This window comes from Lytechinus variegatus, chromosome 1, assembly GCF_018143015.1.
Source record: "Lytechinus variegatus isolate NC3 chromosome 1, Lvar_3.0, whole genome shotgun sequence".
Taxonomy (NCBI): Eukaryota; Metazoa; Echinodermata; class Echinoidea; order Temnopleuroida; family Toxopneustidae; genus Lytechinus; species Lytechinus variegatus.
The window spans coordinates 95,469,529-95,757,886 of NC_054740.1; the positions used below are offsets into that span (position 1 = coordinate 95,469,529).

General features: G+C 36.0%; 7 protein-coding genes and 2 long non-coding RNA genes across 19 annotated transcripts; 4 read left to right on the top strand and 5 right to left on the bottom strand.

Moving 5' to 3' along the window:
• The first annotated feature begins 253 nt into the window (after nucleotides 1-253).
• LOC121429427 lies at nucleotides 254-76,107 on the top strand. Of its 6 annotated transcripts, XM_041626434.1 has the most exons (9): nucleotides 254-301; nucleotides 23,706-23,896; nucleotides 34,080-34,256; nucleotides 58,240-58,345; nucleotides 61,321-61,524; nucleotides 65,007-65,119; nucleotides 68,832-69,440; nucleotides 69,724-71,589; nucleotides 73,210-76,107. In XM_041626434.1, exons 6-9 carry the CDS (start codon nucleotides 65,057-65,059, stop codon nucleotides 74,491-74,493), a joined length of 3,822 nt encoding a protein of 1,273 aa, XP_041482368.1. In that variant the 5' UTR covers nucleotides 254-301; nucleotides 23,706-23,896; nucleotides 34,080-34,256; nucleotides 58,240-58,345; nucleotides 61,321-61,524; nucleotides 65,007-65,056; the 3' UTR covers nucleotides 74,494-76,107. The 6 variants fall into 6 exon arrangements, with proteins under 6 accessions (XP_041482368.1, XP_041482350.1, XP_041482359.1 ...); XM_041626416.1 differs by lacking the exon at nucleotides 254-301 and having other exon boundaries at nucleotides 23,580-23,896; XM_041626425.1 differs by lacking the exon at nucleotides 254-301 and having other exon boundaries at nucleotides 23,580-23,896; nucleotides 61,321-61,441.
• On the bottom strand, nucleotides 10,697-13,761 carry LOC121405698. Its single transcript, XM_041596621.1, has 4 exons — nucleotides 13,755-13,761; nucleotides 12,145-12,647; nucleotides 11,984-12,103; nucleotides 10,697-11,763 (listed from the first exon to the last, which is right to left on the bottom strand). Exons 1-4 carry the CDS (start codon nucleotides 13,759-13,761, stop codon nucleotides 11,443-11,445), a joined length of 951 nt encoding a protein of 316 aa, XP_041452555.1. The 3' UTR covers nucleotides 10,697-11,442.
• Nucleotides 76,108-91,998: 15,891 nt separating the features above from the next.
• On the bottom strand, nucleotides 91,999-101,076 carry LOC121429454 (probable G-protein coupled receptor No18). The gene is made up of 4 exons (XM_041626473.1): nucleotides 100,842-101,076; nucleotides 95,862-96,075; nucleotides 94,230-94,896; nucleotides 91,999-93,851 (listed from the first exon to the last, which is right to left on the bottom strand). Exons 1-4 carry the CDS (start codon nucleotides 100,892-100,894, stop codon nucleotides 93,583-93,585), a joined length of 1,203 nt encoding a protein of 400 aa, XP_041482407.1. The 5' UTR covers nucleotides 100,895-101,076; the 3' UTR covers nucleotides 91,999-93,582.
• A 12,709-nt stretch (nucleotides 101,077-113,785) lies between these two features.
• LOC121405706 (olfactory receptor 11L1-like) lies at nucleotides 113,786-131,573 on the top strand. The gene is made up of 5 exons (XM_041596632.1): nucleotides 113,786-113,956; nucleotides 115,459-115,672; nucleotides 117,860-118,760; nucleotides 119,227-119,350; nucleotides 131,516-131,573. The coding sequence occupies exons 1-5, from the start codon at nucleotides 113,850-113,852 to the stop codon at nucleotides 131,571-131,573; spliced, it is 1,404 nt and encodes a 467-aa protein (XP_041452566.1). The 5' UTR covers nucleotides 113,786-113,849.
• A 105-nt stretch (nucleotides 131,574-131,678) lies between these two features.
• LOC121429463 (pleckstrin homology domain-containing family A member 8-like) lies at nucleotides 131,679-145,180 on the top strand. Its single transcript, XM_041626484.1, has 9 exons — nucleotides 131,679-131,840; nucleotides 135,934-136,107; nucleotides 137,835-138,143; nucleotides 138,692-138,777; nucleotides 140,566-140,624; nucleotides 141,219-141,367; nucleotides 142,071-142,138; nucleotides 142,689-142,750; nucleotides 144,626-145,180. The coding sequence occupies exons 1-9, from the start codon at nucleotides 131,770-131,772 to the stop codon at nucleotides 144,809-144,811; spliced, it is 1,164 nt and encodes a 387-aa protein (XP_041482418.1). The 5' UTR covers nucleotides 131,679-131,769; the 3' UTR covers nucleotides 144,812-145,180.
• Nucleotides 145,181-147,756: 2,576 nt separating this feature from the next.
• Nucleotides 147,757-216,687, bottom strand: LOC121429472 (disco-interacting protein 2 homolog C-like). 5 transcript variants are annotated; one of them, XM_041626533.1, is made up of 38 exons: nucleotides 216,456-216,687; nucleotides 199,809-199,910; nucleotides 198,432-198,548; nucleotides 197,085-197,294; nucleotides 195,104-195,199; nucleotides 174,941-175,057; nucleotides 174,689-174,765; nucleotides 174,033-174,156; nucleotides 172,809-172,897; nucleotides 170,157-170,267; nucleotides 169,555-169,678; nucleotides 169,057-169,160; nucleotides 168,496-168,663; nucleotides 166,637-166,730; nucleotides 165,933-166,052; nucleotides 165,395-165,509; nucleotides 164,750-164,761; nucleotides 163,219-163,358; nucleotides 162,564-162,700; nucleotides 162,197-162,277; nucleotides 161,682-161,809; nucleotides 161,177-161,261; nucleotides 160,637-160,735; nucleotides 160,109-160,200; nucleotides 159,399-159,552; nucleotides 158,858-158,938; nucleotides 158,313-158,478; nucleotides 157,778-157,917; nucleotides 157,075-157,236; nucleotides 155,749-155,879; nucleotides 155,219-155,310; nucleotides 154,986-155,062; nucleotides 154,317-154,487; nucleotides 153,876-153,995; nucleotides 153,213-153,287; nucleotides 152,383-152,557; nucleotides 151,650-151,773; nucleotides 147,757-150,860 (listed from the first exon to the last, which is right to left on the bottom strand). In XM_041626533.1, the coding sequence occupies exons 3-38, from the start codon at nucleotides 198,493-198,495 to the stop codon at nucleotides 150,608-150,610; spliced, it is 4,308 nt and encodes a 1,435-aa protein (XP_041482467.1). In that variant the 5' UTR covers nucleotides 198,496-198,548; nucleotides 199,809-199,910; nucleotides 216,456-216,687; the 3' UTR covers nucleotides 147,757-150,607. The 5 variants fall into 5 exon arrangements, with proteins under 5 accessions (XP_041482467.1, XP_041482429.1, XP_041482457.1 ...); XM_041626495.1 differs by lacking the exon at nucleotides 216,456-216,687 and adding an exon at nucleotides 213,953-214,190; XM_041626523.1 differs by lacking the exon at nucleotides 216,456-216,687 and adding an exon at nucleotides 211,466-211,592.
• LOC121429495 lies at nucleotides 179,075-181,580 on the top strand. The gene is made up of 2 exons (XR_005971941.1): nucleotides 179,075-180,595; nucleotides 181,208-181,580. It is a non-coding gene; the product is annotated as an uncharacterized LOC121429495 (long non-coding RNA).
• On the bottom strand, nucleotides 179,501-193,331 carry LOC121429500. Its single transcript, XR_005971943.1, has 2 exons — nucleotides 192,499-193,331; nucleotides 179,501-181,391 (listed from the first exon to the last, which is right to left on the bottom strand). It is a non-coding gene; the product is annotated as an uncharacterized LOC121429500 (long non-coding RNA).
• A 57,172-nt stretch (nucleotides 216,688-273,859) lies between the features above and the next one.
• Nucleotides 273,860-284,620, bottom strand: LOC121429503 (syntaxin-17-like). Of its 2 annotated transcripts, none has more exons than XM_041626561.1 (7): nucleotides 284,441-284,620; nucleotides 282,453-282,632; nucleotides 281,627-281,692; nucleotides 281,223-281,475; nucleotides 280,079-280,296; nucleotides 279,555-279,641; nucleotides 273,860-277,833 (listed from the first exon to the last, which is right to left on the bottom strand). In XM_041626561.1, exons 2-7 carry the CDS (start codon nucleotides 282,612-282,614, stop codon nucleotides 277,585-277,587), a joined length of 1,035 nt encoding a protein of 344 aa, XP_041482495.1. In that variant the 5' UTR covers nucleotides 282,615-282,632; nucleotides 284,441-284,620; the 3' UTR covers nucleotides 273,860-277,584. The 2 variants fall into 2 exon arrangements, with proteins under 2 accessions (XP_041482495.1, XP_041482504.1); XM_041626570.1 differs by having other exon boundaries at nucleotides 284,551-284,586.
• Nucleotides 284,621-288,358: the final 3,738 nt, after the last annotated feature.

Here is a 288,358-nt window from a genome sequence, read left to right on the forward strand (position 1 = left end):
GATATTTTCATAAAGTTTTCTGGAATGAAAGCTATTGGGGCTGTTTATCTCATTTTGTGTGAAATCTGCAATATAAGTGCTGTTTTGAAAAATTGCTTGAGGCATGTTTACTATGTGAAATTGATTTATGCTTAGTAACTTTCAGCTAGGGATTGTACATTAGATTGCAAATCTTTTGTTTGTCTGAACAACATTTTCAATTCTCTTTCAATACAGGGACATAGCTAGGGAGCCGGTTTTCAAACATTTCAACTGACAAGAATAATACAGCTTTGTATTTTGCTTCATCGTTTGACACAAGGTAAAAATTCTACATTCTATTTCATCTCCCTTCCTTTATGGGCTAAATTATTATCCTGGACATAATTAGATGTTTATCTGTTTAATAAATGATTTACTACTGTTTGAATATTCAAGGCAATTACATGTAAGTTTGGTCTGCTTGTGAAATTAACCCCGAAACTAGTGGATTTTTCAATAGTAAAATTTTGTGATTTGAATGAAGTTTCAGCAGAAATGATATTTCTCCTTAATAATAATAATACCGTAAGTAACGGTGTATTAACCGCACCCCCAACTTTGGACTAAAAAAAAAAAAAAAATCTTACATTTACATGCATATTTGAGGTAAGAAGAAACAAAATCTAAGTTTTTAAGATTTCAAAGTATCCAATTCCAAAGAGATTACCGGTATGCGGAAATTTGCTGTTCTTGATCAATTCATCTACAAAATAGAAGGAAAGAACGGTCCCGACAATATTGGCCACTTACACACTCACCTCACAGTCACAGTGTACACGCGCACACACACAGCACTGCCATTACATTGCAAACTACGATACAGTACCAGTCATGCCAGTACATAAAATTATGATCTGTGTCTTTCCCACCGTAGGAGGAAGAAACATTCACATTTCTTGCATCACAACCTCACAATCACTTTCAGAAATTTGATGTCTTAGCATGAATTTTGGATACGGGATTACAGGAAGGTTCAAGAAACAAAGAAATTGACATTTTTTCCAGTTGTTTTTTACGGCTTCGTGCCGTCTCTCTCGTGCGTGGTTTAAATGGTATCTTATGAAAAGCAAACAGGAAGGAAAAAAAAGCTGGCGCGAAACGGGACTTTGAATAGCGCCAGCTAGCTTAAGTCGCACTATAACCACATTACAACGCAATCTCTAAGCTCACTCAACTCTCGCTCATCGGTGACAAAATATTACCGAGTATGCTTGGCATCTCTTAAATTAGCCAGGGAACTTCACTACTTTGAAAAGAGAATAAAGTAAAAATTAGTGTCATGAAGGTGGGTGCGTTTGTTATGGACAACATTTAATTAAGATCGTAGTAATCGCTTCCCATTACCCGCGGCTCATACCCCTCTAAACGACATTGCCTGGGCGGCTACGCCCGGCCACTCGATGTGCTGTGAATTGGCAGACATCGTATATGTAAGGGAGGGGTTACGGCGGGCTGGCTCAGACCCGTCACCGTGTATAAACCGCACCCCCGACTTTTGCTTCTATCCCGCCGAGAAAAAGGTGCGGTTAATACACCGTTACTTACGGTAGACAGTTCTTGTATAGCGTATATCACAATTATGAATAATGTCTATGTGCTTCCAAAGGTCTTGAATATTATTACCCCTGCTGTAGCTTGGCAGCTGTAATTTTATAAAGTTTACAGCGAACACGCATTTCAAGGAATTAATTCCTGCCAGGTACCCATTCACCTCACCTGGGTTGAGTGCAGCACAATGTGGATAAATTTCATGCCTAAGGAAATTACGCCATGGCTGGGATTCGAACCCACAACCTTCTGTTTCACAGTCCATAGACTAATCCACTGGGCCACAATGCTCCTTGATGCTATTACAGATTTTTGTCTCCCCTGCATAGCAGATTGAGACTGCCTGCACCGCTTTTCCGACAGCGGCGGCGTCAACATCAAATCTTAACCAAAGGTTAAGTATTTAAAATGACAGCATAACTTAGAAAGTATATGGACCTAGTTCATGAAACTTGGATGTAAGGTTAATCAAGTATTACTAAACATTCTGCCCGAGTTTCAGGTCACATGACCAAAGTCAAAGGTTATTTAGGGTCAATAAACTTAGACCATGTGGGGGAATCAACATCAAAATCTTAACTTAAGGTTAAGTTTTTGAAATGCCATCATAACTTCGAAAGTATATTGACCTAGTTCATGAAACTTGGACAGAAGTGTAATCAAGTATTACCGAACATCCTGCCTGAGTTTTGAGTCACATGACCGAGGTCACAGGTCATTTGGGGTCAATGAACTTTATCCAATTTGGAGGTATTTACTCGATTTGGTGTGTTATGAAGTCATGGGGGGGAGTGATATCAATGTATTAATGTTCAAAATGTCTATCCAGAGTAGAGGGAAGAAACCACTATAGATGGTTTCAGACCGCCTCGATGTTCGTCAGTTCCAGATATTTTGGTAATGTGAAATCAAACTACGTGTAATTTCCCCGAAAGAAAATACCCGCCAAATAGTAGGTACAGTACTTGGCAAAACTACGAGAACTTTCCAGGGGATTTTTCCAAGGTCGTGGGTATTTTGGCAATCTGAAAGCAAAGTACGAGAGCTTGTATCCCATAGATCACCGCGCTAAGTGAATTTCCGGTGCATAGCGTGCGCTGTTCGATATATATGCATATATATGCATGGATATGCGAGGTGGGCCAGCATGGCCGGCCAGCCAGCCCCAGTGCATGCAGGGATAAACATACATACACTTTTCATGCGACGTGACTCGGGGTTTGGCTCGGCAGTTGATTCTTCTTGAAAAAAAACTAGTTTTACGAATAAAGGGTGGTATTTACCGGTATTCTACATTTTCATACCAATGATTTTGAATGAAACCTTTTCAATTCAATTCAGATGACATCGCACTGGAGTGAGTAGGCCACCAAGGACTTAATTACAATGTGGAGAGAAATCTAGTGCAATTGCAGATGATCAAGGGAACAAATGATTTGCGCATACGATCAAGTATTGTTAGTACGTGCTAGAGCTAGGCCGGCCGCAGGCGGATCTCCCGCCCCGGCTGACCCACAATCGCGATACGTACCACTGTTGAAAAGCATGCGCTTCTTTGTCTGCTACCAGACAGTACTGCGCATGCTCATAACTTTGCGAAATTTCCCAGAAGAGTGTATTTCGGGGCGGTCTGAATGGGGAACAATTTTCTGGTATTTTTGAGCATGAAAAAGTACTCATAATTTAATGGGATTCTTGTGATCAAGGCGGTTTGAAACCACCTATTGTGTCTTATTGGGTATGGTGTTAGAAATGAATATCTCACCATACAGAGTATGTGTCCATGGCAAGTTGTGGTTTATGGAAATTTGTTCAGATTCAAAATCCCACAAAATATTCAAGGAGAAGAAAACACATCCCACCAGCATTCATTGCCTGGTCTTATAATAGAGTTGTGGCTTTAAGAAATCTAGGTTTAGTCAAAACAGGGATTACTCTTAATGTCCTGAACTTTAGAGGTACATGTATTATATATGCTGACTTGTAAATGAGAAAAAAAATAATCATTTAACTTTATTTATTTTGGCGTCCCATAATTGGAATAGTCAAGTACATGTAGTTCATGATCTGAATTTACCTTACACCTGTATTATCTGGATATTTCATTTTATTTTTATTTTTTCTTTTGTTTTTATTTTCATTTATTCATTTCTTTTTTATTTATTGATTTATTTATTCATTCATTTATGTATTCATTCATTCATTCATTTGATTGTTTGTTTATTCATATCTATTTTGGGGGAGGAGAAGGGGTTAGTGATTAACTATGTTTTTTTGTGCGTGTGTTGAAACTGTGTAATAATGTTTATTGCGTGCATGTACATGCATTTCAGTATTTTTTTGAGCAACGATACATGTACATGTAGGCATTAATATCACAATCAAGTTTGAATACTGCTGAAGCAATTATCAAATGATGCATTTGTATATAGATTGAATAATGACAAAGTTCATTCGGCAATCCAATTAAGAAGAGTGTTTTCTAACAACACGTGAAGTGATGGGTATCCATACTATAGCATGATAGATGGGATGGGTGATGATCAAATTTGGTCACTTTCATAATTTACAATTCAAATGAGTACACCAGAGATGCAGCCGTTCTCTTGGGTGTAACCATTCTACATTTCTTGTTCAATGCCGTAGTAAAATAAAGGGCAGGGATGAGACTCTTTAATTTTTTTGGGTGTGTGTTTTTATGGGTGAATATACGAGGATGCAAAAGCTGAACAACAGAGGTAAAAGTGCATTAAGCATTGTCTTCTACAAATATACAAGATTACAAGGCCGCAATTATTATGCCTCGGCCCAACTGTCCCCGAGATAGGTAGTTGCTGGAGGCATTTAGTTTTCGGTCTGTCCATTTAGTAAAATGAGAAAATTGGTTTATCTGAAAGAGCAGTTCTTCTACATACTTCTACCATCTTGGCTGTAATTCTACATACACGTACATGTAGTTTTTTTCCAAATTGAGACAGTGAGCAAAAAAACATGTTGCCTTGTGTGATTACCAGCAATTCTGAATTTTATATACAATAAGGTGCATTCAAACCAATTTGATTGGTGCATTCAAGGTGCATTCAAGGTGCATTCAAACCAATTTGATCGCTAAAATACCTCTAAATCTAGAAAATGTACATGTACGTTATCTTTAAAATATAAAAAAATGAATGGGTGATGATCAAATTTGGTCACTTTCATAATTTACAATTCAAATATGTACACCAGAGATACAGCCGTTCTAGGTGTAACTGTTATTCATTTCTTCTTGTTCATTGCCATATTAAAGATAAATTCCAGTTTTGGTAAAGATCTCAAAATGACTTTTGACAGAATCTGATATAATGACCACCCAAGTGTCTGTTTGTATGAATAAAAAATATGTGCCAAAGGATTCTGGAAGAAATTGTGTAATTGCTGAGAAATAAGCAAAATAAGCGAGGATTCGGTCACTTCTGTCGGGTCTTTATTCCAGCAATATTAATACACTGTCCCACGTGTGTCTATCTGTGTTGGTGATCTTTAGTGTGAACATGTTTTCAACAAAATTTCAAGATTTCACAAAGTTCAGCTTATGTAACTACCATATCTAGATCCTCGATAATATTCTGACAATTAAGCCTGATTTTGCAGACTTTCTCATGAAATCAGTGTTTACTGCAACTACTGGCATTTCTCTTTAAACGCAAGGGCAAGGATGAAACTCTTAATTTTTTTGTGTGTATTTATTGGTAAATATATGAGGATATGAAAGCTAAACGATAGAGGTAAAAATGCATTAAGCGTCGTCTGCTATAAATATACAAGGCCGCAATTATGCCTCAGCCCAACTAGGTAGTTGCTGGAGGCATTAAGTTTTTGGTAGTCCATTTTTTAGAGTAAAGAGAATATTAGTTTATCTGAAAGAGCACACTGTCTACATACTGTCAAATTTGTTATTGTAAATTTGAATAAAAGACAAAATACAATAGTATTTGACATATTTGCTGAATATGATGGAAAAATCTGTCACATAATTTCATTTCAATAGGTCAAATTTTTTTGGGCTCACTCGCTGGCTACTTTTTACAAATTTTCCCACATTGCTCTGTTGTGGCCCCTCAAAATGTTTGGTTCATTATGCAACTGCGTTGAATAAATGTTGTGTAAAGCTATATACTCTATATACCTGCAACTTGATTAAAAAATAGTGGCAATCCGTAAGGTTTAAAATGGATTTGATATCAAAGAGGTCTCCGCCCCGAACCAATCCCGCATAGCACTGGCGTACAGTTTGAATGGTTGGGCCATGGCCCCCAAAAGTTCTACAACCAAGAACAAAAAAGAACAAAAAGTAGAGTTTAAGACATAATGTTGTCAAGAAAAGTGTTAAGAAATATCATGAAAAGGTGATTTTTTTTCTTGCTCGCTCGGGAGATATGTTGAGCAGGTTTTTTGGCACATGTTCCATACTGTGCTCCTCTCTTTTGCACACAATCCTGTTCACAGTGGCTTACAGACCCCCCAAAAAAGAAAGGAAAGAGAGAAGGGTGAAATATATTATTTTTTTAATATTATGTCAAAATCTATCACAAAATTGGACTTTTGTAATAATATTGTCAAAATTTTTGCTCACTCGCAACTTTTTTGTAAAATATAAAATCCGTCTGATGTGCCATACATGTATGTGGCCCCCTTAAAAATTTTGACACATACCATGACATGAACAGGAAATTTTTGCTCTTTTTTTGTCAGTCTGAATGCACCTCACATGATAAAAAAACAAAATTTGCATCAGAGAAAAATAGCTTTTAGATAATCATAGTACACAAGGGCAGTATCCAGGTATATGATGTATAATAATTAGCTCATCGGCAATCAACTTCAATATTACAGAAGATGCGTACTACTCTTTTTTTCCTGGATGATTGGGTTGCATTATGGTAATTTTGATAATGGAATTGGGAATTTGTTGGAAAATGATAGAGAATATTGTATGGTAGCATTAAGGTTGTGTGCACAGTTCATTGCATGGTTTGTGAAATTCCTTTTTCATGCTATACTGGAAATAACATGCCAATTATTAGTAAGAGGAAATGACTTGGTTTTACTTTGTGAGGTACCCCTTTTCTATTGTAATTTTATCCTATATATCATTAGGTCCATCTCCTTCAAACATATTTTTTAAATTACCCCGCTATTTCTCTTGTAAAACATCTTAATCAGAAAAATCTCCAGCATTATTTGTGATGAAATGCATGTTTTGAAAATTCTTAAATTTTATGTTATAAAAGTGAACATTTCTTTTTTTCTTAATCATATATTTATACAGAGTATGAACTAAAGTAATACAGAACTTGTTTTCATTAACATCAGATTTTTCTCTATTTTGTATTCATATCAACTGTTGTTAGGGTGGACTTATAATGTTAATGCAAGTTACTGTTTTTACTAGGTCTTATTTTCATGCGTGCTTCCATGACTTTGTACAAACAATTGACAGATCACTTGTGTGGAATGAATAGCAGAGAAAGGAAGGTTGGTTTGGTAATAAAATGATGATTATAAATATTAAAGGGATACTCCAGGCTGAAGATATTCATATTCCATGAATAGATAGATTAAAATTCAAAGAGCAAAGTGCTGAAAATTTAATCAAAATTGGATAACAAATAACAAAGTTATTGAATTTTACAGATTTGTATTATTCCAGTGAAACAGTTCCAAGGCATGTCTTCATGAATATTCATTAGGTGGGCTGATCATGTCATATCCTCACTTGTTCTTTTGTGTTTTATCATATGAAACAAAGTTAAGTCAAAAATTTTCTACCAAGAACTAAAAAAAATGGATTGACAACTGAAAATGCATTAGTTATTTGAATGAGTCTAGGATCAGAATTAGATTTTGAAATCGAAGACGATAAAGAAGATGAAGAGGAAGGAATTCTAAGCTCAATTGCTAGTAGCAGCGAAACATGACGGTGAATTGGGAGAGTACAATTCCGAACCCCCATGACTAGCTCAGCAGCAAACTTTTTTCTGATACGCACTGTATAAAACTCATAACTTAGTCAACCACTCAGGAATTCCCCAAATCTTCAATCAATCAAATCAATAAATCTAACAAACAAATCAATCAAACAAACATTCAAACTATCAATCAATCTATCTTGACAATTACCTCCAAGAAACATAAGAATACTGCAGACGCTGTTATTTTCTGCGGGATTAATTTTTTTTACGCTTGGTGGCTTCAAAACATAATCGCATGTTCTTGAATTTGCGCTGCACACTCCATAATCGCAAAGTCACTTCCTTCTTCCCAATCTCTGAATGGTTTTTATTGACATTTTAGCAACAAAATTGTATTTTCTGATCATAATTCTAGCTCTAAATCGGCGTAATTCAGCATTGTTTTGATCCAATCATAAACTTTTGTGACATTTAGCGCAACTTTTCTTTGAGGGGCGGACAACGGGGAAGGCAAAATGGAAAATGAGTTACCGGAGATTGTGCAGACCATGCTACATGAATAACAGTTCTCGCTACATGTTCTCAGTATGCTGTTGCATTTTCCTTTGCATCATGGCCATTTTCTTTGAGTGAGAGCTTCATGGATGTAGCGTTGGTGTGATGAGGGTAACTAGACAGGAAATAAATGATTAATTATAATTATAAAGTATAGTTGTTTTTTTTTAATCTGAGATTAACCTACAAGCAGTCTGAATGAAGTCTTATAAATGATATTCCACTCGGAGGTGGTTAATGATGTGTATGATCCTTGAGACAACATGAAAACATACAATTTGAAAAATATCTTGATGAGATATTTAAAGCTGTTTTTGTTATGTACTGTACATGTAGGCTTGAATCCATCATACAGGGACACCAGGGGCCCGTTGCATAAAACTTTTTACCTGAGAAAACTCTTTTTACCGGGAGTTTTTGCCCTGTGTTAAAGTCAATGGCAGAAATCAGACTAACCTTAGTTTTCAGTTTTTACCAGAGTTTTCTCAGGTAAAAAGTTTTATGCAACGGGCCCCAGAAAATGACCTATTCAATCAGATTCCATGGATGTTTCATCTTATTAGGACTTCCGGTGTTCGATAAATTAAGCAGTAAGCAGAACAATTTGTATTTTAACTTTCTCACAGTACAAAGATTGAATTATTGAAATTGAGAATTTTATATAGATTCTTCATTTTTATGTCCAAATTCAATGTTTATATGTAGGGCCGATATCATTTCCTGTTTTGAAAAGTGAGTTAAAGAGAAATTCCAGTAGTTGCAGTAAACACTGATTTCATGAGAAAGTCTGTAAAACAAGGCTTAATTGTCAGTATATCATCGAGGATCTAGATCTGGTACAGTTTTACATTAACTGAACTTTGTGAATCTTGAAATCTACACTGAAAAATGTTCACACTGAAGATCCCCTACACAGATAAGCGCACGTGGGACAATGTATAATTATTGCTTCTACCCGAATCCTGTGCTTATTTGCTGATTTCTCAGCAATTACATGATTTCTTCCAGAATCCTTTGGCACATACGTTTTATTTATCAAACAGACACTTAAGTGGACTTTTCATTGGATTCTGTACGAACTCATTTTGATATCGTTACCAAAACTAGCATTTACCTTATGTGTGTTTTGCTGTAGAAGGAGTGAATGCAATCAATCTTAGTTCTGTCTCTTTACCAGGCATGGCCTCTTTGGCGACAAGCATGGATGATATGACATCCTATAATTTTGTATCATAGACTACATTGAATTTTTGAGCCCCAAAATGAAGAAATACATATATAAATGACATTTATCTTATTTTCATTTTTGTCTCGCGTGCATAGCAAAGCGAGACTATAGGCGCCGCTTTTCCAACGGCAACATTGGCATTGTCAACATAACCAAGACTAAGTTTTTGAAATGTCATAACTTAGAAAGTATATGGACCTAGTTTATGAACATGGACATATGGGTAATGAAGTAATACTGAACATTCTGCCTGAGTTTCAGGTCACATGACCAAGGTCAAAGGTCATTTAGGGTCAATGAACTTCGGTCATGTTGGGGGAATCAATATCGAAGTCTTAACCAAGGTTAAGTTTTTGAAATGTTGTCATGTGTATGGAGTCTGGACCTAGTTCGTAAAACTAGACATAAGGGTAATAGTGTATCACTGAATATCCTGCCCAAGTTTCATGTCACATGATTAAGGTCAAAGGTCACTTAGGGTCACCAAACTTTGGCCATGTTTGGGGTAAATTGAGGAATTGTCATAACTTTTATAAGTTTATGGATCTAGTTCATGAAACTTGGACATAAGAGCAACCATGTATTCCTGAATTATCATGCACAAGTTTCAGGTCAAATGACCAAGGTCAAAGGTCACTTAGGGTCAATGAACTTTGGCCAAATTGGGGGTATTTGAGGAAATGTCATCATATCTTTGAAATTTTATAGATCTTGTTCATGAAACTTGGACATCAGAGCAATTGAGTATCCTTGAACATCTTGTGCTAGATATTCAGGTTTAAGGTCATTTAGGGTCAGCAAACTTTAGTAATGTTGGGGTATTTGTGGAATTGTCATAATTTTAAAAGACTATGGATTTACATGTAGTTCATAAAACTTTGACATAAAAGCAGCAGTGTATCCCTGAATACCCTGTGTGTGTTTCAGGAACATGGCCAAGATCAAAGGTCAATGAACTCTGGCCGTGTTGGGAGTATGTTGTATTGGCATTATTACTGAGGACGTTTATGGTACTTATGAAACATCGACACAAGCGTAATCAAGTATGAGTGATTGTTTTGCACATGTCTTAGGTCACATGATCATGGTCAAAGGTCATTTTGGGTCAATGGACATAATTTTGTGAAAGGTCACTGAAAAAAATTCTGTGTTTTAAAAGGAAAAATTCCATTGTTTCACTAAATATGATCTTCGTGCTGAGCTTGAGTGGTTGATGTGACGGTAAATTGCCATTTCGTCTACTGCCAACTCGTCCACTCACCACATGGTCCATTTTCATTCAGTCTAATGCCAATCCATCCAACATTTGGTCTAACAACCATTTGGTCTAACAACCATTTGGTCAATTAACTTTTTAATCCAATTATCACTTTGTCTAATCACCATTTCGTTTATGACCATTTCGTCTCTTAACCAGTTGGTCTATTAAAAATAGATCCACTTTATTTTATTTTTCACTCATTTTGCACAATGAACACTCAGTCCAATTAGACCAAGTGGTATATGGACTAAATGGCTATTGGACCAAGTGGTTATTAGATGATATGGTGAGTGGATGAATCGGTAATTAGACCATGTGGATAGTAGACGAACTGATGGTAGACGAAATGAATGTGACGATTTGGCAATTGTACGGATTGGCATTAGACGAATCAGAAATAGACCGATATGACGTCACTCACATGCACATCGACTACGATTTAGGAGAATGGCAGAATGAAGGTGGCAAGGTTCTCAATTCTGATATTCAGCAAGGGTGAGGACATGGTGCATGCGAAAGCCTTTGAATGATGTAATCTCGTACCTGCTGGTGAGATTCTAAAACTACCTATTATTGTGATTTTACAGAAACTGGCTGTTCAATTCTGACATTTTCAATGCACATATTTTAAGGAATAGGGATTTAACACCTTTTGTCTTATAATAATGCTATGTCCTAGAGTGACCATAGTGTGCAATGTGTGTATTGTTTTGTGTGACTGCTCCTAAGAGTGACCTGAGTATAGTGTGCCCATGTTACTGTGTATTGTTTGGTATGACTGCTTCTAAGAGTGACCTGAGTATAGTGTGCCCATGTTACTGTGTACTGTTTGGTGTGACTGCTCCTAAGAGTGACCTGAGTATAATGTGCCCATGTTACTGTGTATTGTTTGGTGTGACTGCTTCTAAGAGTGACCTAAGTATTGTATTGTTTGGTGTGATGCTCCTAAGAGTGACCTGAGTATAATGTGCCCATGTTACTGTGTATTGTTTGGTGTGACTGCTTCTAAGAGTGACCTGAGTATAGTGTGCCCATGTTACTGTGTATTGTTTGGTGTGACTGCTTCTAAGAGTGACCTGAGTATAATGTGCCCATGTTACTGTGTATTGTTTGGTGTGACTGCTCCTAAGAGTGACCTGAGTATAGTGTGCCCATGTTACTGTGTATTGTTTGGTGTGACTGCTTCTAAGAGTGACCTAAGTATTGTATTGTTTGGTGTGATGCTCCTAAGAGTGACCTGAGTATAATGTGCCCATGTTACTGTGTATTGTTTGGTGTGACTGCTTCTAAGAGTGACCTGAGTATAGTGTGCCCATGTTACTGTGTATTGTTTGGTGTGATGCTCCTAAGAGTGACCTGAGTATAATGTGCCCATGTTACTGTGTATTGTTTGGTGTGACTGCTTCTAAGAGTGACCTGAGTATAGTGTGCCCATGTTACTGTGTATTGTTTGGTGTGACTGCTCCTAAGAGTGACCTGAGTATAGTGTGCCCATGTTACTGTGTATTGTTTGGTGTGACTGCTTCTAAGAGTGACCTAAGTATTGTATTGTTTGGTGTGATGCTCCTAAGAGTGACCTGAGTATAATGTGCCCATGTTACTGTGTATTGTTTGGTGTGACTGCTCCTAAGAGTGACCCGAGTATAATGTGCCCATGTTACTGTGTATTGTTTGGTGTGACTGCTCCTATGAGTGACCTGAGTATAGTGTGCCCATGTTACTGTGTATTGTTTGGTGTGACTGCTCCTAAGAGTGACCCGAGTATAATGTGCCCATGTTACTGTGTATTGTTTGGTGTGACTGCTCCTAAGAGTGACCTGAGTATAGTGTGCCCATGTTACTGTGTATTGTTTGGTGTGACTGCTCCTAAGAGTGACCCGAGTATAATGTGCCCATGTTACTGTGTATTGTTTGGTGTGACTGCTCCTAAGAGTGACCTGAGTATAGTGTGCCCATGTTACTGTGTACTGTTTGGTGTGACTGCTCCTAAGAGTGACCCGAGTATAGTGTGCCCATGTTACTGTGTACTGTTTGGTGTGACTGCTCCTAAGAGTGACCCGAGTATAATGTGCCCATGTTACTGTGTATTATTTGGTGTGACTGCTCCTAAGAGTGACCTGAGTATAGTGTGCCCATGTTACTGTGTACTGTTTGGTGTGACTGCTCCTAAGAGTGACTGGTGTATAATGTGCCCATGTTACTGTGTATTGTTTGGTGTGACTGCTCCTAAGAGTGACCTGAGTATAGTGTGCCCATGTTACTGTGTATTGTTTGGTGTGACTGCTCCTAAGAGTGACCTGAGTATAGTGTGCCCATGTTACTGTGTATTGTTTGGTGTGACTGCTCCTAAGAGTGACCTGAGTATAGTGTGCCCATGTTACTGTGTATTGTTTGGTGTGACTGCTCCTAAGAGTGACCTGAGTATAGTGTGCCCATGTTACTGTGTACTGTTTGGTGTGACTGCTCCTAAGAGTGACCTGAGTATAGTGTGCCCATGTTACTGTGTATTGTTTGGTGTGACTGCTCCTAAGAGTGACCTGAGTATAGTGTGCCCATGTTACTGTGTATTGTTTGGTGTGACTGCTCCTAAGAGTGACCTGAGTATAGTGTGCCCATGTTACTGTGTATTGTTTGGTGTGACTGCTCCTAAGAGTGACCTGAGTATAGTGTGCCCATGTTACTGTGTATTGTTTGGTGTGACTGCTCCTATGAGTGACCTGAGTACAGTGTGCCCATGTTACTGTGTATTGTTTGGTGTGACTGCTCCTAAGAGTGACCTGTGTATAATGTGCCCATGTTACTGTGTATTGTTTGGTGTGACTGCTCCTAAGAGTGACCTGAGTATAGTGTGCCCATGTTACTAGGTGGTTTCAGACCGCCTCGAAGTTCGCCAGTTCCAGGTATTCTCTGATCGGGAAATTTACCCCGATCAGAAAATACCAGGTATTTTGGTAATGTGAAAGCAAACTACGCGTAATATCCCGAAAGAAAATACCCGCTAAATAGCAGGTACTTGGCGAAATTACGAGAACTTTCGTGGGGATTTTTCCAAGGTCGCAGGTATTTTGGCGATGTGAAAGCAAATTACGGGAACTTTTATCCCAGCGTGTCGTTGGGCGCGGCGGCGTGGGTGGCTGCTGGGCTAGTGATTTTGAATCTCGCGCCTTGTCTGCTTATCTGACCATACTGCCCATGCTCGTAACTTCGGGAACTTATCCCGAAGGATGTGTTTCGGGGCGGTATGAATGCAGGAATAATTAACGGGTATTTTTTAGCCTTAAAAAGTTCTCGTAATTTAATGGGGATTCTTGTGATCGAGGCGGTTTGAAACCGCCTACTGTGTACTGTTTGGTGTGACTGCTTCTAAGAGTGACCTGAGTATTGTATTGTTTGGTGTGACTGCTTCTAAGAGTGACCTAAGTATTGTATAGTTTGGTGTGACGCTTCTAATACCCCTTTCATAAACCCCATTAAAATGAATTAGGCAGCTAATAGCAGCATAATTTGGTCGTAAAATTGGAGGAGGACAAGAGTTATCCGCATTACTCTGATGCTGCTATTATCCGCATAATAGCAGCATCGGGACAAGATTTTGAGTTTATGAACGCATTTCCAAATAATGCGGATAATTGCCATGGTGCGGTCACAAGGTCACCCTTTTCCAACCAACCGCATCGGAGGGGGCGTGTCCAGTTGTCATGGCGATTATCCGCCTTTTTCAGGACGGGCGCTCGTAAAAATAATGCAGCTTATTTTCGGAGTTTATGAACGCAATTTTTATTGAATTATCCGCATTACTCTTAGGCAGCTAATTGGAGGATAGGTTTATGAAAAGGGTATAAGAGTAACCTGAGTTTAATGAGCCCATGTTACTGTGTATTGTTTGGTGTGACTGCTTCTAAGAGTGACCTAAGTATTGTATTGTTTGGTGTGATGCTCCTAAGAGTGACCTGAGTATAGTGTGCCCATGTTACTGTGTATTGTTTGGTGTGACTGCTTCTAAGAGTGACCTGAGTATAGTGTGCCCATGTTACTGTGTATTGTTTGGTGTGACTGCTCCTAAGAGTGACCTGAGTATAGTGTGCCCATGTTACTGTGTATTGTTTGGTGTGACTGCTCCTAAGAGTGACCTGAGTATAGTGTGCCCATGTTACTGTGTACTGTTTGGTGTGACTGCTTCTAAGAGTGACCTGAGTATAATGTGCCCATGTTACTGTGTATTGTTTGGTGTGACTGCTTCTAAGAGTGACCTAAGTATTGTATTGTTTGGTGTGATGCTCCTAAGAGTGACCTGAGTATAGTGTGCCCATGTTACTGTGTATTGTTTGGTGTGACTGCTTCTAAGAGTGACCTGAGTATAGTGTGCCCATGTTACTGTGTATTGTTTGGTGTGACTGCTTCTAAGAGTGACCCGAGTATAGTGTCCCCATGTTACTGTGTACTGTTTGGTGTGACTGCTAGACTGGAAGTAAGCAGCATGCTTCCTCCTATAAACCAAGGCTATGATTCTGCTTTATTGATTTAGTATTAAGTACGTAAGTCCCTTCTTTTGTTTTCTGATAGACATGTTCAGTCAGTTTAAATTGAGAAAAACAGTGCCTCATCATTATTACTTGATAACTAGCATAGAAGAATGAGGGGGGAGGGCATTTAATTCGCAATTGTTGGATAGTCGAAAGAAGGAACACAAACCGTCACATCCGCCGTTCCGATATATAACATCGTTAAACGTATATTTTATTCAATCTGTTTTAACAAAATATATAAAACAATAATGCAGAGCTGCCAAGTTGTACTGATTTTCAGTATTAAGTACTGAAAAATGAGAAGAATACTGCTGGTTTCATGCTAAATACTGATTTCTAAGTTTCAGTTTTATGTGTTGTCCTATGGTATTTCTTTGAAAATACTGATTTTCTCTCAAAAATACTGATTTTCAGCTTTAAAAATACTGAAATGTTCTTGTTCAGGTTGGCAGCTCTGATAATAAGTCTTTGTTTACATAACTGATGTTCAGTTAATAGTATATTAATAAATGAAATTGTTTTATCACACTGCATCTTGTTTCACGTGTAATTATTTCATTATTATCATACACGAACACTCATTGTTTATTGTCCTTTAAAACAGTATAATCATGATTATCAAACCGAATTGTTATCAAAATTATTATAATTTACTGTCTGTTTGATCAATCATGTCAAATGAACAGAAGCAATATCTGTAAAATTCTTGTAGCTTTGAATAATCACAACTTTCTTTAACTTTGTCAATATTCTTTCAGCTATGCACACGTTGATTTAAATTAACTTTGCTTATCTTGCATATACTAGTACATAATTCAACTTAAATCATAACTAGTCAAGGCTTATATGCATTTGTTTCTAATTCTTTTCACAAACAGTAACAAGTGGCTACTACATTAAATAATTCCTTTGCCAGCAATTAAAATATGACACGTACTTGTAGATTAATAGCCAAATACTTTCTTATTATACATCAATGAAGTTAAACATTCACTTGATTCTGAAATGCAAAACTTGTTTTGATTTAGTGTCCATTATGTTTATCTGTTTATGTGAATAATATTCTGCTCTGTTATCAAAATCATATCATAATTTTCTGTTTCATTAATTTCGCAAATAAGTTCTTAATACAAACATACAATTTTCACTTTCATGGATCATCTCTTTCAATTAGCATAATTTGTAATGAATCTAGACAAAAACTCAAAACCGGAAATTCGAAACCGGGAACCGGGCCGAAAACCGGGTCAAAAACCTACACGCCCTGCTCTCATTCCTAAACCGGGCAAATCGAGACACTATAAATTGACTTTATTTAATTTGTCTGACATATATGGAAAACATAAAGGATCTAATGAATTAAAAAAATACTCTTTTCTGGCAGGACATAAAACCATGTTTAAATCACATTAAACAACAGAAAGTTTCCCCCAAACTGCGGAGGCCGATACTGGCGTCTGACTCCTGAACCTTTCAAAAATGGAGTGACACGTCAACGTACCTATGCACCGAACTCTACTCAGTGGACTTAATTTGCATAACAAAAAATATTGTATGCCATTCTATACGGTGTCCTCAATAAATGAAGGGAAGTAAATTCAAATAATCAAACGCTTTCAATATTGATATTATATAAATTCAAACAATCTTTTCGCTGGCGAAACAATTGTAACATTTACCTTCAGTACTATTAGAATGACCTCATAAGATAAAGCTTGGCCTGAAAGAAAAAAAATGTGCAGACTGCATACTGCCATCTTGTGGTCACATGTTGTATAATGCCATGTCACAATTGTCAGAGAACCATCCAGTATCCTAGAGGCAGCCAACAAAGAGGAAAAGATTCAATTTGCCTGTGTTTTTGTGTCGGGGGGGGGGGGGGGTTGGGGGCTGGTTCTAAATACCTTTTACTAAGTCTGAAAAATCGTTTAAATGCTCATCTTGACTGTTTATGAAAAAAAATGAAGTGATTATGACTTTGGGTTTTTTGTTTATTTAGCTCTTTAATGGATATTTAGGATAAAACAGGGAAATGTTTAATTAAACAAATGACGACAAGCCATAGATGTGCCACATTGCCAAAATTTATTATTATATTCCTTGTAGGTCAAAAACATGGGTGAAAATGTTTTAAAAAGAAGGAAATAATAAACTGATCGCTGATCTCAAGCCATGGGAGGCAACTTCCATGGGGTTTTGAAAAGCACCCTAAACAAGTATTTTCCATATTCTGAAAATGCACCCCTTAACAAGTATCAGCATATGAAACCCTACCCTTGACAAGTATTAGAAACAAAACGTTACCCTTAACAAGTATTCCCTGTATTGACCCCCTAAACAAGTACAGCGATATTTAAGTCACGGTCATCAGCTTTACCTTTACTTACATTTGGTTTAGTACTGCCCCACCTCCCACACCTCTCTTAAATTGGATTCTAATGTGTTGGGGTAAAAATTAGCCTACATGTACATCCTTTATAAAGCATTTCAGTCTCTTTTACACACGTAAATCTGACCGTAAACGTGTAGCTTTCCTGGCGAAATATATACTCTTTTTTTCTCAGTATTTTAGTATTTTTGACACTCTTATTACGTTATGTACGTAACATGCCCTATCTTGAAAAGGAGATCCTTTCTATGCGTTTCGTTGGTCGCGCTGGTTGCGCCTGGTATCCACTCATCAATGGAAGTGCCGACACCACCCCTCCCCCCCCACCCCCCCCCCCCCCCCCCCCGGTCTCAAACGCAGTGAAGAATAAGGATGGACTTTTGAGATCCCAAGAAAACAAGTGTTTAACCATGGTTTAATTGAGGTTTGCAATCACTTCAAAAGAGAAACAAGAGTATATAGAGTATACTGTCATTGACCTATCTCTTTTGTGTAATGATAAAGGGAAAAGACTTTCATTCAAGAATTGTGAAATATGTGGATAGGAGATTTACATTCTAATTACTGCCATTGTAAAGATCCTATCAGAGCTAAAACTGGAGTAGATTTTATATGCGCTATTATGTTGTCTATCAGACTCAGACAATTGCTTTCTCAACAGTGTAAAAGACAATCTTTGAAAATCTAAGGTTGTTGACCAAAAACACTTGACCTTTATTATTGATGATGGAAATGTTATGTTTGCTTGACCTTTTGCTCTGTTTTAGACTAGTAGGTCTTATGTAATAATATATTTTTGTCTCACTCCCTAGAGGTGAAGGGGAGACTAATAGACTGTGGGATGGACAAGGAAAATGTCTCTAGTTTTTCATTTCCGTGGGGCGGCAAATACAACCACGGTTCTTGGACATGATAATATGTAAAATATTATGAATGAATACATGCACAATGTTGCCATCGGTAAATTCTGCTCCTGACCTCAAAATTAAAATAATAATATGCAAAATCGTACCATTGACTCGACTGGAAATTCCGCCATTCACCCCGTGTGTTAAGGACTTCCGTGAACGCGCGCAAGCGTGCACAATGCATGTAACCTCGTTCGCGTTTTATTTTTTTTATTCGCTGTACATGATATACGTTATATACAGAATATACGATGGCGGATAAGATATCGTCGTGTTCGTCGTGTTTTGACAGCGAAAATGACGATTTATCACTAGCAAGTATATGCTACATGCACGTCTTACCCAAGGAAAGAGGGCCAGTAAATTCCTTTCAAGTAAAGAGCTAGAACAAATTTAAGCCTTTGCTGCATTCGTTGATGTAGACTACCTGGGACTTCAGAATAAAAATAGCTATTCGTGCAGCAGAGAAGTTTGCGATTGACTTGCATGCAACCCGGCCCATCCCAGGGAGCAGTGGCTTAATCAGTGCAGGGGGGGGCAAGCTATCCCCCCTGGCGGAGTTCACCGGGAACTTAAAGGGGAAAAAAGAAAAGGGGGAGAATGAAAGGGGAAAAAAGAAAAGGGGAGAATGAAAGGGAAAGGGGAAAAAGAGGAACTGGAAAAGGAAAGAAAGAAGAACAGATAGATTGTCATGAAAAGGTGATTTTATTTTTTTTAAATAAGCATGCAAAATCATAAACAAAATCTTGTTTACCGTGGCGTACAGACCAAGAAAAAAAAAGGAAAAGGAAAGAGAGAAGGGTGAAAAATATGTTATCTTCTTTAACATTATGTCAAAATCTGAATTGGATTTTTGTAATAAAAATGTATAATTTTTTGCTCACTCGCATTGTTTTTGTACCCGATACACCATATCGCCCCTCAAAATGTTGCCTCATGACGCCATTGCCTGGCCCCCCCCCCCTTTTGAGAAGCAAAATACTAAAATTTGTAATGTAAATATGCCAAAACAAAGGTGTGCCCCCCTCTTTTGAAATTGAAGACCCTTTTTTTCGTGTACGAAATATACTTCATTTGTGGGTGAAAACCTTTATTTTTATTTTTTTTTGCTTGTCAATTGGTTGAAAAACTTTTTTTTTTGGGGGGGGGGCTGGTCGAAACTTTCCTCTGAAATATTAGCCCCCTTTTGGAAAATCATGGATCTGCCCCTGATAAGACCGGAGATTTTTTTGCTCTTGCCCCTCCTGCATGGCCACCGACCCGTTACGCTCCTGCCCAGCCCGACCAGCATTGCAGCAAGATCCGAATGGATCAAACTAACGTTATAGATGTAACGGGTTACATCTTGCTCAGAGCCAGGTCAAACATCGTTCGTATCACCAGCATTCCAGCAATCAAGGTGAAAAAGATACAGAGGATGATTTTGAGATGGTGATCCTTGTTATAGCGATCTTTGTCCATGCCAAAATTGTTTCACTTTGTGCTTTTGCATTTCATTCTCTGCAAAAGTGAAGCAGTACAAGCTTGGATGATTTTTGTATAGGTCTAGATTTCTTAATTGAATCGATACATAATGTGACTCATGTCATGACTTACTTAACCGCCACATTTACAAGCCTATGAATAGAAGACGAAGTAAGTCATGAGTCACATTATTTCACATTATTCATCGACTCAATTAAGAAATCTAGATGTAGACCTATACAAAAATCATCAAAGTTTGCACCGCTTCACTTTTGAGCTCTTTTGCAGAGAGTGAAATGCAAGAGCACAAAGTGAAAACAAATTACCTTCGATCGCTTGATTGCTCAATGCTGGTGATATACGAACGATGTTTGACCTGGCTGCATGCAAGTCAATCGCAAACTTCTCTGCTGCACGAATAGCTATTTTTATTCTGAAGTCCCAGGTAGTCTACATCAACGAATGCAGCAAAGGCTTAAATTTGTTCTAGCTCTTTACTTGAAGGGAATTTACTGGCCCTCTTTCCTTGGGTAAGACGTGCATGTAGCATATATTTGCTAGTGATAAATCGTCATTTTCGCTGTCAAAACATGACGAAGACGACGACATCTTATCCGCCATCGTATCCGCCATCGTACATTCTGTATTATAACGTATATCATGTACAGCGAATAAAAAAAAATAAAACGCGAACGAGGTTACATGCATTGTGCACGCTTGCGCGCGTTCACGGAAGTCCTTAACACACGGGGTGAATGGCGGAATTTCCAGTCGAATCAATGGTACGATTTTGCATATTATTTTAATTTTGAGGTCAGGAGCAAAATTTACCGATGGCAACATTGTGCATGTATTCACTCATAATATTTTACATATTATCATGTCCAAGAACCGTGGTTGTATTTGCCGCCCCACGGAAAGTCACAATTTTAGCGACCATCCCACAGTCTATAAGGGATTCAAATGTCGTTCGTTGTCTGTCTGTCACAAACATGAATATAACTCTGCAACCATAAGTTACTTTTCAATCAGACTTGATTTGAAGATGTATTTAGGGGACCTGCATGTTATGGTGCAGTCAGAGGTCATATGGTAAGGTCAGAGGTCATTGTGAGGTCAATGATCAAGTTTAGGTGAAAGACTAGAGACCTTTCGTTTTTTGCGACGAGCCATGTTGACGTACAAGATCATGGAATATGGGAGCTCTGTGCATGCGCGAAGTATTTGGTAACGAGCCTTCTCGTTCACTGCCTAAATCTGTGACTTGTATTTGAGGGTTTTGATGTTCGGTGTCATAGTGCTCAAACAAGTGCTAGTTCAAACATGATGATGTCATCCAAAATTTCAGTGATTCAGCAGGGCTGGTAAATGGCAAGTTACTGCCTGTTACCAGCTTTTCCATTACATTTATATTTTCCATTACATGTGCCACGTTTTCAGCTACTACATATCTGGTAGGTGATTGTGTTCTTTTTTCGCCACGTTTGTACACACAGCTTCCAGAGTTCAGCTTGAGTCAGCTCTCAGTGGGCATGGCAGCCTGACCCTACCAGGGTTGCGGCGATTAATTTGTGAGTTCCGCCATTCATGCACCTCTCCTCAAAATACATAATTTTTAGTGAATTTTCATGAAACTGTTGAAGTTGAACGATCCATTCTCTTGATATTACTTTAAATTGGTGTCTACTCTGTGGGATTCATATTGGTATGTTCTCACATACGTAAAAACGTTTTTAAGCCTTCGAAGAGCAAGAGTGCAAATGCTGCACCCTCAAGTCGCCCTGCCAGTTCGTGGCATGGTGCTACATGTACGCCTGATCCTTCGGCCGAGCATTGGCTCACGGCCCGCTGGCTATCATGTTGCTCTATACTGTGGCATGGTTCGTCGACTGAAATCGAAACTGTTTTCATCTATGTACGAACGTAATACTGAACGAGTGGAATCACTACTTCCGGTCAACTAGTGTTACGTTGCAGTCGCAGAGAATCGAAAGCTCGAACTCTCTTATGACACATACATGTAACACTGCGACCCTGTCTAACTTTTCAACCAAACTTCAAGAACTCTGTTCTGTTTTTCTATAGATAATAAGCTCATTATGACACAACATCTTTTACTATACCCACAAACAAATTTTAATAATCATCACGCATGAAATATGATTGCAATAATGTAATTCATATCAAAGTGGAGGAGGTATACAGGGAGGACAAAAGGGAGTAGCATTTCATGAAAGAGCCCTTCTTGAATTTTACTTTCTATTCTAAAAAGTGCTTTGACCACTCTACAGAGTGGATTCGATGCGATATAAGTCTAATTATTATTATTATTACATTCTATTCCACATATTTCATTATAAGGTTTCGATACAATTCTGTTGCGGGACAAAGGAGATTGCAATATTTCTTATTTTCACAAGTGAGCGAGACACATTATTGCTAATACCTTGTAAGTGTCGTTTTTATTTCCTTCAAGATGATGATGATCCACAGCAGTTGTATGGCATCACCTATATCAAAAAAATGAATGCAGATATTAAAAAAATGCCTTAAATGGGGTATTTAAAACTTTAAAAAATAATATTTCTGATTCATGCAGGTAATATATAAAATTTGGATGAAATTACTTGGATTAATTCCAATAAATGAACAATATGATTATGAGGAGTTATTCAACCTTTGTACAGATTAAAGCCAGCTCACTTTTAATCACTTCACGTCTGTTTGGTTTATAGTAAGGAATGGGAGTGAATCATCCAGGTTCACTCATTCATTAAGTCAGCCCCCAATATTTGCCTTTCAATTTCTGAGAACACATGTCTACATACATGTTTGTTCGAGGAGTTGGCATCGGTGAAAAGGAATGCAGAAGCAAATGCATGCCTTTGAATGAGTAAGGATTCTTCCTTGGACTAATCTATGATCATTTTTATCATGTCAAATGTGTTGAGAATTTCACAAGCGAAAGCAAACTTTCAAAATTTCATACTACATTTAATTTAAAAAATACAAAGAACACACGCTCAAGCACGGTACCTTTATATATGTATATCAATATTGTAAATCATGGATTAAAATGATGGTCAGGCCTTCACTTCGAGATTAAATAAATGGTACTCCTTTTTTGTTAAGAAGCTCGATTGAGCTCCGTCAGGCATGATATTCTCCCGACTAACATCGCAATTCCGATTTTTTTAATATTTTTTTTTTCTAATTTTATTTTTTTTTACATGAAATCCTTTGCCCAAGAAAATTCCCATGCTGGTTTTTACTGCTTCTTTAAGTCAACTGATGAAAGTTACCATAACAACTCGCCTTGAAAAATCACTTTCAATTTCTTTACTATACAAGAGCTTGTAACCCAACCAGGGCATCTTGGACCTCAGCGGGGACTTAGCCACCCTTGGCTGCTTTTCAGATTTTTTTTTTCAGAGGGAAATATCATGCCTGTTAAAAAAAATCAATTTTTTGTGCTATTTGATGAGCTCAATTTATTATAAGGTGCTAAAATGTAAATTTTCCATGAAATTATACAGCAGTACTGCACCTTTGATTATTTATGCAAAACATATGTATGTGACCAACATTTACAATAATGTTTTCAACCTTGTATTTGAGTATTTGTCTTCATCTTCTTGGTCAAATGTAATAACTTTGAATTTTCTCAAAAGATAATTCATAGTAAATACTTTTTTGCAGAAAAACCTACAGGTTTTTATTATAACCACCTTTTCAAATTCTTTTTTTAATTTGCTTCCCCCCCCCCCATCGAAACAAATTTTTACAGTTTTAGTTACCATTGACTAATTTCCAATATTTGTGTGTGATTTGTGATTTTCTTGATCATTTAGGTTGAAAAATAATTTTTCATGCAAAATTGTTCACTCCGGCTCTGAGTTTGATGAGGGAAGCTGGTGAAGCATGAGCAGCGATGCGCAATTTGGAACCAAACGATCGTCTCTAGCCTGTCAAGCTGGCAAGCCCGGTCACCAGCCATGCGCAATTGTGCTAACTGAAAATGCGGCAGGGTCCTTGATGCTTTGTGAGTACCTATCAACTTTTAAAAACTTTTTTCCCTCCCTTCTGAATTTTTCTGGTGAAATATGGGAAAATTTTATAAAATATCTTTAAACTCTTGCTTGACTCTAATCTTTACTTTTTTTGTGTGGAAACAACAAGGAGTTTTTTCCTTACACACATGTAGTGTTCCTGACTATGGCTTGAGGATTGCGGTAGGAGTGCATATGTAATCGTGTTTCTCAAAAATTAAGTCCTGGACAGGACATTTAAATGATTGAAATGTACTCGTTTATTGAATTTTTGTAAGGATCATACTTTCGTTTGATCAAATCTGGTACCCAAGTTATGAGATGGTCACAGTGCTAAATTTGAGAATCTGTTTGATCTAGCACAAGCCATTCATGAGCATTTATAACTTCTATTGCAATTAACAAAAAAGTTAATGTATTTGAAACTGGCACTTGGCCCTGAAAATCTCTGCATGGAACTTCAAAGTCAATGGGAATGTTTGAATATACCACTTATTAGCTTTAGAACCCATCGTGTTTTTTACAGAAATTAAAGAGTAATGGCTCCTTCCTACATGTAACAATCCCCTGGTATATGATGGTGATCTATAAATGCATCTATACAATCTTGGCTTCAATCGTGAACGCCTTGTAGTTGAAGTGTCGTGGTTTAGTAGTTCTGACTCTCATCTCGTAATCAGAGGATCGTGTGTTCAATTTCCACCATGGCATAATGTTCTTTGACAAGGCGTTAATCCACACATTGCCACTCTCCACCCAGGTGTTGAATGGGTACTGGTAGATGTAGTGTGCCTATAGCAATTGAGTCTCGAACTCTTGTTGGAATGCTTCTCAGGGAGTGTAGACAGTGTGTTGGCATGCCAGGATCAGATGACCGTGGTGAGAATATATCTGTAAAGCAATTATAGATGTCGTTCTGATGTATTAAAGTGCAATATAAAAGTGGATTTGTTTTGTTATTAATTTCCTTTCAACACTTTCATTGAATGTCATGGGCCATCACGTATTAGAAATACCAGGAAACACTTCTTTTGAAAAAATATTCAACTTTTTTCTGCCACTCATAGGCCTATTTATCAACTGCACGATAACAAGAATCCCATTCCTGGCTCCAATGCTCATCCCACAGTGATACATACATGCACATATTATTTGTCTTCCATCTCTACTGTCCACTGTCTGGCCTGATATCATTTTCTCTTTGCCTTCATTGTCCTCTCCCCGAATCATCCTCTGTCATACAGACTATACGTACAAAGAAAAGATTTTCAAGGCTGGCAAAATGTCAGAGTGTGGAAGAATGTCTGAGAAATGTAAAACCCTGTCCTGCCCAGTGAGATCTTCTATGATGATTGCCTTGTAGACAGTTTTTATCTAATGTATATTGTCAGTGATTTAAGCCATGAATTGCATTAATTTTTTACTTCATCTCTTGTGTGTGAACATTAACACTATACACATATGAGATCAGCATTAGTGACAAATTTGTGTCGTGGAAAATGAATTTATTCTCTTTTGTCTTATGATGTTTCAACCATTACATCTTGATTTACTTGACTCCCTTTCCACTGATAGTCTGTTAAACCAGTCCCTAGTGTAATGCTGTCAATCAAATGAATGGTTGTAGTGATATGTTTGTTGATGAGCCATGTCAAGCCAAGTGATATTAACAGAGTTGGATTTATCCTGCAAGTGGCTGGTTAAGCAAGACTAGTCGATTGACGTCACTAACATTATACATTCTGTGACGTAAATGTGAGCAATTAGGAGTGGAGAATTTCCCCTGGTGTCGTGCTCTTGTATCCGAGTTTGCTGCCAAATACTGAAGGATATCCAACCTTAAAGCTATAAATCAAGCAATTCTGAGTTATTCTTTCTGATTAAAGAAATACCCAAGATCTTGAGAAGAGGATAAGACATTTTTGTGTGTCATTGCACAGCTCTATTCTGAGAAAGGCTGTGTAGCAAGTCTTACCACAAAAACACAATAGGTGTGCAGTAGGATGCTTTCTTACTATTTGTTTGTCAGAAGTGCTTTTCAGACTTGCTTCTTTTGTCATTGCTTCCCTATTCATGAATAGTCTTGAAGTCCTATACATGTACATGTACAATGCAGTCTTTGTACAAGTATCTTTAGCTCTCACTTCAGTTTCATTTTTTTCTCCCCCCCCCCCCCCCCCCTCTCTGCCTCTATCCCCTCCCGCATTTCCTTATACCCTCACTTGAGTTAATGCTGTTCATATTTGTCTTTTAGTGAGATGTCTATGCAGATCATTATGGATTCCTTTAACAATTCCAAAACACAGTACTTAATGATTACAAAATCTAAGCAAAGCTTGTATATTTTTTTTCATTTCTTCTATATATGCATACATGAAAGGTTTGAATATGGTGTCTATCACTGGCCTGTTGAATAGTGTGTAGGCCCTAACCGACTTGAGTCTCTTCAGATGAAGGAATCAGCTCTGTCTCTTTTAGACTAGCAATATTATTTGGGAATGTTAACTTCATTTTTTTTCCACTTTCCACTGCTGGTCTCTGTGATTGTTCCATCATTCACAGAGATGGACACTCTCCGAACTAGCTCAAGATTTGACTGGCCAGAAGAGCGTTTTGGCACTCCAATATCTACCAATGCTAGTCTTTCACATGATCAAGATCTAAAGATTTGTTAATGTCTAAATTATTTGGGCTAGCCAAAGTTTTATACTCTTTCCTATCAGAGTTCAATGCTTTCACATCCAATTTTTGGTTGGCCAAAAGGCTATTACTATACACTGTAGAAGGGATCAAATACATGTAGGTGTACAAGTTTGCAATTCTTTTCACAGAAATGTTTTGAGATATTGCCACAAACTACTGAAAACTTTGGAGATTTCTTGGAGACATTACCACAAGTGAAACCACTTAAAGAGAGTGGCAACTTTAGATTGAATTGTTTGTCACTTTACTTTGAAATCTTATGGAAAGGTTTGTTGGATTAGGGAGAACACCAGTGATTTTTTGTTTTACGATTTGATTCGCAGTGACTGATAATCCAGCAATGCAACTTATCTACTATAAGGATTGCTCCTTTAGTTGGTAGACTATAGGGAGACTTGGAAAAATCAACAGATTGTAATGAAGGCATGCCCTGCACACAAATAACACAGACAACTGAAATTTATTTTTAATGTAGACCTACACCCTGAGGCTGAAAAAGGTGTTTATGATCATCATGACTCTTTCCAATTTATCATAGGTACCAGATGGCAAAACAATTATTTACTGCGTTTTAAACATATGGCCGTATTGTTTTGATTAGTTTATGTGCATATTTCACATGGAATCAGTTGTACATGTTCAATTCAAATATATGAATATAAATGTTTACAGTAATGTAATTAAAGCATGGAAAATGAAACATTGAAATGAGTTTGCTTGGATTCATATTAGCATTTGCATTGCAGTTACCCCAGATTACGTAAAAAAAAAACATATGGCCATTGTTATATGGGGGGGGGAGCTTAAAGATAAATTCCAGTTTTGGTAACGATCTCAAAATGACTTTTTACAGAATCTAATATAATGACCACCCAAGTGTCTGTTTGTATGAATAAAAAATATGTGCCAAAGGATTCTGGGAGAAATTGTGTAATTGCTGAGAAATAAGCGCGGATTCGGTCACTTCCGTCGGGTCTTTATTCCAGCAATAATTATACACTGTCTCACGTGTGCCTATCTGTGTTGGTGATCTTCAGTGTGAACGTTTTTCAGCGTAGATTTCAAGAATTCACAAAGTTCTGTTTATGTAACTGTACCAGATCTAGATCCTCCATGATATTCTGACAATTAAGCCTGGTTTTACAGACTTTCTCATGAAATCAGTGTTTACTGCAACTACTGGCATTTCTCTTTAAGAAAATGCCCTCCCTGATATAACTATATCACGATTTACCCCAACAATATAAAAGAGAACAAAGAAATCGAGACAATAAATCATAATATTATCTTGGATCTCCTTTTATTATGCAAATCGTCCTCGCGCTAACAAAACTGCACATGTACATGACACCATGCATTATGAACTTGCCCCATTTTGTTACCTCGCCTAAATCTAATAGCACAACTTTCGGTATACAAATGGTCATAACTCAAAAATGTTTACTCTATCCATATATTGATACAGAAATACTTGTATACTTTCACTGAAAGGAAATCTAAAGATCACAAACAATGGCTTTAACAAATGGGGTAGGGTAAACTGCTTGATTCTTACAACTGAATATATTTGAATTTCGAGGACCCCCATTATATATTTTTTTTAAAATCCATTTTTTTCTGTATTCCTGTACCATAATTTTACTATCATATTTCTATTGCTTGTGAAATTCCCAATATCCCAAAGGGATTTAATAATTTCATTAAGGGCATTTTGATGAGAAATTTGTTTAAATTTTAGACATGAAATTCTGATAATTTCATCTCATTTTGTTTTAAGTTTGCATCAAATCATTATTAATTAATGAATTTATGATGTGTAAAGTGAACATCACATATTATAAATACTGCTTCCCCAAATTACACCCGGCTTTTTTTCTAGCCACATATCAAAAGTAAGACATACATTTGGGTGCTTCTTTGCCGTACAGGAGGCAGGGGGTCATCAGCATTGGTAACTTAACAAAGGCTTAGTTTTTGAAATGGCATTATCATTTTGAAAGTATATGGATCGATTTTATGAAACTTTGGTAATCAAATATCACTGATCATGTATGTTTTCAGTCACATGATCAAGGTCAATGGTTATCAAGGGCCAAGGTATTAAAGCACTTAGCAGTCCAAATTGTTATAGTAAACATTATTTCATGTAGTAAAATACAAAAGAACAAGTGGATATATGACATCAATTTCCTAATTGAATATTAGAACTGTTTCATTGAAATATTGAAAACCTTTAAAATTGACACCAATTTCCTCATTGAATATCAATTTTAAAAAAGTGCAGAGAAGTAACCGTTTCATCAAAATAATGCAAATCTTTAAAATGACATAACTTTGTTATTCCTTGTCCGATTTTGATCATCTAATTGTCAGCGTTTTGTTTGTCTATTTTTTCTTTATCTGTTCATGTCATATATACGTTTCAGCCTGGAGTATTCATTTAAAGGTGTTTCCTTGAATTGCTTTAATATGGTAGTTCTTTAAACTTTAGTGATTAATTTCACCAGAAGCTTCAGAGCCTTGGAGAAATTTTGTTGGTAAATAAATAATGTTGATCAATCTAAGAACACATGCATTCCCCTAACTTGACAGATCGGGGGCTGTTGGAAGAGAGTTGCAATCATACATGAGCGGCACTGCATGAAATAAGAAATGAAACATGGAAATACAGTCTACATGAAAGCTAGTTCTTTTCTTCCCCAGGTCGTATTCATGATCGCACAGATTCAGTGGTTATTGTATACCTGACCTGATAAAAGGGTGCAAGGCTCAAAGAAAGAAGTCATAACTAGAGAGGTTTAAGCAAAATGGAATACTGTTAACAATAGATAGTATTTGGGTCATTATAGAGATCACAAATGTCTTCATCCATTAATTGACACAAATGCTAAGTTATGAGCGCTGCCTTGCATGTATACCAGGTCAATATCGTATCAGTTCTGAGCTTCATGTAGATAAAGAAGAGAGTTTTATAACTTTTTCCTTTAGTCACTTCTTTGAAATCGATAGATAACAGCTTTATATCTAGCGTGTGACGCAAGTACTCTCCGCCACAGAGGTAACAAGAGGAGGATGTTTATCCTCACATTTTTTTTCCTTCCACTTTGCATTGTTTGAAGGTGGATGCGTATCACAGCTATATCGGACCTCCGAGTCTAATTTATGCACTGGCAGGTACAATGTCTGTATTGGTTGCTAGGAGACCATTTCCTCTCCAACTGGAAAACTTTTCCTGGTTGGAAAGTTTTTCTTTTTATTGATGTACTTGTGAATTCAGTTTGAAATGGGTCATTAGATTGCTGGGGTCATTAAAGCGACATGTCCTACCTGTTCTTGGTTGCTTGTGTATGGATAAATGGTTTGATTTTTAATAAGAAGCTTGTTTAACCCATAGGACCTTGGCCATCCTGTGTTCATTCAGGTTATTGTCAGTAGTAAGAGAGTTGGTGCCTTGTACATATATGCTGTGTCAGCTAGAATAAACATGGCAGGACCTATACAAGGATTTTACAGTCTTTGATGACATTAATTCAAGCACATTTCATATAAAAAAGTAGGATTGAATTAAAGTACCGGTACCGGTAAAACATACTTTGACACCACCAAGTGATTTCCACCCTGGGGGGGGGGGGGGCACTTACATTGATGAGTGGATACCATGCGCGACCAAAAAAACATGTAAAAAGGATGTCTTTTTCACAATAGGGCATGTTATGTACGTAACGTAATAAGGGTGTCAAAAACACAAAAATAATGAAAAAAGGGTATCTATTTCGCTAGGAAAATTACGTGTTTAGGGTCGAATTTGCTGGGATGATAAAACAAAATTAAAATGTTTTATGTAGGATGTCCTTTTTGCCCCAACACTTTGTGTTTAGAGTCCGATTTGTGCGAGGTGTAGAAGGTGGGGTCGTACTAAACCAAATAAGGTAAAGCCGACGACCGAAGGACCTGTAACAATAAAACATTCCTGTACTTGTTTAGGGGTTCATTTCAGGGAATATTTGCCAAGAGTATCGTTTTGTTTCCAATACTTGTTAAGGGTAGGGTTTCACTCGCCAATACTGGTTGAGGGGTGCAATTTCAGAATATGTAAATTATGTGTTTAGGGTGCTTTTTGAGACCTTATGGTCGCGCATGGTATCCACTCGTGAATTGAAGTGCCCCCCCCCCCCCCCCCCGGGATTTCCAGTCTGTCCAACTTTGCCTTATGATATCTTACAGCTTGGTTCCCTTGAGATATTTTCCATTTTATTATTCTATAAATCTTTACAATGCCGTTAGAATTATATTTGTTGGACAAAACTTTTCGTTCACATTTAAGCTTTAAATAACATACTTAAGACCACAAGCCAATGGCATAATCTGTCACGATACTGGCTGGGCATGTATACAGTTGCATGTGGCTTAGCCTGACTTGTGCGTGTGCTGCACCATTGAGCTTGGCACGCGCAAGGGGTCCCAACAGCGTAAAAAGGACTTGATATGTTTTACTTCAATAATATTTTTTGTCTTTTTGTTTTGTTTGTTGTTTTCTTCTGCTTTTTCTTCTCCTTTGGGTCTACTGCCCAATACCTCACAGTTGGAGCCCGGAGAGAGAAGATGCTTTTTAGGCTTTACTTTGCTTGTGTAGATTTGAAGTATGTTTTGCTTGACGGTTTCTGTGTTCTTGATTTCAATGGTTAGGGATGTGAGGGAGTTCCAGTCTGGGATGGTTCTTGGGATGAACTAATACTTGTCCAGTTTTTGTTGGTGGAGATGGGAATGAAGCTTATGGAAGATTTCTGAAAGGGCATATGGACCGGGCTCAGGACTTTTCGTACTGGAATGGCTAGGCGACCGCAAGTGCCTCGCGCAAGGTTGTCACATGACTAACTTTCCGGCGCAGGTGCAGCGGTTCTCAGTTAAGCCTCTGTTTCATGGCCAAGACACTGTTATAGCAAGAATAATCTGCAGTTACAAATCGACCTGCTCCGTTTGTATACTTTCAATTTAATTTAATGGTGATTGCGTATGTTGCAAAAGAATTGCAGAAAATGATATTTAAATTTTTCCCTGGTGTCATCTTTCACCATAGCATTGACTCATGCATTTGACGTCAAGTTTGTGGTTCTTATCACCAATCAATAAAAGGGTTGTAGGTTCAATTCCCAAACATGACTTTAATTTTCTCCAACAAGGACCATGGAGCTATTAAACCAAGCTCCTTGATTAAACACACATAGCTCCATATCCACACTGTGCTACACTCAACCCAGGTTTGGTAAAGGGGTACTTGTAGGATTGGTCTTGGAAATGCCTCTATGCTGTAATGGAATATGGTGCTTAATGTGGGGTGATGATATCCAAGGCCTTTGGGGAAAAAGGCATAAATAAATAATGGTAATACTTTATTCATAATAGTTACACATGCTTATTACTTTAATAATTAGATTATCTACTATTTATGATAGTTCATTCATTAACTATGCTGATAATAATCAAATATATATGATAATATTCACAAACACTTTATGCACAACACTCACATGTCCCACAATTCCTCTTTATTATTCAAGTTGTCCAATACCAGATATATGTATTTCTGAAAATGGCTAAATTACACTCCCCAAAATTGCATCTAAATCTTGCATTTTAATTGAACTCTGATTTCCCTTTCTATTGTAGGTGTGCAGGGTTCAGATGTGAGGTTGTTGTATTTTTCCAGTTCATGACATGTAAAGCAATTTTAGATGCCTTTTCTGTTTTGTTTTGTATTTTTTGCTAATTTCGTAGCAAGGTTGTGGGTTGTTTAGTTTTATACTGTGAATACAAGTGTAAACCCTACAGAATCTTCCCCAAGACTTACCTAGGAGATTGAGACCTCACCAAGATTAGGGGAAAGGTATTCTATACAGTGGTAAATATTCTCCATAAATATAAATACAGATTTTCTATGTATTTGGCCCTTTTGAAATAAAAATCACACCTATTCTCATTGTTTGACAACCTTAATGCATCGCATGTCTCACTCTCAACCAAGAATAAATAATGAAACTTGTATTTTGATGTTGTATGAAACCCATGTGTGACAGCACAGTTCATGCCACTATAAGTTTTTACCAGTATTATCATGATATTAGGGCTATTTCCGTGTTATTAAATGTATTGTGTCTTTATTGCATATACGACATATTATGCCCTTGTAGAGCTGGGTTTATTTGATCCTGGTTTCATATTGTCTTTCTCAGAAAATTGATTTTCAGGAATCCCATTGTTAGTAAGGGGATATCAAATTTACAAAAAAGGTCACTTTGTTTTAGCAGTTGATGTGAAAATTGATGTAGTTATAATTCTTTGCAGATACTAACAAAATATTGAACAGGCTCAGATTCTGTACCTCTAGCAGATAAAAACAAACAAATGGAAGTTCTATTAAAGAAAACATCTGTAAAGAGACTAACCCGAGTTGAGAGAGCAGGAAGTCACCAAACACATGCCACCCACATATCACAAACAGCTGCATGGGAAAGAAATAAAAAGACAGAGAGCTTGAACAAGCAAAGAAACTGAGACCTTGCCTTGCCATACGGTATTTATGATATCCACTTTTGAACCCAAACTTGTATATGAATTCTACACCCCCCCCCCCCCTCCCAACAAAAAGTCAGAATTATAGTAAGGGTCATCTAAGGTCACAAACATGGAGCACACACTGAGACACACACACACTCATGGTGTGCAGTTCAGTCTGAGCACAAACAATAGTCGTGTTTGCGATGTTTGACACGTTCCCATATATCATACACAACCTGAGGTCCCTATTGCTTGGAAAAACATGGTTCTCTCTTTCTGGCTGAGTCTCCTAGTTTCGTTGGAAGTGACCTCGGGACGTATTGATCCGTTTCACAGGAAGCCAATCCGCCATTTGTCTGAATAACACAAATGTTGGGATGGCACTGCTGGAATTTCCCTTGTGGTACTCACAAAGATATCTGATCTAAGAATAGTATGGACAGTAATGTGATTATGATGAACCCTAATTCTAGATTTGATATTGCAATATTTACAAATTATAATTTATAGATGAACAAACTGTAATAAGTTGTAGAGGTGTGTGGAAGTGTATCATGGAAGAATTATCTCTTTGAAAAAAAAACCCTGTGACTTGAGATGAGCTTGTTTGCTTCACTTGAAGTGTACCAAGGACTTCTTTTTATCACTCAGAGCAAACCAAACTTTGATCCTTTGTTGGCACCCCACCCCCCCCCCCCCCCCCCCTCTGAATTTCTCATTCTTTCGCAAGCTTTGAGCCCTCCCCCACTCTCTTTTATACACACTAGAAACACAAGCTGACACACCGGACAAAGAGTATTGATTTGTGTGTGTAAAAATACACATATACATCATCACGCATGGAAAAGCGGTGAACTGAATTAGGCATACACAGTCTGATCTCCGTATCTTTCTCTTTCGCTCTCTCTCCCACTCCAGCACGTTTTACAGAGGAACTAGACTACCAGGAACTCTACACAAATGCAAAGCATGCCTTGACTGCCTCGCTCTCGCTTCATTTCCAGGAAAACTACTCAACAGTCAGAGTCTAGAGGCAGACTTCACTGTTGACTCTCGCCTGAATACTGGGAAATTCTCCAGCACAGCTGCTGTCCTGTGAGTTTAAACTGATAAATACTTTACTTTCAGACACTCTGTTAATGATTTATAGTGATGATTTGATATGGGAAAAGGATTGATGTGATATTTAGAACTTTTAGAAAGAGCTTGTTTTCTTTTATTTCTTTGCAGCGCAGTGTGTGTGCATGTTTTGTGTGAAGAGTTTTGGCCCTAATCTGTCTTTTGACTGTGTGTATAAAGTGGGCCGGTGTACTGGCTGTTTCATGGACGGGGGTTTAATGGGGAGTTAGTCATACTAAAGTATTCATAAAGCAGTAGTTGAAAAGAGTTGTACTTCCTAGAATGACGGAACTCATGGGGAAGATAAAGAGTCTGTTAATCTTGTTCATTTCCCTATCGATTAATGATTGGAAATCTTGTATAATATGGTGGCATTTCTAATGTTCTGAAGTATGTGTGCTAATTTAAAAGGGACTATTAAATAGGATTATACGTATGCAACTTGCAAACATGAGAGACAGGTAAGTTATATACTTTTATTTGATATACTATCTTGGCTTGATATATGATTGCTAAATAGTTTGTTTTCAAAGAAAAGAAAGTCACATTAATAATGTTTCATTTGTACATTTATCAAATTTTTGATTTTCCAAATTAACAGTGGAGAAAGAATACTCCTGGCAGAAATGAGCTACAGTCTTTAATACCATGGAAGTTATAAACCAGAACCCTTATCAAGAATGATAAAGTTGCTTAAATTCCAGACAAGACTTTTTTTAATCAAGTAGACCTATGAAGTAGTTTTTCACTGTCGGGATAATTCAGAAAATTTGGTTATTAAAATAGATAATTAATGGAAGGGGATGGGGAGCAGATATACATGTAGGCAAAAAAGTTGGAGGAATATGCTATTTAAGTTCAAACAGTCAAAATATGGCAAAACTACTGTAGTAAATCTGCTCTCAGTGAGATTTTGCTATTTACATGTAAAGTATGCACTATGAACATTTTTTTTGTATACTTCAATCATAACTGTTTTTTACATATTTTAGTTGGATGTATACTTTTCACACTAGCGTCTTTAATAACCTGTTGGCCTATATTGTGATTGGGGGGGGGGTAAGGGTAACTGAAATATTGCATGATCATTTCTTAGTCTTTCATTTTCACAATCCTAATTAAAACCAACTTACATAATTTTCAGGATGGTATTCCCCATAAACAGAGGTTGTGTCCGTGAATGGAAAGAAAACAAACGGTTAACGGGAGAGAGAGAGAGAGAGAGACAGAGACACCCTTGTATCAAGAATTGCTTTCACTTTCTAACCCACATGATGATCATTTACTAAGAACCTATGTCTTGTCATTGTGAGAACCTCAATTCTAAGAACAATTATACTCGCTAACCACATGATAGTGATTTATAAGACATGGAAAGTAAAAGTCATATCGAATTGCAGTAAATTTGTGAGTGTGATATTGCATTTGAAGAAAGCATCTGTCTCAGACATTCTTCCTAACCATACTTTTGATATTATTGCTTATAATTAATCAAATATGACCTTCTATTTTACTAGTATAGATATGAGTTAACCCTGTTACTGAAAATCTATGGGCTGGAAATAAAGTAGAGCTTCAGTCTACAGGGGGGGGGGGCTGGCAAAAACACCAAATGTTATTCTAGGGATGATAATGACTATTGTATTTATTAGTGCTGTTGTCGATAGGCCTCATATCGACATTGATGTCGACATACAAAGGATTTTCAATGTTTCCGACATGTCGACATGCACGCACCCACATCGACATGCAAACATAAAATAAAAAGGGGTCTAGCCTAAAGTCACGAGTATAAAGCTTAGCTGAAAAGTTGGAAGCTTTTATCCACAGTAAGTGGCGCGATTAAAAGGTTTATTCAGCTATAAAGCGGCACATTAAATGAAAAAAGAATACCTGCGAGCTGCGCGGCAGCAGAAATACGTCAGTGCCTGAGTCGAGTGTGGGCCGGCCTGCCCGATCGAGCTGCCGCGCCCCTCGACGATCGCGAGCGTAGCGTAGCCGTAGTAGCATTCACCGTACCCATCCATATGTACCCATCGCTATTCACCGTGCTTGATAATACGTTGCTCCTCAATGCATTACTTTTCACATAAACGTTTTTGTCAAAGTTGTGACCGCCGCAATTGAGCGCTTAATTCAAATCACGAAGTCACAGAAAACTTCCCTTCCTTCGTTTGGAGATCGTTGCACGGATCGCCGCGGAAGTGATACTGAAATTATCGGTCGATTTTCATTATTTTTTACTGTCAATTTGAGGAGCTTGCGTTTGCAGCACATGTGTACCAGCGTATAATACGCAATGATCACTATTGTAATTGGTGATTCTCAAATTGGCTCCGAGTGTTATTGCGCAATGCTTTCGAGACCGGATCGTGGTACAAAACTTGATTCTCCAGAAAAAGATGTGGATTAAATCGGTGATTTTGAAAGTGAATTCACTCTAGCTTAGTGAAAATATGTTTTCCCGAACTGAACCTGTATTATCTAGATCTAGTGTGGGGATATTTTTCGTGTCAAGGTGAATACGTTTGATTGAGAGTGTTATGTTCCACGATCGAATTATTTTTTTTGTTAGGGAGCCTAGGCTAAATTACGGTCCCTTTTTCATGTCGACATTGTCGATGTCGGGATTAATTTTTAAGCGACATGTCGACATGGATTTTTGTTCCGACAACAGCACTAGTATTTATGATATTTTCTTTTAATTCTACATTACGATATTGCGCTTGGTACTGATTATTATATTTGTTACCCAAGAACTATTGATCTATTGTCATCTGGTATTGAAGTGTGGGAAAAGGCTAATTACCAAGATATTTAGAATTTATTTTGATGAATGTGTGAAATTGCAACTTTTGCATAGAAATACAGTTGAATGCTAAATGATACAAGAATGAGCCACCCCCCCCAAAAAAAAATTTGCTTACAAGTATCTTCTAACTATAGATAACCTTGACACCTTTTTAATTTTAATCAAATTTCATTTTTGATCAATCCAAATTGATATTAAAGATTTTAATAGATAAATGAATGATAAAAATGCAAATGAAAAAAATAATCTGTCGAACAAGGTTTTAGTAGAAATATCAATTTTGATAGCAAGTAATGATTTTGCTCCAAGATTAGTTGATGTTAATAATCTTGCTTTGTACAGAAATGCAACCATCGTAATATTCAGTTGCAAAATAAGAAAGTAAGAAATGACTGGTTTATGACTTCAGTGAATTTTGAAGCAATATATGTAGTCATGGCAGATGCCATGAAAGAAACTGACATTCTTGACATTTTGACCCAAGAAAATTAAAATTCAAGACAGCAAGACGTAGTTGGAATAGGCTAAAGATGTAGAAGGAATTAATATAGGTAAAGCAACATAATGCATAAGAATTTAAACATTTTCAGTTTGCAAGGGTTGCAATTTAACCAACATCACTTAAATGTTACTGGAATAGAAATATTGCCTCCATTTTTTAATGTAATGAATAAGCACGCATCATTTACAAATGTCAAGGCCGTTGGTTGTCTTTCCTGATAGAACAAAAATGTACATACAGATAAATTATACATATTGTACCCACCCCCAACCGCTTTCTTTCCAGATGAATCGGATGAAATGAATTATAAAAAAATTTCTTCTAAGTGAGAAGATTGGGACTGTGTGGAGAGTGGATAGGACCGCCCTCTGCAGAATAGTGGCATCTCTTTTTATTCACGGACAGGTTTCATGTGCGTCATGTGAATTTACATAATTCATTGTCTACGTGAATACTGTCTTGCTCCAGTGAGTGGCTGGGGGACCACGAGCAAATGGCATGCTCTGTTTCTCATTAAACAGCAGAGCAAATTCTCATTATTGAGGAAAACTAAATATATACATGTATCTGCTATCTCTACCCCTACCCTCTCCTCATTTTACTTTTTTCATGACAATATGATTTTATATGCTAGAAAAGTCCTCTTCAGTATAAATGCTTGTTTCTTAACCATCCTTAAATGGGAGATAGAGAAAAAAAAACAAATGGGAAAGTTATGATACAAACATGAAGAGAAAGAGAGAGAGAGGGGAGAAGGATTCAACATGGAGCTGGGATGAAAGAGAGAGGGAGAGAGGAAGAGACTGAAGAGGAGACGAGGGAGAGAGATTGACGTCAGACTCTCTGAAGTCAAATCTTTTGTGGATGTGTGAGGAAAATATTAAAAGCACATGCATGTCGAGCATCTAGACTTGTGCTTCTTTCTCTGATGACTGTACCAGCTGTATTATTATTATTCAGAGCATGTATGAATAATGTGTATGGTACATGTACATATGAAATGAAATTTATACTTTGTTAGCTCTGGGTACAGCCAGGCAGGTAAACAGTTTTATTCTGTGTCATCTTAACCATTGTTACGACGATGAATCTCAACATTACGCTTATGCATTGCTTATATATCGATAATTAGTTCTGAATTGTGTACGATACAAGGGCATACACAACAAGCGAGGATGTTAATTTGCTCTTCCTATGCATGCGGTGGATGCCATGTAAGTCCCATTTTGTCTCATGGGGGAATATCATAATTGAGCTGTGTTTATTCATGTATTCCTTTCAAAATGGAGACAGAGGTTGACATTAACGCGGATAGATCAGTCTGAGCTAAACACGACGCAGAAAAATTGTTTTCCAGGAAAAAGAAGCCGCTTGCCATTCCCAATGACGACAATGGTGGCATTTGCGTCTTTGTTGCGCCGTGCCTAAGAGACGGTGCGGGATATGAATCAGAGGCATCTGATTAGCGCTGAATATCAGTTTACCTCCTATTCTAGCTACTGATCAAAGGAATACTCAAAATATGTTCTTCATTTTTAGAGGCATACCAGCAGTCATTGAACAGGGTATACTTTCCTTCCCACTATTTTTAACCACCCCTCCCGCTCTTATTTGTCCAACCCTAAATTTGTAACAAGACCTTTTTCTGGATGCTAGGTTTCCAGTTTTTGTTTAGGGGATGTACTCTTGTTTCATCTTTTTACCCTTCTCTATACCCCCATTCAGGATAACCCCCCCCCCCTTGACCCTTTTCATGCTTTAACCCCCTCCCCCCGACCCTTTTCATCTTTTTTTTACTTCCACCTATCTACTATGATGACTTGACAATTATGATGACTACTACTCCAAAATATTTTCATGAGAAATTAATGATAATCATATTTGTTTCTTGCACTATTCATGAATGCAACTGGAACTTTGAGAAGAGTCACATGATCAAGATAGTGCTGGATAATTTCCTGTATTTCATTAGCTTATATTTCTTTCCTTCTCTTTAATAGTCACATGAATACTTCATTTGGATCTCAAGAAAGCATTCTAAATATCAAAGTGACAAAAATTGCTAGCAGTATCATTTCTTGAAACAGAAACATTGGTGTGTACTATACACCTACATATAAGCTCTAAAAATCTCACATAGGCCTTAATGTTTTTTTTTTCAATCTCTTTAATTAACTAATAAAACTTAGAGATTCATAAACCACTTTCATCATCTACATGTACTTTAAGTCCTTTTAAGTTCATTATGATACATATTTCTATGATAACTCTTGTTTAGCACTGTACATCAGCATTGGGCTGTTGATTGATACCTTGTATCTCAAACTTACAAAAAATCAGGAAAGCTCAGCCCAAAACATATTTACATGTATTTTATAGCCAGTGTTCTAGCTCAACCCATATTAGTGGTGGTCGCTATTTCATGGCATTACAAAGTTTTTCATGCTGAGAGAGTGGTATTAAAGCCAAAGGTGAAGGAAGAAACATCAATGTAATAAAAATCTTACATTAGCAAATCTTTGAAAATAAACAATTATTTATCAAATATAAGGATTTGATGTAAGTTATGCAAATAAAACAAGATTAAAGATGGAAATGAATGCAAGAGCAATTCCCCTTTTCAAAGAGTTAAGTTTTGAAACGCTTCATTTGAAATTAGTGGACCCTGTCATCCACTGCAGCTATAACTGTTTATGGCAATGGTGATAATGTGGTATGGTCTGAAAACAGTCTCCTTTGTTGTAGAGAACCATTTATAGGTAAAAGAAGGGATGACAAAACATTTTCTCCTGCGACAATTGCTCTGTGCTTATTTCGTTCAAGATGTAGGGTTAGGGTTGCTATAGGGTCTTTAATAGGGAAGGTTACAGTGTTAGACCCAGGGTTGAAATTAGTTATTTGATTACTATGTGGAATTTATAGCAGAAGAATTGTCTCCGGTGCAAATGTCATAGAACCAAAAGAAACTGCCACTCATGGTATAACTCTAGAAAAAAAAATTTTTTTAAGATGACCTCAAAATTATATTGTTTGGGTTTAATTGATGTGTAGAGTCCTCATTGGATATGTTTCATTAGCCTGACATTTCAAGGAATTGATCCTAACTCTGCTGGATGTACACGTAGGGGTGGCAAGTTTCTTGCTGAAGGATCGTCATAACCCATTGCTCAATCTCAAACCATCCAAGTGTGTATTGTATCTTTTATCTTTATTAGAGTCATAATTGATTCAATAATGTTTGAATAGCAGATATCCAAGTAATGATGTTATCTAGTTGAATGTCATATGCAATTGAAAATGCTAAGTCACATGGTATCACATTTGTGCTATATGTTTGCTTGTGAACTTGGTAGCTTAAGGGGTTAAAGAGCGTGATAAGTACTCTACCTTTGTACTTTGGTACCCCTTATGCCTTGAATTGAACAACAATTACGCTTTCCTGCACCCCACTGAACTGATTTAAAGCCATGGCTTATTCCTCTGAGGAAGGAAGGAAGAGGCTCAAAGTTCACAAATCAATGTCTTTGTTTGTTAATGCAAATAATAGTGTAAAGCGTAAAAATTTAATTTACCAAAGAATATTTGATGGTTGATACTACAGCTACCCTTTTTGAGCATTGCTTTTCATACACAGCTGAATTCCAAATATTTATACTTCAATACATGTACATGAGTGTACACCTAATAAAACCTTCTTCTTGCTACTTAAGGTACTGTATTAACCATAGAAGGCTGCAACTTGTCAGTCTTGTTGAATTGTACATGTAGAATTGCAGGCTAAGTAGTCTAAGAATTGGTCAGCATAGCTGTCAACATTCTTCAGGACCCTGTATACTAAATTGTATCTTCTCTTGTGCTTTAAAACTCTCTGCAGCTTTTGGTCTGTTAGCTACCTTGGCTACATTTCCCTGAGCTGTTGGTCTCTTGGGCTACCTTCCCTGATCTGTTGGTTCCTTGGACTACCTTCCAGTGAGTTGTTGGTCTCTTGGACTACCTTCCAATGAGTAGGTAGTCCCTTCGACTACCTTCCAATGAGTACTTAGTCTCTTGGACTACCTTCCAGTGAGTACTTAGTCTCTTGGACTACCTTCCAATGAGTTAGTCTCTTGGACTACCTTCCAATGAGTACTTAGTCTCTTGGACTACCTTCCAGTGAGTACATGTACTTAGTCTCTTGGACAACTTCCAATGAGAAGGTAGTCTCTTGGACTGCCTTCCAGTGAGTACTTAGTCTCTTGGACAACTTCCAGTGAGAAAGTAGTCTCTTGGACTACCTTCCAATGAGAAGGTAGTCTCTTCGACTACCTTCCAATGAGAAGGTAGTCTCTTGGACAACTTCCAATGAGAAGGTAGTCTCTTGGACTACCTTCCAATGAGAAGGTAGTCTCTTGGACAACTTCCAATGAGAAGGTAGTCTCTTGGACAACTTCCAATGAGAAGGTAGTCTCTTGGACAACTTCCAATGAGTAGGTAGTCTCTTGGACAACTTCCAATGAGTAGGTAGTCTCTTGGACTACCTTCCAGTGAGTACTTGGTCTCTTGGACTACCTTCCAATGAGTAGGTAGTCTCTTGGGTACCTTCCAGTGAGTACTTAGAGGCTGTTCTCACTACGTTCCTAAAACTAGTTTACTGGAAACTAGTTTAACGCGTAGTGAGAACGGTCAAAGCGGTCTTGGAAGCGATCTTCCAAACCAGTTTGGAAAACCACCTCGCGATGTAGTTTTTAAGATCGCTTTGCCTCGTTAAACTGGTTTTGGCGTAAGTGAGGACACAACCGTTCTTCGGGAAGCGATCTTCGCACATTTTGAGCTCGCTACTCCACACGACAGGTGTAGAATGCCTATGGTGCGGTTTCAAATTTCGCGCGGTTTCAAATTTCGCGCGAAACGTTTCACCCCACTAAGAGCGTCTCCATAGCAACAAGAGCGCTTTACGTGAAGTGATTTTGAAAACCACTTTCATGTGATCAAGTGAGAACGCTAGCAATGCAATCTTCCAAAGTGGTTTCCTGAATCGGTTTCCAGTAAACTAGTTTTAGAAAGCGTAATGAGAACGGCCTCTTAGTCTCTTGGACTACCTTCCAGTGAGTACATAGTCTCATGGACATTTCCACCTTCCAGTGAGTACTTAGTCTCTTCGACTACCTTCCAGTGAGTAGTAGTTAGTCTCTTGGACTACTTTCCAATGAGTAGTTAAACTCTTGGACTCCTTTCCCCTGAGCTGTTAATCTCTTGACTCCCTTCCCTTGAGCTGTCGGTTTCTTGGATCACTCATGCAGTTGAAAGTTTCATGTACCTCATTTGCTTTGCTCTCCTGATACATGTATCTTCACCTACCCTTTAAGGCGTCATATTGATGTGTACGTAATGGGTACACCAAGTTCAGATACAAAGTATACACCACTTCCTGCAACCATCATTGGTTTCCCTTCTGTATGAATTGTTGGTCCAAAAATAATTTTGAGGGTGCATCAGGGAAGTGCCACTCTCTCAGGGTCATTTCCGAGAAAACACGATTGAGCAAGAACAAGCTATTTTCATTCATCATGAATTATCGGTTTCTTTTTTTAGTTTAACTATTTGTAATCCTAAAGTTCTTTACCTCTATTGAAACACTACCCTTGATGTGCCTAGATGAGAAATATGAGCCTTTCATATTTTCACTTCCAGGAGATTGCATGATCTATCATAATTTTCCATTATCCATAGTGTTGCCTTGGCTGTCTATCTCTTCAATAATGTAGAATGAATATTGTATGAATGATGATCTTTTCTGCGGTTACAACTACATGTACTTCAATTCTGTTTTGCTTTGTCCTTACTGATTGGTCTACTGTTAGTGTTTGGTGCTACACTAGTGTATGGTAGCACACCTGTAGTAAAGTCTAACTCGGGATCATTTTATTGTATCCTGCAAGTGAAAATCTGACACATAGTGTCCCATATAATCCAATGATTTGCAGACGGGACCCGCTGAACCGTCGGGTTTGAACCACATAATGTAGGTCTTCTATGTGCACCCATGTAATCAAATGTGTTTACCTTAAAGATAAATTCCAGTATTGGTAACGATCTCAAAATGACTTTTTACAGAATCTAATATAATGACCACCCAAGTGTCTGGTTGTATGAATAAAAAATATGTGCCGAAGGATTCTGGAAGAAATTGTGTAATTGCTGAGAAATAAGCAAAATAAGCGCGGATTCGGTCACTTCCGTCGGGTCTTTATTCCAACAATAATAATACACTGTCCCACGTGTTCCTATCTGTGTTGGTGATCCTCAGTGTGAACATTTTCAGCGTAGATTTCAAGATTTCACAAAGTTCAGTTTATGTAACTGTACCAGATCTAGATCCTCGATGATATACTGACAATTAAGCCTGGTTTTACAGACTTTCTCATGAAATCAGTGTTTACTGCAACTACTGGCATTTCTCTTTAACAGGAGTGATATCCCTACACTCACATCAGGAAAAATATTTGAACTAAGCTAAAGTGAATTCACTTCCAAATTCTCTGATTAATCCACCTTTATTCCATAGTTCTATGGGTGACATTGACCAGAAATGGGTCTGTGCCGATCTCGAAAGCATTGCGTAATAATTCTTGGAACCAATTTAAGAATAGCCAATTGCGACAGTGATCATTACTATTTATCTGTTATACGCCGTTACACATGTGCTGCAAAAACAAGCTTCCCAAATTGACAAAAATAATGAAAATCAATTGATAACTTCAGCAGCAGTGCATGTGACGATGGTAGGCACTTGCGAGGCTAATGTATGTTGATGCGGTATTAGCCGAACCCAAACAAGACCAAAAAATGAATGCAATTTTTTTTAAAGGAAATATCAGCATCTCCAAAATAAATCTGCCATGTACATGTAAGAAACACAGTATCCTGAGTAAATCATACTCAATTTTCTTTTACCTTCTTTCATTTGTGTATTACAATTTTTTTGTTTTCATACTACGCGGGTCTGCGGGTTGGAGAATGAACTTGGCCCGGCATACAGCCTGCCATAAGGGGCATACCGGCAGGTTAAACTGTACTGCAATGAGTTTGGGTTACAGCACTACAAGATAGTGTGCAGTAGATCACAGTTAAATTGTAGGGCCTGGTATGGTCTACTTCATTGCTGCACTTTTAGAAATAAAAGTGTCACCATGGACTTGTTTGATTGTTTAGTCTCAACTTGGCCAAACAGTTGCCATATTCTTGAAAAATGATCCACTCATGCCCATCTTGCTCTTTGGATGTTTGTAAAATGCACATGTGATAAGCTACTAGTCACAAGAAGAGACCTGGAAGTTCAATGATGATACTGGTAATGAACTTATAGCAAAGGGAGTCAAACATCCCTTGATATGTCACACTTCACTGAAGATGAAAGAATCAAGCCTTACCCTTCTCTGGCTTAAAAAATTCTGTTTTGGATATATTTTAGATTGAATGAGAACAGCTGTGAGGTGTTTTTTACAATTAATTATTTTGAGCTCTTGTTAGGTTAATGCTCCAGCCTTTTATATAATTTTGTAATTTGATTAATTTGGGTTTGATGTACCTGTGAAGAAACCCATCAACAAATTGATATTTTTAGTCAGTGTCAATATTGTTTGAAAACACAAGGTCAATATGCAAGTGGTCTTAGTGATATTTACAATTTTTGCTGTAGAAACAAGGGATTTTGATTATTCTATTCATTTTCAATCCATATGGTAAATATTCATACAGAATAGCATTCAGAATAATATCCTAACTTGTCTTCACTGCTAGCTATAGACCAAAGTACCCTCATTTTAAATTGCATTGTGAACATGAATTTCATGTGCAATTTTCATTTGACTAAAATGCAGTGTCTGGCTGAGATTTTTGTTGTATTTTAAATAATTTTCACCTGCATTTTATTTACCAAAATACGTTTTGAGTCACATCACTCAAATCATAAAAAACCCTAACAATTATAATGGCAATTGTAGTGCATTTAATATGACACTTATCCTGTTTATAGTGCATCATAGTGCATCATTATAGTGATGTTTAGAACAATTTTCCTCATTTTGCGAATATGTGCTTATATATACACGTAAAATGCTGTCTAGTGCATTTTGGGGGAATGGATACGTTGCTCTCTTCTGTTGAACCCATTTTATGAAAGGGACAACAACCTCATGATATTTAAATTACGTAAAGAATGTGATATCGAAACAAAAAAAAGAGAATTCCGGCTGTCAGAACCTGCTGAGAAAATAGGAAATGCGTGGTACCCAAGGTGCATTGTGTTCTGTCGTCGACCAATCAACGTTGAGCTGGTTTACTGAGGAATCATTTCTATCTACCAATTATTTTGGTTTTGTTTTTGTTCTGTTGTACAGTTCGTATTTTTTGTCGCCATTGCAACCTAGTTTGGTTTCCAAGAGAAGTATTGAGAGTGGGATTTATGAGTAAACTCAAAACCCAGATAGACCTTGCAATCATATCTGTTGCAAAGCTTGTGAGGCCTGGCCCTGTCGATAAATTCATTCCAAATAAAACCACAGGTTTTGATTTTTTAATTTAGTATTATTATATCAGCTACTCCTACTCACAAGATAATCTCACAGATGTTGTAACCTATTTCCCTAGACTTTCTCTGTTTAAAGTAGGCCAAAAGTTTTGCTTTTATTGATACGATATGTACAGTATTTCATATATATTTATCTATTCTTTTTCTCCTTTTTTATGGGGAGTGAGGTATGAAGCGATCAGGGAACTAGGTTCGAGTCTCTTGATACTTGTACAATAAAAAATCTTTAATAATAGTAGTAAGGTGCTTACTACTGGTGTTTCGAAGCGCACTTTGTCCTGAAATGGTATATACTTGAAATGAAATAAAAAAGAAACAAATGTGGCATGGGAAAGTGATACAGCTAATGCAACTATACTAATAATCAAAAACCAAAGCTGATGTGCACCTCCAATTGACCGACCCACAACTATGAATCATCTATAAAACAGGTAGGTTTTGAGAAGGGTTTTGAACTGATTCACAGACTTGGCATTATCTTTACACAACATTGCTGTGCAGACTCAAAGATATATGGAAGATAATTCTATCGACAAACAATTAAATTCAACTCAATATGTAAAAATTACATGTATTGTAAATTGTTATAAACGATAATTTGTCGATTTTACAAAAAAGAATAAGCATATCGCATCAAATGTAAAAAGAATCTAAATGTATTTTCAGAAAAAAAATGTTATAAAAGAAAGTGAAAAGAAATAATACCAGGTAATAATACAAGGTACCTTGAACATACCTTGAAGCGCCACACTTCCATCTTCATGTAGATATATTAGTAGGCGGTTTCAAACCGCCTCGATCACAAGAATCCCCGTTAAATTACGAGAACTTTTTAAGGCTAAAAAATACCCGTTAATTATTCCTGCATTCACACCGCCCCGAAACACATCCTTCGGGATAAGTTCCCGAAGTTACGAGCATGCGCAGTGTGGTCTGATAAGCAGGCAAGGCGGGAGATTCAAAATCACTTGCCTTGCAGCCACCCACGCCGCCGCGCCCAACGACACGCTGGGATAAAAGTTCCCGTAATTTGCTTTCACATCGCCAAAATACCTGCGACCTTGGAAAAATCCCCACGAAAGTTCTCGTAATTTCGCCAAGTACCTGCTATTTAGCGGGTATTTTCTTTCGGGGAAATTACGCGTAGTTTGCTTTCACATTACCAAAATACCTGGTATTTTCTGATCGGGGTAAATTTCCCGATCAGAGAATACCTGGAACTGGCGAACTTCGAGGCGGTCTGAAACCACCTAGTGTGGCAGCACGGTTCAGTTGATTGTGAGTCATTTTAGCTGTAATAGAAACTGATCATATGCTGCTTTTTTTTCTTTTATTATTATACATAATTTTAATTGGGGAGGCGTTATATTTGAAAAGAGTACACTATACATACAACACTTTACTTTTTTTTTTCTTCGGTTTCTGAAATTGATTCTGAAAGTTGGCAGGCAACGTTCCAAGTATTTTAGAGGGAAGTAAATTTCACAGTAATTGACAATACAAGAGTTATGACAAAGAAATTTATCCTGTTTGGTGAGATTTATATGAGAATTTCAGTGTTCTCAATCATGCTAAAGATGGAAAACTAAATCCGAAAAACTGAGCACTACACTGTCAGTGTGTATTCAACTTACTTTTTTTCAGAACTATAGTATACAAATTAGGACTGGAAAATATGGCCTACAATACACCTACACCAGTCCTTTATATAATGCAGGTCCATTGCATGTGGGGCCTTCTGGCTAAATGTGCATTAATGACAGATATAATGCATGCGTTTAATAGGGATTTTGCCTTTTGCTTTTAATGATTCTTTCTTCATTTTCATAGATTTAACTTAGGAAAAAAAATTACTTTTATTCTTATTTACAAGACAAGTCAAATAACTATTCTTATTCGTGCAATAATACAACATTTCGTATTAGGTGAAAGAAAGAAAAACTGTACGCCTCGTTGAGGGGATCATCTTTCTTTCACCTCATGGGAAACCTTGTACCATCACACTTTGCTATTTGCTATTTGTATGCAGTAGCACCTCATTCAAGCAGACGACCCATCATGCATCAGCTATGGAGCAACTTCACAAACGATAATGCATTTCGTTCACGATAAATGTAGTTATGCATTGTTGGTTTAGAAGTTTGTGACACTAAAAATGATGTTCTTCAGGTTAATACCAGCATATTTCATTCCCAGGAAATAATAGATGAAAATAAAACTATAAAAATTCCTTTTAGTCCTCACCAATCATATCCTCTTTCTGATAAAAGATGCTTTTATTATATTCTAAAGAAAGTTTTAATGGTTGTCATTTGATATGCTTTTTATGGACAAAACCAGAGGCCACGTTCTGGGTATTCTTCAGTTTCCATAGAAAGTTTAATCAGCTTTATTAGTTCCATGGTTTTTATTTCTCAGGAATTGGGAATGGTGTCTTCTTAAAACAAGTTGCGGTTTCATCTGAGAAGTTATGTGGTCAATAGGGATGCTCTTCAGCTTCTTGAATAGTGGAATGAATATTACATTTCTAGATTTATGTCCTTACATTATTACTATTTCAAGTAGTTTTGGATGAGGCCTGATATTTCCAATTGAGGGTTATTATCAGGATATCATTCCTTCATTACTCATATTTGAGGAGCGTAATGTTTATGATTTTGTTTCATTTTTGTTTTACATCTGTTCTTCCAGATGGGGAGGGGATTTGTTAAATCCCACAATACAGCCAAGGACTTACAGTGTTTTAAAAAATATTATAACTGCTTCTTAGGCCTGCGACATATAATTCTTTTCAAGTAACTGTTGACATTGATTTAGAGTAATGATGTTTCAACTTACATGTACTCTTTTTGTACCCATGTTTATATATTTTGTAGGGCCTCCAAGGACAACAGTATACCAATTACTGATGGAGCCACCCTAGTAAAAGAAGACTTGAAATAAATAAACAAATGAATTAATGAATGTACATTTTGTCAGAAATTTACAATATTGTCCCTAATATATTGGCCTGCTGCCCCCCCCCCCCCCCTTTCCTTCTGAAGACTTGTTTATAGATCTATACCCAATTTCTAGGATGCAATGACAAATTTGGTCTTAGGCTTCATTTCTATTTTAATTGACAGAACCTTAAAAATTGTCATTACCACATATATGTACTTATATGAAAGAGGGTTCGGCATTTTCATACTAGATTCCAATTTTTAATTTCATAAAACCACTTGGCATTCAATAAGTTATAATTTCTTGCTTAGAATATACCGCACAATCATTTCAGGCTCTCAATATTCAAAGCTTTGAAATACCACATACTAGATAACATTTTTTTTCAAGGTTACGAAGTTACTACTACTCTAGGGGAGCTTTTCATGAAAGCAGTAGTTTGTGATTTTTGCTGAAAACTGTTATAAACTACTGCTAATGCTTGCATCTGATGGGCTAAGAGCCTATTACCCAGTTAAATTCACTGACTTAACTTTTGATGAAACTTTCCCTGGGTCGCAATCTGCATTGATTGAATCTCTCACAAGAGTTGAAGTGAACTGTGTCTGTGGGTCTGAAAATAATGAGAAGGACCTGGATGGACTAGTTTGAATTGACACGGTACCAGCAGAAAATTTATATGAAGGAAAAACCTCAAGTACCATCGATATCATACCTCTTCTCTATATTCACAGATCATGTTCACATATAGTACATTATAATACAATGTATTTATTTTTTTGCTGATTTGATAGTCCTACAGTATCATCTGCACTGTTTAAAAGTAATGTAGTCTGCAAGTAAAGGTGGATTACGGTGTATCTGTTATTGAAAGGCAGTCGTTATAAGGAGAAAGTGACACTTAAGTAGGATTTTCCCCAAGATATACATGTTGGATATTTTAAACAAGTGCGAACCTGGGGCTTACTGTAGCTTCATCCAATATTTAATATAGGATTCAAATTTCATTCATGACATTGATGAGGCATGAATTACATGTTAAGAGGGTATAAGGAGTGTAACACTTCACACGCAATAGCAACACCTGAAGAAGTTTTCTGCTCTGATACAACTTTTTTTTAAAGGTCAAGTCCACCTCAGAAAAATGTTGATTTGAATCATTAGAGAAAAATCAGACAAGAACAATGCTGAAAATTTCATCAAGATCGAATGTAAAATAAGAAAGTTATGACATTTCAAATTTTCGCTTATTTTCAACAAAATAGTTATATGAACGAGCCAATTACATCCAAATGAGAGAGTCGATGATGTCACTCACTATTTCTTTTGTTTTTTATTGTTTGAATTATACAATATTTCAATTTTTACGAATTTGACGATTAGGACCTTGCCTGAAGCACAAAATGTTAAAATAATGGATTCCACGTGTTCAGGGAGGAATGAAACTTCATTTCACATGACAATGACGAGGAAATAAAAATATTTCATATTATAAAATACAAAAGAAATAGTGAGTGAGTGATGTCATCAACTCTCTCATTTGGATGTAACTGGCTCGTTCATATAACTATTTTGTTGAAAATAAGCGAAACTTTAAAATGCCATAACTTTCTTATTTTACATCCGATTTTGATGAAATTTTCAGTGTTATGCTTGTTGAATTTTTCTCTTTTTATTCAAATCAAGTTTTTGTTGGGGTGCACTTGTCCTTTAATGACAGTAGTCAGTGAGAAGGGGAGGATAGAAAAATAATCTTTATCATGATTGCATCGCACAAATGATCACACGTGTGTACTAAATGATAGTGATAATGAGGGCGAGTAGCTTTTTTTCATTGAGTGCCCTGTTGAAATATTATTAATAGATAAATGAATAAAGACTATTAGATTGAATGAACAATAAACGGATAAGTGAATAAATAAATAAAGGTGGTGATGATGATGATGATGATGATGATATTATTGATGATTATGATGACAGTGATGATGATGATGGTAACAGGCCAGCAATGGTAAGGATATGAATATGAAATCTGTACGGTAAAAGCTGTTTTATAGTTTTATTCTCTTTTGTTTTCCATATCTACAGTATTTGAATTTCCAAATCGATAACTTCAGTTCAGGAGAGCATATTTTCAATATGAATTTGTCTTCTGTCAGATCTGACAACTTTCTGTGATGTTTATTCGCTGAGAAGCACATGCGTCTAACTAAAGCAGACTTTGACACCGTTCTCACTACCTTCCTAAAACTAGTTTACCATGTAATGAGAACGGTCGAAGCGATCCTGGAAGCGATCTTCCAAACCAGTTCAGAAATCCACCTCATGATGTAGTATTCAAGATTGCTTTGCCTTATTAAACTGATTTTAGCGTTAAATGAGGACACAACTGTTCTTTGGAAAGTGATCTTCGCACAATTTGAGCGCGCTACTCCACGCAACAGGTTAGAATGCCTACGTTGCAATTTCGAATTTCACGCAAAAATGTCACCCCACTGAAAGCGTTTCCATAGCAACAAGATCACTTTACGTGACATAATTTTGAAAACCTTTTTCGTGTGATCAAATGGGATCGCTAGCAGAGCAATCTTCCAAACTGGTTCCCAGTAAACTAGTTTTAGAAATGTATTGAGAACGGTGTCTATGTCTCTATAAACATCTGACAATGTTTCAATGCTTCTCTAGAATACATGTGAAATATACAAGCCTTCATACATATACTGTCATATCAAACAGACTTGTGGAATTCCTCAAGTCTGAAATTCTGAATGCAGGCCGGGTCAAAATAGTAAATTTCTGCTCTTGTGTGTCAGTAATATCATGAACCTGTTACTGAAGAAATCACTTGAGAGATAAGAATGAAAAGATAAAGGATTTAATGAGGATGTTTTTCACTCTACTGCGGGTAATATAGTCTGTATTCCAGGAAACCTGTAGTGAGAGAAGAAGCCACAAGTCCAGCAAATTGTGAGTCAATATCTTTTTAAAGGGCTACCTCCTGGGCATTGAGGTTTCTCTCTCTTATTTCCTGGTACCTCTTCTACTGGCGAAGAATCATATTTAGTGCAAAAATCAACAGCTTATCCCAAACCAACTATCCAAACTAGTAGAGTTCAGCATTATTCGTGTAGACTCTACTCCTAAAGATTCTTTTGACCTGTTCAGTTTTTTTTTATATTGTATATTGTATATTATATTGTATTGGTTCTTTGGGTATTTTGTTTTCACAGTAGGGGGGCACATGAAAAACAGAATGCAATCTCTTTCCAGTGCTCCTGATATCCTGTTCAAGAGTAGTGTTATCACTCCATCTCACTTTTTTTCATAATAATGATAATGATATATGAAATTTTTATAGCAATATCCAGCTATTATTTACCAGGAAACTTGTAGTATGCTGCTGACTAGAACTCTTTGTTATTCATCCTATTGAGTAAAAGCTTTCACTTTCCATTTTCATTCCTTCTGCAAAAACATGTTAATCTTAAATGATTAGGACTTAGGAGCAAATAAAAAGGGAATATTCTGCAACTTATAGATCTACAATCAATAGATATTGTATGAATGGTGTCCCTCTGTATCAACATTCATACTTGACCAATACTCTTGGTTTTATGTGGACAGTCACCAGAGTCCAGTAGGCCTACCAATTAACAAGGTTGGACTGGCCTTTCGAATTTCAGGGCCTCTAATTCTATATCGTTAAAGGTCAAGTCCACCTCAGAAAATTTTTGATTTGAATCAATAGAGAAAAATCAGACAAGCACAATGCTGAAAATTTCATCAAAATCGGATAAAAAATAAGAAAGTTATGACATTTCAAAGTTTCGCTTATTTTTAACAAAATAGTTATATGAACGAGCCAGTTACATCCAAATGAGAGAGTCTATGATCTCACTATTTCTTTTGTTTTTTATTGTTTGAATTATACAATATTTTCTATTTTTACGAATTTGATGATTAGGACCTCCTTGCCCGAAGCACAAAATGTTAAAATAATGGAATTTCGCGTGTTCAGGGAGGAATGAAACTTCATTTCATACGACAATGACGAGAAAATCAAAATATTTCATATTTCATATGATAAAATACAAAAGAAATAGTGAGTGAGTGATGTCATCAGTTCCCTCAATTGCATACCGACCGAGATGTGCATTATAACTGTTTTGTGAAATGAAGCGAAACTTTAAAATGTCATAACTTTCTTATTTTACATCTGATTTTGATGAAATTTTCAGTGTTCTGCTTGTTGGATTTTTCTCATTTTATTCAAATAAAGTTTTTGTTGGGGTAGACTTGTCCTTTAAGTTATCAACCTTGGGATATCTAGAAATAGTGAAAAAACTTTAGGAAACTGCATCCAATGTTTTCATTGCATGTTCAGAGACCCCGTTCTCATTATGCTTTCTAAAACTAAAGCTTATTGGAAACCAGTTTGGAAGATCGCTTTGCCAGCGTTCCCATTTGACCACACGAAAAAGGATTTCAAAATCCCTTCTTGTAAAGTGATCTTGTTGCTGTGGGAACGCTCTCAGTGGGGTGACACATTTTGTGAGGAATATGAAACCGCATCGTAGGCATTTTACACACAGTGTGCACAGAAGATTATTCCTGAAGAACGGTTGTGTCCTCACCCTAAAACCAGTTTAACAAGGCAAAGCGATCTTGAAAACTACATTGCGAGGTGGTTTTGTGAACCGGTTTGGAAGATTGCTTCCAAGATTGCATTGACCGTTCTCGTTACACTAGTTTCCAGTTCAGGAAGGTAGTGAGAACAGTGTCTGAGGAAGCCTAATCAAGTATCTTCCTTTTTTGTCAGAAGTATTAAAAAGTTATTTCGTTTTGACTTTTGAGTATTCTGAAGATTGGATAACTATTTTGAAACACTATCCCTTTAAAGTAGAAATATATTGAAAATCGTAAAACTGGAGAATCATATATCACAATAAAGGAGAAAATAAGGAGAACACGATGGTGTACATCATTTATCATGGAGACGGATGAAACTCAGTTAATTGATAGTTTAAAGTTCTCTCTCTGAATGCTTCAAACACGCAGAATTACGTCCGCGAAATTGGGGATTTTTTTATGACGTCACTGTCTGTACGAGAGGCGTGATTGGCTCTCCCACGTGAAGCTCCACTTGCATGCAAAACCTGTTGCAAGGGTACATTTTCTCCACATTGTCACTGAATACTTCGATCCCGAAATGATCGAAAGAAAACCCAGAATTTTATCTAGATTTGGATTTTCAAATTGATGATTTTGAGATGAAGTGAAACAACACAGTGACGTAGTTGGAGGTAATTGGGGGAATTACGCCGATGATGATGATGATGATGATGAAAATTCAACTTGCAACACAATCACAAGTAAAGTCATGTACATACCGATTCGCTACCAATTAATGCTGCTGGAAGTGCTAGCTACACCGCGCGGGCCAAATTGAATTCATGCTGAACATGAATAACCACATCCAGACAGTCTATCATAAGAAGGAAAATGATGTAACTGTACTTACAAACATGTGAATAATCCGAACCTGAAAGCAAATCAACTCAACGAATAGTACCAGACGATATGGCATATACACTGACTTTTATCTCATTAATTTGACAAAATTGACAAAATTACGAAACTCGGGGAATTATTATTCTATATAAAAATATAGTAACATCTCTTATCATTTTTTGAATTATGATAAAACCTGTTTGGAAGGAAAACGTTGGGGTAAATTAAAATTAGATGTAAAAGATCATCCCATCATGCGTAGCATTTAAACAAACCATCACAACAACACAATGACATACAAGCTACGCATGTTGGGGGGGGGGATTTAAAAGTAATTTTAGTTTATCTCAACGTTTTCCTTCAAAAGAGGTTTTATCGTAATACAAAAAATAATAAGAGATGTTACTATATTTTTATATATATAAATAATTCCCCGAGTTTCGTAATTTTGTCAAATTAATGAGTTACAAATTACTGTAAAAGCTGTTATTTTCGCGTACAGAATTTTTCGCGAATCGCGGGGGTCCCGACATTTTCGCGGGTTGTTAAATTCGCGATCGGAAGATGTATGATACATTTCCACATCATTTCGAAGAAGCAAAACTAGTGCAATTCATGTGCAAATCTATACTTCTCAAAGTCACCATGCTGATATGTCTTTTGTACATAAATATGTCCCTGTAAAAACAGTTACAAATTGTGGAAAAAGTGGCTTAAATTTCACTTTTTTTAACCTTTAGATCTAAAAATTCATCATGCCACAGGATCTATAGGGTTAAGCAATCTTTGGAATTTGTGTTTGATTCGATTCATTTTTCAAAAAGATGGTAAAAAGTGCAAAATTGTGCAATTTTGTGAACAGAATGTTCACCTTTAAAATTCTGGTCATGTGAATTATGAATATTAATGAGTATGCATTGTTATGCAAATAGCTACCAATACGTGTGTATAGAGTCAATCAGATGACAATAAAATCAAATTGTTTCATGGAAAATACATTTTAATATTACAGTGAGTGTATAAATATTGATAAAATAATGTTAGAAAATAGTTTAGGCCCTGATTTTGTTTGAGAAATTAAAAAAAGTGAAATTCTAGCTAACTTTTTGAATCACTAACTGTACTTTCTAAGCCCATTTTTTGTACATATAGAGGTGCATATCTCCATTTTCTCAATATGTAGGATGTTTTCAATAGCAAAGCTTTGCTGTTGGGGGCATTGGCGCTGACTAAGGAATGTGTCAATATTTTCGCGTGTTGTTAAATTCGCGGCCAATCGGCAATTCGCGAAATCCGCGAAAATAAAACCCCCGCGAAAATAACAGCTCCTACAGTACATCTAACAGAACGAGTGACAATCTATCCCAGCCACATGAAGTTTATGGTCGGTGCATATCGTCTGCTGCTATTCGTTGAGTTGATTTGCTTTCAGGTTAATTCGGATTATTCACTTGTTTGTAAGTACAGTTATATCATTATTTTCCTTCTTATGATAGACTCTCTCTGATGTGGTTATTCATTTTCATGGATTTAATTTGGCCCGCGCGGTGTACGTATAGCTACCACTTGTAGCAGCAGCTGCATGAGTTGGTAGCGAATCGGCATGTACATGACTTTACTTGTGATCGTCAGGCAAGTTGAATTTTCATCATAATCATCGGCATTGTTCCCCCATTATTTACCTCCAACTACCTCACTGTGTTGTTCACTTCATCATCATTCTCTTCATCTTTAAAATCATCAATTTGAAAATCCAAATCTAGATAAAATTCTGGGTTTTCTTTCATTTCGTGATAGAAGTATTCAGTGACAGTGTGGAGAAAACGTACCCACGCAACAGGTTTTGCATGCAAGTGGAGCTTCACTTTGGAGAGCCAATCACGCCTCTCGTACAGACAGTGACGTCATCAAATTCCAGTCAATTCAGAGACCGATGCGAGGCATATTTCGGAGGGGCATTTTAGCGTTTTTTAAGCGGCGATTTTCACCTTTTTGTATTATTTTCGGTATTTTTGAATGACCCACTGATGATCCCCACATCATTACCTTTCCATTGATATATAATAAGACCACATTCATAATCAATATATTTCTCCTTTAAATCTGTACAAAGGGTAAATCCTATAGCCACAAATTTCTGGGAAAGGCTTTGCTTTCTGGATGTCATGTGTTCATGTTTTCAAGGGAAAGGGCCATCAGACATTGCCCGCAGTCATTGTTTCTTGTTACCCTTGGCAACCACAGCTCTGCCATGGAGGAGAGGAAATTGACTGCTCTCATAGCTTGTAGTATAGAAGAGAATGTATGTGACCAACCAAAACCATGAATCCTGTTAGAGATGAATACTAACCATAAAACCTTCTTTCCATGAAGGTTTTGATAATTTTTATGCAAAGCACAATGCATAGGTTGCTCAAATGGACCACGTTAGGAACTCACTTGGTCTTGGTGAAGCTGTTTACATGTACATGTTCTTTTGTAAACCACATCCACTCAGTAATAATTTCCTGTCAAGCATGGTTAATCGTGGGCTATTGTATCCTGAATGAGTATATTTTGGAAATATTGAAAACAGTTTAAGAAAGAAGATACAAACATTGCTGCATCAAACTTTGGTATAACAGAAAAATACATGTATCGGCTTCAGACTTCAATATTTCCTCTGATTGAATAACCCATAATTTTGTTTTTGGAAATTCGTTACAAAGTTACCAATACTCAGACTTCTTATACACAGCTGAAAAGTCACACGCTACATGTAGGTTCAGTATGTTGCTTCTTACATTTAAACTTAATGATGAATAAACCAAACTCACTGGTCTATTTCTCTTTGTGCGCGGGGCCATGAACCACTCCGTGCTGAATTATTCTCGGGGAGGGATCAGGAGCAGTAAATAAAATGGACTTGCTCAATTCAACTCACTATAACTTTTCATTGTGAGGAGAAATGTTTCACAGCAAAGTTGTAGAGAATTTCACCAGCTTTCTGACTATATCATATTTTTTTGAAAAATAATGATTAAAAATTTGGTAAATAATGCCTAATTTCACACATACATGTTACTATTATGGTGAAGATCAATACAATGGATTGTTTGTCTGAGAGCGAAATGCAAAAGTTTTTCATGGGTTGAGTGTGCATTGGTGTGAAGTATGCGTGGAAATTAGAGTTACATTTTTAAATATTTTTATAGGGCATTACCTTTCATATTAATGACTCATTCATGGGGAAGGGGTAATGGGCAATCTTTAATGTGAGCCTGCACATGAAGGTCCCCTTTATTGAAAAAAATACACCATTCTGATATGTCATGTTTATTTTTTTTTATTTTGGGATATTTTGTGTTACAGTAAATAGAGGAAAGTAGTTATGTCACAAAAAGTGACATTTCAGTGATATTTTCAATACAATATTATTGATACTTGCAGTATGATCTGTGATGAATAAAGACAAGTGATACATTGGAATACACTATGGATAGAGTTGCAAGTGACAAGTGGGTCCGCAAACAATCGTTTTTCCTCCCTATGGTACGTGGACTCCATTTAAGATCTGTGCAATTTCTCTGCAAATTAAGAATAGCAATATGTTTTGGAACTTTCCTCTTTTCTTCTGATACAGATTACCCACCGATTCCAGGGGAAATCAGGATAAAATGGCGGAGACAATACAAGAATCTTCTGCTGTCTGAAAACAAACTTGTCTTGGGCCAGAGGATATATCTCAGGTAAATATGTACATCAAGTCAGCATAAGATAGGTCGTGTGAAAGTAGGTTTCCAATAGGTCAGATTACCTATCTTTAATACATGTACCATTGTACGATTGGTTAAACCTAGGAAATATAAGAATCATCGTAGAAAAGGTGATTGCTGCACACTTTTACAAAATCCCACATGGCCAATGTTTGCAAGGATAATACCATCACTCTTCATTGAGATACCAGTTTTATGTTTTGTTTTTTTTAATTATGTGTTTTATTGGTATTCAAAATTACGTATAATACAATATTTACAGGTAATTAGAAATGATTTGAAACAGTTCAAAAGCAGTAAAATCACAAAACAAAGATAAAATAAAAAAAATAAATGGAAAAAAATCAAAAGGGTGACATAAATCAAAATAAAACATTGGACGATACAGGTTACTCTATAGGGAATACACATCGAGATGAATTTACATGTGTTATCATTTGTAGCATATTACTCTGTGCATTGTACAAGTCTCAATTTAAGATACTAAAACAAATAGAATGGAAAAGGGGGAACTACCTGTATCTAAAATAAAAATCATATATCAAATCGCCACTTCTTAAAGTGTACAGTGAGTTTGTTTCTTTTCTTGGCTAGGTGATGCTCAATTTCCTTTCGTTTCTTCACAAAACTTTTAATAAATCCACATTTGGTAAGGCCAATTTTGTGTTTTAATGTGTTCATTGTTTATGTCATGCAAAATGCATTTGCTTTCTGACTACAATGGATGAAATGATTTGGTATTAAGCTCCCACAAATAGTTTCCCACCTTTATTTGTACAAGCATACTTTTATCAAAATGTGCACCTTTAGAATAAGAATTAATCCTCTTTTGACAATTGTCCTCAGTGACATACTTGCACATGATAAATTATAAAGCTATTTGTGCATCTAGAAATTGTATATCATCTCAAGATCAGGAACAATACAAAGCATCCCAGAAAAAGTGGAATAGTGTTTTTCGATCTCTTTGCCGGAGAATAAAAAATCATCCATTTTTGGTTAAGTAATCCCTTTTAAATTATGCATATTCTTTTTTTAATTCATACATTTTTAATTTTTACAAGTAAAAGCCATGACATTTGAGGAAAAACTTGTATAGATGTAAGTTATTTTAGGAACACCTGTTTATATGCATCAATGTGAAGCAAATAAAAGGCCTCCCTGTCCACCCGAGAAAAAACACCGTCCAGTTCATGATTATAAAAAGACACTTTGGACAATTTTTTTTTTAATATGGATTTTTTTTCCTTAAAAAAATTAAAAATTTGAAATAGATTGGATTTAACGATCTGGATATTGTTTTTTCTAAAAGATGCTGTTACCCATATTACGGGGGGGGGGGGGGGGGTAATACATGTAATCTTCCCTTTTTAAAGGCAAAGTACAAAATGTAAATCAACCATTCTACTTTTCTGGGACATATGGTCATGATAAACATGGGACATATGGTTATCTGTTTATATTTTGGTTTTCGCCATACTTGAAATCTTGAAATATGAACCATTATGATATACCTATCTTAGTCTAATTAATAGAAAGGAAAGTGATCTGAAATATTTCTGATTCTTCAAAAGCCTTTTCTTTACCTTCATAGGTATATTTCCTCCTATTTATCCAAAGTTTCAGTACTTAATACCATTTTGGTTGGGAGGGATTTTTTAGGACAATACTTAAAGGACAAGTCCACCCCAACAAAAACTTGATTTGAATAAAAAGAAAAAAATTCAACAAGCATAACACTGAAAATTTCATCAAAATCGGATGTAAAATAAGAAAGTTATGACATTTTAAAGTTTCGCTTATTTTTAACAAAACAGTTATATGAACGAGCCAGTTACATCCAAATGAGAGAGTCGATGATGTCACTCACTCACTATTTCTTTTGTTTTTTATTGTTTGAAATATGAAATATTTTGATTTTCTCGTCATTGTCATGGGAAATGAAGTTTCATTCCTCCCTGAACACGTGGAATTCCATTATTTTAACATTTTGTGCTTCAGGCAAGGAGGTCCTAATCGTCGAATTCGTAAAAATTGAAATATTGTATAATTCAAACAATAAAAAACAAAAGAAATAGTGAGTGGGTGACATCATCGACTCTCTCATTTGGATGCAACTGGCTCGTTCATATAACTATTTTGTTGAAAATAAGCGAAACTTTGAAATGTCATAACTTTCTTATTTTACATCCGATTTTGATGAAATTTTCAGCATTGTGCTTGTGTGATTTTTCTCTATTGATTCAAATCAACATTTTTCTGAGGTGGACTTGACCTTTAATGAAGAAATACAAGTGGCACACAATTCTGGGGAAAAGGGGTCATTATAAAGGATAACATTTAAAAAGTGCTGATCATTTTGGCAGTATACATGTATTTGTAGGTTACACTGGGTAGTTAACACCTACATGTAAAGCTAATGTGGACATGTGAATCTAGCAATTGCTCAAGCCTCATTGTCTTTCGGGGAGAGGAGGGGGGGGCAGATAAGTATATGCCCATATGAAATTGGCAGTCCAGACACTCTGACATACGTGGCATGCACATGTATTCTTTTCTCATGAACGATTGTTGGAAAAAAAATAATGAATAACAACATACTAAGGCTTGACAGCGAAATTACTGTATGTCGCCTGACCAGCATTCAACAGTAGTTTAATTAAACTGATGATGCATCAAAATGTAATTTATCCATTGAACAAGATCTTTTCCATTGCTACACGTCAGTTTTACATAGATCAGTAATTAATTAAGTGCAGTCATGTGTGAAATCACCCTGCTGAATTGGGATCCATTCCGTGTGCTTGCCTGCAAATATTAGTTTCTAATATTATACAACAAAACGGTGCCTGCTCTTGCATTTTATTTCAATTGCTATTTTTCTTTATTATGAGTGGTTGCATGTTACCATCATGAAAATTATTTTCACACCCCTACTGTCCCAATAGGAGTGGCCCAAAGAACAAGACCCCTGTCATCCACTAACCCTGCTGAGTAGGACCGTACCACTCAAACCTTGTGAAGACCAAACAGCATCTTTCTGGAGGGAAGAGACAAGGCATAAAAAAGGTCTTTGTGTGTTGCTATTTGCATTTCTATGTTTTTCCAGTTGATGTTGGACAATATTCCCTGTATATTCCAATAAATGATATGTGAGTGATCAATTAAAACAGCGCAACTTTGTGAAAATCTTGTCAAGAAAATTATAAACTAAATTAATCAGTGATGCCAAAAGGCCTTCATGTAGTGTTGGCTCTTGAAGCTACCTTTTCCATTATTGTGTTTTGCATGGCTTTTATATTTTGGGTGACCTTTTCAGCTGGTTTGTTAAAGGTTCTTCTCCGGTTTATTCATATTTTTCCATGCAACATAGCCTCACATTTTTATCAGAGATGGAAGGAGAATTATGATTGCCTATTCTGATCTAGTCAATTTGTGATGTGATCAGAAGCTGAAAGGCTCTCTTTATTTATTTACCCTTGGGTTTTGAAAGCCTTCCAGGCCCTTCAGCTCGGAAACCGAAATAATTCAGGCTTCCAAGAAATTTGGATGATTTCCTTTCAGTCCAAGATTAGCTCAATTATGGAAATGTACTCTAAAAATTGCTTTGATCAGCTAGCTTGGTTTTTTTTTTGCATAGAACTAATGTTGACAAGACTTTTTTATTTCAGGATTCATGATTTATGTTGTTATTGAAGCTTCCAAATATTAAAGATTGATGGGAAAGACTTTAAAAATCTGTCATTTGTAATTTGTTCATGTTATTTAGAATTGGTTTTGTTCTAGTACTATAAATGTTCAATATACAAAATCTATTTTAGCTAGCTTGAGCTGTTGTATCATTCTATCACAGGGTAGTTTGACCTCAACTCAAATACTAAGAATTAAAAAGAAATTGATAGATGGAAGTATGGAACTCCACTATTTCATATGACCAATGAGTAAAAAACATCTTAAAATGAGTTTTATTGATTACAGTATTATGATTTCTCAGATTGACAAGGAAGTTTCAGAAGATCTTGGAATAATGGAATTCAATAAATACTCTTAGTGTCCTTAGAGTGGTACTATTATCAAAGAAGAAAAAAACCACTAAAAATTTCATAAGAAGTTATGGAATGTAAAAGTTTTGCATTATTTTGATGAAAGAGTTCCATGCAGTGAGCTGATGGCATGATGCCTACACTTTTCTTTTTCTTTAATATTACATATAATGCAACAACATTTTTCCTAAAAATACACCATTAATCACTTGTAATCCTATTTTGTTGTCTGAGAAAGGAAATTTCCTGTCTGCAAAAGATTCTCAGTATCCTTTAAGATGGCTGAGCTCCGCATTATGATTGCAAACAATTTGTTTTGCAAGTGTGCATTTAATGAGATAATTTTGTGTGGGACTGTAACAGGCCATAGAGGAGTAAGATTAGAATAAATTAAAGAAGAAAAAAAACTTGAGTGTAGCATTGTAAATCAGATATGGCAGTCATGTAAACCAAGCCCATTTCTTGTTGTTAAGCCGGTGCAGTCTTGTACGCCCACATTTAATGCATCCCCTTTATTTCTGAGAATTCTAAGTATTCTTGGCCGTTGGATAGAGCTGTCTGCTCAGATTTCAATCGAATTTCTATTCCACAGACATCTGAGGTCCCTGGAAGCTATACTCTCAACAAAAATGAAGTCTAAAAATCACACCTTTAACCCTGCTTAATCTTTAATGTCATATAGGCCTGCTGTAGGCCTATAGTCTATTTTTAAAGATTTGATAATTGATATGTTCATATTCAGAAGTATTGTATATTCCTTGATATCATATATTTCCCATGATTATAGGTTACTTATAAATTCATTGATTGTACTCTCCAAAACAACATTATTTTTATAACATTTTGAAGTTTACATGCTTGTATATGTTCCCTCGTTTTATGGATACACTCCCCCATTCTACTTGTGATTTATGTCTTGATGTTTCTTTGATACAAAAACAAACAGAAAACTGTTTCCCATCTCCTTTTAATCTGCATAAATAGCCTAGCACTTTATTCCAAGGGGAAAAAAGTATGTATGTAATAAAAGTCTAACTATTAAACTTTCTTAATATTTTAGTATGGTTAGTTGACGAGAATAATGAACAAATATGTACACATTTTTTCTCTGAATTTACCATTTTGATTTACCTGTAGTTTTTACTAAATTACAAAGCCTTAAATGTAAAAGAACACCAGTGGATTGTTTTATGGATTATTTTTCAATTATTTTCACTTTAATGTACCGAATTGATTTAATTAAAGTTCAATATACTTCTAATTTCCTATCTGATTTATTGATTATCATCACTTCCATTACCCTTGGAAAAATATGAACTAAAAATGGTTGTCTTGGACTTGTCGTCAAATTCAAAACAATTAGAATCATGTTTGAACAAAGAAGCAGTTGGCATTTCAGTTTTGTGTTGCCATTGATTTCTTTGGAGTAGCCACGGTAGCCATTTGAGTATTCTGAAAGTTTGAAGTACTTTGTCATGTATTTCCTGGTTTTTGCATTTCTTGGAAGAGATACTTTTTATGGTATTCATTTCATAGTTAGAAGGCGTGGGGATTATTATTGATGTTATTCTTCTTTCTTGTTCGATAACTACACAGATGATCTGATATTAGGTTGTGATCCAGCACATAGCAGAGTCTTCTCATTTGAAGTCATCGAATCATCCTTGCTGCTATGAACTTCAATGTTTGAGCAATGATAACAGGAGATTCTTCATGTTCAAGACACTTCACAAGAACAGTTAATGTTTTCAGCCGTCAGTATATCCCCACTTATGCATATTTGCATATTAATCTTGTTTAGAAGTCAGTTAAGACACATGCCGTCCAGTCTTGCTGGTGTCCTGTGGATAAGTGCTCCCTTGTCGAAGGAAACATTTCAAGATTGTGAAGCAGATTTAGAAATGGGAGATATTTTAATCCAATAGTTGATCATTGTTGCATCTTTGATTTGAAAGAATATTTGAAATTTGTGTAATAAAACTAATGTTGCTCGTTTGTTGCTGATATTTTCTCTAAGCTTTATTTCATATTTTCATAGTCATGTTTGATACAGTGCTCATGTATTGTTTAGACTTTCTCAGTTTTAGCAAATGTGTTGTGAAATGTCCTCGACACACCCTCATTCTCAAACGGAAATGAATAGATATAGGAAAAATGCACATGGCTTTATTGGTAAATGGACTTGCGGTGTTCAAGATAAAATGTCAAGTTTGAAGGACTAGTGATATTCCTTTGATATTTTGTATGAGATTAGTGGCATTTTTTCTTGAAAAATAGTAATAATATCTTTAATTTATATGTTTTGCCAAAGGATGCAAAGCAAAAGTATTATAACCCTAGCTCGAGCTACCACTTCATCAGTAGTTTTCATCGCATTCAAGGAATGAATTGTATCCATTTACCTCACCTGGGCTGAGTGCAGCACAAAGTGGATCAGTTTCTTGCTGAAGCCATATCAGGGCTGGGACTCGTACCCTTGACCCTCTGTTGGAAAGACAAGAGTCGGAACCACTAGACCATGAGAGGCATGAATAATACAAATGTTAGAAAACTTGCTTTACCTTATTATGTATGTGCTTATATCATTTCAGATTCCAACCAGCATCTCTTCTCTTCATCTAGGAGCTGTGATTAAAGTGCAATGATGGTTAAACCGGTCAAGAAAAGATTCATCCAGGAATGGAAGATGACAGAAGCAGTTCAGGTATTTATTTATATATAAAAAACATTGTTTTGGTTCAATTTCAACAATTCACTGAGCTAAATGCCGAAAATTTCATCAAAATAGATAACAAATAGCAAAGTTTATATTGAATTTTAAAGTTTAGCAGTATTTTGTGAAAACATTCATATTCATTAGGTGGGCTGATGATGTCACATCCCCGCTTTTTCTTTTGTATCTTATATGAAATTAGGTTTATTCAAATTTTTTCCTCCAAGAACTAGAAAAATTGGATTGACAACTGATTAAGTGCATTAGATTTTTATTGACACTGCAACTTATTTCATTATAAGGGAGACATATTATTCACACAAGTATGAAATAGTGAAATAATTATGATTTTATGTTATAAAATAAAACGGAAAGTGGGGATGTGACGTCATCAGCCCACTTAATGAATATTCATGATGACTGTTTTCATAAATTATTGCTAACTTTAAACTTCAATAACTTTATTATTATCCGATTTTGATGAGATTTTCGGCATTTTGCTCAGTGAATTCTACTCTATGTATTAAGATATAAATATTTTCAGCCCGTACAATCCCTTTGGAATGAGCACAGAGAATTAAGGGTATGTCATTTAGCACAAGATCCTTCTCAAGCCATGTATGAAATTGTGAGTTTACAAGCGATCTTAAACCACCCTGATCAAATGTCATCATTTTTCAGTTTCGATCAAGTCCTGTTTTGATAGATAAATAGAAACACTGGTCTCTGACTGTTTCTATGAAAACTGTACGACAACTTGTATCTGTTTACAAGATTCATGGAATAGTGACAAGCATTTACTTTTGATATCTATTTGATGCAGCCTTAATAGATAGAGCATAAGCAGGTGAAAACAAAACTTGAAGTAAAGGCTGTAGAAAATACCCCCCCCCCCTAAAGAGAAAACAAACAAACAAAGAATAAACATGAATAGAAACAATAACTTGTCTTTTTATAGCGGGAGCAAACAGAAACTGTAGTGGTTTTCTGTGGCCTTTTGTCTCACCATTAGTTGCTGATTATCCTTGCCTACTTCCTTTTTGGGATGGGTTTATTTTGTGATATTTTTATTTTCATAGGAAAAATATGAATAATTAGACAAAGTCACAACTAATTGAAATGGACCTGGTAAAAGATTCCATATATTATTGTACGCTTACCAGCTCTTTTAGGCTTGATACTTTTTTTTATTGATGACGAGACACATTGAAAATAAAAAGAAGTCTTTGCTTTTAATTCAAATGAGGCCTGGCTAAATTGGCTTTGTAGATGATATGGTCAGAAGGGGTAAGGGCTGGGGCGGCCACAACACCCTCCTGCTCGATCTTTTTTAAAACCTTTTCCAAGTTTAGGAAAGAAGCCTAAAAGAACGATTTAGGTGAATATCAGTGATTCTGTTAGTTATTCTTGGATTATTCGCATGATATAAACATGTCTTGATTTTTTGTAGCCTGTGATCTTATCCTTCAGATACGTATTCTGATTTACAAGATTAGGGACAGTGATTTTCCGTGATTGCGGAAAACGGACGGAATTCACGGAATCGGCTGTTTGAAACAGAAAGTGGCTTTTCAAACGGAAAATCACAGAAAACGTGTTTTTTCTCAAAATGCACAAAATAGCAACAGAAATTAATCCAAAATCCTCAACAAAATACGGATATCAACTGAAAAAACACGATCTCACTTTGCAACAACAATCATGACAACACATCGTAACTACACTCGAGTCGAGCCTCTCCATCACTCGATCGTATCCAAATTATTTTACACTTACGTCCGCATATAAGGCATAATATGGCCGTGTGTTGCTGCCCTCTGCGTTCGGTCATAATATAATGATCACGGTGATTCATCAAATCCAAAATGGTGGTATTTGGAAGTCGTCGACTGCTCAAAACGATGTCCGAAAAGTCCCCAAATCAGCGATAAAATCCCATTTAACAATAAAATAATGCTAATAATATGAAAGGTGAGAATGTATTCATCTTGATTATGTTTCTCTAAATAGTTTTTTAGCTCGAATCTCTTCGATTAAAATGGATTTTAAAGCGATGTTAGTACATTGGTAGATGCAAATTTTGAGCAGCGCTAGCATTTTGACATCGCTACTCGTTGCGTATTGGTTTTCTATGTAAACGGAATTGTCAATTTTTCTTGTACACAAAGTCTATGGGGAACGGAATTTCCGTTTTCAGACATGCTGAAATGGAATTTAAGATTTTTTGAAACGGAAAAGGCAATTTTTAGAAACGGAAAATCACTGTCCCTACAAGATACATGAAGAAGGAAATAATCTAATATTTGTGGGAGTTACAACTGAATCAAATTATTTCCAAGGAAATATGAACAATACAGGGACATTTTATAGATTCAAATTTGATTTTTCAGCAAGTTTGAGAAAAAAAATTTCAATGAGTTTCCCCCAACAATAAACCGAAACTTGCCCATTTTCCAAAACCAGTGATCAACTTGATGTTTAGGTAGACTCTTGGTCTTTATGGTGAGATTTTGTAGAAATTCTTGCTTTGTTCCCAACATGAAGGGAAATTAAAGAAAGCATGATAATGCATGAAGCTTGAAATAATCACCTACCAGAAGAAAAAAACAGGACCACATAGTATACCAGTTGTCTGGCAGTTTTGAAGATTGATTGATTTCATTCAATTGACTTACAAACAGCATGAAAAAGCTGTACACTCCAAACCATTTATTTTTCTGGAGAATGTTAGATGTATCAAAAGAAAATGATACAATATTCCTCTACCAGCATAAATTCAACCTGTGAGCATTTGAAATGATAAATTGTTGATTGTTAAAGGCTTCATTGGGTTTATGCATACCCTGCATTGAAAAAAAAGTATTATGACTACATGTTTATCTTCTTTTTGGTTATTCTCTATCTCTCGTAATTTATATTCTCTACCTGTCTAATCTTTCATTTCAAGGTATTTTTTTTTATTTTGTTATATTATCTCATTCAAATAAACAAATAAAAATCTATTATATGAATTTTAAAAGGAATATTATATACATAAAGTATCTAGGTAGCTAAAGTATATAAGCTCTGAAATGCTTACAGATTGTTATCATTTATCATTGCTTGTACACATCAATTCCATTGATTGTAATATCTATCAATGAGTATGCACAAGACTAAGGAAAATATTTTTTTAAAGGAATATCAAAAAGAAGCCAGGCTTTGGAAGCATGATAATGGTAAAGCATGAAGTTGATTTACTGTGACTTATTGAAAATGATAGAATCCATAGTGCGAGCTGAATCTATGATCTGGGGATGATAAACAACATGCTCACAATAATGGGCCCGTTGCATAAAATTACTGCTATGGTAACTATCATGAACTATCATGGTAATTCTGATCAACAGCCAATCGGAATCAAGGGATTCCACGCAAGTTATCATTGCATGGCAAAGTTACCATTATAGGGTTCCTAGCTCCAATCTACTTGTGGTCCTTTCAGAGACCAGTGTAGGAGGGCTAGACTCAAAACTCATTGCTTCTTTAATAGTATGAACTCTGTATCCTTTTCTCATGAGTGTTCTCCGTATGTTTAATGATGATGTCCTAGATCTTATAAAAAGCAGACTGGTTTTAACTAAAATTGTGCTTTTTGATATCAGCGCTACAGTGCCAGCAGCATTCTAGCAATTTCTTTCCATTTTGTTCTATTCCTTCACAGCCCAAAGAGAAGATACCAGAGCCCTCCCCTAAAGCTGTAATGAATCATGTTGAGAAGTATCCCCACACTACCGCAGCCAATCTCTTGACCCAGCAATCGGTCATGCACCCTACCCACCCATTTCGCATTACAGCCCCCGGTGTTGCATGGGGTGCACCTCCTGGTGACCCCCATGTAGCCATGCGTAACCACTATGTTGAGCCCATGTACCTACATCATCAGTCCATCCCTAGATCAACGGGACCACCCAACGTCATCATCCGTCCACCAGAGAGGCAGAGCCACCCTACGATGATCAACCCGACGGACATCACAGGCTTACCCGGTCGTGGTGCCAAGCGTCCACAGATGCCCCAGGACATGGCTGCAGTGGAGGCCAAGGCAAGCAGGAAGCGGCGCAAACCAGAGGGCAAGACTGAACTTGTTATGAGTCCATTCCTGAATGGTGGCGTCAATGGCAGCGTGCATATCAATGAGAAGATTCCTCCAATCCAACCAATTATCTTAGACTTTGAGGTGCCCCTGCCGCCTATATCACCCACCAACTCAAATCCTGATGAAAAATTTGGAGGATCCAGGGGAGACAGTAGTGAAAAAAAGAACGCTCAGGTTAGTTTATTATTATGTGCTTAATGTCATTGAATGTACTCAGAAAGTAATGCTTCTTCATCTTCTATTTGTTATATATATATATATATATAATATGTCTTCCAGTTATCAGTAAATTGTTTATCCGTGATTATTCAGTATTAAAATACCATGAATTCAGGCAATCAGATTTCAAGATTATAACTTTTGGTAAGCAGGTGTCTCTTTGTTTTTTGTTTTTTTATTCTTCGCAAGTTGCCACACTAATCATTGATTACACCTATTATTTGATTTTCATATGCAGGCCATGTCTCCTGTCCACTCTCCTGCCAGAGAGGATGAACCAAGGCATCATAATAGACATCCAAAACTTGCCGGTTTAGCTGATCGACAGCCATCCAAGCCAGGAAGTGACAACCCAACAAAGAACTCTCTCTTCAAAAAACCAGACATTGATCATTACAAGTCCAGTGTACAGACAGGTGGAACCCGTTGCTTCATCTGCCAAAACGCAATCATTCCCAATCCAAAGGACTATCCTGTTGCACCTAGTGGTCTTGTTATATGTACAAAGTGCAGAAAACTCGCAAAGTCTGGAAGTCCTGTAGCGATTGGCCCACCGCCCAAACTTCAAATACCCAGCAGAAATAACCAAGCACGGTCTCAACCTCAGCAGAGGATACCTCGTTCACCTGTCGCTAAATCCCCTGCCGCCAGCCTTACTCTCCCTCGATCACCACTCCCCCGATCACCATCTAGGTCTCCAGCTCCTACTTCCCCTAACCCAAACTCTTCACCTAGTTCTCCTGCAAACACTTTATCCGCTCCTAATTCTCCAGCTTCTACCTCTGGACTGTCTGTGCCAGGTTCACCACGATATTCTGCTCCAAACTCACCAAGGTATTCAGCACCGAATTCTCCAAGGAATTCAGCACCAAGTTCACCCGTTTCACGACCACCAGGTTCTCCTCTGCCAAAGCATCCCTCTATAGTAGTTTCACGATCTCCTTTTTTTAGTTCCAGCTCTCATTCACAGCCACCGTCTCCACATCCTATTGAATCTTCTAGTGGTAGAAGACACAGTATCAGTGGTACACATTTAGAGGTGCATGTTGGCACCAGTGCTTCAAAGGCATCTCCCACTGGCAGTATCGGTGCAGTAGCAAGCCCACGGTCGGGATCTACTGCAGATTCCCCTGCGTCAATGGAGAACTTGCATTTACCACCTGGTCGAGAAGGTGATGATACAACAATCCGTGCTCTACTGCAGCTTGGTCGCATGAAAGCAGACAGTGAACGGAGATCAGGGCTACATGGAAACAGAACTCTTGATCAGGGAGATCTTGGGTTGCCACAGAATCTTGCAGATATCTCCAAGTTAGACCAAGCTCAGCTGTTAGAATTACAGCACAGACTCAGATATGCTGGGTTGCCTAGCCGTTATTTTCAGCAAGATTCACAGGGATCTGCCAATCCGGATGATGTGGAGACAAAAGATTCAACTGGCCATCAGTTATCAAAGTCATTGAGTCCCAATAGTGCCAAGAGTGTGATCCAGTTAGGCTATCAAAGAAATGGACCACCCTTAATGAGATCAGAAGGTGTCGTTGGCACTGCTCTTCCTATTACCGCACTACCATCAACAACAGAAGATGCACCTTTGAAGATCAGTCGGGTTGCTCGCAGTGCTCAAGGTAGTATGGATCACAGGAATTCCCATTCACCTAGCGACCCTCAGAGTAGAATTGAAATGTTGCGTAGGACTGGGCGACAATGTGCTGCATCCCATTTTGAAAAGTATGGAAAATACTACAAGAAGAATGGAAACAAGGCGAACACCATCATAGACCTGTTCCGAGACCGTTATTCTGTGTTCCAGTGCCACTGCTCCAGTAGTGAAGTGTTCTTCATCAGGTGTCCTGAATGTGATTTCATCTGTAACAGTATATTTGGGATGGAGCTTCATATAGCTGCCCAGAGACACGGTGAAGGTAGTGGACACCCCCCTCCGCAACCTCCATCCAATGATTCAGACTATGTGTGTGATGACCAATCTTGTAAGGATAGCAGAGCCGATAGTGAAGCTTCTCATTCTTCATTTGAAACCCAATCAGCAGACACAGAAGCTGAGGGATCAGTCAGCGGCTCACCCCCAAGAACTATCCAAGAGGTAACAACCTTTTCTCTTGTTCCCTCTTGATAATCAATTTTATTTACCATAGCATGGAATATGAAATTGTTTTGACCAGTCTGGTTCCTGTTTCATGAAGACTTGTTATGATAACAATTCCTATAACATTCCAAGTTCACTATTTTAGCCAGCCAAATTAAATGATTTCAGTCGCTTGAAACTGTGATTGCAATTTTTTTATCAACTAGTTTGAATGAAATGGGCCTCAGATCGTTAACATTTTCATAAAAAAGTATTTCAAAGAGGTAACCCCTTTTAGAAATGACTTTTAATAAGCAGAGGCATTAATTACAATATATGAAAATGTTTGAACAAATCTAATATTTTACTCTTTCATGTTGAGACTTGTTGAGACAAAGCTATGTCTCTACTGATACTCGGACAAAACTTTGATTTCATTTTTTTTATTTTCTCTTGTTGAATAGCATTTGTGGAATTTGACTGGTTCTCAGCTTTTGTTGCCAGGTGCCCTCCAAAAAGAGAGAAAGAAAAATGATAACTACAACATTATTTTATTGTCTTCTTGTATCCCTCTGACCGTACAGAAAAAATGTTGCTAAGATTTGTGTGATCAAGCCATTTTACGGTTTCATAAAACTCTTCACAAAGTTCTTTATAATTGTGTGATCTACTTAAATATGTTAGGCTAACATATTATTTTTGGTTGCACTAATTTTAGTTTCAACCTAATTTGGCAACTTGAATTGCAGTTACCTTTTGGATCAATGTATGGAAAATAATGACATAGAGTATTCTTCCTTGCAACCTTATCTTTAGGTCTGTTGAAAAGTAATTTCATGAAAAATCTTTTGACACACCCTGATTTTATTGCATTGAATTCATTTATCTTCTATTAAAAAACATGCAAAATCAAGAATATACCAACATTACAAGTTTAAAAAATTAGACATTGTACTAAATTCAATGCAAAATACTTTGATTTTATATACATATTAGGAAAATTGGATGCCCATGGAAGTCGTATGCCTGTAGGGTTGCAGTTTGCTTGTAGTGTTCAACTTGCATGCCTCTTGTAAAACCTGGAATGTATTGGAAGAGTGTTCTTTTCTTCTTTATTAAAACAAAAAGACATTTAGCCTAAAACACATTCAGGCTTCCAAGGGTTATAATATTTTTTTTTCTTAATTTACTTGTATCCATGGACATGTATATTTCCTGAACAAGTAAGTATACATTATACGTAATGTATTTTGCATTATACAGGCATTTATTAATATCTCAGCTGAAATGAATTTGTTTAGTATGATGAAAGCAAAATTATAAATGATTGAATATTTATGCTGGTATTAGGGCTGCATGGTCCTTCACCTTCGGGTTGTGGATTACTGTGCAACAATATGGTGATGCATAAGCAATGTTCAAATTTTAAAGCAGAGTAAAGTTGGTTAGGCTTGACATGTTTGTGATTTCTTTGACCTTCATGAAAAGAATGTTTTGAATTTTCTGTTTTTGTCTAAAACGTTAAAATCTCAATTTTAGTACATTATCATTAGAGATTACTTTATATTGGTTATTAAAGTTTCAATGGCATGATATCTTTTCCTCTTCTTTTTCTTCCTTCAATCATTGTTTCTGCAGACCTCTCAAAATGTTTACAGTCCTTTACCTGGCAGTATTCCTGAACCTTGGCAAGTAGCCAGTCGTGCAAGATCTGGAAGTGGAGTGGTGGACCTTGGTTCTACTGTTCCACATGTCAACATCCCCAGACCTTTACCTCAGGGATTAGGGGAGCATCTGCTTCCACATCATAGGCCTGCAGAGCTTCCCAGCCCCCTGGATCTGAGTGGAAAGCGGTCAGCTGAGCAGTCACTCTTTGAGCATCGAGAAAGAAGCGGAAGTAGAGCGAGAAGAAGTCATGAAGGCAACGGTCCATTGGATCTGTCTGGCTACAAACACATCCAGACTCCTCACAGCCAATTTGTGTCCAGCCAGAGGTTGGGATCAGTTGGAAACGTGATTGAAAAGTCCATTTCTACAAGCATTCCCAGTCTTAGTCTATCAGACTCGGTTTCCCAGATACCACCAGGAATGCAAGCAGTGGGTGCCCCAGGTATTCCATTTGCCTGCAGTGCATCAACTGCAAGCACTTCTCAACCACCTTATCCAATTCCAACCATGCTCTATCCTTTATCAACTCTAGCAGGTACAATACCTCTCTTGACCCCTATCCAGTTCCAGTCAGCATCTGCACCACCAAGTCCAAACCACCCAAGGCAACTAGAAGTAGGCCAGCAAAGACGTTCCTCCTTCTCCTTAGCTCCACCGTCTGAAAGATCATCAAAGAGTGCAAGCCCTGCTCCATCGATGTCTTCACCTCAAGAACAGACACGTCAGTCACTGTCCATACCGCAGCAATCGTCACCCAAACCTTCCTCCCAAGGTGCTAAAGGAAAAGGATTGAGTTACCAAGGTGGCACAATCACTATCCAACCATCCTCTCTATCCTCATCCATTAATCAGAAAACTGTGACATTAGATTCCCAGTTCTCCCACTCTTCCCCGGCCACACCCCAAGGCTCCCGTTCCCCTCAGACCCCAATGCCAAGCTCACCCGCACCTCTTCTCTCAAGTACTGTTCAAGCTCAACCTGTCTTGGTCAAAAGTGAACCACAAAGTGATGAAGAAAGAGACAGAGTAATCCCAAGGTTTGGAAGGGATAAAGACACTTCAGTCAACAAGGACGATGGGACAGAGGGTATGAGTGATACGCCAGCAAGTTTAGAGGGTAAAGATACTGATGCAGATAAGGACAAAGAAAAGGAACAAGAGGTAGAGAAATCTAGTGTTAGTCCAGAAATCCCATCCTCTTCACACACCAACACCATCCCACCTGTTCAGATAAAAATCGAATCAGAAAATTAGAAGACGTAGTTGATTATACTTAAGGTTGCCCCACTGTGGTGTATAAAACTCTCTCATAAATACAAATTGTGCTTATATTCAGGTTTAAAACAATATTGTCTTTCTAAGCATCAAGAATTACTTGACTTATTTCATTCGTTTCAAGTGACGGGGGCATTGGAAATCTCCACTAAATTGTTCTTCCGTATGATCACTCAAGGTAATACCAATACAGTCACTCCATGAACTTTCAATATTATGCATATTGTACTCACATCACTGTTGAAATGTGCAGAGCTCATATGGAAGGTGAATATGAACAAATAGACTACTTTGTAAAGAGCTTAAGATCAATACTGGATCAAAAGTGTAGTGTGTGTCTGATTGAGAATTATCATGTGTCAAGCACCGGGTAATCATATTCATGTGGAACTCATAGAGGGACTGTAAAAGAACAAATATGCATTTCCATTAAATGCTAGCTTGTAATTTAAGTGAATGCAACATCAATGCACAGAATATATATAATTGCTGTTTTAAAGATTATTGTGTGCTCTATATGGAGTATGCATTAAGAAGGCTGTTTCATTTTTTTTTAATTGTGTGGTAGATGGTTGCTTGCAGTTTATATGATAGACATCTTGTAATCACCACCCATTTTGAGCTGTTGTGATGGTTGTATATGTATATAACATATAAATATACATATCAATATATATATAAAGATATAGATTATCTCTATTTTATTGCTGTTGTGTTGTATCTGACTAGTAACTATTAGTGTTACCTCGTTTTTATCAATATGCTGCAATGGTATTTTTTTTCTTCATCATAAAAATTTTTAAAAACCATAGAAAAATGTTGGCAAGGTAGTAGCATTGGTTTGCTTCTCTTTGATGCTATCAAAATCTTTAAAGATAGTTTATCGGATCTGTTTGTCAACAGAACAAAAGTCCCTCCCCCCCCCTCCACATTCAAATTACTTTTTAATGTAAAAAAAAAGAATAAGGTGCTATTTCAGTCGGAATTGTGCAAAGGTATCCCCAACCATATTGATAACTCCCTTTTTCAAATCGATTCTTCAAAGAGTGGAATTTAAGATAAATCTTGAATGGTGCTTGTTTTTCTTTGTTCTTTATGCTTTTAGTACTTCCTTCATGCCATCTGCAATATTAGTAGGGCAATAACATATTAGTCCTCAATTTTATAAAAAAATGAATTAAATAACTTAGAAGTCTCTCTGTTTCCACATGAAGAGATAGGAGCAACTACCAATGTATTAGTGGTTACCACTAAATGGTATGGCAGATTCTTGGTTCAGATAAAAGCAATCATGTTTTAATTTAAAGAAAAGGTTAATTTGACACTGATGCCAGTAGGATTCTTGGTTCTGTTATGACAGTACACTTTTGCGGTCAATTGGTATCTCCATGGAAATCTTGATTTTGAAAGGCTAAATGGAACAATTTTGGTTACGCACTTATGCTGTCACCCTCAAAGGAAACTTCATATATATAGCTGGGAAGGTATTTGATTAAGTTTCCAAGCTTTTCATCAATTACATAACCCATTTCAATTTAGTTTACTCATGTAAATCAATGCTACTAGCTTTGTCCGGCAAAAAAAAAAGTACCTCAAAAGAAGAAGAAAAAGAAAGTTATGACTTCGTCACCTGCCTCGGATTTGCCTTATAAATTATTTAATGCTTGATTTTATCAGGGACAATTAACTTGTAGCAAGTTGTGATCTGACAAGGGGTGCTTTCAGGTATGATGTTATTGTTGGTTTTAAGGTGAAAATGAGGGTGCTTCAGTGAGTACCAACACTAATATGTGTTTGGTAATGTGATGCCACTTACATCATTCAGCAAGTAATTATTCAATCCTGGCATTAGCCTCATTTCAAATTACATTTGGTGATGTGTCCCCTTCACTAACACTAGCATTTCACACTGAATTGGAAATTGTTCATGGTGTTTTGTTAGATTGGAATATTTCAATCCAGAATGTCATTTATTTGAATATTGCAGATCTTTGTGGTGTGGAGAGAAAAAAACAAATACCATTGTCTATAGGGGGACGATATTAAGCATTTAAAAAAAAAAGATTGGTAGTCCATGCCAATCATCGATTCTACATTTTTTTTCTTGGGGGGATGATAAAATTTTGTATTATGCAATTTCAGAAATTGTCCACTGTGCTTGACATAGTAATTGTGTTCTTGGAAAAAATATATTTTTTTCTATGTGATAGTAATTGTAGTTTGAAAACAGTAATGTCTGACATTAACATTCCTCACTAAAATCACATTTTAAAGTTGCAAAGCAAGTCATTTATAATACAGAGGAGACACTTATGTTTATTGATAAGGACATCATTTCACATCTATTACAACATGTGTTGATTTATTTTAAGAATTCTGCAAGTTCATATAGATATTGAGATCACTATAAAATTTGTTTACACTTACTAAGTAACTAAACAAATTGCCCTGAAGATAGTGCTTTTCATAAAGTTAATCATTATTTAGCATACAATCAATATATTCTTGGTGGCATCGACACATTTGCCACCAGGGCCCAGTGGCATAGGAATCTTAGTATTATCATAACTTTGTCATAAGGAGAACTTTTAGCATGGAAAATTTGATTTTTATTGGTTGCTCAGCCCTCTTACCATAGCAGTTTACCACATTTACTATGAAAGTAACATTTTATGCACCAGGTGGATGTTTCATAACTTGAAGAACGACTGGTGATCCTTTCTTTTGGTAAATGGTATACACCATAGGCGATGGTTTAGCGCGTAAGAAAGGATCACCAGTCGTTCTTAAAGTCGCTCTTAGGTTACGAACAGCTTTATGAAACGGCCTCCAGGGCCCAGATTCCTATATCACACCTAGGTGCGATTGCGTTTTGTTATATCATCTCACACAACCTTTTTTTTTTAATTTTGGATGCTGCCTCATTATTTGTATTAGTTAATTGTTCATATTTAATCGTCCTCAAGTACTACACATCACTGATAACTCAGTCTATAACAATATCAGTATACTGAATGCTGCTTTCAATGTTAATAGTAATTACTCCTAAAATGTGTAGAGAAATGCGGTCTATCCTGTGAATTTGTTACAAGCTTGTACAAGGTCTTGGGTGATTGGTAATAGAAAGTGTCATTGGTTAAAGATCAAAGGTCACACAGGTATTCATCCAATCAGATTTGAGAATCGTGATCACCTTGTGCTACATACAGCATTCAGGAGCTTTGTGCTATGAAGGTTACAAAATGTTAAGCTAAGTCCACCGCAAACCACATGCCCAGTCTGTATATTTATTTGAAATCGATTGCCTTTTGTACATTTAGAAAGAAAAAAAACATGTCAAATCATATGATTCAGACAGTATACAGAAATGCAGATTTTCTTTTTCAAATTTGTTTTTCATTAGGTTTCCATATTTATCGGTTAAAGGCAAGCATTGATTTTTAGTAAATGATGTCGACTGCATTACTGCTGAGACCTCAAAATGACAAAGAATTGATTTCACTTTTATACCTAAAAGATGCGATAGCTCAGTCGGTAGAGCGGGGGGTTCGTATTCCGGTGACCCGGGTTCATTCCCACTTGGTGCGCTAGTGCCCTTTGGCAAGTAAGGCATTAATCCTCAGTACCAGGTCCTTCGGAGATGACCTTAAAGGGGAACGAAACCTTTGGAACAAATAGGCTTGTGTAGAAACAGAAAAATCAAAGAATAAGAATAAAGAAAGTTTGAGAAAAATCGGACTAATTGTGAGAAAGTTATGAGCATCTGAATATTGCAATCACTAATGCTATGGTGATCCTCACTTTGGCAATGCGACAAGGATGTGTGATGTCACTGATGAACAACTTTCCCTTTGGTGGACTATAAAATACCCTCAAAATGTCTCTTTTTGCTTTTTCTTATGATGATACAAATTCTTTATCCATGATGTGTTCTTAAAAAATATGTATTACATGCCCTCATGTAAACAGAACACATTATTTATGGATAGATGTGATAAAAGAGGCAATTGTAGTGAAATATATACCAAAGTAATGGGAAAGTTGTTCACAAGTGACATCACACATCTTTGTCGCATTGCCAATTTGCTATCTCCATAGTATTAGTGATCGCAATATTCAAATGCTCATAACTTTCTTACTATTTTTCTCATACTTTCGTTGATCTGTTTCTTTGATTTTTCTGTTTTCACACAAGCTATCTTGTTCCAATGGTTTCATTCTCCTTTAAGCCGCCGGTCCTCTGGTTGCTTGCTTACAAGCATTCATGCTTTCTTAGCAATCAGGTAAAAAATCACCACCAATCACCAAAAAAAGGGTCTTGCAGTGGTCATGGATATCTATTGAAGAATTCTTACTAAATTTAGAAATGATGCTTATGATTTCCCATGCATACATGTAATTATTATTCATATCGATACAATCAATAATATTTTCTGCAAGATATGGTCACAGACCAAAGCTCTGGGCTTTAGCTTTATTTCATGTGATAACCCAAAACTCCTTTGAAGTCAGTTGGACAAATGTCATGCTTTGCCCTGACTGCTTGTGAATTCTTCAAAAATGTTTAATAGGCTCCTGGGGTTGTTTCGTAAAGGACTTGCAACTGTTGTAACTTGCTCAGCAGCCAATCAGAATCAACGTTACCATGGTAGTTGCCACATTGGCAAACTTATAACAGTTGCAAGTTCTTTATGAAACGGGCCCCTGGTCATGCGTAAATATCCGATGCACTGCAATGTCTGTGACGGTGGATAAATTTGTCCAATTAACGCTCTTGACCTCAACTGCTATTTCTATAAAGCTATGGGTATGATGATACACGTATTCCTCAGTTTGATCATTCTATTTTGGACGGGATCACCAAACGGGTTCAATATTATTACTGGTTTTTACTTATCATAACATTTTAATCATCTATGATATGCAAGGATGAGAAGTCAGACTCGGTTTTTACTACTTTTTAATGATAGAATTAAGTATTTCTTAGTGATTTCACTTTATTGCAGAATTGATTGCTAGCATTAATGGTGTACTTATGCATGAATTTCTGGCGATCAGGATAAAAGTCTTGTTGTATCAATTTTATTAATATGAGAATTTAGACCCAATTAATTTTGGTTCTGCCACATTTTCCCCCTGTAAAAGTCAATTTTTTTCAGATTTCAGTAAATATAAGATTCATGAATAAATATAAGCTGCAACAAACCTACATGTAAGTGATGGTGATATCTTTCATTTTAATCAGATCAATTTGACAAATTTGATCCATAAGTTTTTTAGTTCCCCTAGACAGTTCTGATTTGGGAACAAAATAAAATTCCCTCCTTCGTGACCTCGTATCTTGCATAACTTGGGATTTTGTACTATTGAGATCAAGAATATCAATAGTCATTGCAAATTTCATTTCTTTGTGGCTTTAAATAAATGCAGTGCTCAGCATATTCCTATAAATAGCTCTGGGATCATCGGATCATGGATTTTCCTCTTTTGAGGTTTAACAACGCAACTGGACTTAAGAACAAGGTGTGTCAAGCACAACAATTTCTGTAATACTTGTAAAAAAAAAAACGATTAGTGAGAGAAGATTGCATGTCAGATGAATTTGATTGTAGTTGACAAGCCAGGAGAATTGATGATTTTAAGGAATACCTCAATTTGTACATTATCATCTACATGTACAGTGCTTTCTGTATTACCATATACCAGTCTTGCTGTATACCATATACGCATTTTGCTGCATTCATGTATGTAAGCTGCATGATTTTCTGCATCTTAAGTTTGTTGATTGCAGCTGGTTCGTGCTGATTGTGTCTTATTCTTTTGAATTTTCATCATATATTCCTATTCATATTATTTGTACAGTCACACAAGGTAAACAAAACTTGAGACCATCAAAAGTTTTTCTTCTTTATAAGTACAGGCCACTGTCTGGCGTATTGTCGTACTGTCGTTCATTGCCGTATTATCAGGCGATTTGGAGTAAGTTTCATAGATTATGTGACTGAAGTATGTCTCTCGGGAAGTTGTATTCAAATTAATATGCAGAATGCTATGGTGTCTCTACTGATATAAAAGGAAAAAAAACAAGTGCATTTTCACCTACATTGCTCTATTTTTTCCTTTTATACCACCATGTATATGAATGAGTGAAGTTTTTTCTTTTTTTTTTTGCTTTAAAACAAAAGCACTTTTGTGGTTAAACACCTCATTGTTTTCATTTTAAACATGGATTCGTACTGTTGGAAAACATGTTCACACTGAAAAGCACTTTCATAACATCTTGTATGTAAAATAACATATAACAGCAAAAAAATATTATTGTAGCGGTTGTTTTGTAGAATTGCTTGTACATTCTTCATCTTGGTACTACTATTACATAAGGGCATTAACTTTCTTTCCGTTCTTTACATGTCATCTGTCAGTACATTAGTAGCTCTTCCTGATCATTTTGTTTCCATCCTATTTTTTTCTTGGATTCCATATCCTCATATTTTCTTGGCATTAAATAAGAATATACTGTTGTCTCGTGGAATGTATTTAGGGTAATAGACATTTGTTGTTGTTACATAATTGCTGTACTGTAGTTGCAATGGTACTCTCATGTAATCACATTCATCATTAGTTTAAGTTAAATAACACCCCCCCCCCCCACAGTCATGGTTTTACCATCTGTTTGAGAGATAGAACAGGCATTGTAGAGATGCTGTGGCTCAGTGGATAAGTCCCCAGACTTTGAACTACAAGGTCCGGGTTCAAATCCCATTGCAGCACCAGCGTCCTTTGGCAAGGCGTTTATCTACATTTGCCACTCTCTACCCAGGAGTAGTAAATGGGTACCCGGTAGGAAGGAATTCCTTGAATGCTTGATGCGCTCGATCAGGGTAGCCATGCTAAAGCCGGGGTATAGTATGCAGCGCTTAGAAACATTTGTATTAAGCGCTTATAAAGAAATTGCATATTATTATTATTTTGAGAGTCTTGTAATTCAAAATTTAGTTTTTGTGTCTCATCTTCATTCAAACAACCATGGCTTGAAATGCAAAATGATTATTGTTTTCTGATTCGAAAAGAAATAGATGAAACTTATTGGAGAATCGTGTGGTGTGGAAATTCTCACTCCCTTGCTTGGAACAGCTCTTACACCTAGAAAAGTTGGGCATAAATTTAACTTTTTTAAAACTTTTTTAATGTCTTTTTGGGATACATCTTCAAAGTGGGGGATTCAACGAAAATGGCACAATGTTATCAAAATATATAAATAACTATTAGTTTCACTACACACTCTTCATGTGAGTGTGTGTGAGAAGTAAGGATATATTGGTGTTAATATTAGTTAATATTTAGTTAATACTAAAGCCCATACATAACGTTCATGGAAGAATAGGAGAACATTAAGTGCGCTCTGTCATTTTTCATGCTGACAGCTTAAAAATTATAGAAAATTGTGTGTCTATGCAATAATGTGTTAAAGAAAATGTATATGTTCATGTATATTTGGTAAAGTGAAAGGCCAGTACAATTGTATATTACATTGTAGCCGTGTTTGCATTCTATATCTTTTTTGTTTCCAACTTCATCAACCTTCCAAACTATCTAGTCGTGCTTCAAGACCTGAACAGCTGATGGCATGCTAAATGTTGTATTATTTTGTAATTAAATCTGTATGATATGCTATGCAAATAAGGAGAACATAAGAAATGGTGGTGCCCAGAGGGTGAGAGATGTCAAACTTCTACATTCATTTTCTGTTGATGATTTGTGCTCTTTACTTTCAATAAGCTCTATGTTTGTACATGGTTCAACATTTAATTCATGCTGATTTGAGCTTTGATTGGCAGGGAAGTTTTCACTTCCAGTGTCAAAGTTCATTATTACCCTCCATTGATGTACTATATCATGAATGTGAAAGAAACTATTTTCTCAGAAAGTATTGTTGTATGTGGTGTCTTAATCTGCAGCTAACTCTATGTATAGTCAATCTGGTCAGAGATTGACAAACTAGTAGTGGGTTTTCATAACAAATTTACTGTCTAACATATTCATTTTCATGTGATCCATTGTTCTGTCATTGTAGAAAAAATGGGATATATAAATATATATAAAGACTATACAATGTTCATTATAACTAGTTATATTTTCTTCAAGTATTTTATAAATGTGTACATATAGTGTACATAGCTGTTTTTATGTGTTCTTTTTAAGCTTGTGCAAAGCACTCGTTAGATATCAAACAAAGAAGGTTAATGAAATATAACAAATTAGGAAACTTTTGGGGTTTTTAAGATATCATAGATCTACTCCATGAGAGACAATATATTAGGTGTATTTGTCATTGCTATGGAGTTAATTTGCCTGTGTGTTCTTGGGGTTTTATCAGTTTGATTAAATCATCTTGCTCACTTTACATTTTGGGGGACATCCAAGTTGTAGATAATAGATATCTATCTATGTCTGTTTTATGCCGTCATCACAAGTGATCTAAAATAATTTTCCGTTACAAAATTCTGAGGTCTTAATCATGATTATGATTAATGAGCAAATGAGTTGTAAATCACAAATGATGTTTTAAATTTTTGAAATGAATATGATCTGAAATAAAATTTAAAAAAATTAAACATACGTTATGCAATGTTAATTTTTATCTTTGCGAATAAAATATCTGGAGTAAGATATATGCAGGCAAGTGAACATTTGAATTCTCCATTTATTACAAATACAATTATTGCCATCAATAATAATTAATTTGGTAAGAAGGATATATAAACAGAATTGATTCCCAGGTTACATTTGGTTAATTTTACCATAGTATAGACATAATAAGAATGTTTTTTTTATATTAATTACTAGATCTAGAAATTGCTGATTTATTGATAAATAGTGCATGGTATGTGAACTTTTTTTTATTGAAATCAAAGGCATCAAACAATCATTTTGTCAATGTATGATGGCATTAATGTGGTCTGTTTTAGAAAGATGTATAACTTAAATTATGGCATTCCATATTGTTATAAATAGAGTACTAGTATAAATGTGCATGCTCATCCTTTGATTGTGCCTTATGTAAAAAAAAAATTAAAAAAAAATCAAACTACACATGTCTGTATACATGAGGTATATCTTTTGTAAATAGGGGAATATGTATATGAATATATATTACAAAATCTTGTGCATATAATTAAACTGACCAACATGAAAACAATCTTTGAGTTTTGTATTTTGTTTGTAATATAGGTCCACAGAGTGTTTGAATATCAATGTACTTGATTTTTACGCTTATCGAAGGTTGACTTATTCAGATTTAACTGTTCATTTACTTGTCTTTTAGTATTCTCTTTTCCTAAATACATAGGCCCGTATTCTGAAGTCGGGTTTAACTTAGACCACAGTCTAACTCGACGCTAAAATTATGGGGAGCCAAAACTTCAAAAATTATGTTCTTATTGTATATTTCTTATGTTTACTATATTGATTCCTTTTGCTTTCATAATGAAGAAGAATACTTCAGTTATCATTTCCAGACAATTATGAACAATGTGGGTGTCATATGAGTTAATAGAATGTGTATTGTGAAGGATTTATGCCACAATTGGCTCTTCATAGTTGAACCACAACTTAAAACCAGGGTTTACGTCAAACCCGACTGAGGTCTGCATGCTGAGCAAACTTTTCACTCAAGGTAAGGGTTCTGAATGACAGAGTACAATGACTTGTCAAGAAGGTGCTTATTTTATAAAAATCCTTGTGTTGATCAAAGTTTCAATCAGGGTCTATCCCTTCAGACCCCCCCCCCCCCGCCCATACAATAAGTAATTGAGGCATACTATTTAAGACAAGGCTAAAAACTGATTTTAAAGCCACTTGGAATTCATCAACACCTTGTGTGGATGTTTATAATCCATGTTTAAATGTTGAATAATATTATGTGGGACAAACAAGTCAACTAGTTGTTTTACGAAAGAAAGGTTTTTTTAGGTGGGTCAGCCTCAGGGAGCTGAAATACGCTGAGGATTTTAATTTTTCCATTCAAGTTACCTTCTTGCATCCAACACCTTTAACAAAAAATGGAAATCTGAATTAATTACAGGACCGATAATGAAATGCCCCCCCCCCATCTCGAAACTACATCATAAAAGGGTCAGACTGGGAAGAACACAAAATCTTATGTCAATAGGTCATGACTTTATACCACTTTGTATCTGATTTTATAATATCAAAATAATTACTCTTCACCACATTCCTCCATACACATACATGTGCCTCATTGTGCCTTAACGGGTCCCTCATTCTAAACGTCACCATTGCATCACCAATCATTAAAGGTCAAGTCCACCTCAGAAAAATGTTGATTTAAATCAATAGAGAAAAATCCGACAAGCACAATGCTGAAAATTTCATCAAATTCGGATGTAAAATAAGAAAGTTATGACATTTCATAGTTTCGCTTATTTTCAACAAAATAATTATGACGTCACTCACTCACTATTTCTTTTGTTTTTTATTGTTTGAATTATACAATATTTCAATTTTTACGAATTTGATGATTAGGACCTCATTGCCTGAATCACAAAATGTTAAAATAATGGAATTCCACGTGTTCAGGGAGGAATGAAACTTCATTTCACATGACAATGATGAGAAAATGAAAATATTTCATATTTCATATAATAAAATACAAAAGAAATAATGAGTGAGTGATGTCATCAACTCTCTCATTTGGATGTAACTGGCTCGTTCATATAACTATTTTGTTAAAAATAAGCGAAACTTTAAAAGGCAATAACTTTCTTATTTTACATCCGATTTTGATGAAGTTTTCAGTGTTATGCTTGTTGAATCTCTCTTTTTATTCAAATCAAGTTTTTGTTGGGGTGGACTTGTGGATTCGAGATAAATTTGTTCTTTCTGAGAGGAATGTTAGTTAATAAAGAAACCGATTTCTTCTGATGTTATCGGCCTCAATATATCATTACACTATTCCTCACAATATAGTTCACTTTTGTGTGAATTATCATTGTCCTGCTTATTCCATTCCGATGTCTTGGTAATAAGGAATAAGGAAATTTCCTGTATATAAACTAGGTTTAAAAGAAAGGGATCAATTTTTACAAGGGCACTGCACAAACTCCACTCGGTCAAACTGAACGATATTTTACACATGCTAGCTTCAATAATCTCTACTATCAACCAGTGGCGTACCTAGGATTTTCCAACAGGGGGGGGCAAATTTGACGAGCCCCCCCCCCCCCCAAAAAAAAAAAAGTCTATAAAAAAAGTCTTCAATCGTACCGGAAAAAAATTGACAAGCAAAAAAAAAAGTCTTCAAGCTCGCCAGGGGGCAAAATGCATGGGTTGTGACTCGTCAGGGGGGGGGGCAGTCTGCATAGGTACGCTAGTGCTACCAAGCACACGTCAATAATCAGATGTTGGTTCAATCACAGAGAGGCGATAGCCCCTCACATTAATTTGTTTCAGAATCCAAAGTCACAACAATTGCAAAATAAAAACCAATGAAAGTGAGATGGGATTAAACAAAAATCCAAGTTTATTACTCATGCCCTTCGCGGGCATTTTTAAGTCATTGTATCAATCACAAAGAAGCTATAGGAAGTCTGGAGGGGGGGGGGCAATTACGTGTAATCAATCGCAACTTCAAACGATAAAAACAAGATGATGTCGACCAATCGGAAGCCATATAATAAAAATTAGTTTTGACATGGACTTGTATGTCCATGGTTTTGATCGCAATCTATTCAGACTATTATAATTATTATAACACGTTGTCAGAATTTGAAAATGGTTGAATAAGGCTGTAAGCTAAGCTAATATGTGAATGTATAAGGCATGGAATGATGTTGATTAGTCATGTTTCAAAATATATTACTTAAAACCTGGGAATGAGATTCACAAGTTGTTTCAGCTATTGTGGCCCAGTGGATTGGTCTTCTGACCGAAATTCATCCACATTGTGCTGCACTCAACCCAGGTGAGGTGAATGGGTACCTGGCAGGAATTTATTCCTTGAAATTCGTATGCGCTGTAATCTTAGTCATAACGGCTGCCGAGCTACAGCTGGGGTAATAATATCCGAGTCCTTTGGAAGCGTATAGAGACATTATACAAATAGCGAATAGGCATGAGTGCGATGGTGCGAGATTTCGCATGAGGTGAAAGAAAGATGCTCTATTCAACGAGGCGTTAGCCGAGTTGAATAGAGCGTTTCATTCTTTCACCGAATGCGAAATCTCGCACCATTGCACGAATAAGAATATTCGCTATTTGTGTTGTACAACGCCTCGGAATCTAGCGAAAATATGAAAAAACAAGAGTTTTTCCCTCCAGTAATCTATAAAAAGGGAGCAAAAATATTGAAAGCGAAAAGCAAAATCCCACAAGCCGGGCCCACAAGCGCACATGATCTTGGACAGCATTGCGCATTTAGCCAGCGAGCTGTACGCGCATTGTCACCTAATGAAGCAAATTGTTTCAGCCTTGAACTAAATTATCCAATTTTGGAAGAGGAGATAGAAAATCAATTAAAGAAGCTTAAAAATAACAAATCATCCGGTGATGATTTAGTATTAAATGAAATGATAAAGTATAGCAGCAAACCTATGATGAAACTGCTCACAAAGCTGTTTAACTTAATACTGGATTGTGGCAAAGTTCCCACAGACTGGACAATAGGTATCCTTTGCCCAATATACAAAAAGAAGGGTTCAGTGAATGAACCAGATAACTATCGTCCAATTACATTGTTAAGTTGCTTAGGTAAACTGTTCACATCTATTTTGAATAACCGAATTTCTTTATATTTTGATATTTGCAACCTGATGGGTGAAGAACAGGCAGGATTTCGTGAGGATTATTGTACTCTAGATCATATATTTACTCTTTACAGTCTGATAGATATTTATCTATCTCAAAAGAAAAGAATTTATTGCGCATTCATTGATTATAAGAAAGCATTCGATTCTGTAAAAAGACATTTATTGTGGTCTAAAATACTTAAGTATAACATCAATGGCAAAATTCTCAAGGTGATCCAAAATATGTATGAAAACGCAAAATCTTATGTTATGAGCAATGGACAACGGTCTGAGTTCTTTGAATGTAATATAGGAGTAAGACAGGGAGATAATCTATCTCCATTATTATTTGCAATCTTTATCAATGATTTTGACAATACATTGAGAAAAAATTGCAATGGTGTTAATTTACTTACGAATGGCCTGAAAGAAAAACTCCTCGAGAGAAATATATGTGTATATCTTAAGTTATTTACCCTATTATACGCTGATGACACCATTGTATTAGCAGAATCTGAAAATGATCTCCAAGAAGCATTAAATGCTGTCTACAAATACTGTGAAGATTGGTCGTTGAATGTAAATATACAAAAAACAAAAATTGTCGTATTCTCTCGTGGTAAGATCCGCAATTTACCCATCATTACTTTCAATAATCAACAACTAGAGGTTGTTGATGAGTATACATATCTTGGAACAGTTTTGAATTATAATAACCGCTTTTCGAAAGCTCGGAAAAAACAAATAAGTCAAGCACAAAAAGCATTGTTCAGTTTACGTTCCAAATCAATAAAGTTGAGTTTACCAGTTGATATTGAATTAGAATTGTTTGAAAAATTGGTACTTCCGATTTTGTTATATGGAAGTGAGTTGTGGGGTCTTGAAAGTAATCTTCAAGATGTTGAAATGTTTCAAAGTCGTTATTATAAACGTCTTCTTCATGTGAGTAAATTTACTGCAAATTGCATGACATATGGAGAGGTCGGTAAACACAGTATCAAGAAACTAATTGAGTGCAGAATGTTAAACTTTTGGATTAAAATAATCGAGAGCAAAACATCAAAATTGTCCCATACTGTTTACGATATTCTGAAAATAATGTTTGATCTGAATATATATCAAAACCCGTGGCTAGTAAAAATAAGAAATACATTGGATAAATTAGGCTTATCTTACCTTTGGTTTGATAATCAGCCAATAAATCCACGGTGGTTCAAAGCAACAATTAAAACACGATTGGACGATATATACTCTCAAAATTGGCATGCTGAAATGTTTTCTAATTCACTGTGCTTAAACTATCGCATTTTCAAAGAAAATTGCAGTTGTGAATTATCTCTTCTAAAATTGCCTTTCAAATACAGAATTACTTTAACAAGATTCCGGTGTGGAAACCACCGTCTGCCAATAACATCTGGTAGATTTGCAAATATTGAGCGATCACAGAGAATATGCACTATATGTAATACATCAAAGCTGGGTGATGAATTTCATTATTTGTTCGAGTGCCCTGCATTTCTTACAGCAAGAAAGAAATATATTGATGGTTCCTATACAAGCCGTCCAAATGCATTGAAAATGTTTAAGCTTTTCAATTCTTCCAAAATGTCAACATTAATAAATCTATCAAAATTGTGTAGCATTATAATGGATAAGTTTAATAAATAAACAAATAAAATATTTATGTTAACATTTTCTATTTGAAAACACGTTCATGTATATATGTAAATAAACAATAATTAGGTAAAGGATAAATTAAATTTTAATTCTCTCTAATTTCTTAAAATAAATTTTTATCAATTTTTATGCCAAAGTCCAATATAATTATATATATAACCACGTTAAATACACATATCGGTGCCTTTGCATTGCAGTTCCAACTTTTTCAATTCTATAACACGCATTCATTCGTATTTATTTATTATCATTGTTAGTACTGTTTCTTTTAAAAATTATTGTTATTACAATCATTTGTCTTTTTGTTCTTTTCTTTTTTCTCTCTCTCTTCCCCTTTTGTTTTTCCTTCTTTTCCTATTTTGTCTCTCCTTCTCTCACCAATTGATTTAGAGACACATCATTCCTTTTACTTTTACGTCTCTAAAGTAATTTCATGTAGTATTTATTCAATTACTCTGTAACACGTGATTGTATATATTTGTAAATACTTTGTAAATATAATTGAAATGATTTTGAATATGTTATGTTCTATATGATAATATCCCCAATACCCGAATTAGGGTGACATGGGTAAATAAATCATTGTCATCATTGTCATTGTCATCATTGTCATTGTCACCTTATTCAATGAAATCGCATTGTGACGTCACCTCCTAAAGCCGTGCAGTGGTACATTTTGGATGGTACGTCTTGTGTGCAACGGTACGATTGTATGACATTCAGCCTCCCATTTGATCGCGTACAACTCGCTAAGTAGGCGTTGTACAATATTCATAATGTGATATACGCTATACAAGAACTGTATATTATTATTATTCCAGCCATTTTCTTTATTCCTGTTTTGTAAAAATCTTTTTCGCTTATAAATTATGTCATCACATTTTATGACATATTAATTGCACTTATAACTTTAGTCTCTTTTTTTTTGGGGGGGGATGAGTTGTCAATGCTCTTAGTGAAGCTATTATGGACCAATATAGGAGAAAGGGTTTTATATAAAGGTCAATGTCTGAAAAGTGTCCCACACATGATATGCTACCTTGAATATGCTTTTCATGTTTTTTGCTAAAAAAAAATTGTTTTATTTTTTCTTTAGTACTAGATGTCACTGAGCTGCATAATTCTCTGGGCTGGCAATTTCTTAACAAAAGGAGTAATCAGCATTCTATTGTCTTTATGTACAAGGTAATGCACGAACTAACTCCTCAGTATTTACGTAATGAATTCAAGGTCGCACCTCAATATTACTCTTCTCGCTATGGCGAAAAACTACTTTTACCTAAACCACGGACAGAATTCCTTAAGAAATCCTTTAAATATAAAGGTGCCAAGGTATATAATGCCCTAACTTTGGATTTAAAATTGTCTCCTACTGTAAACAATTTCAAAACTAAATTATCTCACTCCGGTAACCTGCTTACCTTGTCATAAAGTCAATATCGTAGGGTTTTTTTTTCTTTCTACCCATTGTTTTTTTTTTCTTTTCTTTTTTTCTTCCCCATTTCCCCATTGTTCTCTTAAAAAACTTAAAATCAAAAACTGATTTTGAGCTTATCCGACTAAACAGTTCCACAAAGTGCATTCTCCTTTTACTTTTTATTTCTTACTTCTCATATGAATCCAATCAGTGTATGTACATGTTTTATGATTTAGTTGTTGTCTCGATGCAATCTGTACTTTTATCCTGAATTCCTTTCAATATTTTTACGCTCTTATATTGTAGTCCTCTTAAAAATCGTATGCATGAACCAGAATTTTGTGTTATTAGGACAGTTTACAATCATTACATATTCAATTTTATTCATTGTACATTCATATTATTCATTTTATTATTCCTTGCTCCTTGTGAAAACCTTTTCTTAATAACTTGACAGCAGCCTTATTCATTCATTTTATAAAATATTTAGTGTAAATTCTTGCCAAACTATTTAATTTTATGATCTTTTCTTATAACAACATATATCATGTCACATTTGTTATTCTGTTTGATTTACCGTATAATGATATGCTCTTTCGTATGTGTTTACTTTTTACTTTGTATTGTATATGGACCCCATGGAAGAACAATTTAGTCATGTCGACTAAACTGAAAATGGGCAATCCATCCGTTTTGCTTGTATGTATCATTCAATTATAGGAGAAATCATCAAGATATATAGTTGTGACTACATTGTAATTTTCTTGTGTTTAATAATGTACAATTATGGTTTGGCTCCGGTATGGACCTTTGGAATATCCCTTATTATGAATCATTATGATTCAATCGAAAGCTTCTTTATTACCAAACCTGTGGAAACATAAAACAAAATTTTCTTATTATGAAATAAATATTTATGTGCAACGTTATTTGTTCTCATTTTCGCATTTACATGCCGTAACTTTCTTTTCGATCTTGATGAAATTTTCAACGTTGTGTTAATCATTTCATTTTTCATATTGATTCAATTCAACTAATTGTTCGAGCGGTCTTGTATTTCAAAATGGAACATTGCTTGATCCACACTCACATCCATGTGTAATTCAGTTCCATTGGGCATGTTTGATCTGTGTGCATAGTAACACTGAAAGGGTGCCCTCTCACTGTGCTATTGGGCAAAAAGAAAAAGAGGGATATAGATTTACTGAGCAAGATTTCTCAAGGGTTTACATTTTGTGGGTCTAGTCGATATTTGTGGTCGCTTCAGCAACACCATCCCATAACAGTTTCCAAATTAAAAAAAAAGTTCAAGAACTTTTTGAAACCTGTTAACGAACATTGTGATACATTTAACGCACCTCGGAGAAATCTCAAATTTGCTAATTGTGCAATCATTTGCCTCTCATGTACACAAGAAAATTATTCAATAAATTTGATTGTCGCAAACCGCTTTCTTTTCACAGAAATTCTTTTAACATTTAAGAGTTTAATGGCTCCTACACAGGCTAACAGAGAAAAAAAGTACGTCTAACATTTGCGACGAAATTATCGTCCGTTGAAAAAAATACAAATACCAATTAAAACTTTCGTATGACATTAATTTATTGTGCAAGATACTCTTTATAGAAGTGTGTACTACATAATGTATAGACTACTTTACTTGTTTGGAACATACGTGGCTTACAACCCCGAAGTTTTCTTAAAACATTCTGAGCTTGTATCATCTTTTTAGTATTTCATTTATTGACTCTGATGAATTTTGAATCCCCAATATAATAATTATATTTTTGAGTATATAATTACATTGTAACATCATTAAACTGTTAATTGTTGATCAACGAGGTATTTCAGGCTCAAAGTAATACGAAAATATTAAAATCTTTCGGTGAAACATTTTTATATGACTTATAATCTTTAATATTATGCATGTATATTGCGAATATGCTTGATCGAGCTTTTTTTTTCTTATTCTAATTTTGAAATATGAAGCTTTTAATTTTCATTTGTTGTAACAAATTAAGCTGCAGCAATGACGATCTTACACAATAAATGACACAAGAAACCCGACCATTCGAGAAAAGGGTCCCATAAATTCTCGAAACGTCAGATCCAGTTTACCCGACCATTCGATAACTTTTATATAATTTTCGCAAAACATCGGGTAAACGGAAGTTGCTCTTTTAGAATTTAGGGTGCCTTTTTCTCGAATGGTCAGGTTTGGCTCGATAACCTGATGTGAAGACACAAGCCCATTTTTTATCTATTTATCTATCTATCATGATGTGCATACAACTGGTCCTACTCACTTAAAAGACATTTTCTTTTTGGGGTCCGTTGATGACTGCTCCTCGTAATATTCACCTTGTTAATAATCATAACCACAATTCGTTACGCTTGCAACGACTCAACCAATGTGGTACTGTGGGAGAACCTGCACTTACAATGACAAGGTTCTGGCTTCGAATCACAGCAAGGCAAGAAATTATTTCCCAAATTACTCTCTTTTTGTTTGAAATTGATGTGAGACTGAAAAAATACAAGTCTAAAATTTCTAGTGTGTAGTCTTCAAAATATGTGGCATTAAAAGGAAAAAATACGAAGAAGTCGTATGACAAACATAATCGCCTCCCGCTCACAAAACAATGCCGAACTTCAAAATGAAGTATACTTTTCAGTTTTAATTGATTCTTCATGCATGGTCATGATCCCTGTTTGTTATTTGTTCTACATTGATTCTTCTCTACCCATTTCTAGATTGGATCTAAAAAGGATCAGGGATATTTGATTTTCCATGCTCCACCATCAGAAGAATTCTACAAATAGACTAGAATGACGTCAACAGCCCCTTATCCGGTCGACCGGCAACAATCACGCGAATACGAAGGCACTTATAATTGATCATGGACCTACTACAATATTGATGTACATGTTTTATTCAATTAACATTTGGCGGATTGGTCCCAGAACCCACGACGTGCGAAATAAAAATCTGTATGCACCAGTCTTAACTGTTCCTTCTTGTAACTTCATCCAAGTCAGATATCGTCCGCTCAAAACATCCAGCCCGACATCATCGGATATCGATGGATAGCGCCGGCCTCCATACTAAACTCAACCAACCAACCCGGGCAACCAACAAACCAGAAGCATTTAAAAGGAAAATGTCTTTCAATCTTCCCCTCTGATACAATGTTGCAGCTGCACTCGACATGGTTTCAACTGACACGAAATCTTCAAGTTCTTGAAGTACCTCTGGAGTTCAGCTCGTGCCTGTCGGTTCATAAAGGTATAAATGGCCGGGTCGAGTAAAACGTTTGTGAAGGCAAACCACATGGTCATCACACCAAACCAGTGATCATCGGGCAATGGTATGATATCCAGATGGACAAGAAGGTATGGTATCCAGCAAATGATTGTTGTGATCACTAACACAGCACCTGCAAAATAAAGATGGATTCTTTGAGTTGAATAGAGAGTGTGAATCTTATCAAATAATTTTGATTTCTATACGCATGACAAAGATAAACAGGACTATATTAATAACAGTTTCAAATTACTCAAATGTTCTGTAGATTAATTTTAATATTGGAACAAACCATGTACACCCGGATCGAGGTATGACTGGTACGACTATTGGTGATAAAAAGAATATGGTGATACTGTTTCGTTTCTCCCAACCTCTAGCATGACCGATGAGAGTACATATATCATTTCTAACAAAAGTGAAAAGTGATCCACATTTTCCATTTCATAGGCATGATAGGTGACGATATCTGAGAAAATGTGCCACAGAGGCAACTACAATAAAAACTCACCAATCGTAGCAACCCTTCTCTGTGCAGACCATTGCCTTTTCCTCGCTCCAAAACTTTTCTGCTTAAAAAGTCGCCTCCCTTTAGTCTTCAAATTTGCTCGTATCCTTCTTCCCGTTGTCTTAGATTCTACTTCACCTGAGGATAAAACTTTACCCTCGGTTGAAGAGGTAGCATTTGGAATTTCTTGAACAGTCTCTGAATCAACCTCAGGATCATCCTCGAGCGGACGTGAAACTGAAGGTGGAGGCGAAGTGGTGTCATCACCTGTGGCAGAACACTCTTTACAGGGTTTATCCCGCAGTCCTGTCTTTTTCAGTTTGGTACCAGTTTTCTTGAGATTGTAGATAATGGCGGCATAGAGGAGCAGGAGTAAAGGGATTTCAACTACGAGTAAGCTTATCCCAGCGACGTAGAAGACGGGATCAAGCCAAGGTGGGGAACAGTGTCTGGTTGTTGGGATGTAACTGTAAGATGATATCCAACCGGTCAGTGGTAGGATTGCCGCGATCAATGATGTCCCCCATGATATCGCGATGAATATGTAAACGCGTCTTCTGTTTGGCGGGAATCTTTGAGAGAGATTGACGACCAGGAATCGTTCTAATGTGATGGTGAGGATGAGTGATGGGATAGCGAAGGTGAACAACACAGCAAGGAAACCGTTCACCTGAAACAAGACAAGACAGTAACTTAATTCAAATGGGTAAAATAAAATAAGTAGGTCAGCTAATCTATTTCAATATGCCCTATATGAGTTTTAGCCAAAGTTTATGGGATTAACTATGGTAAAATCATTACGCAACAGTACTGTTGACCCCCCCCGCGCAAAAAGTGTTTGCATTTTGAAAAAAGGCAATTCTGACAAACAATAAGAAAATTACGAAAGTGGTAATGACTATCGGAACTTGAAATGACATAAGATAATGTATGTAAAGCGATTATTATTCTATATTCCCCTCTCTTCTTGTTCCAATACACATGATGACGAAATTACCCTTTTTCACAATATTTTCTCATAATTTTTTTGTTCATTTACATTATGGTCTTATAAGATATACTAAGATGAGAACACACCAAATTCTTGATAATTATGTCGGCCCTACACGGGAGATCAAATGATTTTCTAGTCTTGTCGCACTTTATTCACCAAATCGTTAGTCCAAATTAACATTATCGCTGTGATCCATTTTTTTTCCAAAAATACATTCTCATTCCTTGTCCGATTTCTTTGAATAGATTACCATTCTCATTCTCTAATTTTTATCACTTCACGCAAAGCAGTTGTCAGAAAAGAAATGCATGGTTTTATTCAAGGTTACATTGAATGATTACTCGGGGAAATGAAGCATATGAATAGGATATAGGAACTTTAGGTTAATTTTCATCAGAGGGAGAGAGAGAGAGAGAGTATAGGTATATGACTTGATATTTCATTATATTGTGTATGTTTCAGGAAGTATGGTTCATTCGCATAATAGCTAGGTGTTTTGTCTGCTTTCCCAAATAAACATATTCACTTTCTAGAAGTTTCTGTTTTTAATCAGGGAATGTAATTTGATAGCCAAGCGCAAATCCTGTATGTCCCATTTTCTTTGTTTGATTTTCACATGGTGCTCATGTAGGCCTACATACCTTGCATGCGTTGGTGTTTGTCGTGAGATATTTTCCACCATCAAATACAGATATCATCGCGCATGGCATGGTGAAGAGGGCTACTCCTAGGTCCGCAATATTCAGAGAAAGAATGAGAAGATTGTGAGCGTGTTTTCGTAGACTGCGTGTGTTGAGAATGACAAACGTGGCCATACCACTCGCCAAAATGGAACCAGGCATGATGATGAACAGACTAGTGATTGAAAAATAAACATGAGAAGGAAAATTGAGTTGCTGTCAAAATATCGATGTCACTTATTCTTATATGTAAATGACAAATAGTAAAGGAATTAAATGTGGGTTAGGCAAGAAACAATATTTCTTTACACATGTGCACCGCCCCCCCCAAAAAAAAAAAAACTTATAAAAAAACAAGTTCCGAATGGAAATATTTAATTTGATGCTTTGTCGTCCCGCATATCTCCACCAATATTGTTGAATATTGGTGCAGATCCTCCTATATCCACGGCCCACACACATAGTTATTATTAGGATGATTTTTTGCAGTTTAATTTTCAAGGTCAGTACTTTCGTGCTTTCACACTGCAAAAACGCCAGTGTTAATTTAACACCAGGTTGGTATCTATATACCTGTCCACACCAGAGAAGCGTTGAAACAGTTAAGAATCAAAACGATATTGGTTTAACCATGGAGCTAACACAAAAGTAGCTCTATGGCTTAACACTTAAATTAGTGTTGCTTAAATGCCAGATTGGTGTTAGCCTTACACCAAACCTGTGTTGTTTCAACACATCTCTGTTGTGGAAAGATACAGATAATAATAATAATTTGATTTATATAACCCTTTTCCAGAGCTGGTGTTAAATTGACACCGGCGGTTTTGCAGTGCATAGAAATATTTCATCGTAAAATTAAATGTAAAAAATACAACGTCACATTAATCAGGTTATATGCTGAGTAATAGTAACATAACACGATGGTACTGAACAGTCATGTAACGATAATAAATCATCATCAATTTCATAAATAGGTTCAGTTGTCATTGCTTAAAGCAAATAAATACAGAAAAATAGATTGCTATTCAGTACTATACGCCCTTGTAATATTTCCTGGTATCTGGATATTGAATATTTATCTTCCAATCGGCATCGTGTATACGGCATATGCCATAAATATTAATTGCTGGATTTCCTTTTTTATGCTTTTCAAGGTTGGCTTATTAGAAAAGGGAGTGAAGAGACCTTGCCGTCAAATTTTATCACCATCACCACCACCATCATTACCATCATCACCACCACCACCACCACCACCACCACCATCATCATCATCAACACCGTCAAAATCATCATCATCATCATCACCACCACCATTATCATCATCATTTGCCCGTTAATTGGGGGCGTGTTGCTAGTATGTCTCGTAGTGGGAAAAGTGTTTCTAAGAGGAGTCCTAGTTTTTGTGTCTTATTTTCCTGATACAAGCACGATGGCGTGAGTAGAATTACTTGTTACTTTTAAATTAATCACAATGGCATGATGAAAAATAAACGTTAGAGTGAGTAAATAATGAGTCAAAGTTATGGAATGAAAGAGTTGTTCACGTAAAGATATTACATTACGTGTATATACGTGAATGTTATGTAATGAAAGTGTGTGAAGTCGTACGTAGTCGGGGCGAGGTGCCTTCGGGCATGAGTTTGTAATTTACATATTAGCATAAACGAGACACCGTTGTTGAAGATGCATACTCAGACATTTAGGCCAATAGTTTCTTTGACCAAAAGATGAACTATGTAGTGTACTTGACTTTGAAGGAGGTCTTTACAATTTATTCGACTCCCTATTTAGAATGATATGTTGTAATGCAAACATTTTTTTTGGGGGGTATGAAATCAGATGCACCATAACATACTCAAGTCAGCTTATCAATCTGTTTTTTTAAATTGAATTGCAGATTGAGCTGCCATCATTGGCGGCGGAAGCAAAAAATTTTAGGAGGGGACAACCAAAATTTTTTTGACAAGCAAAAAAAAAAAAAAAAAAAAAAAGATTCTCAACTCAAAAATTTCAGGGAGGGCGTAGGAAAATAAATTGACAAGCAAAAAAAAAAAAAAAAAAAAAAAGGTCATCAACTAAAAATTTAGGGGGGACCGTCCCCCCTCCCAAAATTTAGGGGGGACACGTTCCCCCTGTCCCCCCCCCCCCGCTTCCGCCGCCTATGGCTGCCATATTATCTGCATGTTCACCAAATACAACCAACTGTGGTCGGTTGGTTGGTTGGTTAGTTGGTTGGTTGGTTGGGTGGTTGGTTGGTTGGGTGGTTGGTTGGTTGGGTGGTTGGTTGGTTGCCTTGGTTGGTTGGTTGGCTGCTTATGTGCCTTGGTTGGTCGGTTGATTGATTGGTTGGTTGTTTGGGTGGTTGGGTGGTTGGATGGTAGGTTGACTTGGTTGGTTGGTTGCCTTGTTGCCTTGGTTGGTTGGATGGTTGGTTGCCTTGGTTGGTTGGTTGCCTTGTTGCCTTGGTTGGTTGGATTGTTGGTTGCCTTGGTTGGTTGGTTGCCTTGTTTGGTTGGGTGGTTGGTTTTAGTGATGATGGCGCTATCCAATCGATATCTCCGATGATCTACACCAGGCTAGGCAAGAGGAATTCCACCTTTCCCTGAATAACTCGCGTCATTCGGTTCTACTATTTAATTGCACTGTGTGCGAGATACGGAAGGTATATTGCAAAATTAAAAAGATTTACTTTTTTATTTAATAATCATCGGTTGTTAGACTTGAAAGTTAGTACTTGTGCTTCTCTTTTCCCTTCCTGGACATGAGTGTTAGTTAATTGGTTTTAATAATATCTTTCGAAAGCATTAAGCGCTCCTTGTATAAATTGTTTACTCCATACATTAACTCTGATTTATCAAAAGCCCGAGGTAAATAAAAAAGAATACAACAGGAGAAGGAAGTAAATCATGCCATCCACATGAATATTTTTTATATTAACATATAGGAGAGAGTGCACTGTAAAATATTGGGTAAAATTATAACCAGCACGAGAGTAATTAGGTATCCAATCAAGTAAAGACAGTACTTTACCCAATGCGGGAAGCCTAGTGTCCAGTAAGGTTAAAAATAGGCAGCAATTACTTAACATGCTTAAGAATGGGCAAAGTTTTTACATAATTACCCTCATAGAGCATTTTGGCAATATTTTCAGAGAGTGGGGTAAAGAGGGCCACTGCTCAAGAATGGTAGGATAAAATAGATTACTGTTTGTGTAGTATTTGAAGCATTTCCTTAGCACAGATTTCAAGCATAGAAAACATCTCACAGTCCAGTGCACATGGCAAGCAGGAGCACAAACCAAGCAGCACCTCAAAATCAATATTTTGAAAGTAGCATTGCCACTTTAGAGTAGAGAGGCGAGTATAAATGTGTATTAATTTCTATCTTAGTTTAATTGTGTAAGGTATTATTGTGCATGCCAGAACACTATGAATTCAACATGTCTGATTTGGGCAAATGAGGCCACCCGGATTAATACATAATTAAACTTTATAGTTACATCTGTTAAAACTTAAAAATGCAGTGTAGACATCACCACACTTGATTATACTCCGCCACACTTGTGGAGGAGCCGTGGTATAGTGGTTCTGACTCGCCTTGTAAACAGAGGGTCTCGTATTGTTCGAATACCACAACGGTTTGGCGTCCTTCGGCAAGGCACTTTGCTACTTTGCCACTTTGCCAGTCTCGACCGAGGCCAAAACTTTTTATGATGCATTTTTAAATTCACCTCTTGGGTCAGAATGTAGTTCACCGCATCACATGCCACAAACATCACCATTATCATCACCGTCGTCGTCATCATCATCATCAACGTCATCATCATCACCATCATCATCATCACCTTCATCACAATTACCAACATCATCATAATCATTTATATTTTGTTCATTTAATATTGTTGTTGATTGTGAAGGTGACTGTGTGCTGCGTTGGATCTGTCGTTTCCTTTTTCGAATCATTGACTGAGCTCCGGTTTGCTTGGCCAACTACATGTATAACATATCATGACAATTAAAATAATTAACATTATATGATCTTGAGCCAATATAAACAAAAGACAAACGCATTTTATATGTACGAGAATCGTCTTCCTCCTTCTCAGCCAAAAATAGAATATCAAAATTATTATCATGCCTAGATCGATAAGAAAGTTCAACTCAACTTATTTTAATGCACGAATATGACTAATAATTGAATGAATGTGTTCATTATTGTTCTTTCTCTTATTTTGGGGGTATCTATATCTATTTCCCCAATCCGAAATATTCAAAACACAAAAAAGAGAAATTCAAGATATGAAACGAGACAGCGTGATTGTGGAAAGCATCAAATTTATGACAAATTATTTAGTTCTAATGATAATATTTCCCTTGCTTGTGAAATCAAGAAAGTGATGAAGTTTAGGAGAGTAATCATTAACAAGTCAGGGTCACATGGAGACCAGGGGAGTGTTTCATCACACTTCCATCCGACAAGTTGTCAGATCTGACATCTTTCTCTGATGTTGATTGGTTGAGAGGTACTGTTACTATGGTAACTGTCGGATAAAATGGGACTTGTCGGATAAAACGTCCGACAAGTCTTTTCATGAAACGCCCCCAGATGATTCCTGTCTTGTATTTCGTCGAAATTTAATTTACCATAATTTATCGGCCTGCGAATCCCTTGTCTTTGTTCTTTGAAATTTTTGTTAAATAAAAAGTACGGAGATGATCCGGTGTAAAAAAAAAGAGAGAAGTCACTGATTGCTAATTACAGGTAAGATGTACTTTGCAGATGAAAGTAATATGTAACTGTCTCTCCAAAAATATCAGTATTCTCTCTGAATTTCGGATAGAGCTATTAACATATAGACTATCTAATTTTCACACCAACGATGACGTGCTATATCAAAATATGAAATTCCATCGACTAACAATTTAGAAATAACGTCCTTACCTTAGCGATTCCAGGGCGACATTGGCTGCACTGTTAGAAGACTGATTATACATGGTTAGGATTTTTTCCAATGATGTCCTTTCTATGCAGGAATTAATTATTCCACTTTTGAGAAATTAGGATGATTTGTGACCTGCATATATGGTAAACAGCGTCCAGTTCATAATTACACATACAATTCTTTAACTATACCACGCAAAGTACCGTGATGTTTCATGTGACTATATTCCAGCCAGTAAAGTGATATTTATAATCCATACTTTCGACTCCTCCGCGATCAATAACCTTTCAATATTAGCGCGTTCACACAATGGTTTCTTTTTGGCTGATATTTAATAAGCTAAAGTTACACATTCATCCAAAGTAAATAATTCTAGTAAAATAATTCAAGTCGATCCTTTTAGAAGTTTCAATAAAAACGAGAAGGGGAAAATGACAAAATTTACATCCGAATAATAAAATTGAGAACGTATTTATAAGAAATGGATGAAGAGAACAATGGTAGGCGTAGATTAAATCAAGGTTCCCTAGACAGAGCTACCCTTTGGAAATTGGTGATGCCGAAAAATGTCTCTGCTGGGAATCGAACCCAGGCCCCCAGCTTTGAACGCCGGTGCCTTAACCACTAGATCACAGAGACGGGTTAGTGGCTTTGGCGACCCCGATCCGATTGACCGTCAGATAGACAGATTTTCGACACTTTACCAATTATAATTTCCTTTGTCGGGTGAAGGTGGATTTTGAACAATGACAAGCCGCCATGCCTCAGCTGGATCAAAGCTATTGCTTTGATACAGTACACGTATGTGAAATGTACAACAGCTTTAGCATTTAATATCAGTTAAATAAAAGAGTTGCCAAAGCTGTTTTATATATATATATATATATATATATATATATATATATATATATATAGTATTTTCTAGTATAATATATATCGTACCTTTACCCTTTTCTTTCATATCATTTAAATAAAAAAGAGTTGATAAAGATGTTGTACATGTACAGTATAATTTTTCACACTATCTTATAATATATAAAAATATAGCGCACAATATATTGGCTTTAATCAACAAAATACATTTAAATACACAATAATGAAATAAGAAAGTTGAGTGTGGTGGTCTTAGGAAGAAGTTTTTTTTTAGTGTCACATGACATCAAATCACTGCCACTATTATCTTACATACCACTTGATATACTTGAAGAACCTCAAACCAAATTAAATATCGATACAAATGTTATACGAAACTCGCTAGTGTAAATGAACCCATTGTCACGATAACTGTTATTCGAAACCCGAAACATGTTTTATGTGCATTCATATAAAGCTAAAACATCGAAACCAGATACAAGGATTTGAAAAAAATAAAACCTGCCATACTTCAAGTTACTGGTATTAGCAAGTAGTGAATCAGAATACTATTATGTTTGAGCAATCAAAAGAAAGAGTGTTTAAAAATGCTACCCACCCTTTTTACCATCAATGCACTTAAAGAGCGTATTGAAAAAGACAGAGATCGCACGGTGGATAGCATGATTAATAAGTAAGTACTTGTACGTAGTGATCTACGCAATCAGGAATAAGGCCAAATATAAATTGATGAAATTATTGGTAATTGGTGAATATCAAAATTGATAGTCTTTGCGCTTCAAATAGTAATTGAATTCAAAGAATCCAGAATGTCAAATCCATTAAATTTGTTCGTTTAATAGCATCATAAAAACTTGTTTGCTTTCGAACAAACAAGACCATGAATAGACATCATGCATTTAACCATGACTATGGTTAAGATACGGTTGTATTATTATTTTTAAAGTTTTGCTGATCATACTTAAATTTCAAGAAATATACGCTTTTTCTTCATAATTATTTAAAACCCCTCTGGTCTGTCAGACTGTGTAGCGGGGTAAACAGCCTGAAAATCTTAAAGGGGCCAAAAATGGCGTATGGGGCAAGATTTCTAAACAGGTGCGAGTGAGCGAAGCGAGCGAGCAATTTGATGAACTTTTTAATCCAAAATTGTAATTATGTGATAAATTTTTACACAATATTCAGAAAACAATATCACATTTTACCCCTTTCCCGCGCTTCTTTATTTCATTTCTTTTTTTTGGGGGGGGGGTCGTGAAAAATTGTGGGTCCATGCCCCCCCCCCCCCCCCTATAAACGCCAGCCAGTGCTCCTTGGGCACCAAGGAACCATTCTGTAATAGACAAAGCTTATTTTAGAATGCCATCAGTCTCACCACGTACATGGTTTAAAGAGAACAAATGGATCATAGTTATTCGCAGATCACAAATAACCAGTTCATATTATATATATGCCAACAATGTAAAGTTTTGGTAATAATGCAGTATTTTTTTTTGAGGGTGGCTATATGCCCCTCCCCCAGAAAAACTTAATAACAATACAGACGATGTTATCATTGCTGCACAGATTTCATATTCATTAACTCAAGAGCTCCTCGAGATAATTAACCATGTACACATAATGTTTTTAACGACTTTTCTTTCCTGAGATTGAGCAACATGAAAGTATCGATACTCACTTTCATATCGCATGCTTCCTCAGTCTAATGCCCTTTGTCTGAACATTATGTTTCTACGAATCACCAGACTCAAACTAAGGTTGAATTTCAAACTGTGTGTTGCAAATGATGTGACCAGCACTTATGGGGAGTGTTTCATGAAAGGACTTGTCAGATGTTTTATCCGACAAGTCCTGTTTTATCCCACAGTTACCATAGTAACAGTGCTTCTCAGCCAATCAGAATCAAGAAAAGATGTCAGATCTGACTGCTTGTCAGACAAAAATGTTGATGAAACACTCGCCAGGATGTCGTACACGCTTTCATCAATCATTAATTTAGCGTGTTTTTCTGTTCATAATTATGATCAAGTTCAAAGGTCAATTAGGTCAATAACCCGTGACTACGTCATGGTATCAAGTCTTATCAATGTTACTTTTTTAAATGTCATCCTAACTTCAAAAGTAAATGGATCTATTTCATATCAAGTATCGCTTATCATCATGAATGAAATAGGGCCAAGTCAAAGGTCTTTTAGGATCAATTAAATTTGACCATGTCGGGGGCATCAACATTAAAATCTTAACCAAATTTAAGTGTTTTTTTTTTAATGTCATCGTAGCTTTATACGGACCTATATCATGAAACTAGGAAATAAGAATATTGAAGTATCAATGATCATGTACAGTTTCATTTGAATTAAAATGAGACGAGCGCGAAGTCTCTTGCGGCCGGCCGTGCGGGTCTCAGGGTCCGCTTTAGGGCCCTGGAAGCACTAGGGTTTTCGATGCTCTCTCGTGCATGCTATCTCAGGATAATTTGTCAGTATATGATGCCACTAAGTAATTAACAATTCAAGGAATCAAATCATACATTTTGGATTTAAAAAACTGCTTTTCATAATTCATCGCGCGCGGTGTTGACGCACTACTTAACTTGAATATGAAAAACTAATTTCAGTTTTTAAATAGATATTTGGGCGGGAGGAACATAACTTTAAGCGTGAGACACAGGGCCTGGGCAGGAGATATTAAATCCCAAGCGGGAGAACGGGAGATTTTGAGAAAATGGGCTTTCGGCGGGAGATCTCCCGATGAAAGCGGGAGACTTGGTGAATCTGTTGCTCTAATATGTTCAAGTTTTATGAACGAGATCCATAAAACGTGTAAGTTATGATGACAATTCTACAAATACTCCCAACATGGCCAAAGTTCGTTGACCCTAAGTGACCTTTGACATTGGTCATGTGACCTGGACTTAGGGCAGGATCTTTAATCCATCATCCTAATTTCTAAGTTTAATGAACTAGCTCTATATACTTTTATGACGACATTTCAAAAACTTTGATTAAAACTTTGGTTAAGATTTCAATACTGATTCCCCTAACATGGTCTATAAGTTCATTGACCCTAAATGACCTTTGATCTTTGTCATGCGACCTGAAACTCGAGCAAAATATTTAGTAATACTTGATTACCCTTATGTCCAGGCTTCATGCACTTGTAATTTACTTTCTAAGTTATGATGACATTGGAAAAAAAAACTAAAATCGGTTAAGATTTCAATGTTGACGACGCCGACGCCGTCAGAAAAGCGGCGCCTGTAGTCTTGCTCTGCTATGCAGGCGACACAAAAATGCAATGACTTTAGCTTTAACATGATTAGGATTTTATTGAAATCTGGATTAAATATAAAAAATACACTAAACAAAACAAACAACAGAAACTGGGTAATTTGGCACTTATCAGAAGATGGGGAAGAATGAAAGATGAAGAGAGAAAGAGAGGGAGAGAGAGAGAAATAGTGTTTAAGTCAAAATCGAAAGTTAATCTGGAGATAAATGAGATCACATTAGTTTTGAAAATGAAATTATAAAATATTTGCAGAAAAACAGACAAGACAATTTGTAGGTGCCAATAACTTGATTTTTGTGCAACCACGCGCTTTTTATATAGTGTCCTATTAACGGGGCTTTCACAAAGATTTCTCATGCGATCGTTTGCGATCATTTGGTCACATTTTGTGACCGAGGTGCCTTGGCCGAGTGGTTTAAGGCGCCTGGCTATACATGGAAAGTCCGGGGTTCGATCCCCGGCCGCAGCACAAGGCCCATGAGCAAGACATTTAATCTACAATGCTGTTTTATCCTGCTTTCAAATAAATCGAAATGCTATATGCATTATTGGCAACTAGGTGTGCACTTGTTTAAATAAAATAAAAACGGTCGTAAGCAGTCGCACCACCAATTGTGAAAGGGGCTTTACACGTTGAGCGAAGCACAATTAGTTTTTGTTCAGTGGCAGACATTTGGAAAGTGTTTGCTCGAACCCCCCCCCCCCCCCTGACAGGTGTTTGTTTTCATCCATATGAACAATATTTAGTACAACATGAATGAAAGTTCAGTAATGCATATCCATGCCTTTAAGAGGAGGGAAAATAATCCGATCATCGCATTCGAGAAGAAAGGGTGTACGCATATGGGTTTATTTCCAATTCGTCTAATGCCAATTCGTCCAATTGCCAACTCGTCTTTTATCATTTGGTCTATCATCAGTTCGTCTACACACCACATGGTCAACTTTCATTTAGTATAATTCCATTCAGTCTAATAACCAGTTGGTCCAAAAGCCATTTAGTGCATATACCATTTGGTCTTCATGTGCAAAATGAATGAAAAGAAAATGGGTATTAGACCAACTGGTTATTAGACGAAATGGTAGTAGACGAGCCGGTGATTAGACGAAGTGAGGATTGGACCAAATGGTAATTGGACCAAATAATTGTTAGACGAAATGTTGATGGACGGAATAGCATGAGACTAAATGAAAGTAGACCATGTGGTGAGTGGACGAGTTGGCAATTTACCAGCATAGGCGGATCCGAGCGGGGTCGAATGGGTTGCCTCCTAATTGACGACCATCATCAATATGCATAGTCATACACATTAACGAAAATTTTGATGACTAACTGGTACTGGTACCAGTTTTTAAAGTTTCTTTTTAAGTCATTTATCTCATTATCAGTAGTCAGCTTAAATCGTAATTATCTTCGGGGTATGAGTATAGATTGTGTTGGCTCACAATCGGGAGGTCGAGAGTTCAAACCCCGGCCGCGTCAGACCAAAAGACGATGGAAGTTGTTGCTACCCTGCCTGTTTGATGTTCAGCAATACAAGGGATAGAGCTACGTCCATCTGGCAATATGATAACGTTACGCTTATTTGGATATTGATCAGACAGAAGTTGTGGGAGGAATCGTGTCATATTTAGTTCACATGCCATTGCTTCTTTCAAATATAGGTTTTCCCGTCCAATTTCGTCAAAATTTCAGCCGATTTAATGATGTAATAATTCAATTTACAACTAATTTGAATGACTTATGAGATCAACATTTAAATAGTCAAATACTTAATTCAATTTAATTCTATTGACACGCGTTTTAACGGTTAATCAATTTAAACAAGTATAAAGAACGATCAATTTAAAATAGGTAAGAAAGTGTTTTCAAATTCGCACCGGTACCCTCCTTGCGAACGTGTGGGAATTCAAATTCATTAATATGAAATCACTTATAGGATATGGACAGTGTTTTTCGTTGTTGTTTTTTATACTCCTTTTAATTTATGCAAATGGGTTTTACTTCTAAATTGGATGTTTACAACTTTACTGAATTCTATCACCCATCTGTCAAACCATCTTCGGAATAACAACTCGTTTTTTTTTCAACCTTCATATTCATGTTTCTCATCCTTTCCCAAAACGATATAATATACAATTATGTAAAATAAGTAAGAACAAGATGATGAAGAAAAATACCTACCATTGGCATATGTCATCCACTCACTCACTGGCGGATCCAGGGGGCCAGGGGGGGTGTACAGCCGGCTCGTGCCCCCCCCCCCCCTTGAGAGGCACAATTTTTTTTTTCGCTGACGAAAAACCCTATTTTTTGCTACTCAAATTGCCCCCCCCCCTTTGGGAAATCGGGAATCCGCCCCTGCAACCACTTATTAAATACCGTTTACAACCATATCCTATCGTTACATGAATTACGTCTTTAGCAAACATAATGGGATAAAATAATTTCAACTGAAAAGATCAGAAAAAATACAAGATAGGGTGAAATTTTGATAAATGTATTGTATAACATAATAAAAATTGAACACAGAAACATGTTATCTTGATTTCGACGTTTAAAGTGCAAATATGTGTTCCGAAAAATGAAATTGAAAATGGTATCTTAGGCGAAATTAAACGATCAGTTCGTTGTCGCGAAATTAAATGACAATTTTGTGGCATTAATTTGAACGAATTCCTCTCTAAATTGAATTTCTACAAAATTCAAAGGAATGATATAGAACGGAATTGAATGCTGAATAAATTAAAATGAACCCTGTGTGCAGAGGGTTGAGAAAATATTTGGAATTTGAATTTCGTTTCATTAATTTAAATGCAACTCTGATGAAATTGGACGGGAAAACCAATACTAGTATGATCATGGACTCTTCCATTAGCTAAACCAGGGGTGGTGCCTGGGTATTTTGACATGATGTGGAACAAGACAACCTAAACATAAATTAAGTCTAGAAATATTCATGACTAAAACATTTCTTTCTTCTATTAAACCGGTCCTCATTTCATTTCTTACTTCCTCTTTGTCTTTTTTGTCTATCCTTCTTTTTTCACTACATGAAAATTGCAGGCCCCCAGTAGACATGGCAGCGCTGTCACTCAAGCTGTCTTTCTTTTTTTTTCATTTTAACAATTTGTGTGATGAGGCTATCCTGTCGAAAATCAATGATAAGTTAAAGGGATGGTCCAAGCTGGAGATATTTACCTCCCAATATAGTAAAATTCACAAAGCAAAATGATGAAAATTCACTGTTAGAAAATTTATCCTTAGAATAAAAGAAGATCCTGCAGCAAAGTCTCGAGAACACCTGTAATCTTACCAGATTGCGTAATCTTACAGGAAATTGGTATTTGGTGTATGGAACCTTCCTTTAATAAAACACTCTTTTCCCCTTTTTAAACAGAACTGTTCTGTTAAATTGCAGAAAAATTCATATTTTATGAAATAACAGAATGATTCTGTTATTGCTTTTTGCAAAATCTTCTTTTTTTTTTTCTGTAAAATCAGGGTTTTTTTAACAGTGTTTGATCAAAATCGGATGACAAGTAACGAAGTTATTGATTTTAAAAGATGTGCATTATTCCAGTAAACCAGTTCTAGGCATGTATTTGTGAATATTCATTAGGTGGGATAATCATATCCTACTTATTCTTTTGTACACTGTTAGAAAAAATAGAAGAAGTTCCTGCAGCAGAGTCTCGAGAACACCTGTAATCTTACCGAATTGCGTAATAATCATTCTGTAAATTCATAAAACAAGAATTTTTCTGCAATTTAACAGAACAGGTCTGTTTAAAAAAGGGGAAAAGGGTGTTTTATTCAAGAAAATTTGTAAGATTCCATTCATCAAATACCAATTTCCTGTAAGATTACGCAATTCGGTAAGATTACAGGTGTTCTCGAGACTCTGCTGCAGGAACTTCTTTTATTTTTTCTAACAGTGTATTTCATTATATGAAATTAGTTTTATTCAAAAAATTTCTACCAAGAACTAAAATATTTAGATTGTCAACTGATTAATAGCATTAGTTTTTAATTGCCACAACTTATTTCATCATAATGGGCACACATCATTAACACATGTATGAAAAATTAAACATTTATTACTTCATGTAATAACATAAGGAAAAGTAAAGTGGGGATGTGACATCATCAGCCCGCTTAATGAATATTCATGACGATGTGCATATAACTGTTTTCACAAAATATTGATAAACTTCAAAATTCATTAACTTCGTTATTTGCTATCCGATTTTGATAAAAATTCAGCATTTTGCTCTCTGAATTTTACTCTATATTATATTTCGAAATAAATGTTTTCAACCTGGACTATCCCTTTAAAGATAAAACATTCTGCCTTCTGACTCTCGCTTATGTGTTGAAATTGATTATAACGCACTACACAGTGCGTCCTACAAAAAAGGAAACCCGTATTCAGAGCTAGATTTCACAAATATTACAAATATTTTTACTATGAATTTATATTATTATTCACTATTAAATTTATACCTATGGTAAGTGTGGAATCTTATCTTTAATTTAAGACCAACAGCTTAGCAAATAATTCATACATGGCAGATTGCAAACAATAAATATTGAGGCATATAAAAAACGATTTGCCAGTCTGAATCCACTCTCTTTTCAATGATCTGTTTGTGCACAGTCGTCGTATCACGAACCAATCTTGTTCAATTTTTCTGCCCAACCTGATTTTTTACATTAAAATTTCAAACTCGTCTAGCTCACTAACGCGTGGAGTTTCGTCACATGGGTCATGGAATTGTATGATAATGTTAAAGAAATAACATAATCAATTTACCCTAAAAAAAGGTGTGGGAATCTCGGTTTTCCTTTTTTCTGGGACGCACTGTATAGCGATCCCTTCACGTTTGGTCACTCTTCATCCAGGTGCTATAAATGCATGAAATGGGAACTGATATGATGCGAACCTCACTGTCATTTGCTTGTAACAATTATTAGAGTGTTAATTGACTGCTCTTTGTTAGAATACACATAGAGTTTGGATTATTAATGTTCCTTGATTAAATAGATCGTTGGTTGGTCACTTGGGTTTTGTCAAGTTATATTCTGAGATGATGTTGGTTTAACTGGGTAACAAAAGTTACACAAACAGCTTTGATTCCTTACAACCACGCCCTATAATAACATGAATAACTCCTATCAAACTGTTATCTGTGGAAAAGAGGAAGCTCCAGGTCAAAACAATATACAATGTACTCTTCAAGGAAATGTCAGAAAAAGACTCTCGCACGTCCCGACCCCCCCCCCCCCCAAAAAAAAAATAACTCTTTGAATTGATAAGGTATATTTTTGTGATATATTATGTATATAAGAATCGTTGGTAAAGATTTTGTTAGTTTTCGTTTCTGTTGTTCAGCGTTTAGTCTAGTTCTTGGCTCTGGGGAGCCTTTCAAAAAATGATTTGGCAGATATTTCATCCAACTTTTACCGACTGAACAGTCAGTAAACTGTAGGCGTACTTCTCAGACATTTAAAACCAAATGAAAGTTCCATTTCCCCTACATTTACTTACGAAATTTGGAGAGTCACATGGAATTTTAGTTCTAATTCTACTATTCGCACTGTGCTTTGTTCTTCTCACTCTCAACTTTTTGTAGGATGATGCGATATCTAGCAAAAATAGATGAGTAATCAATTGAATAAATTGTTCAATATATCTTGCCCTTCACTTTCTTATCAAAGTAGTTCATGCTGCATACAGCCCTTTTGAATAATGTATAATTTCATGCTGACAGTCGGAAAGTTTTCTTCACGGAAATGGTTAAGACATTATTACGTCATTGTATTCCGATAGCATGAGCTGAACTGCTGAAGCACGGATGAATGAAATGAGAGAGGGCAGGGGGCACTAAGGGAGACCCTTCTCCCGTAAAAAAAACCCGATCTCAAGCAGAAATCACCCGAAACGTAATGGGACGATGTTAAAAACAAAGAAAGAATTTCGTCTATGATGTATTGGAAACACATACTGCCTGTCCAACATGTTAATGGAGGGTGAGCTACCTGAACCATTATGATGATGTGTCCAAAACTATGCACGTATCTCTTCTCCGCCGACAGGTCCATGAAAAGAAGTATATTACAAGTATCCCAATTTTATCGAAAACTGAATTGCTCTCGGGAGAAAGGGAAATCTCAATTTTGCTGTGATCGACGTACAAAAATAAATTGTTGTCATAAAATCATTCAATATTGTAAGAGTTATCAGAAAATGTAATAGAAGGGATACCAATGTCTATAAAATTTATGAAAAAATGTATCAAAGCCTTATGTCCCTATCAATCCGTTGGATTAATCACATGTGTGTCGACTGGGGTCGACTGTCCAGTTCGGTCCAGTTGGACAAGAGTCGCAACAGACGGTTATAACGAAAAGACAAGTGTTTCTGTCAGGGCGAGGCAAAAATTTGTCAGTAGCCTACGCGTTTCCCCTTATAATGAAAGACTACTTATTTACGATCATTCGATGTACAGAACATTTCATTTTGCCCCAACAATCTAAAGTAAGCGGGGAAAGCATTTAATTTGCTGAATCTGAGAGGAGATTTGAATTTATGTGGAGGATGCTGCCTGAAACGACTTGAAATGAATTTGGATTTGGGTTTCATTTCTTTACCATAGTTGAAATCAATTACTCAGCATATTCACACTGGGGCGTTTGGTGCAATAATCCGGTAAGTAAATATTTTTATTGTTTATATAGCTATAAACTTACAGTATTATGCATGAAACAATAATTGTCGGCTGTCTATCGTTTTGTTCAGCAATCCAATCTTTTGTCTCCGTTTTTTTTTATTATTATTATTTTCATTATACATTACCAAATAATTATTTCTTGCTTGGTGTAAATCAGTTTAATGTCTTAAGAGCACATGAGTTCGCCAAAAAGTTAAATTTCGACAGAGATGAATACTTCAAGCACTATCTATCTGTCTATCAAAATTCATTATAATTAAATAATAATAATAACAATATTTATAAAGCGCAACATATCCATCTCTAAGAGATGCTCAAGGCGCATACAAATAACAAATAACAAAAGAAAAATTAACAAACTAAACATAAGAATAAAGAACTAGACTGTAAACTGCTGGTATGATTTAGCAGTATGCATTAAGCATCAGGTGAGTTTTAAGTGCTGCCTTAAATGTAGAAAGAGTATTAGCTGTCTGAATAGACAGCGGTAACCTGTTCCACAAAAAAAGGTGCAGCAGATGAAAATGCTCTATCCCCCCGACTTCGTTTAGTACGTATTTCTTTGAGCCTTACATTATTTGAAGAACGCAAACCAGAACGACCTGAGGAATGGGTTAACAGAAGCGATGAAATGTAATCAGGAGCTAGATTATTTTGTGCACGATAGGTTAAGAGGAGAATTATAAACTCATTATCTTTGTAAAATTACTCAGATATATTATTTTGAGAACTAAATGATGTGTACCGGTATTAAAATTAAAATTTAGAATTACATTAAAATAAAAAAACTGTCAATCAGTCAAAGTGATTTATTTCCAGCTTTAAAGCCAGCATGTCGGAACATTCTGTTTACACCGTTACTTTCTTCTTCTTTTTTCTCTCCCTTTCCTTTATTTTCTTCCACATATTCAGTTCATCTCTATTTTACTTCTTTAACAACATTATACTAATAGAACTTTATTTGAAACATCGATATGTTACATTCCTCTCGCTTCTTTCCCAATTAAAACATTTTCATAGATTGTAAGGTCATCTAGTTTTAAAATGTTTTTATGATACGATTTGATGCAGTTTAGTCCCTTGATTTTGTTTTCTTAATAAATATAAAATGAAATTCAGTGTGAATCTGAAATAAAATCTGAAATATTAAATCGCTAAATAATGATCAAAATACCAGTGATCATACAATGATAGTTATACAGAAGAAAACAATGGAATATAAATAGATAGGAGTACAATTATGTATAGGAATTTGAAAATGACATTCAGAAAGAGGTTGAAGGATGAATAAGATGATTCAGGCAGGTGCTCGTAAACCGACGGGGAGATGGCGGCTAGGAAGGAAGGGAGGATGGTGCCTCAATCAGACCACTGTCATTTCATAACATTCTAAATTCTACTCTGGGCAACCGTGCTACCTGTCACAAGAAAAGGAAATGTCAGAAACTAAGATATCTCGGATTAAAACTAATGTCGCATCGATCGAACCAGTCACGAAAATGATAGAGCTAAAGCAGGGGATCCAGATCACATGCCCCAAAACATCACAAGAATACTGGTTAGGGTTCATGGTGTATTATCCTTATCCAGTAAATATGGAAATTTTGAAAAATCTTTCTCTCGATCCCCCCCCGCGCGCACACCCCCTCCCACACACACTGGCTGATCCAGATGGGGGCACATCCGACCCCCCCCCCTTGGATGACAAAAAAAGATAGGGGAATATGTCATGCAATTTGTAGTGATGACCTTTTTTATTCTTTTATTGTTGAATTTTACTTGTTAAATTTTTCCTTGGACAAATTGACCTCCATTTTGTAGTGACAACTTTTTTTCTTTTTTCTTTTTTTTTTTGGGGGGGGGGTTGTCATTTTTTCCTGCACAAAAGTGCCCCCCCCCCTTTGGAAAATCCTCAATCCGCCCCGACACACATCCATTCGTCTGTCTGACTTTCACTCTGCCTGTCTGTTGTCTGTCTGTCTGTCTGTCCGTCTGTCTATCTGTCTTCTTTATCTTTATGTGTTCCCGATATATCTCTATTCTATCACTCTAGATAATTGAGCATCACGCTGAAAGTATTGTATGAGAAGAACCACAGTAATGTAAACATGACTTCAAGACTGTTTCATAACCATGGCAACCAGACTCACTATGAAGAAGAGAATGATGCCCTTTCTCAGCAAAACAAGTGGCTTCTATTGTGTGAGAGTATCAGGTACAAAAACTGTTACCAGTCAAAATCAAAATTTTGAATATAATAAAAAAAACACATTGTTTTTTCACAGACGAATTATTCCTCATTTGAGCTAGACCATTTAAGTCTACAAAAAGAAAAGAAAAAACGATTCCCTTTTTGTGGCTTTTCAGCATTGAGCTAAATAATTTGGATAACACATTGGATGTTTAGGGGAAGGCGGGGTAAGTTGAGCATAGTTGAGCCACCACCCCCAGGCTTATAATGAATGAGTCAGGCATTGTGGTGGTGTCATGTATTGATGAGCCATTAAATAACCCTTAACCCAACCACTTTGTTTGCAATTTTGAAACAAAAGTAATTTTTTAGAGGGAAAAATACAAATTTCATCCATAAAAGTAAAAAAGGGTGTAAAATAGATAAGTGCTTTTTACCCACACACATCTTTAAATATATTTTTTTTTAAATAGAACAATATTGTTAGTCCGCGTATGGATTCTCATTTATGTCATAGTCTTTTACATGATGAATGCATGAGAAATGTGTAGATGTGAAAATATCGCAATAAGTTCGGACTGGGGGATTTTAAGCCAAATCAACATGGGGCAAGTTGAGCCATGATAATTCTTATGGTGATGTATAATAAAAAAAGAATTGAGAATGTAAAAAGCCATTGATATGCAGGCAGAAAGGACCAAATTCACATGACAGTTCTTTTGCTTTTAGATGATGTTAGTATTTATTGAGAATTAGCAAGTGAAAAGACTTTAAATGAAAAATTGACACCCTGGTTCTTCCGCATACATTTTGATGATTTCCCAAGAACTCACGAGACACAGCTTACATTTTTTTTTCTCTCAAGTCCGACTTTTCTTATAATGATTTGAATGCTAATTGGGGTAAAGTAGAACTTGATAGTTCGGTATCATCGTCTGTTTTCCGACATTTGAATCAGATTATTAGGTTTGATTAATTTTCATCCTGCTTTTGAAAAAAATTAAATATCCGTCTGAGGCATGTTAGGGAAGTCGTCAAAGGATAATAGAGATATCAATGTCAGAATACTCAACAAAGATAGTTGATGAATATGATCTTTAAATACCTTGTAGAATAATGGATTTCTTAGAAAATGAGTTACGACTGAAATAGTGAATGAGAATCATTCATTATCTAAAGATGACGTCCGAAAGACTAATATTAATTGAAATTTCACTTATGAATTATAAAATTTCGTACAACTGATTTATTACATTGGTTGTAATCGTATTATAATAAAAAAAAAATAATGTTGACGCTTTTATTTCAGATGGGAATCGGTATCTCGATAACTACTTTTATCCCATGCACGTTCATTTTTATATTCTTTCAATATTTATTGAATATAAATCAACATTTATTTTACAAAAATGTTTTGATGACGAGATAATCGGAAACATTTTCGTTCGAAATTTGAGATTGCAATTGCTCAAATTTTAGTTGTACTTCATTATTGCCTTATCATTTTTTTTTTACTCCGACAATAGTCTTGGGGTCATTATCATCACATCTCTTGTTGCCAATATGGTTGCCATAGGAACGATTATGCGCCTGCGCAGTCTTAGGAACGTCCCTCATCATCTTCTTGTCTTGAATCTCAGTATTGCCGATTTAGGGATCACACTTACCAGCATGCCTTTCGCCCTTTATTCTATCTTCGATGGTGGTGTTCTTTTGAGAAGCAACGCAATACTTTGCAAGGTATGTCGAATAAACAATTTAATGTATCGTACTATAGATATCATCTGTATTCATGGTAATACACACAAAAAATCAAGTCTTGAGAATTATTACCCCTTGCAATTACAAAAGCCTTGCACATCTAATGTCACATAGAATATACAAAAGCAGAACAAGAATCGTGTGAAGCACCTTAAAAAGGGGGGATATTGACACCGAATAATTGTTAATTCTAAAGTCTGCCGCGGGTTATAGTAATCTAAATATCAGAGGGATACTCCGGGTTGAAAATATTTGAATCGAAATAAATAGAGTAAAACTCACTTAACATAATGCTGAAAATTTCATCAAAATATGATTACAAATGAATAAAATTTTGCAACATTTTGTGGAAACATTTATATGCATTTCGTCATGAATATCCATTAAGTGGGCTGATGATGTCATGTCCCCACTTTTTCTAATGTTATTTCATTAAATCGTAACTATATCATATTTTCATACACACATGTTTTTATGTGTCTCCCTTAATAAAATACAGCAATTGATATCATGATACATTAAATCGGTTCTCAGTCCAATTTATTTTATTATTGACGGATGAAATTTGAATAAACATATTTCACATAATATAATACAAAAGAACAAATGGGGACATGACATAAGTTTGCTAATTGAATATTCACGAAGACATGAACAGAACTATTTTACCGAAATAATGAAAAAAATCTTTAAAATGTCATAACTTCATTATTCTATTTCCGATTTTGATGAAATTTTAGTGTTTTGTTTGTCTGATTTTTTCTTCATCTGTACATATCATATTATTTTCAGCCTGGAGTACCATTTCAATCAAATGAAACAGCCGGGTCGATAATAGTTTTGTTGTTCTGTATCTTCTTTGATTAATCAAGTAGTGAACAAAATGGGAGGGGGATGGAAATGAAAAGAAAGGTCAATAAAGAACAGACGTCACCCTTAGTTCGTCTTAATGTCCCCGCCTATATTAACATATCCGATTGACAATCATGAATCTATTAATGAGGTGTAATAATGATCTACCCGGGACCAGCTGAGACCCATCTCACTGTCACATCTACGGAAATGGTCTGGGTCATCTCACAGTGGCGAAACTACGGGGGCATGGGGGGCACGTGCCCACCCCCCCCCCAAAAAAAAAAATGGGGGGAGGAGAAAAAAGGGAGAAAGAAAGACAAACGTAGTGGGAGAAGAAAAAAATATTGTATATTTTATCATGCTATATCATATTATATAGGAAATTCATAACTTTATGAAACATAATTTGCGTAGGCCATAGGGCCTATATAATGTGTTCATCATTCATGGTGCTTGCATTATCAGTCTATGTATTCAAACATTCAAGTCAGAATACATCAAATATATATATTACTAGGCCTACTTAAAGTGAATGGCCCCAGTCCATGCTGACGTGAGATAATTATGTCTGCTATTCATGATTTCCTAAAAACAGTCAAAATGTCAATTTTTTCTGGTCTGAATATCATGATTGAAATGACTACAAAAAGTGTTTCATGTATTTAGGTGGATTTTTTTTTCAATCAGCAAGTGCTCGCGTTAGATGACTATGTTGAGAAATGTATGCCATTCATGAATTCCTAAGAGTTTTCAAAATGTCCCGGCGCTTGGGGTCAATATATAAAAAAAATCAGCTCGCGCTTCGCGCTCACAATGCTTGTTTAGTGAGACAGCTACATCACAAAAAGTTGCGTATAATGTCCCTGTTTTAAGTCTGAATATAAAAAAAATCAGCTTGCGCTTCGCACTCGCGTTATTTGATGATTGAGATACATGCATATCCGCTTGTTAATGGCACAGTCCTTAAAATGTCTCTATTAGGTCAGTATACCTGGCATTTAAGCGCGCTTTGCGCGCCCACTAAGTCACTCAAATTTTTTCTGGTGCCCCCCATGCCTCGTCCCACGATACGCCACTGGTTATTTCGGTTGATTCAGGTCTTCTAATTGTAAGGAATCATTTACTGTTTTATGTTTTAAATATAAAATAGGAAAATGGAAATATAGGCGTAGGCCTACAGTAAAAACAACAAGGCTTTGTTATCAGTCCACATTTCAGTGATTATCTCAAACTAACATGACTAATAATGATTAATGCAGAGGTCACTTTACCCTTCAGAATTAATATTACATTGTATCATTCATATTTTAGGTCAACGGTTTCTTTGCAACAATGTTCACCCTTGCCAACTTTCCGACAGTGCTTGCCATAGCCATCGATCGATTCTTGATAGTCGTCTATTCCAGCCGTTTCCCACCAAACACCTTCCGGATATTCCTAATGATCACCATTTCATGGTGTTCAGCTTTTATCATGGCCTTCATGCCCAGTGTTCATGTCCTCTCCAAGTATTCCTACTCACCAAACACATGGCACTGCTCTCCTAGGTGGGGTCACAACATCTTCCGTATCGCTTGTGCCATTTTAATCTTTGGGCTGGCGATTCCGATGGTTGCCGTCTGCTACGCGGCGATTGTGTACTTCATCTGGAACAAGCAACAGCTTCTTAGGTCATACAGCAAGAGGGAACAACATGTTTTCAAGGATCGCAGAAGGAAGTCACGAGATCAAAAACCGTCCGTGCCAAGATGCTACAAATCGACAGTGACCTCGTTTCAGCCATCTCCATCACCTGCATCCTGTGATGAAGTTGGTGAGTTATGCAGTTTAGAACAGCAATCCGGATGTCAACCAGATGATCTACAGGATGCTCAGATGAAATACAATCAAGAGAACAAGACCATACCTTATCTCACAAAACTGCAGAATCCAACCTGTGAGGAGGATTTTAAAGAAGAAGCTTTAAATACCGAGGCTCCATTAGAACCACGCAATATTGATAAGTTGGATAAGAGATCTTTTCGCAGTGTTGCCGTAGTTGCAGAATCAGCGAAGACATCGGCTATTGTGAACAAGTCCCTGACACAATTTACCGCCTTGTCTGAACCAAGCGGGGAGGAATCTGATGTCGTTGGTCAAGATCGTGATCGAAAGAAGCAGCATGAAGCCAGACAGAGACAATTCTCTGCAGACAAGAGGGTTGCAGTAATGGGTATGAATATCAACAGCAAAGCTTAATTAGTAATATCGTCAAACACCTTTCATTGAAGAAAATTAAGATTCAGACACGACTTGTTGTGGATGTTCGTAGAAGAAAAAAAAACGCCTAGCTATCAGAGTGTTGCTATCAATGTGACGAAAATAACACTTCTTTGTTTTGTCAAACAAAGGTTGTAAAAAAAGTTAAGTCTTCATTCGGGTGGTCAAAAGATCATAAATTTCAGATCTTTTTTTTTTCCAAAACAAGCTCGTTTCCAGAGCCCATTTAAAATATCATTATTAACCCCCACCCCTTGCCACCATCTTTCAGAAAGTGACTAACGTGTCGTGTCTTGTTCTACAATAAGGTAATATTTGCTATCACCGATATTTACAATTTAAGTTTACAGATATAAGTTTTGCTCTTCCTGTCATGAAAAAAAAACCCGAATAATTTAAACTTCTTTTGTTTTTTCCAGGTGCCCTCCTCGTCTTAACCACACTAATCTGCTGGATGCCCTATCTCCTTGTCCATTCAAACTACATCCGGGTCAACGAAGGTCATTGGTTTGGTGTCCTTACCATGTTACTGGGATTATACAGGCGCGGATCCATGGGGGGGGCCGAGGGGGCCTTGGCCCCCCCCCCCCCTTCGGCGAAAAAAAAAGAGAGAAGGAAAGAAAGAGAAAAAGAGGGGAAGAGGGGAAAAAAAGAAAGGAAGAAAAAAAGAGAGGAAAAGGGGGAAAGAAAAAGAGAGAGAGGAGAGGGGGAAAAGAAGAGGGGGGAGAGAGAGGAAGAGGGGGAAGGAAAAGAAGAAAAAGGGAAGAGGAGGAAGGAAGGGAAGGAAAAGAGAGAGGAAAAGGGGAAAGAAGAGAAGGAAAAAGAGAGGGAAAGGAAAAGGAGAAAAAAAAGAGGGGAAGAGGGGAAAGGAAGAGAAGAAAAGGAGAGAGAGGAAAAAGGGGAAAGAAAAGGAGGAAGAGAAGAAAAGAAAGGGGGAGGGAGAGGGAGAAAGAAGAGAAGAAAAAAAAAGAGGGGAAAGAAAAGAAGAAGGGAAAGAAAAAAAGAGGGGAAAGAAAGAGAAAAAAGAGGAAGAGGGGGAAGGAAGAGAAGAAAAAGGGAGGGGGAGGGAGAAGAAAAAAAAGAGGAAGAGGGGGAGAGAGAGGAAAAAGAAAAAAAAGGAAAGAGAGGAAGAGGGAAGAAAGAAGAGGAAAAAAGAGAGAGAAGGGGGAAGAAAAGGGGAAAGGAAGAGAAGAAAAGGGAGGGGGAGAGGGGGGAAAAAGAGGAAGAGGTAAAGAAAAGGAGAGAGGGGAAGAGGGAGGAAAGAAAAAAAGAAAGGGGCAAAGAAAAGAAGAAAAAGAAGAGGGGAAAGAAAAGAAGAAAAAAGGAGAAAAGAAGAGGGGAAAGAAAGAGAAAAAAGAGGAAGAGGGGGAAGGAAGAGAAGAAAAGGGAGGGAAGGGGAGGGGGAGAAAAAAAGAGGAAGAGGGTGAAAAGAGAGAGGAAAAGGGGAAAGAGGAAGAGGGAAGAAAGAGAGAAAGGGGGAAAGAAGAGAAGAAAAGGGGAGACGAAGAGGGAAAGGACGAGAAGAAAAAAAAGAGGAAGAGGAGGAAAGAAAATGATGTTCGAACCAAAAGGGCGCTGAAATGATGTTCGAAGGAATGTCAAAATGCTGTTCGAACTGGGGGCAGAATTGATGTTTGAACGGGGGGGGGGGCGAATTAATGTTCGACGTAGGGGTGCCAAATTGATGTTGGAACTGGGGGGGGGGGTCAAAGTGATACTCGAGCTAGGGGGGGGGCGAAATGGTATTCGAACTAGGGGCGCCAAATTGATGTTGGACCTACATGTAGGGGCGCCGAATCGATATTCGAACTAGGAGGGCGCCGAAATGATGTTCGAAGGGATGCCAAAATGATGTTCGAACTGGGGGCCGAATTGATGTTCGAACGGGGGGGGGGGCCGAATTGATGATCGACCTACATGTAGGGGCGCCAAATAAATATTCAACTAGGGGCGCCAAATCGATGTTGGACCTACATGTAGGGGCGCCGAATTGATATTCGAACTAGGAGGGCGCCGAAATGATGTTCGAAGTGGGGGCGCCAAATTGATACTCGAACTAGGGAGGGGGGCCGAATCGATGTTCGAGGTAGGGGGCGCCAAATTGATACTCAAACTAGGGGGGCGAAATGATATTCGAAGTAGGGAAGGCAAATTGAGTTCGAAGGAATGCCAAAATGATGTTCGAACTGGGGGCCGAATTGATGTTCGAACGGGGGGGGGGGGCAAATTGATGACCGACCTACATGTAGGGGCACCAAATTGATGTTGGACCTACATGTAGGGGCGCCGACTAGATATTCGAACTAGAAGGGCACCGAAATGATGTTCGAAGTGGGGGCGCCAAATTGATACTCGAACTAGGGAGGGGGGCCGAATCGATGTTCGAGGTAGGGGGCGCCAAATTGATACTCAAACTAGGGGGGCGAAATGATATTCGAACTAGGGAAGGCAAATTGAGTTCGAAGGAATGCCAAAATGATGTTCGAACTGGGGGCCGAATTGATGTTCGAACGGGGGGGGGGGGGCAAATTGATGATCGACCTACATGTAGCGCCAAATTGATACTCGAACTAGGGAGGGGGCCGAATCGATGTTCGAGGTAGGGGGCGCCAAATTGATACTCAAACTAGGGGGGCGAAATGATATTCGAAATAGGGAAGGCAAATTGAGTTCGAAGGAATGCCAAAATGATGTTCGAACTGGGGGCCGAATTGATGTTCGAACGAGGGGGGGGGGGCGAATTGATGACCGACCTACATGTAGGGGCACCAAATTGATGTTGGACCTACATGTAGGGGCGCCGACTAGATATTCGAACTAGGAGGGCACCGAAATGATGTTCGAAGTGGGGGCGCCAAATTGATACTCGAACTAGGGAGGGGGGCCGAATCGATGTTCGAGGTAGGGGGCGCCAAATTGATACTCAAACTAGGGGGGCGAAATGATATTCGAACTAGGGAAGGCAAATTGAGTTCGAAGGAATGCCAAAATGATGTTCGAACTGGGGGCCGAATTGATGTTCGAACGGGGGGGGGGGGCAAATTGATGATCGACCTACATGTAGGGGCGCCGAACTGATATTCGAACTAGGAGGGCGCCGAAATGATGTTCGAGGTAGGGGGCGCCAAATTGATACTCAAACTAGGGGGGCGAAATGATATTCGAAATAGGGAAGGCAAATTGAGTTCGAAGGAATGCCAAAATGATGTTCGAACTGGGGGCCGAATTGATGTTCGAACGAGGGGGGGGGGGGCGAATTGATGACCGACCTACATGTAGGGGCACCAAATTGATGTTGGACCTACATGTAGGGGCGCCGACTAGATATTCGAACTAGGAGGGCACCGAAATGATGTTCGAAGTGGGGGCGCCAAATTGATACTCGAACTAGGGAGGGGGGCCGAATCGATGTTCGAGGCAGGGGGCGCCAAATTGATACTCAAACTAGGGGGGCGAAATGATATTCGAACTAGGGAAGGCAAATTGAGTTCGAAGGAATGCCAAAATGATGTTCGAACTGGGGGCCGAATTGATGTTCGAACGGGGGGGGGGACAAATTGATGATCGACCTACATGTAGGGGCGCCGAACTGATATTCGAACTAGGAGGGCGCCGAAATGATGTTCGAGGTAGGGGGCGCCAAATTGATACTCAAACTAGGGGGGCGAAATGATATTCGAAATAGGGAAGGCAAATTGAGTTCGAAGGAATGCCAAAATGATGTTCGAACTGGGGGCCGAATTGATGTTCGAACGAGGGGGGGGGGGCGAATTGATGACCGGCCTACATGTAGGGGCACCAAATTGATGTTGGACCTACATGTAGGGGCGCCGACTAGATATTCGAACTAGGAGGGCACCGAAATGATGTTCGAAGTGGGGGCGCCAAATTGATACTCGAACTAGGGAGGGGGGCCGAATCGATGTTCGAGGCAGGGGGCGCCAAATTGATACTCAAACTAGGGGGGCGAAATGATATTCGAACTAGGGAAGGCAAATTGAGTTCGAAGGAATGCCAAAATGATGTTCGAACTGGGGGCCGAATTGATGTTCGAACGGGGGGGGGGGGGGGGACAAATTGATGATCGACCTACATGTAGGGGCGCCGAACTGATATTCGAACTAGGAGGGCGCCGAAATGATGTTCGAAGTGGGGGCGCTAAATTGATTCTTGAACTGGGGAGGGGGCCGAATCGATGTTCGAGGTAGGGGGCGCCAAATTGATACTCAAACTAGGGGGCGCCGAATTGATGTTCTAACTAGGGGGGTGCAAAACTAATACTCGAGCTAGGGGGGCCAAATGATATTCGAAGGGGGGGGGCCAAATTAATGATCGAACTAGGGGGGCGCAAAATTGATACTCGAGCTAGGGGGGATGATATTCGAACTAGGGAAGGCAAATTGAGTTCGAAGGGATGCCAAAATGATGTTCGAAGGGGGGGGGGCAAATTGATGATCGACCTACATGTAGGGGCGCCGAACTGATATTCGAACTGCCGCCTTGTTGTTGGCTCATTGTTCCATATATTGAAAGTTTGAAATGCCTTGGCCCTGAGGTTTTTAGGCATGGCCTTGGGGATTGATGCCTTGGTCTTGGGTATTAAAGCCTTGGCCTTGGAGGTTTGAGCCTTGACTACCACACTGATAGACATATTGATAGATATTATTTACAGAAATTTTGAAGTTTACTTACAAGCACTAAGAAATAAATGTTCAGAATTGAACCCGAAGGGTTGATGCAAAATCAGCACCCTATGGGTTAAAAAATTGAACCCTTGATTTGGGGTTCAAAAATTGAACCCTGCGGTTGGGGTTCATTTTTGCACCCTGCGGGTTCAAAATTGCACCCCTAGGGATTCAATTTGAAATTTAGGGGTGCAGTTTTGAACCCGCAGGGTGCAAAAATGAACCCCAACCGCAGGGTTCAATTTTTAAACCCCAAATCAGGGGTTCAATTTTTGAACCCATTGGGTGCTGATTTTGCAAGAACCTTTCGGGGTTCAATTTTGAACCTTTATTTTTTAGTGTGCAATATGTAAAAGAATAAATGATACTTTCATTGTAATGGTGAAAGTTTCGTTTTTTATTTTTTGACGAATCGTCAAATACTCAAATAACTGAAATAACTCTATGGTTTATATCGTTCCTATATTTTTTGTTTCATGTAGTAATGCGTAAAAGACAGCTATATACAGTTGATGATACGACACCTTTTCTTTTCTAACCTACAGTGGGAAATCACGTTTTATTTTTTTAAACGAATTCCACTGAAAATATTACGTGGATTTACTCAGGCCTAAACTGCATTGCTATCATTTACATTTATTGTTACATCTTGAAATAGTTGATGTATACAAGATACATGGGACCTTGGAATTCATGTTTCACTAGTATTGTATGAAAGAGAGAGATAAGAACTTATCGTCCAAAATGATGCGAACTTAAGAGCATTGTTTTCATATTTATAAAGACACTGACAATAAAGTATATTTTTACAGTAATTTATCTTTAGTATCTTATATTCTTTTTATATACACCGTTTACACGCATTTTGTTTCTTTTGAAAATCTATTTGGAGTATATAAAATTTGAGCAAGATTATAAGATGCATAACCTTTTGCTACTTTATATGATTGTTGCAAGAGCGGAAGAGCCAATGTTTGCTGATTAGGATTGACAAGACAACTCACTGTTTTGAATGGAATTCAAGCGAATAACAAAAGATTATATAATATAAACACTTACAGATCAAAGTAGGCAGTGCACTCCCAATTAGTAAATGCTGAGTGCTGACTACTGAATCTACCTCACCTTTATAATAAAAAACATGTAAATTTTTATCTTTTTCAAGAATATCTTACCCAAAATAAAATATTAATTTTCTTTCATGCAGAATATACAATTTAGTTATTGCACAACCAGTTTTCATACGCGGCGATACAGGGGCGTCATCCCCGTAAGATTTTTCAACCCCTGAAGCAAAAAGTAGAAAAGAAAAAAATAATGGGAGTACCCACAAGAACGAAGAATGCCTACAATGCAAGAGAGGTTTCTGTGAGAAGTAACTGAACTAGACATTACCCATTCGGCATTGGGAGTCAATATTTCGGAACGATTATTACTTGACTTGAAATTAGGGCCCCCTAAGAAATCCTGGATCCGCGCCTGGATCCCGCTCACATAATTCTAGCAGGGCCTACTCTGATGAGAAGTTAAACGAATTGAAAGCATCAAATGGTTAAAATAGAAATCGCTCGAGTTTCCCGCTCGCATCGATTATTTGTTAAAGTGATATTACATTTATTCATGAACACATCATTATAAAACCATTATTCAATTGCATCTTCTTCATGCATAGGCGGATCCAGGTGGGGACCCGAGGGGCCCGGACCCCCTATTGGTAGAGCAAAAAAGGGGGGAAGAAAGAAAAAGGAAGGAAAAGAAAAAAGAAAAGGAGGAAGACGAATGAATAAAATAAGATGAGAGGAAGACTTGGAAAAAATATTTTATGTCACTATATAAAATTTTCGCTCGCGCTTCGCGCTCGCATTGCCTGTTAAGTGATCAAAATATCTTGTTCAACACGGAGCTTGAATATCAAGTTTGGAAGTCAGTATACAAAACATATTTCTCCTTGGAAATCGAACTTTCATTAATTTTTGTGATTTACATATTGATTTTTAAAAAGTGCTCTGTAAAAATGTTAGTTTTATGGTCTGAATATTAACATTTTCCAATTGCGCTGCGCGTTCGCGAATTTGATTTATCAGGTACCTATTATTTTCATGTATTCCATAAAGTTTTCAAAATATCCCTTTTCAGGTCTGATTGTCAAAACGCATCAGCTAGCGCTGCTATGCTTGCATTTTTGATTGGCAGGTTATGTATGTCTCAATATTGATTGTATAACAAACTACTTAAAATCCCCTTTTCATGACAGTTTATCAAAAATGTCTGCTCGCGATTTGCGCTCGCATTAATGGTTAAAAATATATCAACTAATTAATGATGCATCCTATTCATGAATAAAAAGGTGCTTGAAATGTTCAGTGTTCAGGCCATAATATCATCAGATTCCGCGCCCTCATTATGCATTAATACTAAGATATCAATTTAATAATTAAATTGTCACTTTTGTTTTATCTCGCGCTTAGCAAGATGAATAGGAAGATATATAGTCATCATATTCATATGATAACATGTCCTAAGGATGTCAAGGTCCTATGTCTCAAAATTAAAGTAATAATGAAACATATCAGCTCTTTATCAAGTGCGATTTATATCCACCTTACAAGTTTCCTACAAAGTGTTTGAAATATCAGATCGGAATATCAAATATTTTAAGCTCGCGCTTCGCGCTCGCTTTTATTTTCATGATAAAAGATTGTTTAGAATGCCTAGATTCTAGGTGTAAATCTGAAACACGCGCGCGCATTTTCATTCAGTTATCCAGTTTCAGATCACAATATCGAAAAATTCTGCTCGCCCTTTGTGCTCGTATTAGGAAGATCCCCTTTCTCATCCCTTTCATGATTTACAAAACACGAATAGAGTTTCCCGTTCAAGGTCGAAATCTCGATTTTTTTACGCTCGCACTTCGCGCTCGCATAATTTGATTGTGAAATATGTAATGTCTTCATGGCTAAATGCAAGCAGTCCTTAAAAGGCACTTTTCGATCAGTTCAAAACGCACTTCGCGCTCGCATCAATTTTTTAGTTACATAGCTATCTTGTTCATGATTACAAAAACTGATTAAAGTTTTCCATCTTTATGTAGAAATGTCAAAAATTTTGAGCTCGCGCTTCGCGCACGTATTTATTTGATTGTGAAATATGTAATGTCTTCATGGCAAAATGCAAGCAGTCCTTAAAAGGCACTTTTCGATCAGTTCAAAACGTGTACAAGCACTTTCTGCTTGCGCTTTGCGCTCGCATTATTAATGTAGGAAGATCCCCTCTTACTCATCTTTTTCGATTTAGGAAACATGAATAGAGTGTCCCGGTCTAGGTCTAAATCTAGAATTTTTCCGCTCGCATCAATTGATTTGATTTGATTTATTGTTTTCTTTTGCATCCATAACATTCGTATAATACATTTTTCACAACATAAAAAACATAATATGTTAGCACTTTTGGCATGAATCATAAATAATAAGTACTAAAAAAATAATTCCAGGCAAAAATGATTAACTATATGATATTCACAATTTGCAGGAGGGTTGTCATCATAAGCAGATTGCTTGAAAAAATGACAATCCCAAACTTATACTAATTGAATTAATACATTTATAAAGCAGAATTGGCATATATTTTCAAATACGAAACATGAATTCATGCAATGTTATAGTATGAAGATGAAGATGATAAAGCTAAGGGTGACGGTGATATGATGATGATGCTGATGATGATTATGATGATGATGATGATGATGGCCATGGAGATGATGGTGGTCATGATGAAGATATTGGTAATGACTAAATCGAAGGAGGAATAAATTCACGATAAAAAGGATATGACACAAAAATTTTACTTCAAATATTCTGATAATAACATAGATTTAACGTTTGCCTTAAATGAGTGAAGAGACGAAGATTGTTTTACAGACTCTGCTGGTAGAGAGTTACACAAATCTGGACCATGGTGTCTTATGGATTTCTGCGCAATAAGCAGTTTGGGGTTGATTAAATGGAAATTTGAAGTTACGGGTAGGGTATGAATGAATAGATGTATTCAGAGAATAAAAATTGTGGAATGAAGGTAGGTGGGAGCATGTTATTTACGTACTTAAACATAAGTAGTAAACTTTGAAATGTATTTATGTCAAATACTGCATTAGAGTCTTTAGTTTATGGAATAATGGATTTGTGTGTGATAAATATTGGGAATCAGTAGAAATTCGAATTGCTTTTTCTGTAATTAATTAAATTGTATTAAAGTTTTCCATTCTTTATGTAAAAATGTCAAAAATTTTCAGCTCGCGCTTCGCGCTCGCATTGTTTAATTGATGAAATACGTAATGTCTTCATGTCTAAATGCAAGCAGTCCTTAAAAGGCACTTTTCGATCAGTTCAAAACGTAAACAAACATTTTCTGCTCGCGCTTTGCGCTCGCATTACTCATCTTTTTCATGATTTAGGAAACATGAATAGAGTGTCCCGTTCTAGGTCTAAATCTAGAATTTTTCCGCTCGCACTTCGCGCTCGCATCAATTGTTTAGTTATACTGTATAGCTATCCTGTTCATGATTACAAAAACTGATTATTAATTTTTCCATTCTTTATGTAGAAATGTCAAAAATTTTCAGCTCGCGCTTCGCGCTCACATTATTTGATTAATGAAATACGTAATGTCTTCATGTCTAAATGCAAGCAGTCCTTAAAAGGCACTTTTCGATCAGTTCAAAACGTAAACAAACATTTTCTGCTCGCGCTTTGCGCTCGCATTACTCATCTTTTTCATGATTTAGGAAACATGAATAGAGTGTCCCGTTCTAGGTCTAAATCTAGAATTTTTCCGCTCGCACTTCGCGCTCGCATCAATTGTTTAGTTATACTGTATAGCTATCCTGTTCATGAATACAAAAACTGATTAAAGTTTTCCATTCTTTATGTAGAAATGTCAAAAATTTTCAGCTCGCGCTTCGCGCTCGCATTATTTGATTGTTGAAATCTTTAACGTCTTCATGGCTAACTGTATGCAGTCTTTAACAGGACTGGTAGGCCTACCTTTCCAATCAGTTCAAAACGTTTATCAAAAAAATATACTCGCGCTTCGCGTTCGCAGTATTGCAGGCACATCTTTTTTCAGAATATTCAAATTTTAGGAAAAAATGCATACAATTTCAAAAAAAAAATCATTATAAAATAAGGATTATGATATTATACATTTATGTTGATTTAGAGAATAAAGCTAAGAGGTGACTTATAGGACTACCCCCTTCAAAGAAACAAACGGAAAAAAAACATCTTCGAGCGGCCGATCGGGGAAAATGTGGCCCCTTTATTGGCGAAGGCTGAATCCGCCCCTGATTCATGTGCTTATGAAATAAGATAATTCAACATGCATTTAAGGCACTTATGATTGCCTGGTGGGAGGGAGGGGCCGCCATTGGCGGCGGAAGCCAAAAAATGTAGGGGTATGCACTTGAATTTTTGGGATGGAAACAGGTACAAAATTGGACAAGCGCCCCCCAAAAAGGTTATCAACCTAAATTTTAGGAGTTGCTAAACCAAAATTTTTTGACAAGCAAAAAAAAAAAAAAAAAAGGCCATATACCTAGGGGGGGGGGGACAACACACGTTTCAGGGGGAGTCCACGTGAATTTAGGGGGGAACCAGGAAAACAAATTGCCCAGCCAAAAAAAAAAAAAAAAAAAGTTTATCATAAACAAATTTAGGGGACCGTCCCCCGTCTAAACTTTAGGAGGGGACACGTCCCCCCCCCGCTTCCGCCGCCTATGGGGACCGCCATTTTTCCGAAAAGTACACAGGGGCGCCAAAATCAGGTCGAATTTGGGCCCCCCTCCCTTCGAAATCCTGGATCCGCGCCTGCTGGGATACACAAATGCCATTTGGGATCCGCTTATTTATACTTTTATCAACAAGCAAGCCAGGAAGGAATGTAAGAAATACTTCCGGTTCATCGCAACATCCTCTAGAAGCCTTCGCGGTTCGGTCGTCAAACAAAACTGAGGGAACTTTATATCTTCATTTGATCTCATACTATACAAGCTTTTATATGATTATGTACTTAACTTTATTCAATGAATATACTCTGAAAGAAGTTTTTCTGCAGAGAGCGTCAGGTATCATTAACGGGATAAGTTGTGTTCATTCACCTCAAATTGTGATTAATAAGTCCGTTGTTGACCCCGGGATAGATGAGGGGATGAGGGCACTACTATTACAAGTTGTCATTTTTTCAAACAATCTGTTTATGATGACAAACCTTATGCTATTTTAAGGTTATAAGGTATATTTTAAGGTATATTTGTGATACACTCATTCTATGATTCATTCCAAAAACAGTAAACGATTTTATGTTTGTTATGTTATGAGAAATTGTTTTATACGAATCATAATAAAATGTATGCAGAAGAGAACATTAAATCAAATCAATCATACAGAATAGGTAGAATACTCGCATGCAAAAAAGCACTTAGGGTTGACTTTCACGGCCAAGTGGTGTACGAGCGTGCAAGGACTAATGATCCTTAAGAAAATATCGTTACCATGTGCGTATTCTGGGAGGGGGGCTCATGGCCCGGTCCCCGGGTTGGCGGAAACTGGGGCGCCAAGAAGGAGAAAAAGAGAGGGAATGATAAAGGGGCACGTGCCCCCCCCCTGAGATTTGGTGTGCCCCAGGTGCCCCCCAGAAAAAAATTTGGCAGAGCAAAAAAAAGAAAGAAAAAGAAGAAGAAAGACAGAAGAGGGGCAAATAAGAGGAGGAAGTCTGAAATAATGTGAGGGGAAGACTTGCAATAAAAAACAAATCGTTCATGTTACTATATAAAAATTTTGCTTGCGCTTCGCGCCAGAATTGCCTGTTCGATGAGATTCGTATCTTGCTCAATAGGCTGATATGGAGCAAGTTTTGAAGTCAGTATACAAAACATATTTTAGCTCGGACATTGAGCTTTCATTATTTTTTTTCATTTACAAAAAAAATTTTTTTTGTGCTCTGTAAAATGTCCGTTTTATGGTCTATATATCAGCATTTTAAGCTCACGCTGCGTGGTCACATTGTTTGATTTGCCAAGTTCATGTTTACGTGTATTCCATGATGTTCCATTAAACATGTTAAACAAATGTATTCAGAATGCCCAGATTCTAGGTCTAAATCTAAAACGTGCGCGATAGCCTGCATGTTCTTTATTTCAAATATACTTAAATTATCCAATTTCACATCAGAATATCAATAATTGTCTGCTGACGCTTCACGATTGCATTATTAATGATACCCAATTGACTATATCCTATTCATGATTTACAAAATATGAATAGAGTGTCCCGCTTTTAGGTCTAAAATCTCAGTTTCTTCCTTGTTTACTTATATCCAATTTATTAATACAAAAATTAGAATGACCAATTTTTAGGTCGGAATGTCAAAGAAAATTGCTCGCGCTTCGCGCTCGCATTATAGAAATGTATAGGCGTTTGCAGTAACCATCTAGTTACATACGAATCTTGTTCAGGATCACACATAACATTGCCCAGAAAATTAAATTTTCAGTAAAAAATACATGAAAGTAAAAAAAATCGCTCACGCTTCGCGCTCGCACTTTTCATAAGGCTTATGAGATTATTTTATGTTTCTGTTGTTTTATAAGAATAAAACTAAGAAGTGACTGATTGGGGAAAATATAGGTGAAGAAATTCGGGCCCCGTCCCCTATTGGCGAAAGTCGGATCCGCCCTTGTGACACATACACACACACCGGAAAAATGGCTGGTGCCCCCCCCCCCCCCGAAAAAGCAAGGACCCCCAGTGCCCCCCCGGGAAAAAATCCTAGCTACGCCACTGGTTTGGAGACAAGACGAGAGAAACTCAGAGGGGTGGGGAGATGGGGGGGGTAGGGAGAGGTGGAGGGTTTATAAGGCCAAATTAACTTCAGGAAATATAGATCGAGACATGCATTTATTTTATATACATAATTATTAATGCATTTCATTTTGGAATATCTTACTACATTTTTACTTCATTTTTATTAGTTTCAGTATCTCATCTTCAGTAGGAGATTATGCGACTTCAAAATCAGTATTTCCTTGATATGAAATGCTAATATTCATTGGCCAATATGAATAGATCGTTGACAAAAGATTTAAACCTTTGAACCCGAAAAGCCGGAACACCAACTTCGAAAAACAAGGGTTTATAAATGGCGTCATTTTAGAGATATTATGTCGATATCCTCAATTCATAATTTCGTCGACGATAAGCTTTCTTTGAGGTTTTAGCCTAAAATATGGCCAAAATATCTAACCCGACCAAGGAGGCTCGTGCGATAATACACGACGAGTCGCACACTGACCATGTGTAAGCTATTGTTGAATTTTCTTCCGTCAAATAAGTGATTTTTTAGATAACATTTGAGATTATCGTACCGTACGATTCGTACGGGTAGCTTAACAACATCAGCCGGCGAGCCAGGCCGCTGACATGGCCTAGCGAGATTCATGACAATAGGAGATCAAGCTCCTTGATTTGATTTATTTCAAACGTCATGTAAGCTTGATATCTGCTCAAAATTCAGGGTGCAGGGTCACGACCGTCCCAATTAATTCAGGGTTTCAAAGGTTTTAAATATGGGTGCAGTGAAAAAAAAATGTATATCGTACAGGACGACGTACTTTGAAATACTGTATGAGATTTAGTCATGAGTAGATCTAGAGTTGGATAAGGCGTAATCTTCGGCATTTGTACTGAAATGCCGCGGGGGTTGGAGTATCCGAAGGCTCTTTACAGACGGCAGATATATAGTGCGCCGTTTTTTTACTTGTGGAACCATAATAACCGCCGAAAACATAAAATCTGCTAGCCGTTGCATTAGTCCTACAAATGTTTCTCCATTATTATTTCCAGGATAATTATAACGTAAAACCAAGGAGAAGCTCCTTGGTGTAAAGAGCATCTATGTGTTACAATGAACGTAGTCAGCATGAACATGAAATATAATATCCTACGTATATCAATATAGGCAGAAGGATGACATTGTATTCTAGATAATTTGGCACATTTGGATTTAGTTTGACAAGTAGCCAGACTGTTGCTACTTAAAGTGAAATACACAGATATGTGGTTAAACGTAATAAAGAAATAGTTTGTTTATTTTCATTATTACACAGCAAAAACTGTGATGTTAACCGGTGTACATAGAGGACCACACCACTTATTTTACACCGGTGTTAAATTGGTGGTGTTAGTTATTACAACACCTTTGGTTGTTACATTTACACTCTTTGGTGTTATGTTCAATCTTTAGGGTGTATTTTTAACACCTCAGGGTGTGGTCCTCTATTAACACCAATTGTGTCAGTTTTAACACCACAGTTTTTACAGTGTAGTATTATTATTTTCAACATTATTATTATCATTCTCCTCCTCCTCCTCCTCCTTCTTCTTCTTCTAGTCCTTTTTTTCTTCTACTCATTAGTATTATTACTATTTTTATCATTATGATTATTTACCTGCTATGTACAGATAAACGCTATAATGAAGTATTGAAATAAATTGAATGGCCGAGTTCTGGATAAGATGCATCCAGAAAGTATTTGCGAGCGAGTAAACTGAGTCAGCTAGAAAATGGATTTAAAAGAATGTGGCATGTAAAACGTCAATGAAAGAGCGATTAGTATATGATATTGAAATAAATGATATTCCACTTCTCTGAAAATTGTGAATGTTCATCTACGCCCCACCCATCACCAGTACACTATAGTGTACAGAGGACATCGTTTTTTTAATGCAAATGATCATCATAATATACTGCCAAGATCGATTAATACTGATGCATTTTTATTTTTTTTACAAAAATAAATCATTTTGGAGAGAAAGGTGGGGCGAGGGAGCTTTTTAAAGCTATACTTTTAACAGTTTGCTCCTTCTAATTAATCCGAGAGTTCTTGTATTTGTTCATTTCATGTCCTTGAATACAGCTTTATGCCCCCTCCCCTCAAAAAAAAACCCGATTGATTTGATTAATCAGAAGGAAAATATTTCCTTTTCGGATTTTGAAAGAATGTTTTGTGTTCATGGAGACTCTTATCTCATACATTTTTCTATCGTTAAATTATTTTATCTATCTCTGCAAATTTCAAAATTAAATCCCTGACATTGCTCGATTTAAACCTTACTTAATGAGTAACAAAGAAATGAATACACCATCGCTAAAAGGAAAAGAAACTTTCTGCTTATATTTTTGTAAATGGGGATTCATTTTTTTACATTCTCTGTCTATACTCTTTATATACTGTATATATGTAAATTACTATGTTTGGTCGCAATTCTCTTGCTTTATTTGTGATGAATGATTATGTTTCTTGATAAATATAAAACATCCTTTTACAGTATCTGCATTGAATCGTAATAGCGAAAATTATGCACGAAATTAAACACACCCTTTATAAGCCATCTATGTATAGAGGTAATCAAACTGATTATGCGATTACTTTGCATCGTTAATTTATTCACGTGTTGATTTATCTTTCGTAAATTTTATCTTATTTGATTTGATTTACTTATTTCCACATTCCAATAACAAAAGTATATTCAAGTGTAATCATTTTTTCTCAGCATAACATAAACAAATGACATAAAGAATAAATTATGCCTACATACATTAAAAAAAAATCTAAATTTAAATATATCTATACCTGATTTTTTTTTCTCGAAATTATCAAAACAAATAGCAGAAAAAATATACATAATTATATCAACATAATACATTTTGGAATGTGGGAGACGTCCATCTTAAGCTTAGAGCTTGAAATTGACAAAGGCCTCGAAAGGAAAGGGGAAGGAAAACCAAACAGTGTAATAATTTGTTATCATAAAATTCATTCATAATAACACTTTAAGCGAAACAAGAAAGTTTATACCCCATAAAATCAAAAGATTAGTACATCGTATATCACCCACATAAAGTTAGAGGCATTTGAAGGAAGGGAATAGCTAATTAAACGAGTTTATGATCATCTATAAATCACGACATGGGCATGAATCAATGCCAAATCATTCATCGATGTTTGGCACGTCTTCATTGAACGGTTTGCTGAAAAGAACAGATTATAAAGTTATCAAGATTCATTTAAAGGACAAGTCCACCCCAATTAAGACTTAATTTGAATAAAAAGAGAAAAAATACAACAAGCATAACGCTGAAAATTTCATCAAAATCGGATGTAAAATTAAAAAATTATGACATTTTAAAGTTTCTTAAAAGAGTTATACGAACATCCAGGGGTCAGTAACACAAAGCTTAGCAATGATCGTACAACATTTTTCTACGATTGATTGCATAGACTACAATGTACAATCAATCGTAAAAATCAAGCATACGATTAATCGCCAACTTTTGTGTTACGGGACCCTGGTCTGTATGCAAATGAGGGAACTGATGACGTCAATCACTCGCTATTCATTTTGTATTTTATTATCTGAAAAATGAAATATTCTAATTTTCTCCTCGTTGTACGGTGAAAAGAGTTTTATTCTTTCCTGTCCATTGTTCAAACATTTTATGGTCCTTATTGTCAAATCGGTAAAAATTGAAATATTGTATAATTCAAAAAAAAAAAACAGTGAGTGGTGGACATCATTGATCGTCTCATTTGCATGTCACTACTGAGTTATGCATGTAACTGTTTTGTGAGAAATAATCGAAACTTTGAAATATAATAAATATTAAGCTTGTTTCGTTTTTATAGATTGATTAATTGGGGTGGACTTGACCATTGATGGCGATAATGGTTGGAGTGTCACAAGTACTCTCGTCCACACACATTCGAATCACTCGAAACAATTAATATAGAGAACTATTACTGTCACACCCCAAACTGAAATTATAAAAAGAACCAACGTTACATCTTGCCATAAATCAGACGATATGTTACGGTTTACATCAATCCACCACTTGGTCAGTTGTTTGACAGAAGGACTTTGGAATCCAATACATATATCTGAAAGGTAAATCAGTTATCATGTGTTTATTTTTGATATCCTGTTAATACGGTGAGTACAGTACTGACCTGGATCTGGTTTTACCCTAGAGTCAGTTTAGCTTGTTTGACGTTATCATCGGATCAGACGTACATGTATATGCCTAGAAACCTGCAACTATAGGAGTCACTTGGATTTTCATTCTTGTTAGCATGAAGGTTATTTTAGAAGGAAATCACACTTTTCTGGACAATTTGCTCTGGATGAAAGCTGAGCACAGGTCGTACCGTAAATATGATAGTTCGACTTGTGAAATTTAAGTGGATTTAGCGAATTTAAGCGATATTATAATTATGAAAGATTACTTTCTGCTGGTACCTTAGCTCGAAAAAACGGATGCAATCCATATAGCTTGTAGATGTCCGTTATAAAAGAATACGCTCCAAAAACATTATTCTCTTCTATAACCTAGGGGTTCGTCCAAAATCATCGTCACCTTCGTTCTCGGTACCATCATCGTATCCAATGTGATCATGGCCGCATTCACTGTCAGGGTCGGTGTTTTGATGGTCTTTGTGTGTGGAGTCGTATTCACATCGTGGAATTTGGACGTTTTAGTAAACAAGCAAGACTTTAATCATGGCAGGTAATGTCTTCGTTAATTACTTTGGCCCGTATTCTGAGGTCGGGTTTAAGTTAAACTCAGGTTTAAAGTTGCGGTTTAATTACAGATAGCCAATTGTTTCATAAATCACTAACAGTATAGAGATATTATATTTTAGCTAATTTGGCTCTCAAATCATTCATAATTGTCCAGGAAGTATAAATATATGATTGTCTTCACCATTTAAGAATCAGGAAAGAGCACAGTCAATATAAGAAACATACAACTTAATAAAAATGTTCCCAGAATGTTGGCACAGAGTTAGACCATGGTCTAAGTTAAACCCGATTTCAGAATAGGGATCTTTGTGTTAGGAGTCGGTCAATCAATTTGAATTTAAGACGGGTGATATTTTCCATCTCTTGTATTATTGAATTACGTAAAAGCCATGGGGAATTAAAAACTTATTTCAATCCAATTCAATTCAATTTATTAATAATTCATAAAATGCAAAGCAGATATATACAATAGAATGTGTATGGGTATCACAACAAAAGCCTATGGCTTGCTAAACAGTGATCCCCTTATGAAATACTTGAATCCATTGTGGACCAATAAAGTAATTTTGTACGATGTATATTTATACGTGATTTCATTTGATGTCCAACAAAATAAATCAAGTAAATACAGGTCGGTCAAGTATAGGGCCTATATAAACATGATTATTTATTGTAATGCTTTATTAAAAAAGTTGAAGCTGTATTACAGATATATGAAGAACAAGCATTTAGGCTCATATGAATATACAATCAATGACTAAAGAACTATAGCACATAGCCTTGCGATAATGTGATTTATATTTTTTGTAAAGCGTCGAGTTCAAAGGGCCGAATGAAATATGTAGGGCCTACATTAATCAGATTTATTTTTTATCATACAACAGGTCAAACAGTATACGGAATAAGTATACATAGGGGTCTCAAGAAGGTGGGGGCAGGGGCGACCAATCCCGTAATTATTAGGGAAAATGCCGTGGCCGCGATTGGTCAAGGCCCCGGCCAGTTTTTGGAGCATGCACATTTACGCCTGCAATCTGAAAAAGCTGAAATCTGAAAAGAAGATAGAAGAGGATTGAGAAGAAAGATTATATTTTGTCGCTTTACATAATATCATTAAAGGCTACCCTTTTTATTTAGAAAGAACACGTAATGCCCTGGATCCTTTTCTGAATGAAAAAATAGTGACAAAATGAAACTTTAATAAAAGCATGAACCTGTTGTAACTTTGGATTGTTATATCACCGCTAGCTTGTGCTTGGGTATAACATAAAAAGTCACCCATTTACATGATTTAGAAAAGGATTTCAAGTACATCACCAGTGGCCGATATGAAGTGGAAGGGGTTAGGAGGTTTAACCCCCCCCCCCGCTGGTGCTGCCAAGCAAACAAACAAGTAATGACCTACATTTTGGAGCCAACCCAAACTACCTTCATTTGGTAGTGACACCCTTTTTTTTGCTTGTAAACAAAATTCTTGGTGCCGTAATGACATTAATTTTGTAGTGAAACCTTTTTTGCTTGTTATTTTTTTTCGGTTCAAACCCCCTCCTTGTCGAAAAGCTAGACCCGCCCCTGATTACCATCATGTCGGACCACAGTCATCGAATTCCAAACGTCCCCATCTGATACTAGGCCTATTTATTTTCCTTCAAATTCATAATTCGCACATTGGATCAATATCTTGACTTATTATATTTCAATTAATGACAGAAAACAAATCATCAATAGTGACATCGATGACCACCTGACAACTAGCAATGGCGATAAAAAGGAGAATGTGATTAGCGGAGGGAATCTTCAAAGCATAAATCTAACCAATGTGGAACCTGGACAAAGAATGGTGATATCTGATAAAGTTCCAGGATATGTTGGAGACCCGATCTATCCGTTCGAGGAAGAAAACACTGGTGAAGAAAGTGAGAATGATGATGATGGATCAAGATCAGATCATGATAATGTGATAACAAACAATTCCTCTCATCAAGATATAAAGACATTCTTCACGGCAGTTCAGACAACGTGGGTAGAATTGTTTTACTTTTATTGTAATCAAATACAACAAATAATCATTGTAATCAAACACAATAGATAACTAATTACTAAAACCACACAAGAGACTTTATCAGATTTACCGAAAATAGGCAATGAATTTGATTGTTGGTTACGATCGCTGCTGTTGAAATCTCCTCTTCCGAATGTTCAAAAGTAAATGAAGCAAATAAAATTGATTCCAAAGTAAAATGTAACCAATGTGTTGGCAAATGATATGTGTCGTACAGAAAATATGGAGAGAAAAAAAATTCTGGTGCGCCTTTATGAAAATGACAATTAATTTGGTCTTTATCTGTCAGATACACAAACACATTGGTTATTTTTACCAATATCTTATTATGTATGACATGTCTATGTTGGACCCTCCTTTAAATTACTATTCTTGTCACAATCTAGAGTCGAACCAAAAGGGTATCAACTAAATTCTAAAATGAAATAAATGGCTTAGTGATAGAGATTAGAATGGATCAATCAGTGATGATGTTTTCCCACTTTCATCTTCGTATGTCACCCAGGTTCAAAGACGTTCAAATTTTACCAAACCGGTCTATTCCGACGCTTGAATTTCTTGATGCCTGTCTCAATGCAGTTCAGATACTCAGTAAGTGTTAGGCCTATACTGAGATGATAGTAGAGCGAAATAAATGAGTAAATTGGGCCATGTACCTTCTGACATTATACCAACAGATCATTTCACTGATACTAGATTATTTCTTATTCATAATAACACCGGTAAGGGACAATCTCAATCTTTGTTCAGGGATATTATGATTCGATAGACAAATAATAATAGATAATTACGGCAGGTGTCTCACATAGTTATACAGGATCACAGCTAGCAAAGAATATGGTGCTATCATCTTTAGATATTACATTTTTTGAAATTGCTCAAAACCTTTAAGTAAAATGGGCCGTGCATGCTTCTCAACTCTGTGCCATTTAGGTATTATTGATATTAATTACACAATATTTGGTAGAATGATTCCCATCGAGGGTTTCATTTTTTACCGAATGTGATAAACTGTTTTCGAGTTGTAGAGTCTAAATTCGTTTCAATATTACTAACAGGTCACCCTCAAAATATCAATATTTTTTTTTACTCTTTATAGTGTTTTGAATTATATATATATATATGAATATAGTGACCGTTTGATTGAGAACAAAAGAACAATGGCAATCGGAGTTTAACCACACTGATTGATAACGGTTAAGCATATAGAGTTCGTTGACCCAATTTCCGTTTTATAACGGAAATCAATTACAGGAAATAATATACTGCTCAACCAAGAACACCCTACTTCGCATAAATTCGTCATCATAACACTTTGCAAACTTTTAGCTCATGCGATAATTTCATTTCTGACCAACGAGCTATGCTAATTTAAAATAGTGTGGTGCACTTTTATATTGAATGGTCTAGGTTTAATAGTTTACAATGTTAATCAAATAAAATTATGTCAACTGCAAGGTATTCTCTGAGGTATATGAAATAGGCACTGGTGATTTATTTTCGTTGGGTAGTGGGAAGGGCTCAACAAACCCCTATGATCTTGGATAGTTTTTCTTTCTTTCTTTAACTCCATCCTCGTATTAAAGTTGATACCATTTCTTTGAATATACAGGAGCCATTTTATTTAGTGCCTCTCTTTCTCTGAAGAATATACACACCAACGTTATGTATGAAAACATCAATTATCCGAAATATCGATTGCGGGCTTAGTTTGGATAACTCACTGGCCAAAAAAAAAAATTAGCAAAGCGTTTAAAGTCCTCACCTGATGGTACTACATGTCAGCAGGAAGATCCAAGTATTATAAGCAATCATGATTATATTTCATTTTGCACCCCTCCCGTTGCTATACCATGTAGCTGATCAAAGAACGGCGCAGCAAGTGACCCTCGTCTTCTGATATACTGGTATAAACTTTTCAGTGACCCAATTTCCATTCTGCAGGGTATTCATTGCATAACTACTTCATGATAAGAACACATTCATACTCGTCCACATCGTACTGAGTATCTACCTGGGTGGAGTGTGGCAATCGGACCTTGCCTAAAGAAGGATTTGAGCCAATGCAGAACATCATAATACATTAGGGGCCCGTTTCATAAAGAGTTACAACTGTTGTAACTTTGCCAGTATGGCAACTACCTTGGCAACAGGGCTCAGCAGTCAATAAAAATCAAGGTTATATACCCTGGTAGTTTCCATGATGGCAAAAATACAACGGTTGCAACTGTTTATGAAACGGGCCCCTAGATGCAATCCATGATATGTCTGGAGTACAATGATATATAGAAATAACGGGTTAGAATTGTTCATTCAATTATTTTTGTCATCGATAAACGAGAAACATTAACAAGTTTCTAAATTTCCTTTAAATTCCAGAAAATATGAGAAGAGCAATATTTGATCGGGTGGAGGCTGATGTACAAGGAAATATAAAGGTAATAATGAATACATATTTTTTTTAACATTTAATTTTGGATAGTGGATTTCACGTTTTCTTTATAACCGTGTAAACGGCATGATGGAACTAATTTTATGCGAAAGTGTGAAAGAGGAGGGGTAAGGGTGTCTCTGTTTTTATTATCACTTTATTATCTTCCCAATGCATAATTATTTTTATCTGTGAAGATCCGAATGGGTGGTTCAGAGTTATATGCAGAAAACAAACGAAATCTTTATTTTTGCTTAATATTATCATTACAATACTCATCCAGATGAATGTTCTATTTGTTTTCGTATTGGCAGTCAGTTCACAGCCAAGACGAAGGCGCTGTAAAGTGCTTAGAGACACCCATGTATTAAGTGTTATATAAATACAATGTATTATTTTTATTATAAGGGGCTGGGGCTGTCCCTAGCTCTTATGCGGCTAATAATAGGCAATAACGACTTATTTTTATTCTTTTTTTTAATATGCCAGTATATCGTAACACAGCTTCGAATCCTGCAATAATATTGACCAGTTATCAAATTCAAACGAAATATCATATTCAAATGGGGATTACATTTATTTTCTTTTTTTTTTAACCAAGAAAATTCGTGATAACTACAATAGTCATCCAGATGAAAGCTATACTCTTCAGTCTATGATCTTACATGATGTAGAAGAGTTAGAAATACTAAACAACGATCCAGACTATTATGCAACATCAACCATTCTTGCCCTGAAATGGCTCGTCAGGTAATATATCACATTCTATCGGCTTTCATTTACAATCAGAAAATTATTTAGGGTAATAGGGCAATTTACATTATGTAAGTTATATACTGTCTCAACGAATCATTATATTTTAGTCCGAAGTTTACAATAATCATGTAGGGAATACACCGTTCCATTGTTTTTCTTAAAAAATTAGCCACTTCACAACGAACAAGTATACGAATTGAAAAAATAAAGAGAAAAATATTTCGTACAGGAATAAATAATAAAATAATAATGTAATCATCCTCACTAAGTCGGTTAATTTGTTTCTCTAAAAAGCGTATTTTCCATAGAAATATATACTAATGACACAAACTAGCAACTAGTAATATACCTCAATGGTATTTTCACATCTTCAGATTACCTTTTAATCTGACTAAAATCATGTCTTTGGTGGGATGACATGTTGAACCGATATCGCTTGTTTGCCATCACAGGCGTATGGGGGTGTTGTTGGCACTGAGCCCTCTCAAAGTTTGACAACCTACCAAAATAAGGAGATAAGAATTGAAAGGAATATTGGTTATGTGATGTTTATTATAAACATGATAAACTGTATAGATTTTTTGGTTTTATACCCACTTCACTCACAAGCAGATTTTTATAATTCATCGGACAATAAATACACCAGCTTCCCTCTTTTCTCTTTAGTTTTATTTTGCTCTCTTTTGATTTTCCGCAGAGCATTTCGATTTATATCAAGGTTCATGAAATATATCATCGAGGGACGAGATCAGATTCAGAGCGCTAGTGAGTTACATTGTGATTCTGATGGGAAGTTATCAAATAAATTGATTATTTTGTGATAGGTCGAATGTGTGTGCTAATTTTTGTTTTAGTATTAAAGTCTGTGAACACATTGGAAACGTCTTAAAGTAAAGTACTCTAAAGTTGATTCAAGATGTTTTATTCATAATCTTTATAGAATAGTTAGTAAACTACGATTTTCTCACATCCATATTAGATTTTATGAAAGGGGCCACGGCGGGGGGGGGGGGCAGCCCCTAGCTACCATATCAAATATTTCGGTACCGGTATATGAATAATAATGTACTCCCCAGGTAAAGTTCTTTACTTCTTTTCTTTCTTTCCACATTATGATTATAATAATTATGCGTTCAGCATAATTATCTCCTGGTGAACACACCGGTAAAACTTGAATATTATCTTTATGATTATGACAATAATAATTGGATCTATGTAGCATTCTTTCTTTTGATATGTAGCATATTTATAATAATTTGGAGGTAAATGAAACTTTGTAATAATGTTTTTGTTTTTGATTTTTCAATACGTGTAGATAAAGCCTATGATGAGACGCTAAAAATGCATCATGGGTTTATCGCCAGGGCGATTTTTAAGGTAAGACATCATTCGAATCTTAGTATACCCACAATGTCCTTATAGCACAAGCCGCACCATATGGTTTGATAATCGTTTACATAGTTTAAAATATATAATTCAAGTCTTTGCATAACTACTATTTTCCTTATATGGTAGCATAAAGCCTCCATCACACTTATCAAGAATCAGCAGGAATCAAGCAGAATCAGCTGGAATGAATAAAGATAAAACATCCAGAAAATTATGGGAGGGGGTCCAAATTCACCCAACTGGAGTTCTAATAATGTAAATTTGCCAGGCGACTCATCATACATTAGTCACACTAGAGTCAAAATGATCCTCGATGGAGTCAGGTTTAAAATTTGTGATGCGTTCTTGGATATTCGAGGGGCATTCTAAAAAATCTGACTGTTTTATATTTGCATTCGGAATATTCGGGCCAGTTCTTGTGGGCGCTCAAAACGTTTAGGCCATGTTCGAAATTTTTGAGGTGCGTTCGAAGTGGAAAGAATATCAAACGGTATTCAAATTATATTCTTACTGCATTCTGAATGCATTCTATGTATTTTTATTTTTTCCTAAAACCGGGCCTAAAACTTGACTAGTTTGTATACAATAGTCATTTAATTCCAGCTGATTCTGCTTGATTCAGAATAAGTGTGTTGGGGGTTAAGCCATTATTGTGCATCGTTTTGTTACTGGAAAAGTAGACCCCTGTGATGACAAATAATCTTTCCGCCCGATATTAGAGTGGAACAAATCGGATCGAGCGTAAGTGGTGGATTGAGCATTTACTTGGGCATCATTTAGCCTAGGCCCTAGGACAAGGCGATGTATTATTCGTAACATTAGCGTACCTACGGGGGGGGGGCAGACTGCCCACCCCTGACGAGTCACAACCCATGCAAAGGACGTATCCCTGCCCCCCCCCCCCCGACGAGTCACAACTGATCCTTGACGAGCCACAAGTGGCCCGCTCCTTTGAACATGAAGACCATTTTTTTTTGCTTGTCAATTTTTTTCTGGTACGAAATCCTTTATTTGTGGTTGAAGACCTTTTTTTTGCTTGTTAAATTTGTTGCCGGACGAATTTGCCCCCCCCCCCTGGAAAATCCTAGGTACGCCACTGATTCGTAACTACTAACCACACAAAACAATTGTCCTTTCAAAAGCCTGGGTCGCAATTATTGAATGATCTTCGGGGGGGGGGGGCACGTGCCCCCTTTGCCCCCTTAAATCCGTGCCTGCAATAATAACGTCAGTGTTGTTGTTGATGGCGTCGTTGGGTCATTTCTATCACATTTTAACTCGTCTTAACTCGTTATTGTTTGCATGAACTTTTAACACGAGATGTTGAGTCCGCTAATCATCCGATTTCTTTTTTTTAAGAAAAGTTATGTTTGTTTTATCTGATAAAGGTAAATCCAACACTAAACAAAGTAATAATATCAGCATGGCCCCAGTATACCCATAGGCCTATTCATAGTCCATTTCCAAAAACCTTCCAATTTGTGGAAGATAAGATGGACGGGGGGGGGGAGGTGGTAGGGGGAAGAGGGGGTAGGATGGTGTAACTTATATGTCCAGTTTTGGACCCATCCTATGGTACAAGGGGTATATATATTTTTTCCCTCTATTTGTATGTACACAATGCGTTTTTCATTTACATGTGGTTACCCTTATTACTAATGAAAGATGTGAAATTGATTAGTCGAGTGTGATTTTGATTATTTTTGATGCGTCGAATTAGATTGTTAACGGATTTAGAAATGATATTAAGTTGGTATATCAAATTGGTAAGAATAAGCAGTGACATGTGTTATACCATAAAAAGGATACAAAAGTATATATTTTCCTTGTTCATACAAAAAAGAAAACAATTGTATCTTTCAGACTGCATTCTTGACACTTTCAACTCGACGTGACTTCCTGAAAGAATTTGCATTGAACGAGGCTGACTTCGCTAGACCCGATTTTGAAGAAAAAGTCATCGCAGATTCCCGGGATTATTTCATCGCCTTAGATGAGAGATTGGAAATCATCGAAAGATTCTTTTTACAGCATGATATAGAACTTTAATCATCTTGAATATTATATCGTCATATTATTTTATGCACTCTTTTTATGCTGAATAAACTGCTGCTTTTGAAGTATATGATGCTCATGTTTCATATGATATATTCATATGATGTTTAAATTCATAATCATTCACACGCGATCAGTTGCCTACGATGTGTTGTGATTTTTTATCAACATAAAAATGTGTTCTAAACTTGTAATCTGTATTCGTAAATATAGCCTGTATACAAGAACATTGAACTAACATATTTGAAAAGAGAAGGTAAATACAGATAGATGGAAGAGTGGAACCGGGGAATGGATAGTACTTTCAACATTGCTACTGCATTTTAGTCTGAACATATTAGTCTATTTGCATTAATGCAGAAATTACATGAAAAAATATTCCACTCATGTTACAGATCTTTTTTTTTCTCTCACGCCCTTAGTTATTTTATACTGTTTATAGCATTTACTCATCTTTTCTGCAACTCTTATGTCATAATATTGTATACCTCTTACTTTTTTCAATGTTGTGTTTTACTAATATGTTGATTTGTGTTTTGTTTTGGCGATGAATACATGTTGATAATGTATCCGCAAGGCCATATCGAATACCATATCTTTTCAAAGGGATACCGAGAAAAAAAAATTGAATAGAAATATACATGTAGATAGATTAGATAGATACACTACAGACCTATTTCTATTTTAGGTGGAGATGGTATAAACATTTCTCATAGAGCCCTATAGACTTGCCATATTTATATATTTCTAAATACACCGCATACAATTCATAATCACTATTAATACTGAATTTTTAAAAAATTATAACAATATTCCTATCATCTCTGTATTTGAAAATAAAGTTAGGTACACCATGTTCTGAAATATTACTGTTATTAGCCCAAGAATGTACTAATCATGATGGCAATTATTTATGTGCCAAAATATATATTTACCAAATAAAGGATAATGAATTTGAATAAAAAAATATTGCCACTGATGTAAGGAAAAGTGTTGTTTATAACTTTTAATTTTATTTCCAATAATATATCATCAAAGTCACTAAAGAAGAAAGGGAATAAGTGAAGAGCGAGAAACAAAGTGTGTGTGCAAGAGAGAGATATGAGAAATAAAGACAGATAGCGACGTAGAGAGAGATATAGTGGAAGACGGTGGATGAGAGAATGCAAATAAAAAGAAGTATGAGAGTTGTTGAATTGATAAAACTTCGGAGACTAGTCATTACTTTAAGGACAAAAAAAGAGGGGCTAGGTCTAGTGAGATATAAATAACATCAAGATAACTTCATGATGCTTGCAGGCACTTATTAGTTGACAGTTACCATAGCAACAGTCAGAAACTAGTCCTTCTCAGCCAATCAAAACCAAGGACTTTATATGAAACACTCCATGGACTCAAGAAATTGTTTGTATTTTTAAGTGAATAATTGACTAACATTTCTTGCCAAAGCAGAGTTAACTGTGCAATTCAATCATTTTTGGAGGAGTTTTTCAAAAGAAGATTGTTAGCGCTAGTCGCGTGTTTCCAATGGGACAACAAGAATTCAATGATAAAGATCATACTTTCTTGAATTCACTCTCCAAGAACAAATGCAATATTAGGATTATTGATGTTTCAAAATACAAGAAAGAAATAGTTAAAATACTTGCAATGAGAATGATTGTTATTCATAACTTCACACACACACGCACAAACAATGCAACACAAGAAACCAAACACACAACATGCAAGGCAACGAACACGAGAAGTAACTTAAGAATTTTTTAGGTGTATTTTTTTCTTCTGTTTTTTTCATCTCCCCAGCATTTCACAAACCCCAAATGCACATTTTTGTTATATACGTACAAATAACAGCAGAACAATAATACGAAACACTACATTCATCTCAGAGTACACAGCTTGAAATGAAAGAACATTATAACAGAAAATAAAGGCAATATATATCCTGCTATGATTTTGGCATTGGATAACACAAAATAATAAAAATATGCAAGTATTGTTACTTGATACTAGCTGATCACATTATACAATGCATTTTCTTCTACACTGCAAAATACATATTGGCATCATATAAATAAGCAATTACATATTCACTTAATAATCTTTCATGTCTACATTCATGCATGCATCTTCTTTATTTAAAAAAAAATCCTCACCTCCATCTCGGTAGAAAGTACAACCAGTTTCTCAACATTATTTTCAAATTTTACATCAATGTCCTCCATATAAATCAACAGTTCAAGCCCTCTAACCAAGATTTGGACATAACTATGTGAATAATATAAAATCTGCTTGCTACTATACTCAATTTTACAAACGTGTGGAAGATAAAGATATATGATCATATATAATAGTCTGTCTTTACATGTCATTGCAAGATATTTATAAACACACAATACTAGAGTACATGACAATTTTCATACAAAATATTCACAGAAAATATACAGGGAGCGATGGATATAATAGGTGGTTACAACTATACAAATTGCAAACTTCAAATGAACTAGTTATGGGCAGTAGCAATAATGATAATCTACAACAGGGGATTGTTATACACAAGATGTTATAATAGCGCTTACAAGAAAGCTCACCACTACCTGAACAATACATGCCCCAATTTGACTAACACAACTAGTTTAAGTTTACTTTAAAATACTACAAGTTCAATTAACAGGGCTGTTCCAAGCAAAGGTGCAATATACTCTGAAAATATCTCAAAGTTCTTTGACAATGTTACTTTCAAAATGGATTCTCCTGATACAGCACAATAAAACAAATAAAATACAGAAATAAATACATTTCACATTAACCTCAAAAATAATATATTTGTTTTTATTGGCCAAAGAACTTAATAAATAATCTCAAAATTTTATAACAAATATTTATGTTTGAGGCAATTTCATAACCCATTATATGATAATGATTAATTCTTTTTTTTGGGGGGGGTGTCATTTTCATGGAAAGAAATTATTTCCTGTGTCATTCAATTATAGTGCTGAAAGCAACAGTTGAAATATACACAACTCCATAAAATTGAAGATTTGTGTAATAGCATCAAAGCAGGGTCCATTTTTAAATACAAAATTTATGTAAGACTCAATCATTGTAAAATGTATGCATTGTATGAAAACATATCAGTTATCAGAGAGAAAGGTCTTGAAATAAAATCATCTCTGCATACAAATATATGCAGATATTATTTTACTTGCTGGCATACAAATGATATGATAATACTTCTAGAATTGAAATAGATAATACCCATCTGTGATTCTTATCATCTTCATGTCTGATGTAATTTAAAGATCTTAGTATAAAACTTCCTCTAGGTCACTTAACAATGTTCAACAGAAGATTTTTACAATTTGAAATACTTCAAATATAAAGAGGCATATAAAAAGATTTCAAAGTATAGACATCCATTCTGTTTCATAGTAGTATTAATACTTATTGACATGAATTAGTGTGCTCTAACACTTACAACATGAATGGGTGATGATCATTATATAAATACTTTCATAGTTTAACATAGTAATTGGGAGCTTCTTACATGTTTAAAATGTAACAATTGATCAAGCTGCAACGACACAGTTACTAAGCAACAAATCAAGGCACATATTATTAAAGCAAAATAGATCAAGAATAAATCATAAAAATAATATGAGGTGCTCTGAGAATAATGATAAAATAACATCAGTTACAGAGAAAAGACTGTTCACATTACTTAGACAAAATGGCACAATAAAAACTGAATGATGAGCAAGTGTGAACAAGTCTTCTTTTAAAGTGAACATCAATACATCCAGACTGACTGAGTTAAGACAGTAAGGTTACAAGCCAAGATTTGTAACAGGGTCTAAGTAATGTGAACATGGCCATACATACACACTTCATACCATATCTTATATTTCATAATCATAATTATCTTTTTCCGATCGTACTAACTACAATTGCACAAGAAACTACCGCAACACATGGTATATAATTCTTCAGACAATGAAACTGCTTTTCAACGGTAAATCTACAGGATTAGACTTAATTGCAATATATATATATAGATAATGTACATATTTCAACAGGTTATACAAGAGTTACAAAAAAGCATACCATCAGATAATCTTCATTGCCAATCATTGATTTTTGTACAAAATTTACCATGTGATTGTAAAATTATACAAAAATATCACATTCAATAGCAACCAAGTCCAAGAAGTGGAAACTTCCAAACTTTGTTTCTGTACAGGTCATGAAGTTTAACAAAAGATAAACCTAAATTAATGATAATCCATGTACCCCATCTTCTGAAGAACAAGGAAGAGATGGTACAAGTTAAACAGATATTTCTTTCATTTTAAAATCATCATCGGTAATGATTACATAACCAACTGGAATAGCTCCACCTCACATGTCTAACAAAGAAATATCTTATTGTAAAAACAAAGGATAGTTGAATGAAGTAATTTGCGTCTAGGTAAACTACCATATGAAAAGGGAGGGGGGTAGACAAGAAAGATTAAGAAAGATAATAAGAGAGAGGGCAGAAAGAGGACAGAGAAGAAAGAGATAGAGAGATTATTAACTAACTGATTCTTACAGTGAGTATGTACACATACTGAAAATAAGATCATTATCTCTACATATTCAAGTACATTCATCAGCTAATGTACAAATATACACAAATGAAACTTAATGTGAAATACATTACCGATACCTCAATAAAGCCACCAACAACCTTATATATAAAGTGATGTGCAGCAGAGTATTGTTTAACTACATAGTTAAGGCTCCATTGTGTATTGTGCATTTCTTGCTATAACGAAATAGGCTGAAGTACACAAGATTGATTTGGCGGTGGTAGACCAAAGAATTGCAGTGTCCTTCCTGTACTTATTTCATTCTAGCAAGATAGCGCAAAAGAGGCTTACGCATCCTCTTCCATTAATTTCTTGTTCAATTATCCATGCTCCTGTAACATGTCGCAGGCAACACATCCATGCGGCCTCAACACGCTACGAGTTCTTCAACAGAGAATGGGGGCACAATCCGCCGGCACAGAACGCGGTCCAGCCGCATGCAAGGATGTCACTTGGCAATAACAGTTCCACATGAAGCCTGATGTAAACACCAGTTCTTAAACTGGTCCATAAATGAATATAATGATTGACTGGAATTCATGATGTCAAACTTATGACAACAAGACATTGATGACTTCCAATGAAATCTACATTGGTTAAAATTCATCTAGTAGTCCCATCAAAGCATTACATAATGCATGATATCTACATTCATAACAAACAAGAATTATAACTACAGAGTACACAATACAAGTTGATTTCAGATACACTACTGAACATACAATATATTTTGGTACTACGGCCAAACTTCAGATTTATAAAACATTCCCATAAAGCAATATGGAATTGCTCTTGGTGGTCGATGAAAGGATATTACAGCCTTCAATATAACGGACATCCATGACACTATATCATCTTGATAGGTCACATGGTCTAAGAGAATACTCAGCCTTAATCATTCCAGTTGGCATACATGGTATATGTATGTTCCAACAAAGACTTGTAACCGATGGGTAATGACAATAGATGCTCACCTACATATAGATCTTAACAGATAGCAACTACTACAGATTACTGTGATTGTCAGATAGCTTGTAAGGGTCTTCCTTACACAGATCAACCTTACTCAGAGACCAATCCTGTGCCACACCACAGAGTGTACCCACCATTCTCCTTAGGTTGCTACCATACGAGGCAGGCAACGCAGGATGTGTTGCCTCTACATGTTGTAGGCCACATAGATGGGATCAAGTTGATCAGCGAGGAAACCATCCCTGAGATGCATACGTTGTTTCTCACCCCTCGAGTTAATAGGAATGACAGCAGGGTCTACCATCACCACCACACCAACAATCAGGTAATGCTCCTCCAGGACAGCGTTGGTGACCAAGGGGACAAGGTCAAGGGCTTCTGATTCCTTCCCATCCAGTTCCACGACCACAACCAATAAGTTGGTCCATGTGAAGACAGCACTGTGGAAAGGAATTTTTTAAAATGATTAACTGAGCTTTGAGAGAATTATCTGCCCTTCATGCATTTTATGAATATGTTACTATCATCTCAGAATTTTGCATAAATCCACTGTATTTCTTGTACTCATTCTCCTGGGCTAATATGTATGTAAATAAGAGTATAATATATCATTAACATCCTTATATCATCACAGTTCATATCATATAAAACATCACAGTTGGCTAACAGATCATCTTTATCATTCTGATCACATAACTGATTGATTCACTCGGTTTATTTATTTTTCTGTCATCAGAGTGAAGATGGAAAGCAAAAAAAAATGAATTTACAAAATAAAATGGGTTTATATTACATTTCTTACGATTGGCATTTTCTAAAGACATTGTGGTCAATCACACAATTCTTAAACCATCAATGTACTTGCCACTCACACACATTCTTATGACATCTTAGTACAGTGTTTTCAATGTACTTACCACTCACACACATTCTTATGACATCTTAGTACAGTGTTTTCAATGTACTTACCACTCACACACATTCTTATGACATCTTAGTACAGTGTTTTCAATGTACTTACCATTCACACACATTCTTATGACATCTTAGTACAGTGTTTTCAATGTACTTACCACTCACACACATTCTTATGACATCTTAGTACAGTGTTTTCAATGTACTTACCACTCACACACATTCTTATGACATCTTAGTACAGTGTTTTCAATGTACTTACCACTCACACACATTCTTATGACATCTTAGTACAGTGTTTTCAATGTACTTACCATTCACACACATTCTTATGACATCTTAGTACAGTGTTTTCAATGTCTATAGGATGGTACCTCATTCCTCTCATCATCAATGTCTCATCCAATGACCCAACAACAAACAGAGCATCGTGACGATCTGAAACAAAAAAAATGTTATAATTACGAGATGAGAAAATTATTATTAAATAAAACCTATATGTTAGTACAGGTTAAATTGTTCATTTTCATGCTTTTTGTGTAATTAAGGAATGCCTCTTCCTGTAAGCTGGAAATTGTCAAATCCATCCTGTTATGTGACTTTGTATGTAATGTACATTGGTCCTGGCATATATCTTCTCTGGGATTATCCTGATTTCACTGTTTGATCATCATCTGATTTTATATCAGAGAACTTTTACAACACCAATTTTGTCTGTCTGATCCCCTTTTCTCTCTGATCTTAATTCAATTCACTAAACTGCTGAAGATATGATGATTTGAAAACATTGTCAAAATTGGGGATGATACTTAAATAGACTTAAAGTTACAAATTATTTGGTACATGAAAGAGAATTTCTCTTACATTACCTCCTTTGATATGAATAGGATTTCTTAAAATTAGTCACTATGATGAACAATTTTGTAGGTCCAACCCTAGTTTCAAATGAAGTAAGGTCAGAGAGAAAAAGGGATCAGACAGACAAAACAGTTGACAATTTTTATGGAACTGCCTTTATATGAAAGTGTGACAGACAGTGGAACCTACCTCCATCCGCTTGTGTTAGATCAGTCCTCTTGAGGAAACCAAGATAACCTGTCCTGGCAAACGTGCCATGTGTCTCACCGGTCCTTAGTTGAGCAGTGAAGTGATCATTATGAAGGGATTCATCTCCATAGATAGTGAAGTATCCACATGAGTTGTGCGGTGATGACACCCAGATCTATGTCAAAGATTGAATAAGTATGCATATATCAAAGTCATGTGGTCACTTGTGAACTATGAGAGACATAGTAATCAAGACAATTCTCAAAGGTGGCTAAAGTTTTTTTAATGCAATAATCATTGTTCCATTAGAAAATGTCTGTATGACACATTTGGGTTATAAATGAGCTCTTGGCAAGCACACATGAATATATTTCATATAAAAGTGGCATGATACAAATTAGTATTCATTATCATTATTCCTGTTATTACACCATAAACTGGCACAATATGATTACTCATTGTTCCTATGTGGGTGAGGAAAATACATATATCCACTATTATATCATCAGCACACTCATTTCGATACAGCCCATGTATGAAACTTCATGAAATCATGTGAAACTAGAATATACCACTTTTCATTTTCCCTATGAATGTAATTAAATTTTTAGTTGAGCTTGTGTCTCTTTTGTTCAAATCAAACTGTTAGGGTGGATCTCAGGCCAGTATCACAAAGCTTAGCAATGATCATAGAACATTTTTCTATAATTGATTGCATCGACTACCATGTACAATCAATTGTGAAAATCAAGCTTACAATTAATTGCTAAGCTTTGTGTTACGGTTTCCTGATCTTTATAGAATGGCTTTAAAATTCTGGCAATAGTTACCTCTCCGAGGTGAGAGTCTGCACACTGGCCCATGGTCTCGGGATGGGCTATGACAACCTTCACTCCAGGTAAGATCTACAAAGATTAATACCAAGATAGAGAAAAGCACAGATGAAGAGCAATTATCATCATCATCATAATCAAAATAATTTTAGCCATCAATCATAGTCATAACTATAAGAGTAACAATCATAGCTATAAACTTGTCCAAAGTCCTAACTATGATCACAGTCAATTTAGAACAGTCCATACCATCCTGTCACCTTACATCACAGAAGATTGCATGTCCTTGTAGCTCTTTAGCAAATTGAGAGTCACCTTATAATTGTTTTCAGATGATAAACTTTTATAACTGAACTGCTCTCTTAATTAATCTGATTTCATTTAACCTTATAGTACTGTCACCTTTCATTCAAATAAGGAAAAAAAATGAATAGGCACAACCCTCTCATGAGATTCCTCATCTAAACAGTTTGTGGTGGGTATCCTCAATGATTGAACATTAATCGGGAGGGGCAACACTACTTTATGTCCAATGTGCATATAATGGTCTCTTACTATTTATACATAAAATATACCCCCCCCCATGGCTGTGAGGGTTGTAATGTTTGCTGTTGTAAAGAAAGTGACAAAAAACTTAATTGTGAGGATTTGTGTGAATACCTTGCCCGATTCCATGACACAGAGACTGTGAGGGCTTCCTTTCTCTACAATGGTAACCCTGTCATTCCTCAGAGCTCTCGTATCAACGTAGACGGTGGTAGGGTCTGGACTTGATGCACCCTGGTAAAAGAAATCGCAGATAACATGGGCATAATATCCAGACAGGATGACAACCTTGATACAGAAATTAACTTTTGATGTAGGAAGAGTATAATGTAATATATAATAAGGCAGCTGTAACCTGAGCTCAGCTAGCATATATACAAATACTCATTGTTTATTCAGGTCTTGGAATTTCTTGTATTTGCACTTCATGAATGTTGGATATCATGTTTATTTAGATTTTATGTAAACTTATTACAAACAACTCCAGCTATAATGGAAGTTAGGTAAATAAGATTACTCTGTAGACTTCAAAAAGAATTGCACTATTGATCATACCTGTAATGCAATAGCCATATTGACCCTGCAGCCAAAGGACGTACTGACGGCTCTAGGTGATAAACCAAGGCTGGAGAATAGCTTGGAGAAGGAGTTTGTAAGAGCTACTCTGGGCCTCTCTTCAGCCACTACCACACAGTACCTTACAGCTGACAATAAGATGCCTCGAGTCTGGAAATTCAAATTCATTACATGGCTTTAAATTCAGAGTTTACTTTTAAATTCTAGGCAAGAGAAAAAAATGTTCCCAATGTATATTATTAAAGTTATAGATACCACCATTGTAGAGAAAATTTTCAGCTTAATAACTGACTACACTGCATGAATTATTTATTTGTAGTCTCAATTTGCTTCAATTTTATTTGAAAAAAAACCCATCTACAACATATATTAATGAACATCCTACTTCTTATGGATTTTCAAGTAAAACACATAAGAGTATCAACGTATAGTCTTATCCAAGGTTGGTTCCCTACACAGAAGTGAAAGTCTTATATACCATAAACTAACAGCTGATGCAAATGGATAACATATGTATAATGTTCATGAGTGTAAGTGATATTTTTGTTGTCCAGTCAATTTTTCATTTTGAAATAAACTCCTACTACCAGGACAGGCAATGGAAGCCCATTTACCAAAAGAATAATAAATGTACATAATGTAAGTTACCTTGAGGGTAGAGACACTCTGACCGAGTCCTTTAGTACAGATCTCCATGACGGAGTAGGAGCAGAAAGTGTCACGAACTGCATGGTGGAAGATAGAAGAAGTATATATAATAAGAGAAATATAATCAAAGAAAGATTACTTTGAGAAAAAGACATTTGCTGGAAATATTGTAGAGGAGAGAAGGGATTATGGGATACTAGTGTTGCAGAAGGATATCAGCTGAAAGTTCTTACCTTTATGTTGACTGAGAGCTGTCAACCAGAGTGCTGGGTTGGTCTCTATTTCAGTTGGAGGAATCAGGATTGATTGATGACCAGAGTACACACTGAAAGAACAATAGAGAGAACATTAACACCAATAGGTGTTATATTGACCTACATCAGGACAGATTGATGCCTGCATATGCACAATGTGTAAGGCAATTTACTCAACGCTTACCGCAAAGACATCAGGTTTGTATTATACATGAATGTGAATTCCTTCATTCTGGTAATACAGGTAAATTTCAGAATGACACTTATGGTCCAGCCTTCATTTGTTTATCATTCATCTTGATGGGAAAAACAGTATCCTAATCTTGCCTGTTTTTTGCTACTTCATTGATTTTTATAAGGTCTTACCTAAAATGGAGATGGCATTTAAACACATCTGTGTTGATATTGTTTCAGAATCTAGCTGTAATACAATTATCAGATACCAGGGGTTAGTAAGATAAAGAGCAGTGTTAGGTTGAGAGATCAGATTTAGAGATTTGTTTATATACCTGCTGAGTACCCAAAGGACAAATCCTAGTCCACAGTAAGGATCCAGACAAAGACATACCACCCTAGAAGGGTAGAGTTCACAGGCAAGCTTCTGGGCTCGGCACACTGCGCTCGCTGCAGCATGAGACATCTAAATGTAGAAGAGGAGAAGGAACATCATATCTTAATGAATGCATTATTATTAGACCTTGACATTCCTACAATACAAGATCTGAAAACAGATCATCCTCAATGCCATTTATCTTTCACAATTCCACCTTTATACATATTTGCTGTGCTCTTTAAGCCAATACCTCCAATAATGAACATTTGATCCAATTTTAAAGTCAAATTTATAACTCTATTGGGGCATAGCAAGAAACTTGTGCTCAACTGCAAAACCAAGCATACGTTTCATAATCTAGCAACACACGGCATAACTACGAAGTTGAGTAACTATTGAACGCAAATCAACTAGGAACTTGTAATTAATCAAATATCAAGCACATGATTTTGGTACGATGCTTGACTTAGGACTGTATGTAGGTTTCATGAAATGCCTCATATGAGAATAACCAAAGTATCTTTGAGTTATGTTTGTCAAAAATTCATCTTAATGTTTCATATGAAGACACAAAGCAACATCACTTATACTGATAGTTTGCCCAAAGCTAGATATGCTACAGTAATGTCATCAGCAAGCTAGCAAATGGAACGGTTCATGAGTATCTACAAAAAAAAATATGGTTCATTAAAGATGAAAAATAGATAGGCCCATGTGTGTGTGGTTGTAAAGGGATGTGGAGTGAGGGTGTCAAAACACACTTAAACATTTAAATCTGATTTCTTAAATGTTTGAATAAGCCAATAAAGTCTTGGGGCCTCGATTGGCTCAAATCTGAAGTGTGTGAAGCTGCAGGCTACTTTGGTGGGATCACTGTTGATTATTGTAAGGCCTGTAGGGCCTTCCCCCCACCACCAGGAGCTAAAAGAAATGTTTTGAGCTTTTTTTTAAGGCGTCACAGTGAGTCTCGGAATGTCGAAAGGTAATTGCTGATATGCGAAGAAAAAAAAGCAGCCCCTTGAATTAGAAAATAGCCCCAAGATATTCAGTGGTAGCCTCAATGTAAAAAAAAAAAGTAGCCCCTAAAAAAAAAGTTAATTCCTACCCTGGAATGATAGATTACTTTAACATCTTTTCCATGACAATGCCCATTATAGAATGGCAACTATGCATAAGTAATTCCTGATGCATGGCTAGCCATGCATCAGGAATTACTTATGCACTAACATCTGTGCATCATTATTATAGTAGGGGACCACCCTGACCATACAGTCTGGCCTACCTTGACCCCAGCAAGCATGCCTGTAGTTGAGACACTGAAGTCTAGGAAGCATAACATCTCAGGGGTAGGGGCTCGATAGATACCCGATAGCTTCTTCTTCGGAAGGTCATCGGTGTCCAGGAGAGGGGGCCATGTCTTGATATCTACTGTTCCCATTGCCTCCTGTGAAAACAATATACAAGGATCATAAAGTTTGGAGAATTTTCAGGGCTTTCATAGTGTACTGCATGAGATGATATTTTTCTCTGTGGCTTTCTGTTCATCAATTTCGTTGGCAACACATGACTAAAAATTCTCACTTCCTAATGCTGCCATTACTGCATATGAAACCAAAGTCATATTAATGAAAATAACTTTTCATTGGCCATGACAATATCTGTATGCTCCTAAAATAATGGCCAATACAAATTGTGTGCAAACTCAAAAGGATATTCTGAATTTCTAATAGAATGTATACTGAAATATCATTTAATCAGACTTGAAGAAGCTTTACAGAGGGTGTGTATCAGATTGGCTCTGTGATGAGATTACATTTAGCTCTTTATTTTTAATCATGAAAGCTTGTTCCATTGTACAATCAGTAACTATGTATAAGAGAGTCAGATAAAAGCTGGTAAAACAATAGCAAGTAAAATGCCACATGACAGTTTCTGTAAAAACAATTCATACAAATTTCATAAGATTGTTAGGATTCCTGGCTGACCTTTGACTTGAGAAGTTTAATGATGGTTGCTGTTGAGAGAACCACCACCGACTTGCTGACCTCAACCACCATACGAACGGTAGGCAACGTCGTAACAAGGCTCTGAGCATGGGGAGGACGTACAGTCACTGGAACAGCACCTAATTTGAAAGAAAGATGGTGAATAGAATGAGAGATCCATGTACATATCTGATGTTTTATCTTACAAAGTCTGTTTGATCTGATCTGTTACAGAGCCAGAAACATGTGCTTCTAAGCAAATCAAAACCAAGGAAAGTTGTAAGATCTTTCTTGTCAGACAAAAATGTAGATTAAATAATCTCCAGGATACTTTTCTCTGTAATAAAATCATTGAGGAAGGGAGGAATAGTGAAGATCTCCCCTAATGAGAGAAAGAAAAAAATGCATTGTTGAGGGTGAGAATACTATATAGGTGTTGCTACAGGTAGAGTTAAATGGAGACTTGAAACAAGACCCATCTCTCAAGGGAATGTAAGATGACATACCAGAACAGAAAGGTAAAGAGGGTACTTACCAACATAAAGACATCCATAGAAGGCTACAATGAGATCCAGACCAGGAGGATAGATAAGAGCTACATGGTCACCAGAGTTAACCCGACCCTTCTCCTGAAGCAGCAATGCCACTCTCTCAGCCCGCTTGTGAAGTTGGCTACAGTTCAGTGTCATGCCAACCTGACCCTGAAAACAATACAAGGTCAAAGGTCACCTATGAATGACTCTTATTGACATCACAGGATGTATGACTATATTCCAAAGGTTGAAACAGTGAACACTCGCTGCATGAATAACTAAATGAGATAATTTTTTCTCCTTTAGAGGGCAAGTAATATTTACAAAGTACAAGTCATTTCAATGAAAAAAAACTGGAGGTTAATCTCAGACACACTGTATTTTGTTTCCAAGTATAAACCTCTTACATAAAATCCTGTTATCAATAACCATTGCAATAATTACATAGCACAATTTTCCCTCTGATAATCAAATGAGAGCAATATATATTCTAAACAACTGTTGCTGATTTGTTTGATGAAACAGGGTGAGGTCAAAGTAAACATACCTTGTTATTTAGGAGTGAGAAGAGGACATGGTCTGGTGTACTCTGCGCTCTCCACTGTAACACTTCGGCTAAGAACTGATTCTATATATTTTAAAAGGGGATAAAGACATACATGTTCATGTAAACATCCATGATTATGTAAAAACTTTGGTGAGGTTGCAATTGTCATATAAGGGGGAGGAGGAGGAGGAATTGATAGTCTCATTTTATGCTGGCCATTGCAACAGAAGAAACTTTCACAAGACATCCTGTCTTGGCACCTTCATTAGTTCACTAAAAACTAGCTGGTCAGAAAGGAATTCCAGCAAATGCAACTCTTAACCACATTTAACTTAGCATATGTATCTATTTCCTTTCTTTACTGTATCATAAGAATCTTTTCATGATGAATACAGACGCATTACAAATGTTATTATCATCATCATCACCATCGTCATCATCATCTTCATCTTCCTCCTCCTCCTCACCATCATCATCATCATCATCATCATCATCATCATCACCACCATCATCACCATCATCATCATAACTATTATCTGACCTTTCTTGATGTTTCTGTATCTTCATCCCATGTTCCAATCTCTCTTCCTGATGCTCCTGCTATTCTTGATCCTGCTACCAGGTTACCCATCATCACTGATGCAGGACCAACATCTGTAGGTTTTATCCTTGGCTTAGGAAGGTTGGTCACACACCTATATAAAAACAAGAAATTAATTTGATAACACATGCAATCATGCACCAATACATGGAGATTTGATGTATATAACCAATCGATTCCCACATTCTGTAATTTCCATTGATTTGTACAGGGACAATCCAGTTACAATAGGCAACAGTTAAGCTTAAGGAATTAAAAAAAAAGAATTATGGGGTGGGGTTTCTTCTTATCTTCATGAGCAGTATTAAGCACATGATCCATCCATCTATCTAAGCCTCCATCAATCTATCCTGCCACCAATCAATCCTTTATCAACCATCTTCCTATTGACATAACTATCTTTCACTCTATTTCTTGCATAAGATCGATTCCTCTATCTATCTACCAATCTCTCTCATAAACTACAATGTTAGCTATCCATTTAATGCTCAATACACACAAACTTACCTATAAAAGCTTTCAATAAATGTAAAAAGATAGGTCTAGATGTATCTAAAATTCAACCGGATTGTCACAAATAAGAATATAACAAATTGAAACCAAAACAAACTTTGATATATACGACACGATGGATACATCTATCTACTTACGTATGAGGGCACATGAGTACATTCGTAGGATGAAGTGTTCCATTGATGAATCTCTGTTTGGTCTCTGACAGGTGGATTCCTCCAAGAGGAGTCTAGACAAAATAAACAATCAAGAGACATGGATTCCTTATATCACATTTTAAATCCACTATAAAACTTATGGACCTTGGCCATGAGGATATCATCATATGACACAAAGAGAAATAAAAATAAAGAAGAAAAACTGACTTTTTAATAAACAGAACAAGCTTCACAGTAAACATGCCTCATAATCAGCATGAAATTTATACACAGAGCCACAGGTATTATATATGTTATTAATATGTTCGCTATCCGAAGTGTAGAAGACAGTCTGTGTTTTCTATCTAGGATATTATCAATGCCACAATCCTACCATCATCATGCTATGAGACATTCATAATATCTCATTTTGGGAGCTGAGAGAATTCCAGTTGCAAAGCTCCACACCAATGTGTGATACACTTCATTAGGAAATTGAAACTATTGTTGATATAGATGTGATCTTACCTTGGGGAGTGAGTTTGGAGGAACTAAGGCCAGACAGTACACTCCAACTTGATGAATGCTGTCCACAGCCTGTAGTACTCTACTCATCCATTGGAAACACTGGAAAGGAAGTAGGGAGGGAGGACGAGTGGTGGATTAAATTGCTCTTTATGCAGTCTTGTAGTTTGTGGTACAAAATGAAGTCATAACTACACATTTTCATTCATACTGTTAAACCCGAATTCAAGATATAAATGTAAGATGGATTATTTCATCTAAATATCTGACATGTTTTGGAATCAAACCATTTTTATGGTTTGTGAGTTAATAAGTCAAACGGCGAGTAATTGAGACTAACTCTGATCTTAATGGATGAATTGGCCCATATCAAAGATATTACCATAAGACTTGGGTTTAACAAAACATACAAATAAATATCAGAACTTCATGTCAATCATTTGTATCAGAATTGCCAGACTTACAATTACACTTATTTTAATCATTTGTTTCCAAGTTACAGCACCAAAGAATGTATAATTGATATAGTGAGGGGTGTACTACCTCTTCTTCTGATGCTTCTGGTCTTTGTTCTGCAATGATGATTATCCTATCATCCTTTAAAACCTTTATCGAGAACACTGCAATTCTGTTGGAAGAAACAAGTCAACTTGTAAAGAATACATATTGTAACAGAAAAATATTCTTTTTCTTGCCTCAATAATTCAAGATATGTAAGGAGCAAAAAATGAAAAAAAATCCCTCATTTGGTGTCCCTTCAGTGCTCCTACAGCAATGGACCTTGTCTTAATTTCTCTGGAGGTTTTGGTTCAGAATATTGTACAGATTGGGTATTAAGGCTATGGTTAGGTTTGAGGTTACTTATTCAATTTTGGCTTAATAAGAAGTTTATGCATAGGGGCTTTTATCACTGGAGCTAATTTCATTGAATCCCCTTAAAATACAAGAATTCTTAGATCTGCAGGAAACAATGCCCACTAAACCATTTGACACAAGAGAATATGATAAACAAAAATGATAAACCCCAAAATGAATGAGTTGAACGTACCTCCCTCTGTAGATGAATTTGAGTGGTTCAACAGCCAGTACAGTAGCTATGATGTCATCCATGTTATGCCTTCTACCACTGATGATCATCAAGCCATCTACCTTACCACAAACAAACACTAGTCCACCCTGAAAACCAAAACAGAGATCAACTTGTGTTTGTGGAGTGTTGATATGGCAGAAGTAAATTTCTACATTTTTTATATTTTCCCTTGAATTTTGAAGACAGCTGTCTAGTCAATTCTAGTTGGAAACGTTTATTACATCTTCTTTGCAGATTCTCAAACTTACACTTTATGACCTTCCTAATCATAAGTCCCAGGAAAATACAAATTGATGATACCAAGTTAAGGATGGAAGAAATATACAAGGAAAACATCAATAATGGACAATGAATTCTATCCTTTGAATTAAGATTATGAAATAAACAGGAAAATTTGAGAAAAGCAACATTCCAGTTCCAAACATTAAAAAAAAAGGAAAAAAAGAATGGAGAGAAAGTAAACTTAAACTTACTGGTCCAAGGAAACCAAGCAGTCCGGTCCTAACAAAGTGTTGATCACTGATTGGCTGCTCATAGTCCGTTAATGCTGTCACCTGATATTCATGAAACAAATAAAACATACTTGATGAACATAATCTCACATGGTTCAGTTATGCCAAAACAGAATGTTATGAATGCCACGATACAAATTGGCAAACCTACTTTCTCATCATTAATGAAATAAGTTCATTACATACATACATATATATATATACATATATATACAGAGAGAATCTTAAGACTTCAGTCCTCTGGTTGCTTGCTTACAATCATTCATGCTCTCTTAGCAATCAAGTAAAAATCACCACCATTTATCGGTGTTAGAATATGATCACTTACATTAAACGTAGCATTAGTCTTTCCCTTCAGACCCCAGAATGATCCTCCAACCGATTCTGATGAGACACATAGTTCTCCAATCTCATCCGTCTTACACAGGACTGGTGGACCATCAATCTTCACTACCACCATAGCAGCTATATCAAAAAAGATAAAACGTATGATACAAATGAAAATGAAAGTCAAAATGATAATGATGACATGAATTTGCCACTTCTCTCACTGACAGTATCTCCATGTAAAAGATGTAGAATTGTACTGTAATCATAATTTAAATAGCAATTTCCAGCATGATGGTGACATCAATCAATAAAAAAAATGCCTTCCATCGCTACAAGCGATTTCAGTCAATTTATAGCCTTTGTGCAGACCACAACCATTAAAACAGAACTCTACTTCACTCTTAAAGATTTGTTTGTGGTTTAGAATTAATCAAAGATGCAAGCACATGCAAAAAGGCTTTGAATTCATGCTACTCAAGACTGATTTTGTGAGCCCACAGTTTACTAAATTCAAGCTACTTACACCACAAAATCTGTATTAAATGAGGTTCTAATGTAAATCTTAATAATAATATCATGTTTCAGAATAGGTTAAGTCTAGATAGATGGCACTATTAGGATGCCTATTATTATTTTTGTGAATTCAAGCTCACCTCCTGGCATGACTACTCCAACATCCTGCAGCGTTAATGATGTGAGTTTGTCATCTGTATCCACCCTGACAACACCGTACGACAGACCAGCCATCGATAACACCCCTCGACCTGATGCCGTCATACCGGTCTTACCAGGCCTGTTACCATGACAACAGAGAATACATAGATGTGATTAACAATTATGGTAATAGATATTGGATAGGAACATTTAGCAAGAAAGACAGCCGATGAATCAGACAAAATAAGTGAACAGAATCACTGCAGAACTGTTATTAATCTTTTTATCCTTCTAAGATCCATTTTCACTCCTTGAATTTTTTTTTACCTGGTGTGTTACAGGGCAATACCTGGTTTCAACTGGTTATGACTGATGTATACTTATACATGGATAGAAAGCTTCTTTTTTGTTTCATTATCTTCTTTTTATTAGCACCAAATATTCTTTATTGAGGAAATGAATGAAGGGGGGGGGGTTAAATCATAGTTGAAAAAGAAACCATGAACTCAAATCGAATAACATTGAAACAAATTTTCATGCTTTGCCAACTTTGACCTGGTAAATGTAAAATGCAATTTTTACATTTCGATACAGTATATTATGATTTTCTTTGAAGTGTTAGTCTGTGCTCATATTAACTCGTGAGATATCATATTCAAAACCACAAACCCAGAATGTAACCCAATCACAAATATCAGTATTGTAAATACGAAGTGCTGTGCTAAAGATGCTTTAGTACCCAACTACAGAGTATATACATTCTGATATGAGTGCAAATGCGGTCTATTCCTTTGTTTTAATTTTCCTATGTCAATTTTAGACAATTAGTAAATAGTAGTAATCCTTTCTAAAATTCACTGTACAGATTCCTTCAATGCTCAATTTATGGGTAAGTCAACTATCACACATTTTAAGAGTTTGAGGAATAATAGTTAACCTCTTCATAATTCCTATTATGAGATTTCCTATTATGAAATATAAATAGTAAACATCAAACATATCACCCTGCCGAATCCATTTTCTATCAAAATCACAAGTAATATAACATGTTCAATGTGAAATATGTTGGACAATATCAATATTTAAACTATAAACGTGTAACCTGTATTCAGTAAAAGCATTCTAAAACTCAAAGCATGCACACCGGCATACTTTTTGAGTAGCAGACAAACTTTTGTTATCGTCTCTTATCAAAGGAATTTTATTGGGTTTAATAATTCATATTGCCAGGGGCATCACTCCATGCCTTCAATAACATCTCAACATGGAGGAAAATATGAATCAGGATTTCAGGGAAGAAAAACATGCCTTTCTTTAAAGAGCTTGAGGAATAATGGTTAACCTAATGTCCAAATGAGTAAAATATAACAAGTTTAGAGGAATATAGACAGGAATCACAAATTTTCATACTTGTACAGGCCTTGGCCATGTCTGCATTGTAACAGAAGATGCATGGGTTTTAATGTTATGACAAACACACAAACAGATAGTTAAATCAAGTTCAGAGCTCACACAGAAGAATTCGCTTACCAAAATTTACCACTGTTGACAAAAAGATGAAAACAAAGAGAATGAGACTGACTGTCTAAAGATGGTTTCAAAATTCATTAATGTAACTACCAAAGAAAGGTCAAACCAAAATTCAGATTTTATGACTACAGAATCAATGCTGTCAGGGATTTAATTCTCTGTTAAATATATATTATTCACAGGTATTGAAGTGCAAATTGGGATGAAACAATCTTTTTTATAAAAAATATTTGAAAATATTCCCATATTGACTCAAATTGAAAATATCAAGAAAAATGTAAAAAGATCAATATATAATGAAGTGAAATAAAAGTAGACAGACTACTCAAGGAAGAAAAATAGAAAAAATGTGACTTTTGTACATAAATCGGCCAAAAACGTATCATTGTAAAAATGGAACAAGAGGAAAAGAAGCAAAAAGCTCTTGGGATTGAGAAGGAAATTATCACCAGTTTGATATGAGCTAAAAGGGTGAGATAGAAACCGACATCCAATAGGAAACATTCGACACCCATTTTCACTATCATTTGATGTGAGCTAAGAGGGTGTTATAGAAACCAATGTTCACTAGGAAATAGTTGACACCAAATCTCTCAGCAGTAACTATTCATTCTCAATTTGTTTTTGAGGGAGAGTTTGATTTACCTTCGTATTGAGACAGTGAGAGCCTCTGCAGCACAAGCACATGGACATAACACTTCAGGTTTGAGACCTTTACTCTGGAAAGTACTCAAGAATGCATCGCATGATGACAGGGACCCTAAAAAGAGGGGAAACAAAGGAATTAAAAGGGTTTAATCTGTCCAATTTGCTCTGCCAATAGCAGAGCCCAACACATCCTTATCATGATCTATTATCTTCCTTCTTTTCAGAAGTGTTATATGACTTGTAACCTTTCATTTCTGATGTCATTATTTATTTCATTGGAGTCTGATTTTTCCGAAGTTGCATTAAATTATTACTACGCAACAGGTTAAAGATCTTCATTTATTTCTGGAGTAAAGAGGAAAACAATTTCAAGGGCACATTGAATTGCATTCCTTTACAAAGCATTTATGACCCCCCCATTTTTCTTTTTTTTTATACATTACTTCAGTTCCAACATCGTTAATTTGATTGTTTGATTCTTTATGTACCAAAATGTAAAGAAAGCATGTTGACAAGTGATTGATATGAGACTTACAAGGGTTAGCTCCATCAGCAACCAGAAGCATTCTTAATGAGTTCAGGTTGATTCCTTTGTGTTCTTTCTGGGCCATCAGACCCCAGTGCATGTCTCTTGATTTCACAATGGCAAGGGTGGCTGTAGAAAACAAAACAGAAAAGAAAAAAAAGGATTCAAATAGTGGGTCAATTGTGTTTAATCGGCCATTGCGCGAAGAAGGGTGTGTATGAGGTAAATGCAGCAACCTTTATTCACAAGAACATAACTCAATTTATAAATGTGGATTTACTCCCATTACAACTGAAGGGTCTTTCTTCTTCATTTATTTTCTTTAAAAGTTTCATTCAACAGTCTAGATTTGAGAGAAAATTCTAATACAGAGATAAAGAAGGTTTGAACAAGTCAAGTAGAAAATCTCAGTTGAAACTTTGAAGAAGTAATGATAAGCCTAATACTTTTACAGGGTGTATATGAAATCCCTTTTTGTATTGGACATTACAATGCACCCTGCTATATTCGCACATGATAGTTTTATCATTTGACTTATAAGATAAAAACAATATGAGAATGTTCCTGGGAAAAGGATTTCAAGTTAAAAAAAAAAACTGAATTAAAAAAAAATAAATAAAAAAAATTCTTCATAAATATCATTTTTTAAAATTCGTAAACCCGGAGAATATCATGCCTGAATAAAGATATAATTAAATTAAATGAATTCTTACCTTTGTACTTGGTTACAATGTGCATCCATGATGCTGGATTTACTTTCATGAGTGAGTAAGGAACAAAATATACTTGCATCCCATTGAAGACACTCTGGATGAAAACAAAAAGAGATAATGGTGATAAAGTCAATCAATTCATTGACATACAGTCCGACCTCTCTTATCCGGCCTCCCCTTATCCGGATCTCTCTATTATCCGGACGCACACTTGCCGAGATTTTTTTTTTTTAATCTAGTACCGGTACGTGAGGAAATGAGATTTCAATCTAAACTCAATCCTATACGTAAACTCTCTTTGATTAAATATATTTCCCAACATAGTCACCCTACACCAAACATATTTTTCATGAAAATATCTCACCCAAATCACCAAAAGAACTTTAGGAATGATAATTTCCAGTAAATCAGGGTGCAGAAACATTTCATCACGTTTCTCTTTTTGTTTCGCGGGAAAAACAACTCATGTCTTGCTTGCTAACTTTAGGCCTCAATACGGACAGCGCCATCTATCATGTTTGAGCCTACAGTTAGTGTAACAATGGCTGACATTTCGAAGCTGCGACACCCGTCGCGATGATCTAATTTTAAAACTTGGTTTCATCGAGTCATTCTCTTTCTTTCGAGGTATGCTCGATGTATACCTCAGTCATTTTAGCAGGTAAATTATCCAAGAGTTTTGGCCATCGATCGATTTAATTTCCATAAAAACAATGCCTAAAATTTGCACTGACTGCAGTGAATATTGTCTTTATCATACGCCCACTTAGTGTAGCTACCGCCGCGGCGCGCCAGTGGCCTGGGGAGGCAGTTGGCAGTGCTGCTGCGTGTATTTAATATTGGGTCTCCCAGATCCGGATAAATCCCTTATCCGGATTGGTGCTGGTCCCAACGTGTCCGGATAAGAGAGGTCGGACTGTATTCTGTTTTGAACGCAACTGACAGAAAAGAAACAGCAGCCTTTGTTTGTAGACAGTGATCAAAGTAGACAAAGAAGGTTGTCATAATAGACATGGTCTAGGGTATAGGTATGTCCCAAATAAAGGGAATGTATTTTTTTATAGTGTACCCCCCCCCTCCATTTCTTTAGATATTCAGACTTTTATTTAATAATGCCTGTTTGAACTTGAATTTATTTGAACAAAATAATTATGTGTATATTCATTTAAAGGCCACCGCACACCTTACGACCCGACTGGTCTGTGACTGGCTTGCGACTGAGTGAGGGGAGATAAATCGGAAGGTGGTCATAAGCCTCGACACTGCACACCTTGCAATCCGACTACCACGCTGTCAACGACTGACACATGCGCTTTTTGCCATAACAACTGAGAAAATGCGCTTACTACTGCGTATGCGCGTTGTTTATCATTTACGCGTCATACAACTCTGCTGTCTGATTGGCTGGAAGTTGGATTGAGCTTGCGATCCAGTCATAAGGATTCGATACGTCAAATCCGATTTTCCTTGTGACTTGTCTCTGACCAGTCTGCAACTATCAAGCTGACAAGAGCTGTGACGTCACATCTCCCCTCACTCAGTTGCAAGCCAGTCGCAGACTAGTCGGGTCGTAAGGTGAGCGGTGGCCTTTATCTGTCCAGTAATCACATGTATGCTGGTACTTTAATAATGCCTTTGTATTTTATCTGTTGGATATGGTAAGTATTATGCAAATAGTGATTTTATTTCATTCACACCTTTTTGCCACACCAGTCTGTTTGATTTTACATGTTTTCTCTTCAAGGAATAAAAGTACTGTTGAAGAATCACAATTAAATGCTATCTTTCTGTACTGGTACCTGAAGCAGAACAGACTGTACAATGGCTCTTGAAGATATACCTGTGTTGTCTATACTTACAGCTTGTACACTATGCCATAATCCTACATCTCTTTTGAAATCCAGGACGTTCACCATGGTCTCTCCTTCCCCATAGCTACAAGCAACAGTCAACGTCCGACAGTGATAAACCATCGACCGTCTAGGAATCGTCACACCCATCACGCTGCCCTCGTTGTCCGTTGTGTACTGAGAAATGAAAAGAAAGGCTTTTTTATTTTAAATCTCTTGAATCATACAAGGTATAATGTTGTCTGATTTTGACTTGTATCAAGGCAACCATGATCAAGGCTGCTTCACAATGGACATCTGCAACTAATGTATGTCAGTGAACAGAATTTTATCTGGGATCTCACACAATCTCATTGTTTTTTGCTAAAAAATGATCACATACTAACATCTAAGGTAAAAATGCATTCCATATCACTGTCATAGATTTGAGCAGCCAGCCTATTGTTGAAAGAAGAAGTGAAGACCACATATCTACATCCATGTTCCATGCAAGTGACTTGCTAAAAAGCAATGCCTTGACAGAAGGTTGAACTGTTCAATCAACAGAACCCGACATCTCTCATGTCTTACCTCAATATATGCAGCCATATCGTCTGCAGGGCGGGGTGGGATCTGCCAATCCTTGGGAGGTTTTGAGAGGTGTTCTGTTACGTGCCACGCAAGCTTCGGCCAACCTAGAGAACATAACAGATAGAAAAGTAAATCAACAGTGAAATTTGATTTGACAATGCTTCATCATTAGTGCAGCAGTCTATAAATGAGTAAATATTTGATAATTACAATGCTGTTGATGGCTAAATGCTTTTTTTGTAGACAGCGTACCTCAGACATCTCTGAATTGAAGTCTGAAATTTCCTCAAATCAAAAGGCCAAATATAGAATGTGGTAACAACAATCATGAGGATGTGGTAACAGTGGAAATGGACAAACTACAACCAATGTAGAAAGATCCCCAAAACGGATCAGAAACACACTTATTCTACAGTTCTGTATTCTTGCCAAATCTAAAGTGTCTTCTCTTCATATTTTACCAGTATGTGTGAAATCTTTGAATACTGAAACATTTACCTTTGAATCTGGACACCTCCCCTGATTGTGTCTTTGGTAGCTCCTTGAGACAGGCACTGGTTGTCAAGGCAACAGAGATGCCACAACCTCCTAGTAGGAAACCAATCTGTTGACTACCAGCATCCTAGGAGAGATAGACACAGGCCAAGGAGTGAGAAAACAACACAAGAAATTTTATTCATGGATGGCCCAAATTCACAAAGATTGAAATCACAATTCATGCAGATACCAGGCATCAATTATACTTGATTGACCAAGTAAGGGTCCAATAGTGAATGTGTGTATTTGTCACAGAGAACTTTATTTGTGTTTGTTGTGCATGAAACCATAGTTTATTTTAAAAGTGATTTAGATCAATAACCAAGGGGCTCATTTAAACAAAGAGTGGATTCATTCCAATGATTTTGAGGTGATCCAAAATAATTTATAATGATCATAATAATAGTTACATTTATATAGAGCTTACTACATTCTGTTTCTAAGTGCTTTTAACATGAAAGATATTTACTCTATATACTTACTCCCTCAGCATATTTTATAACTCGTTAAAAATATACTATACATCTTAGAGGTAGATAATATCCTTACTTGTAGGTACCTACCTTTTTAGTGACTGGTACATCTATTGCAACTGGTACGATACCTGCAAAGAGACAGCCATAAAATGCACAAACGTACGCTGCTGGGTCTGAGTTGGGATATACAAGCGCCACCTAAAACAAAGAAAAGAAAAATATGGATGAATATTCAGAGAAAAATTGATAATTCAAAAGAACATTTTAATTTTGTTTCGCGGCAGAAACTGGAAATAATTCTTAAATGCACTTGTTATGCTCACTCAACAACAGCAATGTTTGTGAAGAAAGTAACTTATCAACCTACATTTTGTGCATTATAATTGAATGCCTGAATATTAAGCTTTTTCGGTATTGATATTTTCAATACCGGTATTACTAATAGCTTCAATACCGGTATACCGACTAATACCGAGTAAATTCCCAATTTATTGTGCAAACAGTGTCCAATGTTTATTTAGCCCTGATATGGCCTCGGATAAAGAGGGGATGCTTGTGGTCAGCTGAGGAATGCTCAGCATGGTCCGTTCTCATTGACAAAAACTTTCTCTTTCTTTACCAAAAGTTATACGATCATGCTCTCTCCCCAACGAGAGCTATGAATTACCTGTGCATGGGTGCAAATTATCTCAGCAAGCACATGGTACGAAATCAATAAGTCAAGTTGCCAAATGCTACACCGCACAAACTCACTGCTACTTACTTTGCTAAACGTGTGTACATGCCCTAACTTCCAAGCACCAAAATTCCCTGCTAAAACTGTCAAGGATATATGCGTGATTTTCCCTTCACCGATCTGGCCCCACTCATTCACATTCAGATTCGCCCCTTTTGTTTACCACTCACATCAACACGTGTTCGTCGAAGGTTCAAAGTTTGTTGACCTCAAATTTTGACGTCTCGTACATAACTTTTCTTATAAATGTCCATTGTGTTGAACCCCCCCCCCTCTTGTGAATCTCCACGTTGTCTAAAAGTAACCCCCCCCCTAAACTTCTTATCCCCCAGCTGCCTCTTCCTCACTCATTTTTTCTTGCTTTTGTTTTTCTTCATCTCCCCAGCCCCTTAATTCTTCACTCTCTCTTTCCCATCGGCCCATTCTCTCCCCGTCACCACCCCTCTCTTACCACGAACAATCAACATCCTCCTCTTCTCCGAATCTCAATCTTCCCCTCTTTTTTGTCAATTCCATCTTTCACACATGCCAAATTTTAGTTGATCAACATCTTATCACGCCACGAGACCATCATACAATCAATCCAATAGTTTATTTTATTTTATTCATGACCGCACATGCACAAAACGGATACAACACCCATCACAAATCACACAAATATTCTCAGCCACTTTCTTCCATTTACGATCACTTCACAGATCAAAATAAACAGAGGGATGGCGTAACATTTTTTTCCTGTTAATGTTATCAACATTTTCTGTCTTTTTTTATTTTCATATTTAATTCATTTATTCATTAATGTATTATTTTTTTTCTTTATGTATCTATTTTTTTTTTGGGGGGGGGTCAGACGATTTTTGTAGCAGGCTTATAGTATAAAAGTAAACTTGTCATAATTGAAACAAGTCAAGAGCAGTCCAGAAAAAAACATTGCATAAAGAAAAAAAGTGTTAATCCCTGTGGTTTGTCAATGCACAGCATCCCCCCCCCAAAAAAAACAAAAAAACTCAGTGGTCATTCCCATTGATACAAGTTAAGAGCAGTCCGAGAAAAAAAAAACTTGCATAAAGAAAAAAAACAATTGTTAATCCCTGTGGTTTGTCTGTCAACGCCCCAAGCCAAGGTTGATAGTTTGTCGAAGCCCACAATACACCACGTGGTCAAAAGGCAGGCTAGGGAGTGGGTCAAAAGGCAGGCTAGGGAGTGGGTCAAAAGGCAGGCTAGGGAGTGTTTCAAAAAGAGTTTTGTCAGTGATTTTGTTTGTGTAGAGGGATGTTACAAGCTAGCAAACCCTCGCATGTGATTGGCGGAAAGCAATCTGTTGTTGAAACCACTGAAAAAAACTCTTCATGAAATGCTCTCGGTCGACTTCGTTGTTTACTGTAGCTGTGTACACGAGTGCATGGAGCTGAGCCGACATGCACCCCAGTATCAGTAGCGGTGGGGCCGAGGCCTTATGCAGCGGCTAGCGGAGCTCAGACAGTAGTTAAGGGGCGATGTATTCATTTCGAGGTTAGATTATTGGATTCTGATTTCATTAAATACGTTGAGAGAGCCAAAGAACTTATTGTTTTGACTTAATTTTACTGTAAAAATACCCATAAACGACAATACAGAAGAAAATACCGGTATGATATTTTCAACTTTTGGTATGATGGTATTTCGGTATTGAAATATCAACGGCGGTATCCATACCGGTATGACTTTCATACCGAACGGTATTACTAATACCGGTATATCGAAAAAGCTTACTGAATATCACTCAATATCATTTGCCTTTGGCTAGTGCAATTACCATTCTACCTCATTTGAAGCAACTCTGGATACTCAAATTTGTTTTCTACTCTTTCCACTTTTTACATGATCTTCATTCATTTTGTGTAACTTTGATAGATTTTGATATGCAGGTTACAAAAACAAAATACATAATTGATGAATCAATAGTGTATACATGTAGTTTCAAGCCAACATCTAAGAATCTTTTTTAAGAAGGTAGAACTTACTCTGTCCCCTGATTTCAGTATGGGTTCTTTTCCGCCTAGTTTATTCAGCAAGAAATAAGCAATTTTGTTTGCTCGGCTGAGAAGTTTTCCTGTGGATAAGAAAATTGAAAAATTCAGAGAGGGGAAAAAATAAAAGAGAATGATTGATAATCACAAGCATTTATTCTTATGTAATATCAAAATATGGCGATGGAAGTATTACCCATTCCCAACCCTTTCCCCCACCAATCTATTCTAATCAAGTAGCTAATCATCAGTGTATTTGTTTACTTATCAATCACTCGCATGATTATTCAAAACTGCTTAAAGGACAAGTCCACCCCAACAAAAACTTGATTTGAATAAAAAGATAAAAATTCAACAAGTATAAAACTGAAAATTTCATCAAAATCGGATGTAAAATAAGAAAGTTATGACATTTTGAAGTTTCGCTTAATTTTACAAAGCAGTTATATGCGAATCTCGGTCAGTATGCAAATGAGGGAACTGATGACATCACTCACTCACTATTTCTTTTGTATTTTAATATATGAAATATGAAATATTTTAATTTTCTTCTCATTGTCATGTGAAATGAAGTTTCATTCCTCCCTGAACACGTGGAATTCCATTATTTTAACAATTTGTGCTTCAGGCAAGGAGGTCCTAATCATCGAATTCGTAATAATTGAAATATTGTAGAATTCAAACAATAAAAAACAAAAGAAATAGTGAGTGACATCATCGACTCTCTCATTTGGATGAAACTGGCTCGTTCATATAATTATTTAATTAAAAATAAGCGAAACTTTAAAATGTCATAACTTTCTTATTTTACATCCGATTTTGATGAAATTTTCAGCATTGTGCTAGTCTGATTTTTCTCCATTGATTCAAATCAACATTTTTGTAAGGTGGACTTGACCTTTAATAAGATACTTGAATAATCAAGAGATCATAAATATGAAGTGTAAACTAAGGGGTTATATAAAAGTATATTTTTCAATTAAATATGTGCATTTGAAGATGAAAAACATTCCAATATAAAATAAAGATGTGGTAGAATACAGTAGTTCTCTAGTAATACACTTACAAATCATGGGAAAAATTTTATAACTTTTTCATTTGAACAGAGCACTACAAATAACACATTCTGCAAATTTTATCATTACAGTGCATTCAGTTCTTCACCTAACAATCAAAACAAATAAATCAGATTATCCTAGATAATTACATGTGGCTTACCATATGTGAGCTGGAAATGTATTTTGCCATTGGCATCTAGTGATGAGATGACAGGAACCTTGGGGGTTGCAGTGCCGTATCTCTGGACTGCCGCCTCTAAATTCCTGGGTAAGCCTGTCGGTACCTGCATCAAGGATGAAGTTAATGAAAGATGATAGATTCAGATGAGGGCAAATAATTGTGTTTATAGATAGGTGATGAATGGTGAGAAAGATTGGTGGAGTGTTATTGTGTAGATGAATTAGGATTCCCAAATATTATTTTAGATCTACTTTATGCATGTGTGTAAAAGTTAGTCTAAAAAATGTATCATTTCAGGGTTAATGAATACCCAATCAATTATTTTTTTAAGGCGGAAACAGTAAATTTTTATTGTCACCATCATTTTTGCCATTTCCAGGTATCACCACCATATCACGATCAGGACTTTAATAATTGTTTTTATCATGATTAGGAATTTAATAATTGTTGTCATAGTTGCCATTATAATCTTTATAATCATCACGACCTTCATGACCACCATCATCACCATCATCATCATCATCGTTGTTATTGTCATCATTGTCATCACCACCAACACCGCCTGCACCCCATCACTGTTTGCATATGTACAGCTATGCTTATCATCTACTAATTGCAATGTTATTTCCACTTACATTTAGCTGTTCTCCGATGGCAGGTGTGATTGTATTACCCTCAGGCTGGGGTGCGTTGGGGTCCATTTCGCTTGCAGCTGATGAAGGATAAAAAGCACAAAAATATAATCTTAAATTTTTGTTCAAGGTTGCTGATGTCCTCATTATCCCCATTTTTACTTTACAAATATGTCCTTGTCACACAGGTGATGGCCCAGTCCAAGTACATAACAATCACCATGCAGAATAGAATAGAGAAAAAAAAATGTTTACCTTCTAATTCTTCTTCTTCATCTTGGAAGAATTCTTGTAGTGGTTTTCTCTTAGGTCTCTTCAGTGTGTTTAGAAGCTGCTGAATCTTGGCAGACACCTTACTGTTCACCATCGACCCTGTAGAGGATGAGAAAAAAAAAAACATTGAATGAGAGAGGATATTGGGGAGGAAGGCAGCGTAAATGAAGATGGTTATGAAGTAATTGTTGCTGTTGTTGTAGAAATGGCACTATAACCTCTAAAGATCTTGTGTGCCAGGCACCTTGTAGTGAATAGGCACTTCTATTTGCTTTTCAACCAAGATTGATACTTTTTTGTTTTTAACAGTACTAGAAAAAAAGCATGTTCATTTCAATATCAATAGTTTGTTACACCATATCAAATATGCATGTAATACTCATTAAAATCAAACTAAAACCAGGACTATTCCATGCCATGTTTCACCACAAAAATATCTTGATATTTTTAAACAAGCACTTCCAGACTATCGAAAATATTATCTGTTGTCCATGAAACTTGATTTTAAAACTTTTATTCACTCTCATTTGAGTATATCAAACCCACAAAAAGATCAATATAACTGGTTACAATATGTACATCACAACATGTACATACATGGATGTGTACAAGGATCAGATATTGATGCATTGTATGAGTCACACTACCAAGCACACCTGGGACCATCAATGATAATTTATTGAATGCAGCCTACCCTACATGACAGGTATTCAAGAGATTTACAATTGTTTGGATGATTACCAGGCATAACCTACTGGTACATCACCTGAATATCATTGCATATGATCAACTATAACAAAAGGCAGATTCATATTCCGCTTTACAGTAAGTACTGTTGTATAACAGTGACAATGCATGTTGAATATTTGCTTAAATTCTCAACATCAGTCAATAAAAATACAAATAGCATTTCTCTCATATCACTTGTACTATAATTTTTTACTAATTAAAAGAATCTTACAATACCAGAATGACTCCATGTACATACATGTATATAAGGACACAAATGAATGAATCAAAATTAAAATCATTGAAAACTACTTTGTTTTATAATGATAATCCAAAGATGACATATTTGATTCTACATGCAGAGTATTCTGGGTTGATGAAACAGAACTAAAATATTGTCATACTGCATCTAATACGATTCTTGCTTTATCTTTAAATAAAAATTTAATACTACTAATAAAAAATATCTTAATCTTACCAAAGCTCAAAGACATGTAAGACACACCTTGCTATCTGTACTCCTCAATCAAGTATGAGCTGATATGTGAATTTATTGTTTATTCAACAATCATACTAATATGTAACCTTGAATGTGGTAAAATTGCCCTGTTCACATTTTCACTTGGTCATGCCAATTTGATCTATCAAACACTGGGATCATTCTATTTCTAACATCTAAATTGGAAAAATGTAGAAGGGCCTGTCAGGACCAGTCCACAAAATTATTCAAATTCCAAGTGAAAAAAAACAAGATGATTTACAGCATCCCATTAAAAGTGATTGCTTGGTGAACTACAGGTTTATCCTGAAAAGGATGGAAATAAAAGTTTGAAGCCAAAGATTACTTATAGGGATGTTCCGGGCTGAAAATATTGATATATAAATAGAGTAAAATTCACAGAGCAAAATGCAGATAATTTCCTCAAAATCTGAAAACAAATTGCAAAGTTATAAAATTTTACAGTTTAGCAATATGTGAGAAAAGTAATATGCATGTCATCATGAATATTCATTAGGTGGGCTGATGATGTCATATCCCCACTTTCCCCTTTCTCATGTTATTACATGAAATCATAATTGTTTCATTTTTTCATACATGTGTGAAGGATATGTCTCCCCTGTAATGAAATTAAAGTGCAGTGCATATCTAATCTAATGCAATTAATCAGTCATTATTCCAATATTTTTGGTTCTTGAAGGGAAAAAATTGAATTAACCTAATTTCATATAATAAAATACAAAAGAACAAGTAGGGACATGACATCATCGGTTTATCACTGAATATTTATGAAGACATGCCTAGAAATGTTTCACCGGAATATTGCAAATCTTTAAAATGCCATAACTTTGTTATTCCTTGTCTGATTTGATCAAATTTTCCATTCTTGTTTATCTGATTTTTCTTAATCTGTTCCAGTCATTATTTTCAGCCTGGAATACCTCTTTAAAACAAAGAAACAAAACAAAATATATTCTTACCACAAACACTAAAATTTTACAGTAATGGCAAAATCTTAATAGCAATATTAATCAATTATCCTTAAAAACAAAATAAGTTTCTTGGAAAGGCTAATTTTCTTGTTTATCAGTTTTAAGGTTTGTAATAGAATCCAGATGAGCTCGGTTCATTTTTATGTGAAAGGGGTATCTGAATAAATTCCTTCACCCAACAGCTCTTTCCTGCATGAGGCTTTTTACTAATCTTCAATAGATCCATAGACAATTATAGATGAATTCCACTGATTCTCTGGGCCTTGATTGCAGAAAATTCATTGTAATTTTAGAAACAAGTACAACAGAAAATTTCATTAATTGTCATCAATAATTGTTGAGAATCTGTAGTTCATAATATTATCTTTAAAATCATTATGGAGAATGATTTTATAAGACCAATGGTAGCCTATATCTGGGCAAAAACAGTATTTTGGGCTTTATGCAAATACCCACTAAAGTATATCAGAAAGGTGGAAAATTAGGATGCCGTGGTTAGCACTAAAATCACACCCCTTGTTTTTTCATCACATAAAAACTTGTGTTTTTTACTTGTTACTTTTGCTCTTTTTTGTGTGCCCACGGCAAGTGTCTCCTTGCCCCTCACTAGATATGCCACTAGGCGGTTTCAAACCGCCTCGATCACAAGAATCCCCGTTAAATTACGAGAACTTTTAAAGGCTAAAAAATACCCGTTAATTATTCCTGCATTCACACCGCCCCGAAACACATCCTTCGGGATAAGTTCCCGAAGTTACGAGCATGCGCAGTGTGGTCTGATAAACAGGCAAGGCGGGAAATTCAAAATCACTAGCCCAGCAGCCACCCACGCCGCCGCGCCCAACGACACGCTGGGATAAAAGTTCCCGTAATTTGCTTTCACATCGCCAAAATACCTGCGACCTTGGAAAAATCCCCACGAAAGTTCTCGTAATTTCGCCAAGTACCTACTATTTAGCGGGTATTTTCTTTCGGGAAGATTACGCGTAGTTTGCTTTCACATTACCAAAATACCTGGTATTTTCTGATCGGGGTAAAATTCCCGATCAGAGAATACCTGGAACTGGCGAACTTCGAGGCGGTCTGAAACCACCTACTGAGAGAGACCTTGTACTTTATTCATTTACACACAAAGAAACAGACATCTTTGGATGTATGTATTACTGGCAAACTTTTTTTTATTGTGTTCAGCTAAGAGAGTATAGGTTATTACTTCAATGTGTGTGTGTGCATAGACCTTATAACCTCATATCAAAGAAAACATTAGACCAAAGACAATTTTTATCTTACATGTATATAATTGTTTATTGTGTTAACTTCCATTTCATTAGGAATGACCTGACCATTTTGAATGGGTTTGCGTGTTTGAGTGTGTGTCTGGGTGCCATAATAAAATAAAAACAATACACCAACAAATAAAAACAATACACCCCTTTCAACAAAGGAGGGGAGGGGGCGGGGCCGTAGAGACATGTATGGTCCAAGCATCTCAAAGTTGATTTAAATTTTGAAACACAAAAAGTTGCCATGATATATCAGCCCAAACCCAAACAATGAAGAAAGGGCATTGATTAAATATTGTTACATTAATTGGAATTCAAAATCATCTTTTAATAACTCCAAATACAAGCCTCTAAAATCTGAGTCATCATTTTAGAGTGTGACAAACTGCCAGCAACAATCCTAAAGAGGTCTTTCTGCTATGAGAAAAGAAGATTAATGCAGGTTATTCATTCTCTTAACCTTGGACAATAAAATCCCTAGAAAATCGCCCCTTCCTGTACTTTTTCACACTAAGCAGTATGCATGCCTACATGCATGTAACAAGTATCTGATATCAGCACACACCAAAATGATCATAAAAACAACTTGAATTACATGTAAATTCAAAGGTAGATATGGGTCATTCCATGGGGTTGGGGCAAAAATTGTGACATCAGGGTCAAAAAATAGAAATGTAATAAATGAAATGTTTTATTTCTTATATGTTTCATGGAACAATCCTTCAACTAAATCCACTTACAGGCATTTCATACCACCCTGCATATTGGAGTAAACTGAGAAATAAGATTTGACAAAATACCACCATTACATGGACATCATTTATCATCCTTACTAAGACTATGCTCTCCCACTGTCAAAATAAAGGGGTTGATCTCCATTACTCTTGATAAATATTTTGCTAACAACATTGTTAGTCACTTTATTCCACACTTTTCAACATGGCATATATATTTTGAAAGATTTAGCATCAATAAATGGAACTTGATGCTCTGTGTGTATACCAGTGCCATGTTCTGTGTCGTTCTTTTTTCTCACCAGTCTAGAAAATTGAATTTATGATGGCATGTAGAACTAAATAGTTGAGAGAAGTCATGCCTCAACAGAATGGATTATTCTCTTTGGAAAAACTAAACTACTCTTTCTGGCATAACCTTCTATTTTTAGTGTTACCACCGTTACATGGACATCATGTCTCAGTAACAGAGGTATACTTAGAAGCAATGTTGAGTTAATGTCCATTAATGGCCATTACACACCAAATTCCACTTCATGCCTTAGAATATTTGCACAAGATCAATTGATTACACTAAAGAAAAACATTTTGCATGTCAAATTCTTTGCAAATAAAAGCAAATTAAATTAGAGTTTAAACAAGGAAAAATGTACAAAATTATTGACAAATTATATTTAAAATCATACTACGATAATCCTCAAGTTTCCACTTCCGTCTACCTCTGGAAACATTTACGTTTCTGCCTAAAGGGAAAAAACAAAACAGTGCTATCTTATGATCTCCAATTCTTTTTACTTTAAAATAACTCCTTCAAGATATTACTTTCAAATGTACATACCACCGTTACATGGACATCATGTCTCAGTAACAGAGGTATACTTTGAAGCATTGCTAAGTTAAGGTCCATTAATGGCCATTAAACACCAAATTCCACTTCATGCCTTAGAATATTTGCACAAGATCAATTGATTATACTAAAAAACATTTTTTCATGTCAAATTCTTTGCAAATAAAAGCAATTTAGATTAGAGTTTAAACAAGGAAAAATGTACAAAATTATTGATAAATTTATATTTAAAATAATACTAAGGTAATCCTCAAGGTTCCACTTCCGTCTATCTCTGGAAACAAATGTTTCTGTCTAAAGGGGGAAAAAACAAGAGTGCTAGCTTATGATCTCCAAATCTTTATTACTTTAAAATATCTCCTTCACGATATTACTTTCAAATGTACATACCTCCGTTACATGGACATCATGTCCTTGTAATGATCATATTGAATAGTATTACATGTACTTGCCATTCTTTTAGTATCAACACACTAATGCGAGTTAACTCATCTTACTCAAGTGTAGAAATACAACATCTACAGGCAAGCTTCTAAAATGCATCAATGAACAGGTAAAATGTTTTTTTTTATTCATACATGTACACGATTATAATTTTGATACCTTTGATACAATACTCGGGTGAAAAATATGTAGGGAAAAGGTACTAGTTTAGTTCTTCTAAGCTACATGTATGGTTTTTCAAGACAAAACAACACAAAGTTGGCATGCAATTCATGGACAATGTATTAATACCTTACACATATAACTTGTTCAATTTGTTTACTCTAACTTATTTTACCTCAGTTACATGTACATGGTAATGTAGTTCTAAGTGACATTAATTAAAATATAATCATGTCATCACTGGAATAAATGCATTGGATAAAACAGTAAGTTCCAGCATGCCAAAAGGACAATTGTAAAGTACTTAGTGGACAAATTGAATAAAAAAAAAAGTACATCTGTTGTTTGAACATAGAGTCGTGAACAAGAAAGTAAAATGTACTATTTCTACTAAGCTATTCTAATAAATGTTCAAGAATAACACTGCAAACTACAATCTTTTCCTTTGGTTAAAAACTCTATGGTAAACTTCTTACTGGCAAATGCAAAAAAAAAGTATTACACTGTACACTAAACCTGACAATAAGAAATAACATGCAATATTTCTCTCTGCATTCAGGTTACAAGTTTATGAACTTCAAGATGATCGGTGACCCAATGACAACTGTGTGGAAGAGGACTCTGTCAATGTCACAAAATAGATACAGGTAGAATTGTGCCTCGCCATCAGGCCAGGAGTACAGGTCACCAGATTGACACTTCATGTACTGAAGATATATAATTTTACCTTCAACAGAGGCTACCTGTAGTTATTTGAGAAAAATAGTATTTGGAAGTTTGACTATTTTTTTACACAATTCAAATTATTACATTTTAATCAACAAAACTTGCTGGATTGTTTCCACGATATTTTATATTATTATATGAAATCATTTACTCATGTACATGTCTTGACATTTTCTCATTAAAGTAAGGGGGGTGGATTACTAGGGCAATGACAAGGAATCTGATCTGTTCTTGCAAAATACACCCTCACTTTGTATTTTTTTCATAGCAATTAGAATTCATCATTTCCTAGTTCATAAATTAAATATAAAGTTATGTTTTATACAAGGTTTTTGTATTTGCTTTCTTGTGTTCTACTTTGTTTTCACAATACAATTACTTGCCCATTACCGGTACCTTTTCATAAATTATCTTTACTTTAATTTCGTTTCTCAATGGATGAATTTAATCTAATTTTATTCTGCATTATAATCTAGGGTGGTTATCTCGACAATTCCATTTAGTTTTGTATGACCATCCTATTTAATTTTCAACTATGAAGTTTAATTGTTCAAGCAATTACATAATATATTTGTTTTATTGGAATTAAATGAATTAATGGAATTCAAATGTGCAATTTACCTTCTGATACAGCAAATAAACTCTTGTGAAACAAACTCGATTGTGTCACTTTTTCTTTTCTTCGCTTGTACATGTTTTTAAAATGTCGTTATATTGCAATAAAAAAAATCACATTGAAAACAATCACAAAGGCTTTTGCTTTCTGACAAAACAAATACCGGTACCCACCCCCTCTCCTAACAATTGAATAAATATAAATTAAAATACGATTGAAAAAAATCCTTAACTGAATATATAGAAATAAAAAAATACAATTGAAAAAACGGAGAAAGAAATGAGGGAAAAAGAATGAGTGCTGAAAAGTATACCAACATTCAACAAGATGAAAAGTTTGGGGAAGGTTAAGCCTATAGCTAAGAATTACTAGTAATTGAATTATTCCCATGCTTCATCATACACAAAGCCCATCTACTATGTGTAGGGGGGGGGTAGTAACAGAAAAATTATTTTGCCCCTCCCCCCTCCTTTCGGGCTGGGATCAGCTGACAAGCAAAAAAAAAAAAAAAAATTTTTTTTTTTTTTTTTGGGGGGGGTCGGGTCTGCCTCCCCCGGCCCCGTGGCACCGCCACTGGTTCTAAATTCTCATTTTTTTTGCAAATTCAAATTTGATCATCAGGTCTTTGATACCCATATTACCTAGAATCAGTAGGAGCCAATTTAAACAAGGAGAAATTTTGTACCAAATTTGAGATGTCACCGTCATGATCATCAGTGAAAGAGCTGTTTCTGAGGGTGACAGCCCGCTAGACCGAAGGTCCGCGAGACCGAGGGTCCGCTAGACCGAGGGTCCGCGAGACCGAGGGTCCGCTAGACCGAAGGTCCGCGAGACCGAGGGTCCGCGAGACCGAAGGCCCGCGAGGCCGAAGGTCCGCGAGACCGACTTTTTTTCCCCTTCATCGGTTGCCGCGGTCGAGTGGTTTAAGGCGCCTCGTTGCAGCGGCGTAACAGGTATCAGAGGGGGCGGGGGGGGGGGGCAGAGCCAAATATTTCCGAGTAATTCCGTCTAGAATTAATTGCTAGGATTTCAGTTTAGGTGGCAGAAGTGAGCACGGGAAGCGCGTTCGGGGGGGGGGGGTGCAGGGAGGGGAGTGTACCTACGCCCCCCCCCCCCCCCGCGAGATAAGAGGAAGGTCCGACGTTTCTTTAAATTGTTCCTTAGCTGCTCTCGCTCATCTTAATCCATCCTCTGCCTGTTAACGGAGGGGGGGGGGGGACAAATTTCGAATTGCGGAACCCCCGACGTTTCTTTGAATCGTTCACTAGTCTGCATCCGCTCTTATTACGTTTTCTGCCTGAAATGGGGAGGGGCACAACAAAAAACTTCCTGTTAACTAAGTCTAAAATTAGTGGCAAAGCTAGGATTTAGTTAAGGGGGCGGTAGTCAGCACGCGAAGCGTGTGTGAAACACTTACTGAGCGCGCAAAACGCGTTCCCGGGGGGGGGGGGGGGTGCAAGGAGGGAGAAGCTGCGACCGTCCCTTGAACTGTTCCTTGTCTGCTCTCGCTCGTCTTACGTTTTCCTATACATTTGTATTTTCTCGCTCACGTTTCCCCCTTTTTTTTGGGGGGGGGTTGGCGTTTTTTTTTTTTTTTTGGCTACGAGGGTGTAATAAATTGTTCATTTATTTATTCATTCATTCACTCAACTATTCTTTAACAGATTCCCTTTTTAACATCATTTTTTTTATATAGATAACATTTCAGCTTCTGCCGGAGTATCATTAGACTGGGAATAGTTTGTAAAAATGCTTTTCATAATAATTTTTAACATTTTAATGCGTAACACATCTCACCCAGGAAATTTGGCAATTGACCACTGAAAGTGCACGGTAAACTCAAACTAAGATATTTATAAACAGTTTTCTTTTCTCTCATTTTAAATTTGGGAGTAGAATTATCGAAATCTCTATAGTCAAGGGCTGATTTTAATAGTATGTGGCAATTAAAATGTATCGATTTCTTTCTTTGCAAATGCTGTATTAGGCCGAATTGGGGGAGTTGGGGGAGGGGCTGGAGTGCACTATTAACAAGGGGCAGATGAAGCTTACATGATATGCGAGCAAAGCATCGACAACTGCAACAATTATATTTTTTAAAACCCTGAACTAGGCCCTTTAAAAGGCTATAAAAATATTATGAGATGCTGAAGCGAAATATATCAATGAGGGGAGCAAAGCGAACGAGCTTCAGAAAAATGTGTCATTTAAACCGTCAGAAGACTCTTTTTATTATCTAATGCATTTACACTACGAATGGGAAGGGGGCGCTTATGCCTCAATATTAATATTATGAGTTTCTCCATTGTCTACATAATCTTTTTTTCTCCTTTGCTTCTATACGCTCACCTCCAAGTGCCACCCCATGTTATATTTGAATTTCTTTCAAAATAATGTTTAACCCTGGCGAATGCTGTATAAGGCCACACCGGGGAACAACATTCAAAGAAGCAAAAAAAAATTCTACTTAAAAAAAATCTTCTATATAAAAAAAAAGGCTGGCCAGTACATCAGAATACTCAACCCTTGGCGTAAATCCCGGGGGATGGGGGATATAACCCCGCCCCCACACACTCACTTTTTGGAGTGGGCGGTTGGCGTGTACAAATACCCCCCACACACACACTTTTTAGGGAATAAAATATATTTTAAGTAATTAGTAAAAAAAAACGTACTTCAAAATTTCTATTTGAAAATGCGATTGAAAACCAAAACAGTGGTTATTTTGGGGTCGCTCGCTTCGCCCCCTCGTAATATTTTAAAATTTATATTATGAAATGTGATTAAAAGCGAGAAAATTGGTTCTTTATGGCTCGTTCGCTTCGACCGCTCGCTAAATAGATATTCAAATGTGTGTATAGAGGGGGCAGGGGCGGATCCAGCCTTCGCCATTAGGGGTCCCTGAATTTTTTTCATCCATATTTTCCCCGATCGGCCGCTCAAAGATGATTTTTTTGTTTGTTTCTTTGAAGGGGGTAGTCCTATGAGTCACTTCTTATCTTTATTCTTTAAATCAACGTAAATATATTATATCATAATCCTTATTCAATAATGCGAGCGCAAAGCGCGAGCAAATTTCTTTTTTAATTGTATGTATTTTTTCCTAAAATTTGAACATTCTGAAAAAAAGATGTGCCTGCAATAATTACTACGAACGCGAAGCGCGAGCAGAAATTGTTTATACACGTTTTGAAATGATCGGAAATGTAGGCCTACCTGTTAAAGACTGCTTGCAGTTAGCCATAAAGTTGTTACATATTTCATCAATCAAATAAGGCGAGCGCGAATTACGAGCAGGAAAAATGTTGACATTTCTACATAAAGAATGGAAAATTATTTTTTGTAATCATGAAAGGATACCTACATAACTAAACAATTGATGCGAGCGCGAAGCGTGAGCGGAAAAATTCTAGTTTTAGACCTAGAACGGAGCACTATTCATGTTTTGTAAATAATGAAAAGGATGAGTAAGAGGGGATATTCTTATATTAATAATTCGAGCACCAAGGGCGAGCAGAAAGTTTTTGATATTGTGATCTGAAACTTGATAACTGAATGAACATGCGCTCGCGTGTTTCAGATTTAGACATTCCAAATACAACTTTTAGTATGAAATAAAGGTGAGCGCGAAGCGCGAGCTTAAAATATTTGATATTCCGATTTGATTTATATTTCAAACACTTTGTAGGAAAATTGTATAGGTGGATATAAATCGAACTTGATAAGGAGCTGATATTTTTCATTATTATTTTGAGTTTGGGACAAAGGACCATGACATCCTTAGGACATGTTATCATATGAATATGATGACTATATATCTTCCTATTCATCTTGTTAAGCGCGAGATTAAACAAAAGGGACAATTTAATTATTAAATTGATACCTTATTTATTAATGTATAATGAGGGCGCGGAATCTGATGATATTATGGCCTGAACAATGTACATTTCAAGCACTTTTATAATCATGAATAGGATGCTTCAGTAATCAGTTGATATATTTTAACCATTAAAGCGAGCGCAAATCGGGAGCCGAAATTTTCTTATAAACTGCCATGAAAAGGGGATTTTACGTAGTTTGTTGAGCAGGATGTCAAATTGTGCGGGAGCGGGGAGCACCGCTCCCAGGAAGCAACAGAAGAAATTGAGGAAATTGTGCCTTCATGAGAAAAAAATAAAAATGGGAAAAAGGAGAAGAAAAAAAGAAGAGGAAAAAGAAGGAGAGGAAGAGGAAAAGAAAAAAAAAGAGGAAGGCAAGAAAGGGGAAGAGGAGGAGGAGGAAAAAAGAAGAAAAGAGAAAACTTAGAAAAAAGTGCCTTATTTTCATTCATTTAGTTACATCTAGACTAGCTTGCAAAACGTAGCAGAGTAATTCAGTAATACTGAGCACACTTAATCTGGATTTTTTATACATATTTTACCTTGCACTTGCACAGTGCCAGTGAGACTTACAAAAAAGTGCCATATTTTCATTCATTTAGTTACGTCTAGACTAGCTTGCAAAACGTAGCAGAGTAATTCAGTAATACTGAGCACACCTATTCTGGATTTTTTATACATATTTTACCTTGCACTTGCACAGTGCCAGTGAGGTGAGGACAGGTCTGAGTGAGGAAATTGAGTATAGGCGCAAAACAATGTTATTTATCTATTATTTGATACTTGAGATTCTGATATATATATCCGATATTATATCCCTTACTTAAGATTGTTGTATTGAGAGTGTACACAAGGAGAATAAGAATAGTTTTACTACGATAAGCGTTTGTCGTGATATAGTTCATTTTCCTTGCTGACGTCACGCATAGTCCATTTTTCCCTAGGGAAAAGGTGAACTATACGTTTTTTTCCCCCCATGATGTGTTAGCAGGCCTGATGTGCTGGTTACTATGGAAGCTTAAAAGTGCCACCGAGATGTTGAGATAATTATCTCGGGAAGTCGACATCTTGATAGCAAAGGATAAGATGACGAGATCCCAGATCTCATCATGTCGACATCTTTAAGAAGAGATGATGAGATGACAAGATCCTGGATCTCATCATGTCAACATCTTTAAGAAGAGATGATGAGATGACAAGATCCCGGATCTCATCATGTTGACATCTTGTAGAAGAGATGATGAGATGACAAGATCCCGGATCTCATCATGTCAACATCTTTTGGACGAGATGATGAGATGACAAGATCCCGGATCTCATCATGTTGACATCTTTTAGAAGAGATGTTGAGATGACAAGATCCCGGATCTCATCATGTCAACATCTGTTAGAAGAGATGATGAGATGACAAGATCTCGGATCTCATCATGTTGACATCTTTTAGAAGAGATGTTGAGATGACAAGATCCCGGGATCTCGTCATGTCGTCATCTTTTAGTAGAGATGATGAGATGACAAGATCTCGGATCTCGTCATGTCGACATCTTTCAGAAGAAATGGTCAGATGACAAGATCTTCGATCCATGATCATGTCATCTAATCATCTCTTCTACAAGATGTCGACATGACGAGATCCGAGATCTTGTCATCTCATCATCTCTACTAAAAGATGACGACATGACGAGATCCCGGGATCTTGTCATCTCAACATCTCTTCTTAAAGATGTAGACATGACGAGATCCAAGATCTTGTCATCTCATCTAAAAGATGTTGACATGATGAGTTCCGGGATCTTGTCATCTCATCATCTCTTCTAAAAGATGTTGACATGATGAGATCCGGGATCTTGTCATCTCATCATCTCTTCTAAAAGATGTTGACATGATGAGATCCGGGATCTTGTCATCTCTTCTACAAGATGTCAACATGATGAGATCCGGGATCTTGTCATCTCATCATCTCTTCTACAAGATGTCAACATGATGAGATCCGGGATCTTGTCATCTCATCATCTCTTCTACAAGATGTCAACATGATGAGATCCGGGATCTTGTCATCTCATCATCTCTTCTACAAGATGTCAACATGATGAGATAATTATCTCAACATCTCGGTGGCACTTTTAAGCTTCCATAGGTTACCGCCTACATGATATAACACGCACTGTAAGTTCCTAAGGTCCACGTAAACTCTATACCAGTGCAAAATAAGTATTCTTAGTCTGTAAGTTGTAACAACACAGAAGTTGTATGATGTTAGAGATAAGCATTAGCAAGCAGTACACAATATATACGATTACAACTGTACAAAATTGCAAGGTCTATTAAAGCATAAAGCAGTACAGAATAAATACTGTAAGTTTGTATCAGTAAGAAGTCCTAACGTCGAGGCTGGAAAGGTGTATTGTACCTCTAGGTCTAAACGACCCAACTCCATCATTAAACTAATAGTTTCTGATTGGGAATGGATCTTTCATCCATTTAGATGCTCAATTATATGCACTACCTGTAACAGTACAAAGCCAAAGTGAGTACTGAAAGTCTATACATAAGTTATCAAGTATTATTGGGGTGACTTTGTAACAGTACAACCATGTGAATATGTAACTCATGTTGTATCTTTCTTCACAATGCGCAAAAATGTAGACATTTCAGAATAATGTTGATTATGAAAAATCAACCACAAGTGGTTGTTTTTTACCAGCTGATTGAGGAAACTTTGAGCTTCAAAACTTGCTCCTGAGGAAGAAAAAATAATTTGACGCCCTGTTGTTGAGACAGAAATACCTCGCAAATCAAAAGATATGTTTTGACAATCAGACCTGAAAAAGGATATTTTTAAAACTGTAGGGAATACATGAAAATAAAAGATACCTGATAAATCATTTTCGCGAGCGCGCAGCGCGAGCAAAAAATGTGAATATTTAGACAATAAAACTGACATTTTTACAGCAGAGCACTTCTTAGTCATCAATTTGTAAATCACACAAATTAATGAAAGTTCGATTTCCAAGGAGAAATATGTTTTGTATATTGACTTCCAAACTTGATATTTAAGCTCCATGTTGAACAAGATATGTGAACCGCCTGACAGGCAATGCGAGCGCGAAGCGCGAGCGAATTTTTTTTTTTCAAGTCTTCCTCTCCTCTTATTTTATTCACTCGTCTTCCTACTCTTTTCTTTTTTTTTCTTTTTTGCTCCGCCAATAGGAGGGGGAGCCGGGCCCCTCACCCCCTGGATCCGCCTATGGGGGGGGGAGGATAAAACTCGATCATCCCCCACTCCTCAAAGTGGATTTACGCCGGTGTACTCAACACACCCTTTCGAGACAAGTCCCCTCCCTAGTTCCCGTGAATAGGTGTTTATTAATTTATCTTGAGTTGAGTTTATTAACATTAACATATTTACATGAATGAATATATTATGTATAATACATATTTACAAGAATGTGTTTGTATAACATGAATTATATAAATGCAGTTCATAACATAAGCATAGTCTATATAAGAACACAATGTGATACCCCATGATATCAGCATATAATACAAGAGTCTTGATGCAGTTTCACCTGACTAGAAGCAAATCACCATAAAAATTGATCGTATGCATGAACATAAATTATTAATGGTTTGGGTGATTTTGCACCAAAAGAAATGCTGTTTAAGGGAGAATCAAAAGTTAGCAAAAGTGCTAGTCGAGACTGGTTTCCCCAAAAGGATCAAAGTGCAATGTATCTACTCTACTAAAACAACTTTCTTTTTATTTTTTTCCCCCAAACTCATGTCAATCATCAAACTTCATTAATCAAGAGAGTTTTCATATCTTTTACGAAATGAAAACCGTGTTCTTGAATACTCTGGGGCAAACTATTCAAAAACTCCAATAAAATATATAGAAAAAGTGCCATGTGTAGTGTTACTTTTCATGCTTTTGGGAAGTCTTAGCATGGAATGTTCTCCCCGCTCTCAAGCCATCCTGTCGCGATAACTGGAGAAGGGGTGGGGGGGAGGGGCTTCTCTCGATAGGGTGCGGCCATCCCCGCTTTGCTCACCCACCCTTCGAAACATCGACAATCCCTTCCCCGCTTGCTCTCACTTTGTTTGCTTTTGTTTTGTGTTGTATTTTTGTTGTCTCCAGCCCGGTTGAAGAATTAATGTGCGTTTTTTTTCTGGGGGGGGGGGGATACCCCGACCCCTCTGGCTATGTAATGACGCAATCGATCCGCATCTTTTAGTTCTTGTATATCACGTCGATCTGTCATCATCTGTGGGATTACCCAGAAAGGTGGGGGACTGAGGCCATGTGGCATGTTATCTTTTAATGGAACTTTATACAGAATACTTACCCTCATCCTATGTGGACGAGTCCCATCCTCAACTTGGAAAACATTTGTTGTTGCTCGTCCCTGACATTGCTTCCTTCAACAACGCCAAGATATATAGATGCCACATTTACTTTGATTTTGTGATATGGCCATGAGCAACTAGAACGAGCCCCTCCCAATCCCGGCTTTGACACATGCGTCTAATTCTTGAGCCAGTTTGTCAGGAGATAAAATGAAAGATAAAATGAAAGATGTGCCCGTTCTCAGGTGCATGCCATTGGTCAAGTGGGATTGTACATATCATGAATGTTAATTTCGTCGTGAGTCTGCCAGAAGGGCGTTAACTCCCGCTCACACTGTACAATTCACATAGAGAGCGCTCAAGCTAACGCCCTTCTGCCAGACAGAAAAATTGAAATTGGAGCTCGCGCATGCTCCCCTTCGCTTTCTGCCCCCCTTTCTGCCAGCTGCATGCATTGGCGGCGGAAGCCAAAAAAATTAGGGGGTGTCCACCTGAAATTTTTGTATGGACACATGTAAAAAAAATTGACAAGCAAAAAAAAAAAAAAAAAAAAAAGGTCATCAACCTAAATTTTAGGGGGGGACAACACACGTTTCAGGGGGGTCCACGTGAATTTGGGGGGGGGACGCAGGGAAAAAATTTGACAAGCAAAAAAAAAAAGGTTATCAAACAAAAATTTAGGGGGGGGACCGTCCCCCCCACCTAAAATTTAGGGGGGACACGTCCCCCCGTCCACCCCGCTTCCGCCGCCTATGGCTGCCTGACGAACTTTTTTCATTATGTATTCACCGTATTCTAGGGAAATAAGCATGAATGTTCAATGTTCCAGGTGTATGTATTTCCATAATATTTCCAGTTTTCTTGTTAAACATTAAATGCACAAGATCTTGAAGCAGAATTACCATAAAAATAAACGTTAAAGGACAAGTCCACCCCAACAAAAACTTGATTTGAATAAAAAGAGAAAAATTCAACAAGTATAACACTGAAAATTTCATCAAAATCGGATGTAAAATAAGAAAGTTATGACATTTCAAAATTTTACTTCATTTCACAAAAACAGTTATATGAACGAGCCAGCTACATCCAAATGAGAGTCGATGACGTCATTCACTCACTATTTCTTTTATTTTTTATTGTTTGAAATATGAAATATTTTTATTTTCTCGTCATTGTCATGTGAAATGAAGTTTCATTCCTCCCTGAACACGTGGAATTCCATTATTTTAACATTTTGTGCTTCAGGCAAGGAGGTCCTAATCGTCAAATTCGTAAAAATTGAAATATTGTATAATTCAAACAATAAAAAACAAAAGAAATAGTGAGTGAGTGACATCATCAACTCTCTCATTTGGATGTAACTGGCTCGTTCATATAACTATTTTGTTAAAAATAAGCGAAACTTTGAAATGTCATAACTTTCTTATTTTACATCCGATTTTGATGAAATCTTCAGCATTGTGCTTGTCTGATTTTTCTCTATTGATTCAAATCAACATTGTTCTGAGGTGGACTTAACCTTTAAATAAGTAGAGGTAATGATTAAGTAGTGTCAGTAAAAGTAGGCAACGTAAGTTTCTACTGTAAGTATCGGAAACACCCCCCCCCCCTATAAGAGAGCCCTTTCAGTATAAGTGTTTCGCACGATTCGCGTGCTCACTACAGCCCACTACCGGGAAATGTTTTGGCTCTACCCCCCCCCCCTCCGAAAACAGGCATACGCCGCTTCAACGAGGCCCTTTAAACCACTCGTCACCTGATGAAGGAAAAAAAGTCGGTCTCGCGGGCCTTCGGTCTCGCGGGCCCTCGGTCTCGCGGGCCCTCGGTTTCGCGGACCCTCGGTCTCGCGGGCCTTCGGTCTCGCGGGCCCTCGGTCTCGCGGACCCTCGGTCTCGCGGACCTTCGGTCAAGTGGTCGGACCCCGTTTCTGAGTATCCATTGGCCTATTGAATCAACATATTTTTGTGTAAAAAAAAAATCAACTAAATTACGATTGAATCATGTCAGCTACCATTCAAAACATGTTTGCACGGAATCACATTAATAAAAGCATTATTTTCTTTGGAACCATTCAGCAAATCTGGAACAAACACGGCAATGTCTCAATCACATATTTCACTTACACGAGAAGCTACATGTGGGACCGAAGTGAAAGATGATGGAAAATTAGCGAGATTTTTCAAACTTAAAAACACTTTCTGCATGGTAATACAGTTCCACATTTTAAAGATAAGGTTTAACTAGTTTCAAAATACGAGTATCGGGATAAATCTCCGTACTTACGTCGCTTTGAAAGGGAAAACATCGTGGATATCCAATCCACCGTTACAAAGACATTGCAGGAATATTCCCAATTGCAATGCTTCAAAACGCCCGCTATCATAGCTGTTCATGTGCATGTGGATTTCGGCTAACAACCCGTCCGTCTGATACAACGACGGTCTCTTCTCCGGTGTCTCCTTCTTACATACGCGATGAAATGTGATCCACCGTTACAAATTTGGCCCGGACATCGCCCAAAACATAGGCGACTCTCGATTAATTTAGATGACATTACCATAGGTTTTCAAAGCTAATCTTTTGATTAACAGTTGCTTACTGCCTGCCCTTTATTTCTGACACATAATTTTGGAAAAAATGATTTCTGATTTTTAGATATTAACCACATTACCGCCGTTACAGAAAAAATAAACGAGGACATCGCATGTAACGGTGGTATGCCGATTTGTAGGAATGATTTATGATATGAAGTCTCTTTTCATTTGCTATCCCATTACTGTTTTGTTATTAAACAAATGTTGCTTTATCAATCATGGCCATTTGAATTTGACTAAGTCTATCTTTTGATTAGATATCTTCAACTGAAAATGACCATTTTGGATGTCACACTTGGTACCCCAAAAAAGAGTCTGGACATCATCATTTAAAGTCTCACCATCAATAATACTTGCAGTTCAACATTTTTATTTCTGCATCAAGTAATTGCTTACATAACTGCCTTCCAACAAAACCACATTGCAACATCAAAACACCAAACACATTTTCAGGATAAAGCTAACAGTTCATAAGGAACACAAAAAAGTGCTGTTGCCCCAACCCCGTGGAATGACCCATATCCTAAAAAGTAATTGTTGTTGTTTTGTTTAATTGATGGAAAGCCAGCTTTATACATTGTTGTTTACTCTTTATTTTCTTCACATACCTGTTGTAAACCATTCAAGCGGCTTTAGCCCAACATTTACAATATTTGTTTGCAAAATGGATAAAATGACCATGACCTAACAACTTAAGAAAGCAATATTTCGAGAATAATATATTCTTCTATACTCACATTACTCTACTATAATTGCAAGCATAGAAAACACATTCACAGAAGAAAAGTCTTGTAAATAACCCTTTAAGGAGCCTGTTGCAGAAAGAGTTGTGTTTGAACACAACTCAAGTAATCAAACGTAAGTCAGAAATGTGCACTTCTGATTGGTTGTAGATCAAGTTGCATTTGATCTCAACCCTTGATGCAACAGGCCCCTGGTGCGATAAACCTTGCCTAGAGTATAGAAACTGAATTATATAAATGGACATTATTATTTCGATTAAATTCCATTAACTTACATAACTGCACACAAACACTCCATAATGAATAGCTATGTATTTATCCTTCCTCAAAGAGAACATCAATTAACAAATACCGTTGGCACCTTCCTGAAATGTTCAAACAGCATTCACACACCACTGTAGGCATTCATCGGTCTGTGTCTTTCCTTTGAACATCCAGTATCCGTGACAACGTGGGGATCCTGAGCCGGATGGCAGCCCACATCGCTCAGGAAACACAGGGCGAACTAAAACTCTCTTTAGAGGCTCTTTGACTTGCTCTTAAAGACACTGCAGGAACACTTCATCGGCTCCATGCATAATTTGATGCAACAATGTATAGTCCCACCAAATCAAATCTGTGTCTCATCCATGATGAATGCTAATCTTGTAACACTTCTCAATGCCTTTGTACATGTATCTCTCAGACAAAAAGCATTTCTCCTGCATACATATGCATCCAGTTTGCTACTACTGTCCTTGGTGTAGTGTTTTAGGTGGAAAAGAGGGGTCTCTATATACAAGTATTTGTTTATGAATCATCTGGGCCATTCTTAAATGGTCTAGGAAATTACTAATTTCTTCTCTGTACTTCAGGGCCTTTCAACAAAACATATGCCATGTAGGGCCTGTACTTGTAGTCAATCATTTAAACAATATTCACACTATAGTTTGTGTAATAAACAAATATCTACATGAAAATAAACATATCAGCAATACCCAGGCCTGAAATCTTGCATGTTTATTTGGTCTTGTTGACATCTCTTAAAACTGATAAATTATTCAAATTCTAAACTTATTAAATAATAAACAGAAATTGATAAAAATATCTCATATAAAATAATCTCAATTTCTCCATGAACATAACAGGAAACTGCTGTCCACATGCCAACAGGTGCATATGCAAAACAATAGCACTTTGATTGAAAAAAGGTTAAGTTCATTTTTGCAGTCATACCATAAAACATCATGAAGCATGAAAGTTGTCAAGATAAGTATACCTTATAATGGAATAATTCATTCCACAGAAATGAAGCTTTCTTATCATGTTAAAATAGAAATTGTAAGTTCCACTCAACGGTGAAACTTCCAAACTGCTTATCAGTGATATGCAGCCCCCAGTTATTATTTTCCCAATGACAACTTCAAACACATGTTGTTATAGTGATAGCACACTGGATTACTCATCTGAGCTGAGAGAGATTCCTTGTTGCTACTCAAGTAATCTAAGAGAGGAAGGAGAGCAATAGCAGAATTCATGAAAAAAATATGAAAGGAAGTCAAGGCAACTCACCTGAATCGTCTGCGTGCTTGCTTGTTCCCTGAACGTACGCGATGTGGCCCGAGCTTGCTGTCACGTCAGGAGGCGGCTGCACAGCGCCACCAGACCCTGTGATTTAACGTAATCAGGACAGAGGAATCGTAGAGTGATGATACCTCAACCTGCTATGCTTTGTCTCAAACACTGAGATGCACATAGCATATCACAGATGTAGCCTGCCTAAAGGGCATTTCAAACCCCTTATTACCTCATATTATTGCACAAAGGAATGCGCTTTGTAGGGTATGAAATGACAATTAAATATGATCTCCTTTGTTTAAGATGAAGAAAGAGAAGTTGATGAAATCTATCCTGTTAAAGTCTGCTACAAGACCTGAATGGAATCACTGATACTGAATACCAGCGGGAATGTGTCGCGTGTAATATAGCCATGAGCAACGGCCTGCTTCTTTCAACATTCAGCAGAAACTATGACAGATGTGGAGGTGGGGAAAAAGATTTGCTCAGATCTTCATTTTCCAAATATATTGCTGAATAACCTTGACAGAGTTTGGTAAAGACCTAATGATTCAATGGTTATATTTTCTTTCTGACACTAATTTCAACTTGAGGGGGATATGTGAAGAATCAGAGGAGGCTGGAGGTTGACCAATGTGGGATGTCGTCTTCTCCTACAGGAAATTTCTAAGGATAGGCACGAAGGAGTTGCCGCAGCAATTTATTGGGTGGGTGTGTGGCTCAGTACATCCGACCCCCAAGGCAATTGAGAGAGGAAAAGATCATTTAAGACAAACACAAATGTAATTTATTTCCCATTCTGTCTGTCTGCTTTGTCTCCTGTTTTCAGAGAAGGCATTTATGGCATCACAGTCACAAATGAATTATGAAGTACACAAAGCGCTCATGGTCTTTGAACTAAGAGCTCTTACACATCCCATGGATGAGAAAGTACCTTAAGTTACCTCCTTGGAATAAAGAAAGTGATGTTTAATATTTTGATATCAGATATCCTTGTCTGCTATTAGGACAGTTTGGCACCTACTAAAGAAGCAAAAACAAATGTTGTTTGATAACATTTCTTGACATCTATCTTTATGTACAGAAATATCAGTCCATCAAAACAGAAATTGGAAATCACTTGAAATTGAGCATGACCTCCTCTATATTCATTTCATGGAAGTTTAAAAGAAGATAGAAGGAAAATACAATCAGTATAAACAGGAGAATATTAAATGCACTCTTATACTTGTATATTTTTTTAAACTTAAATGTAATATTGAGAACAAAAATACATTGGTTTTTATTATTTTCTATTGTGTGCTGTTGACTGGATTTATACAATATATGGGAATGTAACATCCATGTTTGTGTAAAACAAAGTGCACTTTGATGGACTATTTTTGTGTATGTGTGTTATACGGCAAAAAGTGTAAACCCAACAGGCGTTGCACCAGATTTTGAGTCATGTATATGTACAAACCCTTTAAAACACCCAAAGTTGTTTGTTTCTACTAATTTGTAAGGGAGTAGACGTTCTTGAACTCCAAAGCATTATCCAATGAATCATACGCTTAGGATGATAATAGAGGAAAAAACAGATTTTGGTCTCAGAATGTAGATACAATTTTTAACTAAAGAAGTTCTATACAGGTGGAAGATAATCTAAATGAATGTAAATTCATTTTTTTTTTAATGAAGATGACTGTTCCCCCCTCCCCAATGTTTTTCCCCTCTGGCACAGATTTCGAAATGACGTAGAGCTGAATACAATATTTTGTCCACTCTTCAAATACAAAGTGGCTGAGCCCCTCTAACTGTGAAATAACCAATGTGTTAAATTTTTATGCTCTCTTGAAATATCCATAACTTTCTACTTTTTTGGTCCGATTTCATTAGAAAATCCAACCAATCAATTTCTTTAATCAATTTAATTCATCTCAGAGTGACTGTCTGTTGTAGTCTGCTGATAGGTCATAAGAAAACCCAGACTTACAGCTGCTTGCGATGTCAAGACCCCTCGTACCGGACACAGCCCCTCGTCCACCACTAACATGTCCATTGGCTGGCTGCAGTCTATGGTAATGTGGATTAAGACCAGGTTCACCACTACCCACATAATGGAAGCTTGAAGACCCCGCCCCAATGTCATGTGTGTGATGAGAGGAGGACGAGGAGATGGAGTCATCATCATCTGTCTCTGATTCTAAAGATGAAGAAGATGGAGAAGAAACAAAAATAAACAAAGCATGTTTTACAATTGAATCAGAGTGATTCACAAAATAAAAATCATATCTTTCAAAAAATCAAGTTCAAATTAATACCACTAATATAGAAAGGAAGTACAACTGTCTGTATTTAAATAGAGTGAATTGAAGCAGAGGATATGAATATTAACAAATATTAGATAGCCAAGACAGATAGCCAAGCGCGATTGGTCCATAGCGCATCACGTGATATGATCGAAATCAATGTATTTTCCCAGCAGGTCCACCTTCGATGAATATATTGACCAACCGGTCCATGAATATATTTTTCTACATGTATGGCGCCCTCTTGTGGATTAGATGTTAGCATGCATTATCGGCCTGCCTTGGGTCCTGGACCTGGACTGGGCTCGAACTTAGATTTAGATCTAGGGCTAGGCCTAAACAAAGTTGATTTGACTAGAAAAGGGTCATTCACTGCGTTAGACTAACGTTACTTAGATATCTATAGATCAAGATCTAACTTTAGATCTATAGGTACCAGTTCAATCAATCACTGTGAATATCATAAACATGCTGCGCGCATCATTAGGCCTTATCTTCATCATTAGAGGCTATCTAATATAACAGATATTGACTGATGGGATGTGTTAAAAAAACATTCTTTGGACCACCTAGAGGATTAATATTTTCCCTCGGGATCATATTTTCCCTCAGCGCTGCATGCTTCTGGAAAATATAACTCCTCGGGAAAATACAAATCCGGCGGTCCAAAGAATGTTTATATTACGGTACACACCCCATCAGTCAATATCTGTATAATGTAAAATGAAAGTAGGAGAGATTTATGATCAATGCATACATAATGTAGTGCACAACCTTCAAGAGATTGAAACCTAAATTAGTTATTTATTACCGATTGTCTTCATTACTGTAAGTGCAATAGAATCATGTTATTATTGAGCATTGTAGTGCGGCAGTTCAACAGAAAATAGAACTACAGAAAGGAAAAAGATCATGTTAATTAAAACAAAAGTATCATATAAATGCTACAAATATTGTGAAGAAATATCTTAAGAACTAGCTTCCTGTTTCATGGAAATACAAATCTGCAATACACAGAAAAGTTCACTGACCTGGTGGTGTTTCTATGGGAACAACGTTGGCATGCAGCGAATGTCTTTTGGAAGGTAGGGGCATCTGAAGGTCATTGTGTTTGGCAAGGGCTGCTTTCACCGCCTCCTCCCGAATATCTACACGACGTACAGGATGAAATACAATGAGAAGACACAAGCAACGCTTATTAGGAAACAAACAAGATAATCCAACAATTCCTAATCATATCATAACAGTTCATCAGTTATAATTAGAAGATAAATTTAGATTGATGTGTTGACTTGCAGTTGACCTGGCAGACTTCCACATTCCAACACTATATACATAGCATGTAGGCCTATGTACTTTTCACTTCTCTTTATATGGCCTTAGAAGGTATAACAACCAGGAATGTATCCACTTCTTCATCTACTAGCGGATGGTCTTATTCTCATAGTATTAAACACTTTTGTTGCTAAAACCACTTTGTCTACATTAAATTGGGTCCAAATCGGTGGATTCACATACAGTGCGCCACCTATAGCTTGCAGCAAACAGGCCGAAATTTGCAATGCCACATGGGAAAAAGTCAACATCTGTTGTGCATGTCAGAAGTGCATGCATGCAATTATGCTGCACTGGCCAGGGTTTACCAGGGTCCAAAAAGTGGGAGAGGAATTTGCCGCATATTTCTTTTTTTTAGCGAAATTTGGACAATTTTCAGTGAATTCTTTCTCCACTTTTGCAAAATGATTTCCATTTTTGTAGCATCACAGTCGTATTACGTCCACCATAGAGGAGGATGAAATAAGTTTATCCACCTTTATGCAGTACACTAGCATAGTGCGCTGCTTGCATGCAACGTCCGCCACACAAATTGGCCTGTCCGTTGCAGCTGCAACCTACTGTGATTCCACCAAATTTTCCTTTGTTCCTACCATAACTTGGTTTAGTTATCATTTAGTCTGATGCCAAAATGGTCCATTTCCACTTCATCTACTTACATGTTTGCACTTTGCCAAAAAAAACTTAGTTCATAAACATATCATTTAAACATGCAAATATTAGACCGAATAGCTATTAAATTTGCAAAAATAAATCATGGATTCAACGTACAACTTGATATACATTTAAAAAAAAATCATCAGGGATAAACTTTCTCCTACAAAGAGATGTGGTTTCTACAGCCTAAAATATGTTAAGTAGCAGGAATCCAAAATTTCTAAGGTCACTAAAACTTTAAAATCCAATGAAACTATTATTTGAAGAAAAAAATCATTTAAAAAAAATCAAATTTGATAAAAATACAACATCAAAACAGAAGCAAATGGTAACAAAATTGTACTTTTTACAATTAGAGATTTGAGTCTTTCTATAGGGTATGAGTTCAGTCAGCAAATTAAAAGATGGGAACAAACCTGATCTATATCTTGTTTCTGGTTCATGGTGTTCTCTCCTCCTACTCCTTGAACTTCTGCGCCCCACCCCTCCTGAACCAGCACCTTGATCTGGGGGTCCTCCTGCAAAATAAAAAAAAAGAAAGAAAAGAAAGAAAATAAAGACATGTAATGAAATTATTGCTTTAAATGCTCTCAGACAACATACAATCATACTTGGTCAATAGCCACAGTCATCCATATATATCAATGGTTGCACATGTGAAAGATGTTACAGAAACTTCAATTTGTTAAAATTATCACAGAAGTACTGAAGATATAAGCAACCAAAAATATAGATGGTAATGGGCATTGGCCAATTCTAATCACTTATGAATTGAATTTAACACAAACAAGAATGGTTAAGTCACAAACTATTTGTAATGAACTTGCACCTAAAGCATTAATCAGAACAAACAATTTACCAACTTGTTTTCAAATTTCACAATTTGTCAAGAATTTGTTTTCTTTAAAATGAAAATAGAAAACAATATTTATCAATGAAATACTAGTAAGTGGCAAAAGATATAAAATCATTGTAGAAATGTTCCAGATTTGACAATCAATTTCTTGAGGATGCTGCTGTACCTGGTTGAAAGATGTATTCATCATTGCCTTCCAACAGGAAATGAGATAGTCGCGATCTGGCGACTTGATAATCCATGACTTCTACAATTAAATCCTCAATTAATAACTTGGTCCAAGAAAACAGTTTTCACTATGCTTTCACCAAAAGCACAAATCCAGCCTGGTAGTTATCAATTAGAGGTTGTTGTTTTTAAAATGTTTTTATGAAGCAGTTCTTTTATGGTCTCTTGCTTTGATCTCCAAAGAATAAATTCAGTAGAGAAAAGTTTCATGTACACTGACAAAAAAAAAATCCAAATAGTTGGGTACAAGAATGACTTTGCAAAATAAATTGAACTTTCCAATGTTGAAATGCATCTTGTGAAGCACAAACTTGCCTCTAATAAATAGGGCAAATGCATTCAATGGCAAAATCACTTTCAATTCCTTGGTGATAGATAAAGGAACCAGTTTGCTTCTCAATAGCCAACAAGATAGAATGGAATAACTTGAAAACCATAAGTCCTGATAACAAATCCTGGCGGATCTATTTCATTAAAAGTTGTTCATCTGAAAGGAAACTCTTCCGTCATAGTCAGCAAAGTATGAATATATCCCAAAACAAAGAAACAGCAAGGTCGTGCAGTCTGCAACATTCCTGTATATAATGTTGCAGACTGGCCATACCCCCAACATACATGAGCAATAGGGCATGACGGTAAGTATGATACATGAATTTCTCTGAACCAAAGTTCATGCTATGACTAATAGGAATATCCACATTGTTGAATGCACACCGGCATTGTAAAATGAATGCACAAATGAAAATAACAATAGATACGAAACCAACCATGGTTAGAACCGCAATATAGACATTCTCCTTTCACTCTCAAACAAATCTTGTGAGCTCCAGGGGAAAGAAATAATAAAAATTGTGATGTTTGTCATATCCAGTGGATATATACTGTGATGGTATTTCATTTAGCCAACTATGATATTCTTGCATTAAAAATCTTACTTGAATGAACAAACAAATTGAGACTAGAGGATTTTTTTTCATTCTCGCAGCCCATTTTTAATTACATGTATGGCAAATCTCCAAAAGCATGTTTAGCCATTCCAAATCATTACCAGACTACATGAATAATTACATGAAGTAGGCCTAAACCCCAAATGAGTTAGGGTGTAAAGGACATCAAACATAAATGAATTCTACTCAAACAATTTTGAGCAATATGCTATCATTACCCTTCATTAATCTAACTGCTGAGTGACTTGTCACTTGTTATACATGTAGGGCAGAATGAGCCATTTTCTTAAAGACCCTGACCGGTGTAAAAACAATCATACATAAAAATAAAAGTAATGATTCATACAATACAAATATACCAAAAATATTACATATATCTCCTTCCAATAGTTAAAAATATTAAATAAAAATCGAAGAAACTGCTCCTCCAAATTACGCTTTGATTGAGCACCCCCACGTCGCCTGGAAATGATGACGTCACGTTGTGTCTGGAGGGTTGTGATTCCATAGGTTTGTGTACAAAAGCATTGGGTATTTTCTTCCATTTCCATGTTATGAATTCCATTTTTTTTTTTCAGATGAAAATGGCACTCAAAATTATTCACTGTTCAAATTGTTGTAAACCTACAACTATTCACTACCTTTTTTTTGTGATTTCTTTGTTTGGCTCTTATTGGGCCTAAATTGCTATGTCAGGAAAAGTTGTTATACATAATCAAAATGCAGATAGAATTGAAATCTGCGCCAAATAAGCAGGAAATAAAATATGGCAAAAACTAGTTCAAAACTGTAGATTTCATAAATTCAAGCTTGTGGGAAAAAATATATGTGATATCCCTCTGTGATAGAAGTGAAGAGAATGAAATGCGTTATCTGGAAAACAAAAAAATCACCCAGTTTTTCTGTGTACAAACCTATGGAATCACGACGCTTCTTACACAACGTGACGTCACGGTCTCGAGGCAGGTGAAAAGCACAATAAAGCCTATTTTCTAAACGGGGTTCGAAGCCCGATAATTGGAATATTCTTAAGCAAAATACTCAGCTGGGAAGCGGTGAAAATGCATAAAGCATACCTTGCTGTATTTAGTAGCTTATAAGCTTTCGATTGGTATGTAAATTGTCAGTTTAATTTTTGGGTCCTGTCTGGATCTTTAAGTCACTAGGGTCGAACCCATGACCTATTTTCAAGGAAGGCATGCTACCAGTGTTCTACTCAGCCACCATGCCCAGTTTTGCAGGTTTATGGATTATTACATATTATCCCCCCCCCTCGAAATATACAAATTGAAGTATTTTTTGCCAGAGCACTCCCTTTTAATGATATACAATGCATTGATACTACCATATATTAATTATTGTAACCTTATTTGGGGAAACTGTAGTAAAACCAACCTTGAACATTTACTTTTATTACAAAAGAAAGCTGTTAGAATCTGCACAAAATCAACATATCTTTCACACACTGATCCTCTTTTTTATCGTCTAAAAACGTATAAGATATATGATATAAATACCATACAAATAGCTATTTTCATGTATAAATATCATTACAAACTGCTTCCTTCTGTATTTACCGATTTCTTTTCATATAACAACAACTTACATTCATATCCAACACGGACTTGTCAGAATATTCACTTAGAAAATCCTAGAACACTATTAGCGCATAAAACACTTAGACATCATGGGCCTGACATATGAAATACATTGCCTAGTTCGCTGAAACAGTTAAGATTCATTTCTCCTTTCAAAAAAGGTATTAAATCACTATTATTGAATAAATATTCACAAAGTTAATAGGCTATTTCTCTATATCTTATGAAACACATGTTTTAAAAAACAGGAAAACAACAACTATAAGAATACAAATAAAGCATACATTATGAGGACCAAGCGCCCCCCCCCCCCCTCCTCCGTCATTATGCACCTGCACCCTTACGTTAAGATAATGTAGTAAGAATAATTATCATCGTTTTCTGGGGTTGCCACGCAGTCAAGCTCAGCTTATAGTGGCAACCCCTGCAACCTTCTAATAATCAATGTTTTAATAGAAAATGCATTATTATTATATTTTTTTTGTATGTTTTGCTTGTCAGTTATATGTATATTATTGTATTTTCTTTGTTAATATGTTCATGAAAAAGTGTTGCAGAAACCAATAAATGAAATGAAAGCAAAAAAAAATATTAAAAAATACATCATCATAATAATCCTTGTTCAAAATATGGACTGAAAACAAAAATTAAAAAAGAAGGGAATTCCCATGGATAGAAGTAGTTTCCTCACAATGACACAGGGTATCATAACTCTAAGATTTAATCATAACATAACCATAATTAAATCACAGCCCCTGGAGGTGTTTTATAATATGCAACTCAACTTTCACTCTCAACTGCTTCATTCACATCAGGGCAATTCATAACAGGTCCATTCACATAAAATAAACATGTAGTTTTTTTTTAACATGTAGTTTTTTTAATCAATATTAGGTAAGTCAAACTAATCACAAAGAATGGAATTGAATGAATGAGCAAGATGTACTTGGCTACTTGCAAATTCTCCTGCCACATCATAGATCAAATAATTGATGGCAAAAATATTTCCTAATCCACGTAAGCCTACATCCATTTGCTGCAGTGCAAAATACTCGTCATATCCTTTTATAAATCCACGCCCTAGCAAGAAGCATTGGAAGAGGAAGAAGCAAACACTGGCAAAAGACTGATTTTCAGATGAAACAAAATTTGTATTTCAACAACTGCTTGTCAAACCATCTAAAACTTGTCAAGGGTGCTCCTCGGCTGCACAATAAGACAGGATATATTTGCTGATGTTTCTATATCAAAAGTAGAAGTAATCTGCAATGATATTGACAAATACATTGATTCATGATCAATGTAGAATCCTAGAGCAGTGTTGGCGCAGAAACTGAAATGATTTGCTCCTTCACAGACCACCGATGGATACATTTACTAGAGAATTGTAGGGTTCCCTGCATTTTGCGAAACAGCAACACGTTGTGGTCTGCAGGTCTTCCGCAATCCACAGCCAGCCAGCTAACGAGATCGAGGTCTGTGTGACCCTTGGCATGATTGATCCATTCTGCTCAGACAAGCAGACACAACAACAAAGGTCACCCACAAATTCCTCTCCACTTCAAGTTGATTGGCAAAACATGAAGAAAGGGGGAGGAGGAGGAGGAGGTTGGAAGATGGACAGTCTTTATAAAAATAATATGAAGAATAAGATGGGGGGAGAGAGAGATGGACAGGAGGTACATGGAGGAGAAACTACTAAAGAGAAATTCAAAGGTGAAACATTTTGAAAATATTTAGTCTGGACTTTACAAATCATACAACTTGCATGCTTCTAAAGCTTTACGTCAATCCTGCAAAGTAATATCATATGACCAGAAATATGTGTAAATGCAATAAAATCTATAAAAATCACACAAAAATATAATTTTCATGAAGAGAAAAACATGTAAATTAAACCTGCTGCATGCTACTCAATTCACTGTGTATATGGTTTACTCATTTAATGACTAGATGACATTTCAATTTTCAAGTAAAAGCTTTATACCAATATTCATTATCTATAAATCAAATGTATTTGCGTGTGAAGGAAGAACCGAAAGCATCAGCTGCTTGGAATGATTTTATCTTAAAACAAGGCAAATTAATCAAGTTAATTCACAATGTTCACCTGATACAAGGAAACTTTTATCTTTCCATACCACACCGATTTTGAATTTCATGGCAAAATGATTGGCAAACATCAGCTGCACAAATGCTAAAAGGAAAATGTGGAATTATCCAGGTCAATGGTTCACCAGTTAAAGCCAAGAAATATTTCTCTCTTATTAATATTGTCTGGGACGGAGATGTTAGAAGTACAGCTGTGTCCTCCTTTCTACATCAAGCTTGCTGATCCCTAGCGTCTACTTAAATCTCTTCGCTTTGCTTTCTAGTCGGACAGTACATGTATATTCACGCTACAAACCACAGTATTAGTAATACGGTCATGTAAATTCATAATTTCATGAAAAATCTCAAGTTATGATACGACAGGATGGAAACAAGGAAGAAACTGGCAAAATGCCACATTAAGAAATATTAAAGGGAATTCCTTTTGGAAAGAAGCCATATCTTGGTGTTCAATTTCATTTTTGTTAGCCACTGGGACTTAATAGGAATTCTTGCAATTACATGTAAGATGATGTTGCCCTTAAAGATGAAATTCAATATTCATCTTGAAAAAAAGATGACTCATTCCACATCTCTGTCACACCCCCCCCCCCATTTTTAAGGGGGTGTTAACATACATGTGTAAGTGCACTAGTATCAAATTATATCAAAGGTCAAGTCCACCCCAGAAAAATGTTGATATGAATAAAAAGAGAAAAATCAAACGATCATTATGCTGAAAATTTCATCTAAATCGGATGTAAAATACGAAAGTTATGACATTTCAAATTTTGCTTATTTATCACAAAACGGTGATATGCACAACTCAGTGACATGTAAATGAGACAGTCCATATAATGTCCATCACTCACTATTTCTTTTGTTTTTTATTGTTTGAATTAACAATATATCATTTTTACAGATTTGAAAATAAGGAACGTCATTGAACCATATAGCATTAAACAATGCTAATTACACGTGTTCAGGGAGGAACTAAGCATTGTTTCACACGACAACAGGGAGAAAAATTGAATATTTCATATAATGAAATACAAAAGAAATCGTGAGTGATATCGTCAGTCTCCTCATTTGCATACCGACAAGGATGTGAATTCAACTGTTTTGTGAAATTATGCGAAACTTTAAATGTCATAACTTTCTTATTTTACAACTGATTTTGATGAAACTTGCGGTGTTGTTTGTTGGATTTTTCGCTTTTTATTTGAATCAACTTTTTGTTGGGGTGGACTTGTCCTTTAAATACAATCTCACAATATGATGTATGGAATTCAAAACATTCACTTAAATGTGGAACTGAATTAGAGATGGGGAGGGGTATGCTAGGGGAGCATGACCACCCTTCATTCTCCTATGTATCTTGATTCTTGTTTTTCAGACAACCCAAAGTACATATTGTGGTATAGGTGGTATGTGAGTCATTAAATGACTCAAGGGAGTTGAACAGCGCAAAAAAAGTTCAAATGCACGCCATGAACCTCCTCTTTTAATATGGATCTGTATCATATAAATTTTGGCCTGTTGAACAATTCTGATTTTTTTTTTATGTAAAATTTTCCAAGCTCATCCAGTTCTACATAATAACCTTCATGTTACACATCACTTCATCCACAATCCAATAATGTGTTTGAAGCACAACAAAAAAAAACTTTTTTTTTTCATATAACATTGCATGATACATGTAGTAAGCCTACCATACATGACTGCCTGCATACAAGCGATGGATAACCACATAATCATGAGGTCTAGACAACCAGACCCTTTCATTTCCATTTCAAAGTAAGACCTTACAGATGGCATAGTGTCATTTGTATAGCCTTCAATAAGTACAATTAATCAAACTAACATTAGTTTTATGGTGAAAGATTACAAGTAATGATACGGCAGTATTATCAAATGAAATGCATAGGCCTATAAAATGTATTCCGTTGGGCATTTTGTCAGTGATTATGAACCAGCATAAACCTCAACTTGTCACATTTGCTATGTGCATGTCTAAGATATTGAGACAGTAGAAAACAACATGGATCTAACATCTCAACTAAACAATTTAAATCTGATGAAATAAAAACAGAATACAAAAATATTATAATTTTCCTATTTCCACAAGCAGCAGAAATATTGTTGATCAATCACAAACATTTTCCAAGTAATATCTTCTAAATTCCACTTGAGCCTATGACAGGTAGGCCTATAGTAAGATGATCAAAGAAGGTCACTTCCAAGAAATTTCCAAAATAAAGATGGCCACGAAATAGTCATCTTCGTGATTACAGCAAATTCAATGCACAAAATCTGATAGATTTCTGTTCTGCTGCAATGGATGAAGAAAAGGAAAACGTCTGATGAAATCCAATGGTACACAATTTGGTATGAATACATCTATTATGCCAAACATCTATCCATCCTTCCAAGCAAAGTAACAACTTCAGACACAAGATATGAATCAATCATAATACAAGTAGGCATAAAGCCTGCCAATACTCCAATTGAGACTTCACATCTAATGTCATAATAAAGATACAGGAAGTATGGACAGTTCAACAGAAGAATTTGATAAAGTTTTCAATAAGACAGACGGTAATCAAACTGCATGTAGGCCTACGCTCTCCCCTAACATACATGTGTCCTATGTGGAATCCAATGCTAAATGGGAATCCACTTCTCCACTTGACGGGCCAGGCAGGATGTACTAGCCTAGTTGTCGCTGGTTAAAGGGAGATGTTAATTAGATTGATAGCAAAGAAATTCAAGCATTTGTAAGCTTTCCAATCCTTAACGAAACCTCCAGCATGACTCACACTGTGTTTTTGCATGTTCAAGATTGTTACTTTAAAAAATCTATAGATATAAGTAACGACACATTCATACAGTACAAGAAGAGGCAGGTTTTTAATGGAATTCTATTTTCATTTACAAGTGCTCTATCAGTATTAGTGTGACATTTACACCATTATTTGGCATCATTATGTATTGTTAACCAATCAGAATTGATAACTTATCAACTCAAACCCCCCAAGCTACAGTAAATTTGATTTTTGTGACTATTATGGGGTGCCATTTTTGTCAAAAAATGCCCTCTTCAAGTTTCAAGTGTTTTTACACTTGATATAGATATTACTTGATTAATAATGTTTTGCCAAACAGAACACACAACAAACCTAGAATAATCACTTTGCCCAAGTCCACTTATTTTTCAAACAGTTTATGTTCAAATAGTGTCAAATCCATTTCTGTCCAAATGTATCTTTTCTGCAAAATAAAGCAATTGACAGTAAATGACATCAATGGATTAAACCCATATAAGAAACAAGTGGGGACCTTATGCCTTGAATTTAAAAGAAATTTTATTTTACTTGTTTGAAATACACACACGCCCACACATTAAAAAAAATGAGGAAAAACAAAAACATTTTTAAATAGTCAAATGAGATAATTAAGTTACTCTGATTGTAATAACCCATGACGCTAAAATACAAAATAAAACTGAGAAAAAATTGTGATATAAATGAGAAAGAAGGATGTTACTCTTTAACAATAAGATTAAAGTCTGATTTTTTTTAACAGTATCTAAATACTTTTAAAGGATGATCAATGATTAAACCATGTTTACTAGCATCTATCCATGGTCCATGGTCTATCCAAGTTTAATAGTGATTTGATCTCTACTTTCACTTATCATACCTTGCAATAAATGTAAACTCTGAAAGTAAGAAACTTTTACAGATACTCGTACACATAATTAATTTGTTGAATCCAATTTATCAGTTGCTTTCTTTCATCTCTTAATATGAACAGGATATGGTATACCACATACATGTAACCGCTACCCTACAATACAAAGCGTGTGAAATATTCTCAGCATAACCTTCAAGACAGACCTGATGAGTACATGTATTTGAAATTAGAAATAATTTCAAAGGATAGGTTTTTTAATAATCAATTCGGGCTGTCATCTTTTTGATATATGTTTGTGGAGGGGGGGGGGGTCAAAATCAGGAGATACGATCATTATTTTTACAACTGGTTGTAAATTTTGTCGCTGTTTGCAATAGACTGACAGATTGATGCTTACATTCACCTGAACAATTGATTAGTAATATCGTCTATGTCACATCATCCGTATAAGACAGTAATGGCCAACTATGTGCAAACCAAAATAATTAAGAAAGTAATTGCACAAAAAGGGATGTTAATCTATGTATATTTTGATCTGGTTTCTCTCTTCAGATATGAATCACTGTACTGTGTATTAAAGATCAACAACTTTTCATTACTTGGAACTTCTAGAACATACGGTATATGCAAATGGGCATGGTTTTGAATTTGAACGTATATATTAAGGCTGCGTTTATGCGACCTCGACCCAGAATCATGATTTGAATCACCATTTGAATCATGATTCAAAACAGCAGCATGAATCACGATCCGACAGAATCAGCGTTTATACGACCATCTTTCTAACGCTGTTTCTCCCTGAATTCGGGCCGATCCAGTGCGCATCACAGTGCGCAGTTTGATCCAGGAAGTATAGGTCAACATTTTCGCACGTGTTTCTAACTTCACGTCGGCTGCTAGATTTTTGCTGCCGCCGGAGCTAACGCGCGATCGTTTGTGCAGGTGCAACGCTTACTCGCCTTCCGAAAAATAAATCTTTTACTTCCAGAATTCCGTGTATTGTACCTCGTATTGTTTTTGATCGGGAACCAGAAGGGGTCATCATCCTCCCTCCCACCTCCCGATCGATTTTTCTTGTCTATGATGGTCCTGTACTGGGCACGAATTCTGTTAATTTTGTCTCGACAGGCGGTGCCACATCTCCGTTGAAATCCCTCCCTCGCAAGCGCCGCTGAAAGGGATCGTCTTTTTTCTGTGAATCCCGGTGAGGAATGCTTGTGCTTCAGGCTGAGCCCAAAGCACAAGCAGAGCCCTGAGTTCATCGTCAGTCCAATTTGTGCCTTTGGAACTTGAAGAAATGATGGATGAAAACAATGAAATATACAAATGACGCTACAGTACAACCCGGGGGTACAATACACAGAATGATAATTCCTAAATGCTGACAATACTGCTACACGAAAATTAACCTGCACGAAACACAGCGCGCGCCTTTGAGTCGAACCCGGAAGAAGCACGACACAATGACGTCATAGAATCATGATTCAAATCACGATATCGTTCATACGACCTTTTTCGTTCGTGATTCTACAGAAACGTCTTTCCAAACGCCCCTTTTTTCGTGTTTCATGTTTGTGATTCTAATCATGATTATATTCAATTTCGACTAAACGCAATCGTGATTCTGCAGAATCGTGATATGAATCATGATTCTAATCATGATTCTAGGGTAAAAAAGTGTCGAATAAACGCACCCTAAGATTCCTCCCTTCAATGCTGGATATCAAATGTTATTTCCTGCAAAATATTTCTAGTCTGCACATGCAGACACTGTTGCTTCCAATTCCAAACTTCTCTTATCCATATGTTAGCATAACTGTATATTGAAATATTAACCAAAATGTGGAATAAGGCATGTGGCTTTATCAGTATAATGGTCACAAAAATTGGGGCCAAACGAAACCAAGTACGATAGAGATAAGGGAGGTTCTAAAGAGGCAGGATATGGACCCCCCATCCTTGCTAATTACCAATGAACCATCCATCCGACCCCATATACCCATCTAAACATCATCCAATAGAACAACTCAAAAACATCACCAGAGCCAGCTGGATATAAAGTAATATCATCCTGTTTCACCACTACTGCTTCCGTTTATTACCATCAAAATTCTCATGAAAATAAGTAAAATATCTTAAAGGGGCAGTTCACCCTCATCATAAGTTGATATTAATATTAAAGCATAATGATTATTTATAAAAAAAATATTGGCGAAGATTTCACAAAAATCGATCAAAGGATGAGACAGTTATAATTTTTTCTTATTATTGTATTGTGATGTCATAGGCAAAGAGCTTTTCCATATATCAATCAAACTCCCTGTAAATGCATTTCTCAAAAAAATTGAAAATGATTTTATTTGTGCAGAGGATATATCAGACATGCCATTACTTACCTTATTCTATAAGAAGTATAATTTTATGTTTCTTTAAAAAATGAATTAATTTTTAAGTTATAGTTCATGGTAATATGAGGAAGCTGCTCACATATGACATCACAAAGTAAAAAAAAAGAAGCTCTTATATCATATTTTTTGGTGGCTTCCCGTCAAAATTTTTTCTCTATTTTTTTTGTATTGTCATGGTAAACTCTCTTCTGATACATGTAGAAAATAGAAAATAGAAAATAAGAAAATAAAATACAGATAATTACCCACCTTCGTCTATGCTGATAACACTATCATCAAGGGCCCACTCAGAAAACATTGTCAAATATTTTCACTAATCCTGGTCAAAATCAGTCTTCTGATATTCTGAAGTCAAATAATGTTCTAAAAATGAATTTTCAGCCAAATCCAAGCTAAGGAATCATGGTCACTGATCAAATACTCATTCCAAATGTAAAAATATCAGTCCTATGATATCTTCCAATAAAAAATCAGTAAAATCCTTATTGTAAAACTTCGTTTAGTATCAGTACAGGTGTATGCGGACAAATATTATAAATCTGCTTGAAAATAAAGCAACACATGCAGTTGTCTTTCTTTAGATTGAATGCTTCAACAAATTGCAGTAAAATTTATATGACCATATCATGTATAAACTACCTAGCGCATACTAAAAACGATACATGCATGTTAAGCTTACTCTAAGTCTCCAATATTTATTTGCTAACGATAAGAGACTTACAATTACTCTAAAGGTATTCACTCATTCAAACCAATACACCTGAAGTACTACATTAAACATAGATCTGCTTTGACCTAATAAAATTTCCACTATTTTTGTTTCAAATTATAGGAAGTACAAATTTTCTTCTTTTAAAATAAGAAATATCATGTATTTCCTTAAATGATACTAATTTGGAAAATAATGAGCCTGCCATCATTATTGACGCGTAGACCTCATCCTATACCCTCATGTTGGAATTAAATAACAATTTCTGCAAGAGGTAAGTACCATTGCGACCTTTCACACATCAACAGGACATTGTAACATGATCTACGCTGGATGAGGCTATAACTGATGATAATTTGTACAGGAAAACGAAAAAGACATGCAATCCTCCAACTGTAATTGTTAGCAGTATATTTATGTTTATGAATTTGAAACTAAACAACTATTTCATGAATGTCCCAGAACAAATTATTTTCTGAAAGTGCGAGGGGTAAATGTGCCTATAAAAAGGACAATGTCACTGTCTGCCTTTCATATTTTGTCTGATAAAAATACAGTGTACTTGTAGGCTTACTTTGTATGTTCATTTTTATTTTTGAAGTTGAAAAATGATAAGTTGTCAAGTTTAGATCTCAAACGTTAAATTTCATTTTGACATTTAAGTCTAAAAATCTAAAATGGAAGACATTGAATACACCCTTGTTTCTCATTATATTGTTATAACTTTCTTATTTCACATCCAATATCAATGAAATTTTCATTGCTACACTGTGAAAACTGTGGTATTAAAATTGACGCCAGTTGGCATTAATAGAGGACCACACCCTCTGGTATTAAAATTACACCCTCGAGATTGAAATATAACACCAAAGAGTGTACATGTAACAACCAAAGGTGTTGTAATAACACCTATAGGTGCTAAACTAACACAGTCAATTTATCTCTGGTGTAAAATAACTGGTGTGGTCCTCTATGTACACCAGTTAACACCGCAGTTTTTGCTGTGTATGCTGGTGGATGTGTCCTTTTTCATAACAACCTAACAAGCCATACAAAAGAGAATGATGACAACGATGATGAAGTCACTCACCTGTAACAAATGTCTGACGTTTAAATAAAAATGGGCCCTGTTGCATAAAAGTTACTTACCCACCAAATGGTAACTTATCTGGAATACTTGATTTTGATTGGCTGTTGATTGTTACCATGGTAGTTACCATTGGATAGCAAATTACTGCAATAATGGTAACTGTTTATGTAACAGGCCCTAGGTCATGTAAACAACTTTGTTTACAAGCAAACACAGTGTATGGAAGGGTATCTTTAATGGTCACATTTTCAAAATAAAAATTTCCAACCAGTACAATATCTGATACTTCTCTACATCGTTAATTTTGTCTAAAAGCAAATTTAATCATCAATACCAATATTTACATAGAAGAAATGAAAAAAAAAATACATACAGTACACAATACATTTACTGTATTAAAACAACTTGGAAAAAAGTGTCAAAAGTGACATATCCAGTCTATACAAAGAAGTCAGAGAACCTATAAAAAGACTGAATTCCACTTCCTTAAAAAAAATATTTCCTGATATCAAAATATGCATGAAAAGCCCCTCCCTTACTAATAAAAAAAAGGTATCATCTTGTGACCGTCATATAAAAGGAACATCTATATCAGTGCAAGTTTTATCCATGGTTAGATGAATATTCCTGGGATTACTTATTGCATTTGAAGTAATGTTATACATTTTGACATGCAGATATATTTCATAAACTTTTGTCTAGTTATGTTTAAAAAAGTGGTATCATCTATCTATTGTTTTTAGATTGTCTCTTAAAAAAATTAAAGGCCAACTGGACTAATATAGATTCGATTACCTAGAATTCATTACCGTTATTTTAATGTATTTTTTTTTATTTCATGTTATTTTGTAAAAGAATCTATGACTTAAGTTTGTTCGTTTAGCGAATTGAAATCAACCTTTTTTCCCACTTCAAATTAATAGAGAAGTTAACTTACCAATTTCTGAATCGTACATAATCATGTAAGTTCCAGAAAGATATTGGTTGGGGGCTGGCCATCTTTTGGAATGACTGTCTTTCATCATTTTGAGTATAGTTCCAATGTAATGTTCAGCAGTTCCTTTAAATTAGCTCACATAGCGTACGTGGAGATATCCAGTAGGCATTGGCTTTATCCAGTTTAATAACAATGTTTTGATAGATGTCATCCATTGTTCATCTTTAATTTTGATCCAATTTATCACATCTTCATATTCTTATATTCCATTAGATTGTCTGTACTGGATGAAGATATCCACAGTAAAAATTTATTCATAAATCATCTTGAAAAGAGTTATGCAGCCATCGGAAATAAAACATCTGGGACTAGTATTGAATGCAAACACAAAGAAGACTTGGAATACAACAAACTTTACAAATGGTCTCTAATAAACATTGGAGAAAGGCTGGAATACAAACTTTGATGGAGTTCAAACTAAGGCATAAACAGATCACAAAACTTAAGTGTAAATATGCACAATTAAATGGTACATGTCTCAAAATCCAAAGCAACAATGTGGAATTATCAGACAAAACTAGTGTCAATGCCAGGAAGTCCGCTCACACTACGGTTAGTGTTATCCTGGATGCATTCTCTATCTCTTGGCAACTTTAATCCAAACCAAATCCAATCCAATAAACAAGAAGAGTTCAAGAGACACGCTACAAAGGAAAAAGGAATCGAACAGATGTAATATTCATGAAACTGAAAGACACTGGAAGAACAAAGCATTACCAACGATCAACAAAGCAAAATGGGAAGGGGCATGGAACACAATGTTTATGACAGAGAATGAAAAGAGACATCTCTTGTTTTATATTCTACAGCCATGGTCTGGCTGAGCAACAACAATAGTAGATGAGTCTATAATATTCATATTGCTCATCTCATTGTGATGGACAAGTTAATCCCAGAAGGCCAGAATGCTTGAACTCTTCAGTTCAGTACCAGCATACCAGAGGGCTGGTCACATACCAATTTATCCATAGATGAGATGTCACTCACAGAGAAATTATCCTCATAATTAGCTCCAGTCGGTCAGCTCGACTAGCCATTATTCCTCCAGTATATTGCGAAGAGGCACCAGAGTTGGGTTCTTGAAGAAGACAGCAGAAGTCTACATCAATCAAACACTGCTTTACGTGACAACGACTCGGGGAACTTGGCAGAACAATTGGAAAATCATTTTATCAATGTCTTCAAAATGTTCTTCTCTGTGACAGAAATAATATATTCATAGACCACACAAAAGGCATTGGATTCAAATACACAAACAGCAATCATATCTTTGGTGCAAAATAATAAAAAGTAGACATCTAAAAAAAAACTTTGAGAATAGATCTACTGCACAACTACGTCCCTTTATTTCAAGTAGCCATTAAATCATCTTCCTTTTATCTGAATGCTGTTTACATGTAACCTGTCATAAAGTAGGCTAATATCTTGAAGTACCTTTCAAAACAAAAGACACATGAAAACAAAAATCATGTTACTTTGCTAGGTGAATCACTGTTGAGAGAGTCATACATATGTAGATTGAAGCCACTCTAAACACGAAGTTTATTGTTTCCCAGAAATACTGTAACCACAATGAACCAGACCCAGGGATTGAAAGCAAGTTATGAACTTTTCATTTTCATTCTCCATGGTCCCATGCACCTAAACTCGGGTCATGTTTGTCAATCTATTAAATTCAGAAGCAAATCGGTCTGAAACACAAAGATCCACTGATTGCCTTGCCATTTTTCCCTCTATGACAAATCCTGATGAAAATTCAAATTGAGAACTGTTTTCAAACATGTATGATCCAAACTTGAGAAGTACAGATGTGACAATGGAAATATCAAGCATGGCATGCCATTATAATTCTATGCAACGTTATTCAAGTGCATTTGACAAGCATGCACTCAAAATATGGAATGAGACAATTTTAAGTTCAAAGATCATTTAGTTGTGTCTCCTCTCCTGATGTGCAAGACATCACTATCTATAAACAATGCATGGTTCCTTTAAAAAAAAAACAGAATGACATAGAGCAGAAATGATAACTTGGAAGATACACTATTCAACAAACAGGTTTCAATATGTACCATTGCAGCCTACAAGTCACAAACTGCCAGTCTCCAATGCAATAAGTCCTTTGGTACCATATGGGATCCTAATGAATAAGATTTCACATTCAATATCAACCTCCAACAATGAAACATCAGCAATATGGAGGACTATAGGACCAAATTTCAGAGAACAGAACTGACCTACGAATAGCTCCAGCAACAGGCAACAACCAACATGTTTCTGAACAAGCAGTACAGATGTAGGTATTTGACAGACCCATCATGTAACCAACAAATGAAATTGTCATGCTTTCTCAATATGCTTCTTTCAGTCTGCACAGATAGTAATCATTAGTTTCTCAATTAGATTCAGTTGGGTCCAAGTGATCAATAAAATGGGGCCTCACCTCTGCAACAGTGTTCTCCTCATACCATCCAAATGGATGCCACGAAGGAAGACTATAACTATGTCCAGTAGAACGCAAACAGAATATCATCAACGGAACATGTAGATAGTAGATTTAATCCCTCTACAACATGATCTATACTCATTCCAACCTAGTACCAGGACAGAGCCCATTTCACAAGGCAACACCCATGATAAGCTCACCTGATACAACACAAATCAAATCCTCTTCCAATTCACTTGAAAAACCACTGCACCATACAGATCACTAATTCATTTGTGGACAGTTAGAGTTCTGTGAGCTAACCAAAAATCCCCCACTTTATTTTGAATGGGAAGAAAAGAAATGAATAGGAGAGAATCTGAGGATCTTTTGTGTCTCTAGAAAAACCACAGATTATAGAAGCCCATGGTGCATACGAAAAGACCACTGTATGTATGCATTTAATATGCTCTTCCTTATATGATCTTCCTTATCACTATGATTTGAGATTAGGGATAAAATGGAATAAAATCTCATAAAAAGAAAGTGAAAATGAGGGGGGAAACACATCCATATACTCTAATACACACTGGCAGTGGAAAAACAAATACTGGTACAGGGCGATTCCACACTAGAACTTCAAAAATGTCATAAATTTCAACATGCTTTCAATAAGTCATAAGTAGTGTAATATTTTACTATGATACCTAAATTTTATGAAAATTATGAGTTTTAACCAAAAGTGAAGACAGATATAGTTTTTTGGGGGAGAACAATGGAATTTTAAATTTTCAATAATTTTGCTCATTGAATAGTCAAGTACAAATTCCACCTGAAACAATTATTTGCAAAGCAAGAGAAGATTGAAAATATTGCAGGTCAATAGAATAATATATCATTGATGGTTCCAAATAATATCTACAACATTTTCATGATCCATAATAGGGGCAGCCCTGATTTTTCCGAACCAATTTTTGGCAATGTCCCGTACGACACATGACAATGCAAAAGTTTTTCCTACAATTTTATTTTTGATGATGCAATTTCATAAAATGAGTTTCTCTTTGTTTGACCCATGGGTGATCAATTTATCCCATAAGGATCTAATTACTGCCCTTCATTTTTCAATTATTGTCCTATTAAAAAATGTCCCGTACGACACACGCTGTGTCGTACGGGACATGTCCCGTACGACACACAATATAATAATGCATTTAATTGCAGGATTTGAATTCAGAAACCATAAATAGTAGGCATATTTAAATTCATTTAATTGATTTAACATTAAGTGAACTGAAAAAGTACTTTGTTTATCTCCACAGAACATGAAATAGGTGATTCTAAACATTTTAATTGATTTCATGTAGGCTTATTCTTTTGTGAATCCCTTCAGCTAAACTGGTGATTTTCACTGATCAGAGCAGGTTAATTTCTTTTCATTGAGCATGAAAAGAAAACTTTTATAATTATTTCAACCTAGCCGGGAAGATGACTCCCTCTTGCATGCTAATGTGGAATTATTATAAGATGTAAAAAAAATACATATCAATCATCATGATCATCTTTTTGGACTTCTCTTGATGATCACTATTTTTTATATACAGTATTGAAACTCCTTAGTTTTTTCAAGTTGTAAAAAAAATCTGGAAAATAAGACAAACCATATGGTTTCATGAAATGCAGATGGGTTTGAAAAAGTAGAACCGCATTTCTTAATAGAAAAGAAAATTGTGACCAAAAAAGCAAAAAAAAGTGACAGTTGTGACATATATCATGAAGATATACATTTTATATAAAAAATCATATCATCATCATTTTAGCCCCATAATTTATACAAAGTTTCATTCATTTATTGTTTAAATAATGTTTGGATATCATCAATTAGTTCCCTAAAATATAACTTCACACGAAACCTGAAGTTTTTAAGCTCGTAAAAATGCTGTGAACACTTGTTCATTTCCCATCATGAAAAAAATTATAACATATTGCTCCCAATTGTATATATTGAGGTTACTTAATTGTATTGTCCTGAATGACTGCTTATTAAAAGATTATTCATAAATAAGCAAGAATTTAGGGGTAATGCTCCTTCTGATTGATAAAAAGTTCATGTTTATTTATTCAGGCTGCCCAGTACAACACGCAAGTGCCTGTACAACACACAAGTGTCCCGTACGACACACATGTGTCCCGTACGACACAGAAGTGTCCTGTACGACACACAATTGTCCCGTACGACACATTATTTTGTTTATGATATATTGATAGAAATATTCACCTAATAGCGGTTTCTAACCTAATGAATGTCTTAGTTTGATGGGATTATCATTATCATCAACCAAATAATGTGATTGAAGAAGTCAAAGTGACATAAAGTAAGAAAGTTTGGCTTCAATTTAGAGATGTCCCGTACGACACATTTTGAATGTCCCGTACGCCACAATGTTCTCGAAAATTATAATTTGCTTTATTTATTCATGAATGTTTATTTTGCTTTCTTTTATAAATGTGTTTGTTCTTGGGTAATTGAGTGTCAATTTGAGTTCAGTTTCTATGAAATTTATCTGCCCAACTCACAGACTTTTGAGTACAAACTTGAGGTTTCTAAAAAAGCCACTTTTTCTGCGTCCGTACGACACATTACTATTTTTAATCTGTATTATACAGGATGTGAATTCAAGTCATGTTAAGTCTTGGTTTTTCTTACACTCTGGTAGTAGTTGATGACCACCTATAGTTACTGGAATATTTTTTGTTTTTTCTTGTCAAAAACTGTCAAATGTTCTCTAAATGTCCCGTACGACACGTATGGAATCACCCTACAGCCTCTACTTACCACTGAACTGGACATACATGTAAGTGTCTAGACATTGGCACCTGACATTGGAATATTGAATCTTGGATGCGATCAAGGCAAAATAAGATCAAACTAAAGCGAAAATAAATAAATAAAAAGCAATAACAGCTAGGCCTAATTAATGAAATTCTGAAGAAAATAAATATCAATACGAGTAGGCCTAAAAATAAAAAATACAAAAATCAATCAATCTTGCAGTAAAAATATCAGGAAAATCCCATCAATTAATACCTTACTGCATGGTGTCACAAGAAAGAAATACCTCTAGCATCATAAACACCCAACAACTCGTTTTAAAGTACTTTTCTGCCACTTTGCGTCTTGATGACTTTGCGCACATTCTGGCCATAACAAGCAACTAATCATTAATCAGGAATTCAGATATAAAGCTCTCTCACCAACAAGCAGCATAGTTCCAATGAAGTCATTGACCTTGAATTTCCCAAAGGTAGTCCCTTAAGACAGGGAATAGTAGTAGTAAACAATCGTGTTTGTTTTGTAACTGAACCTTTATCAAGCTCAACAAACATTGCTACCATGTACTCCAGTGGTTTAAAGAGAAATTCCAGTAGTTGCAGTTAACACTGATTTCATGAGAAAGTCTGTAAAACAAGGCTTAATTGCAAGTATATCATCGAGGATCTAGATCTGGTAAAGTTACATTAACTGGACTTTGTGAAATCTTGAAATCTACGCTGAAAAATGTTCACACCGAAAATCCCCAACACAGATAAGCGCACGTGGGACAATGTATAATTATTGCTCAGGGCGTCGGCCCGACGCCCTACCCGAATCCCGTGCTTATTTGCTGATTTCTCAGCAATTACACAATTTCTTCCAGAATCCTTTGGCACATGCGTTTTATTTATACAAACAGACACTTTAGTAGTCATTTCATTGGATTCTGTACGAACTCATTTTGATATCGTTACCAAAACTAGCATTTACCTTTAATAATCATTACATGTAAAGCAATAAGAGAATGGCAAAATAGATGCAAACAAAACTATCTAAAATAATTCTGTTAGAAACAAAAATAGGAGGAATATTAGTAGTGCTGGGGAAAAAGTATAAGGTCTGTACATCATTGTATATCAATCAAGATGGAAAACATTTCATCCTACCAAAGAATTGATTCTGTCCGATTATTCTGTCTTCGCTATGTACATCACTTCATCTATAATCAGTTGTAATTCAAATGACAGTATTCCTCCCAAGTTTCTAAATTTCAGACTTTTTCGTCCACCCATCCACAAAGCATTTGGTTTACAGCATTAAAGGCATTGTTCAAAATGTAGACTTCTTCAACAATGCTAAAACCACACCTTTAGTTTCTGAAAGTGACAATCCTAGCTCAATGAAAAAAATATACCTTTAGTTTAAGTTTAAAGTTAACTATAACTTAAGTCAACTTTCTTGGCTTGTTCACAATGCTCAAGACAGAAGAGCAATCAAATAGCCAGAGACAACTAAATGGGACTTTGTCTACATCCTTCCTAGCATGCATTCTTCACCATGACTCATCAAACTGAATGGACTTTCCTCTTCCAAATATAGAATTATCTTTTGGCATACCATCCATATGACAGTATCAAAAACAAAAACAAACAACGCCACCTTCTGAAGTGCAGCAAAATACATTGCTGAATTTCCTCAGTCAACCATAACTAAATGTACAACTTTCAAGACAACATGGTAATAGTGACTGCCCAGAGCAGGGAATTGTAAAGCTGTGTAAAAACACTGACATCAGATCAAGGGCACATGCAGATGTACATTTGTACCATGCTATCCACACTTCAAAAAAGAACTTCATCTAATAATTTAATATGCCTATTATTATTTTTTGCCCACAGCTTACATTTATCATCAGCAAAACAAAGTTGCTGAAGTTTAATAGACATACAAGACATAAACAGGACGTAAAATACAATACACAATACACCATGGATACAAAATTATGGGGAATACACCGGTATTAGTATCAAGAAGATCTGAGTTGATTGATTCTGCAAACATTATTTTCAGGGCAAAGGTGATTTGACATCAGTTTTCAGAATTCAGATCAGTGTTTTTCCTCCTGTCAGAGTAATGTATACGTAGAAGCTTCTGAACTTAACCCATCATGGAGAAAATTATGAAAGTGTTAAATACACTCACTTAGTCACTTTAGTATCAATTATTAAATTACCCTCAAATAATTACTCTTAATACAAGACCATTAACACTGGCCACAAGAAATTAAAGAAACACAAATTATCCATGTTGTACACTCTTTATTTTGTTTGTTTGAACAAAATTGGAATACATATAAATGACATGAATTGTCACCTCCTGAGTTACTCAATCATTCCATGAATGCATCACCCAGGAGCTCAAAAGGTAAACAATTTGTTCTTGACCAGCTTCTAAGCTAAACAATGGATCAAGGATGACACATTTGAATGTCCAGTGTCTCAAGAGTTTCAAAGTCCAGATGTCTATGTTAGAACTAATCCTTGGAAATAACCAATGACTGCCCAAGGTTTGTGAGACAAGGAGAAACAAGGAAGAAAGATGATGGCTTTCTACCAAAGTGATGATTATTCAGACAAACTGATAGCTATGAAAAGCATCAAAAACATTTTTTTCAAATAAATTTTAGTTAATAATAATCTCATAATTTAGGAGAATAATAGGTGAAACAGGAGAATCTATCAAATACTTTGAAAGACTTGAGGAGATGGTGGTATGACTATTGATATCAGTGTATTCCAATGTACAGTATTCCAAAGACATCCAAAAAGGATCAGAAAGTGATATGTTGTCATCGATGGAATCATAATCATCATCACTGACATCAAAGGCGCACAACTGAAGCATGCAGAACAATATCTTTAACTATTCCGATGGCTAGTGCATGTAACAAGAAAACCTTAAAAAATTGCCAAACAAGACAGAATCAATGAAAATAAACAACATTTTCTTCACAAAACGTACACAAGAGCCAGCAAGAAATTGCTACAATACATGTCTGGACCGATTACTGTCCAGATGCCGTTTGACACAACAACGTATGAAATATAATAGCTCATCTAGGAAAGATGATTCTGTTCACTTGAGCAGAACCGCAATAACCCGATCATCTTCCAGGCTTGAATGAAAGACTGGGAGATGGTAATGAGAGAGGCCATGTGACTACCGGTATAACTATGGGTATTGTCTCTCTGGTCTGGTGTTCCCTCATTCTGATTTGGTTTTTTAAAAGTGTTCCATCTGACTGTTTACTAATGTCTACATCTGTAGGTTTAATCATACAGGAAGTCAATGTATGTGCTCTGTCTTGAATTCCTATTCCATATGAGGATGCTCCATCATTCTCTTTCGCTTTCATCTATTCTCCATCCTCCTTTACGTCTGACCCATTCTTCCGTTTCATTGTCAATTCATTTTTCTCTCCTCGACCTTTAACCTCCTTCAAGTGAGAAATTGGAGACGTATTTACAACAATTGTTAATTGCATTTTCATACATTTGTAATAGTTCTAACAAACATTGTAAGCTTCATCACCATCATGAACTTCATCACCTCTGTTCTGAAGCAATTGTTAATTCTGCTTCTTTTTTCCTGTTTTTCTACCATATACCTTTGCATGTAAATCAGTCTGCCAAAGTCATTACCCTTCCCATTAACCCATCAGTCCATTCTTCATCCACCCCTATTCCTTCCTCCTCTATTCCCTGATCAGTCAGTTTCTAGGAAGTTAGAAAACAAATTCTTTAAAAAAAAATGACAGGAGCATATCTGATGAGCTAACTAGTTTTAATTCAGGAAATAACCTTCCCCTACTTATTTGCATCATAATCAAGTCTAAAGAACAAAACAGCATCGGAAATTCAGACGATGGCATCATAGTCATTAAAGAGCATCATTCAATTTAGAAAGCCAAGACATACTAGTAACATGAGCTTCAATGTGTCATCTGCATTTGATAACATTATTAGAATGCAGAATGAAACTAATTTTCCTTAGAACAAGGCTAATTGAGGCATTATAGTTTCTCGCTGAGATGTACTCGGGCATCTTGGTCTTTATTGGTTATCCCTCAATGCCCTCCATCTCATCCATGTCTGTCTCTTTCGGTTTGTGATTGCTGCTGATGCATGCAACGTCTCAGTTTACTTGCATTCAGATGTGGTCGCACAACCTTTTTTCATTTCAAGATCCCACAGCTTGGACTTTCAATTTGAACTGATCTACAGCACCATGCTACATCGTTGCGTTGCTTGTGGGAGGGCATTGTGTTGAAGGAAGTAGGGGCTGGCAGAATTGCAGGGGCGGATCCAGCCTTCGCCAATAGGGGGGGCCCGGAATTTTTTTTTCAGCCATATTTTCCCCGATCGGCCACTCGAATATGATATCTGGTTTTGGTTATTTGGTTTCTTTAAAGGGGTAGTCCTATTAGTCACTTCTTAGCTTTATTCTTATGAATAAACATAAATATATAATAACATAATCATTATTCATTTAATGCGAGCGCGAAGCGCGAGCTATTTTTTTTTTGAATCTTATGTACTTTTTTCTAAAAGTTTTGAACATTCTGACCAATCCTGAAAAAAGATGTGTATGCAAGTGAATAATTATTACAAACGTGAAGCGCGAGCAGAAATGAACTGATGGAAAAGGTACTGTTAAGGACTTGCTTGCAGTTAGCCATGAAGATGTTACATATTTTTAAAAAATCAAATAATGCGAGCGCGAAGCGCGAGCTGAAATTTTTTGACATGTTTACCTAAGGAATGGAAATTCTAAGCACTTTTGTAACTTAACAGAATAGGTATATAACTAAACGATTGGTGCGAGCGCGAAGCGTGAGCAAAAAATTTCGTGATTTAGACCTACTGAACGAGACACTATTCAAGTTTTGTAAATCATGAAAAGGATGAGGAAGTGGGGATCTTCCTTACATTAATAATGCGAGCGCAGAGCGCGAGCGGAAAATTTTTATATACGTTTTGAGCTGATCGAAAACGTATTTGTTATGGACTGCTTGAACTTAGCCATGAAGACGTTACATATTTCAACATTCAAATATTGCGAGTGCGAAGCGCGAGCTGAAAATTTTTGATATTTCTACCTGAATAATGGAAATTTTAAGCACTTTTTGTAATCGTGGAAAGGATAAGACAAAAACTGAACATTATTGATGCGAGCGCGAAGCGCGAGCGGAAAAATTCTGGACACTCTATTCATGTTTTGTAAATCATGAAAAGGTTAAGCTATTGGAAATTTTCACACATTAATAATGCGAGCACAAAGCGCGAGCAGACAATTTTTTTATATTGTTATCTGAAACTGGATAATTATTTAAATGGAGAACAAGCTGCGTATCTGAATAAACGTGTGTTTGAGATATCGACCTAGAATTTGGGTACTCTAAATACCCTTTTTTACCATGAAAATCAATAAAGCGAGCGCAAAGCGCGAACTAAAAATATATGATATTCAGATCTGAAAAGGGGTCACTTTAAGCTCTGTATTGCAAGCACTTTGTGGAAAAATTGTGAGGTGAAAAAGGATAACAGTTAAAACAGAGCTGATATTTTCAATTATTGTTACTTTGAGTTTTGACATAGGACCGGGATATTCTATAAGGACATTGTGTAATCATCAGAAAATGATGACTATCTTCCTATTTCTCTTCCTAAGCATGAGAGCGCGAAATCTATTAATATTATGGCCTGAAAACTGGACATTTAAAGCACTTTTGTAATTATGCATAAGATGCATGAGTTTAAAATCTATCAATGCGAGCGCAAATCGCGAGCAGAAATTTATGATTAATTGTCATCAAATGGTGATTTTAAGTAGTTTGTTTTAGAATTAATATTGAGATATACATAACTCACTAATCAAAATGCAAGCGTGCAGCGCTAGCTGATACGTTTTGACAATCTGACCTAAATAGGGATATTTTGAGAACTTCATGGAATACAGGAAAATAATAGGTAACTGACAAATCAAATTTTGTGAGCGCGCAGCGCAAGCAGAAATTGGTAATATTCAGACCATAAAACAGAAATTTTTACACTTTTAAAAAATCAATTTGTAAATAAAACAAAATAATGAAAGTTCAATTTCCCAGCTGAAATATGTTTTGTATATTGACTTCAGAATTTGATATTTTAAGGTCCATATATTGAGCAAGATATCACCTAGAAGGCAATGCGAGCCCAAAGCGCGAGCGAAAATTTTATATCCCGACATGAAAGATTAAAAAAAAAATAATTTCCAAGTCTTCCCCTTATCTTATTTTATTCACTCATCTTCCTCCTCTTATGCTTGCCTTCCTTCTTTTCTCCTCTCTTTTCCCTTTTTCTTTTTCCTTTCTTTTCCCCTTTTTTTCTTTTTTTTTGCTCCGCCAATAGGGGGGGCCCGGGCCCCTCGGGCCCCCCCCTGGATCCGCCTATGGAATTGTATGGGGCGTGCACTAATTATTTCATACGGAGCTCAAGTGAACTAAAAAACACTTTTGTGAGCTACAAACATGTTGGTTTTTTTTTCTTTAGCAGAGGATAGTCTACTGCATATTGAGTTTGGAGCATTTGACCCTTTTGACCAGGGTAGCATGTGAGATGCTCTGTGATGCAATCAGAGCCTTATTTTCCAGTAGATGAGATGTTTAGAAATAAAACAGCTTTATAAACTATTTCAACATAAATACTACATAAACTTGTTAAATATGCAGATTTTACAAAATCTTCTTTAAAACAAAATAGTTTTTTTGGAGCCTCAAGAAAGTAATAGTAAGGTTGGGAAGTGGAACCATTATTCAGGGGCTTTGGCATCTTTCTGAAAACATTGATGAAGAAATATTTCCCATAATTTTAACAAAGCAGGCAAAGGGAAAAAAATGCCCAAAATTTGCTTTGGATTCAAATTCAATTGCTCTTTCTTTTCTCTTGTTTTCCTCTTTCCGATGCTTGGACTTTAGTGGCAAAAAATTCATTATTCCCATTTCTATATAATCCCTTTAAATCTGGAGGAAGAAACAAATATCATATGAAAATCATTTTAGCAGTGGACATGAAAACCTGTATGTAAAGCCCTAGTTTTACTTGTCTCTACACACCGTCACGCACCACACGTCTACATTTGTTTTTGAAAACATGATGTGATTTCCATCTTGCCCCAAACACTATAGAGGATATGTCAATTTTCATTGAAGCTAAGGGTGTGTTCAATGTTGGTTTCCAAATTTAAACGGCAACATGGATCATGATTGAAAACGTGATTACAAAACATGAATATGATGAGAAACAAAGGGTGTGTTCAATGTCCTCTCTTCCCGGTCGTAAAAGTAATCGTCTTTTAAATCACGATTCGGATGTAAATTCAAATATTAAAAAAATGCGTTTGTAAACGCAATCAGCTCAGATTTACGACCTTGAGCATCACGAATGCGACATTCAACACAATTGCTTATTGAAACATCTTTAAATTCGTTCTCGCAGTGGAAGCCTACACAAACAGGGGCAAGAACTGGCCTTTCTTGTGATGGGTCAAAGCTGCGCTAACGAAAGCTGGAAATTTAAATACGATAACAATATAAACGGCTTTATATTTTCGACACTGAACGGTGCACCGCTGATCGTGTTTGTGTTTGGTGTTTTGGAATTGAGTTTTCAATCATGATTCATGCATGTTGCTGTTTAAATTTGAAAATCGACATTGAACACACCCTCAGGTTCAATGGGTGAACTGATAAACTAATCATGAATATTCTAAGGCAGTAGCAGAACAAAAACTCCCATTGTGATTTCTTTCATGTGGTTATGAAGCATTTACAAAAGAGACATCCTCCTTTTGGATGCTGGAGGTACATTACACCAATTTCTTTACCTCTCTTTGAAAACAACAAAAGGGATGCCACTTTAAAGGGGAAGTTCATCCTGACAAAAAGTTAATTGTAAAAACAGCAGATAGTATTATAAAAAATATCAATGAAGGTTTGAGAAGAATCCATCAACGAATTAGAATTATAATCATTTAATTTCTGACATCATATATGCGAGCAGCATTCCTACATACCAAATGTAAAAAATCAATGAAATGTAATTTTCTTAGAAAATTGAAAATGTTTTTTACTTTACCTTTTGTATATCAATAGACAAATTATTTCACTGCCGATCATCTCTCTCTTCATGACATCACATGTCAAGCAATGCATCAAAATATATTTGTCCAGGATCATTGTGAGAATTTGAAGAATACAGGAGTCATTGGGAGTTGCTTTAATTATATTGTGCAAAATACAAGTTTGTCACAAAAATTACATTGCAAATTATAGCAACCAGGTATCTTTTGTTCAGAAGTGATACATGTATTAGATACATGTAAAAAGTGTATGTTAATAGAAAACTGATGGGTGTAAAAATTTAACAGATTATTTCTTTACTTTACAAGTCCACCTAAGAAAAATGTTGATTTGAATCAATAGAGAAAAATCAGACAAGCACAATGCTGAAAATTTCATCAAAATCAGATGTAAAATAAGAAAGTTATGACATTTCAAAGTTTCGCTTATTTTCAACAAAATAGTTATATGAACGAGCCAGTTACATCCAAATGAGTCGAAGATGTCACTCACTATTTTTTTTTTATTGTTTGAATACAATATTTCAGACGATTAGGACCTCCTTGCCTGAAGCACAAAATGTTAAAATAATGGAATTCCACGTGTTCAGGGAGGAATGAAACTTCATTTCACATGACAATGACGAGAAAATAAAAATATTTCATATAATAAAATACAAAAGAAATAGTGAGTGAGTGATGTCATCAACTCTCTCATTTGGATGTTACTGGCTCGTTCATACGACTATTTTGTTGAAAATAAGCGAAACTTTAAAATGCCATAACTTTCTTATTTTACATCCGATTTTGATGAAATTTTCAGTGTTATGTTTGTTGATTTTTTTTAAAATTCAAATCAAGTTTTTGTTGGGGTGGACTAGTCCTTTAATAAGCAAGGAACTCTTAAAAGCCCTTCCTCAAAATCTCATAAAATGTACCCTACAGACAGTACAATGAATTTACATTTTATAAATTTTGATTTTAGTGCTGATGACATCATTGTTTGAACAAGAAGCATTCAAGGAATTATGGCAGCTGACTTCTCGTTGAACTTGGTTCTGTGGTGACATGTCAAAGATCAACCCAAACCTTCTTTCTGGGGTAATTACTCATGAAAATTTTACCACAATGGTATAGAGAGCATTTACTGTCTAAACTATTCTGCCATTGTCTAGACATTTATGACAATTTCTGAAAAATATATCAAATCACAAGGTTGGGCAATATATGAATATTATCCCCAATACAATCTAAAATGCAACAGAGTAATACTGAATAAGCCAACACCCTCTTTCACTTAACCCTAACAAACAATTTTCATGTCTCAATTCAGTTACAACAATAAGTTGAGCAACTTAATGTTAAGAAGCCTATTATATGTCTGCGGTACTAATGTTTCAAAATAACCCAATTAACACTTATAAGCAATTTACATCTGAATGCAAGTAAACTGAGACGTTGCATGCATCAGCAGCAATTTCAGTACATTTATCCGCTTTAGTATAATCAAAGTTTGTTTGTTATGTGTATTCTTAGTATGTACAAGAAAGAATATTCTTAGAGGGTGTGGCATAATGGAATAACAAAGAATTCTAGTTTTATGAAACATGATGAATCTTATATTGAAAAAGGTCAAGTAGTGTAATACCCTTTTTACACAGGATTTTCTTAACCCCGGACTATCGCTAACCCCGTACTATCCTTAACCCCATACTATTTTTTTTCCTTTTCACGCATGCCAAATTGTTATTGCTAACCCCGAATAAGGAATGATTGCTTTTCACACACGAAACTCACTAACCCCGGACTCGTGGTTTTTGTCGATCATTCGTAGTACAAGTACTTCACTCGTACACTTTTTACACACGGTAAAATTTCCTTAACCCCGTACTATAAATTGCCATTTAGCCCCACCTATAGAACGGGGTAAAGCTTAGCCCACTTTCGTTTAACACTAGCGATCTTAACCCCGTACTATCGCTCTTAGCACCGTAATTGCTGGGATAACCCTGCTTTTTTGCAGGGCCAAATAATCCCGTACTAAAGGTGGGGTTAGCCCACTTTGCAAAAATGCTGTGTAAAAAGAAAGTGGGCTAAGCTTAACCCCGTACTATAGGTGGGGCTAAATGGCAATTTAGCCCCACCTATAGTACGGGGTTAAGGAAATTTTAGCCTGCGTAAAAAGGGTATAAGTGTTAAAGAACTCAAAAAAGGGAAGCATGTACATGTAGGTAGGTGGTACAACAATAATTTTATTTACACAACAAAATTCAATCATTGAGATTTCATTAGAGGGTAAAACACATATTTTTATGTGGTGATACAAAACTTAATCTGCTACATGTATGGACCCTGAAATTATTCATCTGTACATAAATCATCATCAGTAATAATTAACAATACTTGTGTCTATTCACCAAAGCAAAGCTTGAAAATGTAAATGTGTAAAAAATGAAACTTTCATTGTTTTGTAAGTGTCAAACAAAGAGAAAATCACAGGTCGAAGGCTATGGTATCAAATACCAGACATATGAGTGTTTGTATTGATGATGTCATCGGTATGGGTATCAAGCTCAGGACAGATAGACAACGTGGAAGGCATAACATCATCTTTATTTAAAACACATAGGAGTTTCCTCAGATACATGTAGCGAAGAAACAGAGGGAGGTAGGTTGGAGAGGGAATGAGAGAGTGGGAAAGGGGGTCTGGCAGAAATGACTGGAAGAGAAAAAAAAGTCAGGGATAACAATTGGAAGAAACAAATTGGATACTAAGAATAGCATTGGATGGTGAGAAAATGTAAAGAAATATTCAACAGACGTAGATGAAATCATTGGAGAACACATTACATACAATTCATAACTTACAGACTCAGTCTTGTATTTCCTACAGATATTTCACCAAGAGAGTCAGAGAATTATTTCTGGAGGAAGGTTAGGAAAGTTATTTTACAATTTCTATGATTTCATCAAGTGCTGCTGGTATGTACTTTGAGTAAAAATGACAACAAATAACTTAAAATAGGTGAAAATAAATGTATGAACTGCTTCATCAAAGACTGTAGAATCTTCAAACTTTCATCATCAATGTAAAGTGACATGTCCAATTAATACAAAGAATGAATCATAATAATCCACCAATACCTAAGATCAAAACATCCTGTTTGTAAGAACACCACCACCATCTCAACACAAGAGGGCAGTATGTACATTTAGAAATGACAACCCGAGAAAAAAAAATCTACCAACTGAACAAAAGAGGGTGCTATTCATTGAAAGCTCCTTGACATGATTGCATTTAAAAGAGACACATTGAGAAATTCATTACAATGCTACAAGGTGGGTTGGAACATGCCATCATGACCCACATTTTTCCTCAAGGTCTCATGGCAAAGCTGTGAATGATTGAATTATCATTAGGTGATTAACGGCTTAACTGGCCAGTGACCGTCTCATGAAGATCACTTGGCCTGCCCATTCAGCCATCACTACCAAGGCACAGCAGTTTTCTCCATGGAAGATTTACCCAGGGTACAGTGTATGTGGTCTGGAGAGGTCCATTTATTTATGAAAAAAAATAAGAATGAGATGTGATGCTATCTACATATTACAAGAGTATTAGAGTTGAGTAAAAGAGTTGAGGCAGCGTAACTCAGTCAGGCAGTGTAGCTACGTCGGTTAGAGCGCATGTTTCGGATAAGATCGTAGATCTCAACGTGAGGGGTTTGAGTCCCACTCATGCCGAAACATGTCTAAAAAGTTTGATGCTATAGCAATGTGTAATAGTGTGCCTCACCACTGTATTCAAATATTTTTATAACAAAATGTTTACCCTCTATTCCATATGATTTAATTTACTATTTCTGACATGAAGTACTTTCAAATATGTATTTTCATCCTCCATAAAGATTTAGGCATAAATAAATTTATGCATAAAACATGCATAAATTTTATTTTGAACCAAATCCTGAATGATGAAACCTCTTAGTATAGCTGTACTTTGATTATTGTGGTGCGAGAAAGCATTGGGATTGTATAGTATTTCAATTTCCATATAGATGTATACATGTAGCATTACTTAGTGAACTCACATTTTTTTATTTTATAATCAAAACTAGGAGTAGAATACTTCTCTGACCATAATAAATTCTCTTAACCATTTTGAATGAAGAAGTATTACACTTCATTTATCAGCTATCTGCAAACAGAAAAACCAAACAAAAGAGTATACAACTCACTCTACTGATTCCAGGTCCTCATATACATGTATAATGAAATAATCATAACACTCCCAGGGATGACCCCAGCATGTTTAAGTTTCATATTAAACTATAATTACCATTCCATCATTGAAGTAATTACTAGCCAATAATAACAGGCTATCATCTTTCTCTCTGACTATCCAACCAAGCCGATTAATGTATTGAAATGTGACATGAGGGAATATAGGATCTCACAGTATGAATAGACAATCCAGGATGATATTCAATTAATTGGGAAGAACAGTATAACAGCTATGGTGATCGAAAGTGCTACAGGAGTGGAATGGCTCATGGTAGATCAAAGAGGACAAGCGGACCGGACCACAATCCCATTCAGATCATTCCCAGGCTTGTCATCACTCAAAGGTTGAGAGTTTGGTTGTCATTCTCCCTGCATCGACAGCCAGGCATTCACTGTCAGGTCACCCTAACACAGATTTCAGTACATGGGACAATGACTGAACGACAAGTGCGTTAGTGCATGGCCCTGTGTGAGAGGTGGCGCTTGTGTCTGTCAAATCACTCCTGTGTTATCACACCCACAACATTCATCACATAGAAGCATAACAATGTGTAATTTAATTTAAGGTTCTCAATTGTTTAAGATTAGATAAGTATTGACAGAAATAGCACTCAATAATTGCTGTTCAAATGCATGGCACACATTGTAGGCCTATTTCCTTCAACATACACCAAAAGGAGGTAAATACATATGAATTATATAACATGTCAGGCTGCAATCATTAGGCCCTCTATTTGTAGTAAGAAGGAAATTACTTGACAAAGACAATGAAGTTTCAAAAATCTAACTTTATTATCCATTGTCTTATGTTTGGACATTCTAAGAAGGCATACAGTGTATATGTATTTTTTCTATCATCAAATAATTTTTTTTGGCATCTTACACTAAAATATTGCCAAATCAAATTTGTTTGAGGGATTTTTACATTGCTAAAAGTATTGTGTGGTACCATAACAAACATCACACCTTGAGATAATTTTTAATTTTGAAGTGCACTTGGTCTTTTCGGGCAAAAGTTATTATATCCTAAAATAATTGTGTGATTGTAAGAATACATACATCTCCTTACATGAAATGTGAGAATCTTAACTATTCATTTGTCTCCACATGACGTTTTTGGCACAGATGGAATCGCTCCTAAAATACACAGGATGTATGCATGCAATAAAGGTTTCCATGTAATGAGTTTGACGAGCAATAAGGCTATAAATATAGCAACGGGGTGTAAGATAGTTTGATGACCTCTGCTTGTTTCAGCAATGTAGAGAGACTGTACAAAGATTCATAACAAATTGAAATAAAAATCATCAAGGATATTTCATGTACATGTATTGACTTGGCTCCAAATTGAATAAAAATTTGACTGCACTGCAATTGATTGTGCAAATGATACATAGAAACAATATATTTATTTGTTGCTTTCAATTCTATCTTTTTTTAACAAGCAGTATTGAGCACAATCCAAATAAGTTTTCTTTGAAAAGTATACTACCAAATATATACTCTTGCCCATGTAACATAAATACAATCAAGATACATGATTGATTATCATTTTCAGAACATGATTTATGACAGACTTATAGGGTGTTGTAGGAAATATTAGTTAAAATTGAATGCAAATCAACAACAAATCTGCATAAAATAAATTATGGTTGACTTTGGAGTTTTTGCTTGATTTAGAATGGAACATACATTAAGAGTGTTGCAACAGCCCTTTAGAATTACAATAAATCATGAAATTGATTGTATCTTCTACATTGCAGGTACGGAAGGTATTATGGAATGACACATGCTATGAAGACTTGCAAATTATTTCAAACACATTATTAAAGGGGTGGTCCAGGCTGAAAGTATTTATAGCTTAATAAATAGAGTAGAATTAACTGAGCAAAATGCCGAAAATTTCCTTAAAATTGGACAACAAATAGCAAAGTTATTGAATTTTAGAGTTTAGAAATATTTTGTAAAAACAGTCGTCATGAATATTCATTAGGTGGGCTGATGTCACGTCTCCACTTGTTCTTTTGTATTTTATTATATGAAATTAGGTTTATTCAAATTTTTTCCTCCAAGAATTGGAAAAATGGATTTCATTATAAGGGAGACATTTTATTCACACAAGTATGAAATAATGAAAAAATTATGATTTTATGTAAGAACATAAGAAAACGGAAAGTGGAGATGTGACCTCATCAGCTTGCCTTATGCATATTCATGATGACTGTTTTCACAAAATATTGCTTAACTTTAAACTTCAATAACTTTATTATTTGTTATCCGATTTTGATGAAATTTTTAGCGTTTTGCTCAGTGAGTTCTACTCTGTATATAAAGCTATAAATATATTCAGCCTGGACCACCCCTTTAAAGGGTAATACTTAGGTGTTTGTTTTATTTTATTAATGTACATGTATGATCTTTTTGTAGGTGGGTGTCAAGCAATCCTAAACCATACAAGCCCTTGATTCTGAGGGGATTTAATAAATGAACACATTCTACAACCACGTGATAACTGGGTATGACAGGTCACATTGAAAGTTTTGAACCTTGAAGAACTTTAATGTGAAGGAAGCTACAATTTTCAAATCAATGGAGAGGAAGGAAGAAGCCTAAAAGCTATCTGGAAGTTTCTAGGGAAATTACTGCTTTTCCCACGATGGTTTTGCATCGAGAAAAGGTCCCCTTTGATATGCTGTAGTTAAATACTATGTGATACAAACTCACGGCCCAGTTAAAGCGGTGAAGTTAATTAGACTATTTTGATATTTTAAAATTCTCTCATTCTGAAGTTTAGAGTAAACTATCCATTCTATGGAAGAGCAGAATTTGCATTTCAATAATCTTATCATCATTCCGAACTATTTTAATAGATCAATTTTAACGTTTATGAATTTTTATTTTAACGATTCTTGTGATGTAGTTGGACTGCATTTGCAGTTGGCTTTAAAGGTAAATGCCTGTTTTGGTAACGATATCAAAATGAGCTCATACAGAATCCAATGAAATGACCACCAAAGTGTCTGTTTGTATAAATAAAGAATATGTGCCAAAGGATTCTGGAAGAAATTGTGTAATTGCTGAGAAATTGGCAAATAAGCACAGGATTCAGGTCAAGCGTCGTGCCCGACGCTCAAAGCAATAATAATGCACTGTCCCACGTGCGCTTATCTGTGTTGGTGATCTTCAGTGTGAATATTTTTCAGCATAGATTTCAAGATTTCACAAAGTTCGGTTTATGTGAGTGTACCAGATTTAGATCCTCGATGATATGACAATTAAGCCTGGTTTTACAGACTTTCTCATGAAATCAGTGTTCACTGCAACTACTGGAATTCTCTTTAAGAGGTCAAATGCAAACTCCTACCTTGTGGTGTGATGATCTGAGGTGGTCTCAGGTATGGTTCCAAGAGCTTAGCTTTCTTCTTTTCAAATCCTTTTCTTGTGATGTCACCTAGAAACACAGATAAAAGAAAAAGTTGTATATTTGCATTATAATAATAACTTGTTATTTGAAGCTTTCAATCAATACACATGAAACAAAAAATGGAAACAGAAAATGAGCTATAAAGGAAAAGCCTGTGCTACTAGTGGGACAAAGCCCCCCCCCCCCCACACACACACACACACTCAACCAATAATATGGGAGTACACAAAGAAAATATGGTGTAATATAGGTTCTTCATGGACCTTCGCTATATGAATAGAATCCTAGATACAGAAGAAACTGCATGTCGACCTTCCATAACTGCCCAACTCGAGGTATTATTTTGGACCAGAATATGCAAAATATATCTCATTCACATCTTCTACATTGTATGTCAAATTCTGCCCTCGTCACACAGATTTCCATGGTAAAAGATACAGAATCAACTGTATTTCAAAAAGTTAACAATATAATGCAAATGATCCCCAACAATTACAAATTTGCAAAACAATACATGTATCATTACAATACTGCATGGGTCATATCACATGATCTCATATTCAAAGTAACAAAGTATACACCATGATATTAAATGAGGTCATACAAATAAAAATCAGAACACCTTCATTTCATGCACCTTAATTGTTAGGACACCTTTATGAACTGACCATCCCCTTAGAATGCCTCAGTAGCATGGATCAACTTTCACGTCTGGTATAACTCAATTGATTTATGATAATTGATGAATGCATAAGATAGTGGCACCCATGTCCATAATAATGGCAATAGCACTGACACGATTCAACGCAAATATTAGCAACACTGAACCCAATTTAGCTGCTGTGCATCAAATGTGCATTCACATGTAGGCTACATGTAGGTGCAAGCATGACAATTTCTAATTTTCTAATTTTGAATTTAAAAGTTTACAATTGCATTTGGTTTGCTGATCATTATGATCACAATCTGCTATCATTATCATTTTCGTTATGTGAGGGCGTTGTGGTCTAGTGGTTCATCGCCTTTCAAAAAGAGGGTCGTGAGTTTGAATCCTAGCCATGACGTGTTTTCCTTCAGCAATAAATTTATCCATACTGTGCTGCACTCGACCCAGGTGAGGTAAATGGGTCCCGGCAGGAAGTAATTCCTCAAAAAGCTGTGTGCGCTATGAACCCCTAGCTTAGCCGGGTAATATAGGAGCATCTTGAGCACCTAGCAAGGTGGTTATATGCGCTATACAAATCCGAAATCATTATATTTATTCATTTACACCAACACCACCATTATCGCCTTATTATTTATAATCACCATAATCTCTTTGATCTTTCTGCATTAATCAAATACATATCATCCAGTTATTTGATCTCCATTCACGCACACGCTTAATATTTGGATTTGACTATGCTTTTATCAACACCATGTAAATGTAGGCATTCAAGATGGATGTTCATTGCCCATTTCTGGATCTCCATTCATCATTCTATTACTAGATCCTGCATCATTAACATACCAGCCAGACACACCCCAAGGGGGCACACCTGTAGCTTGGCCAAGATGACTGCCTTTATTATGATTCTCACTGATGGGACAAGTTACCACAGCGATAAAGCAGCATCCATTTGCAAGTCAATTTATTACCTTACCAATGAATTCACTCTCCATCCTCCCTCCACCCTTTCTTTCCCTTAAACTTACAACATCCATGCATGCATCATTTGTGATGATGTCAGGAATGTGGTCATGACTGTACATTATGCAACCCCCCACCCCTCGCTTGCCTGCCTGCTGAGAAGTGATTGCAATTTTCATGAATTACTTCATTTTGGGCTTGTGATATTCCCCGATGTCATATTTGTTCTCTTCTTGATTACTTCCTCTGTTCCACCTTGTATGCAATAGACCTTGTTCTACTCAGATCAACACATGCACTTTTCCTTGCATTCCATCCATCTCTCTATTCTCCAGTTACCTCATTTTACAAAATGTCACCTTGCTAAGAATGTATTTCTTGAATAATTATAAATAAGAGAGGAAGGCATTACCAACAAGAAGCAATACTTTATTACTCTCTATTCCAAATCTATCAATGATATACTGACTTTAATAAACTTATATGATCCAAACTCAAGTATTTTATTCATGATATTCCTTCATCATATTTTTTTTGCTGCTAATCATTATTTCTGTGACACATTTTAGCCCTGCAGTGCTCACTTACTTCTCAATTTCCAATTAACCTACTTCATTAACATGCATAAAACTGTTCTAGAATCTGATTGCTCTTCTTACTGACACTCCCTAGGAGCTAAGCATATATCCCTTCAACATTTCTCCATCTTTATACCCTCCATAAATCTCTTCAGAGTGTGAGGTGGTTAGCGCAGCAACCATATCCCGCCCCTGGTAACATGGCATTCTCTTATTGTAATAATGCTGCACACACAGAGGTGACTGACAACATACTAGCATCCAATCAAGTATGTACACTTACAGAGTGAGTTCTGATGGAGGATTAAAACAATCCAATGATTTCATGTATATCCTCACTATTCCAACCAAAATTAGGCATTCAAAATGGAAAGGTTAAAGTGATTGGTTAACATTGGTTTGCTTTGAAAAAATCTGAGCTAGAAGGTCACACTTGTCACCTGTGTCTGTGATATGTTACAAAAATGAAGCCCAGAAAAAATTGCGTTCAAAAATAATTATTTAGTGCTTCAAAAATTGAAATATAAAGTGACCGGAAACATCGTCTTAATTTCGTCCCATACACTTATGTGTAATATTTAGGCATCTATAAGACGCCCATTTACAAAATCGGGGTTTGCCTTGTAGTTATAGCTTTTTATTCTCAATAATGGTTGTTTTCAGGGTTTATTAGTTCTAATAGATGCACTTGTACACATGTTTCATCTTGATTTGAGAATTTTTTAAATTGGCTGCTCTCAAAGTTAAACAATACCTTTAACCTTGAATTGATATTAAATTATTATTATCTGTGAACCATTTTAAATAAAAATACATGAATGCATACTACTTTTAGTGCTATATCATTGCAATCTGAAGAAAAAAAAGGTAAAATGTCACTACTGCACACTCTTTTATGTTGCTAATACATTAACTGATTCAAATTCAAATTTCCCTCACCTTCAACAACTTGATTTTTTTTTTTTAAAACATAGTTGTCTTTGCTTTTACTTGCACTTCCAGGTATCAAAAATTATTGACTGCACACACATGTACTTCGGCTCTAGTTTACCCACATCCTCGACTCATCCCCGACCTAACACATACTTGAATTCACTAATACAGCACGTACCCACTTCTAAAACAAAAATAAAAAACAGGACCACCAGTGATAGAAAATTAAATGAAAATGGACAAATACATATCCATTGCTTTGCTAATACCTTGGTCATGCATGTACTGCACTTCAACTTTACAGTATACAAATAGCGAATAGGCATGAGTGCGATGGTGCGAGATTTCGCATGAGGTGAAAGAAAGAGCATCTTTCTTTCACCGAAATCTCGCTCCATTGCACGAATAAGAATATTCGCTATTTGTGTTGTACAACGCCTCAGAGTTCAACAAAATATGAAAAAAAAAAGTTTTTCCCTCCAGTAATCTATGAAAATGAAGCAAAAATATTGAAAGCAAAAAGCAAAATCCCACAAGCCCATAAGATCTTGGACAGCATTGCGCATTTAGCCAGCGGGCTATACGCGCATTGTCACCTTATTCAATGAAATCGCATTGTGACGTCACCTCCTAAAGCCGTGCAATGGTACGTTTTGGACGGTACATTTTGGATGGTAGTCTTGTGTGCAACGGTACGAATGTGTGACATTCAGCTTCCCATATGATCGCGTACAACAAGCTAAGTAGGCGTTGTACAATATAATATATGCCATAAACTTGAATTTGAATTTCCTTCTTAAATCTTAGCTCTTCCTCCTGCCTACCATCCCATGAAATTTGACCGTAAACTCAAGCCCTTAATGTCATGGCCAGTTGACACTGCTGCCTACTGAATAAACAAAGCCTGTGCCCATTTTCAAGATTGTTCAAGTCATAGGATGTCCATAACTGCATCAGATCATCTTTAAGATAAAGAATGAATGATAATGCGATGCTCAATATGCAAACATAGCTTTTAATGACCAAGATCCTTTGTTCTAAAAATTCAATAAGATAGAGAGAAGCAGATGGGCTCCCAAAATGAATTAATATTCCCCAACTCTCTTTCTTTCTCATTCAAAAGTATAGAATGATAAATAAAACTCATATTATTTTGTTGCACTTGAGACAGGGGAAAAATACACGGGGGAGGGGGGGGGGGTAAATCGCCCCCAGCTCCAAAGACCCCTGAAAACTAAAAAGGGTGCCCTGGAAATCTTCATTCATTGCAATGTTAAAGCTTACCCAAAGATCCAAATTTATGCAAACAGTTATGAAAAGTAGCCCCCGAAAATAAAAAAAATAATATTTTTTTGCCTGACTTGAAATATAAGTTACATTAGTATGTATGCCATAATTATTAGGATATAAAAAAGGAGAGAACTATACACTGTATGTTTAAAATCAGGAAGGTGCTCTTACAACTGAATAAAAACACCTTTCAGACAGAGAAAAATGTAAAATGAAATAAATGAATCAGAGTAATATTAATCACAACAATTTTATTTATCCAGTGTTATTATTTGTTTGCCATCACCTGTGCCTGGGAGGCGAAAAGCGAACTGAATCACTATGACCCACAGGTCTCTCCTCCCGATTTTAACTGATTGGGGGAATGCAGGTGGATTACTACACGGGAATTTCCCCTACGAGTAATGCAGTGGGTTCTCAACATGCAAAGGTGGTGACTCTGCTCTATACAAAGGGCCTCCATTTAATGTCCTATGCAAGGGATGGAGTGTTTTTAACTGTAACATGCATCTGCAACTGTAACTGTAGCCTGCATCTACATGTATGGAGCAAGGGAAACACGTACGTTTACACCCAACGTAGGGCTTCGGTCATCTGCCCATGGTGGACTCAAACCCACGACCTTTTGTTCGACTTTACCGACTGAGACAACTTCACTCTCTAAACGTGCAAAAGTAGCCACTTTATTTACCAAAGTTCTCTACTAGCGGGTCCTGCCTATATATTATCATTACCCTTTTCCAATCTAAATAATGACTACAAAGCAAGAAGGCAGAGGTCCCCATAAGTCTTTGGTTGGACTTAGCTGAATGTCGAACCCACAACCTCCCATGCATAAGGTAGATCTCAACCACTGAGCAATCATGCCAATTCTTTTAATTTGCACACCTGTCCACCTCTCCGAATAAAAAATTGTATTCTGTGAATAAAAAAATGTATTTTAAAACAAAATATGCGCTTCTATGCAGACAGCAGGCCTGCATGCAAGCTAATTCTATGGCGTAGTAATAATGGCAAGCATCAATCGATTACGATTAAAAAAAAAATTCCCAAATTCATATTTTAAAAAAGAAAAAACGTACAGTTGTATTTTGGTTGCAACAATGTATTGGTTGGCAGCTCTGTATTTGCCTAGAGACAAACAAAGGAGTCCGGTAATTTGAATTAACAAGGCTAAAAAACAACATGTCCTATGTCACATCATATCAACCATGTATAGAGCAGAGATTCACAACAGCTCTAGTATTAATTAACTCACAGGACTTGTTAGGGTAATTAACTCCAGGAAACCAGTTTGTGATTGTGTGATTTATATGACCATAGGAAGTTAATAATCTATTTCAGCAAAATGTGCAGTAGGTCTGACTGAATAACTCTGATTAACTCTCTTCAAAAATAACAAACAAATTGATAATAAACTCAATTTACTAACATTTCACTGAGTGATTGCTGCATCCAATCTTATCACATAAAAAAAAAACTTTAAAAATTTTGACACAAGTTTGAAGCCATCTAGTCATTTTAGAAAATTCAAGAAAGGCATACCTTTTTTAGTTAATGTCATACTCGAAATAAAAATAGTTAAATTAAAGATATTTGCAAATTTAAACATATTTCTAAGTTTTAGAAAATTGACACAAAAACTTTATTCATTTTATCCATTTAATTGCGTTTTATTTCAGCAGGGTAGCCCTTTTAGTTTAAATAATAATAACAATAATATGCAATTTTTTATATAGCGCTTAATACAAATGTTTCTAATCGCTGCATACTATTATCCCAGCTTTAGCACGGCTACCCTGATTGGGCGCATTAAGCATTCAAGGAATTCCTTCCTACCGGGTACCCATTCACTACACCTGGGTCGAGAGTGGCAAATGTAGATAAACGCCTTGCCAAAGGATGCTACTGCTGTGATGGGATTTGAACCCCGGACCTTGTGGTTCACAGTCCGGAGACTTTCCACTGAGCCACAGCACCTCTACATGTTAAAAACTGCTCTACCAAGGGGCCCTGCAGTGATTAAAGTGTGAGAATACTCACTTGAAAGAGACTTTTGAAAGTGTCTACTTGTGAATCATGAATTTAATCTGCAAACAAAGACACATTATCCATAACCAGCAATGTAAGGGAAATGATTTAACTGACAAAGATTTACACATTGTCATTCTATGTACATACATGTATCTCTCAACCCAACCTCTGCAATCCTTCACATCATACACTTTACAAATTTCCATGGCAACTAATCAAACATTTCATCACACCAAGTGACCCTTTCTGATGTTATGTCATCCATATGATCCAAGCTTTTAAAAATGCTTTGATGGCTGTATTCATGGCATTAACAGAAAGCCAATTAACTAATATACTTTGGGGATTTCTACCACTCCATATCCTATCAAAACATGGTTGGGGACACTGCACTATGCCTACATGCATACATGCAATGGTAGGGACTCAACACAACTATGCTGGTGTCAATTACATTTTTATTGCTTTCAAGTGACTATTTTCACACTTTCATCACTGTTTTCAACATCAACGTATTTGTAAGCTGAGTACAACCTCTATATAATAAAAAAAAAAGCCCTGACAAGTCATCAAATCATCTTGAAGAATTATCATTTATTTTTAATTGATCTTAACAAGAAAAGTAAACAAAAAGGAAAGATTCAGTGCTAGCCCATCTGACCTTGACATCATTTCGATACTCCTAAATATGTCAATCCATCACCTATTCACAATATTGCATTATGATGTCAGAGGGACGTACAGTGTGTATTTAATTGGTACAGACTAACACCATTGTTCATCACTCGGAATCAAACGTGTGAAAAAGACAACAGATGCTTCACTGTCTGAATACATATACGCTGTGTGTGCTATGAGCTTTGGACAGCTCTTGGCTCATACATTATTTTCTACAAGGCTGTGTATAAAATGTTAATTTCTAATAAAGAAAATAAATGCACATTTTGAAAATGCTTATTATTAGAAACAAAAAATTACAAAATAGTGTGCACATATTAATACAAAGAATTACAAAATAGTGTGCACCACTGAACGGACCAGGAAAATACCAGCATAAGTTCTTAATTGTGTTTAATGATTTTTATTGTGTCCTATCTTTTTCACTAAAAACAGGTGCAGAGACAAAATGCGAATCACGAATAATGGCTAAATTTATTCAATTCGCATAATGAATGCCAGTTATTTAAACAACTTGACTGAAAATTTTAGTGAAAAAGCATGCTTTTCTCTGTAGATGAATATTAATGTTCCAGTGTGACTCTATATATAATTCACAGATGTAGAACTTTAAATATTTTGGCATCCTTTTTATATCAGAAAAAAGTTTCATTCCTTTGATCAAAATCTTATAATTGGTGCAAAAGGGGAGTCATATCATAAACACATGTATGAAAATATGAAATTTTCATTGTTTTGATCAGTGAATTTTTCTCAGTGATTTTTTAATCTATTTAATAATATACAATTATTTTCAGGTTGGTTTAATTCTTTAAAGCATTAAAAAAACCATCTATTCCTTAAATGGTTAAATGACAGTGGACATCAGAATCAATTACATGGATGGGGTTATTTTGAAAAACAAGGGTGTTGACATGAATCTTCATGATAGCTAGCTGGCTAGAATAAACAACCACTTCCTTTTATCCCTTTCCGGCTTCTTCCTATCTTTCTATCTTCCTCTGATATCTTTCTCCTCTCAAGTTTTCTATTTGGGTTTAATACAGTAAAGACAGAGAAAATGAGCCATTAGGTATAATACTTGCCCCCCTATTTCTTTTCAATTCTAAGCTATCAATTTGAAATAACAAAATGAAGAATGCAATAATATTGTATAGTTTCTCGATTTAAGAAAAACAATGTTTTTTATACTAGTGTACTGGCAAAGCATGCTATTTGACTACAGGATCTTGCAAACAGTGAATTTACTGTACTGATACAATGAAAGGAAACAAACGTAAACATACTTCCATTGATGGAGCAATAAATGAAAATTCCTCTTTGACTGTTTGCTGCTAAGATTCACCCAAGGAGATTTATCAGATACCATAGATGACGAGAGGCTAGAGTCTAAAGGTCAATTCTTTCTTCAAGTTTTCCTCAGCGGACATGTATCTTTTACTATTAGGAAAGTCCAGTACTGTCATAGAGGCCTACTGCACATCCATAGATGCACCATACGCTTTATATGTACGCTCGCCTTAACTTGTAGACAGCCCTTTGTAGATATCGTATTGTTATTTGTATTTCATTCAATCTACGCTAAAATCTGTGTACTATAAAACTAATTTTTACATACCAGGGAAATGCAATTTTTTTAATACATTTACACTCCTTCAATATAAAAGAACAAAGAACCCTGTTTAAACATGGAGAAATTTTATTTCTAATTATACTATTTATAGGCCTATAAACTGAAATAAAATTCTGCAATCTGATGACTATGTCAGTAAGTAGCCACTGAACAAAGATACAAGATTTTATTTGCTATTATGTATGACAATAATAGTTTACCATACACTTATTAAGAGGGATTGCTAAAGTAAGAGTCCACTCCCTTTCTTTATCCCTAATTCAAGGCCTATTATTAATATAACAGTAAATGGGCCTATTCTCATGCCTTACTGTGTGTGACCAAGTCTTTTGTAGACCAATGGTGACTCATATCTTAGGGCACAACACCACACACACCCACCTCTTATCAATGGACCAGAAGTGGTTCTTTTGTGACGGAATAATAGAGGTCTTCATTTCTTTGTGACCTAAAAACACCCAACATGAAGTTCTATAAATGGGACAATGTCTACATACTGTCTGTGTACACAGTTCTAGATCAGGGACTTCTTTAGTTCTTTATGTTTCAATGAATGGTTCAACTCAATGAAGGATCAGTGAGCGATAATTATGTATTGTTAAGAAACAAAAAGGCAGGATGTACAGTATGATCATAAATTCAAAGAAAATGTAGGCTAAATTGTAGGAAGACATTGTACGCAGACATTTATAAACATGTTCATGTTTCATTCTCCTGGCAAAGAATAAATACAGATATTCACGTCTGCCTTGAACACAGCCTAGAGTAGGTCCAACACCACAGAAAAGGCACAAGCAATTGATTGGGTATTAGAAAGTAATGGAATGTACTTAGATGAACTGAACGAGACACCCATATTGATTTCTTTGTGCAATAACAATTATTGCATGATATACATGTATCACTGCATACTATGCCAACACTTGTATGTGAAAGTCCCAGTTGACATTCACAAGAGAATTAATTTAAGCAAATATAATTTCTCATTTGAGCTGAAATTTAATACATACTACGTAAATATGGATCTAAAAAACATTATTTGTTTCTTTAAAATCTTTGTTTTACTCTTACATCTATACAGGTACATATTTGTAGTGATGATTTCTTTCACTGCTCTCTAAATTTCAGAATCATAGGTAAAATATACCCCAAAAACTAGATGATTTAAATAGAGGAAAATCCTCATTCAAATACTAAAAGTGCCATAAAACTGGATGTATGAAACAAAGGCAGATTTAAGTTTTATTTGTTTCATAATAAACAATTCCATACACAGCATAGATAGGCTGAAAATCTGTGTTTAATGATTATTTCAATATTCATATATTTGTGGTCTTCATCTTTGACTAAACCAGTCATGTAAAAAAACTTTGCAGCATTATAAAAAAAGGAAGCCAAAAAGGTAACAAGTATACTTTGAAAAATGTAAATGTAGCAAAGGACCAGTGGATGCCAAGACATAAATTCATGTATTGTAGACTACAATCCAGTTATTTGACTACACATCAAAGTGTTTTACCAGAGGTTTCTATAAAAAAAATCTATAAAAAAACCCAACAAGTATCAAGTCATTCAAACTTAGACAACAATTCAAATTTTATGAAAATTCTAGTGCCCCTATGTGCTTCCAAAATACAACCTTAAATTAAGATTAGCAACAGACATTAGCAATTCACATGTTCAAGGAATACTACCAACCAGTTAGTTCACCCTGACAAAGAGTTCGTTAAAATATTTCCAAAAAATTTGAGAAAAATCCATCAAAGAATAAAAAAAGATATCAGGATCTTAATCATTTGCTTTGTGACATTATACATGTACATGTATGTGTCCAGCTTTCCTACATATCCTACAGTAAAAAAATCAAGGAAATTTCATTTTCTGGGAAAATTAAAAATGATTTTTACTGTACCTTCAGTAAAACTATAGACAAATCATTTCACACCCATTCCTTAGAAGAAAACAAATATAAGTCAATGTTACTACTAACCATAACAAACTGAAATTTAGGCTTTTTACATTACAGAACGTAAAGGGCAGCTGCTCCTTTATGTCACAAATCAAAACTTAAAATTTATGATAACTTTCTTTAATCTTTAATGGATTTTCCTAACACTTTCACATATTTATGAAAAATATTTTTGGGGCTATTTGTACAACAAACTTTTCTTCATGGTGAACTTTCCTGGGACAGATATCATTTCTAGCTATTTCTAGGCTCAATTTGTCCCTTATTTTGATTAAATACATAGCTTAAATAAAATATTCACATTATCTTTTTTTTGTAAATACCCTTCTTACTAATCATGGAAGACCTGTTAGATTAAAATCTATATTGAGAATTGCCTAAATTGTACAGAGAGAGGAAGCTTGATTTAGACCCCTTTCATATTGCGCTTTTCCCTGGCAAACTTCGCCAGCGAAGGGGAACCCGGAAAGTGTCCAGTATGAAAGGTACACGGGAGAATTTCCCTGGTGAACTTCTCCACCTCTACTCCTCCTGAGGTGGAGAACTTCGAAAATAATTTCAGTAACCTACATGTACATGAAGGCAAACTGTACAAAATGCATCACTGTACATATTTTATATCTGCCAAAGGTAGTATGTGGTCACACTAACAAGCTAGCAATACAATATCTGGCCTGAACTTTTGCTGTGTACCTAGGCATACATCAAAGTTCTCAAGAGACATACTTTGCAATCAACAACATAGGCTGAATGACATACAAACTATAGATAAATATAGCAAAGAAAATGAATATCATCATGTGACAAACCAGTATTGTATTTTAATTACCTTTTTCTTGTTGCTGACTTGCCATAATTACAAAGTCCTGAAAAAAACACAATTTCACAACTTGCAGAATATTCCCCGAAAGGAAGAGCAAAACATCCAGTTGTGTGTGGTTTCTACTGTACCTCCACGCATATAAAAATTCCAGACTTTTCACAGAACCACAGACTGTACTGCTCTATTGCTCATCTGTACAAAGGTATTTCCAAGGTTTAGATGTCGACCTCTATACCGCTGGGTCATGTCTAACAGGACCCTTTGTGCAGCCCAAGATCAAGTTGCTTTTACACCAATCAAAATTAAAAGAAAGAACAGATGAATTTAAAAAGAAAATGAAAAAAAGTATTACTGCTCGAATACAGAAAGAGAAAGGAAGAATGAATGTTCTATTAAATTCTGAAAAGTATTAAAGACTAAAAGGGAGAGAAAAGATGGAGGGTGTTAAAGGAGAAGGAGGACAAAACATATGGGCCTAAGCAGGGAGTATTGTGTAAAAATAAATTCATAAGAATTTTTTTTTTAAGGGGAAACGAAGAAGAAAGAATCATGAAATGATGCAGTCCTAAATGTGTCCATAAGATTGAAGCATAGGCTTAAATCATCAAACAGAACAAGCTCTTGCTCTTTTGGCTCTTTGGGTCTCCCTAACTAAACCACTACACTGTGTATAATATGTATACCTTTGAATCTTTGTTCATATGTAAGTGATAAAACATACAGGAAAATGAACAATAGGTTGAAGAAAAAAACAGAGAAACTGGAACAATTCCAAGATGAGAGATTAAAATCCTCATTTGAAAAAAAATCCATGAAGTTATAAACCACAGAGTATTTCATAAACCAATAACAATACAGTACCATTTACAATACACACTACCAGTCAGGACTCAGGAGTCTTCTATAATGAACAGTCAAATTGTTTCATTTCATTCAAAGATGAATGGGGGGGGGGGGCGATAAAAGCAAGAGAGGTCAACTACTCACCTATTTGGGAATACTGACAAAGTCATAGTTCACACTATGCCGAAATATAATTTTATATGCTAGAACAGCATGATTATCCTGTAGGTTTACATGTACATGTATGTAAACAGACCTGATATAGAGAGGGATTCTCGGTTTCATGTACGACACATGAGTCTATCACAGCACGAGATAGACTTTAGTAGCCGATGGTGATACATGTCATTCACATATTCCCGATAGATACCAGTACAAACAGAAAATCAGTAACATTTCGTTAACGCGCCGCCACAACCTTAAACACATATGGAGGCATGTTTTACGCTCATTGACAGCATCTCTTAGAGATGGATATGTTGCGCTTTATAAATATTGTTATTATTATTATTATTAAGGTATATGATGTATTGTAATGATAATGTACATTGTCCATGGTGAAAGCACATTGAATAGTGTGATGCATTTCACAAAATATAAAGTAGGCAAAATTAATTGGCAATTGATCACACATTCTCCATTTTATCCATAGCATAAACAGAGTCTGAAGTGGTGCTCGAATATAGAGAAACTGACATTTAGATGTAACTAGAACTGAGGGTGATACTAGTAGAAGATGCCTGTGTCATTTCCATGGCAACAGTTTCCAACACATGGAAAACAATATGTCTTGCCCATTTTTACCCCATGACCTACATGTAGGCCTATGTGTGAGTAAAATATCTTGAGAATTTGATAAATACTGATGAAGTACTTTGAACCAATAAGTTTTTGCCTAATTTTTGACATATAATGTATATTGTTAGTTTTGTTACCATGGCAAAATGAGTTCCAACACATTAAAAACATGTCCTGAAGTGACCTGCACATCTTTACATCAAGAACAATGTGTGAGCCGAATTTAATGAGAATTGGTTGAAAATTGATGTAAGTAATGAAAGTAATTACAACTGCAATTTTTAAACCCAATTTTGCCATATACATGTAATAGGTAGTTACCATGGTAACATGATGATTTCTGACACACACAAAATGTCTTTTGCACATCTTTATGTCAATACCAATATGTGTGTGGAATTTCATGAGAATTGGTTCAAAACTGAGGAAGAAGTTTGAACTGCATGAATTTTACATTACTTTTTACAAAATATATTGTTACCATGGCAACAAGATTTCTGACACATGGCAAAATGTGTTTTGAGTAGGGCATCTCCACTGCAACACCAACACTTAGACTGTGATCCCCTTTCATACATTATATTGCACTTAAAATAGTTACATGAGAATTGGTTAAAAACTGAGGAAGTAATGTGAAGCGCAAGATTTGCAATGGACTGATGGACTTACCACCCAACAGAATGCTGATTCAGAATTCTGTTGGGCAGTCAGTCCATCAGTCAATTGCGAATGTGTGCTTGCTATATTCACTGGTTATGACATTGTGGTGTGGACTAGATTGTTTGAATTCAAACTTTTTTTTAGAATATTGGTTTCTGCCAACAACAGTGCATAGCAAATGGTTATATTCTGAACATATGGCAAGTATGTACATACTACATATAGAATGAAGTACATGGGATCACAGAGAGCTTCAGAGATGGTTGATAATAATTGAAAGGAGAAAATATATATATTGTATATATTTTAATTCAATGCAATTCAACAAGATTGTTTAATACTTGGCTACACAATCATGCATATTTGCTCAAGTGATAGTAGTTGACAACTCAATTTGTAAACTCTAACTATTAATGACTTTTAGTGTTTGAATAAATGGAAAGGAAATTGGAAACCAATATATTTTTTATTATGTGACCCTAATACAAGTTCAGGCTGTCTAGACTACCCTGTTGACAATACATATGGGTCTATCACATTTCATAAAGGTATGTGATATGACAGACAAGAATAAGATGACATTTCCATTGTTATTTTAACTTGAATTAATGCTAGGGAATGACCTTTTCAAATAGGACTGTTTGGGCTGTGGAAACAATATGAACCCCCCCCAAAAAAAAAAAAAAAAATTGGCCTTGAGTATAAAATTGTGTCAATGAAAAATGTCATTATCACAATCTTTAATTCCACATGGAATTACACATGTAGATGTTATCCTTTCTCAATCTGAAAAACCAATTGTGTTATGTATTATTGAAAGACAGCATGGAGGGGGGATTGGGACTTTAATAACCCTTATTTGAAATAAAGAAATTTATGGGTATACGATGCAAAAGTTCCCATTTAGAACAATGTTGAATATCATGTGATACTCTTGTTGCCTTCCATTATTCATCTTTACCGTTAATTGTTGTGACAGATATCCCTTTGTTCAAGCTAGAAAAGTTTCCAAGCAGGAAATCTCTCCTAAAGTGAAATTTGGTTTCTTGGTGTCACAGATTAACCTGAAGTTACCACAATATCCTTTGCAGAGTCAATCACTGAACCTTTATGTCAAAGAAACTAAAATTACAATCAAGTTCAATACTTGCAGGCTCATGTATGTATATCAAGATGGATCCTACATTGTACATGTACTTTAAAACTAATTTCACCACTGCTTACAAGGCACGTTTACAAAATTATTCACTTTTTCTGAAACTATCCCAATCAGACCTTTGTTGTTCAAGATAATTTGTAGATACAACAGTGCTCGACAATAAATGCGCTCTTACATTTATTTTGAAAGCAAAACATTTTGAATTGTACCTTTAAGTATATTGGCAATAATTCTCTGCTGCAATCTGTCCACATTCCGCTTGACATTCACTACACGAGCTGATGAATGCTAAACGCAGCGTGTGACTAGCATCCAGGCAGAAGAGACATAAAGAATAGCCGCTACTTTCATGCTAAGGATGATGAAGATTTGAATAACGATGTACATGTGGGTGGGGAATACACCTACATGTACATGTATTGATGACGAGAGTGATGATAGCATTCACAAGAAATGTAGATAACTGAAATTGGAAATATGTTTACATGTACCATCACAAGAACCTATAGGCCTAAAGATAGTAATGACAATATGATGGTGACAGGATATAATGGTAACAATAGCAACAGTGATAACACAAAATTGATATTTATAGGATAAATATAATTATAGATGATGTTCATGAATCATGATGGTAACAATGATGATGACGATGATGATAATGAGGGTGGAGGTAATAAAGATGATGATGATGGCGATGGTGATAAGAATGACAAAGATGGGTGTTCACGTCAAGGAAAGATAAAAGCTGTACCAGGTGGAATTGTGGATCTTTACAATTTAAAGACTATTTCTTTCCAAATGATTTTAGCCAATTTCCATGATGACAATGAGATTGTCCTTATCCCATCATTGCTGCATCAGGCCCCTGAAACATTCCCTCAGCACATCACTCTTTTACAAGTATATACTTAGAAACTTATTAAAGTGGTCTATCGGCACATCCCTGATCAGAAATATCAAGAGAGAGAGAGACCTTTAAATCCCGATGAAGTGCTGTATTGGCACAGGCAATGCCATAATAAAGAAGAAGAAAACATTGTAATTGATCTATTTTTCTCCTCGATATATGGTTTAAATCTAATTGGAAATGAACCTTCTTAAAAAACTCAAATATATCACTTTAAGCATATCACTGAAAACAGAATTTACATTTAGATCAGTTTTACAATCACAAACTTCAAGTTTTGTTGACAGGCGAAATACTCATGATTATTTTTACCAGGTGTGCTCAAATTGGAAGATTTATGAAGCTAATTTCCAGCCCATCCCAATCCACATGTTCTTAGGATTTCTGACAGAAATGAGCAAATAAACTCTACTACAGGACTATTTATCTGTAACTTTTATGAAAATGTATTGCAATTTTTGAGAAATAATATCATACTGCATACATGTAGTTGCTAGTCTTGAATTAACTGTCTTTACATACAGTATCCTCCCATAATTTACAGTGTACTTGAATTTCTTTTAACACAGGTACAAAATAGAGAAAACCTCATGTACATGAAACGATCAAGTACTATATAACGGTACATAGAGTATGCCCAGTAAATGTGTGCTGCCCTGGTACTTTTAATGAGGCCATTACAGAGAATTCATGCATAATGTTTTAATGGAATGGACAATGACATGGAAAGACCTTTATTCATGTAGGCCTATGCAATTCCTTTACGAACTGAAATATCAAATTTAAAATTTACACACTCGAAATAAATTTGACTTCTAAAGGTTTCCATGCAAAGGAGACGAGTGTAGTGGTTTCACAGTACACCATGTATTAATTTTAGGAATACATGTACATGTCTGTTAGTCCTAAAACGGACCACCCAAAACATCTAATTGTTTCCACAAGTGTGTTCTTGTTGTCTTCAAGAGAATGAGCAAAAAAATGTACAAATGAATTCTGGAGTTAATCTGCCATTTATACTCCCCCCCCCCAAAAAAAAAAAAAAAACAATCTCAATCTCAACCATAAGGGTGGGGAAAAAAATAAAAAATATTGAAAGATTATCTCTTGTAAAACACAAAAAATAACGGGCCTTCCCCTTTCATAAATTAACCCTTATATAGTACGGATTTACATGTATGTGAATCAGAAAAATGTGTACTCATCATTAAAATAATGTTCATGAATTCAGAAAAAGTCTGCATTTTAAGGGTGCAGTATAAAGGAAATACATGGCATTACAAGTTGGTGCAGTGCCTGCATGTGGGAATAAGAAAATTCGACCACAGAATTTTAAGCCACATTATTTTTTAGAATCCCATTCATGAATTTTTAAAAAATGACATAGGGCCCTCCTAAAAAAAAATTATCTGCATCGTTCTGATCTCTGATCATCCATGAATTACAAAGAAATAAGTTGCATCCGATATGCATCCATGAGTTCATGAAAGAGGTATGAAATTGCTATTTACTTTTCTAGTATTAAATAACATGGACAATGTACACTATGACTGTGGGTTATGTAGACAGACATTTTGAAGGCTGAGTATCAATTTCAGCAGTAAATTCTAATTATGCAAAACTAAACTTTATTACCTCTACAAATGTATAAACAACCTCATATTTCCAAGAACAATTTCCTCTCTCTTCCAGGAAAATGTTTATCCTCATCAGGTCTCACGAAGGCATACTGCCACTTGTCAACTCAGGTATAAATGTATGTATAGGCCTGACAAACAAAAGGCCAGATGTCAGTATTGATATTTTCATTATACTACTTTGTATTAACATTAACCATTCAAATACAATGCAGGGTTTATCAGACATATATTTGAAAGAAACAAGCAATACCTTATTAACACAAAATGCGTATTTTCCTCCATGCCTCTCAGAGCAGACACAGGTGTAAAATGGTCGCAGTGTATATCAGGAGAGATGTCCCTCCTCTCAGACAACAGTCTGAACAGATTGAGTGTGCAATTACAGGGTGAAAATCATGGGCCCAGAGAGAGAGGGGGGGGCACAGTTTAGATTAATGGGAATGACATAAATTATTACTGTTTGGCGCACTGTCTAACCTCCATGCTCATAAAACATAGCCTACATGTACATCTTCAATGTGGTAAAAAAATGTGAAAATGTGAACTTGCTTTGCAGGTGAGAGTAAACACTAAATTTAGTTGCTCATTAGTGTCAAGACACCATGTACATGTACATTTCATGTATTTTATTTGTAAGAAAAGGTGTACAGCCCCCTTTTTCTTTTACTAAATCTAAAGTAATTGGCTTTTTTTTACATGAATAAATACTACATAAAACTATTGATTCTGCTTTAAACTGAACATATCACACTATCGAAGTAAGATACATATGGTAGAACATATAAAAAATGCACAAGAACTTATGTATATACCATTCAAGTATAAATAAATAAAATATTCGGTACGATTTTTTGTTATGAAACAAGAAATCGTACTGAATATACACGTACGTTATGAAACAAGTAAAATAGTTCATACAACATGGCAGCCTTTCTTCAAACGAATAATATAAATACAAAGTGTCTGTTTCTTGGAGAAGGAAATCTACATGTAGGTACCAGTGTACAATATGGACAATTCTTTTTATAGAGAAGAGTAGTTACTCCACAATTTCTCAGTCATATTACTCTCCATCTCTAGAAAAATTGTGAAATAATTTGATGCTCACAATAGACGTCATATTGAGTTAACTCCCCACTATGATCTCTGATCATCTTCCAATTATAAAGCTGAACTCTGGATGAACTCCACACAGGTAGAGGAAGGAAGAAAAGGAAGAATGGTTTGGAGATGACATCCAAATGAAAAGGTGAGAATTGGAAAATAAAACACATTGCTTGTAATATGCTGGCATGATACAGTCTACTTTTTACATAATTTCCTTAAAATAAGCCCAGGGGGGCCACTTACATTGACGAGTGGATACCATGCGCGACCAAAAAAACATGTAAAAAGGATGTCCTTTTCACGATAGGGCATGTTACGTACGTAACGTGAAAAGGGTGTCAAAAACACAAAAATAACGAAAAAAGGGTATCTATTAATTCGCTAGGAAAACCGTCGTGTTTAGGGTCTAATTTGCGGGGATGATAAAACAAAATCAAAATGTTTTATAAAGGATGTCCTTTTTGCTCCAACACTTCGTGTTTAGAGTCCGATTTGCGCGAGGTGTAGAAGGTGGGGTCGTACTAAACCAAATAAGGTAAAGCTGACAACCAAAGGACCCGTAACAATAAAACATTCCTGTACTTGTTTAGGGGTTCATTTCAGGGAATATTTGCCAAGAGTATCGATTTGTTTCCAATACTTGTTAAGGGTAGGGTTTCACACGCCAATACTTGTTAAGGGGTGCATTTTCAGAATATGGAAATTACGTGTTTAGGGTGCATTTCGAGACCCCATGGTCGCGCATGGTATCCACTCGTGAATGGAAGTGCCCCCCCCCCGGGAAAATAAGTTGTCCTAAATACATGTATGCTACAGTATGCAAAGCTACAATGTATATAAGTACTGTACATACATGTACAAGTACAATTGTGGTCAAAACTACAGCCCACCTCTCCCCCCCCCCCAAGAACAACAATTACAATAATGAATACATATAAATGAATTTAAAAAATTAATAATAAATAAAATACAAAAAAAGTTTGCCCTAATTCTTTTTAAATTAAATTTCCGTCAGATAAATATTTTTTGCGAGAGACACTTTTTTTATTCTTGCACTTTTCCTTGCTTATCAAGGCATTAAATTTTCTCAGTCAATATAATTTTATTAGCCCATCTGATAGAAAATAAATACTACACATTCAACTTGAAACAGGGATAATAAATGTATAGTGTTTCAATTTATTTGAAGATAAAATAGGCCTACATGTAATTGACGTGGGGGCAACTGTTGTGTCACCTACCTGTACATGTACAAATATGTAGGCCTGATAGTAGCCTCCACTTCTTTATAAGCATAACAAGGATAATCTGAATTTTATCCACTAAAACTTGTTTCTCTCAGGATAATATGATTGTAGGAAGTGAGTGCGAAGCTCATTAAGAATAAGATCATACAAATAATAACATCACTTATCATCAAATTTTGATGATGTGGAGGACAAGAAGTCAAGGATTCTTAGCAACATGTACATGTAGTTATAAAACTGTATGACATCATCATACCATATCTGCACCTGATTCAATCCAAAGGAATGCAAACCCCCAAATCATCAAATTACTGAAACATAACACACACACTTATACCCCTTTCATAAACCCCATTAAAATGAATTAGGCGGCTAATAGCAGCATAATTTGGTCGTAAAATTGGAGGAGGACAAGAGTTATCCGCATTACTCTGATGCTGCTATTATCCGCATAATAGCAGCATCGGGACAAGATTTTGAGTTTATGAACGCATTTCCAAATTATGCGGATAATTGCCATGGTGCGGTCACAAGGTCACCCTTTTCCAACACAACCGCATCGGAGGGGGCGTGTCCAGTTGTCATGGCGATTATCCCCCTTTTTCAGGACGGGCGCTCGTAAAAATAATGCGGCTTATTTTCGGAGTTTATGAACGCAATTTTTATTGAATTATCCGCATTACTCTTAGGCGGCTAATTGGGGATAGGTTTATGAAAAGGGTATCACACCCTCAAACACTTTTATTCTATTTTTAGAAGTTTATGTCATCACTGACTGAGGCACCCCACAGGAACATCCATCTGAAGAGTTGACCCTAGTTTGCTTCTCTTTCTCTCTCTTTTAATAATCCAGGAGTTCTGATTCACTTCATATTAGATGGTGTTATTACGGTAAAATTGGCTTGACTACAAAAACTTCAAATTGTGCATCACAGAATTACAAATTTCACTCCGATGTACATTTTTCTCTCTCTCTCCTTTCCTTCCTTTCATAAATGTGTACATGTAGGCCTATGTGTACAGAAAGTAACAGGTATTTCATTTTTTTTAATCATTGACCTATGTTTTTTCAGACTTCTATTTCTTTCTTTGTAAGTTCCACAATAATACTGTTATTTCTTCTACCATCTACATGTACTAACTGTAGCCATTAGTGGGTAATGTACAGGTAGGACATGTACAGGGCAGTTTAGTTTCTGCTTGTATCATTGAAAGAACATTATGCACGCAGTACGCTGTTGGATAGTGACCTAGTATGCACACAGCTGCTGGGGGAGGGCAGAATTTTGTTAAAGCTGCATTGCTAGTTTTGTACTTGCAGTGGGGATAAAATGACAGTTACTTATAATTTGACATGGTACAAATACTCTATAAAGCATTTGTGAAATCATAAGGTACATATACATGTATACACAAATTACAAATATTTTTAAATCAGACAAGAACAAGGAGTTGTTTGAAAAGTCCTAGAATTAGGAAAATTTAGAAAGAATGAAAAAGTCATCAAACTCATTATTGCTTTCGGTCTGATAAAACGTAAGAAAATCTAAAAATCACCCAATAAATACACTGTACATACATGTATGTGAACATTGTATGTGTATAAAGTAAATTGAGCATAACAAATGACTAAAATATTAATGAGTAAATGAATGAGCAATAAATTAATATTTAATTAACAAATCTGAAAATAAATAGCAAATACAGAATAAATTAACAATTGCACTAAACAAAGATGCTAAAAATTGTTTTGAATTTGTTTATTCCAAACAGAGCTACTACTACTTCTTTGTATCAGAATGAAATAAAATGAAATCATAAGCAAATATAAAAAAATAAATCAATACATGTAAATAGCCTACATTTATTAAAGATAATGAGTTTTTAGTTTCAATATCCTGAACAATAATAAACTCTTTGCATATAGATTATCGAATGAGGGTACTATAGCTCCACATGACAACTACAGAGAAAAAGAGTCAGTACTGTAGATGTGTGGGAGGAGGAACATAAAAGAGTTATGCAATTAAAACAATGACAGAGTGAAAATAAGGGGATATGAGACATATGAGATTGGAAGACAATCAGGACAGAACCAACATTATATTCCAAACAAAGTACATGTGTGGTTATCTCTTACCAATTATGGACATGTTCATTTTGTTATACACCCTTTACATGTATTGTTTTTTTTTCTTCCCTTCGTTGTATACCGGTAATCATTAGTTTTCACTTTTTAGTATTGTTTTTATATTTATGTACATGTAAATGTATGTATTTCATATATCCAAAGGTCTGACAACAGCTCAAGCATCTGCTTATTTTGCCATACACTGTACCACTGCATGTCTGCAACCTTGATAAATTATCATAATTATACATTATTATGAAAAATTTAATGTATTCAATTTTGTGATAACACTATGTACATTGCCATGACATGCAGAAATGAATAAACAAATAAATAAATAAATGAATAAATAAATAAATAATTAAATGGATGGATGGATGGATGGATGGATAGATAGATAAATAAATAAACTGTAGCTTCTTCATGGGAATTCAAATGTAACATCTTTTCTTTAAATACACGTAGATGTGAGATGATGAATCTAGCCTCCCTCATAAGAAATACCAACTGACCTGCTGGTGCCGCTTGCAAGGCCCATACCCTGTATGATATCTTAACACAGCAAGAGCAGTATGAAATTGATATTATCGTCATAAAACAAGGTATTTCCACAGCATTCACAGAAAAATATACTTGCACTGTTGCACAGTATATGTTGTCAGTAGTATTCTACGGTACATACATGTATGTATTGTAAAGTAGATGTTTACTTTTCTAAATGTAATTTTGTAATGGTATTCAGTAGGACAGTTACTTTCTAAGAACTTACTCGATACCAATTGATGATTGCCATTCAAAATAATGTAATACTACTACGATATGGACATTTGTAATGCACCTGTATCTATATCCATAATGAGAAGATGCTCATGAATGAATTATAGAGCTCTCTCTGATTGGTCTGCAGTCCGTTTCTTTAGTGTGAAGGTACATGTACATGTAGCAAAAGAAATGTCTAACCTTCTTTTTAAACAAACATACGGCAAAACACAGGATTTCTTTATTCATATTTAGTTCAATTCATTGTTGAAATCGGAAAATACTTGGAATATATTTCCGAGACATTCTTGCTTTATAACGTACACAAGCAATAATGAACACAGATCCATGTGGAGAGGAACATAACAGTGAGCTGGTCAATTGGAATGACCCTTGGGGCTTTCAAGTCGGTTCAATTTCATTACAACAAAAGCCCCTCACAAAGCCAAGAGTGTGTTGTTATTAAATTTCCTGCACTGTTGCCAAGGAGAATTTCGAGGAATAATATTGGTACTGTGGATGAGCTGCATGGAGGGCAGATGGGGCTTCATTTTTTGCATCATAAGATTCTGATAACAAATTCGAAGATAATCATAGCCTAATGTGCACTGTTCAATGAATCTAATTAAAAGCATTCAACCACAGACACAAAAGACAAAGGACTTTCAACATAATACACCATCCGTTTCCTTAAAGCCCCTTTCACAATTGATGGTGCAACCACTTACAACCGTGGCAATTCCGTGCAACATATATTGTGATCAAATGATCGCAGACGATCGTACAAGTACATGTAATTGTGAAAGCCCCTTAACTGAAGAAGGCCTGAAAGGAAATTCAGTGCATCTGAGGATGTGTTCATTCAAAATTTCTTTTTAGATTAATTAGAAATGCAAACAGAAAACAAAATGGTTACTTCAGGAGAGGTTCAATCAGACTAGCTCATCCACCATGATCACTGAGAGTTTGACCCAGGAAGTAAAGGTCAACCTTAGAGTGTATGCAATATATATACATGCATACATGTATATATCGAAACCAGGAGGCACTCTACTTTGCACCCATTCTCATCTTCAACCAATTTAATGTGTAATGGGGATGCTCCAAGCAGTCTTGGAAGCGATCTTAAGTGGTCTTCCAACCAGTTGGAAAACCATCTACCTCGCAATGTGGTTTTCAAGACCACTTTGCCTTGATAAACTGGTTTAAAGCATAGGTGAGGACACAACCGGTCTTTGGAAGGCAATCTTCGCAAGGAAGTATGAGAGTGTATGCATGTTGGGCATGCTACTCAGTAAACACTATGGGTAGAACATGCTTACGCTGCGGCTTCAAATTTTGAGCGAAACATACATTTCATTTTGACCCTGCTGAGATCATTCCCATAGCAAAAAAAACACTTTCAGGCAATGTCTTTGTGGTTAAATCTCTAGACCAGAAGTTTAAGTCTTTAGATTTGTAATTCATGTTCATATTCATATAATAGTTTCAGTTTGCATTCATTGTGAGAAGAACAACGTGTAGGCCTATGTGGCTGAAACTGCAAAATACATGTACAATGTGCAGGCCCTAATACTGTAGTATGAAGTTGTGCCAACACAAACATACTACAAATAGGTCTACTAGTTTTCAACACCAACAAACATTGATAGTACAAGTATAAGGCTAAGTTAGGTAGGCTACACATTTCAATATTAAAAAACACTGCATGAAATGCTCTTGAAATTGAACAGGTGTGAGCTTCACATCAAATTTTTCAATTTCATGTTTATCCATCAATACATCATACGAAGGTATGCAACCTCCAAGTCAGAAAGTCATCTTGGCAAGTACAATCAGATAAGGGTCAAAGGTCACAGTTACAGGTCAACTAGATGACCCCATTAAGCTTTATTACAGAAAATAAGGCGAGGTTCATATCAAGTTTCAAGATCATGATCATATTTTAGTACCCAGACAGCAAGTTCATCCAAATGCAAAAAAAAACCACCCCAACAACAACAAAACTAATACCCCTTTCATATTGCGCTTTTCACCGGCGAACTTCACCGGCGAAGTTCGCCAGCGAAGGGGAAAGTGTCCAGTATGAAAGGTACACAGGAGAACTTCACCGGTGAAGTTCGCCGGCGTACTTCTCCACCTCTAGAAGTGGATAACTTCACCGGCGAAGTTTGCTGGTGAAACAGCCAGTATGAAAGCAAACCGGAGAACTTCTCCTCTTTAATGACGTCAGAGGTCAATTTTTTTTCTCTCCCAAAGACCCCTGTACCGAGATTCCGCGCGCGATAAGTTGCAAGCTCAGCTGAATGCTATGGCCAAGTATATACCCTCGATAATAATTTCTTTTAATTAACAATATTTATTTAAAAGCACTTTTTACATGTATAAAATGCGCTAAAATTTAAAAACAAGGTGATATTGTTTGTTTTTCTTGTAATACTTCCAAAATATGTTGTACATGTAATTAATTTTTTGATACCTTTTTGTAAAAGGTAAGAAGTAATGTTTACAATTTTCTTTCGTTTTGTTCTGCAATCGCCCGTTGACTTTCGCCGGGGAAGAAATGTCAGTGCGAAAGGGTACATTTTTTTCTTCGCAAGTGAAGTGAGGAATGCGAGGCGGAGAAGTTCACCGGCGAAGTTCGCCGGTGAAAATGAAAAGGGCAATATGAAAGGGGTATAAGAGTAAGACCCTCTCCTCTCTTCAGGATCTTCTCTCTTTCTCTCTCTCTTTCCCAACCCCCCTAAAGATGCTTTCTTCTTTTCTGTTTCTATTTTCCATGTAAAAACTCTTCTAGAGGAGCTATCACAATATGCAAGCCTACTTTGATTTTGATTCAACTTGGACTTTGTACTTGGCCAGTTCTTGCTTCCATATCTAAACAAACTTTACCATTGTATGGTTCAAACGATTGTTTTCAATACATCTTTACCAGGACAAAACAAATCATGAAAGCTGTATTTCATTTCCAATATACATGTACATGTATATACATGTAGACACACATTTGGCAAAAACACTGGTAGGCATTGAAGTGCTGCCTATTAAAAAAGCAATTAATCATTTAAAGATGTTTGTAATGTCAGTGGAAGCTGCTCTATCTTCTTCAAAATAGAACTTAATATGTAGCAATACATCATGCATTATGACAGATGAATCATGGAGAGCTAATCAAAAGTAATCTGCATCAGGATAAATCTTTATACAAATACTCTTTCCTTTTAAGAAAAAATAACAATTTACAGTATAATATATGTACAAAATACATGTAGGTATACCAAATAGATGCTATGTCAACCACAGTCTTGTAGTCATTGTTTGTAATTGAATTGAATGAAGTTAATTTCTGTATACATGTAAATATATCTGTAATTCAAAAATTAAAATCAATTCAATTCAATTTCACTTCGTGCAATTTATTCAACATTTGATGAGCATCTATTGTGTGGGTCCAACATTTTCATTCATAAACGAACATCACAGTCCTCTCTCTGCCCTCAATGAAAAAAAAGTTGTTCTGAACTCATATTCCATACATGTAGAATTAAGGTCTGTACTAATGCTATGGGAAGCTAAAAATGTCAACACTTTGTTTACAATATATGTTTCTTATAAAATTCATCCCCAAAGCACCAAATTTGCTGAGAAATTGAACATGTACTGTTAGAGATTGTGTCACAAATTACTATTCATACTTGAGCCAAGACTTACATGTATGACCAAGAGTTTATTCCCAGAGTTCAGAATAGGATCTGAAAGTTCCCCACTGCTAGATATATAGTCTGTGGTTCTGTGCATCTCATGACATTGCTGTGGCATCTATATTTTAGACACAATTCGTCATCACCACATCAACCATGCATGCTGAAAGATACATGTGATATGCTTGGGAATTGATTGCACGCAAGGTTGCTATCAAAAGAGTCGTTATTTTTGTGCATGCTGGTTTGTAAACAGTAAAATCAACAAATTGGTTTAGGCACCTGTGAGTTCAAAAGGGATGGTCTATGGATCTCATTGTGTTAGTATTTGATTGAAGCCATTGTTCTTTGATTCATATACAGCTTTAGAGAACCGGTAACTACATACAGTACATACATTGTACACTGTACTATTCAGATCCCCACAAGTTCAAGGCTAAATCTCAAAATGGAGATATAGCTCACAACATACATACAATGTTACGTATAGCACAATGAACACTGAAATGCAAAACATTAATATTCATTCTCATAAATAAAGTGCAAAATATCAATAAGCCCAGGGTAAATGTTGTTTGATCTTACAAAGAATACTGTTGGCTGCTTTACAGATTGAGGAATGATAGCATCCCATTACGAATTCAGGATTTCTAAATACTATAAACAAGGGGGAGGAAGTAGAAAAAAAAGTATGTGTATTCATTGCCCTACATAACATAATGCACAAACTATACAAGTAGTTTCGAGTTGAGGCTTTGTTTGCTGTTCTTACTTTGCCAATCCTTACAAAAATATTACATTGAATTGCATACATACATGTGCATAACTTTTAAAGAATTGGGTTTCATAATGGCACAGCAAATCAAAGTGATTGCATTCTCATTTTACTAGGCACGTTGCAAGATATCAAACAAGTACAAACTGGAATCAGGTGCATTGACATGACCTAGTCAAGGAGGGTTGTCAGGAAAGAAAAAAGGAAAAGGATCAAGGTTCTAACAAATTAAGCTACCATCCTGTCTCCGTACTCTGCAACCCATTAGACTAAATACGTTTACACCTTCAAGAAAACCATGCCAGAAAAACACTGTTAATATAGTGTACATGTATGTGGATCTACATATTGTTCACACATCTACACATAAATCATTTATGAATAGGCCATTTTTAACTGCTCAATTTGAGTAATTTTAATAATTGCTATTTGCAAGTTTTAGCTTTGCTTTACTCATAGTCTAATACACTCAAGATGAAAAGGATCAATCAGAGAAGCAAAAACTATTTGTTGTGTACTGGGTACAGTGTAGAATGATTATGTACACATTGACATGGGCGTGACAGTATTGCATTACAGTTTGATTTCATGTAATAACACTGGATGCATCAGTGTATAATTAGGGCAATGTTTTTTTTAACAAAAATTTTGTAATGAGCTTTCACATAAATGATATACATGGTTGCCTGACGCATTGTAGGCAGAGCATACATGTATAGAAATGGATGCAATGATCTGACTACTGAATAATGAATGACCTTTCATGTTCTGATTGCAGCCCTCATAAAGAGAAAAATGAACGGGGTAAAAAGTCAGAACATGTAACATGTAGTACATCTTATATATTTGATAATTGATGTCTTTAGAACCTTAAACGCTGACTGTAGGCTGCAAAAACTGTGTCTAACAATTAATGACTGAAGGGGGGCAGCAAATTGGCAACGTCTAGACAGGAGAAAGACAAGGGGCATATCAAAGTTTATTAGGGCACAGGAAGTGCTTGATGTGGGTATTACTTCTTGTGCAATGTCTGAGACAAATGCTGTCTTTCTCAGATGATAGACATGATAACTACATGCAGATTATGTTAAAGCTCATAATAACTAAATAGTTCTACTTTGAAATCAAATATCAAAGGGGTAGTGTCTTATAAAGAGAGAACAACTATAGAATAAAAGCACCCCAAATAATAATATAAATAACCACAAAAAAAAAAATATCAACAAAATGATATTTTTTTCTGGTGTAAGGATGAGTGAAGTTTATTGGCTATTTCCAAACATGATGCAAAATAAAAGTGAAATATCAAATAATAATAATATGCAACATTTATATAGCGCTTAATACAAATGTTTCTAAGTGCTCCATACTATTACCCCGGCTTTAGCACGGCTACCCTGAAGGGGCGCATCGAGCATTCAAGGAATTTCTTCCTATTGGGTCCCCATTTACTACACCTGGGTCGAGAGTGGCAAATGTAGATAAACGCATTGCCAAAGGACGCTAATGCTGCGATGGGATTTGAACCCCGGACCTTGTGGTTCACAGTCCGGAGACTTATCCACTGAGCCATAACACCTCTACAGTCATAACATGATGCAAAAAAAGCAAAATATTCATATCCCATCTTATATAATACACACTTGACAACACACAATGATTGTCACATGATAAAATATATCAGAACATTTCTCTCTGAACACTTGACTGTAATAATGAAAATTGGGAACACAATCTATGCTTTTCACACTGCATTTCCTTAAACCCATACAACATGTATCTCTTTTCTGGTTTCACACAGTCTTTCGTTACCCCATACTATTTTCTTAGCCGGGGCTAACGCCTTAACCCCGGACTAATGCACAGCTTGTGAATATTGATAATTTTGCTACACAGCGCATGATTAACATGCAATTTCGACTTCTGTGATTGGCTAATGCTTAGCCCAGTTTCGTTTCACACTGCATCTCTTAGCACCGCAATAAGCCTGCTAACCCTGCTTTTTAGCAGGGCCAGATAGTACTGTACTAACGTGGTAGCCCACTTTGCTAAAATGTAGGGTGAAACCAGAGTGGGCTCAGCTCAACCCCGGGAAATTGGTGGGACTAAGACTCCCCCTTAGCCCCACCTATTTCCCGGGGTTAAGGAAAAAAGCGCAGTGTGAAAAGCGTAAGTGTAGTAGGTCCATGGTACAAGAGTGCAACCAAACAAGTAGGCCTACGCTGTGGGGGCCTAGATGTCTTTCACAAAAAATTGTTAACTTCACATGCAGTTGTGAAGTTGTGGTCTTCCTTCCAGCAGGTATATGAAGACTGTTGTAGTCCCTTAGTTGATTTCTTGAGGAAAGAACTCAAAGAAATGTGCAAGCTTTGTTAATTTATTAATCACTCTCATGAAATGTGTAAAGAGCATAATATTCTAAATTATGTTCTAATGATAATAAAAAATGAATTCATAAATAATGTAGATCTACAGGTTAAATTATTCTTATGGGTAATTTTATTTTTTTAACATCAGGAAAATATAAACAGACTTTTATTGGCTTGTTCCAATTCAATAAAGTTTAAGCCTGAAAGTCCTCATGGATCAAATGCCACCAACAAGACAAACATTCACAAGGTTTGCACTACCTGTGAACCGCATATCTCTACACACCATCACCAGAAATACGCAAGGGAATCAAGGCAAATGAGAGAAAGGAAATTATCAAGCTTCCCTGGATGAAACCCAACTTCCTTCAAGTTCCTCTTAGGTCCCTCAACATTGCACAGGACCATATGTAACACTGATAGTTTGCAACTGCTGAAGTGTGCCAACTCAGCACTGATCAACTCTTAGATTTTTAATACATAGTATTTATTTCATTTTGTTTCTAAATTTGATTAATTTCTATGATTATATATTTTTTTCTTTTATATACAGATATATAAAAGAGAAAATTCAATAATCATGTTGCGATCAAAATATTCTATACATGAATACACATGACCAGAAAAATTACAAAAAAATTGCTTATTTTCAACCCATGTTGATTTAGGATGGACTGTACTGAACAGGAAGAAAAAGAAGATTCTTGTGTACAATACCTTGGTTGGAAGAATGATATTATAGGGTTACAACTGTCAAGCAATATAAATTCACAACGAAAATTTATACTTGAACAATCAATGAAACATGTTCAAGAAGTGGTACAGTCCGTAAAGTACTACAGGAATTATCATAGTTCATATTCAAATCAGTTTTCAATCCCTATTGGCAATTTTGGCATTGGCTCAAGCATTGTTGAATTACCATTAGAAGGTGTCATTAGACAGTCTTTGATTTCTAGGTTATTTTTCACTGATTCATGTCAATTTACATGTAATTTATTGTATTGTTCCTCTTTTATTATCATTTTCAAATTGCAAATAAACATTTTGCTATTTTGACAACTGTTTTACTCTATGGAAGAAAATAGAGTCTAGTTCTAATGTAGACAGGAATAACCATAGTTTCTGGGGATTTTTGACATTTTACTATCATCCCCATTCACGGCGGTAGTATGCTAGGGCGAGCTTGCATGGGTACTGATGTTGCCTAACTAGGGCCTACAATGTTTGTCTAGAATTTTGCATTTTACTAGGTCTAAATGAAATAATGTTATTTTGAAAGATGGCCCAGGCTTTTCTCTATAATTATCCGCCTTCTTTCGATACTATTGACTTTTGGATAAAAAACTGAAAATTTATGTTACCAATGATTTTATTCCTTACTTTTTTTTTAACTTGATCACCAGAGATGAAAAACTGGCAGCCGAGTTTATTGTTTACAGTTAAGCTTTTATCAAGGGTTTCCGATTAAGATTTTCGATATCCATGCCAATCTATGTGAGCGACGAGTTCTAAAGACACGTACAACGGCTATTTGCGATATGAAGACAAGTACAATGCAGCGACATGAATTGCGATATATTACGACTGGTAAAGACGTCTACAAGGATGCAGTCCTTCACGTTTATAATTTCGTGGAGCTCAATAAATGCTCTCCTTATTTTTTGAGGAGCTAAATTGACTTCCTCAGAATCGCTCTCCTTGAGGAGCTCAAATCAATCCAATACATTACATGTATGATAAATTGTAATTTTTCTTAACATCGTATACGCAATAGCTGTGAAGCTATTACTTAATCTGTGGTGAAACTAGGCCTGGGTCAATATGTTTACAGAATATCGGTGTTACCATGAAAATCAGAAAATCTACATCCTTGTTATGATGCCAATTCAACAAATACCCCCAACATGGCCAAAGTTCATTGACCTTCAATGATCTTTGATCTTGGTCATGTGACCTGCAACGTACACAGGACATGGTTACTCTTACATGTATGTCCAAGTTTCATGAACTACCAGTACGACAATGTCTTTCCGTTAATGCACACAATCATTAAATTGATTATTATGGCATATGAAAATCAAGATTGACCTGGTGTATTGCACCTGCTGGTCCCGGCAAAATTCAGGTCTGGGGTCCGTTGCAGAAAGAGTTGCGTTTAAATACAAGTAAAAAAATCAATCGCAAGTCCCAAATGCGCGCTGTTGATTGGTTGAATATCAATTTACGCAAGATTTTTAGAGTTGCGATTGATTGCAATTCTTTCTGCAACGGGCCCCTGGGGCCCGTTGAGCTACCTGAATTTTGCCGGGACCGGCAGGTGCAATACACCGGGTGAACTCTTTGACGAATGGTGTATTGGTTTTGACGTGCATAGGTTGTGACTCTCCTATACACGGGACCAACATTTGCGTCCTTTTCCGATGGACGGAAGGCAACGCGTTTCAGCATGAGCGGGACTCGAACCCCTCACGTTGAGATCTACAATCTTACCCGAAACATGCGCTCTAACCGACTGAGCTACACTGCCTCCGATACACCAGACGGTGGCCTGTACTGTTCCCAGAAGAAGAACTAGATCCTTAAACTTTTAAAGTTATGATGACAATTCCACAAATACCCAAAACATTACCAAAGTTCATTGACCCTAAATGACCTTTGTCATGTGACCTGATAAAACTCTATAATAATATTAATAAGGATAAATTACCCAATGTAGCCACTTTAGTTCCGAAAAATTTTCTCCCAGCGGGCCCTGCTATTTTTATTACCCTGGTCAAGCTAGGTTGCCGATTCACAAATTACTTCCTGCTGGTACCCATTTACGTCACCTGGGTAGAGTGCAGCACACTGTGGCAGAGCTACCAAGTCTCACGCATAATGTGTGAGACTCAAGCATTTTGTACTCTTGTTCATCCCCTCAAATCTCTGTCTCATGCAACTATCACAGCCTATCCCCATATACATTGTACACAATGTCTGTGATCTCACTCAGATTCACAGAAAATCTTACGCATACATGTAGCTGGTCTTTGATCTTGGCATCTCTGCTATGGATGAATTCCTTGCTGAAGGAAACTATGCCAAGGCTGAGGAAAAGTTCTGTCTCGTTCGTTCTCTTTCTATTAAATTGAAAACAAAATGGCCGATCCATACCAAGAACGAACGCGACAGAGCAGTCAGACTAACTTATCCTTTTTTTTTGAGGGTCCAGATTGTGCCTCGATGTCAGGATTCTGTGTCCCAATAGACCTTCATCCATATATTCGAGATAAGTGCATAGTTTATTTTTCCCCTTTATTGGAATGCTATTTCGAACCCAATCTACCCCATTTTGGAGAGTAGGCCTACTATTATTACATGTATGTATGTCTGCCAAGACACGGACGAGTCCTGGGGTGGTATTCTGAGATCCATTTTATCTCAGATAAAATATAATATTTTATCTCCGTTAAAATCAGTGAGATAAAATACGCTTAAAATCTCTCCAAATTGGTATTCTGAGAACCATTTTATCTTCATTTTATCTCTGTATGACACACCTACTTTTTAATCAATATCCAATTAGAAACGCGCTTTTATAGCTCTTTCGTGTCAGTCAACCAATGGAAATCCATTCCACAAGGAGGTGTGGCAAAGGGGTGAGATTGCGTCAATTTTTGACTTCAAATACGCTTGCACTATACGCTCGCGCATCATTACAGAGATTTCTTTTTAACAAAAAGGACAATGCTCTCATCTTTTTTCGAGGTCTGTATCGCATCTTTTCAAGCATCACTTCAAAGACAATATTAGTAAAGACAAGTCTTATGAAATACTTTCTTATTGTACAGGAATAACCTTAAGGTGTTATTCTTAATAAATATATAATTTTTCTTCATTTTCATGTCAACATTTGGGGTTAATTCACCTAGAAATATTGGTGAAATCAACGTCGCGGAGATAAAATAGCCCCTACCCTCTTTTAAGTTTATTTCATTTTTTTCTTCAAACTATCTTGGGCGCAAGCACATCATCTGCGTTGCATTACCCAGATACGCAATGCCTTTGTCTACGCAGGTACTGTTTTGTTGCTTATCATTAAAAGTTTAATACGCAAGATAAAATTTATACGCAAGATAAATTTGTTAATTTTATCTGAGAGATAAAATGTCATCTCAGAATACTAATTTCATTCTAAGAGATAAAATAAAATATTTTAAAGATAAAATGACCTCAGAATACCACCCCTGGGGCCTGGGCTCCAGCCCACGAGCCGTCTGTGTACGAGAAGTTTAAAAAAAATTAAAAATGTTTTTAAAAACTCCTCGAAACAGATGGCTGCCAGCCATCCATCTAAGCTACATGTAGGCCTAGTCCGCCATTATTTACATTTACAATACATTCACATTCATGACAATCGTAGGCAAGGCCAAAGGCAAGCAAAGGCCACACTTGCTTGCAGCACACCCCGAAGCGCTGGCTAAAATATGCGGCAGAGTACCGTATGGGGCTTTACCTTCAGCTAATTCTTGCTCCAGTTCGGCTAACGACTCCTGAATGTGGGTCGGAATTTGAAACCGAGACACGTCCAGTCCTCTCTCCGCCATCTCTGAAATAGAACAGCTGACTCTACAGAATTCTCAAAACATATGTCGGTATTTAGAATTGAAAATAAAACCTTAGCCGAGTGCATCCAGAACTGGATTTCTGATGTATCAAAAACGTAGTGTGTCTGTTTTAGTTGATCTTGCCGGTTATAGCATGCAGAATATATCGGAACGATATATAACGCACGTCCGGCTAGGCTTCGAACTCGACTCGGGTACCGTACGATCCGTCCATTCACACTACACGGTAGTATAGTACTGCATGTACGATCCATCAACTAACGTATCACGTGACTAAACAAACCTACTCCCAGTATCTTTACTAAATTTTACCCCCACCCGCTGAAAGGGGGGGGGGGGCAACTTCTACACGGAACGCCAGTCGAGGGTGTTCGATGTTCTCCTTGTTCTCTTAAAAAGAAAGCACTTTAGTTTCATCCCGGGGTTTCATCTGTTATACTCGCAGTGGTGTTATTTCTGTATGTTAGGGGTTGCCTTTTTTTTTTGTTGCTTTTTTTGCAATGGGGGGGGGGGGTTATATGTATCTTAAATAGTTGATTCAGCAAAATACCAGGATTGGCACATCACGTTGGTTCAGCCATTATCGCAAAAAATATAATAAAAAAGCATCTGGGTGATCTGGGGCTGCAAAATGTTTTTAGAAGGGGGCCAGGGCTCATCATTTTAAAAAGTAGATTTTTTTAACTTTTGGTATATGACTTTTAAAACATTGAAACGCAGGAGGGGTTCCTGAAGACTCGTTAACGATTGTGGTCACGAACCGATTCCTGGAGACTATTTCGATCCGACAAACATTGGCGTATAGGCCTACTTGATAGGTTCAAAGAAGTTTCATATACACGATAAAACAACATACTCAATGAACGCAGGAGACCGCCATCGTGAAAATGATGGCGGCCTCATAAAAAAAAGGTTTGTGACTAAGGTTGATATTAGTGGGTGCAGTGCAGGTGATTTAGTTACTAGCAGAGTAAAATAAGAAATTCCTAAGTAGCGAATGTTTGTGTGGTCAAATTTGGAGTGTGGAATAACATTTAATTTTTTTTTGTTAAGAGTGGTGGAAAAATATTTGATATTTTCTGCAGGATTATTCCAAATGTCTGGACCATGATGTCGAATTGACTTAAAGGTAATAATTAGTCTGCGGTAGTTTGTGAGATGAAAGTTTCCAGATAAATACGAGTTGGGTAGGTATATGGACAGAACAATTGAACTTAAACATGTCATGAAAATACAAGTCGGCAATTTTCCGTGTTTCTTGTTTTAATAAGGATCGGTATGGGCCAAGATCCTGTACAAATGCATATAACTCTCTTTTGTAATTTAGGAATAGAATTCAGCTTTGTAAAACCAGTTAGACCAAAAAACATTTTACTAAGTTATATGGGAGTACTAAGAAATTATAAAATAGAAATAAAGTTTCTTGAGGTAAAGTAAATTTCTTCGGTAACTCTGCTTCTCAACTAAAACAGACGATGAAGCGTCCGACAATTCTCTTCATCATAAAAAAAACAATAACGCTCACTTGACTTTAAGCTAAAGTTTCAATAAAGAACCGAAAATGAGGGTTGTTTAGAAATTTCCTTTTTTATTATTTTTTTTAAACATACAGAAAAGAGATAAAAATAAAGAATGAACTTTTAAACGATTATTCAGGAAATACAGACGATAAGAAATTATGGCACGTTTGTCAAGTTTGCTCATACCTCGTTAGTGGGGGGGGGCAATTATAGACGAGCTACTTGGTCCTGTTCACTTGCTTGATATTTTTTTAAGGCAGCGATAACTTGAGCTTCCAGGGAGGGGATCATGACATAATCCCTAAAATAGTTTATTACTTTCAAAAGAGAGAGCATAGCGACCAAGAAGGAAAATTTGACACTTTCGACACTAACATTGACCTGGCCACGGAGGATTATTTACTGTTATTGGGGTGCTGTGACAATGCTCAGTACCCCAGTAACAATAGACTAATCCTCCATGGACAGATCCATGGACACTAATGAACTAATGAACCTTGTTGTTTTGAGCCAATCAGCCAATACCCTATAGGTGGAGCATTTATGGGCTTTGTATCGTATCCTTCTTAATAAAAGAGAGATATGTTCCTTATTGTATGTGAGTGAGCGTAGTGATTAAGCAGAAAAACTTGCCTTCTTAACTAGCATAGTGAAGTTCTTAAAAAGAATACTATTGCGAATAGTATACAAATTATGCATATATTGCTAAATATATTTTGTGGTCAATAAAACGTTAGTTCCTCCCAAAATCTAAAGGGGAACTTCCATTCCAACAACAACAAAATTATTTGAACATAAAGATGAAAAAAAAGCTTTAAAAATACAAATGGCATATCCATGCATTTTTAATGAAATTGTCAGTGTTATGCTTGTTTGATTTTTTTTAAATTCAGCTTTTTTTTAACTGTGGTAGACTTAACTTTGAGGGGGCATGCTTCTCCCAACTGTAATATGACTTATGTCTGACAAATTCATACTTTAGATGTTACTCAGTTTGTTCGGTTAGTTAAATCATTCAGTTCACCAGTGGTATGAAAACAATAAACAACAAGCCTATGTAACAGAAAATAAACAGAATATATAAATAAAAACGATAATTTAAAAAGAATGAAAAGGGTCAATTACACATTCAATAACAATCAACAGCAGACGGACAAATGGCAAAGTTAGGCGAAAAAAAACCTTCATCAATTTGCCCTATCAACGGTAGCCAAATAAAATAAAAATTCACATTCATTTGACACGTCCAACAAAATACAAAGTCTTCAGACTATCCCATTGACCAGAGGGCACTTTCATTCCAAGGAGGGCACCAGAGGCTTGTCAAAAAAGTGTATTTTTTTTTCTTTTACAATAGTGCGATGTATTTGCGCCGAGTGAAAGGGGTAAAAAAATATTTAAAAATAAGGAAAGAGGAGTATTTTGTGAAATTGAAAGGGTTGCACTCTATCATGAAATATTTGTTAGATTATTCAGGGTGGGAAAACGTATTAAGGGTACTCTGAGTAATATAGGGTCCTTTTTGAAAATAAAAGGACGATGATCGGTGTCTATGCTCCTTGTTAAGACAGTGCCCCCGACCCCCACTGCTGAGGACCCGGCCTTGGTTGTGTGGGCGATTGTGTCTCGATAAATTTGAGTGAAATCTGCGATGAAATTCATTACTTGAGTGAGTTTTTTTTCTGAGGGGGGGGGGGGGTATATGCAGGATTAGCAAGATGTTTTTTGCTCTGAATTCCAGAGACGATGTTGGTAAAGCATCTTTCTACTGACTGTAAGGCTTTCAGCGAGTTTGTGAGAGTGAACCCGTTTGTTACGACACAATTTTGGATATTGAAGGATTTATATTACGAACTCTATAATACATTATGCCTGTATAATATGCAGAAAGGCGAGTGGGTCCAGGAAGTCACGGGGAGGATTGGGGAGGAGAGGTGGACGAGGAGGGGGGGGGGGGGGGGGGCGCTTTCCCGCAGTTTCACTCCCATAAATAGGCTATGAGCATGATAAGTGCATTTTTGTAGACTTTTTTTGAAGGAAAGTTTACCCTGACAAAAAGTTTACTGCAAAATAGCCCCCCAAATTATATAAGATATTGCCGAAGGTTTGAGAAAAATTCATCAAAGAATAAAAAAATATTATAATTTTAATTATTTGATTTGTGACGTCATATGCGAGCAGGTTTCTTACATTATCGAATGGTAAAAACTTAAGTAAATGTAATTTTCTATAAAAAAAAAATAGAGAATGGCTTTTAATGTACCTTCAGTATATCAATAGGCAAATTATTTCACACCCCGCGTTCCTAAAAAGAGAACAAAAATAATTCATCACGCACCATTAAAAATTTGGAATTAATGAATATTATGTTACATAACATACGGGGCAGCTGCTTGTTTATGACGTTAGAAATCAAAAAATTGAAATTGTAATAACTTTCTCAATATTCAATGGATTCTCCTCAAACCCTGCCTTTACCAACATTTTTAATCATTTTTTCCCTGGTATTTTACATTATGTAAAATTACAGAGTTTTCGTCAGGGCGAACTTCCAATTGAATGCCAATTCCTGCAAAAGCTCACTTTTTCAAGAGATGGCGCCCTTTCATTTCATTGTAACAAAGTTCATTGAGCTTTGGCGTATACAAAGTCATGTACAGAGTTTGGTGACGATTTCATTTTCTCCACCCGTTGAAGAAAAATCTTCATAAAATATCAAGTGCTGGAAAGTTGAGAAAAAGTTCCTCTTTGTCATTCCTTTCACCCTTTTCCTCCCTTAGCCCCTCTCTCTTATTCCTCTCTCTTATTCCTCTCTGTTTGTGACTATGTTGTCTATTTCTCTTCCACTTCTTTCTCCCCTTTCACCTCGTCCTTATTCCCAGGATGAAACATAAACTATACTCTGTAACTGCAACAAATACATACAAGATCTGAAAACATACATGAAACGGTAATTTATTCCGTGTGACCATATTCACGCAGGCACTTTGGCAACAAAACCACAGTGGTATACCTGTATATATGTATATACATACATGTACAACAATAAATATAAATTGCTAATTATTGTAACATTCATTAAAACATTATCAAAGTAAGATTTCAGCCTTGTTACAAAATGGTGCAACAAAGCTCAGTGAGAATTTTTTTCAGCGTTGTTACAAAGAGTGACCCCTTTTATGCTAATTGGAGTCAAAATGTCATCCTCTCAAGAAACGGGGGGCAGGCTCTCATGTTATGAGTTTGTCTGCACAATTGTGGACAAAATGTAGGTATTCTCTTTGCTAAGTTTGTAAAGGCTTTGATTGGTCCCCTTTCATAAAGCTCAGGGATGAAGAAAGTTTCTTGAACATTTTTGTAATCATTTACTATCCTATTGACAAAATGCGTCTCAGCTTTGTCACATCATATCTTGAACAAGCCTTCATACTGATGGCAAGTGTCTAATGTTTGAGTAAGGAATGAGGACATGCTGCATATAAAGATCTTTTTAGTTCTAGGGTACAGTTTTGTTAAATTGAAGAAAATCATCTAGTAAATAATAACAAAATTTTGTTTTTAGGTCAAGGGGTAGTTTCCCAACCCTCTTCATAAAATACTTCATGATACTATGATGTGGGGCCGCGGAATAGTTTTCAAAGTGGGGGGGGGGGAGGCTGACCATGCAAAAAATCACAATCATGTGATCATTTTTACGTTTTTGTACATGGCTTTGGAACAGCCCCCCCCCCCCACCCGCTTCTGCGGCCCCTGCTTAACTTTACCAAAGCTAACTTGATTAACTTGATGCCCTAAATTAGCCAGATAAATTGGCAACTGTGTTAAACATCTTATACCGCTAATCTCTATGAGAACTTATGTACATCTACACCATTCTATGATATGCCCGGGAAGGGGGCTTCTTAGCAGTAGAAAACACGGTTTGACAAAGGTTCATAGGGTCATCAAAATATGAATACATGGGACTAAATAGAGAACAAAAAAAATCTTAAATGGTTGTATTCGGTGCCTCTACTGCATGCTGTATGATCCTAAACATACTAAATTAGCTCTTGAGTCAGTTTACAGATATCTGGAAAGATTTAAATTTCTCAAGCATATTCACAAGTTTGGTTTTTATAGTCAAGTGCAGCAATGGGGAATCTTCCATGATTCTGATGGCTGAAACAACAGAAATTAAACAATCAAACAATCAAAGTAAATGTGCTTGATTTTAGCTACACATTAATCATTTCACAAATATGTATACCTATTGAAAGTTAAGCAAAATGTTAATGCATGGAAATAGCAACAAAATCACACATATTATAAATGTAAATCGAATTTCAAATTAATCTGCAAGGAGTTTTTTTTACAAAATGCCTTTGGTGCCAAAGGAATTTTCTCATTCAATCACATCCCTGTCAGTGTTTGTTAGTATCACATGACATTATAGTGACCACATGTTCACAGAATACTCATCATATATATTTCAGAAAGAATAAAATAGTAAAACATTTGCAAAAATAACATTACAAAAAGTTTTCTATTACGGAATATGTAAGGTGTGGTTCGGTGCCAAAGAGAGTGGTGTTTACCCAAAAGGATAAAAGTAAATTCTTCATGGGATATCAAAGAAATATAAATTATGTTGGTTTCAGGGCCCTGTAATAAAAAGCTGTGTTATGTGAATGCATATAATTATCAATAAATCAATTGTACAATCAGAACTGTCATGTGAATTTACACCTTTCTTCCTGCAAATGATATGTACAATTGTACATATCATTCCTACTTCCAATGGCTTTCTGTTTTCTGAGTACAGGAAGTTTTCAGGCATGCCACATAGCATAGTATAATGGCAAAATATGAAGTATGACTAAAAAAACCCTGTCTCTAAACTTTATTTTTGTTACTCTCTTAGGATTGATTTTATGTATATTGGACTACTGCTATGTTGTTCTTAAACTTAAATCTTATGGCGACTGAATAAATAAATATATATGAACCAAAATTGATTAAGTTAAACCTTGCACCAATTTTCTACTACAATTTTTGTGTACATCTATCACAAATAACAAAATCTTCAGGAATCTATGGGGTATCAGGTAAGGAGTTTAGGAATAAAACTGAAAAAGGGTCCATGTAAATGCTTAACAAAATCATATATACATGTAGTCAAATTCAATAGCACTGTTTTTTGCAATACTTGTAGTTCATGTATAACCGATACACACACATTAATATCTAAATAAATAAATAATAATGCTTTATTTTTAAGAGCAATTATAAATCAATTTCATGCTGACATACTCTGGCTACGAGGGTTGCAACACGAGCACCAATCAAAGGACAATACATTTTAGCATACATACATGTATATCTCTTGCAATATATGCTCAATGGATATTTTCAACAGAAAAGGAAAATCAGTTACTCAAAGAAATCTTAAACACTGCTTACAAAACACAGAAAAAACATATTCAACAAGGAATAAACTAAGCATGAACACAATTGCACAGGTATCAAAAAGTACCCAAGGAAGAATTGTAAATAATATCACATGGTGTTTATCAAAGAGCTTTTTCATTGGTGTCAATTTCAAATTTTTTGTGCATCAAATAATATGACATCGTGCTCTATTTCTGGATGCAATAGTCATTATAAACACAGGGAACACATAGAGAAGATAAAATACACAGCTCTTAATTTCACGACCTCACTGACTGCATTCGTAAACATAAACCAAGGAGATTTTGTAACATTTGTATTTGCATGTTTTGACTGGTTCTATAATAACATTGAAGGGATGTTTTTTGGTCTAACACAGTAATTTGGTGGTAAAATTTGAAGCTGTGCATTTTATATCCACTTCTTTGTCATTATGCCCTTAATGAGATATATCATATTAATTATTTTCCTTTATTATTCACAAAGCTGTAGCAAGTGAAGGGACATGAAAAGCATAAAATCAGCACTGCAAGATTTTTTTAGGACTATAACAAATTTGATACAGATCAAAAAAACTACTAACATCTTTTAAAAGAACTTTTCACTTGATGTCTTTATGAGGCTGATCATTAGATGTATCAACAGATCATTGTGACCTTCAAAACTTGTCTTCTTGGTACAAGAATCCAACAAAATCAGGCAAACCAATACAAGAAACAAGAAAAATACCCCATTATAACAAGAATTTTACATTTAAATATTCCCTCTACACTGAGATTCAACTGTTATCTCCAGACGATGTTGCTTTGGTGGGAACTCTCCATCAGTCATGAATTATGGTTAATTTCTGAATATCAGCTGCAGCCAACTTATTTCAATAGATCTGAATTATACTTGCTTGTATATTGCCTAATACCTCTTCATCAGAAGTCTCTACGTGCTATACATTAAATGCAGCATAATTACCCTGGCTTTAGCCAAGCTAATGTTATGCACTCATAAGGAATTCGAGGAATAAATTCTTTGAATGTCAAATGACCTTATTCCTGATCATCGTACTAATAAAATCATATAGCGCAGTCTCTCATGTGATGTTGAGCTGCCTCATTCACCATGATGATGATTTAAAGCATGAACAGGGCCAGCACACTCACAATCATTTAAAAGTTGCAGATGCCTCCAACCGATACAGTATCTCAACCTTCCTTGTGGCCATCAAGCATAGGAGTTTCTGTCTCGTTCATTTATCCTTCCTTGATTCTACAACACTGCCCTCTAGAGTTCCATTAGTGAGAACCGACATCTCCATCTGGATCTTCTTCTCTTGCCGTTTTTTTATGGCACGTCCACTCAGGAATCCTATAGCCCCGCCCCCAAGAGCAGCAGCAGCCCCAACCTTCATTCCAGCTACGATCCCAACAGGACCGCCCACTATTCCTCCCAAGAGAGCGCCACCTATTGGTAGCATAGCAGCTTTATAGGTAGATGCCTGTTCCAATAAAAAAATGAAGTAATGTAAAATGATGATAGTGATAAACAATACTTATACCTTGCATAACATATCACATCAATATTTCCCTAATTTGCTTTTAGAGCAAAGGAAGAGAGAGAGAGGGAGAGAGAGGGAAGGGGGAAATATTTGGCCAAATTCATTTTGTCAAACTAAGATTCCTCTAAATGAGTGTTTTGAGGACAAGTTCAAATGCTTATTCCACAAAACTTGGGCAGCAATCCCCCAAATGTAAATGGGTACCCACTATGAAGGAATTTCTTCAATGCTTAAGCACCTGACCTGGGCTCTGTAACACAAAGATTAGCGATTGATTGCTAATTTAAAAGAACAATTCGGATTGGTTCCTAGTCAGTCTACAGAGCAAAATATGCATGCAATGATGATCTTGATTGGTTATTTTATTTAGCAATCAATCGCTAACCTTTGTGTTACGGAGCCCAGGTAATCATAAGCAGCACAGTGCATTAAGCACTGTATAAATGTTGCATATTTTTACTATTTTTATGCAAAAGGTCACATTCTACAGAGAGCCATAATATAATATCATGAAAACACAATGCTTTTCCAGAAAATTGAAAAAAAAATTATTATGAGAATAGGAATTAAAAACCCCCCAAACAAATGAAAATCATGTATGAACTTTAGGTATGTAGGTGACAAGAATATCAGAAAGTAAATACAATTAGATATGATTCTTGACTTTGGAACCCAACAATAAACAGACAATTATAAAGCAAAAGCTGTCAACCTTTAGAAGTACAAATTACTGTAGTAATCCAGGAGCTCAAACTTCGTAGTTTTAAGATAAGATTAGGAATATGCAAATTTCCTGGAAATTGCACTGTGCAGCATGTCTGCAAATATATGTTACATGTATATATTTGGTGCAGATAGCCAGATGAAAATTGACAAATAAAGATAATCTTGCTTTGCTGGAGATGTATGAGGGTGTATTTAGGCATGTTTACTTGTCCTTTCTTTATGAAAGAACAGAGCACATGTGAGCATGTAATGCACATTAGTTGTTGCCTCATCACAAGTTGCCACTGCAAAACATGTTATGCATGTTTATTCAATCTGTACAGGACCATGCACTGGAATAAGTAATTATTCAGGATACATTCATAATTTTGTGAAGCAGTCCTAACAATTCTAGATATTTGACATAATGGTTGGCAGAACTGTGAATCATGTTAAATAAATATTACATCATTTAAAGGTCAACTGTTATATGCAGTCAGGCTCTTATTTTCACAAGAAACTTTTGAAATATAAAGTTTACAAATAATATTTTATGAACATGATTTACCCATAAAAAAAATTGATTCAAACAAAAAAAATGATGCAAAAATTATACATGCTCACATTCTACTCATCTACTTATAATGCACAGATGGAACTTTTTCTGGTGGCAATGTACTGCAACATTTTAAAACTTACCCCTAACCTCATTTACACTTAGTGTATCTTCTAACACGTAACATAATATTGACACTATCCTTAATGAAACACTTCTATTACTATCCCAAACATAACTGTATCTGTTTGATGATAATCTTGACTGGTGTAACTTATAGGAGCAAAGTCTTGTTACAAAACCTAATACAATCAGTAATTACAAGTTATTGTATATTTCATATTACAGGGCTCACATGTCCGTAATGTCAACTCTGAGATTTACTTTTACAAGTTCTCACCTTTAAGAGATGTTTCACACCAGTTTGGATGTTTGTTTGAGCAACTTGGATGTTGTTTTGAATACTGTCAACTTGCTCTTGCTGTGCCTGTAACATATTATCAAATGTAAAGAAAAGTTTTTTTTTTTATCATTGTAACAGGGTACAATTTAATACAATTTTTTTTTCATTCAACACATGCGGCATCAACAAGCTGAAAACTTGTCTTAATGAAACAACTGATAGGGTACTATTTATTGTTAATCCTGATAATTAAAAACTATAATACAAGTAAGTCTGGGGCCTGTTTCACAAAGAGATACAACTGTTGTAACTTTGCCATTATGGCAACTACCTGGGTAACCTTGATTCTGATTGGCTGCTGAGCCCTGTTATCATGGTAGTTGCCAAAGTGGCAAAATTACAACAGTGTAAGTCCTTTATGAAACAGGCCCACTGGTCTGCACAGTTTTGTATGATCTATAATTGAATGCTCAATTCTCATCATCAACAATCTTGCTTTATTCCTCTGTTGGACTACTTGCCTGTACTTGTGCAGCAAACTCATGTGTGAGACTGTTAAGTTCTACAAGTTCATTCTTCAACATATCCCAGGAATCTTGAACTTCTTGTGATGGCATCATATCCTCTTGAGTTTGTTGTTGTTCCTGCTGTTGTAGCGGATGATGCGCTTCACTAGATTCTTGAGATAAGTTTTCTGGGACGGCATCTGAAGATTCCATGGAAGAACTATGGCTGCTTGCTGAGGATGGGTAGAGAAATGATGAGAGAACAGTTTGAATTTAATGTTCCCACTTACAAATTAGTGACTACATTTTTTTTCATGATCAATTTGAGATTTTATCGTCTGTTTTCTTGGTTTAACTTGGAACAGAATTGACAAGTTACTGTTGCTGGGTCTATGGTGGATATATGAATACTCTGAATCATATTTTCCCTAATCTCTATTTCCTACTGACAAGTAGAAACCCATAAAACCTAAATTAAAAAAAAAAGACTTCTGGCCAATTCCATAAAATATATACGTCCGACCCCCTAAATGTGGGACCTTCATGAAATTTTCTGTCTCCGATTTCTTGTTTTTTGGACAGTCTGTAATGTTCTCAAAGGACCATGACTTGGTCAGTTTATGAAGTGAAGCAAAACTTGAGAAAAATGGGGGTCGGATGTACAAAAAGGTTATTTTATGGAATTGCCCTTCTAAAGTTATGAACTTTATGTATAACGTAGATAGGGAAACTACATGTAAAAGTGATTGTTTTTTTTTATTAACTGAGCTAATTGAAATATGATCTTAGTAGACTTATATTCTCATGTGTAACAATAATTTCAATGCTATGACCTTCAAGCCCTTTATAAATCAGTCATTCATCACATCATTGTATACGGCGTCACAAGCAGTTTTATTTAACAGTCCTTGGTCTAAGGATTTTCCTTCATGCTAAATTATTATCAGTCTGCATGCATGGGAAGTATTTCATGAAAGTTATCAGTACTGACTACTGACTACTGACTAAATTATCAGTTCTGACAATGTCATTGAAAGCCTTCATATTGATCGGCTGAGAAGCACTGATCATAGAAATAGTTAGAGAATGACAACATGCCAGTGATGACCAGACAAGTTTCATGAAATGGTCTTGTTTGGCTCTACATCATACCACATACCTTCAAGTGAGTTTGAATGTCTAAATCTGGATCTAAGACCTTCATCAGTACTCAGTAGTGAGTCTGTTAGAGACTGGGTCATGACCGGTGGGTCTAACGGCGAGGTCTCAACTCCACAGAGTTCAATGACCTTGACTACAGCCTGGATGACCTCCTCTTTGACCGGTGAGACTTGGTCATCAAAGGACTTCAGGTCATCATCATTGACCTGTAATCTCACCTTCTCCATCTCTCGGACATTGGCTTTGAGTTGCTTTTAAGATGGAAAGAAAAGAAACAAAAAGAGGGAAAATATCTTTAAATCAAGACTCTTTATTAAAAGTGACATTGGTTTTGAGTGGTTTCTGATGGAATTTGTTTTTCATTAAATGATAGACCAGTTTGAACAATAAATAAATACTTACTTGTACTGTTCTTCTGGCATTAATCTGCTCAACTCTGAGCTTGTCCCATTGCTGTAGTTGTTGAAACTGAATAAAAGAAAAAAATTCTATATAAGTTTGGATTTCTCATCTTTCGATCAATTGAATTTGTTAGTGGATTAAAAAGATTAGTGTAAATTACATAAATGAAGTTGAAATGATGGAAGGACACATGGGGATGAAAGATCAAACACATAATCACCCACAGTGAAAGTGATGATATTATTATATCACATTATTTGATGTTTCTTTGTATTTGTATCCTATTTTGCGAAATAAAGATTGAATTGAATAAGACAAACTCATATCCCAGGCAATATGGGCATAGTTATCTTTCAGAAGTGAAACTGAAGAAAAGATCAGATCCCTAAGTATTTATTTACGGGTTCTGATGTAAATTTGACAAGCAAAAAATAAACACACACCAAAAACAGGGTTTCACAACAAAAAATGCAAAAATGTTTTCTGAATAGAAATAAAACCAACATATTCAAAATTTTCCAGTAGAAAACAAACAATTGCTAGTTAATAAACAGATGAGGTATTCATGTCATCATCATCAAGATCATCATCATCATCACCATCATCAACATCAACATCATCATCATCATCACCACCATCATCAACATCATCATCAACATCATCATCACCATCATCATCATCATCATCACCATCATCATCAACATCATCATCATCATCATCACCATCATTATCGCCGTCATCACCTCCATCACCATCATTTCCATCATTATTATCCCTAGTTAATGTCAATAAAGATTTATGTTCTGCAATCAACACAGTCATGTACCTTCTGGATGTTTCTGCAATGATTGGCAAGCCTATCTAGGTCCAGTGGTATTGCAATCTTGGTGAACCTGTTGATTGCAGGTTCAAGCTTCTTGATGGGCTGTTTCATGATCTCTGATGGTTCTTTGTCTCTACAATTTGGGATTTCACCAAACTCTGCCATTGCTCTGCATGGCTAGGCCTGGAATAACAAGAAAATAGAAAGTAAATAGCATTTATTTTAGATCACTGGTTGATAGCATGCTTATAAATAGTCATGGTAGAATAATGAAGAGAGTGGATGGTCCAGTGACATGTACCAATCAACACAAAGGATACAATAAATGTATATGACTGAGAGAGCAATACAGCAGTACTGCACATTTTTGTAATGAACCCTTAACCCACTACATGTTTCAATCTGTACATGCGTCTCCAATTATTTCCATATTTTTTTAGGCCTTCTTTTATCCTCATCTCATTGTCAAAATGCATTGAGATTACTGCAGAGACCAGCAAAGTCCCTGGGGGAGGGGAATAAAATTGGAAACTTGATTATAACTAATTATTATGATAATACTAATTAATTATAATCACCTATCAATTTGATTTGTTTAATTTATTATTTTTATCTATAAATTGTTCTTCAAAAAGGCATTTTGTAACATTGCTAATCAAAGGTTCGTCATAATGAAGCAGTTCAAGGGTCAAGCAATGGTATTTGCTTTGTTGACAAACGGATCGAGGGATCTACAAGAGATCGGTCTGGTATAAAGAAACTTCTCATTTTACACATTCATAGTGAAATGCATAATAGGCGTATGAAGGTTCATAGATAAAAAAATTATTAGTAAACATACAAACCGATTCACCCTCTAAACATGGATTTCCTAGGGAAATCAATCTGGGTGTGTAGGTCTCGCTTATATGATATGGAAAGAGTTCAAGGCTCCGTGATGAAGAAGTATATGTCAATATATTAAAAAAAAAATAATATAGGCGAGGGCAGAATCCAGGGGGGCCAGTCAAATATATTGCTGTACACACGTGTGACCAAAAAAAAAACACATTTAAAGGGGTGTTTTTTTTTTCAGTTTTGGACTCGGTCCGCGCGTGGACTTGTTAAGGGTATAAAAAAAATAATTGATTTTCAAGAAAAAGGGTGGTTTTGAAAGAATGGTCAATCATGAGATCAAACGTATTTAGGGTATGCTTTTTCTCCAAAGCTTTTTTTAAAGACTAGCAAAACGTGTTTAGGTATATATATGTCCCCCCCCCCGGTCATATTTTGACGAAATTTGTTTAGGGGCCAAAATGTGTTAATAAAGCCCGCGAAAAACTTGTTTAGGGGGTTATTTTGCACACAGAGAAAAACTCGTTTAGGGGGTGTTTGGAAATTCCTTAGTCACACGTTTGTACAGCAATATATTTGACTGGTCCCCCCGGGGGTAGAATGGGGTCGAAATAGCACTCCAAAGAAAAGGAGAAAAATAAATTATGCACATAGTTACCTTGATTAGAGGATAATCTATTGTGACACAGAATCCCGACTTCAAGGCACAAACTGGACCCTCCAAAAAGGGAAAAGTTCTGTGAACTTCTTTCTCGTTCATTCTCCTTCTGTCAAAAATCGAAAACATAATCAAAATGGCCAATCGATACCCAATGAGACATAGTCATAGAGAGGTCCAACTTTTCCTTTTTTGACCGTTTGAGGGTCCAGTTTGTGCCTCAATGTCAGGATTCTGTGTCACAATATACCTTCATGAGTTCATCCATATAATCTAGGTAAGTGCATAATTTATTTTTCCCCTTTTATTTGGAGTGCTACTGCTATTGCGACCCCATTTTGGAGAGTACATGTCCGCCTATTATTACACGGAGAGTCCTGGACTGGGGTCCGGCCCGCAAAGCGGGCCGCGCCGGCGCGCAGTAGCTCCCTGGGCCGGTTAAGATAGATCTAGTACATTGTAATGATCTGCGTAAACATACCATATTGGTACCACTTACAAGGGGATTCTTGGTGTGTCATATGTTATTCCCTGTCCATCACAACATCCAATAACGCTCTGTGCACTTATAGTTTTTAACAAATATTATAAATACGTGGAAAAGCTCACAATTTCGTCTGAGGATGAGAGGCCGGGCTGGCTTTGTTTACGAAATCGTTCGTGGGAAATCCCGCATATTCAATGTTGAGTAACGTCGCCCTCTATCGTTTCTTAGTCTTCGATGCATAACGTCTTTTTTCCCCTTCTTAATTTTCTCCTAAGTTCAAGTTCCAACCTTTGTGATACTATCATGATCTTTTGTAATCACTCTTCTTTTCTATCCTCAGTTTGAATTTTGACTTAGAATACGGAGAGAAAGCTATAAAAAAATGATGATGATTATCCACAGCATTGACATTGTACCATATTCCTATTCAAAATATGAGACACAGGTTCCTTCCCCGTTCTTCCAAAACTTCATTTCTGCTGAAATAAAACGGTAAGCTGAAATTAAACGGTGATTGATCCCCGATAAAAAAAAATCAAGCGGGAGACTCGGGCATGATGCCTACCCCCGTCCCACAGGGTCATCGCCATCGTTGCTATTTTGGCACCTGTAGCATATATGCTGCTTTCTCAGTAAAAATGAATGCTTAGGCCTATAGAGTACGTGATACCATAATTATCTTTAAAAAAATACTCAAAATTGATTCAAAAGAAATCATATAATCTTGAAGATTTGTTTGAATATTTTTTCGTCGATTCAGTCTTAGTCTCAGCTTATTGCAATAGAAATTCCAAACCTAGGTAGGACATTTCTATTAGTGGTCATGAGCTTAAAAATTGAAAAAAAAACTCAGACATTTGGCTCTGGTATTTTGGTTGTAAATGGCAGTCACTACAAAGAATTGGACTGCGGAAAACATTCAATGAGGATTCGTGAGAAAATTAGTATGATTATATTTCTTGACCTATCCCTAAAGAAGGGCACCAGTCAGTGCAAGCAATTTTTCCCATAATGCACTTTGCCTAAAAGTATGCGTTTTCATGCAGTCTAACACATAAAAGAAACGTGCAAATTAAGTACACCGTAAAAAAAAATAGCAAGTTGTTTAAGCCTGTCACTTTAACAACAGGTTGTTTAGACTTTATTGTAATTGGTTTAACTTTTTAAACAACTTGTTTAAAAAGTTTAAACAGTAGTTGTTAGAGTGAAAGGCTTAAACAACGTCCTTAATTTTTTTAAACAGCGTTTGTACAGTGTATGTTGAGTGTCTTTTCAATGCAAAACAAACCATCAAAAACAATACAAAAACATACACGGCCACCCAATGCACAGTGTCTGTGTATTTTTTCTATTGGGAAGTTAAAACAATAATTGAACAGAAGACCTATGAGGCTCGTTATACATAACGATAGTATTTTGTTGTTGTTTATCTGCTTATATTCCTTGAATATTTATTGTATATTTGTTTTGTATTATTTTGTACTTATTGTTTTGAACAAAATATTGGCAAATGCCAGTGACGTTCTAATAAATTCAATTAAATTCATAATCATAACAGTACAGACCATGTAGACCTAGGTATGAATATGAAACTAGATAATCGGCGCCTCATAAATGCTATATTATTATCCTTTACTGGAAATAACAAGTCCCCATCCCATTAACAAAAATTATAAAATAGACCTCTAACCATAAACGACCTATTGACTAATATACATATTTTAACTATTCTGATAGAATGATATAACCCTTATTACTTATCTTCTTATATTTTACCAAACTGAATCTCATAAATCATATTATGATAATAGCGGAACTATACAAAACGCGTTTCCCCCATCAATCTTTCTGAAAATTCAAATTATTTCCTGAATACACTAAGTGAGATGAATGCATCAGTATAATTTTCACATCAAAATTCCCTGCCATCCTATGTTTCTCTTATTTTCTTAGGTTTCAAACTTCTATTTGAAGATATTCTAATTTCGGTGTGTTTTCGTCATAATTCAACCGTGCAAGACTTATCACTGGAGCCATTTTAAATTGAGATTTCAATATCATTTATGCTTTATATTCAAGTTATATATGTATTTTTTTCTCTGTTTTTATGTTCTTTACACCTGCAAGTATGTTTATTTATCAAAATGGAAATGGTGTTTGTTTTGTATAAAAACAGGACAGAGAGTGCAACATTACTTTTTATGCTTATTATTATGACGCCGGTGACGCCATTGTCTATAGTAAGCCATTCTTCATACCACGCATGCATTACCAGAACTGTTATGTTTTATGACGAATCAAGGTTTTTTTTCAGAAGAAATTCTGTATGATATGAGTTTTAAATTAACAATGTGATACATGGGGTAATATACAGTGAGCCTTTGAAAAGGCAACTAGATAATCGGCGTCTCATAAATGCTATAAATTAATATTATTACATAGGATTTTTTTTTTTTTTGGGGGGGGTCGTAGACATTCTTAACTCCAAAACCTAACTAGTAAATGACTAGTAAAATGTATACTTGCGTACAAGAGTTCGACTAAACATAGCTATTGAATATATGATAACATATAATCTTATCATTTCAACATTTTTTTTTAGAAAGCAGGAGTGTCACTGCCATCGTGTTGTGGCCCAGTGGAGCGTTGTGGCCTAGTGGATTAGTCTCCGGACTCTGAAACAGAGGGTCGTGGGTTCGAATCCCAACCATGGCGTAATTTCCTTCAGCAAGAAATTGATCCACAATGTGCTGCACTCAACCCAGGTGAGGTAAATGGGTACCTGACAGGAATTTATTCCTTGAAACGCAGCGCGCGTAACAGCTGCACTGCTAAAGCCAGGGTAATTATGCTGCATACTGTAGAGCGCTAGAGACTTCTGACAAAGTAAGTATTAAAGGTATTATTTAACTTTGTGAGCAGCCGATTTAAAAAATTCTCAAACCAAGATGAAACATGTGTACAAGTGCATGTATTAGAACTAATAAACCCTGAAAACTACCATTATTGAGAATGAAAAGCTAAAACTAAGGGGCAAACCCCGATTTTGTAAATAGGCGTCTTATAGACACCTAAATAGTACACATAAGTGTATGGGATGAAATTAAGATGGTGTTTCCGGTCACTTCATATTTCAATTTTTGAAGCACTAAATAATCATTTTCGAACGAAATTTTTTCTGGGCTTCATTTTTGGAACAAATCACAGACACAGGTGACAAGTGTGACCCTCTAGCTCAGATTTTTTAAAAGTCAAACCAATGTTAACCAATCACTTTAAACCCCTTTTCCACTAGGGCCAGGACAGCGTCAGGACAAGGCGCGGAATGTAATAATTGCAATCCGCGACCCTTCCTCAACCTGTCCGGACATTCCTAGGAGTGTCCGCACGCTGTCCTAAACCCTTCCTGGTGTTCGGGAAATCAAAATTTGTCCGCATCCAAATTTTGGTCGAGACCAAAATTTGGACGCGGATAATGAATTCCTGACACCTTCGGGACCCTGTCCTGACGATGTCCTGATGATTTCCTGCCCTTCCTAAACCCTTCCGCGTCTTCCGGAAACCATCCGCAATCAGGTCAGCTTCAAGAAGGAAAGAAGAAGCCATGCGGATTTTATCAGGAACATGCGGATTGGAATAAGAAGGCAAGCGGACAGTTTCAGGAACGTGCGGACAGGAATAAGAAGGCAAGTGGACTGTTTCAGGAACGTTCGGACTGGAATAGGAAGGCAAGCGGAGTGATTCAGGAATGTGTGGATCAAATGCTAATATGTATGGAACGAGTACACAAGTAGCAAAAACCATTTGCAAAAACACTAGATGGGGCAACGGGATAATACAAGACAAGAAATTACAAAAAGTAAAGAAGTACGGGGTCAAGGGGCCTAATTAGTATACAGTGCGTATCAAAAAAAAGTTTACACTTAGAAA

Excerpts from the sequence above, each read along its gene's own strand:
- LOC121429472 (XM_041626495.1), bottom strand. The coding sequence starts at position 214,040 with ATGATGAAAGACAGTCATTCCAAAAGATGGCCAGCCCCCAACCAATAT. Across the intron at positions 174,766-174,940 it reads TGAAGAAGAAGAATTAGAAG|CTGCAAGCGAAATGGACCCC; the intron begins GTAAACATTTTT and ends ATCCTTCATCAG. Across the intron at positions 159,553-160,108 it reads GTACTCATGTGCCCTCATAC|GTGTGTGACCAACCTTCCTA; the intron begins GTAAGTAGATAG and ends GTTTTTATATAG.
- LOC121429427 (XM_041626434.1), top strand. The coding sequence starts at position 65,057 with ATGATGGTTAAACCGGTCAAGAAAAGATTCATCCAGGAATGGAAGATG. Across the intron at positions 65,120-68,831 it reads AGATGACAGAAGCAGTTCAG|CCCAAAGAGAAGATACCAGA; the intron begins GTATTTATTTAT and ends ATTCCTTCACAG. Across the intron at positions 69,441-69,723 it reads GTGAAAAAAAGAACGCTCAG|GCCATGTCTCCTGTCCACTC; the intron begins GTTAGTTTATTA and ends TTTCATATGCAG.
- LOC121429503 (XM_041626561.1), bottom strand. The coding sequence starts at position 282,614 with ATGGCAGAGTTTGGTGAAATCCCAAATTGTAGAGACAAAGAACCATCA. Across the intron at positions 281,693-282,452 it reads ATTGCAGAAACATCCAGAAG|TTTCAACAACTACAGCAATG; the intron begins GTACATGACTGT and ends TCTTTTATTCAG. Across the intron at positions 280,297-281,222 it reads ACATTCAAACTCACTTGAAG|CAAGCAGCCATAGTTCTTCC; the intron begins GTATGTGGTATG and ends ACCCATCCTCAG.
- LOC121429463 (XM_041626484.1), top strand. The coding sequence starts at position 131,770 with ATGGCCAAAATATCTAACCCGACCAAGGAGGCTCGTGCGATAATACAC. Across the intron at positions 131,841-135,933 it reads GAGTCGCACACTGACCATGT|GGGTTCGTCCAAAATCATCG; the intron begins GTAAGCTATTGT and ends TCTATAACCTAG. Across the intron at positions 138,778-140,565 it reads CAATGCAGTTCAGATACTCA|AAAATATGAGAAGAGCAATA; the intron begins GTAAGTGTTAGG and ends TTTAAATTCCAG.
- LOC121405706 (XM_041596632.1), top strand. The coding sequence starts at position 113,850 with ATGACTTCAAGACTGTTTCATAACCATGGCAACCAGACTCACTATGAA. Across the intron at positions 113,957-115,458 it reads CTATTGTGTGAGAGTATCAG|TCTTGGGGTCATTATCATCA; the intron begins GTACAAAAACTG and ends CTCCGACAATAG. Across the intron at positions 119,351-131,515 it reads ATGTTACTGGGATTATACAG|TTTCAGTATCTCATCTTCAG; the intron begins GCGCGGATCCAT and ends CATTTTTATTAG.
- LOC121405698 (XM_041596621.1), bottom strand. Across the intron at positions 12,104-12,144 it reads CATGGGCACATTATACTCAG|GTCACTCTTAGAAGCAGTCA; the intron begins GTCACTCTTAGG and ends TACAATACTTAG. Across the intron at positions 11,764-11,983 it reads CATGGGCACACTATACTCAG|GTCACTCTTAGAAGCAGTCA; the intron begins GTCACTCTTAGA and ends TACAATACTTAG.
- LOC121429454 (XM_041626473.1), bottom strand. The coding sequence starts at position 100,894 with ATGTATAATCAGTCTTCTAACAGTGCAGCCAATGTCGCCCTGGAATCG. Across the intron at positions 96,076-100,841 it reads GTCGCCCTGGAATCGCTAAG|TCTGTTCATCATCATGCCTG; the intron begins GTAAGGACGTTA and ends TTCAATCACTAG. Across the intron at positions 93,852-94,229 it reads GAGAAGGGTTGCTACGATTG|GTGCTGTGTTAGTGATCACA; the intron begins GTGAGTTTTTAT and ends TTTATTTTGCAG.